This window comes from Mobula hypostoma, chromosome 17 (assembly GCF_963921235.1).
Source record: "Mobula hypostoma chromosome 17, sMobHyp1.1, whole genome shotgun sequence".
NCBI classification, from domain to species: Eukaryota; Metazoa; Chordata; class Chondrichthyes; order Myliobatiformes; family Myliobatidae; genus Mobula; species Mobula hypostoma.
This window is the reverse complement of record NC_086113.1, coordinates 32,272,101-32,505,792: the sequence shown is the minus strand read 5'-3', so window position 1 is coordinate 32,505,792 and position 233,692 is coordinate 32,272,101. Positions and strand designations below refer to the sequence as shown.

Genomic DNA, 233,692 nt, shown 5'->3' with positions numbered 1-233,692 from the left:
GAACCACTGTGGATAACTTCACTCACTTCAACTCTGAACCGAGTCCACAGTTCTCAGTACTACTTATTTATTTATATGCTTATTTACTATTGTTATTTTTTTTGTTTTTGCACAGATTGTCTTGTTTTTGCACATTGTTTGCTTGTCGGTCTTTGTTTACGTGTAGCTTCTATTGTGTTACTTTGTTCTACTGTGAATGCCTGAAACAAAATGAATCTCAGGGTAGTATGTGATGACGTACATGTACAGCACTTTGATAATAAAGTTAATCTGAATTTTGAATTTGGAGACATGCTTTCAAATTCTCTCAAGGCAGCTTTGTACTTGAAATAGAAAGCGAGTATCGTCAGTATTGACCATGAACCTACAGATTGTCGTGGCAAGCCATTTGGTTTATTGATGCCTCTTTAGGGAATGAAATTTACCTCACTTACCTTGTCTACTCTACATGGCACATGTTAATTTAATACCTTGCTAACATGTTATATGCTTGTTAAACTGTGTTAATGACGTTGTTCTGTAAAACATTGACAGGAATGCGTAATCTTCACTTTCATCAAATATTCCAATAATCCCTTGTACCTGAGCCTATCTAGTCATGCTTCAGATACTTGAATGGTGAATTCAAAGGATGCTTTGTAATGATCAAAGAATTAAATAGTTGGAGCAAGAGCTGTCTGGCAGCTAATTGTGATTAAAGACCACTTTAAGAAAGGAAGCAGAGAGACAGACAGACAGACGGACCGAGATATACAGAGACAGAGAGACAGAGACAGAAACAGAACAGAAGAGAGGGCAATGGAAGAAAACCAAACTTTTGGGCTCTGTAGCCGTTATGAAGTAGGAGACAGGGAGCTACTCACCATTAAATGAACCATAGAGGAATGAAGACATTAGTTGATGGGAACATTGAGCCCTGCCTGATCTAGACTGACTACCAGAACCTCTCATTCATTTAACAGACCTGCCAACTCAACTTACGTCAGGCTCGCTGGGTAAAGGACCAGAATTTATGTCAGATATATTTTTCTACCATTCTTCAGAGTAAATTCAATGAATATACTGCATATCATAGTTCACTCAGGTTCGACATAGCTCGCTCGGGTTTGCTGATTGAGTAGAAAAGGCGACGACTCGCGGCAGTTTGGAGCTTTTATCAGTGGCAGATTGGAGATCAGAAGCCTGAGATGACATAGCTCACTCAGGTTCACTGACTGAGTAGAAAAGGCAGCAACTCGTGGCAGTCTGGTGCTTTGAGCAGCAGCCCACTGCATTCGGGATTGATTAGCAAGATCAAACTAAAGTAAAGAGAGGTCAGAGTGAGACAGGAGAATTTTTAGGCTTTAGATCTTTTTGTTGAGAGGTTTCAGGGAGAGAAGGCAAAAAAGCTGTAGGTAGATCTCCTCCCCCCACCTCACACCCCCGCAGTTTATTGTCCTTCCTTTTTTATAGTTGCTCAATTCAAACGGTAGAGATGCCAGGTAAGATAGATGAAAGCTCCTCTTGCAGGATGTGCAAAGGCAGGGAATCCTCCAGTGTCCCTGATGACTACACCTCTGAGAAGTGCATCCAGCTGCAGCTTCTAACAATCTACATTAAGGAGTTGGAGCTGGAACCGGATGAACTCCAGATCATTCAGGAGGCTGAGGGGGGTGATAGTTAGGACATATAGCAAAGCAGTTACACCCAAGATGCTGGACCCAGGAAATTGGGTGACAGTCAGGAGGGGGAAAGGGGTTAAATGGCCAGTGTACAATACTCATTGTGGGGATTCCTATCATCAACAGGTATACCTCTTTGGATACTGTTGGTAGAGATGACCTAACAGACGAAGGCCAGATCTCTGGCATTGAATCTGACTTTGCTACTCAGAAGGAGAGCGGTGAGAAGAGGCACACTGTGGCGATAGGGGATTTACTTGTCAGGGGAACTGAAAGGAGGTTCTATGGACAAGAACGATATTCCTGGATGGTATGTTGCCTCTCGTGTGCAAGAGCAAATTAAAGTAAGGCAGTGGACGTGGCCCCTCGGGGACATCTCGGATTGAGTCCTCAGTAATCCCAAGAAGGAGGATGAACAGCTATAGGTCGTAGTCCACTTAGGTACCAATGAAATGGGTAGGATGAGTGACGAGGGTCTGCAAAGGGATTTCAAGGAGTTAGGTGCAAAGTCAGAGGGCAGGATCTTCAGGGTTGTGATCTCAGGATTGCTACCTATGCCATGTGCTAGTGAGGCAAGAAGTAGAGGATTATACAGTTTAATACGTGTCTAAGGAGTTGGTGTAGGAGGGAGGGCATAAGATTTTTGGATCATTGGGCTCTCTTTCCAGGGAAGGTGGGACCTGCACAGAATAGACAGTTTGCAGCTGAGATGGAAGGGGACTAATATCACAGCAGGACCATTTGTTGATGCTGTATGGAGTCGGGGAGGGGATTAAAGTAAAGTTGCATGAGCATGGAAATCAGATTTCCAGTACAGATAGTGGAGAGGTTGGAGTGACAGATGTTAAAACCTCAGACAAAGTCAAAAGGGTGAGCATAGTGGGACTAATTTTCGGAGCTGTGTATAGTTCACTGTAATGGTATCATAGGAAAGGCAGATGAGCTCAGGGCATGGTTAGACACCTGGAATTATGATATTGTAGACATTAGTGAGACTTGGTTGCAGGAGGAATAGGACTGGCATCTCAATTTTCTGGGGCTTCAGTTGTTTTACACATGAAAGAGTGGGAAGGGTTAAAGGATGAGTGGTGGCATTAATAGTCAATGAAAATGTCATGGCAGTGCTCATTCAGGACAGACTGGAGAACTTGGCTAGTGAGGCATTATGGGTGGAACTGAGAAATAAGACATGTAGGACTATGTTAAGGGAGCTATATTACAGGCCACCCAACAGTCTGATGGATTTACAGGAACAAATTTTCAGGCAAATCACAAACTGTTGCAAGAGACATACAATTGTTATAGAAACATAGAAAACCTATAGCACAATACAGACCCTTTGGCCCACAAAGCTGTGCCGAACATGTCCTTACCTTAGAACTACCTAGGCTTACCCATAGCCCTCTATTTTTCTAAGCTCCATGTACCTATCCGGGAGTCTCTTAAAAGACCCTATCGTATCCACCCCCACCACCGCCGCCAGCAGCCCATTCCACGCACTCACCATTCTCTGCGTAAAAAAACTTACCTCTGACATCTCTTCTGTACCTACTTCCAAGCACCTTAAAACTATGCCCTCTTGTGCTAGCCATTTCAACTCTGGGAAAAAGCCTCTGGCTATCCACATGATCAATGCCTCTCATTATCTTCTACACCTTTATCAGGTCACCTCTCATCCTCCATTGCTCCAAGGAGAAAAAGCTGAATTCACTCAACCTATTCTCATATGACATGCTTCCCAATCCAGGCAACATCCTTGTAAATCTCCTCTGCATCTTTTCTATGGTTTCCACATCCTTCCTGTGGTAAGGCGACCAGAATTGAGCACAGTACTCCAAGTGCGGTCTGACCAGGGTCCTATATAGCTACAACATTACCTCTCAGCTCTTAAACACAACCCCATGATTGGTGAAGGCCAATGCACCATATGCCTTCTTAACCACAGAGTCAACCTGCGTAGCAGCTTTAAGTGTCCTATAGACTTGGATCCCAAGATCCCTCTGATCCTCCACACTGCCGAGATTCTTGCCATTAATGCTATATTCTGCCAGCATATTTGACCTACCAAAATGAACCACCTCACACTTATCTGGGTTGAACTCCATCTGCCACTTCTCAGCCCAGTTTTGCATCCTATTAATGTCCCACTGTAATCTCTGACAGTCCTCCACACTATCCACAACACCCCCAACCTTTTTGTCATCAGCAAATTTACGAACCCATCCCTCCACTTCCTCATCTAGATCATTTATAAAAATCACAAAGAGTAGGGGTCCCAGAATAGATCCCCGAGGCACACCACTGGTCACAGGCCTCCATGCAGAATATGGTCCATCTACAACCACTCTTTGCCTTCTGTGGGCAAGCCAATTCTGGATCCACAAAGGAATGTCCCCTTGGATCCCATGCCTCCTTACTTTCTCAATAAGCCTTGCATGGGGTACTTTATCAAATGCCATGCTAAAATCCATATACACTGCATCTATGGCTTTACCTCCATCAATGTGTTTAGTCACATCTTCAAAAAATTCAGTCACGCTTGTAAGGCACGACCTGCCTTTGACAAAACCATGTTGACTATTCCTAATCATATTATGCCTCTCCAAGTGCTCATAAATCCTGCCTCTTAGGATCTTCTCCATCAACTTACCAAGTAAGACTCACCGGTCTATAATTTCCTGGGCTATCCCTACTCTCTTTCTTGAATAACGAAACAACATCCGCAACCCTCCAATCCTCCAGAACCTCTCCCGTCCTCATTGATGATGCAAAGATCATCGCCAGAGGCTCAGCAATCTCCTCCCTCACTTCCCACAGTAGCCTAGGGTACATCCTGTCTGGTCCCAGTGACTTATCCAAATTGGTGCTTTCCAAAAGTTCTAGCACATCCTCTTCCTTAATATCTACATGCTCAAGCTTTTCAGTCCACTGCAAGTCATCCCTATGATCACCAAGATCCTTTTCCATAGTGCATACTGAAGCAAAGTATTCATTAAGTACCTCTGCCATCTCCTTCGGTTCCATACACATTTTTCCACTGTCACATTTTATTGGTCCTATTCTCTCACGTCTTATCCTTTTGCTCTTCACATACTTGTAGAATGCCTTGGTGTTTTCCTTAATCCTGTCCGCCAAGGCCTTCTCATGGCCCCTTCTGGCTTTCCTAATTTCATTCTTAAGCTCCTTCCTGCTAGCCTTATAATCTTCTAGGTCTCTATCATTACCTAGTTATAGTATAGTAAGCGATTTTAACTTTCTACATATTGACTGGGACTTCCATACTGTAAAAGGACTAGATGGGATAGAGTTTGTCAAATGTGTTCAGGAAAGCTCCCTTAATCAATATGTAGAAGTCCCAATGAGAGAGTGTGTGATACTTGATCTGCTATTGGAATATGAGACAGGACAAGTGACAGAAGTTTGTGTAGGAGAACACTTTGCATCAAGTGATCACAATGCCATTAGTCTCAAAGTAAATATGCAAAAAGCAACGTACACAAAGTGCTCTTTTCCATGGATACTGCCTGACCTGCTGAGTTCCACCAGAATTTTGTATGTGTTGCTTTGGATTTCCAGCACCTGCTGATTTTGTTGTGTTTGTAAGTATGCAAAAAGAAAGGTTTGGTCCACAGCTTAAGATTCTAAATTGGAGAAGGGCCAATTTTGATGGTATCGGAAAGGATATGGCAAGTGTGGATTGGGACAGGATACCTTCTGGCAAAGATCTTCTTGATAAGAGGAAGTGCAATATTGAGAGTATAGTATATTCCTCTCAGATAACAATAATATGTGTAGGGAACCTTGGTTCTTGTAAGATATTGAGGCGCTGGTTAAGAAAATGAAGGAAGTATATAGCAGGTATAGACAGGTAGGAACAAATGGGGTGCTTATGTAGTATAAGAGATCTAAGAGAACACTTAAAGGAAGAAACAAGAGAAAATCTGCAGACGCTGGAAATCCGAGAAACACATACAAAATGCTGGAGGAGCTCAGCAGGTCAGGCAGTATCTAGGAAAAGTGCACAATTGGCGTTTCGGGTCGAAACCTTTCAGCAGGACTTGAGTAAAAAGCTGAGGACAAGACTTAAAATGTGGGGCGATAGGAGAGAGAAACACCAGGTTATAGGTGAAACCTGGAGGGTTAATGATGAAGTAAAGAGCTGGGAAGTTGATTGGTGAAAGAGACAGAAGGCCATGGAGGAAAGAAAAGGCCAGAGGAGCACCAGAGGGAGGTGATGGGCAGGCAAGGAGATAAGGTGAGAGAGGAAAAAGGGAATGAGAAATGGTGAAGGTGGCGGGGGGAGGGGGCATTACCAGACGTTTAAGAAATTGATGTTCATGCCACCAGGTTGGAGGCTACCCAAACGGAATATAAGGTGTTGTTCCTCCAATCTAAGTGTGACCTCATCACAACAGTGGAGGAGGCCATCAATAGACATATCGGAATGGGAATGGAAATGGGAGTTGAATTAAAATGGGAAGAAATCAGGAATGTTAAAAGATGAAATGGTGTTGTCCTAGCAGACAACTTGAAGGAGAATCCTAAGGGATTCAACAGACACTTTAAGTGCAAAAAGGTTACAAGGGACATAATTGTTCCTCCGGAAGATCAGAGTTGTCATCTATGCATGGAGCCAAAAGAGCTGGGCGAGATCTTAAACAGAGCTTTTGCACTTGAATTTATTCAGGTGGTGGACACAGAGTCTGAGGCAGGATGTCATCAACTTCATGGGTCTTATGTAGATTGCAGAGGAGGAGGCGTTTTCTGTCCTGAGGCAAATTAGGGTGGATAAATACCTTGGGCCCTGAGGGAAGCAAGTGCAGAAATTACCTGGGCCCTTGGAGAGGTACTTAGATCATCCTTAGTGGCAGGTGAGGTACCAGAATATGAGAGGGCAGCCAATGTTGTTCTGCTACTTAAAAAAAGGCTTTAAAAATAAACCATAAAATTATAGGCTGGTGAGACTGAGTCAATTGCGGGATGATTATTAGAAGGTATTCTAAGAAAACAGATATATAAATATTTGAATAGACATGGACTGATTAAGGATAGTCAGCATGGCTTCATGGGTGGCAGTTCATGTCTAACCAATCTTACAGAGTTTTTTGAGATGTTACAAGAAAGGTGGATGAAGGCAAGACAGTGAATATTGGCTATGTGGACTTTAGCAAGGCACTTGACATGGTCCCACATGGGAGGTTGTTGAAGAAGGTTCAGTCGCTCGGCATTCAAGATGAGGTATTAAACTGGATTAGACATTGGCTTTGTGGGAGACGGCAGAGAGTGCTGGTAGATTTTGCCTCTCTGAGTGGTGGCCTGGGACTAATGGAGTGCTGGGTCCATTGTTGTTTGCAATCTACATTAACAAACTGGATGATAACATCCTTAACTCTATCAGCAAATTTATGGATGAGTCCAAGATTGTAGGTGTAGTGGACAGCAAGGAAAGCTATCAATGCTTGTAGTGAGGTCTGGACCAGCTGGAGAAATGGGCTGAAAAATGGCAGATGAAATTTAATGCATAAAAGTCCTCTTTGGTAGGACCAACCAAGGTAGGTCTTACACAGTGAGCGGTAGAGCGGTTAAGGATGAGGTTATGGAGTACTTGGTGACACAGGACAAGATAGGACAAAGTGAGCATGGTTTCCTGAAAGGAAAATCTTGCCTGACAAATCTGTCAGAATTCTTTGAGGAGATTACAAGAAGGATAGATAAAGGAGATGTAGTGGATGTTGCATATTTGGACTTTTGGAAGACCCTTTGACAAGGTGCCACACATGAGGCTGCTTACCAAGTTAAGAACCCATAGAATTATAGGAAAGGTACTGGCATGGTTAGAGCATTAGCTGATTGGTAGATGATGAAAGGATGTTTCCCATGGTGGGGGAGTCTAGGACAAGAGGGCACAGGCTCAGGATAGAGGGGGCATCCACTTAAAACATAGATGTGGAGAACTTACTTTAGCCAAAGGGTGGTGAATTTGTGGAATTTATTACTACAGGCAGCTGTGGAGGCCAGGACATTGGGTGTATTTAAGGTAGAACTTGAAAGGTTCTTGATTGGACATAGCATCAAAAGTTGCGGGGAGAAGGTCAGGAATTGAGGCTGAGGAAGGGAGAAAAGGGTCAGCCATAATTGAATGGTGGAGCAGACTCGTTGGGCCAAATAGCCTAATTCTGCTCCTATGTCTTATGGTCTAATAGTCTTATGGCTCTGAGGAGTGCGGTAGAACAAAGGGATCTATGAATAAAGGTCCATAATTCATTGAAAGTGCCGTCACAGGTAGATAATGTAGTAAAGAAAGGTTTTGACACATTGGCTTTCATTAATCAATGTATTGAGTACAGGGGATGTGATCAACATACGCAAAATGCGGAGGAACTCAGCAGGCCAGGCAACATCTAGGAAAAAAGTACAGTTGACATTTTGGGTTGAAACCCTTCAGCCGGACTGGAGAAAAAAGCTGAGGAGTAGATTTAAAAGGTGTGGAGAGGGGAGAGAGAAACACCAGGTGATAGCTGAAACCTGGAGGGGGAAGAATGAATTAAAGAGCTGGGAAGTTGATTGGTGAAATAGACAGAAGGCCATGGAAGAAAGAAAAGGTGGAAGGAGCACCAGTGGGAGGCGATGGGCAGGCAAGGAGACAAGGTGAGAGAGGGAAAAGAGGATGGGAAATGGTGAAAGAAGGGGATTGGGGAGCAGTACCGGAAGTTTGAGAAATTGATGTTTATGTCATCAGGTTGGAGGCTATCCAAATGGAATATAAGATGTTGTTCCAGCAGTCGGTGCTCCCGGTGTGGCCTCCTATATATCGGTGAGACCCAATGTAGATTGGGAGACTGCTTCACCGTGCACTTATGCTCCGTCCACTAGGGAAAGCAGGATCTCCCAGTGGCCACCCATTTTAGTTCCACATCCCAGTCCCATTCCAATATGTCCATTATCCACTGTCGTGATGAGGCCACAATGAGGTTGCAGGAACAACACCGTTTGGGTAGCTTCCAACCTGATGACATGAACATCAATTTCTCAAACTTCCAGTAATGTCCCCCAACCCCCCTAACCCCCTCCTTCACCATTTCCCATCCTCTTTTCCCTCTCTCACCCTACCTCCTTTCCCACCCATCACCTCCCTCTGGTGTACACCCTCTTTTCTTTTTTCCATGGCTTTCTGTCTCTTTCACTAATCAAATTCCCAGCTCTTTACTTCATCCCTCCCCCTCCAGGTTTCACCTATCACCTGTGTTTCTCTGTCCCCTCCCCCCACCTTTGAAATTACCCCTCAGTTCTTTCTCCAGTCCTGCCGAAGGGTTTTGTCCAGAAACATCGACTGTACTCTTTTCCATAGATGCTGCCTGGCCTGCTGAGTTCTCCAGCACTTTGTGTGTGTTGCTTAGATTTCCAGCATCTGCAGATTTTCTTGTGTTTGTGATAGGGGATGGGATGTTATGTTGAAGTTGTGTAAGACACTGATGAGGCCAAATTTGGAGTATTGTGTGCAGTTTGGGCCACCTACCTACAGAAAAAGATGTAAATAAAGTTGAAAGAGTACAGAGGAAATTTACGAAGATGTTGCTGGGTCTGGAGGAACTGTGACATAAAGAAAGCTTGAATAGATTAGGGCTTTATTCCTTAGAATATAAAAGATTGAAGAGAGATTTGATAGAGGTGTACAAAATTATGAAGGGTATAGATAGGGTAATTGCAAGCAGGCTTTTTCCAATGATGTTGGGTGTGACTACAACCAGAGGTCATGGGTTAAGGGTAATGGGTGAAAAGTTTGAGGGTAACATGGGCGAAGGTTCTTCACCAAGGTGGTCAAGAGAGTGTGGTGTGAGCTGCCAACCCAAGTGATGCATGTGAGCTCAATTTCAGCATTAAAAGAAGTTTGGATAGGGATGTGGATGGTAAGGGTATGGTTGGCGATGGTCCTGGTGTAGGTCGATGAGAGTAGACAGATTAAATGGTTTGGCATGGACTAGATGGGGCAAAGTTCCTGTTTCTATGCTGTCTTTTTCTGTGACCAGAAATACAGCAATACGTAGAAATACATAGAAATACAGTAAGACATTTTGCAGCAATACATAGGGGTACCAACTAGAGAAGGGGCAGTGTTGGATCTCTTGTTAGGGAATGAGATAGGTCAGGTGACAGAGGTTTGTGTTGGGGAGCACTTCGGGTCCGGTGATCACAATGCTTAGTTTCAATATAATTATGGAGAAGGATAGGTCTGGATCCAAGGTTGAGATTTTTGATTGGAGAAAGGCAAACTTTGAGGAGATGCGAAAGGATTTAGAAGGAGTGGATTGGGACGATTTGTTTTATGGGAAGAATGTAATAGAGAAATGGAGGACATTTAAAGGTGAAATTTTGAGAGTACAGAATCTTTATGTTCCTGTTAAGATGGATGAAAGGAAAGGTTAAAAGTTTGAGAGAGCCACGGTTTTCAAGGGATATTGGAAACTTGGTTCAGAAAAAGAGAGGGATCTTCAATAAATATAGGCAGCATGGAGAATATGAGGTGCTTGAGGAATATAAAGAATGTAAAAAGAATCTTAAGAAAGAAATTAGAAAAGTGAAAAGAAGATATGAGGTTGCTTTGGCAAGTAAGGTGAAAATAAATCCCAAGGGTTTCTACCGTTTTATTAATAGCAAAAGGATAGTGAACAATAAAATTGGTCCCTTAGAGAATCAGAGTGGATGGCTATGTGTGGAGCCAAAAGAGATGGGGGAGATTCTGAACAATTTCTTTTCTTTGGTTTTCACTAAGGAGGATATTGAATTGTGTAAGATAAGAGAAACAGGTAGGGTAGTTATGGAAACTATGATGATTAAAGAAGAGGAAGTACTGGAGCTTTTAAGGAATATAAAAGTGGATAAGTCTCCGGGTCCTGACAGGATATTCCCTAGGACCTTGAGGGAAGTTAGTGTGGAGATAGCAGGAGCTCTGACAGAAATTTTTCAAATGTCATTAGAAACGGGCATGGTGTGGGAGGATTGGCGTATTGCTCATATTGTTCCATTGTTTAAAAAGGGTTCTAAGAGTAAACCTAGCAATTATCGGCCTGTGAGTTTGACGTCAGTGGTAGGTAAATTGATGGAAAGTATTCTTAGTGATGGTATATATAATTATCTGGATAGACAAGGTCTGATTAGGGACAGTCAACATGGATTTGTGCATGGAAGTTCATGTTTGACAAATCTTATTGAATTTTTTGAAGAGGTTACTAGGAAAGTTGATGAGGGTAAAGCGGTGGATGTTGTCTACATGGACTTCAGAAAGGTCTTTGACAAGGTTCCACATGGAAGGTTGGTTAGGAAGGCTCAATCATTAGGTATTAATATTGAAATAGTAAAATGGATTCAGCGGTGGCTGGATGGGGGATGCCGGAGAGTGGTGGTGGATAACTGTTTGTCAGATTGGAGGTCGGTGATTAGTGGTGTGCCTCAGGGATCTGTACTGGGTCCAATGTTATTTGTCATATACATTAATGATCTGGATGATGCAGTGATAAATTGGATGAGTAAGTATGCAGATGATACTAAGATAGGTGGAGTTGTGGATAATGAAGTAGGTTTTCAAAGTTTGCAGAGAGATTTAGGCTGGTTAGAAGAGTGGGCTGAAAGATGGCAGATGGAGTTTAATGCTGATAAATGTGAGGTGTTACATTTTGGTAGGACTAATCAAAATAGGACATACATGGTAAATGGTAGGGCATTGAAGAATGCAGTAGAACAGAGGGATCTAAGTATACTGGTGCATAGTTCCATGAAGGTGGAATCTCGTGTGGATAGGGTGGTGAAGAAAGCTTTTGGTATGCTGGCCTTTATAAATCAGAGCATTGAGTACAGGAGTTGGGATGTAATGTTGAAATTGTACAAGGCATTGATGAGGCCAAATTTGGAGTATTGTGTACAGTTTTGGTCACCGAATTATAGGAAAGTTGTCAACAAAATCGAGAGAGTACAGAGAAGGTTTACCAGAATGTTACCTGGGTTTCATCACCTAAGTTACAGAGAAAGGTTGAACAAGTTGGGTCTTTATTATTTGGAACGTAGAAGGCTGAGGGGGGACTTGATAGAGGTATTTAAAATTATGAGGGGGATAGAGTTGACATTGATAGACTTTTTCCATTGAGAGTGGGGGAGATTCAAACAAGAGGGCATGAGTTGAGAGTTAAAGGGCGAAAGTTTAGTGGTAAGAAGAGGGGGAACTTCTTTTCTCAGAGAGTGGTAGCTGTGTGGAACAAGCTCCCAGCTGAAGTGGTTGAGGCAGGTTCGATGTTGTCGTTTAAAGTTAAATTCGACGACTATATGGACAGGAAAGGAATGGAGGGTTACGGGCTGAGCGCAGGTCGGTTGAACCAGGTGAGAGTAAGAGTTCGGCATGGACTATAGGGCCGAGATGGCCTGTTTCCGTGCTGTGATTGTTATATGGTTATACATGGAAATACTGGGCAACTAAGGTTCCAAAAGAAATAAGGAATTAATACTTGAATAACTAATGGATACTGGCATAGAATACTTGAGTAACTAAAGAATCCCAAGCCAAAAAAATATCTTAAATGATTGGAATCTAAAAGAAATTTATGATGTATTGGCAGGAATAGACCACTTGGCCCTTAGCTTATTTGTCCTAGGCGTATGACACAGAGTATTAATAAATACCATGAACATTTGTGGGTTTTTTTCTTGTAGCAGCAAGAACCTACATTGCAAGAACCTATAATTAAGAATTAAGGTGTGATCTCCAGGCTCTTACTCCACCTGCTTGATGACAGCATCAAGAAGAGGACATGACCTTGATCATGACTGTTGGCTCTTGTAGATGGCCTTGATGGTTGGGAGTGGAGTTGGGGGGGGAGCAGGTGAGCTGTACTCATGATGGAACTGGCTCAGCCCATTACACTGTAGCCTCATTCATTCCCGTGCTTTGGAATTTCCACACCAATCAGAATGTTTTCCACTGTAAATCTGTAGAAGTGTGTCAGACTCTTCAATACCATACCAAATCTCTTTAAACTTCTTGGAAATAGTGATGCTGGCACGCCTTCTTCATGGCTGCCACGGCAGAACAGGTTGGCAATGCTAATTCTCCCGCTAACCTTGCCCCTTTGCCCAGTTAGTCACTCCTCCTCATTCTGTCTCTGGTCTAGTTTCCCCAGTGGTTCACACACTGTGACCTCCCATTCTGCAGTTCTTGGGAGTTCACCATATACACACCCTAACAGTAAAACAATCACCAGCTTGGCTATTCAAAACAATAGCTCCAGGTTAATGTACTCTACTGGTTTCTAACTCATAAAAATAAGGATTCTAGAAACAGACATTCCAAACAGTTTCATTTATTTTTACTCACACCGTTACATCAGTTTGTAGAAAGCAGAACGGCCCCAAAAGTCCCAAGGGACAGTTTGAGGCGTCCTAAAATAATGCCTGGATTAGTGGGTGCAAGCACACTACACCCTACACAGGCAGATGTAAACCCTCAGTTTGGCTTTGCTGAGTGGTATGGAGGTTGGATTTGATGGCTGGTGAATAGTTATATTGGAAAGTTAATGACCAAGCTTCTGTATACGTAAATATTTGTACGTGTTTGTTTTCATTTGTCTATTTGTAAATGCTTTTTTTCTTCACAACTTTTGGGCAGCTTTTGCTCTTTTTTATTCACCTGGCACTAAATAAAACCCCTTGCGTTAACATGCTGTTGTGGCTTACTGTCTGTTTTTTTCCAACTGGTGGCCTTAATTGGGTACGATTACCCACTCCTGGTAGTGAGGTGCGACCGTGGAATTGATGTACGGGGCCCAGAATACTGTAGGTATTTCGAGATGTTGACATCCAGGATCCTTTTCCAGTGCTGACCCTTCAATTAGGACTGGTGCACTTTCACCTGATCCCCCTTCCTAAAGTCCACAATCAGTTTCTTGGTTTTATTAACAGTTAGTGCAAAGTTGTTGTTGACGCCATCCAACCACTTGACCTATCTCACTCCTGTACATCATCTCGTCACCATCGTGATTCTACCAAAAACAGAGGTGTCACTGATGAATTTGTAGATGGCATTGGAGCTACACAACTCACTTATGTAGTGTGACAAGAATACACATAGATGTTAGCTGTCCTGTGTGATCAACAGTTGGTCTGCCACCTGTCCTAAGGGGAGGGAGAGATAAGGAACACAATGAAGCAGCATTTGGAGATGTTAATGAAGGAGCCATCAGACTGGGTATTGTCAAGATTGGCTCCCCCTTTGAACCCTGAACTGTTTGAAGTGATGGACAGGCGATTTGGAGATGTGTAACGAAGGGACGGGAGAGAGAGCTGTCTAGAGCGGCTCCCCCTTTGAACCCTGAACTGTTTGAAGTGATGGACAGGTGATACCCCAGCAGGGGGATAAAAAGGGACAGGTTCGCTGAGGCAGGACACACGACACCACGAGGTAACGAGACCCTGGAAGCGGTGCCCCCCTGCAAGTTGGCGGGAGTCGTTTGGAAGGCTGGTGGCGGAACCAAGCCTTAGACGCACAGGGTGGAAAGGTACGATCAGCGGGAACCCGGTGTGTGTCCGCCCTTGCTTGGGTGCCGGGTTCACTGCAGAGGATCGACCGCATCTGGAGGAGGGGTCACAGTCGGTGACCTCAGGTGACATCACAAAGGACTCGCCTGAAAGCGGCTTGTGAGCAATATCGCCGGTCTGTGAGTGGAAGCCGTTCTGAATGATCAGTCGTTCTTGTTCTCTCTCTCCTTCCCCCACATTGTCCATCGCCATGGCAACGATTACTGCGAACTGAACTAAATTGAACTGGACTTTGTGTCACTTTGAAATTGGTCATTTACCCCTAGACAACGATAGAGCTTGATTGATCCTGTTATCTTAATTCTGTGCACATGTGTGTTTATCATTGCTGAACTGTTGCATTTATTATTCTTTCGATTACTGTGTTGCTTGTTTCTTTAATAAAACTTTCTTAGTTCTAGTAATCCAGACTCCAACTGAGTGATCCATTTCTGCTGGTTTGGCAACCCAGTTACGGGGTACGTAACAGTAGAGAGAGTGCAGAGCAAGGGATGAGCAGACAAACCTGAATGTCCCAGTAAGAAGATAAAGTTTCCAGTCCTCACTGATTGTGGTCTTCCAATGAGGATGTCAAGGATCCAATTGTAGAGGAAGGTGCAAACGCCCAGATCTTGGTGTTTGACCATAGGTTTTGAGGAGATGATGGTGTTGAATGTTGAGCTGCAGTCAATGACCAACAGCCTGATATGTGTTCCAATTATCCAGCCAGTCCAGAGCAGAGTAGAGAATCAGCAAGACAGTGTCCACTGTAGACCTACTCTGTGACAGGCAGTCTGAAGCAGGTCCAGGACCTTATTGAGGTAGGAGATGATTCGAGCTATATCTAACCTTTTACAGTACTGTGCAAAATCTTAGGCACATATATATAGCTAGGGTGCCCAAGTCTTTTGCACAGTACTGTAGTAATTTTATGTATTGCACTGTACTGCTGCCACAAAAAAAGAACAAATTTCATAATGTATGTGAGCAATGTTAAACCTGTTTCTGATATGGGTCTCTTTTGTGGATTGAGAAGGGGCAGAGAGAGGGGAATCGTGGTTGGGAAAAGGGGAAGGGAGAGGTGAGAGAGTGGGAAGCACTAGAGAGACATTCTGTAATGATCAATAATCCAGTTGTTTAGAATCAAATGACCTTGCCTGGTCTCTCAGGGTTGGGTGTGAATGCATCCACACCACTTCCCACCTTTAGCACTCCTCCTCTGCTACCTGTTCCACACCTCTCCCAAGGTGCTGCACCCTCACCATTCCCAATATCCTTTGCTCCTACCAGATTTACATTGCATTGACAAATACAGCACTCTGCAAAAGTCATGGGCACGCTAGCTATATGTATGTGCCTAAGACTTCTGTACAGTAACGTAGCTCCAGTGTATGTAAACACTAGCAGACAGAGGTCATTGAGGTAGGTCATCTTGCTCAACCTGAACCCTGGTACAACTGATACCACCTAGAAGCAGGTAGGAACTTAATCTGGCTGGAATGTTCAGATGCCCCTGAGCATTCCAGCCGGTTGGTCAGTGCAGCTTTTTAACCACTGGCCATCGTATGCCGCCAGAGCCAGATATAATGCGAGGATTCACTCTCCTCCACACCCTGAGTATGTCCTGATAATCAGGCTCTGAGACATGAGATCAGAAGATCGTTGAGTAAAAACACTGCGGCCATGGACACCATAGGTTGTTATTCAACCAAAGCAGACATTCATGGGTGGAAATGGTGGGAGCCTCTCTCAGAATAATATCTCAGAACATAACGTTCATCAAGCTTTAATACTTCTTAAGCACAAAGATAACAGCAGGTCTGTAAGTACAGTTGCAATAGTTTCAATCACATTGTTTACATCACATTGTTTACATCCACATTTTGAGTGGCTCTGTAGAATTGAGTACGTACAATAGGAGCTCATCTCAGCCGACAGAAACAACTCATTGTTGCAAATCTGGACTCCGAAGAAGGTTTTCTTTAACCTATGTATTGAGGGATGGCTCTCTGAATACAAAAAAAGCACCTCAAACAGAGGTTGACAGAACACAAGTTTTCAACTTAATCCATTCCATGACCCCATCCTGAGGGTTTCAATGTGGTCTGATTAACACTCCCCTCATGTTGTCCCTGTGTGATTGACATTTGTGCAAAGCTCAGTAGGTCCCATGCCCAGTTGCAGCTTTCGGCTTCCTCAAACGGTCAATGAATATTGCATTATTAATAGGTAAACAACACCCATAAAATGCTGGAGGAACTCAGTAGGTCAGGCAACGTCTATGGAAATGAATAAACAGTCAATATTTTGGGTCCAAACCCTTCTTCAGAACATAATAAGTATGTTATTCAAGTGTCAACAGAAGAAACTGTTCTTCTCTTTCTGAGCCTGAATACTTAGCACACAATGGTGTCTGTTTCATTACTGCTTATCATTTACATATGAACAGTTTAGTTTGAAGACTGGTTCTTCTGTTATATTAATAGCTACTATGTTGATAGCTAATTGTATCAATGACTACTATACTTTATACTTTGTACTTTCTGATTATGCTGCTTCTTCTGAACACACCTGTTCCTTAATTCCTGGAACTTCAAGAACTTTTCTACTTCCTCACTGAATACACTCAGTCACTGGGGGTAGAAGAAATTCCAGAGATTCAACACATTCTGTGAGAAGAACACCCTCACCACTTCAGTTTTCACACTCTGCAAAGATTCTGCTGACCTCAGTTTTCACACTTTGCAACAATCCTACCCACCTCAAGTTTTAAAAGACTGCCCCCTCATTTAAGATTCTCCCATTACTGGAAACATCTTAAAGTTTACTCTGTAAATTTATATGTTAAGATTATTCTTATAAATTTCCTCATTCTTCTGAACTCCAAAGAATGTGGATCTAATCTCTTCGGTAGCCCACAACAGGACAACACTCTCATCCCAGGAATTAGCCTAGTGGATTTCTTTTGCATTGATCCCTATGCCATTATATGTTTTACTTAAATAAGAGAAACAAAACTCTGCACTGATTAGTGAGGAATGGCAAAAAGGGTGGGCATGAATATGGTGGGCAGAAGAGACTATTTCTGCACCATACAACTCTCTGACTTCAATAATCCAAGTGTGGATTCACTTGTATCTGTATAATTATACAGTTTCTACTGAAATTCTAAACTCCAACATAAAGTCCAATATACCATACTTCTTCGTAACTACTTGCTGCATCTTCCTCCTAACCATTTTTTGTTGCACTTCAACAGAAGAAATAGATGCACAGACTATTTTCTAAATGGAGAGAAAATACAAAAATCTGAAGTGCAAAGGGACTTGGGAGAGCTTGTGCAAGATTCCCTGAAGGTTAGTTTGCAGGTTGAGTCTGTGGTGAGTAAGGCAAATGTGATGTTAGCATTCATTTTCAGTGGACTAGAATATAAAGGCAATATGTAATGCTGAGGCTTTATAAGGCACTGGTAAGACCTCATTTGGAGTATTATGAGCAGTGTTTGGCCCCTTATCTAAGAAAGGATGTGCTGAGATTGCAAAGAGTTCAAAGGAGGTTCACAAAAATTATTCCAGGATTGAAAGCCTTGTCATATGAGGTGCGCTTGATGGCTCTGGGCCTCTACTCACTAGAATTCAGAAGAATGAGGGGCAACCTCATTGAAACTTATTGAACCTTGAAAGGGCTTGATAGAGGTGGTAGGAGATGATATTTCCTGTGGTGGGGGAGTCTAAGACCAGAGGACACAGCCTCAGAATAGAAAGGCATCCTTTTAGAACAGAGAGAGGGAGGAATTTCTTCAGCCAGAGAATGGTGAATCTGTGGAATTCATTGCCACAGGCAGCTGTAAAGGCCAAGTCATTGAGTATACTTAAGGTAGCGGTTGATAGATTCTTGATTAGTCAGAGCATGAAGTGGTGTGGAGAGAAGACAGGAGACTGGGGCTGAGAGGGAAAATTGGATCAGCCATGATGAAATGGCAGAGCAAACGCGATGTGCCAAATGGCCTAATTCTGCTCCTATAACTTATGGTCTTTTGTGATTCAGTAACTGTCTAGAATTCTCTTACTTCACCTGGTGACCTTCGGTAATTGCAACTGCGACATAATTTTGCAATTTTACTTAGAAACCCAGATACATAAATGCTAATTGCATGTTGAAATTGTGTCCAGCTGTGACAGCAATTTAGCCTCTTGCTCCAGAGGAAGAATGGGTGCACCTCTTAAAACCTCTTAATGCTAGTCAGCAAGTCAGATTGAATCCAGCTATATAAAGTGTTGAAAGTTTCTATTGATTTATAAGACGATGATAATCATAATTAAGTTTATTGCTCTAAGAAGTAATCAAGTGCAATATCTCTCAGGTAAGTTATTTCTGGGCTGGTTAAATTGCCTATCTTTGCATTTTGACTCGGCTCTCTTTGTATGATTTAACCAATGATTCAGGCATAAAGGTCACAATAGGTAGTTCTGTAAACATAAGCAACAACAAACTCTATGAGAAGAAATGGCATGAATGCAGTCAAAGCATAGACAGGTTGCATAAGGGACTGCTAACAATGCAATAGACATTGCTGATCAAATAAGATACAACAGGCTGAATTTGGAATATTGCGTTCAGTTTTGGTGACCACACTATTGGAGAAGTACTATTAAGCTGGAAAGAATGCTGAAAGGATTTATGAGTATGTTGCCAGAATTTGAGGGAAGGTTGTTAAGCAGGCAGAGACTTTATTTGTTGGAGTATAGGAGATTGGGGGGTGTTCTTATAGAGGTGCATAAAATCATGAGGGGCATTGTTAAGGTGAATGCATTCAGCCTTTTTTTTCCCCAGAGTTGGGGAACCAAGGATTAGAGGGTTTAAGAAGAGAGGGGGAAGATTTAACAGGAGCTTCAGGGGCAACTTTTTCATTCAGAGGGTGGTCCACGTGTGAAGTGAGCTACCTGAGGAAGAGGCTGAGGCAACTATATAAACAACCTTTCAAAGGTACTTGGACAGTTTAATGAATAGGAAAGATATAGAGGGCCAAACAAGGGGAAAAAGGACTAGCTTAGATGGGTATCTTGGCCAGTATGGATCATAGATTCATAGAGAAGTACGGCACAGAAACAGGCCCTTTGGCCCATCGAGTCCATGCCGAGCCATTCCAACTGCCTAGTCCCATCGACTGGCACCCAGACCATAGCCATCCATACCCCTACCATCCACGTACCTATGCAAACATCTCTTAAAGAGTGAAATTGAGCTTACACTCACCATGCTCATTCCACACCCTCATGACCCTCTGAGTGAAGAAGCTTCCACTCATATTCCCCTCAAACATTTTCGCCTTGCACCCATAACCCATGACCTCTAGCTGTAGACCCACCCAACCTCAGTGGAAAAAACCTGGTCCAGTTAACCACATTATCATCCAGATCACTGATATAAATGACAAGCAATAACTGATCCTTGTGGCACTTTACTAGTCACAGGCCTCCAGTCAGAGAGGCAAACATCCACTATCACTCGCTGGCTTCTCCCACAAAGCCAATGTTTAATCCAATTTTCTACCTCATCTTGAATGCTGAGAGATGGGACATAGAAACATAGAAATATAGGAAACATCCAGCACAATACAGGCCCTTCAGCCCACAAAGCTGTGCCGAACATGCCCCTACCTTAGAACTACCTAGACTTACCCATAGCCCTCTATTTTTCTAAGCTCCATGTAGCCATCCAGGAATCTTTTAAAAGATCCTATCATTTCCACCTCCACTACCACCACTGGCAGCCCATTCCACACACTCACCACTCTCTGGTGTAAAAAACCTATCCCTGACATCTCCTCTGTACCTACTTCCAAGCACCTTAAAACTGTGCCCTCTCGTGCTAGCTACTTCAGCCCTGGGAAAAAGCCTCTGACTATCCACATGATCAATGCCTCTCATTATCTTCTACACCTCTGTCAGGTCACCTCTCATCCTTCATCGCTCCAAGGAGAAAAGGCCGAGTTCACTCAACCTGTTCTCATAAGACATGCTCCCCAATCCGGCAACATCTTGTAAAAATCTCTTCTGCACCTTTTCTATGGTTTCCAGGTCCTTCCTGTAGTGAGGTGACCAGAACTGAGCACAGTACTCCAAGTGGGGTCTGGCCAGGGTCCTATATAGCTGCAACATTACCTCTTGGCTTTTTAAACTCAATCCCACGATTGATGAAGGCCAATGCACCGTATGCCTTCTTAATCACAGAGTCAACCTGTGTAGTAGCTTTGAGTGTCCTATGGACTCGGACCCCAAGATTCCTTTGGTGCTTCTTGATCGACCTCCCATGTGGGACCTTGTCGGATTCCTTGCAAAAGTCCTTTCGGCCAACATCCAATGCTTTGCCTTCATTTACTTTCCTGGTAACTTCCTTGAGAAACTCTATAAGGTTTGTTAGACATGACCTTTCCCTGTCTATCCAAATACTCATATCTCCAATCCCTTAGAATACCTTCCAATAATTTTCCCACTAACCTTTCCATAATCTCTTTAAAACTAATGGGATTATGATCACTAGATGCTAAGTGTTCCCTTACCCAAACTTCAGTCACCTAGCCTATCTCATTCCCCAAGAGCAGATCAAGTATCACACATTCTCTCGATGGGACTTCTCCGTACTGATTAAGGAAACTTTCCTGAACATATTTGACAAACTCTATCCCATCTAATTCTTTTGCAGTATGAGAGTCCCAATCATTATGTGGAAAGTTAAAATCACATACCATGAAAACCTTATGTTCCTTAAACCAGTCTGCGATTCCCTAAATCCAACGGACTGTTGAGTGGTCTGTAATACAGCTCAACTAACATGGTCCTACCTTCCTTATTCCTCAGTTCCACCCATAAAGCCTCACTAGTTGAGTTCTCCAGTCTGTCCTGACTGAGCACTGCCTTGAAATTTTCCCTGACTAGTAACGCCACCCCTCTCCCTTTAATTCCTCCCGCTCTGTCACATCTAAGACAACAGAACCCCGGAGTACCAAGCTGCTAGTCCTGTCCCTCCTACAGCCAAGTCTCACTAATGGCTACAATATCATAATTCTATGTGTTGACCCGTGCCCTGTGCTCATCTACGTTTCCTACAATGCATCTTGCATTGAAATATACACAGCTTAGAACATAGTCACACAAAAGACCTACCTTTTGATTTCTGACTTTGTCTTAGTTCTTAAAAACATCTGTCTCCACAATCTCTGCACTATCTGTGCTGGAATTTTGTTTTCCATCCCCTACTGTGCAGCACCAGTAAGCCTTCCCACTAAGACAGGGGTCCCCAGCCTTTTTTGCACAGCGGACCGGTTTAATATTGACAATATTCTTGCGGACTGGCTGACTTGGGGGGTGGGGGTGGTGTTAATTACGACCGGAATGTAGGTGATAAGTCACTTATAAGTGGCTAATACACTCAATTTTGTTTCTAAAAGGGTTTATCTAACAAAGTTAATATTAAACACACAGCATATATTTTCCTCGTATGAATGTAGTGGTAAGTCAATTATAACAGTGGTTCCCAACCTCCGGGCATTGGAACGATACATTGCCCTGAAGAATGCAGCAGTGCAGCGGTAGTCTGAACACACCCAGCACATCGGAAGAAAAAAGCCGAAATAAACAAACTAATTGATTAGGTGCCGCCCGGCACGTAAATGTCGGCCCAGATCAGAGGCGACGCAATTGGCAATCGCCTCTGATCTGGGCCGACATTTATGTGCCAGACAGCACCTAATCAATTTGCTTGTTTATTTCGGCTTTTTTCCTAAAGATGTGCTGGGTGCATTCCGATCACTGCTGCACTGCTGCATGCTTTACAGCCCGGAGGTTTGGGACCACTGAATTATAAGTCACTTATAAGTAAATAGCATCATAACATTGTAAGTAACGTTTAGATAATAAACACACAGCGCATATTTTCGTATTTTCCCCGTATGAACATATAAAATCATTGCAACACACCAATATCGCTGAATCAGTGGGAGACCTGGGCTTGTTTCCCTGCAACAACACAGTCCCATCGAGGGGTGATGGGAGACAGCAATACTCAAAGGGGGTTCCTCATGTCCAGTCTATTCCGCAATTTAGTTTTTGTTGCATTCATCGCAGAAAACTCCGCTTCGCAGCGATATGATGTTGGAAATGGAAGCAACGTTTTCAGTGCTTTCGTGGCTATCTCAGGATATTCAGCCTTGACTTTGATCCAGAATGCAGGCAGAGATGTTATGTCAAACATTCTTTTCAGCCCACCATCATTTGCAAGCTTGAGGAGTTCATCTTTTTCCCATGCTGACATGGATGATTCACTGGAAACATTCACAAAAGGGTCACGGACCCATTCCTTTGCACGTCTTGGGTCACTGATGACCTCATATGCGTTAAAGTTCAACTGTGGGTGTGACAGGGAATGAGGAAAGGTGCAGCTGACTCATATCGTTTCATATTGCCAAATCATATCGTTACCTCGTGGCTCGGTAGCACATGATTTGCAACCCGGTACTGGTCCATGGCCCAGTGGTTGGGGACCGCTGAGATATTTATCTCCCTTCAGTTCAGGTGCAAACCGTCTCTTCTCTATAGGTCCAACCTTCCCTGGAAAAGAGCCCAGTGATTCAAAAAATCTGATGCCCTCCCTCCTACACCAACTTCTTAGCCATGCCTTAAACTGTATGATCTTCCTCTTTCTGGCATCACCAGCATGTGGCACTGGTAGCAATCCTAAGATCTCAACCCTGCAGGTCCCGTCCTTTAACTTAGCACCAAGCCCCCCGAAGGTCACTTTGCAGAACCTCATCACTCTTCCTGCCAATTTCATTGGTACCTACAGTACATGGACCATGACCTCTGGCTGCTCACTCTCCCACTTAAGAATGCTGAGAACTCAAACCTTGGTAACTGAGAGGCAACATTTCATCTGCAAAACTCATTCTCGTCCACAGAACTCCCTTTCTGTTCCTCTGATCCCCTGGTATGAGGGGCTACTGCACAGGACCGAATGAAGCTGCAGAGGGTCATAAATTTAGCCGGCTCCATCTTGGGTACTAGCCTACAAAGTACACAGGACATCTTCAAGGAGCAGGTTCTCGGAAAGGCAGCATCCGTTATTACGGACCCCCAGCACCCAGGGCATGCCCTTTTCTCATTGTTACCATTGGGTAGGAGATACAGAAGCCTGAAGGCACACACTCAGCGATTCAGGAACAGCTTCTTCCTCTCTGCCATCTGATTCCTAAATGGACATTGAACATTCCACCGCAGCAGTGGAGATTGAAGATGTCCCTGAACATGCCCACCAGTTGGGTGGCACATGTACACCATCATGGTCCGGCGCCTTGCCAGGTCTCACCCTCTTGAAAGATGTTCTGATGTCGGGCTCCAAGACAGAGGTCACAGTGTACCGGATGCTGCAGGGATTTGCATGGGTGTGGTTTTATTCTCCTATTCAAAGCATGCATAAAATGTGTTGAGTTCATCTGGGATTAAAGCACCCATGGATATTCACAATGTTAGGTTTCACCTTGTGGGAAGCAATGGCTTGCAAACCCTACCAGAGTTGATGTACAGGTCTACAATCCCTTATCCAAAGTTCTGAAATCCAAAAAGTTCCAAAAACCGATTTTTATTTCGCCAACAGCTGACGTCACTCAGGTGTGACATGGCAGCACTAGCTAGATGTCAGTTGTGGCTCAGCACATCATACTGGTTACATATGCATTTGCTGTTTGCTGATATTTTGTGTTCACTGTTGACTTTGTGTTTAATTTCACTGTGAAAAAGTCAAAAAGAGCCGCAGATACCCCTAAGGGTAACAATGAGAAAAAGAGAAGGAAGCATCTATCATTATTGATAATGCAGAAAGTGGAGTTATTGCAGAAGCTTGATTGTGGTGTGTCTGTGCGGCATCTTACTGAAGAATATGGCATTGGAACTAGCACTGTATATGATTTAAAGAAACAGAAAGACAAGTTACTGAAGTTTTATAGTGACAGTGATGACCATAAACTAATGAAAAATAGGAAAACAATGCATGGGGCAAAAAATGAAGATCTTGACAGCATGTTGATTGAGTGGATTAGACAACGAAGAAGTGAAGGTATGCTGCTGAACGGCATGTTGATCATGAAACGAGCTAGAATATACCATGAAGAACTGAACATTGAAGGTGAGTATCAATATTCAGAGGGTTGGCTGCAGAAATTTAAGAAGCGTCAGGGTGTAAAATATTTGAAAGTCTGTGCTGAAAAAGCTTCTGCTGATCATGAAGCAGCTGAAAATTACATTGACGAATGTGCCAAGATAATATCTGATGAAAACCTTAGCCCTGAACAAACTTACAATGCTGATGAAACAGCTTTGTACTGGCACTACGTTCCCAGAAAAACATTAACAATGGCTGATGAGAGAGCACCAACAGGTTTTAAAGATGCTAAGGACAGGTTAACTATTCTTGGGTGTGCCAGTGCAGCAGGCACACACAAGGTGAAATTGGCAGTGATTGGAAAAAGCCAACATCCGAGACATCTGAAAGGTGTATGCAGTTTACCTGTGTATTATTATGCAAACAAGAAGGCATGGGTAACCCGAGAAATGTTTTCTGACTGGTTCAATAACCACTTTGTACCAGCAGCACGAGCTCATTGCAGGCAAGCTGGACTGGAAAAAAACTGTAAAATTTTATTGTTCCTGGACAACTGCTCCGCACACCGCCCCCCCCCGTCGAACTTCTTGTGAAAAGCAGACATCCCACCTCTCCCGGAAGTTCCGGGAGTCTCCCGCAAATTAATAGTGGCTCCCTGATGCCCGCAAATTACATACAACGTCCCGGAAATTGATTTTTTTGAGAGCGAGTGTGAGAGAACGCGCAAGAGAGAGCGAGAGACCGAGCGCAAGAGCAAGAAAGCAAGCACGAGAGAGCGCGACACGAGAGAGAGAGCACGAGAGCGAGAGAGCGAGAAAGCAAGCGCGAGAGAGCGCGACACGAGAGCGAGAAAGCAAGCGCGAGAGAGAGCGACCATGAGAGAGAGTGCGCGAGAGCGAGAAAGCAAGCGCGAGAGAGAGCGACCACGAGAGCGAGAGAGCGAGAAAGCAAGCGCGAGAGAGAGCGACCACGAGAGAGAGAGCGCGAGAGCGAGAGAGCGAGAAAGCAAGCGCGAGTGAGAGCGACCACGAGAGAGAGAGCGCGAGAGCGAGAGAGCGAGAAAGCAAGCGTGAGTGAGAGCGACCACGAGAGAGAGAGCACGAGAGCAAGAGAGCGAGAAAGCAAGCGCGCGAGAGAGCGACCACGAGAGAGAGAGCGCGAGAGCGAGAAAGCAAGCGCGAGTGAGAGCGACCACGAGAGAGAGAGCACGAGAGCAAGAGAGCGAGAAAGCTAGTGCGAGAGAGAGTGAGAGCGAGAAAGCAAGCGCGAGAGAGCGCGAGTGAGAGCGACCACGAGAGAGAGAGAGAGAGCGAGAGCGCGCGCGTGAGAGACAGTGAGAAAGCAAGTGCGAGAGAGAGAGCGAGAGCAAGAGCGAGAAAGCAACCCTGAGTGAGGGTGGCCACGAGCGAGAGAGCGGGCGCGCGATAGAGAGAGAGAGAGAGCAAGAGCGAGAGCGAGAGAGTTCCAAAAAAAGTCAGAGTGGCAGAGTGTTCCAAAAAAAAATAAAACGTACGTCACCCCAGACTACACTAAAGTGTACCCCTGCCTAATAGGGGTCAAAAATAATGACAGTGTTGCTCGCTGCACTGTTTGCAACAGTGACTTTTCTATTGTCCATGGTGGGTTAAGACTGTAAAAGACATGTTGAGGTGAGTTTAACAGGTGTCATTCGTTCATTAGCATAGCTAACGTTATTTAAACTAGCTGGCTAGCTTCTAAGGAGCTACTCTATTGCAGACATCCCACCTCTCCCAGAAGTCTCCTGCAAATTGACGGTGCTACCTCCCTGAAATGAGTTTTTGCAGGGTGGGATGTCTGGAAAAGTGATGTTTTCGCAATTTACTTGCCCCCCAATGTGACATCTATATTACAGCCTTGTACCAAGGAATTTTATGCTCCATGAAGAGCAAGTATAAAGACTATTTTTTGAATTGTATTCTTTCTGCAGTCAACAGAGGAGTAGGGATCCAAGACTTCCTGAAAGAGTTCAATGTTAAGGATGCAATTTACGCAGTTGCTAATGCTTGGAATGATGTTGATAAATTAACATTAACGAATGCTTGGCACAGACTTTGGCCTGCAATGATGTTTGATGTAAATGAACCTACAGATCAAGACTTTGAAGGATTTCGTGTCATTAATGAGAAGATGATAATATCAAACCTTGTAACTTTCGCTAAAATGTTATCGAACAAAAGTGTAAAAAGTTAGAGGAAGCTGACATTGAAGAAATGCTGAACATTGACAATGGTGCACCTGTTGTCACCAATGGTGTTAGTTTGAACCTGTATATGTCCTAGAGTATTTACGTCATTTACCATGTGTTTGATTCGGTTCATTTGAAGCTGTATATTTTTATGTTTTATTGAATGTTTAATAAAACTGTAATAGTATTTGTAGTCTTTAGTCTGCATCAGCAAGGGAGATGAGGTTGAGTACAGGGCTACAGTAGGAAACTTTGTTACATGGTATGAGCAGAGTTATCTGCAGCTTAATGTGAAAAAGACTAAGGAGCTGGTGGTAGAACTGAGGAGAGCTAAGGTACCGGTGACCCCTGTTTCCATCCAGGGGGTCAGTGAGTGATGGGGAAATTACTGAAATGGTGTTAAATACAGATAAGCATGAAGATAGTAGTGGTGATGATGATGACATAGTGAACAAAGAAGAAAAAATCCACATAGACAATATGGTGAAAATGTGTGATCAGTTAATTGTTGGCCTTGAACAATGTGCATTTATCAGTGAGCAAGTGATTATGGCAGTTTACTCAGTTAAAGAAAGATTGCTTAGACATAAACCTATGTTAATGAGACAGACGACACTTGAAGAAGTCTTTAAAAACGCTGTCTGTCATAGTGCTGCTTCATAACTTGAGAATCCTGTTCCTGGCCCATCAGGTACCTGTAGAGTATTTAGCTTTGTTTGCCAGATGCAATGCAACTTAACTAGCTTAGTTTGAACCTGTATATGTCCTAGAGTATTTACGTCATTTACCATGTGTTTGATTCGGTTCATTTGAAGCTGTATATTTTTATGTTTTATTGAATGTTTAATAAAACTGTAATAGTATTTGTAGTCTTTAGTCTGCATCAGCAAGGGAGATGAGGTTGAGTACAGGGCTACAGTAGGAAACTTTGTTACATGGTATGAGCAGAGTTATCTGCAGCTTAATGTGAAAAAGACTAAGGAGCTGGTGGTAGACCTGAGGAGAGCTAAGGTACCGGTGACCCCTGTTTCCATCCAGGGGATCAGTGTGGACATGGTGGAGGATTACAACTACCTGAGGATATGAATTGACAATAAACTGGACTGGTCAGAGAACACTGAGGCTGTCTACAAGAAGGGTCAGAGCTGTCTCTATTTCCTGAGGAGACTGAGGTCCTTTAACATCTGCCGGACAATGCTGAGGATGTTCTACGAGTCTGTGGTGGCCAGTGTTATCATGTTTGCTGTTGTGTCCTGGGGCAGCAGGCTGGGGGTAGCAGACACCAACAGAATCAACAAACTCACTCGTAAGGCCAGTGATGTTGTGGGGATGGAACTGGACTCTCTGATGGTGGTGTCTGAAAAGAGGATGCTGTCTAAGTTGCATGCCATCTTGGTCAATGTCTCCCATCCACTACATAATGTACTGGGTGGGCACAGGAGTACATTCAGCCAGCGACTCATTCCACCGAGCTGCAGCACTGAGCGTCATAGGAAGTCATTCCTGCCTGTGGCCATCAAACTTTACAAATCCTCCCTTGGAGGGTCTGAGCCAATAGGCTGGTCCTGGACATTTCATAATTTACTGGCATAATTTACATATTGCTATTTAACTATTTATGGTTCTATTACTATTTATTATTTATGGAGCAACTGTAACGAAAACCAATTTCCCCCGGGATTAATAAAGTACGACTACTATTACTACTATTTATTCCACTTAACTATACGTTTTGTGTTCACCATTGACTTTGTGTTTAATTTCACTGTGAAAAAGTCAAAAAGAGCGCAGATCGGGAAAACCAGGAAGTTCTCTCTCCAGCACTCGTTGTTTGAGCATGCACAGACTTTTTTTCTTGTCATTATTCCCTAAACAATACAGTATAACAACTATTTACATAGCATTTACACTGTATTAGCTATTTTAAGTAATCTAGAGATGATTTAAAGTATACGGGAGGATGTGTGTAGGTCTGGAGCTCTCGCGGGGCCTAAAGTCCACCCGCACTGAGACAGGTTAATTATCAATATAATTATCAATTTTCTAAAATCCGAAAAATTCTGAATTCCGAAGTGCATCTGGCCCCAAGAATTTCGGATAAGGGATTGTGGACCTGTACCTCCAATTCCATCTCTAACTTCAATTGGAATTGTTCTTTCACTTCTAAAATAGCCTTTTGTAGGTCAAATCTGAACTTTTTCTATAGATTTGGATCACCAGTCTTGAATGCCACAGATCTAGCACTTAGCACACTACAAATTTCCCTTTTCATCCATGGCTTTTGGTTTGGGCATATCCCGTTATGTTTTCAATGGTATACATTCATGCACACAGGTACTGATGAAATTGATGACAACTGTGACATATTCATTCAGATTCAACGATGAATGCCTCATTATCTTCCAGCCCACCAAATCCAAGTAGCTTTGTAATTGTTTTTCTGCCTTCCTTGCCTTGATCATACCTTCTTGGTTCTCGACACTGGTGTTGTGGTCTTTAGTCTCTGCCTATTGTTTAATCATCTTAAGACGATGTTGCTTATTGAAGTACTCATGGCTGTGACTGTGGATTTCAGGTGTGGTAGTCCTAAACTGGAATATTTGATGATTCCCATCGGAGCTGCACACAAAGAGTCATCACTTATCGGTGCCATCTTGTATAAAAAGAATTACAAAGAAGACACAACAGCGGCTTTATTTCGTTACGAGTTTGAGGAGATTTGGCACATTAGCAAAAGTTTTAGCAAATTTCTACAGATACAGTATATTGTGGAGTGCATTCCAACTGATAGCATCTCTGTTGGGTATTGATGAGCCATTGCACGGGATCGGAACAAGCTGCAGAAAGATGTAAACCCAGCGCCCCCCATCATGGGCACGAGGCTCCTCAGCATCAAGGACACTTTCAAAAGGCAATGCCTCAGGAAGGCGGCATCCACCATTTAAGACTCCCATCACTCAGGACATGCCCTCTTCTCATTGCTACCATCAAGGAAGAGGTACTGGATCCTGAAGACACCCACACTTAACATTTCCGGAACAGCTCCTTCCTCTCTGCCATCAGATTTCTTAAAGGACAATGAAACCACGTACACTACCTCACTATTTTTTTCTTCTAATTTGCTTCCTTGTAGCGCTCTTATTTAATTTCATTTTATATACATTTCTGATTGTAATTTATAGTTTTTTATTATTATATATTGCAATGTACTGCTACAGCAAAACAACAAATTTCATGACATGTGCCAGTGACATTAAACCTGATTCTGATTCTGATGTAAGGTTTCCAATTTTGCCGGTGATACGAAAACAAGATAGAAGGGATGAGGGCATTGTGATTCTGCCGCAAAGTTGAGTAATTGGGCAAAAACTTGATAAATGGAGTTTCATCTGAGGAAGTGTGAGGTCAGGCACTTTGGTAAGAGAAACCAAACGGCAGATCATTATCTTAACAAAAAGAGACTGGAGATGAGTACAGAAGTTCAGAAGGATCTACAGTGCCTTGCAAAAGTATTCAGTGTCCAAGCCTTTGTTCACACAAGTGAGTATTACAACCAGGGATTTCAATTAATTTAACTGTGAATTTTTATTTGTGAATCACATCCTCCTTTTAGAACCCAAAAAGTAAGGAAAACTGTAAAACATGAAAAATTAAAAATTCAAAAACGGAAATGTCAGCAGTTCAAAAGTATTCATCCCCCTTTGCTCAGTACTTAATTGAAGCAGCAATGACAACCAGTATTCTTTTTGGATAAGTCTCTATTAGCTTTGCACAATGCGATGGAGGAAGATTTGCCCACTCCTCCTTACAAAATTGCTCAAGCTGTGCCAAGTTTGTTGGGGAGCAGTGGCAGAGAGCAATCTTGAGGTCTTGCCAGAGATGTTTGATCGGGTTAAGGTCAGGACTCTGTCTGGGCCATTCAAGATCATCAATTTTCTTTATTTGAAGCTACTCTATGGTTGTTCTGGCAGTGTACCCAACAGGTCATTGTCCTGCTGAAAAACAAACTTTCCAGTTTAAACTTTCTGGCAGAGGGTAGTAGGTATTTTATCCATAATCTCTATGTATTTAACTGGATTCATTTTCCCATCAATCCTGACCAGATTTCCAGTCCCTGCTGCTGAAAAGCATCCCCATAGCATGACGCTACCTTCACCGTACTTTACAGTAGGGATGGTGTTACCTGGCTGATGCGCAGCATTAGATTTATTTATTAGGTTCTCGTCCGACCACAAGAACTTTTTCTACATCCTTACTGTATCAGCTAAGTGACGCTTTGCAAAGTCTTTATGGGCAAGGATATGTTCTTTTTAAGCCAAGGCTTCTTCCTTGCCACCCTTCCATTAATACCCTTTTTGGGCAAAGCCTTAGTGATTGTGGAGCCATGAACATCATCTCCACTTGCAGCCACTGACTTCTGCAGCTCACTTGGAGTGATTGTTGGAGTCACAGTAGCCTCTCTTACAAGTGCCACTCTTCTCCAGTGACTAAGGTTGGAGAGGCAGCCTGACCTAGGCAGTATGGTTGGCTTTCATATTTTTTCCACTTTTTCACGATGGACTGCACTGAGCTCTGAGGTACATTCAGTGTCTTTGAGGTGGTCTTGTATCCTAACTAAGATTTGTGTTTCTCTATTTTCATTTTCCTGAATTGTCTTGAATGCTCTTGTGTCCTCATTTTAGTTTGGTCTGCTAAAAATCTATAATGCTGTTTGACCTTATAGAGGGAAGGGGCATTTATTCTTATGAATTCATTGAAAACAGGTGATTCTCCAATTTTTGACATCAATAAATTGTGTGAGTTTCTCAGGTAGTATACACTATTGCACCTGAGGAAGGTTAATGTAGTAACTTTACAAAGGGGACCAATACTTTTTCAGCCTCACAATTTTGGTTTTTAATTTTTAGTAAATTGTTGACAGGTTTTGGAAACTTTCTTTTGATTTGACATGGTACACAATGTTTTGTGGATTAACTCAAAAAGTCCTACTTCAATACGTTTTAAATTTAGAAAATGAGACAGTAAAATGTAAGAATAGTTGTGGGGGCTGAATACCTTTTTAAGGCACTGTAAATACAACCACAATGAAATCGTAATTATCTGGAATGTGCATTCTCTTAAGTGTGATTTCCAGCTCCTTACAGCTGCCCGCCCATGAGAACGCACAGACTCAGCAGCAGAGTCTGTAGTTGTGTCATTAACAGTTTTCTTTCTGCTGCAAGTGGAGAGTTTACAAGAGGTAAGTGTCCTATTACTGTTGCGTGTGGCCAGGAATAGTTTCTGATCTCCTGCTGTACAAATGAACAGCACAGTTCCTTTGCCTAAATGGAAAATGGGTTTCTAATACCGGCCCCTGACCCCATGCTTGAGAAATGGAAATTATATACTAGGAGTGGCGCTAAACAGCGATTCCTTTGCTTGCATCTTCAGAAACAGCTCTATTTCTATCTTTGATATCTCTTTTTTTTCCTTTTCAAGGTTCTTGACCTAGAGTTACACTCTGATTTCAGTTCTTTGTGGGAATGGGACCCGCTCTCAGGGCCTAACGACTGGCTGCTTTTTGATATCCCAAGGGTGCGGTGTGGAAGATTAGCACACCTTCGGGGTGCTGGGTTTTCGTGGCTCTGGAGATGTGCTGATTCTAGGCTGGTTCCCCTGACTGAGGCGATGCGGGAGAACACGGAACATCGTGAACAGCGGGTTAGCTGATGTGCATTACGTGTCCAGAGAGCTGAGCCTTTCTGGGGCCGACTCTCTGGGCACAGAGCTCAGAAAAAGCAATGCAACAGACTTCTAACATCATAAATCAGCCATTTGTTTGTTATGTCTCCCCTCTTGCTGTGAAATGGGGACACCTCTTTTTCCCTTATTAGGGAGAGAGAAAGAGCCTATGGTATGTCGAATACTGGGTGAATGAGTAGCCTTTGGGGTACTGCAAGTTTCTGTCTTTATTGATGCCTCACTGCACGCTTGTGTGCTCAGTGGAGAGCACCGATGCTTCTTTGCTGGTGGGAGTGGGTGGGAGATCATTGCCTTGTTGCTGCTTGTGCATGGAAGGGGGAGCTGCAGGGGGCTTTGGGATTCTAATGGCTAATTGTCATTCATTCTTTGGGGCACTCCTCTGTTTTTGTGGATGTTTGCAAAGAAAAGGAATTTCAGGATGTATATTGTATACATTTCTCTGACATTAAATGTACCTATTGAACCTATTGATGTATATATTTATACATATCTGTGTACGTACATCTATTGATGCTTCTGGACACAGCTTCAGTGATGTTCCTGGAATCATCGGGTGCTTCGGGTCTTTCAACATCATACAACCTCCTCCAGGTGATCCAGCCGGGGCTGATCAGACCCCAGCTTGTGTCCAGATGGCTAGCTACTTATGAATCCATGGCTCCCCTCTTCTGTGCCACAGCCATCTTGAGGCCCTCTCTGTTGCATCGGTGCTACTGTGGATGACTCTCCTCTTCCTCTCTCCCTCAATGCCCAAATTGCTGAAGGCTCTAGCTAAGGAACGGGCTGCGAATCCCCTACAACCAACCTCCACTGGGAGACACCTCGCTCTCCATCCAGCCTGCTGACAGTTGCTGACCAGTCCTGCGTACGTGGAGAGCTTCCTTTCAAAGGCCTCCTCCAAGCTATCTTCCCATGGGACTGTCAGCTCCAGCAGCACCACTTGCTTAGTAGACTCAGACACTAGGACAATGTCTGGTAGCAGGGCCTAATTATAGCACTTACTAATATATAAACCATTCTTTGACCTCATGATTTCAGAACATATCACAGCAAATCACATTCTAACAATAAAGGAAGCTAATTTTAAAACCATCAGAACCAGATGTTTGTTGATTTATTTATTTTTACATTATTAGTTTACTTTCTTTCTCACAGGTTTATTAACAACATCTAAGCTAATTAAAAAATCAACAGTAAAGCGTATGATGGAGTGACTGTTCAAGAAGTTTGGAATATAGAACTCATTATACCTGATAACCTATATATGGGAATCTGTAAACAACAGGAATTCTGCAGATGCTGGAAATTCAAGCAACACACATCAAAATTGCTGGTGAACGCAGCAGGCCAGGCAACATCTGTAGGAAGAGGTTTCAGGCCAAGACCCTTCGTCAGGACTAACATGGGAATCTGTACAGCCTTGTGTTCATGGAAAATTATTTCTATCTTGCAGGAAAAAGAAAATTATCAAGAAACTCCGTTATTTTACCTGCCTTTACACTCTGTGGGTTAACACTAAAAATATGGAACATAAATAAACCATTATAATATGTGGTATATATCACTAATATGATAAGCAAATTACAATGGGACTGATTTTCTGCCCGTTTTATGAATGGCCATGTCTTTAACTTTCAGTACCATTTTATTTCACAGGATACAGTAAGGGCCATTTGCAACCATGCCAAAAGGTCCCCATTCAGTTATTATTTCATTTCTCAGGTAATAAAACTTCTTGAAACAAACATTTCTAACATTATATGGCATGCCAGTGCTTCAAACGATGCTATGTTCTCTGTTCAATTTGCTAAATTCCTCTCAATTTTCTGGTTGACATGCTGAAAATTAATTTTTAATTTAAAAGATATGCAGTTAAGTTTATTAATGGCTCTGCATCCATTGACTACTTAGACAGACGGAGCCATTAATTAATTAAGTTGAGTTTATTAATGAAGTAATTAGCCACAAAAAGGTCACATGAAAATCATTTTTAAAAACTGCATTAATTTTAGCCCTTTTAATTGGTTATTGGAGATAAGCTGAGAATGTGTTATTACACATATATAGCACTGAGAACTTTATTTAATTAAAATACCCACTCTGAGTAACAGCATTAAGGATTGGCAAATTTTTGTCTGGATGCTGTGATGAAAATTTAGTATCCTAATATTATGAAAGGTACAATAAAGTTTTAATGACAGAGGATCATGAACTTTTCTCCCAGTTGGTATGGTCTCACAATGTACGGGATAAAGTGCTTTAGTCCAATATTACAATGGCATTGGCAGAAAAGATAGCATCTGTCTGATTAAAATTTGTCCATGGCATTATTTAGAAGATATAGTTACAAATATGAATCTCAACATAGTTTCTAAAGTTGTTGGATGTACTGTTCTCCTGCAGAAGTTTTCAGACTGTCAGCAATTCTCCTTATAGTGATTTGTTTAGAGGTAGAAACACCACCAAGTGATATTTAAATCAGCCCAGAATTAGGCATTAACAAGCCTGGCTCTCGGTGAGAAATCACGGGCATAAGTCTTTGCCACACTTGCACCATGATACTAAGGAGAACTTTCACCAGAAAGATACTTTAGATTTTTTTTATTATCAGAAGTCAACATCAATATTTATAACTTTAACACAAACTTTTTTTTTCTCAGGTTGTGCTTAAAGGTGCCCTTAAATAGACATTTTCTAATACTTTTGAGGCCATTGCTAAGTACCCTGTTATTTATGATAATTATCATAAAATATTCTAAACTATATAAATGTAGAACATTCAAACCAATATTATCATACCAATTAATGTTAATTAAATATCTAACATCAACACCTCATCTATTATCTTCCATTTATGGAGCATAATTACTTTCTGAGAAGATTGGGCATGTCCATAAGGATTCTCTCAAACATTCACATTCCTGCTATAGAAAGTATCCTGATGGGCTGTTTCTCAGCCTGGCATGGAAACTGTTCTGCTCTTGATTGAATGAACCTGTAGAGAGTGGGTCAACACTGCCTAGTCCACCAAGGGCTCATCACTTCCTTCCATCCAGTCCACCTTCATGGAGCATTGCATCAAGAAGCCCAGTAGTATCGTCAAGGATGCCTGCCACCCTGGTTATTCCTTTTCCTCTCTTCTACCTTCTGGGACAAGATATAGTAGCTTGAAAGCTTGGACATGCAGAACTAAGTAAGGCTTCTTCCCCATCGCCATTAATCTCCTGAACTAATCAGCCCTTTCACAGCCCATTCCTGATGGTGTGGCCATATTCTTGGAGGGATGTGGAGGATTATGGGCTGTGTAGGAGGAAGGGCTAGGTTGACTGTGGAGTAGTTTTATAAAGGTTGAGACAACTTTGTGAGCCAACAGTCCTGTACTGTGCTGTACTTTCTATATTCTGTGTTGTTGTACTCTTAACTTTGTCTCTTTCAGTTATTCTGTTCATGTCAGTTCAGCATTTCTTTTGGCTCTCCTTCAATCTTTGACCCATTCAGCTGTTCTGTGTTTGCTGTTGTTTATATTGTTGGATCTATTATCACCATGCTCGGTGTTTACTCTGTGACTTCATATAAACAAGGAAGGTCACTGCATGCTGGTGAACACTCAGTGGCCACTTTAATCCATATCTAATCAGCCAATTATGTGGCGGCAATTCACTGCATTACAGGCATGTAGGCATGGTCAAGAGGTTCAGTTGTTATTCAGACCACACATCAGGATGGGGAAGAAATGTGACTTTGGCTGAGGAGTGATTGCTGGTGCCAGATGGGGTGGTTTGAGTATCTTAGAAATTGGCGATCTCCTGGGATTTTCATGTACAATGTTCTCAAAGTTCAAATGTTCGAAGTTCAAAGTAAAATTTATTATCAGAGTATTTACATGTCTCCACATACAACCCTGATATTCTTTTTTCCTGTGGGTATACTTTACAAATTTATAGAACAGTAACTGTAAACAGGGTCAATGAACAACAAACTGTGCAAATACAAATAAGATAAATAGTAGTAAATAATGAGTATGAAATAACATGAAAAGAAAGAGCATGAAATAACAAGTAAAGAGTCCTTAAACTGAAACCATTAGTTGTGGGAACATCAGCCAGTCACCACACTTTCACGAGAAGATATGCTGGATCTTTGCAGACTCTTGAAGAAGTAGAGGCACTCTCGTGCTTTCTTTGCAATGACATTTATATCATGGGTCTAGGACATGTCCTCTGACATAGTGACACCAAAAAATTTAAAGTTGTTGACCCTCTTCACCTTTGATCCTCTGATAATTACTGGCTCATGGACCTCTGATTTCCTTCTCTTGTAGCTTTCTATCAGTTTTTTGGTCTTACTGACATTGAGTGAGAGATTGTTGTTACTCAGCCAAATTTCCAATCTCCCTCCTGTATGCTGATTCATCACCACCTTTGATATGGCCCACAATAGTGATGTCGTCAGCAAATTTGTACTACTTAGCTCTACTTAGGCACAGAGTCAGAGGTCTAAAGTGAGTAGAGCAGGGGACTAAGTACACATCCCTGTGCTGATGGAGATTATGGAGATGTTGTTGCCAATCCAAACTGACTGGGGTTTGCAAGTGAGGAAATCCAGGATCCAATTGCACAAGGCCCAGGTCTTGGAGTTTACTGATTAGTTTTGAGAGGATGATATTAAATGTTGAGCAATGTTTACAGATAATGTAGAATAAAACAAAAGGAAACATCCAGTGAGCGACAGTTCTGTGGGCAAAAACACCTTGTTAATCAGAACTGTCAGAAGAGAATGACCAGATTGATTCAAACTGACAGAAAGGTGACAGTAACTCAAATAATTATGCATTACACTAGTGGTGTATAGAAGAGCTTCTCTGAAAGCACAATTGTACCTTGAAGTGACACATACCTTGGCAAACTTCTATAGATGTGTGGTGTAAAGTGTGCCAACTTGCTGCATTACAGCTTGGTATGGGAACACCAATGCCTTTGAGCAGTAAATCCTACAAAATATACTGGAATTGGCCCAGTACATCACAGGTAAAACCCTCCCAACCGTTGAGCACATCTACAGGAAACGTTGCGTAGAAAAGCAGCATCCATCTTCAAAGATCTCCACCACCCAGACCATGCTCTTTTCTCGCTGCTGGCATCAGGTAGAAGGTACAAGTGCCCCAGCACTTGCACAACCAGATTCAAGAACAGTAACTACTCCTCAACCATCAGTCTCTTGAACAAAAGGGGACAACTACATTCATTCTACTTCTGGTGTTCCCACAAATGATGGTTTCACTTTAAGGGCTCTATCTTGTTATCTATTGCTATTTATTTATAGTTGCATTTGCACAGTTGTCCATTGATCTTTCTTACAGTTACTATTCTATAGATTTGCTAAGAATGCCTGCAGAAAAACAATCTCAGAGTTGTATGTGGTAATATGTATGTACTCTGATAATAAATTTTACTTTGAACTTTGAATGGACTACAGCAAAAGAAGACCAGAAACATAACACTCTTTGACCACTTTATTAGGTATGGAAGCTACCTAATAAACTGGCCACTGACTATATATGATAATAAACTACTCTAATTTAATCAAAAAGTAAATAGTCCATGGGATTTCAACACAAATTTTAATAAACTTCTGTGGAATCACAGGAGAGCAATGAAACAAATAGAGTTTATAGAGTTGATTTTAAAACAAACTGTTTATTATTTACATCAATTTTTGATTACATATGATCTCCATGCTCAGTACATTCTCCAGTCTCTGGGGTGCCCACTGTCCTCAGAAGCCTCCTAGAGAGCCAATGGAAATCATGTGCTCCCTTTCCAAGGATACTCGGGCATGAATATAATCCTGATCAGCCTCAGGAGCAGACCAATGAGGATGTGCTTTGATAAAACTGTCATCCCTCCCCACCTCTTCTGCCCACACTGAATTCCCAAGGATCAGGATCATGAGGTTGAAGTAAAAACAGAAGTTAAGGAGCAGTCCTTTCAAAGACTCAGTCAGGGACTGTTGCAAATGACAGGTAAATGCAAGGAATGCTTTGAGTAAGAGGTTGTTGGTATGGCACCACCCACACAGATTTTCAATCTCTCTCTTATATGCTAAGCCATAAGACCATAGGATATAGGAGCAGAATTAGGCCATTTGGCCCATTGAGTCTGCTCCACCATTTCATCATGGCTGATCCATTTCCCTCTTAGCCCCAATCTCCTGCCTTCTCCATGTAACCCTTCATGCCCTGACTAATCAAGAATCTATCAATCCCTGCTTTAATTATGTCCAATGACTTAGCCTCCAGAGCTGCCTGAGGCCACAAATTCCACAGCTTCACTACTCTTTGGCTAAAGAGATTCCTCCTCATCTCCATTCTAAGTGGATGTTCCTCTATTCTGAGTCTGTGCCCTCTGGTCCTGGACTCCCACACCATTGAAAACATCCTCTCCACATCCACTCTATTGAGGCTTTTCAATATTTGATATGTCTCAATGAGATCTCCCATATTTTTCTGAATTCTAGTGAGTACCTGCCCACTACGGTCCTCGTATAGCAGCCTTTCATTCCCTGAATCATTCTCATGAACCTCCTCTGAATCCTCTCCAATGTCAGCAGATCCTTTCTTGGTTAAAGGATGAAAAACTGTTCACAATACTCCGTGATGCCTTATTAGTGCCTTATAAAGCCTCAAAATTACATCCTTGCCTTTATATTCTAGTTCTCTCAAAATGAATGCTCACATTGCTTTTGCCTTGCTCACCATCGACTCAACCTGCAAATTAGCCCATAGGGAATCCTGTACAAGGTCTCCCTTTGCACCTCAGATTTTTTAATTTTCTTTCCATTTATTAAATAGTCTCTGTTCCTCTAACTATGGAATCTCCTATCACTACCGCAACCCTTTTTGCCTCTCTTCCCTTCTGAGTGACAGCGCCAGACTCAGGGTCAGATACCCGATCGCTGTGGCTCCCTTTTGGTGGTGCTGATTCATCACCACCCTTGATTCTGCCTATGACAGTGGTGTCATCAACAAACTTATATATGGTACTGGAGTGCGTTTAGCCACACAGTTATAGGTGTAAAGCAAACAGAGCAGGGGGGGCTATGCACACAGCCTTGCGGTACACCAGTGGTGATGGAGGTCGTGGAGATGTTGTTGCCAATCTGAACTGACTGGGGTCTGCAAGTGAGGAAATCGAGGATCCACTTGCACAAAACGGTATTGAGGTCAAGGTTTTGGAGCTTATTGATTAGTTTTTTTTGGGGGGGGGAATGATGGTATTGAATGCTGAGCTGCAGTAAATAAAGAGCATCCTGATGTATGTAGCTTTGCTGACCAGATGTTCCAGGATTAAGTGAAGAGCCAATGTGTTAACATCCGCTGTGGACCTGTTACTATAGTAGGCAAATTGCAGCAGATGTAAGTCCTTAAGTATTGGAGCAGAATGGAGGAAGGAATACCACCATTCAGAGCCAGAGATTCATACATGTCCAAAAAATCTAAAGAAAGAATAAATAGAAGGAAGCTTTTGATAATTGTTTGTATCATACATGATAGGGCTATGTAGAATAGAGTAAGTATAAACAAAAAAAGGGAAATGGGATATTGAACATGAGAAAATTAAGTATGCAACATAAAAAGGAATTCTGATATCATTTAGCAGGATACAAAGGATGAAAGGGGAGTAGAAGATGTAGAATTAATATGGATATGAAGTGAGAGATTATTGTACAAGCAGAAGTGTTAAAATGTTTGCATAAAGTTTCACAAAGCAGGTGCTGACAATGCCATAGAAAAAGAGGTAGCCTTCAATAAATCTGCAGCAAGAATGTTAATAATTTAGTAGTGTGTTAATAAATAAGGTTCAGCATAAATTTGCTAAAAGCAAATTATTCTCTTTTGATTATGTAATGGAGATGATTATAAACCATAGTATGACTGATATATTGTACAGTATCTAGATTATCACAGTGAAAGTTCTTGTGCAGAACATAATAGAAAGTACCATAGCATATATTTATTAGCAGAAGTGAATTCCATTCAATTAAATGAGCAATAGGAACGTGGATCTGAAACTGACTAGAACAGAGGGGAGAATGTAGTGGTTAATTTTGTTTATCTGTCTACACTGAGTGGGGTGGTATTCTTCTATGCAGTGGTGAATTTTGTTTACCCGTCTACACTAAGTGGGGTGGTATTCTTCTTCGCTCTGCTGATCTCTTAGCAGAGTGAGCTGCAGCATATGTTTCAAAGTTTGCGGACTTTGTGAAGGAGCACAGATTAGAGCTGTAAACTGAAATTTACGATGAGAATTAACTGAGCTATGATACTTCCTGTGAAACTTAAACAACAGCTTATTCATGTGACAGGAAGAAAATTACTACAATAAAAGATGCATTTGTATTTTCTCAACATATTTTAATGAAGAAAAATCAATTCAGATCAGAACAAAGGCTAAATTTAGACAGTGATGTCAATAATGTTTCACATTATATAAGTGTCATATAAAATAAATCAGCCAGCAACAGAGTGAAAGGGAATGTTTCCCTGTCACTAATGTGGCAGAGCACTGTGTTTTGTTCAAGGCTCCCTTGTCAAGATGTCTTAAGTAAATATACGGAAATGATTTACAACCAATAGAGAGGGATACAGAAAGCTGTCAGCAAATTCTTGCAGCTGGTCTTTGTTCTGTACTATGTCACTTAATCTGATTAAGATCATAAAACACAGGAACTGAACTAGGCTATTCAGCCCATCGAGTCTGTTCACATGTACAAACAAACATTTATCTGGCGAACTAGATCCAATAGTAAAGTGAACTGGCGGGGAAAGGATGACTTGACCAAAGTGGTTAGTGGTACTGGAAGCCAAAAGGGAAGGTGGCACATTACTTCTATTCAACCTCCAGCTGTTGTACCTGCATAACCCAACACAGCCTCACAACATCTTCCACTGTAGATGGTTTAAAAAAAAGCAGCCCCTTTGAATGGAAAATTTATGGAGATACTCACATGTTACATAGAATATGTAGAAACAGAGGGATATGTTGCACAGTGATCCATGCAATTTGTTTCATGGTGCTAGTGTTTAGCTCAAAAACACCACTGGTAGACATGTAGTTCGTATTATGTTGCTGCTCTGCACCATGCACAAGAATCTTACAAATGTTAAGAGTCACATATTCAAGGGAATAAACTTTCATCATCATCATCAGCAGGTACCATGCCCAAATTGAGCTTTGACTGCCATGGCCCACACACTCTTGTTTCGGGTCAAGTGGATCAATTCATTGGTATTCATTTCCAGTTCTCTGGCTGCTGTCTCCATCATCATTTGTCTTTGCCTTCCTTTTGCTTTCTCCCCCTCAATCTTTCCCATAATTACCGTGCATTCTAACTCCTCTTTCCTAATCACATGCCCATGAAGTTACGTTGCCTTTTCATGATCCCATACATTATTTCTTTTTGTGTTTGCTCTGTTCATGACATCCTCATTAGATATTCGTTTCAACCATGATATTCTTTACATCCTCCTCAAAAACCACATCTCTGCTGCTTCAATTTGTTTCCTCATGTTACTAGATATTGTTCAACATTCTGAGCCATATAACATAACTGGATAAAAGTAACATCTCAGTACTCTGAGGCAGGTTGTCATGCCCAGTTTAGTGTTGGTCAGTATACTCTTCATTCTCGTAAAGGTGTCCTTTGCTATCCCTATTCTTCATTTGATGTCCATGTTGCACCTGCCATCTGATGTCACCCAGCTTCCTAAGTAGCAAAAGTTCTGTACTTGTTTTATGTCTTCCCCATTTATTCTCAGCCTGCAAATAGGATTCTCCTTCTTTATAAATATCACCATATATTCTTTGCGTTTGATAAAGACCCATTTTTGCACATTCTTCAACAACTATATCTATTAAGTTTTGTAGTTCTTCCTCCGTTCTTGCAATTAACAGTGTCATCCGCATATCTAAAATTATTGATGTTTTCACCGCCAACTTTGATTACCAAGATGTCTCTTACTTTTTGTAATATTGTTTCACTGTACACATTAAACAAATCAAGGGAGAAAACACACCCTTGTCTAACGCCTCCCTCAATTTTCGTAAACTGACTCACTTCTCCATCTATTCTTACAGCGGCAGTTTGTTCCCAGTACAGATTTCTGAGTAGATGGAGGTCTTTCGAATCTAGATCTAGAGTTTCCTGTAATATTTCAAATAACTTATTGTGCTTCACTTTATCAAATGCTTTTGTGTAGTTGATAAAACAAACAAATCTTTCTGCACTTGAATTGTTCGTTCTGATAGTATCCTTAACATCAATATCATGTTTCTTGTACCTTTGTCTTTCACAAAACCATTGTTCTTTACCGATTTCAGCTTGTATCTTACTTTTAGCTCTCATCACCAAAATTCTGAGAAGTATCTTAGTGATATGACTCCTTAAACTTATGGTCCTACGTAATTCACATTCTATTGCTCCAGGTTTCTTTGGAACAGTGATAAATACTGATTTTTTCATCTCTTCTGGTATTATTCCAGTCTCATAAATGTTATTGATTAAATCAGTAAGTTTTTTCAAGGATGAAAGGATGAAATGCAAGCAACACCAGAAAAATGTAATTTACAAGGGAATTCTGAGTATGGCCCTGAGGTCGGATAGGCTAGGTTTATTCTCACTGGAATATTGGAGCCTGAGGGGTGATCTTAATAAGATGTACAAAATTATGAGGGCATTGCTAGGGTAGATAGAGTCTTTTTCAGAACTCAGAACTGGAGGGCACTGGTCTAAGGCAGTGGTCCCCAACCTCCGGGCCGCGAAGAATGCAGCCGTGCAGCGGTTGCCGGAACACACCCAGCACATCTTTAAGAAAAAAGCCGAAATAAACAAGCTAATTGATTAGGTGCCACCTGGCACGTAGATGTCAGCCCAGATCAGAGGCGATTGCCGATTGCGTCACCTCTGATCTGGGCCGACATTTACGTGCCGGGCGGCACCTAATCAATTAGCTTGTTTATTTCGGCTTTTTTCTTAAATATGTGCTGGGTGCGTCCCAGCTACCGCTGCACTCTTCACGGCCCGGAGGCTGGGGACCTCTAGTCTAAGGCAAGCAGAGAAAAATATGAGGTGAGAGTTACATTTTTCACACATGTTGGATGGTGGTTACCTGGGAAGAGCTGCCACAGGAGGTGGGAGAGAAGGAAGCAATTGCAATATTTGAAAGGTATATGGACATGTACTTGGATAGGAAAGGCAAAGAGTAATATAAGCCTAATGCAGGCAAATGGGATTATTGTAGATAAGCAGGGCATTTGGCATAGATAAGGTGGGTAAAAAGGGCCCGTGTCTATGCTGTATAATTTTTACTACTTATTGAGAAACAGTGCAGAATAGGCCCTTCTAATCATGCCACCCAGCAATCCCCTGATTTAATCCTAGCCTAATCACAGGACAATTTATGATTCTATAAAAATACATATTGTCTAAAAGGTGAGACATTAGGAACGTCTGGCCCAAGACCACTCAAATGTGACAATACAGCATTTGGGATAGTGCTGTGAACCCTAAGACTGTGAAGTTGTGTGTTTCTCTGTGAACATACATTCTTTACAAAGAATTGCATTAAAATCAGTCATACATTTATAGAGTTTCACTTGTAAGATACTTTTTATTTTAAAAGTTTATTGATAGAATACTATAAATAAAATCATTTGTAGTTCTACCACTATAAATATTATACATTGCAGAACAGTTTGAAATGCATGGAAATGCACCAGTAAATAAATCTTACTAAAATGTGAGTGGCTATATACCGCAGAGCAAGTGGCCCACCCTATCCATCGATCACTTTTGCGTTCCTCCTTCTTGCCCTGGACAAGCCATTTGGTCTGTAGCAACATAGTTTCTGGAAGCTGATTTTGTTACCAAAACAATTCTTTAATGTGCTTTTGTCTCCTTTGCTGCTAGGAATTCTTCGCTCACACATTTCTTGACTGAAAGGTGCACTCACACACTTTGTTTATGCTTCCATCAGAAATATATCGCATTAGAAAAGTCTGATGTTACATTTCACAACATACCTATATTTTGAGAGATGCAAAAGAAATTCAGCTTACAAAAGATTAAAACATCATGTTTACAGGACTTGGAACAGATGTTTGTAACACAAAATTGACAAATTTCAAAAAACTGCAATCTAAAGTGAATATATACAAATATTTTACAGATCTCTGTTATTGAAAGGGGAAGTTTAGAGAGCAATAAAATATACTATGAGATTAAAGCACATGGACACTGTGATGTTTGTCTGAACTTACTCTTTTCATTATTTACATAGATGCATTTTAATATATTTAAATTAGGTAGGATAATACCTAAAACAAAAAGCAGCAGGAAATTCTAACGAAACATTTTAAGCATTCATTTATTACCACCCCACAGTATTTGATTAAGTATGGAGAGGTACTTTTGAGATTAAAATACTTGCCTCATGTATAGTGACCTTTTAGTCCAGAAGTGTTTCTTAAAGGCTTTAATTTCAATATCAAAATACAAATGCAGGTGAGACATTATTACACTCACCCCAACCCCAACTAAAAGCAGCCATGTGCATCATTTGAGGAACTACATTCTGGCTGTGAGATCCGACCAGGGTTTGCCCTCTCACTAACAAAACTTCAGGTATTTTTGAATATTCTAGCTGATTAATTTACACCAAAGTTATTTAAATTCCGGCCCAGTGTCATTACACTTTACGTAAACAAAATAGAAAAATTAAACTGCTAAGAAATAAGAATATACGCACATTCACAATAATTATACTTCAGGACTCATAATATTGCATTCAAATATCACTAATCATATTTTGTTTTTAATATTTTCACAAATGGTAATCACATTAAAATGCAAATAAAGCAATTTCATTACATTTTCTTAACTAAATAACTGAGAAGGAAGAAACTAATTCTTCATAGGGCAAACTGGCATTGTTAACCCAAACTCTGCTTCACGTACTTAAAGATCAGTTGTGCTGTAAATAGATAGCACAGAAGCAAAGTACGCCAATTCCAACTAAACTTAGGAAGCAGCATGCGACACAAGCTGGCCCAATGTATTAAACGTTAAATGGGTTTGGTGTATGGGTATCGCATCCAATCCATTGAGTTTGCCCTTCACAGAAGTCCACTTTGTTGCTTTGCATTAGGTTAGCACAACCTCTACACTAGGGTCAGTTTTCATCTACTAGAATCCAGCAATAATTTTGTAGATGCTTAATTTCTTTTATTTGTAATGGAGCAGGGATGAAGGTTGTTGGGTGAAGGTTATAACGTGAGTAAATGTTAGAAATGTAACTTTACATTTGCTTAATAAGTATCCCTGGACATGATGGATTTCTTTTGTATGAAATAAATGATAACTACCTGGCTACAATGCTTTCAGGATGTCTACATGCTAACCAGCCTATTTATGTGGTCCCTATGATCAAAATCAAAATGAAGTACTTCAAATCTCTGTAATACTGTTGGATTTATCAATTACATCTACTCATCAAAGAAACAGTCACAAATTGGCTTAAACTGTGCACAGGTCAGTTTCCTCTTGATCAAACAGTAGATCTCTCTTTAATCTTTACTTTTATTCACATCTTGCTAGCATCACAACCCTGTAGACATACAAAAATATCACCGCAGCAAAATAATTTTCTGACCTTTTAAAACAAGAAAAAATATGGGGGCTCTGAAAACTGCTCACTTTTTCCTTGATGCTCTTTAAAAGTCTTTTAAACAGAAGAGTCTGTATCAATCAGTTGAAAAGAGATCCCCTGCAGAGGGCAGAGGGGCCAAGCCACCTGTCACATTGGGAAGCTGAGACAGATCTGGTAGGCTCTGGATATGGGATTTGAGCTCCTTTCGCACTTGAGTCACCTTGGCCAGTTTGCGCTTGTACTCCTGTAAAACACAGAAAGTTGCAAGTGGTCATCCAATGGAAACATTTGCATTTTGTTAAAGTTAGGTTGAATCTCCTGACCGAAAAGAGCCAGTGATGGAAAATGAGACATTTCGGAGCAAGTGTCCACATACCATCAAATCATCGCTTGCCATGTCACTAGCTGTAACAGGTACGGGTGGAAAAAATGAACAAGAAAAATGCTAAGTTGGCCCCAACCAGCCACCAAGCTAGAGAAAACCTTGCAGTAGAGGACTGACTCTACACCCAGTGGATTAAAGAACTCACACTACATAGGAACTATCACATTGCCAGGACATTCCATAGTATATGGCAGCAATGGTGACTTCGGAATTGTAGTCACCATTCTTTTGTTATGGATAGCATTAAGTCAAATGACCAATTATAATCTTTGCTAAAGATTAACTGCTTGCAAGGATACTGGAAATGCCTGCTCTTTCCTGTAACGAAGCAACAGAATGTGTTATATTTTATTTTAATAGATTAATTTTAAGTCTCCTAAAATGTGACACTTTCTGCCAAGTGGCACTCTTTCATGACACACTACTTGCCCAAGACCTGTAGTAGGCCCTTCAAGAACACATTCTTATTCAGATGCACAAGCTCTTCCACTAGCATTACCAAAATCAGATCTTGGTTGCTACTGGCAACAGTAAAGGGATGCCCCCATATAGACCAATCCAAAGGCAAAAGAATAGCAGTCTAATCTACATGAAATAAGAAAGTTATCATAAATATTGCATGTGGGCTTGCAACCCCATATTTGAGGACATCTTTAAAAGATGGTGCCTTAAGAAGGTAGCATCCATCATTAAAGTCTCTCACTATCTGGGACATGCCCCCTTCTCACTACTACCAACAGGGCGGAGGAATAGGAGCCTGAAGACCCATACCCAACGTTTCAAGAACAGCTTCTTCCCTTCCCATCTGCCATCGGATTTCTGAACAGTCTATGAATACTACTACGATATTCCTCTTTTGCACTGTTTATTTTTGTGACTTTCTATATACTTTTCTATGTCTTGTATTGCACTGCTGTCGCTAAACACACAAATTTCATGACATATGTCAATGATAATAAACCTGATTCTGAGAGTTGAGTAGACTGTTCTGTGACCAATGAATACACCACACCACACCACAATAAACGTGATATGAATAAATGGTTCTTTCATATCAAATAAATGCTTGGGACAGTGGAAACTGGGAAGAGAAGATCCAGAAACAAAAGTGTTTGCATCTCCTCTATCTGCTAGTGAGAAGGGATTTATGATAGGATGCTTGAAGAATGGACCAGTGTTGCAGATAGAGTGACATCTTAAAAATGCTAAAATAGGAGAGATGTCGGGATCATTGTAGATATGCTGCATCGATGGAAGATAGTTCCTAATCTGAACGCTAGTTAGCTGGAATGAGAATAAGACAAGTTGCTCCCATAGAAGATAAAATATTAAAGATTCTAGCTACAGGAGATTAAAAGTAAATTCATTAAAACTGTATGCAGCACACACAAAATGCTGGAGGAACTCAGCAGGTCAGGCAGCATCAAATGTGTGTGTGCGTTGCTTGGATTAATGGCATCTGCAGATTTTCTTTTCTTTGTCATTAAAACCGCCTTATGCTTTCCTAATAGTTAAATAATTTGGTACTTTTGAATGAAAACTTTGCTTTCTAGACTTTCTATTACAATCCAATCCATGAGCAAAGTGACTCCTAATTCTACTTATTAAAACCTCTGGATTATTTCTATTTTATACCATACTAACTTACTGCAAGAAAGTCCTGGTATATATAGATGTGGCTCAGTGAAGCAGGTAAGAAGAAAGTAGATGTCTCCTACTGGATTTCACATATCAATATCAACTTTAAACACACACCTTTTGATCAGCATGTCTTTACTGATTAATGTAGCCATGTAGACATTTAGGCTCCAGTTTCTAACTTACAATTTAGTTTGAAGCCTAGTGTCCGTTTTTCAAAACCAAAGCTAATGTGAAATTTGATGCAGCATGAAACCCCAGCATGTTGAAAAAAGGGTCCTTTCACAAGATACAATAGCACTCATTAGGCAGAAGGTGGTAAAAGAAAAAGATTTAACCAAGGAAGTTCAACTGTCTTGTTTCAGCAATTTCCATTGCTTCCATTGTTAGATACATCAACACTCTTGCCAGAATTTTTGTGATGTTATTAAAACTTACTAATGTAAAATTAGTCACATAGGCAGAAATAAATAAATAGCTCAGATGTGGAAGCATCTATCTGAAATATTAAGTTTTTACATGGTAAGGCAACTTCTTTGAAATTTCCCTACAATTCTGTTGTGTTAATAATTGATCCTACTTGTCATTTAGCATATACATTTCTAAGAAAACTAAGCGGTTAATATTTAAATTGTAAGCTTAATATATAGCCACGTTAGTAGAAATATCTTACCTGTTTGACAACATCACAGAGAGCAGGGACAGCAGGAAGTTAGACCTCTTTGCAGCTATTTTTACGAGTGGAGGATGTAGACAGGTTCAGTTAATGGAGTTAGAATTTTATTTATTTACAGATACAGCACGGTATCAGGCCTTTTCAACCCAATGAGACTGTGCTGCCCAATTACACCCATGAAACCAATTACTAATCAGTACTTCTCTGGAATGTTGCAGGAAATGGTGTACCCAGAAGAAACCAACAGTCATGGGGAGAAGCTCTGGGACAGCTTCTTCCACCGGGCCATCAGACTGCTTAATTCATGCTGACGCAACTGTATTTCTATGTTATATTGACTATCCTGTTGTACATACTATTTATTATAAATTACTATAATTGCACACTTAGACAGAGACGTAACGTAAAGATTTTTACTCCTTATGTATATGAAGGACTCAAGTAATAAAGTAAATTCAATTCATAAACATAAACTCCTTAGACAGCGGCAGGAATTAAACACAGGCTGCTGGGACTGTAATAGCATTATGCTAACCCGTATGATACTGTGCTGTCCCAAATTATTTTTATAAATTCCATTAATAATTTAACAGAGAGAATAGCAAGCTTAGATCAGTCAACCGTGACCATCAGCCTTTTATAACCTTTAGGCTCTTTGAACATGTTGTAAGTAACATCACCCCTCTCCCAACATGATCAATGACTAAGACTTGATGTGCACAAGCCTTGACCACTTTGTGCAGTTTGACAGTCCTCACCAACAGTTGTTAACAGCAATGAAAAAGGTATATTTTATCTTTATATGAATGTGCCTTGGGGAAACTGCATTCCAGTAAGCTCAAGATTATTTTGTACAGTATACAATACTAAGCTACAGCCGACTCTCGCATTTCAAATTATAAAGCCCCTGTCACCTGCCCCAGATCCTTAATGACAACAGTTGATGGTCTGATAAATGTTTTAAAAGTCAAAGACTTTTTCTTCTCAGCAGCATGCAGCCTTAGCTTAAGAGTTAGGTTTCTCATTGCCTAGTAGTTCCAACTTTGCAGGAGATGCCAACATCAGCAAATGGTCTTCTGGAGAAACATGATTAGGAGTACAAAGAAACCAATTCAGAATGTTCTCAAAAGCTCTATTAATAGTGAAACTTCCCTAGCAACCAGTAGGAATCTCTGGCTTTTATCTGTTCAATATGAAGAACATTAAGGACAGCATTAGAACCTTAAATGCCTTTACTGGAAGCACAAAATAAGCTGTGTGAAAACAATAAGTATGCACCATCTCCCATACAACTCACTCACCCAATTAAACACTTTCATTGTGTTTGTGGCTGAGTCTGTAGACCCCACCTTTGCCTCTGCAACCATCTCAGAAATGAAGTAGAAGCAAATCATACTCAATCCCAAAGAATGCCTATGAAACTATGAAGCAACTTTACAAAACACTAGTTAGGCCACCTGTTCTAATCACAACACCATTGGAAGGATATGGCTGTGCTAGATAGGATGCACAGGAGATTCATCACAAAATTAAGTGGATTGGAACATGATGATTATAAGGAGAGATTGGACTGTCTGCATTTCTTTTTCCTGGAGTTGAGGGGGATGATAGATTTGTAATTATGACAGGCATAGATAGGGTAGATAGCAAGATCTTTTTCCTATTGTCGGGGTATCAAAAATAAGCTTATCATGTGAGGACAGAGTTTTAAAGGGGATAAGAAGGGCAAGCTTTCTTTCTGTATTGAATCTCTGCCACCTATTTCCTAAAATCATTAAAACTACATCTTCCCAAACCACGAATTGCCTTTCTCTCTGTTTAAGTTGCTCTCTTAAAGTGTTCACTCCTGCTCTCTTAAAGTGTTCACTCCTGCTCTCTCCATGTACTCATTCTAATCCTGTTTCCTATCCACTTATCTACAATTTCCTTTATTTCCATCTAGGCTCCATTCACTCAGTTGTCACCTTTCAATATCTTCTCCACTGATATCCAACCCAATCTCCATACCTGAGAACTATTACTGATTAAGTCTAATCTCTATCCTCTTTCTCCTATTTTTCCACTTATCAGAGCTCATATGAAGCTTCTCCTTCTCCCTAGAATCTTATCCTTCCATTAACTTTGAGGCATCCTGTTCTCTGAAACTTCATTTCTTTCCCCAACTCTCAATTTCACCATTTGCTGATTTTAGTCCCATTTCCTTCTGGCAGCAGTCAACAATTGTTTTCTACCTCTCTGTGCTGAAAATCCCAAATCCTAGTCACCATTCGACTCTATATAGGGTCTCTTCCCTTCTCATCTTTTCCTTTTCCTACTTGGTATCTTTGATGGTATTCTTTCACCTCCACCCGGCAACCTGTGACACCACAATGGTGACATCAAGGTGAAGTGTTAACTGCAGCACAATCTGGTAATGTTACAGAGCAAGGGTTTGCTGGTATATCAAGAGAGATTCAGAGAGGTTTTGTGTCTGGTAGCAATACAAACAGATTTGTCCCTGGACAGCTCTGGGAAATCCAAGACTGGCACCCTTTGCCTATCATGCAGAAATTGTATATACAAATTACAGTTAGGTCTTCCACCTAAAATGCATTCTAATTAACGTTTTGAAACTAGACCACCTTGTTTAGGAGAGCGTGTTTAGCATCTACTTCAGCATTCTAAAGAAAACTCAATCAGACAGGTCTCAGATCAAGAAACTGATAACTTTTTTCCACTCAGCATTTGTTTTGCAGGTGAATAGTAGAATGTTAACAGTGAGAATTTATTAGGTAAAACAAGTTTAATCTGCACACGAAGCACTTCCCCCATCATGCTGACTTCCATAAATTCAGAATAGATTTTAAGCTCCAGCAAGGTACTTTTCCCCCCAGTCAAAAATCTGGCACCAAGGCAGAGAATCATAAAAAATCACAAGGAAACATCTAATCCAGATGCTACTAGTTTGAAGGTCCAATGTACAGGATTGGAAAAAGCTGCAGAGAGCTGTAAACTCAGCCAACTCAATCATGACACTAGCCTCCCCATTACCAAAAGGCGATACCTCATGGCAATATCTATTATGAAAGGACCCTCACCACCCAGGACATGCCTTCTTCTCAGTACTACCAGCAGGAAGGAAGTATAGGAGCCTAAAGACACACCCTCAATATTTTAGGAACAGCTTCTTCCTCTCCGCCATTAGATTTTTGAATGGTCCATGAACACTACATCAACTTTCTCTCTTTTCGCACTATTTATTTTGTTCATCTATGATTATTACAACTTTTTATGTATTGCACCGTACTACTGCTGCAGAACACCAATTTCATGACCTATGTCAGCGATAAACTCCAATTCTAATTCTTCAATTTTTTGAATACATGGTTCCCAAGAAGCAGTTGCCTTGAAGAGAAAGTGAAGTGTTTCTAGAATTTAGCGCCAAGTTCAATCAACCTATAAGGTGGGAAAACATGCTGTCTGACAAGATGCAACACTCGAGGTGCATGTCTTGGGGTCTCTTCAAAAGTACAGTGCACAGTTGAGGTATTGAGACAGCAACAAAAATATAGTTAATTGAAAAAATCTTCAGTAAATTGGAACCAACTTTTATCTTAGATTTACATAAATGTATCTTCATGTCAATGAAATTATACTATAAAATATATTGCCAGATAGAGTAGTTACTGGGTTTGTGAATGAATAAATTGCAAGGGTATGAAAGAATTTTAAGAAGCAATCCTAATTACTTCAGACTTTGAAAAACATCTATGCAATTATATAACCAAATAACAATTACAGCACGGAAACAGGCCATCTCGGCTCTTCTAGTCCGTGCCGAACTCTTACCCTATACTAGTCCCACCGACCTGCACTCAGCCCATAACCCTCCATTCCTTTCCTGTCCATATATCTATCCAAGTTAACTTTAAATGACAACATAGAACCTGCCTCAACCACTTCTGCTGGAATTTCATCACTTCAGTAGAGGCTAATCATACATTTGATACAGCAACAAAAGCAGCACAAAATTACAGGTACATCAGGTCCAAATTATTTTTCAGTAAGATTAAGTATACAATTCTCAGAGCAGTGTGTTCAAGGATCATTTTGAATATCAATTTAATCATATTCTTAATGGCAAAAATATAGTAAAGGTATTCTTACATGGTGATTATGTATTCGCCAGCTTCAATGATAGTAGAATGATTGGGTATGTGAAATATAAAAATGTAAGCAGGTGCTAAAAATACACCATAAAATTGAAAATATTGGAAGAATATCAGCTCATCAGGCAACATCTATTTAAAGAGCAACAGGCGTAAAACAGTGAGAATAATTACCTGCTACTTTCCCTCATAAATTGTGATAATTATTTTGCTGGAATACCAACAAAATAAATTAGAAAAAAAATTAAACAATAAAAGGATTGGAGAGGGGAGGGAAGCTGTACCAGTCATGAGGTCTTAGAAATTTTTAGTTTGTCTTTTAGTTCTACCATCAGGAGCTGCGATTTAGTCAACAATAGTATTAAATTTTGAACTGTAAGATTTTCAAAAGAAACATTAATAACAATCATGCAATCAACACTATTCTGCAACAAATCTCTCTGTAATAAAATTGTGTAGTCCCTGTTGATGTTAAGACACTCATTCAAGTTACGAGTGTTTCATTGGTGAACTGTCATACTAGGGCACTATCTCAGTGCATTAAACAAATTTCAAAAGTTTTGCAAATGAAAGTCAGTTTTCACAATTCTGCAGGCATCCGTACAGAGGCCGAGGATTTTTATTTCTCTTCTGTTCCTTTCATCAGTGTGGCTGGTAATTAAAACCATGGTGGAATTGTAATGAATTCTGAAAAATCAGCAGATTGAGCAGCATCTATGGAAAGAGGGACAATGACTGTTTCAGGCTGAAAAGCCTAAAGGGTCTTTACCCTGAAATGTTAACTTGGTTTCTCATTCCACAAATGCTGAGCATTTCCAGCAACTGCAAATTTTATACTTTCATAACAATGGTGGAGTTTTGCACTAAAAGGCACTTTGAACTCAGTCTCTTGAGGTTACGTTCCCAGGCAAGGTAAAACAATGAGTCTACTCGCAATGATCGCCAATGCAAACAGAATTAAATATTTTTTTTTCATCATTTAAAAACTTTTAATTAGAACCAGAAAATGGAGTTTGTTGCAGTTAATTCAAAGAAAAATATATTTACAAACAATGCTGACACCACTATTTAATTTACAATAGTAATAAACAGGAAGATTTTGCTTCTCATTAATTGAGGCATTTTGGAGATAGCATAGCTCACAGTTCATGGTGGGAAAGCAAAATTTCAAAGGAAGATGCATACTGCAAATACTGGAGATTGAACATGAGGCACAAAAGGCTAATTGAGAACCCATGCATTGGTAATTGATTTTCTGATTGGTGAATATGTAACAGCATCTTCATTGTGTAAGATTCTGTACTCTCATTTGAACAATGTCTGCATAAACACTTTAGATACATTTATAGTAAAATGATGGAACTAAAATCAAGTAAGTACTTTATTTCCTCACTGCTCTTTGGTAGATATCAGTTAATATGTATGTATCATAAATCTCAAACATATGCAGCCAGGATGTTCCCTATTAACATCTGTACTCGTAGCCAAATGAGGAGTTCTGTTACCACACTTGTGGCTGATCACCTATATTTTAACAAAACTGCTGTAGAGAGAAGCTAATGCAAAGTATCCTACATTTAAGAAGTTATTACTCCACCTGCTGGGAAGGATTCTAAGTGCAATGTTATTATGTGGGCAGTGTTAATCCATATTTAGAATCTTTCTACAGACAATGGCAGCAAATCCATTCCAAAACCAGCAATTGATAGAAAGCCTATTGTTAATTTTAAATGAAAGATTGCTAGAATTTTGTTAACTAAGGGTATTTAAGGAAATTGAGAAAAGGCTGTTCAGTTTTAGTTCAACATTATCTTATGGAGAGCTGGAACAGATCTGAAAGACTAAATGGGTTCTTCACGTTGCTATGTCTATATCAAACAACACAAGTTTTTACATAAAGAAATTATACCTGCCTAATCTACCACTAGATGTAGAATGTCAGAAGTAAAAGGGTTTATTCTTGTCAGCAAAGAAGTGATAATATTACTCAAAATGAAGGATAAAGAGTAGATATGGCAGAAGCAGTTCTACTAATAACCCAAAGACAAAAGATTCTTAAAAAAAAACAACAAACAAGCCAGAGATTCAATGGGATAGATCTTAAGACGAGATCCACGAAACCACCACCAGATGATGTCATAACTGGACTATTCCAAGCACAGTTAAGACAACCTTGTTCAGAATGCATGTGCTAGGACATTTGCACAAATGTATTCTACAAGATGCAACACTAACATCTGCTGATTCTCCTCCTGTGGGCAATTTTCCTACTGAGGTATTAAAATGAATTAACTTCCAGGAAAAAGGCAAATTCAGCTTTTTTATCTGATTAAGTTATTTTAATTTTCTTTAAATCTTATTTTTTTTCTTTTAAAACATAACTAAATCAATTAAAAACAACATCCAGGTGATTCAATTAGTTATTTCATCAGCGCAGGTTATCATTATGCTAGAGACTCAGTTCTACGCTGATGGATGGTCTCTGGGGACCTTTTCCCAAAACTAAGACAACCTTAAGGGCACTAACGGTTGAATTAAGTTGTTTCAAAAGACTTAAACATTATGTAAGTGAAAATAAGCAAAGTTTATTCAAATCTTTCTCCAATAGTAAGTTCTTTCTCTAAGAGCACGCCATTGCTCTATTGGAGCTGCACAAGAATGTGTCTATATTGATTAATCTCATCTTTTTGGAAACATTACTTAGCTTCAATTTGACATTGTTGAGATTGGCACAAAAGCACTAGACAACCCCCCTACCCCCACCAGAAACCCCTATTATACTTCAATAACAAACACCCAATCAAAGCTAATGCTTCAGTACTGTACTGAAGAATTGAAGTTCTGACAGTTCACAACATTTCAGCTGGAATGTTAATAGCAAAGACCCTCAAGTTAATTTAAAAAAATCGTCACAAGACTCTGAGTCTAAGTTCTTCTCGCATTTTGTTCGCACGTATTCAAGTAAAATTATTTTAACACATTACTTGATAATTTATCTTATTATTGTTAATGGGACTTTGTAATATGTATACAACTTTATAACAGACTATGAAAGGGCAGTTCTATCTAAAGAGGTCATAAACTATAAATACTGGAAATCTGAAATCAAAAATAAAGTGGAGAAAACATTCAGCAATCTTCTATCTGAAATGTCACTTCTACTTCTGTTTCCATAGGCGCAGCCTGATCTGCTAACCTAATTATGTCGCAGAGTACTACTCAGCCTATGGGATCTGAATTATTCTATACACCTTGCAAGAATGGTACTGATTAGTATCATAGGAAATTCAAAAGACCTGGAAATCTGAGATAAATATAGGTAAATGTTACAAGTACTCAGCTGCTAGGGCAGCATCTGTGAAAAAAGAAACAAAATTAACAGTTCAAGTGAGAAAATCTTTGTTGTAAATGGAAAAGACAAAAGAGACAACTTTGGGTGCAGAGGTACAGCAAAGATAAGATAGGACAAAAAGAATACCAAAGAAAGGGCAAGTCCAAAGCTGATTAATTATACAGCAGTTAAGATGAGGATGATTACAGTTCTTTGCCTGGGTTATGGCACTGCCGATTGCAAGCAGTACTCAAGGAGAGAAATAAACAAGCCACAAATTGCAAACAACAGGAATTCTGCAGATGCTGGAAATTCAAGCAACACACATCAAACTTGCTGGTGAACGCAGCAGGCCAGGCAGCATCTCTAAGAAGAGGTACAGTCGACGTTTCAGGCCGAGACCTTTCGTCAGGATTGGCTGACTTCGTCAAATTGGCTGACTTAGAGCAAAAATTACCAGCTCTGCTACATAAAAAGAAGTTTAAAAAATTTGAAAATTCAAGGTGTACCCAGAAGGCTGCAATCTGCTCAAATTGCTTAACAGGAATATCATTAGTTTTATAGTATATAGTTAAATTATAACAGCGTATCTGACAAAATATCACAATACAAAACTCAATTCAAAATACAGTATAATAGAAATTAGACTCATAATTAAACTTATGCTACGGATTTCACACTGTTAATCTATGGAATCTGAGCAGGAATACACTCCCACTGACTTATTTTGACCAAAAAAATGTACTAGGAGTTCCATTTCACGAATTTTGGGCAGTAGAAGTTGAGCAGCAATTACTAAAATTAATATAATTATCCATAATGTAGACAATATTGCAGGATGGAATTCATTTCTGAAGTGTTTGGGAAGTATGTGTCAGGTTTTGTTTCCAAGAGAAATTCCATTTAATGCCGCAGTATTATTTATACTCATAGGTGTTTTTACAAGAAGCTAACACTGTTAATTACTTAAAACTGTATTTGTCAAGTGCATGACTGGTATTGAATTCAAACAGTGCAGTTATGCTGCAGGATCTCTTAAGAAAATGTTAGGCTATATTAATGGCAGCACAATTAGGATTAAATCTCCTGTTATAGCCCATCCTTACATAAAGTTCCAATTGTACAGCCACCTATGCAAACTGAGATTACCACATACTCTCTACAGTGACTATTTCAGATGTCAAATCCATGTTTGATGTTTTACTGAGGCTTGATAGTTTACTCCATCAACATTGTCCTGCTCCATCTCAAGTTTCAATACATCTTTAGCTTCTCAACACCAACTTCCAACCTCACATTCACACACAGAAAAAAAACTGGACCATGGAAGGCCACAAGGAGAAACCTGCATGTACTCTGATTTAAAAGGAAGTCCCTCCCTAAACTTCAGCCCTTGAAAGCAAGAGTTGCTTACAAAGAGACCTTCTCTCCTTCTCAGTTAGTTCCCCATTAACTAATTCCTTGCTTGTTCTTTTATCCCCATTCACTCATCCCCCGTCCTTGTTATCGCTGCCATGGTAAAATCCAACCGCTTTTTCACGAATGCCTGTTGTGTAATGTAACAGGCATTAAACTTATTTTTAAAAAAGTCTATTGGTACATTATATTTCAATTTTTTCACTGGTAGGATTCAATATCCAAGTTGGATTTAAGACCCAACTGAGAAACTTGAGCACATAATCTCTGCCAGCATTTGCTCTGCAGTATTACAAGTTGCTACAACCAGAGTTGCTTAGCTAAATTAAATGAAGACCTTGATTTTCTTTATAAATGGGCACATAAAAACTATCACGATTCTGAAAAGCAGGGCAGTTTCCCAATTTGTCCATCATTTCATTTCTCAAAACAGATTACCTGGTAATATTATATTGTTATTTCTGTGATCTTGTTTTATTCAGAATTGGTCATCGAGTTTCCTGTAATTGTTCAAAAAGCAATTTTGTATAGCTATTAAGTGTAATGAGACATCAGAAGGTTGTAAAGAATTTACATGAATGTAATTATTTACATGATCACAATTGCTAAAGCAATTGTTATCAATAATAATTATTTAGAATCCCATTTCTTTCCCTCTCCATTCCCCCTCTTATCCTCCCAGGCACTTAATCTTTAACAGCATGATTGCCTACCTAACTTCTGCCATTCACCCTCTCCCGAACTACTGATCATCCTGATATTCTCATTCAGTCCCGTCAAGTTCCAGCAGCTACACCATCTGATATTTGCAGCCTCCATTGCTCCCTCAGGAAATCTTGAGCAATCCTGAGATGCTTGTCCAATATTACTTGATGATGGGGGCGGGGTTGAGTGGAACTATAAAGGAATATGCAGAGAATGGTTGAAGGAAAAGAGCAAAAGTGCGATTTTGTGTGTCCAAATTTTCAGTGTCTACATTTATGCATTTGGATGATTCGCATTTATCTTGTACCATACTGTCATTAGATCAAGACTTTGTGCTATTAAGGCCATATACTAGCAAGTGTGCAATAGCCAGCCTCATTACAAGTAGTCTCTCCAAAGCATTTTCCACTATTTGAAACTCTTCAGGATCTGGGAAATCAAGAACCTCATGGACAACCTCAACAATGACAGATTTGAAAGTGATTCTGATGGTGTAATCTGGGATTTCAAGATTGTTTGACTTGGATACTTACGCTGGAGTAAGAAACTTAGCTGGAGACAGCCAAATTAAAGGACAAAATGGTTTATTCCTGATTGCAAATCAGTGCCATTAAGATTATTGATCACAGACCTGATTTTACAACAGGAACCAACCAGCATCTTGGTAACACTGCCTGTGAAAACACAGAAAGGTATCATGCTTTTTTGCTCAAGACTTTGGTCTCAAATTATCAGGTCATTTACCCTAATGCTGAAATCAACAGTGGAGGCCAAAGATTGATTCTATTCCAAACTTGAGCAACCTTGTAATCTGGATTACAGAAACCGTTGGAAGGGTGCAAATGGCAAAGAAGGGGGCAAATTTATGTCTAGAATAATTGCAACTCAAGGACAAAACTGTAAGCTCCGAAAGATCAAAGAGAAATAAAATAATTTGGGATTTGAAGAACAGATAGTGACTTGGCATCTCAATAACCAGAGAATGTATAGATGCTTCAGTACTGTCAAGACAGTGGCCCAAACAGCCAAACACCTATCCTAAGTCAGTGGTGAGAGAAGTCCATTGGGGATAATTAAGCAGAAAGTGCAACTGTAAAGTACACTAAAGACCTTCTAACTAATATAGTCTTTTATCAGAGCATTCTTATCAAGGGCAGTTTTCTGTCACAACCCCCCTGCTAACCCAATGCTGACAAAGTGCTGAAGAGGATAGCCATTTGCTGGAAAATAAGCTCCTTCTGGAGCAAAAAAAAAAGAGTTCCCTGAAAATAAAAAAAACATACCAGAAAATAGATTTGGTACTATTTCTTGACCTGTCCCTCATTAGGGGATTTCAAACCTTTTAATCTAGATTTTAAAGAAACCAGATGTATAGTAATGTTCAGTAGTTACTAAGATGTTTCCCTATTCTCAAACACAGGAAATATCATTGCAACAATGAAATCCTGCGAGAGATGAAAGCAAAAACACTGTCAATTTCACCCAACAAGAATGAATACAATCTTGGCTATGAGGAAGTATAGAGATGAATCATTAATACTTTTTTTAAAAAAAAAACACCCTACAAATGCCTTGGTTTCTGCGAACAGATGGAATATAAAGGATCATTTCAAATTTGATGGCCCACAGAAATCCATCACCATCCACCATCTGGTCCATAATGACATAAAAATGTAATCCTTAGCACTAGATCCACCTTTGACCCAATTACACTGCAGCCTGGAGCCAAGCAAGGGTGAACTATTTTTGTTACTACAGAATTTTATCTCCAATAGACTTCCCACTATTGCTGAGTTTATCCATAAAGTCAGAAGCAAACTGTTCAATTTGTTTTTTACCTCCAATCTAGAACGAAGAATCATACCAACTTCTTTCATTGAGATACAGCATTCAAACGATACCTGTCTACGCGCACATTTAGAGGCAGATTTTCATGTCATTCTCAATTTCTTCAATCAAGTAAATAACAGGATGGATCTCACACTAACCATCTGGATTGACAAGACTTCAGCAATCTACATCTATCTTAACATTACTTCCCATTAATCTACATGATGCTGGTCAAAGGGCTGACAACAAGAAAATCTACTAGAGCCTCTAATGTTCCAAATTTTCAAACTATGTGCCAGGATTATGGTCTATGAAGTTAAAGTGGTCCACTCTCCTGTTTGTGTCAAAGAAACAGGCCAATTACAGCACTGATGTCACACTACGGAACTGTTGCTACAAAAGCCTCTAAGTCAGTGGGGTTAGAGAAGCAAGTCAATACCAACATCCTCTCCCAGGCCAACATTTCCAGCTATCTGGTGAGGAGGAGGCGCAAATCAATTTTAACCAGTTTTGATAGGTGGGCCATCTTTTGTGAATGGCCATCATCAATCTTGAAACAAATATTATTCTGCTCTACTGTAAGCAACTTCCAAGACATAGAAAATGCTTCTGGTTTTTAAAAAAAGAATTAGAGCTTGAATAAGTAGCCTTGTGATAAAGTCCCCATTTGTCATTAATAAGTATGAGCAACATCTAGATAGCTGCTCAGCATTATGAGGAGGAGGAGAAAGCAAAAACCCAATCAAGCGATTCACCTGCTTCTCCTGTGCTAGTCTGCAAATCACATGTTGTTCCTCAAGAGCAATGAATTCACCAAGCTGTGGCTTAAATCCAGTTTTTTTTACGCTTAAGTACTGCATAAGAATAATGGTTAGGTGCTTCTAAGAAAACTAAGTGGTTAATATTTAAATTGTAAGCTTAATATACAGCCATGTTAGTAGAAATATCTGATCTGTTTGACAAAATCACAGAGAGCAGGGAATGCAGGAAGTTAGACCTCTTTGCAGTTATTTTTCTGAGCGGAAGATGTAGACAGGCTCAGTTAATGGAGGCAGAGTTTTACTTACAGTGGCATGCAAAAGTTTGGACACCCCTGGTGAAAATTTCTGTTACTGTGAATAGCTAAGCGAGTAAAAGATGAACTGATTTTCAAAAGGCATAAAGTTAAAGATGACACATCTCTTTAATATTTTAAACAAGAAAACTTTTATTTCCATCTTTTACAGTTTCAAAATAACAAAAAAGGAAAAGGGTCCAAAGCAAAGTTTGGGCACCCTGCATGGCAGTACTTAGTAACACCCCCTTTGACAAGTGTCACAGCATGTAAATGCTTTTTGTAGCCAGCTAAGAGACTTTCAGTTCTTGTTTGGGGGATTTTCGCCCATTCTTCCTTGCAAAAGGCTTCTAATTCTGTGAGATTCTTGGGCCGTCTTGCATGCACTGCTCTTTTAAGGTCTATCCACAGATTTTCGATGATGTTTAGGTCAGGGGACTGTGAGGGCCATGGAGAACCTTCAGCTTGCGCCTCTTGAGGTAGTCCATTGTGGATTTTGAGGTGTGTTTAGGTTCATTATCCTGTTGTAGAAGCCATCCTCTTTTCATCTTCGGCTTTTTTTTTTACAGACGGTGTGATGTTTGCTTCCAGAATTTGCTGGTATTTAATTGAATTCATTCTTCCCTCTACCAGTAAAAGCTCTATTCAAAAGGTTCAAAGGAACATCTAAACAAGCCTGATGCATTTTGGAAACAAGTCCTGTGGACTGATGAAGTTAAAATAGAACTTTTTGGCTGCAATGAGCAAAGGTATGCTTGGATAAAAAAGGGTGCAGAATTTCATGAAAAGAACACCTCTCCAACTGTTAAGCACGGGGGCGGATCAATCATGCTTTGGGCTTGTGTTGAAGCCAGTGGCACGGGGAACATTTACTGGCAGAGGGAAGAATGAATTCAACTAAGTACCAGCAAATTCTGGAAGCAAACATCACACTGTCTGTAAAAAAGCCGACGATGAAAAGAGGATGGCTTCCACAACAGGATAATGAACCTAAACACACCTCAAAATCCACAATGGACTACCTCGAGGTGCAAGCTGAAGGTTTTGCCATGGCGCTCACAGTCCCCTGACCTAAACATCATTGAAAATCTGTGGATAGACCTCAAAAGAGCAGTGCATGCAAGACGGTTCAAGAATCTCACAGAACTAGAAGCCTTTTGCAAGGAAGAATGGGTGAAAATCCCCCAAACCAGAATTGAAAGACTCTTAGCTGGCTACAAGAAGTGTTTACAAGCTGTGATATTTGCCAAAGGGGGTGTTACTAAGTACTGCCATGCAGGGTGCCCAAACTTTTGCTTCAGACCCTTTTCCTTTTTTGTTATTTTGAAACCGTAAAAGATGGAAATAAAAAAGTTTTCTTGCTTAAAATATTAAAGAGATATGTCATCTTTAACTTTATGCCTTTTGGAAATCAGTTCATCTTTTACTTGCTTAGCTATTCACAGTAACAGTAATTTTGACCAGGGGTGCCCAAACTTTTGCGTGCCATTGTATGTACAGATACAGCACGGTATCAGGCCTTTTCAGCCCAATGAGACTGTGCTGCCCAATTACAACCATTAGACCAATATTAATCAGTACTTCTCTGGAATGTTGCAGGAAATGGTGTACCCAGAGGGAACCCACAGTCATGGGGAGAAGCTCTGGGACAGCTTCTTCCACCAGGCCATCAGACTGCTTAATTCATGCTGACGCAACTGTATTTCTATGTTATATTGACTATCCTGTTGCACATATTTATTATAAATTACTATAATTGCACTTTTAGACAGAGACGTAATGTAAAGATTTTTACTCCTTATGTATATGAAGGACGCAACTAATAAAATAAATCCAATTCAAAAACATAAACTCCTTAGACAGCGGCGGGAATTACACACAGGCTGCTGGGACTGTAATAGCATTACGCTAACCCGTATGTTACTGTGCTGTCCCATATTTTTATAAATTCCATTAATAATTTAATGGAGAGAATAGCAAGCTTAGATCAATCAACCGTGACCATCAGCCTTTTATAACTTTTAGGCTCTTTGAACATGTTGTAAGTAGCATCGCCCCTCTCCCAACATGATCAATGACTAAGACTTGATGTGCACAAGCCTTGACCATCTTGTGCAGTTTGACAGTCCTCACCAACAGTTGTTAACAGCAATGAAAAAGGTATATTTTATCTTTATATGAATGTGCCTTGGGGAAACTGCATTCCAGTAAGCTCAAGATTATTTTGTACAGTATACAATACTAAGCTACAGCCAACTCTCGCACTTCAAATTATAAAGCCCCTGTCACCTGCCCCAGATCCTTAATGATAACAGTTGATGGTCTGATAAATGTTTTAAAAGTCAAAGACTTTTTCTTCTCAGCAGCATGCAGCCTTAGCTTAAGAATTAGGTTTCTCATTGCCTAGTAGTTCCAACTTTGCAGGAGATGCCAACATCAGCAAATGGTCTTCTGGAGAAACATGATTAGGAGTACAAAGAAACCAATTCAGAATGTTCTCAAAAGCTCTATTAATAGTGACACTTCCCTAGCAACCAGTAGGAATCTCTGGCTTTTATCTGTTCAATATGAAGAACATTAAGGACAGCATTAGAACCTTAAATGCCTTTACTGGAAGCACAAAATAAGCTGTGTGAAAACAGTGAGTATGCACCATCTCCCATACAACTCACTCACCCAATTAAACACTTTCATTGTGTTTGTGGCTGAGTCTGTAGACCCCACCTTTGCCTCTGCAACCATCTCAGAAATGAAGTAGAAGCAAATCATACTCAGTCACAAGGAATGCCCAAGAAACTATGATGCAACTTTACAAAACACTAGTCACAACACTATTGGAAGAATATGGCTCACTGGAGAAGATGCACAAGAGATTCATCACAAATTTATTTGGATTGGAACATGATAATTATAAGGAGAGATTGGATAGCCTGCATTTCTTTTCCCTGAAGTCGAGGAGGATGAGGGGTGATCCGATAGATTTAGAATTATGACAGGCATAGATAGGGTAGGTAGCAAGATCTTTTTCCCATTGTTGGGGTATCAAAAACAAGCTTATGATGTGAGGCCAGAGTTTTAAAGGGGAAAAGAAGGGCAAGCTTTCTCTAAATATTGTATTTCTGCCACCTATTTCCTAAAATCCTCCTTAAAACTACATCTTCCCAAACCCCTAATTGCCTTTCTCTCTGCTTAAATTGGTCTCTTAAAGTGTTCATCCCTGCTCTCTCCATGTACTCATCCTAATCCTGTTTCCTATCCACTTTCATCCCATCTGTTGACTGCATTCCCATTATCTCTCCCAAACCTCAATCCCTGATCTTCCATTTATCTCAATTTTGTATAGCTACCCCAAGAGCACATCAGTTTTCTTCCTCCTACCATTCTTTTCCCATCTCAAACCACCAACTGAACCCCCCTCAAGTGCTCAATACCCATTTGACCTTCTTCATACTTTTTGCTCAAGAGCCCTGCTATGACATATTCATTCTGTTAACTTTTCTTTCCATATTCTCAACCCCAGACCAGCACTCAACCCCACAATCCTATTCCTCAGTTTTTAATTACAGCCATAATACTAATTTCCAAATTCCTTTATTTCCATCTAGGCTGCATTCACGAATTCCAATCCAATCTCCATACCTGAGAACTATTACAGATTGAGTATAATCTTTATCCTCTCTCTCCTACTTTTCCACTTATTAGAGCTCATATGAAGCTTCTCCTTTTCCCTAGAATTTCATCTTTCCATTAACTGAGGGATCCTGTTCTCTGAAACTTCATTTCTTTCCCCAGCTCTCAATTTCACCATTTGCTGATTTTAGTCCCATCTTCCTTCTGGTAGCAGTCAACCATTGCTTTCTACCACTCCGTGCTGCAAATCCCAATTCCTGGTCACCATTCAACTCTATATAGGATCTCTTCCCTCATCTTTCCTCTTCCTACTTGGTATCTTTGACTGTATTATTTCAACTCAGTCCAGAAACCTGTGACACCACAATGGTGACATCAAGGCAAAGTGTTAACTGCAGCACAGTCTGGTAATGTTACAGAGCAAGGGTTTGCTGGTACATCAAGAGTTCTTCAGAGAGATTTTGTATCTGGTAGCAATACAAACAGATTTGTCCCTGGACAGCTCTGGGAAATCCAGGACTGGCACCTTTTGCCTATCATGCAGAAATTATATATACAAATTACAATTAGGTCTTGCACCTAAAATGCATTCTAATTAACATTTTGAAACAGACCATTTTGTTTAGGAGTGTGTGTGTTTAGCATCTACTTCAGCATCCTAGTCAAAACTCAGACAGGTCTCAGATCAAGAAAATGTTAATTTTTTCCCACTCAGCATTTGTTTTGCAGGTGAATAGTAGAATGTTAACAGTGAGAATTTATTAGGTAAAACAAGTTTAATCTGCACACGAAGCACTTCCCCCATCATGCTGACTTCCATAAATTCAGAATAGATTTTAAGCTCCAGCAAGGTACTTTTCCCCCCAGTCAAAAATCTGGCACCAAGGCAGAGAATCATAAAAAATCACAAGGAAACATCTAATCCAGATGCTACTAGTTTGAAGGTCCAATGTACAGGATTGGAAAAAGCTGCAGAGAGCTGTAAACTCAGCCAGCTCAATCATAACACTAGCCTCCCCACTACCAAAAGGCGACACCTCATGGCAATATCCATTATGAAGGACCCTCACCACCCAGGACATGCCTTCTTCTCAGTACTACCAGCAAGAAGGAAGTATAGGAGCCTAAAGACACACCCTCAATATTTTAGGAACAGCTTCTTCCTCTCCGCCATTAGATTTCTGAATGGTCCATGAACAATACATCAATTTTCTCTCTTTTCGCACTATTTTGTTCATATATGCTTATTACAACTTTTTATGTATTGCACCGTACTACTGCTGCAGAACACCAATTTCATAACCTATGTCAGTGATAAACCCCAATTCTAATTCTTCAATTTTTTGAATACATGGTTCCCAAGAAGCAGTTGCCTTGAAGAGAAAGTGAAGTGTTTCTAGAATTTAGAGCCAAGTTCAATCAACCTATAAGGTTGGAAAACATGCTGTCTGACAAGATGCAACACTCGAGGTGCATGTCTTGGGGTCTCTTCAAAAGTACAGTGCACAGTTGAGGTATTGAGACAGCAACAAAAAATATAGTTAATCGAAAAAATCTTTACTAAATTGGAACCAACTTATCTTGGACTTACATAAATGAATCTTCATGTCAATGAAATTATACTCTAAAATATACTGCCAGATAGAATAGTTATTGGGTTTGTGAATGAATAAATTCTAAGGGTATGAAAGAATTTTAACAAGCAATCCTAATTACTTCAGACTTTGAAAATCATCTGTGCAGTTCACCAATCATTAATTTCATCACCTCTAATCATTTGATACAGCAACAAAAACATCATGCCCAAATTATTTTTCAGTAAGATTAAATATACAATTCTCAGAGCAGAGTGTTCAAGGGTCATTTTGAATATCAATTTGATCATATTCTTAATGGCAAAAATATAGTAAAGGCATCCTTACATGGTGATTATGTATTTGTTAGTTTCAATGAGAGTAGAATGATTGGGTAAGTGAAATACAAAAATATCAGCAGGTGCTAAAAATACACCATAAAATTGAAAATGTTGGAAGAATCTCAGCTCATCAGGCAGCACCTATTGAAAGAGCAACAGGCGTAAAAGAGTGAGAATAATTACCTGCTACTTGCCCTCACAAATTGTGATATTTATATTGCTGGAGTACGGACAAAATAAATCAGAATGAATTAAAACAATAAAAGGATTGGAGAGGGGAAGGAAGCTGTACCAGTCATGGGGTATTAGAAATTTTTAGTTTGTCTTTTAGTTCTGTCAGGAACTGTGATTCAGTCAACATTATTAAATTTTGTATCGTAAGATTTTCAAAGGAAACATCAAAAACAATAATGCAATCAACACTATTCTGCAACAAATTTCTCTGTAATAAAATTGCATAGCCTCTGTTGATGTTAAGAAACTCACTCAGGTTACGAGTGCCTCATTGGCGAACTGTTATATTAGGGCAATATTTCAGTGCATTAAAGAAATTTCAGAAGTTTTGCAAATGAAGGTCAGTTTTCACAATTCTGCAGGCATCCATACAGAGGCTGAGGATTTTTATTTCTCTTCTGTTCCTTTCATCAGTGTGGCTGATAATTAAAACCATGGTGGAATTATAATGAATTCTGAAAAATCAGCAGATTGAGCAGCATCTATGGAAAGAGGGACAATGAATGTTTCAGGCTGAAGAGCCTAAAGGGCCTTTACCCTGAAATGTTAACTTGATTTCTCATTCCACAAATGCTGAGTATTTCCAGCAACCGCAAATTTTATATTTTCATATTAATGGTGGAGTTTTGCACGAAAAGGCACTTGGAATTCAGTCTCTTGAAGTTACGTTCCCAGGCAAGGTAAAACAATGAGTCTTGTCACAAAGATTGTCAATGTGAACAGAATTAAATAATTTCTTTTCATCATTTAAAAACTTTTAATTAGAACCAGAAAATGGAGTTTGCTGCAGTTAGATAAAAGAAAAAGGTATTTACAAGTAATGCTGACACCACTATTTAATTTACAACAGGAATTAACAGGAAGACATTGCTTCTCATTAATTGAGGCATTCTGGAGTAGCTTAGCCCACAGTTCATGGTGGGAAAGCAAAATTTCAAAGAAAGCTGCATATTACAAACACTGGAGGTTTTTCCAAATGTTGAATGTAAGGCACCAAAGGCTAATTGAGAACCCATGCTTTGGTAATTGATTTTCTGATTGGTGAATCTGTAATAGCATCTTCATTGTGTAAGATTCTGTACTCTCATTTGAACAATGTCTGCATAAGCACTTTAGATACATTTATGGTAAAATGATGGGACTAAAATCAAGTGAGCACTTTACTTCCTCACTGCTCTTTAGTAGATATTTGCTAATATGTATGTATCATAAATCTCAAGCATGTGCACACAGGATGTTCCCCAATAACATCTGTACTCATAGCCAAATGAGGATTTCTGTAACCACACTTGTAGCTGATCACCTATTCATTTTAACAAGAGAAGCTGATACAAAGTATGCTACATTTAGGAAGTTATTACTCCACCTGCTGGGAAGGGTTCTAAGAATGATATCATTATACAGGCAGTGTTAATCCATATTTAGAATCTTTCTACAGACAGAGGGTGGCAGCAAATCCATTCCAAAACCAGCAATTGATACCAGATCATTTGTTAATTTTAAATAGAGATTGCTAGAATTTTGTTAACTAAGGGTATTTAAGGAAATTGAGAAAAGGCTGTTCAGTTTTAGTTCAACATTATCTTATGGAGAGCTGGAATAGGCCTGAGAGACTAAATGGGTTCTTCACCTTGCTATGTCTATATCAAACAACATAAGTTTTTACATAAAGAAATTATACCTGCCTAATGTACTATTAGATGTAGAATGTCAGAAGTAACAGGGTTTGTTCTCCTCAGCAAAGAAGTTATATTATTACTCAAAATGAAGGATAAAGAGTAGATATGGCAGAAACACTTCTACTAATAACCCAAAGATAAAAGGTTCTTTAAAAAAACAACAAACAAGCCAGAGATTCAATGGGACAGATCTTAGGATGGGATCCACTGAAACCACCACCAGATGATGTCATAACTGGACTATTCCAAGCACAGTTAGGACAACCTTGTTCAGAATGCATGTGCTAGGACAATTGCACAAATGTATTCTACAAGATGCAACACTAACATCTGCTGATTCTCCTCCTGTGGGCAATTTTCCTACTGAGGTATTAAAATGAATTAACTTCCAGGAAAAAGGCAAGTACAGCTTTTTATCTGTTTGTTATTTTAATTTTGTTTAAATCTTTTTTTAAATTTTAAAACATAATTAAATCAATTAAAAACAACATCCAGGTGATTCAATTAGTTATTTCATCAGAGCAGGTAATCATTATTCTGAAGACTCAGTTCCATGCTGATGGATGGGCTCCGGGGACCTTTTCCCAAAACTAAGACAACCTTAAGGGCACTAACGGTTGAATTAAGTTGGTTCAAAAGACTTAAATATTATGTAAGTGAAAATAAGCAGTTTATTCAAATATTTCTCCAAGAGCAAGTTCCAAGTCATTGCTTTATTGGAGCTGCACAAGAATGTGTCTATATTGATTAATCTCAGCTTTTTGGAAACATCACTGAGCTTCAATTTGACATTGTTGAGATTGGCACAAATGCACTAGACAACCCCACTACTCCCACCAGAAACCCCTAATATACTCCAACAACAAACACCTAATCAAAGCTAATGCTACTGTACTGCACTGAAGGATTGCAGTTCTGACAGCTTACCACGTTTCAGCTGGAATGTTAAAAGCAAGGACCCTCCTAGGTTGATGAAAAAAATTCCTCATGTGGCTCTGAGTCTAAGTTCTTCTCGCATTTTGTTCACATGATTTCAAGAAAAATTATTAAAACACAATACTTGATATTTATCTTACTATTGTTAATGGGACTTTGTAATATGTACAAAACTTTTATAACAGTCTATATTACAAATGTAATTTGTTGACCACAGACCCCAAAACTGTATATATATGCAACTTAAATCACATATGGAATTTAAAACTGAAAGGGCAGTTCTATCTAAAAAGGTCATAAACTATAAATACTGGAAATCTGAAATCAAAAACGAAGTGGAGAAAACATTCAGCAATTTTCTATCTGAAATGTCACTTCTACTTCTGTTTCCATAGGCGCTGCCTGATCTGCTGACCTAATTATGTCGCAGAGTACTACTCAGCCTATGGGATCTGAATTATTCTACATACCTTGCAAGAATGGTACTGATTAGTATCACATGAAATTCAAAAAATCTGGCAATCTGAGATAAATATAGGTAAATGTTACAAGTACTCAGCTGCTGAAGCAGCATCTGTGGAAAAAGAAACAGAATTAGCAGTTCAAGTTAGAAAATCTTTGTTGTAAATGGAAAAGACAACTTTGGGTATGGAGGTGCACAAAAGATAGGACAAAAGGAATACCAAAGAAATGGCAAATCCAAAGCAGATTAATTATGCAGCAGTTAAAATGAGGATGATTAGAGTTCTTTGCCTGTATTATGGCACTGCCGGTTGCAATCAGTACTCAAGGAGAGAAATAAATGAGCCACACACTGGATGACTTGTAACGAAAATTATCAGCTCTGATACATACAGAAAAAATGAGTTAAAAATGTTGGAGAATTCAAGGTGTACCCAGAAGGCTGCAATCTACTCAAGTTGCTTAACAGGAATATCATCAGTTCTATGGTATATAGTTAAATTATTGCAGCATATCTTACAAAATATCACAACGCAAAACTCCCCAATTTAAAATACAGTGTGATAGAAATTAACTCAATTAAACTGTTATGGTTTTCACACTTTTAATCTATGGAATCTGAGCAGGAATACACTCCCACCGACTTTTGACAAAAAAAAATGTAATAGGAGTTCCATTTCATGAATTTTGGGCAGTAGAAGTTGAGCAGCAATTACTAAAATTAATATAATTAACCATAATGTAGACAATATTGCAGGATGGAATTCATTTCTGAAGTGTTTGGGGAGTATGTGTCAGGTTTTGTTTCCAAGAGAAATTCCATTTAATGCCACAGTATTATTTATACTCATAGGTGGTACTACAAGCAGCTAACACTGTTAATTACTTAAAACTTCATTTGTCAAATGCATGACTGATATTATATTCTGACTCCCACAAACAGTGCAGTTATGCTGCAAGATATCTTAAGAATATGTTAGGCTATATTAACGGCACCACAATTAGGATTAAATCTCCTGTTGTAACCCATTCTTACACAAAGTTCCAATTGTACAGCCACCTATGCAAACTGAGATTACCACATACTCTCTACAGTGACTATTTCAGATGTCAAATCCATGTTTGATGTTTTACTGAGGCTTGATAGTTTACTCCATCAACATTGTCCTGCTCCATCTCAAGTTTCAATACATCTTTAGCTTCTCAACACCAACTTCCAACCTCACATTCACACACAGAAAAAAACTGGACCATGGAAGGCCACAAAGAAATCCTCGCATGTACTCTGATTTAAAAAGAAGTCCCTCCCTAAACTTCAGCCCTTGAAAGCAAGAGTTGCTTACAAAGAGATCTTCTCTCCTTCTCAATAGTTCCCCATTAACTAATTCCTTGCTTGTTCTTTTATCCCCATTCACTCATCCGTCTTTGTTATTGCTGCTGTGGTAAAATCCAACCACTTTTTCACGAATGCCTGTTGTGTAATGTAACAGGCATTAAACTTATTTTTTAAAAAGTCTATTGGTACATAATATTTCAATTGCTTCACTGGTAGGATTCAATATCCAAGTTGGATTTAAGACCCAATTGAGAAACTTGAGCACATAATCTCTACCAGCATTTGCTCTGCACTATTACAAGTAGCTACAACCAGAGTTGCTAAGCTAAATTAAATGAAGACCTTGATATTTTTTTTATATATAGATGGGCACATAAAAACTATCATGATTCTGAAAAGCGGGGGAGTTTCTCAACTTCTCCATCATTTCATTTCTCAAACAGATTACCTGGCGATATTATACTGTTATTTCTGTGATCTTACTTTATTCAGAATTGGTCATCGAGTTTCCTGTAATTGCTCAAAAAGCAATTTTGTATAGCTATTAAGTGTAATGAGACATCAGAAGATTGTAAAGGATTTACATGATCACAACTGCCAATTAAAGCAATTATTATCAGTAATAATTATTTACAATCCAATTTCTTTCCCTCTCCATTATCAACAGAACTCTTTAAAAAAAAACCCTACAAATGCCTCTGTTGAGCAGATGGAATATAAAAGGATCTTTTCAAATTTGGCTGCCCACAGAAATCCATCACTATCCACCATCTGGTCCATAATGACAAAAATGTAATTCTCAGTACTAGCTTCACCTTTGACCCAATTACACTGCAGCCTGGAGCCAAGGAAGGATGAACTATTGTACTAACCCTTTCCACTATCTTTTTTGCTACAATATTTTACCTCAAACAGGCTTCCCACTACTGCTGAGTTTATCCATAAAGTCAGAAACAAACTGTTCAATTTTTTTTTACCTCCAATCTAGAACGAAGAATCATACCAACTTCTTTCATTAAGATACAGCATTCAAATGATATCTGTCTACGCGCACATTTAGAGGCAGATTTTCATGTCATTCTCAATTTCTTCAATCAAGTATATAAGAGGATGGATCTCACACTAACCATCTGGACTGACAAGACTTCAGCAATCTACACCTATCATAACATTACTTCCCAGAATGTACAATCTATATGATGCTGGTCAAAGGGCTGACAACAAGAAAATCTACTAGAGCCTCTAATGTTCCAAAACTTCAAATTATGTGCCAAGATCATGGCCTATGAAGTTAAAGTGGTCCACTCTCCTGGTTATGTCAAAGAAATAGGCAAATTACAGCACTGATGTCACACTACGGAACTGTTGCTACAAAAGCCTCTAAGTCAGTGGGGTTAGAGAAGCAAGTCAATACCAACATCCTCTCCCAGGCCAACATTTCCAGCTATCTGGTGAGGAGGAGGCGCAAATCAATTTCAACCAGTTTTGATAGGTGGACCACATTTTGTGAATGGTTAACATCACTCTTGAAACAAATATTATTCTATACTCTATTGTAAGCAATTTCCAGGATGACAAAAAAATTAGAACTTGAATATGTAGCCTTGTGTTAAAGTCCCACTTGTCATTAATAAGTATTAGCAAGATCTAGATAGGTGCTCAGCATGATGAATCTTTATGAGGAGGAGGAGAAAGCAAAAACCCAATCAAGCGATTCACCTGCTTCTCCTGTGCTAGTCTGCAAATCACATGTTGTTCCTCAAGAGCAATGAATTCACTAAACTGTGGCTTAAATCCAGTTACTTTTTACTCTTAAGTACTGCATAAGAATAATGGTTTGGTGATAAGTGATGTGTTAACCCTTTTCAATATTGCAAGTGACACTGGGCAACATCAGACTCAAACAGCAGTATGTGATAAGTCAATCAGCATACAAGGTATCCAAATTTTTCAGAGAACTGAGAACTCAAGAGAATCTCAGTAATATTTTTAGCTCAAAGTGGTTACAATACTGTGAATGCTCACCTCATCTTTCCTATATATTTGAAGCATATCATTTTGTCTCTTCTAAGCATTTGATTATTTAATCACCATTTCTCATTTCTTTCAATTACCACATTAGCCAGCATGAATGCATGTGCTTGAGTCCTTGAGCAAGGCACTTAATCACACGTTGCTCTAGTGTCTGTGTGAGGAGCGGCGCCCCACACAGACGTCCAATCTGTGCCTTGTAATGCATGAAAATGCCCAACGCAGGCCTCTCATAGTCTGAGTTGACGTTCCCTCCCTCCCCAATGCATGGTGTTAATGGTGTAGAGAGGAACCCAACTGTGCAACTGGCATTTTACTTCTTCCTCTGAAAATCTATGCAACCACTCCCATGGAGTTCTAAGGAAGCGCTGCACTGTTGCCTACAGCTTGCTCCCCCACCCAAAGCAGAATATCAAACCAAGGTTCAAGTAGAAATAAAAGACACTACAGCACAGTTGCAAAGAGCTTAAATCCTTCATTTAGTATTTCAACATTTCTAAAACAGGTTTCCTGATGATTAGTTGTGGTGCTTCTTGCATTCAACCTGGCTTCTGCACTTCTATCATTAAAACAATAACTTAAAAGACATGTAGCAAAAAATGTACTAAAGTTTGAGAGAGAATTTCAAATTTCAGTACCCTAACAGCACAGAGTCAAACTCTGGATGAAAGAAATCATTTATTTGAAAATTTGAAATTAGTTTAAAAACTAATTAAAATTAAGTTTTAATCAGCCGGAATTAAAACGTAAAATGCTGGATGGCGATAGAGCTGCAGAGAGAAGTAATTGCTGTAACTTAAATGGACTTTATGATGCTAGAAATAGTTTTATTTAAATGCATCCTTTCAAGGCTGATAGATGGAAAGCCAAGTGCTTGTTGAATTATGAATCATCTTACATGACCATAATGATGAGTGGTGTAGTCAGTAACTACAGAATGAATTCTGCGATCCTAAGACAATAGCAGCAGCAATTAGAATAAAAGAACATGTAATGTTTCCATCTTGCCCAGAGACAATAATGAATTTTGAAAGTGAATTTTATTTGGGTAAAAACTATTTGACTTTGAATAGTTAACTTTATTTCGTACAATAGTATATTATTGGTTCAAGCTTTTGCTCTTGAATTTCTCCCTCATGGTAAAGACTCTTTCCTTCTGCACGTGTGATTATTTAGTAATCTATGACAAAGAATTAGAGAAGCTGAGAGCCATGACTCCATTTAGTTTAACAACGTTAACACATTACGAATCAAAGTCTGCCTTTAGTGACAGAATGAATCAAGGCTTATAAAACTGAGGGGGTTTGATAGTGAAACATTTCCCCATGATGAGGATGTCAAAGATGTGAGCATAGTTTCAGGTGAATGATAGGATGTTTAGGAGGGATACGAGGCTTTTTTCTCTCACACTGCAGATGGTTGGAGCCTGAAGAGGTGGTGGAGGCAGATATTCTTAATACTTGGGCAGATGAGTGTATATAGATACAATGGGCGGCATGGATATGGTGAAATGAAGAGCCTGTTTCTGTGCTGTACTTGTTCTATCACTCTTAAACAAGGTGCAGCAAAATCTGCAAAGCTCCAATGTATCAAAGAGTCTTTTTTTCTAGAAAAGGAAACAAAAAGATAAGGAACAAAAAATGCAGATAGTCAGTAAAAGTTGATTTTCCCAAGAGACACCAGTTGTAATGGTGACACATCTTTCTTTCCAGTAGTGAATCTTCATCAGAATATTGAAATCAGCAATATCAAAGCTCGGCCTGAAACGTCGACTGTACCTCTTCCTAGAGATGCTGCCTGGCCTGCTGCGTTCACCAACAACTTTTATGTGTGTTGCATGAATAAACTGACTTTCACTTCAAGTGCTAAAGATGGCAGGATAGTACCATTGTGACCAAATCCCATAGTGCTTAAGAGGCACAAACCTATTTGTAAAGAAAAATATCTAGATGGTCATGGATGATTGATTTTAACCTGCTTTGAACCAATATACTCTGGGAACCAGAATTAAGCTGTCTCACAGACAGCTTCTGACAGAAATTGGCACATACACATAGAAATGCATGTAGAATTAAACATTCAAACTAATGCTGTTACAGGAGGAGAGGGAACGTTGATTCAGACCATGAGAGGCCTGCGTCGGGCATTTTCATGCCTTACAAGGCGCAGATTGGAAGTCTATGTGGGGCGCCACTCCTTGCACAGACTAGAGCAATGTGTGATTAAGTGCCTTGCTCAAGGGCACAAACACGCTGCCACAGCTGAGGCTCGAACTAGAGACCTTGAGATATCTAGACGAACGCCTTAACCACTTGGCCACGTGCCCAACACGATGCTGTACAAGATGCATCGAAGAATATCAGTGAAAATTGGAAAGCTGGTATTTAAAATCATCAACATACATTTGACAGTTTACATGTGTAATTAGAACTTTTACTGTACCAGAAGGTATAATACATGCACAAAATGAGAGATCCATACACTCAGTGGCCATTTTAACTTATACCTCTGCTCAGTAACGCAAACGTCTAATCAGCCAACTATGTTCCAGCAAATCAATGCACAAAAGCATGCAGATTTGGCCAGCAGGCTCAGTTGTTGCTCAAACCAAATATCAGAGAGGGGAAGAAGTGACTTGCACCATGAAACGATTGCTGATGCCTGCTGCGGTGGCCTGAGCATCTCAACAGTCTCTAGAGTTTACAGAGAATGGTGCGAAAATCAAGAAAACATCCAGTGAGCGCTAGGTCTGTCGGCGAAAATGCCTCGCTATGACAGAAGACAGAGAAGAATGGCCAGACTGGTACAAGCTGACAGAAAGGTAACAGCAACTCAAATAACCACACATAAAAATGGTGTGCAGAACAGTGTGTTTCTGATTGCACAACACATTAAACTTTAAAGTGAATGGGCTACAGCAGCAGAAGACTATGAAGATTTCCACTCCTGTACTGAATAGAGTAGCCACTGTGTATTATGCAAGCATAGGTGTTCAAGCTCTGTTGAACATCAAATTACTAAGCAATACAAAGTAGGAAGAACATAATCAGCGAGTGGGGCACTTAACCAGTGATATTTTAAAGATTTAAAAATTGGCTAAGATGCAGTACAGAACAAAAGTCTTAGTCACATATACACAGCTAGGGTGCCTAAGACTTTTGCATAACTCATCAGAGGGGATTGATAAGTTTGTGGCCTAAGGTAGGAGGAGATAAGTTATTAACTTCAAACTTTCTGCACAATCACTCAAAGAGTTGAACTGCATGTGCATGTAACGACAGCTGTATAACTCATTTCCTTCTACATTAGGTCACGAACCTACCAATCACCCGTGATGTGGACACTTTCTGCAGGTCCAAGATCTGTATGGTCCACGACCGCTGGACTAAGTGTGTAAATATAGGAGGGAACTATGTTGAAAAGTAAATGTGCTAGGTTTTCTAAAATTGATTCCTTCTACCCTAGGCCACGAACTTATCAATCACCTTTCGTATATGTGCCTAAACCTTTTGCACAGAACTCCCAAGAGTTGGAACAACAACCCTTGTATCAGAAAAGGAATTGTACAATATTATTTTGTCCAAGGGCTAGGTGGGAGTGGTGTAAAAAAATTCTAAGACTTGATTACTAACTAGTCACTTGTGCTGGTAAATATTGGGCAATTGAGAAGTGACATTTGCAGTCATACTCTTGCCAGAGTTGCATAGCCATCTGGTACTTGTAACCCTAAGTTTACAGCTGAAAATAGTTAAATTGAGTGGTGTGAATTGTTGCATAATTAGAATACTACCAAACAAGTGAAATGTGGAGATGTAAACAAAAAAAAACAAATCCAATACTTGCCAAAGTGATGGGCTCTTTACAACCTACACGAGAAAAATGTTGTTGACAGTTATAAGAATACTGCACTTACATAATGCCTTCCCACAACCACAAGATATTCAAAATCTTCAGAGCCAAGGACTCCAGGTGACATAAGAGAGTAGATGTTGGGAATCCATAGCAACACACACAAAATGCTGAAGGAACTCAGTCAGGCAACATCTATGGAGTCAAAATTTTGGGCCAAAATCCTTCATCAAGATGGGAAAGAAACAGCAGAAACCAAAATAAAGGTCGGGGGGGGGGAGGGGTAGTAGATGTGACAGGTGAATCCAGTTGAGGGGGGGGCATTAGGAATGAGTTGAGAAGCTGGGAGGTGATAAGATGTAAGAGGCAAAGGGCTGAAGGATGAGTCCTTGGAGTAAGGGAAGGTGTGAGGAAGCGGGGTTGGGGGGTGGTGGAAGTGTTGGTGGTGGGCAAATCATGAAGGTGGAGGAGAGGAAAAAGGGGTACAGGACACTTTGGTGTTTTCATTGTAATATTGTGGGAAATGCAGTCACATTCCCACATCGTTGTGATTATGATCAGATAATCAGTTTCAATAGATGAAGGATAAATATTGGCCAGAACATATAATTTCTCCACTCCTCTGAATATTGCAATGGGATAAGACCATAAGACATAGGAGCAGAATTAGGCCACTCAGCCCATTGAGTCTGCTCTGCCATTCCATCATGGCCGATCCTGGATCCCACTCAACCCTATACATTGGCATCGCCAAAACTTTGATGCCCTGACCAATCAGGAAACTATCAATTTTCACTTTAAATATACCCACTGTCTTTGCTTCCACAGGTATCTGCCGCAGAGCATCTCACAGATGCAATACTCTTTGGCTTAAATAAATTCTCCTTACCTCTGTTCTAAAGGATTGTCCTTCATTTTTCAGGCTATGCCCTCCAGTTCTGGGCACTACCACCATAGGAAACATCCTCTCCACATCCACACTATCTAGTCCTTTCAACATTCCATAGGTTTCAATGAGATTCCTCCATATTCTTCTAAATTCCTGTGAGTACAGGCTCAAAGCTGACAAATGCTACTCGTATGTTAACCCCTTGTTTCCCAGAATCATATCTGTGAACCTCCTCTGGACTCTCTCCAATGACAACAGATCCTTTCTGCGATACAGGGCCCAAAACTGTTGACAATACTCCAATTGCGGCCTGACTAGTGTCTTATAAACCATAAAGCATATCTCCTTGCTTTATTCTACTCCCCAAGAAATGAATGCTAACATTGCATTTTTCTTCTTTACCACAGATTCAACCTGTAAATTAACCTTCTGGGAGTCTTGCACGAGGACTCCCAAGTCCCTTTGCAACTCTGATTTTTGAATTTTCTCCCCATTTAGATAATAGTCTGCACTACTGTTCTTTTTACCAAAATGCATTATCGTACATTTCCCAACACGGAATTCCATCAGCCAATTTTTTGCCCATTCTTCCAATATGTATAAGTCCTTCTGCAATCACATTGTTTCCTCAGCACTACCTACCCCTCCACCTATCTTCATATCATCTGCAAACTTTGTCACAAAGCCACCAATTCTATTATCTAAATCACTGACAAACAATGTGAAAAGCAGCAGTCTCAATACTGACCCGAGGAACACCACTAGTCACTTCTCATTAGCTGCCAAAGGCCCCCTTTATTCCCACTTGCTGCCCCCTGCCTGTCAGCCATCCTCTATCCATGCCAGTATCTTTCCTGTAAGGTCATGGGATTTTATCTTGTTAAGCAGCCTCATGTGTGGCACCTCATCAAATGTCTTCTGAAAATCCAAGTAAATGACATTCACTGCCTCTCCTTTGTCCACCCTGCTTGTTACTTCCTCAAAGAACTCTAACAGATTTATCAGGCAACATTTCCCTACACAGAAAGAATGCCGACTTTGACTTATTTTATCATTAGTCTCCAAGTACCCCGAAACCTCATCCTTAATAATGGACTTCAATACTTTCCCAACCACTAGGTTAGGCTAACTAGTCTATAATTTCCTTTCTTATGCCTTCCTCCCTTCTTAAAAAGTGGATGAGATTTGCAATTTTCCAATCCTCCAGAACCATGCCAGAATCAAGTGATTCTTGGAAGATCATAACCAAAGCATCTGCTATCTAGTATTAGTCCATCTGGTCCATGTGACTTATCCCCTCAAGACATTTGAATTTGTCTAGCTCTTTTTCCTTCGTAATAGCAACGGCACTCACTCCTGCTCCCTGACACACACAGACCTCTGGCACACTGCTAGTGTCTTCCACAGTGAAGACTGATGCAAAGAACTTAAGTTCATCTGCTATTTCCTTGTGCCCCATTACTATCTCACCAGTATCATTTTCCAGTGGTCCAATATCAACTCTCACCTCCTTTTTACTCCATATAACTGAAAAAACTTAGTACCCTGCTATCTATTATTGACTAGTTTGCCCTCATATTTAATTTTTTTCCCCTTCTTATGGCTTCTTTTAGTTGCCTTTTGTTGGATTTTTAAAAACTTCCCACTCACTTTTGCTAATTTTATGCCTTTTCCTTAGCTTTCATGTCATCCTCAACTTTCCTTGTCAGGCAGGGTTGCCTACTCCTGCCATTTGAGAACCTTTATTGTTGGACATATCTATCATGTGCCTTATGAACTATTCTCAGAAACTTCAGCCACCTCTGCTCTGCTATCATCCCTGCTGGTATCTCCCTCCAATGAACCTGGGCAAGCTCCTCTCTCATGCCTCTGTAATTCCCTTTATTCCATTGTGATACTGATACATTGGAGTTATGCTTCTCCTTCTTAAATTGCAGTATGAATTCAATCATATTATGGTCATTGTCTCCTTAGGGTCCTTTACCTCAAGCTCCCTAATAAAATCTGGATAACACAACACCCAACCTAAGATAGCCTTTCCCTGCATAGGCTCAAGCACAAGCTGGTCTTAAAAAACCATCTCGTAGGTATTCAACAAATACCCTCTCTTGCCATCCAAAACCAATCTGATTTTCCCAACCCTCTTGCATATTGAAGTCCCCCATTACAATTGTGACATTAATGTTATTACGTGCCCTCTCCAGGTCTCTTTGCAATCTCAACCCCACATCTTGGAGGCCAATGATCCCCATGATTTTTTTTACTCTCACAGTTTCTTAACTCCACCGACAAAGATTCAACAATGCCCTTTCTAAAGATGCAATTCCATCTCTTACCAACAGACCCACACCACCGCCTATGCCTTCCTGCCTGTCCTTTTGATATAAAGTATATCCTTTGATATTAAGCTCCCAATTATGACCACCTTTCAGGCACAACTCAGTGATACCCATGTCATACCAACCAATCTCTAACTGCACCATGAATTCATCCTCCTTATTCTGAATACTACGTGCTTTTAATCACAGCACCCTCAGTCCTGCATTCTTCACCCTTTTGAATTTTGCCTCTTTGGTATAATTTATCTTCTTGCATTGTCTGAATTTGTACCCAATCATAAGAACATAAGAAATAGGAGTAGTCGTCGTCCATCTGGCCCATCGAGCCTGCTCCGTCATTCCATAAGATCATGGCTGATCTGGTATGGACTCAGCCCCACCTACCTGCCTTTTCCCCAAAACCTTTAATTCCCCTACTATGCAAAAATCTATCCAACCTTGTCTTAAATGTATTTACTGAGGTAGCTTCCACTGCTTCATTGGGCAGATTCCCCATATCTTCTGCAATTTGCTTTTCCACTCAATTTAGTATCATCAGCACATTTAGATACGCTATACGTGGTCCCCTCTTCCAGATCATTAATGTATATCGTGAACAATTGCAGGCCCAGCACCGATCCCTGTGGCACACCACTCACCACTAATTGCCAACCAGAGTAACACCTATGTATCCCAACTCTGTTTTCTGTAGGTTAACCAATCCTCTACCCATGCTGATACATCGCCCCCAACTCTATGCATCCTTATCTTATGGATAAGTCTTTTATATAGCACCTTATTGACACCTTATGGAAATCCAAGTAATTAATGTCCATCTGTTCCCCTCAATCCACTGTGCTCATTATATCCCCAAAGAACTCCAGGACCTGCTTTTGCTGAATCCATACTGCATCTGCCTGAAGGATCTATTTCTTTCCAGATGCCTGGCTATTTCTTCTTTAATGATAGCTTCAAGCATTTTCCCCAACTACAGATGTTAAAACTAACTGACCTATTGCCTACATCCTTTTTTTTTGAACAGTGGCATGACATTCGCTGTCTTCCAATCCACTTGGACCTGCCAAAAGTCCAGAGAATTTTGGTAAATTTTCACCAAAGGCTGTACTATGACTTCTGCCATTTCTTTCAGTGCCCTGGGATGATTTCCATCAGGACCAGGGGATTTGTCTTTTCTGTAGATGGAAAAGACAATCACTGGCTTGTCTTTCCTTACATTCATATGATACCCATCATCTACTTGTAAACTCGCTGGCTCATCCTCAGCATGATCATACTGGTTCCCATCTCCCTGCTATATTAGTTTAAACTACTCTCAACAGCTCTAGGATCTTTTAAAGGATATTGGCTTTAATGCATTGTCTAAAAGAGAACACTTTATAATGTTGCATACGCAGTAATAAACTCGAAAATCAGCCTATCTAGTATAAACAAATCTCATGAACTCAACCGTCTGTGTTTACTATACAGCAAGTCATTCTTTATAATTTTTTGAAAGAACATCTCTTTGGTATTTTCCAAAATCTTTTGGCAAAGGTATGAATAAATGTTGCACCATTTATTACAGATTTTAGATCATGGTGCCATGCTGTAAACTTGTTCATAAATCCCATGCCCTTTTGCCAATTATCTCCATTGTATGCCCTCTAGCTGATAAATTTCTTTACAGTTGCTCTAATACCCTCCCTAGCTATGTGAAATCTTCAAATCCAAATCAGAATCCAAGGAACATGCTATTATCTAGTTAAAAAGTGCTACAGAAATAAAATTATCATTTAATTTTATCTTTTGGCAATGGCAATAAATTTGCAAACATGGACATGGATTTGAAGTTTGAAGCTGAATGGTGACTTTCAAAATCATAAACAATGCTACCATGTTTTTAAGATCTGAACTTTAAACTTCCAGAAGTACATGTCACAGTATTTTGCTAACTGCCAAGTTTATTTTCCCCCAAAGTTATGAAAAATTCAGATATGTACAAAATTTCTACATAGCTGTGTCTTGAATTGGACCTAGGATGTAGTAGTGAACTAGTTATAAGTACTATTTTGTAAAAATGAATTAAGACAATTGCTTCATCATGCCTTCAAACTAAAACCAACTGCATGAGGAAAAAAAAGATACCAACTACCTACCACTGCTGTGAAACTGGATAATAGTTCGATTTACAAATGGAACAAAAGATGAGGAAACAACCCAAACAACACACAAAAATGCTGGAGGAACTCAGCAGGCCAGGTAGCATCTATGGAAAAGAGTAAACAGACGTTTTGGGACAAGACCCTTCATAAGAACAGGAAAAAAAGGGGTGAAGTGAAGAAGCAAGGTAAAAAGATAAAGGGCTGGAGAAGGGGGAGTCTGCTAGAGGTTAGAAGCCCATGGTAGAAAGGGAAGGGGGAGGAGCAGAGGGAGTTGATGGGCAGGTAATGAGATAAGGTGAGAAAGGAAACAAATGGGGGAATGGTGGTGGTGGGGGCAATTAGTGGAAGCTCAAGAAATCGGTGTTGATGTTATCAGGTTGGAGTCCATCCAGATGGAATACAAGGTGTTGCTCCTCCAACCTAAGTGTAGCCTCTTCACAGCAGTAGAGGAGGCCATGGATTGACATGTCGGAATGGGAATGGGAAGTAGAATTGAACTGGGCGGTCACCAGGAGATCTTGCTTTTTCTGGCGGACAAAGCTTAGATGCCTGTCTAAGTGGTCTCCCAATCTACATCGGGTCCTACTGATTTATAGGAGGCCATACTGGGTGCACCAGAAACAGTAGATGACCCCAAAAAACTCACAGGTGGTGTCGCCTCACCTAGAAGGACTGTTTCAGGCCCTGAATGGCAGTGAGAGGAGATGTAGGGGTAGTTACTCTGCTTGCAAAGATAAATACCAGGAGGGAGATCAGTGGGAGAGGGAAAGATGTGCTTGGTGGTAGGGTCCCATCGGAAATGGCAGAAGTTACAGAGAATTGTGCTGGACGTGGAAGCTAGTGGAGTTGTAGGTGAGGGCAAGAGGAACCCTACCCTTATCCCATTGGTGCTCCTCCCCCTTCAATTTCCTTGATGGCCTTTTACCCTTTCCTATCAAATTTCCTTTTTCCAGCCTTTTATTTTTAACAATCAACTTCCTATCTCTTTACTTCACCCCCACCCCTCTGTTTCACCTATCACCTTATACTTCTTCTTCCCCTCTCTCCACCTTCTTGCTCTGACTTCTCATTTTTCCCTCCATCCTGAATAAGGGTCTCAGACAGAAATGTCCTGTGTTTACTCTTTTACTTCGATGCTGCCTGCTGAGTTCCTCCAGCACTTTGGGTGTGTTGCTTGTGTTTCCAGCAACTGCTAGATTTTCTCGTGTCGGGATGTACCAAACTCGTCAAGCATATGGAATTACTTTAAGGAGAAGTCGTCATTTCTGAAATAAACAGTCAAAAATCAACTTTGGTGGTACTGAAAGAGGAAGAAATATTGGCCAGAACTTTGGGAAGACTCAGTTCTCTGAACAATACGTGGTAATTTCAATGCTCATTTAATGGGCGGACAAAATGTTGGCTTAACATCAAACAGTAAGGACTTCTTGTATAATCAAGTGCTTACAAATACTAGAGTGCATATACAAGATACAATTCTAATGCTTTAAAAGCAATAACAAAATTAACACAAAGCACCCCGGTTAAAAAAAAATTATTCTGTATCATTTCTACTGCTGCAAGGGAGGTATTAAGATTTCAGAAACTGCATCACTTGAAGAATGAAGCTATGAACAGAAATTCTTTAAGAAAGCTAATTATCTACCATGCAACGATATTTTAAGTTTGAGTTATAATAGTTTTCTTGCACTTAGAGAAATTGTGTAACAAGACCATTGAATGGAGATTTATACTTTTCTCTCAAGTTTATTTTCCTTCCTCTAGGCATTGATCCATTTACTGGAATATCCATTAACAGCAGTCCTCTGGCATCTCACTCAAATGGTTACTATTCACACGAGCCTGGATGGTGGGCGTTGACAAGCGAGCTTAGTGTAGAAAAGCATCACTGCCGATTTCAATTAAGATCGCACCCGGTGTCCATGTTTAGCAGAAGTGGGAAAAAAAAATCAGGAAGCAGAACTTGACTGTCTGCAGGTTGTTTAACCCAGAGGTATCAAGATTGTCTGCAAGTCCCTGTCACTGCCCTGGCTAACATTAGTCAATTGACATTAAAACTAGGAAGTTCAATTCTTTTTGGCACCTTTCAGACTATTCCATCTTTGCCTTTGTCAATGCATGTGAACAGTCCAGGTGGAGAATTTGGAAGACTGATAGCAATGAAAAACAGATTCTGCAATAATCTTCACTGAGATTTCCTACTTATATGAAGATCCTGACATCAATAATTTCTACATAAAACAAAGGAGAAAAAATGCAAATATAAACATGCAGACGAGGATAGGCCATTTAGTTCTTCAAACCTGTTTCATTTTTCTACTAGACAATTGTTGATCTGCACCTGAATACCACTAATCTGACTTGACTCCAACCACCCCTGCAACCCCAGCATTAAAACAATGCAGTTGCCAAAAAAAACAAAAATACCTATCCAACTCATTTCTTAAGTAATTTTACTGAATAATTGTAATATTTTGAGGGAAAAACCGACTGCGCAAAAATTAAGATTAAATTTAAAACCTTTCCAATGTAAAAATGTTATAGTCAAGAAAAGTTTTCCTGACTCTTTAGGAACCATTTTTCTTGAAGGGGCACTTACAACTACAAAGTCCCCTTTCCTCTGGCTCTAACTATTTTTGGCTTGAAGTGTGTTTATTATTACAATGGGGTCTGTTCTGAGCTATCCTGTTCAAAATGAGAACACAACACATACTGTTTCTTTGTGGTTTGTTTATTTCTTTAATCAGAAGACTCTCAAGAGACTGAAGGCCAGCAATGAATGGCATATCCACGCCCACCATCTGCAACAGAAGCTGTGGATAGTTAATAAAGTCAACTATGAAGGGTAAATACAAGATAGTAACATTTAAGTACTTACCAACATCCTAAAAATATGAATGGTTTTAAAAATAAAATAGAAAGTTAAAAGAATTTACGCACTTCCAGTTTACGCTCTTTCTCTGCTAGGATCTCGTTTTGACTACGGATGTAATCAGCCAGCATACGTGCCAACTGCTTCCGATCTTCCAGTTCTGCAGCAAGTCTGCCATTGTAGTCTGCCAAGAGCATGCAGGCTTCATCCACTGTTTTTGAAAGTCTGTCTGCAGACTCTTTGTCTAAATTGGAATCATAAATCATATTATATTCATGAGAAACCTGAACAACTAGTCCTTCATTTAAACAAAATGAAGTACCTGTACATTTATATTCTTTATAATTTCTCCACTTACCTGTTATTTTGTCTAAGAGCGAAACATCTTGAACTTCTGGCGGCAAAGATGCAATTTTCTGACGAACAGTTGCATCACCAGAGGCTGCGTTTTCCAGCTCTTGTAATGATTTAATGAGATCCTCAGTCTGATACATGAAACAAAAACAATAATGAGATAAAGGATGGTCTCGCCTGAGTATCACTCAGATTGCACCTTTACAGAGCTAATGGAGCACCTTTTCTAAATAACACAAGGAAAACCACAGTTGCTAGAATGGAACAACATACAATGCTGGATGAACTTACTAGATGACACATCTACAGAGGGAAATGAACAATCAACATGTCAGATGAGACTCTTCATCAGCACTGGAAAGAGCAAAAGCCAGAAGGATGGGGTGGGGTGGGGTGGAAGGCCATGAGCTGGCAGGTAATGGGTTAATACAGTTGCGTGATGGGAGATAGGTAAGTGGATGGAGTGGGAATGAGTTGAGAAGCTGCGAAGTGATAGATGGAAGAGGCAAACGTTTGAAAAGGATGGAATCAAATTGGACGACAGTGGACCATGGAATGAAGGAATGAGGTAGGAAACAAGAAAGAAGAAGGTGTGGATTGGCAGTTTATGAGGGTGTGGAGGGGAAGACAAGGGGTAAGGGGGCCAGAGGGACAAGGGAAAACAAGGGGCCAGGTGGGTGGTGCAGTGGTTACTAGAAGTTAGAAATATTGATGTTCCCCCTGACAGGTTGGGGGACTACCCAAACAGAATATGAGGTGTTGTCCTTTAATATGCAAATGGCCTCCAACTGGTAGTAGAGGCAGTTGTGCTCAGACATGTTAGTGTGGGAGCAAGAGGTGGAATTAAAATGGCTGGACATTGGGAGATCTTCCAAAATATTAATTCAGTGACCAAAAATAGCATGTGTCATCATTAAACTTAATTCAAACATGACACATAAGTATTTTCATTTTGTCACTGAGTGTCTCTGAATATTTGATTGTATCAGCCAAACTAAAATCGCTCAACGATGAACCTTACAAATTGAAGACATTTACATATCAATTAGAAATGGACAATATCCACAAAATGGATGATAAAATATGATGAGACTGTTAACCTTTAAAATTGTAATAGGACATTCGCTAACATTGATTAATATTGGCAAATAATAAAATATTTTATACTAAAATACTGACATTAAACTAATGTACTAAGTACAATTTGCTTTCAACACATTTTAGTGTAGATGTAAAAGATATTATCCTTTATAGCTCTCTTAAGGCAATGTTATAAAATTGCTGTAAAGGGAATAATAGATATGAGAGTATTTGGAAGGTAACATCACACATTACTCTATGATTACAAACTGTTGAACTTTACTTCCATAGCATCATCTAAATCTCAGGTATGATTACGACTTCAGAATTCCTTCGAAAATTATTACTCTGTGGTTTTACTCAATATTTGCCACATTTGCAAACTCGCAGTTGATTGCATTAATATTCATTATATTGTGATGACTGACATAATAATTTTATAGGACAAAATTGATAAAGCATCAGTTGTCAAGAAATAACTTGCAGTACATCATTGGGAAATTCTGTGGCCAGGAAATGGTGCTTGATAGCATTTATCTTTGATGCCAATATTTTAATCTATTGGGGAAACTATTCAAAAAATTAAATTTTCTCATTTTTAAAATCTAAAATATTTACAGGGAGTGAAAATCTAGAGATGGTCATTCCCAATAAGTAGTTTCTAATAACCAACACTGTAAAACTGCTTTAAATGTTATTTCACACAAAACAAATACAATAATTTATCTGTGAATAATTAACAATATGCACTTCATTTTGAATACAGTGGTCTTCAAGGGAAGTAATTATGAAGCTCTAGTTTAAATACTGTCTAAATTTTAAAAAATCATGCAAATACATTACAGAATGTGCCAAATATGAACTGAACTATTACAGATAATACCAAGCTCTGAGACATAATACCAGTGCAGAACAAACTATTAAGTATTAATGATAAAATTGTAAGTCAGTTAATATTTGTCATAAATTATGCTTTTGCATGGAGTTAACCAACCACAAAAAGTTCTTAGCATGAGCTTGAAATTAGAAAGTTAGCGTATTTTGGAATTTATGATTATAATCATGTCCAATTCATGCTTTTTTAATACTGTATATAAACAAAGTGATTTTTGGTCTGAAATTGTCTCATTCAACCCTTTGCCACTGTCTGCTGAGGTTTGCTTCTCCAATAGGGTCACTAAGAAAACCAGAACTCAAGCATGCTCTGCAAAAGCTGAAAAATAGGACCTCCAGGGTAGTACTCTGGATTGCTGCTGGTGTCATGTGCCAGTGAGGGCAAGAAATAGGATGATTTGGCTGATAAATGCATGGCTAAAGAATTAATGCAGAAGCAAGGTTTCAGATTTCTGGATCATTGGGATCTTTTCTGGGGAAAGCATGACCTCAACAAAAAGAACAGGTTACATGTGACTCCAAGGAGGAACCATTATCCTTGAGGGCAGGTTTGCTAGAACTGTTGGGGAGGATTTGGCAGGAAATGGGAACTAGAGTGACTGGGCTGAGAACAGGACAGTTGAATGCAACTAGATGCAGTGTGTAATGAGATTGTGAGGAAGGACAGGCAGACGATAAAACAAAACTGCAGTCAGTGGGATGAGTTAACAAGGGGCCAAAATTTTTTTTAAAAAGGTGATGAATACAGGACTGAAGGTGTTACATCTGAGTGCATGCAGTATACAGAATAAGGTAGAAGACCTTACAGCGCAGTTGGATTAGCAGTGAAGGTGTTGTGGGCATATGTATCACGACTGAAAGAAGATTATAGTTGGGAGTTAACATCCAAGGATACACACTAGATCAAAAGGACATGCAGGTAGGCAGAGGTCGTGGGGTGGCTCCATTGGTAAAAGATAAATCAAATACTTAGAAAGAGGTGACATAGGACTGGAAGATGTGAGTAGAGTTAAGAAACTGCAATGGTAAAAAGACCTTGATGGGAGTTATTTAAAGGTCTCCGAACAGTAGCCAGGATGTGGTCTATAAGTTACAACAGGAAATGGAAAAGGCATAAAAAAAGGACAAAGTTGTGATAATCATGGGGGATTTCAATACATATGTAGATTGGGAAAAGCCAGTTGTTGCTGGATCCCAAGAGAGGGCATTTGTAGACTGCCTACAAGATTGCTTTTTAGAGCAGCTTGTGGTTGAGCCCACTAGGGGAACAGCAATTCTGGACTGGATGTTATGTAATGACTCAGATTTGGTTAGTGAACTTAAGGTAAAGGAATCCTTAGTAGGCACTGATCAAATGATAGAATTCACCCTGCAGTTTGAGAAGGAGAAGCTAAAATTGGATGCATCTGTATTACAGTGAAGTAAAGGGGATTACAGAGGCATGAGAGAGAAGGCTGGTCACAAGTTCTTTGGAAGGGGACACTAACAAGGATAACAACAGAACAGCAGTGGCTGGTGTTTCTGGGGGAATTTTAGAAGGTGCAATACAGACACATTCCAAAGATGAAGTAGTATTATAATGGGAGGATGAGGCAACCATGGTTAACAAGGGAAGTCAAAGACAGCATAAAAGCTAAGAGCTAGCATATAATATAGCAAAAAATAGTGGGAAGGTAAAGGATTGGGAAGTTTTTAAAAACCAACAGAAGGCAACTAAAAAGCCATAAAGACAGAAAAGATTAAATGAAGGTAAGATGGTCAATAATATAAAAGAGGATACACAAAGTTCTTTTTCTAGATAGAGTGGATATCAGATCGCTGTAAAATGATGCTGGAGAGGTAGTAATGGGGTTCAAAAAAAAATGGCAGATGATCTTAATAAGCATTTTGTATCAGTCTTCACTGTGAAAAACACTAGCAGAAAGCCAGAAATTGAGAGTGCTGGGGAAGAGCTGAGTGTTATTGATATATGGTTCGTCCATCATCGTCGATGAAGACCTCGACACCATTACTCATTTTGAGACTGGATGAAGATGACTGGTCAGGCCAATTCGGGCACGAAATATCCTGGCACATGTTGGGCAGACATGTGTAGGTACTGCAGCTGTTGAGCTGGTGGCTCTGGACTTGTGCAGCTCCCGCTTATGTTGTGCTTCAGCAATGCACCTTGCTTCGTCAGCTTGACAGCCCTTGTGGATGAGGCCGCGCCAGGTAGGGCGGTTTTGTGCCAGTGTTTCCCAAGAGGTCGTGTCTATGTCAAGTGACTTCATGGAGGCCTTTAGTGTGGCTTTGTATGTTTCTTCTGCCATCCATGTGAGCATCTTCCAGCAGAGAGTTCCCCAAAAAGGGGCTGCTTGCGTACGCGCTCGTCCAGCATGTGGATGACACGACCTGCCCACCGGGTCTGTGCTCTCATCAGCAGTGTATGGACTGATGGCAGACTTGCTCTAGAGAACTTCAGTGTCTGGTACTTTATCTTGCCATCTGATGTCTAATATTCTGCGAAGACAAGTCATGTGGAAATGGTTGAGCTGTCTTGCATGCCTTCGATACACAGTCCACGTTTCACAGGCATACAGGAGGGTAGTGAGTACCACAGCTCTGCAGACCTTCAGTTTTGTTGCTGGACTGATTCCTCGACGTTCCCATACAGTGGAGCACAGACTACCGAAACCAGAACTTGCCTTTGCTATTCTGCAGTTAACTTCTGTATCTATTGTCACTGCTCGTGAGAGGGTGCTGCCAAGGTAAGTAAACTGGTCCACAGCCTGTAGTTTCTGCCCTTTGATTGTGATTTTGGGTTCTGTGTACGGTGCATGAAGAGCAGGCTGATGCAAGACTTCGGACTTTTCGATGTTGATGGTGAGTCCAAAGTTGTCACAAGCCGTGGAGGATTTGGAGACTTGTCTGAGGCGTTCCCAGTCACCAATGGCGTCAAACAGGGTTGTGTGCTCACACCCACACTGTTCAGCATGATGTTTACTGTCATGCTGAATGATGCCTTCCAGGACAGTGATGCTGGAATCAGCCTCAAGTACAGAGTGGATGGAAAGTTCTTCAACCTGAGGAGACTTCAAGCTATTACCGAAGTGAAGGAGAGTGTTCTGAGTGACTTCCTCTGTGCCAATGACTGTGCCCCGTATGCTGGCTCGGAGCCAGAGATGCAAAACAATATGTATATATTATATATATATATTAATTTTTAAAAAAGGTTGAGAAACCATGGCCTAGACAGAGTGGATGTGGAAAGGATGTCTCCTGTAGTAGTGGAGTCTAGGACCAGAGGGTACAGGCTCAGAATTGAAGGATGACTATTCAAAACAGAGATGAGGCAAAATTTATTTAGCTAGGTGATGAATCTGAAGAATTCATTGCCTCAATTGGCTGTGCAGATCAAGTCATTGGGTATATTTAAGGTGGAGGTTGATACATACTTAATTATTCAGGGCGTCAAAGGTTACAGGGAGAACGTAGGAGAATGGGGAGGAGACAGATAATAAATCAGCCATGATGGAATTGCGGAGCAGACCCAATGGGTCAAATGGCCTAATTCTACTCCTGTCATACCGTCTTAATTCACGTCCATTTAGATCTCATAAGGTAAAGCCTCATAGCATTAATGATGAGCTCAACAGCTTTTATGCTTGCTTTGAAAGGGAGAATAAAACCCCAAGTGTGTAAACCTCCACAGCATCTCGTGATCCTGAGAACTGTCTCAGAGACCAACATCAGGACATCCTTCAAGAAGTTGAACCTTTGGAAGGCGTCAATCCCCAATGGTGTATCAGGCAGGATACTCAAAACCTGTGCCAACCAAATGGCTGGAGTATTCAAGGATATATTTTTTTTAATTTATAGAAATACACAGTGGAATAGGCTCTTCCAGCCCTCTGAACCGCACCACCCAGCAACCACCCGATTTAATCCTAGCCTTATCACAGGATAATTTATAATCACATACTAACTGACGAACCAGTATGTCTTTGGAGATGTATACTCAACATTTTAGAAACAGCTTCTTTCGCTCTGCCATCAGATTTCTGAACAGTCCATGAACCTACAAATACCATCTCACTCTTCAGTATATTTTAATTATTTACTTTTCAATATATTTTTAGAGATATAGTACAAATAGGCCCTTCGAGCCATGCCATCTAGAAATACCCAATTTAACGTCAGCCTAATCACAGGACAATTTATAATGACCAATTAACGAACTAATCGGTATGTCTCTGGACAGCAGAAGGAAACCAGAGCACCCAGAGAAAACCCACGCCTTCCATGAGGAGGACGTTCAAACTCCTTACAGGGAACGCCGGGATTAACTCTGAGGCCTTGAGCTGTGAAAGCATTGCGCTAACTGCTACTCTGACGTGGCGCCATATTGTAGCTTACAGTAATTTCTTTTATCTTATTTCAACTTACAGTAATTTTTTTTGTACCTTGCCAAACAAATTTCATAATGTACATCAATGATAAACCTGATTCTGAAATCTTCCATACAAGTTCATTATATACATACATACACACACAACCAAATGAAATGTTCCTCTGAACTCTAATGCGCCTGCAAAAAACAGTTCACATACAGCACATAAAATTACATATTACCATAAGCTAGTAAAATATAATTAAAAATGCATGCAGTGCACAGCACAGGTAAACGTATACAGCAACAGCTCACTGTCCTAGTGACAGGACCTCAATGGTGGCAGGGTATTCATTGATCTTACAGCCCGTAGGAAGAAGCTGTTACTAAGACTAGCAGTCCTGGTACTGATGCTCCTGTACCTCCTTCCTGATGGTAGTGGGTCAAAGAGATTGTAGATTGGATGGTAGGGATCATCAACAACGTTCCAGTAAATGTCAAAAATAGGGAGGAGGGAGAATCCGGTGATGCTCTGTGGTTTTTACTATCCTCTGTAGGGTCTTGCAGTCCAATGCCTTCCATGCCTCAATGATGCAAGCCAGACAGAACATTCTCTATGATGCACCTGTAGAAAGTTTCAGAATGAAGGTGGGGAGCCTTGCACGTCCCAATCTCCTCAGAAAGTGTAGATACTGCTGTGCCTTCTTGATTAATGAGGTGGTGTTGTGGGTCCAGATTAGACCATCCGTTATGTGTACACTAAGGAACCTTGTGCTCTTCACAGCAGAGCCATTAATGTGCAATGGAGGATGATCGATCTGCACATTTCTGAAGTCCACAATCATCTCCGGTCTTGCCCACGTTGAGACTCAGGTTGTTTTCACACCACTTGACAAGCCCCTCTACCTCCCCTCTGTATGCCAACTCATCATTGTCATTGATGAGGCCAACTACTGTTGTATCATCAGCAAACTTGATGTGGTTTGAGCTGGATCTGGCAGTGTAGTTGTGAGTCAGCAGCAGGACCAAACAACAGTGGACTAAGCACACAGTCCTGGAGGGTTGTGTGCTCCTAGTAATGGAACTTGAAATGCTGCTGCCAACTTGGACTGACTGGGGTCTTTCTATCACGGAGTCCAAGATCCAGTTACAGAGAGGGGCGTTGAATCCCAATGAGGACAGTTTACCCATCAGCTTCTGAAGGATGATCGTGTTAAATGCTGAGCTGAATTCGATGAACATTCTGGTGTGTGAGGCATCACTCTCTAGGTGGGGCAGGATGGAGTGGAGAGCAGAGCCAAAGCTTTGGCACCATCAGTGGACCAGCTTGAGAGGTAGTCTCTGGAGGCGCAGCGGAGTAATGATGGTGCTAAATGGCGACTCCTTTGCTTGCATCTTAAGAAACAGCTCCATTTCCATTTAATATTTTTATTTTTTCCTTTTAGGATTCTCTTGAAGACCCTGACCTAGAGTTACACACTGACTTCGGTTCTTTGTGGGAATGGGACCCGCTCTCGGGGTTTCATAACTGGCCGTTGTTCGGCATACCAAGGGCTCAGCCTAAGAGTCTGGCTCGGATTTGGAAGCCTAGGACCTCGGGGCTCTGGAGATGGGTGGATCGAGGGTCAGTGTCACGGCAGGAGACCCGTGTGTAGTCAGGAGAGTCGAAATATCTACGGCTGTGTGTCTTAAACCAGCAAGTTTTTTGTTATGTCTCTCTGTTCACTGCCAAAACAGAGACACCTCCTCCCTTAATAGGGAGAGAAAGCGCCTGTGGTACGTCGTACACTGGGTGAAATGCAAAGTCTTTGGGGTAAGTGCAAGTCTGTGCCTTTGCTATTGCTTTGCTCACGCTTCAGTGCTCGGTGGCGGGTGCCAATGCTTTTTGTTGCTAGTGGGGGGATTGTTGCTTGCTGCCGCTTATGCGTGAGAAGGGAGGGGAGCTGGGGGGGGGGGACTTTGGGGTCCTAACATTTAACTGTCGTTCATTTTTTGGGGCACTCCTCAGTCTTCATGGATGGTTGTGAAGAGGAAGCATTTCAGGATGTATATTGTATACATTTCTCTGACATTAAATTGAACCTTTGAACTGGAAAATTTCCAGTGTAGCAGGAAGGAGGGATTTTATACAATCAAAGCACTTAATGATTGCTGGGCATTAATTGTTTAAACCAGTTACCACTGCTCTTTTGAGCACTGGAATGATGTCCATTAAATCTCTGTTAGTTGGGCCGTACAATCCCTCAGCATTTGGCTGGGGATTGTGTCTCGCCCCACAAGCCAAAATCCTCCTCACCTTAGCTGCGCCAGACAGGGTGCTGTTCCGGGGAAGTGGGGGTTTTCCGATGTCACATTGTGTCAAATCGTGCATAGAAGGCATTCAGCCTATCAGGAAAGGAGGCAAGGTTGTCATCAATGTGCAAGGTGGACTTTCACCTGTTATGGTTTGTATACCCTGCCATCTGCATTATATTCCTAGTTCCTGATGGCTCTTGCTGACCTTTGAATCAGTCTGTTCCCCGACCCTCAAGCAGTGCACGAGCTTCAGCAGCCAGCCGTGGTTTCAGGTTTACTCTGGCAGTGTATATTTAATCACGGTAATCTCAACGCATTTTCTTATGTCTCGCGGCACATGCTCCAGCCAACACTTTCAAAACAGCACAGACGTGGCAGCTTTGAGTCAGGTCCTGAACTCTCTAAAAACTGGCTTGATGCATTTCACCAATGGTCTGAATGCAGGGATTAGTGAAAGGGATATGTGGTCTAGTACTCGTAGTGAAGTCACCTTGTAGGCTCTATGAACATCAGTATAAACCAGATCTAATATTCTATCCTCTGGATGTGATGTTGACTTGCTGGTAGAACTTTGGCAGAACTGTTTCTAAGTTGGCATGACTGAAGTCATCATCAACAATGATGACACCATCGAGGTGAGTGGCTTCGAGGTCGCAGATAGAGGTTCCTGCAGCACTTCCAGCTGCAGCATGGGGTAGGATATGAATTGTAACAAGTCACAATGGCAGTGAACTCCCTTGGGTCTGCACTTCACCATTAAAGACCATCTGTGGTGTGAAGTGGGTCGTTTCTACTGAGACATTCACACACCAGTTTTTACTGACAGACACACAGACCTCCAGTGCAGGTCTTCCCAGAGGTCACAACAGTCCTGCCCAGCTGAAAGAAGATTAGGCCTTCTAGCTGGATGGTCAGTTCTGAAATGCAGTTTTTCTTAAGTTTGCAAAGTTTTGGCATTCTATTTAAAACTTTGACAAACTTCTGTAGATTGACTGGCTGCATTATGGCCTGCTAGGGAAACACCAGTGCCCTTGAACTGAGGTGGTGAATTTGGCCCAGTCTATCACAGATAAAGCCCTCCCCACCACTGGGTACATCTACATGGAGTGCTGTCACAGGAAAGCAGCATCCATCATCAAGAACCCTCCCCCCTCCCCCCACACCATACAGGTTATGCTCGCTTCTTGCGCTGCTAGGTGGCACTGGAGTGTTAGAACCCACACCACCAGCCTCAGGAAAAGTTACTACTAAATAGTAAACTCACCCCATTACTGAACCATCCGCACAACCAATGGACTTACTGTGAGGATTCCATCTCAGGTTCTCAATATTTATTGTTTGTTTACTTGTTTTTTTTTGCATTTGCATTTTGTTGTCTTTTGCACATTGGTTGCTTGTTCATCTTGTTGGGGGAGGTCTTTTATTGATTCTATTATGCTTCCTACATTTACTGTGTATGTCAACAAGAAAATGAATGTCAGGGTTGTATATGATGACATGTATATACTTTGATAATAAATTGACTTTCAACTTTGGAGCCACGTTTCTGTCAGGACGAGTGTGAAGCAGTCCCTCATCTCCTGCTGGTTCAGACGCAGGTACAGGTAATTCATTTTATTTTCTTGTGATCAGATGTTAGTGAATAGAATTGTTGGTAATGTGGGCCTGCAGGGAACCCCTTTAAATCTTGCTCGAATACAGCACCTCTGTGCTCTTGTGTACCACTTCTGACGTTCATTTCTCTGAGTAGCTGCAGATTGGAGCAAGAGCCTGCATCACATGTTACACTATAACTGCGCAACATCTTTGTCATTCCTCTCACTAGCAAGATAGACTTGCAGTTTTTACAGTTCTTTATGATCAGCAGTGTTTTTCGATCATAGATGAAAAGGACAAAAAATGTCACCACTGACTGGAGCTGCAGACGCTGCTGCTACTATCAAGTAAACTGCAATAAGAATATTACTTGGCTCCAGTCAAGAATGCCTCAAGCAACTTGCAGTGTTCTAGCCAAGACAAATTCAATGAACTATCCACATCTTCCCCCACCCCTCACAAGAATTGTTACAAACTTTTCATCAATCAACCAAAAACTAATATCATTGTAATAGTTTTAAATAAATTGCACAAGCTCTAGATGATTTTCAAGAATACAAAAATAGAAACCACACCCTTTGAAGAACAGATGATCATGCATGAACTAAGGGCTTCACTATTTAAAGCAAACATCAGCAGTATGTTTGGAAATAGACTAATCAAACTATCAAAGCAAGACTGTGATATTTAGCTCTGCTGTACTGCAGGGCTTTGGAGAACATAATAATAGCAACAGAAAGGCACATACTTGTGTTGCCATTCAGTTGATCCTAACCATACCTCCCTTTAACTTATATCCTTTGATTCCTAAGATAGCCTGTTCTCCAGTTGATCCCAAGGCACCTTTTTCAAAAAATTGCTTCAAATGAACAACAAACTGATTCTCAAACTACTTTTTCCAACATAATTTTCCCAGTTTTATATGAAATTTAAGGTCCATCATAATTATTGGTTCAACTTCGCTCCAATTCTTATTTCTTGATTAGTTTTCTCTGTAACTGTATTTCTGCTGTTAGGAAGCATACTAAGCAATTGATTGCTTTCTCATCCTCACTTTCTATTCAGGGACAAAACCATTCCTCATTAACAACACCACTTTGCCCCACAATTCCTCTCCCCAAAAACATTTATTATCAATTCCCAATTTATCATCCAAGGTCTAAGATGGGATTTCATTCACTCTCATCTCAAGTTTCCATCACAAATGCACAGAATAATATCTATTCTCCAACTTAATTGCCCTCTATCATGGAGTTAAAAGCGCTTAATTTTGGCAGGTCAATGAAAGTACTCCTCACAGGTCCCCTCTGATGCCATAAATAATTTAAACACTGATGCCATTTTTGGGACCCCATTTCACCAGTATTCAAAAAAGTTCCAATTTTAAACAAAAACAATTGCTTTCATTTCGAGATCCGTACTCAATCCTGCTGCTTTCTCATAAATCTCTTTGGTATCTTCTCCAGTGAAAACTGATCTTTTCTGTAGTGAAGTTACCAGAATTATATGCAGTACTGAGCTATGGCCTAACTAACTAGTACTGGCAAACCATTAGAGAAGTAAACCTTCAAATAAAAATCTCCTAAAAGTTCAGTTGCCAGATAAATATTAGTTCATTTATTTAATCCAGGTACTACTGGACACAGAATTTCCTAATAATGACCCGTAAATTATTTTATGACAAACCTCTAGTCATGACATCACAACTGGCAACCCTCCTGCGAGGAAGTCATCCTGCAACGATACAAAAAGCATCTTCACCAGCATCCACAGCTTACAGCGAAACAAAACAATAAAACCTCCAAAGTAACAAATGAATTACTTCAACTTAAATTGGGCTAGTCCATTTGCAAGAATTACTACAGCATTTATCTTGAGTTCAGACGAAACCTGCTTTGCACTTTTTAATAAATCAGGTACCATAACTGCATGTAATTTGTCTAATGGATATTTTATTCTTTCTTAAAATGTCTATTACCTCTGGTGGTTCTTTAGGTGTACTGTTAGAAAGATAGTCATCATCTTCTTCTTCCTGTATTTGTTCATAGGTGCGTTTCTTGGCCTTTTTGTCTGTTGCTTAATAGTTAGCAAAAGAAAATTTATATTTAATAAACACTAAATTAATAAAACATAGCAGATCTTGATGGCCAATGGTGCTATGTATTAATACGTACAAAGAATCTGCTTAAGTTGGTCAATAAAATTGTTCTCATAAACCATCCTCTCTTGCCAAATTGCTAATACTCTTTCCAAGTGCTTCTTGCAATTCTCATCAGATTCACTGTCAAGCAAGAAAAGAAATGATAAATTAGTGTAAACTTAATCCCAAGGATGCAAATCTATGTCTATTTTACCAAAATACCCTTCAACATGCGCATTTCAATGGATATGATCAAATTTGGAATTCAAACACTAATAGTGCCATTTCAATTGTGGAATGTTAAAGTAGTTTGTAGACTTGGTATTTAAATTAAGCAATTTTTTTTTGTTTTCATTAGAAAACAGGTAAAATATCAATGATCATTTTATTCAGGATATACAAATACAGGTGACTCTCACGTTGAATGGTTTTATAAAGATAATGTACAATTATGTTCATGCAGAAACAGGTAATTCCAAACAGAAACAGTCATACGTTTTACAGTAGTATATCATGCATAGTTTACGTGGACTTGCAACCTCTACATGAGTGAAACAGCTTGCTTGGTTCTGGTTAATAGTGAGAATGCAAAAGAGATGAGAGGAAGGTTTAGATCTGCCAGGTGGAACTGTAACTATTTACGGATATGGGCAAGTTGTACTGAACAGACTTGTATTGAATGAACCTTGAAGAACCACAATTCAAAAATATTTTATTAGCTATACGGAACATTTGAATGCTTTGAAGCCACCGTTGTGTTATTTATACATTTCCAGATGTAGACTCGTTGCTCCACACCTTGTTGAGGGTGGGGGCTGTATTTAACCACAGTACAGAAAATTGCAATCTGTTGGCTTACAATTCAAGAATGTTTTTTTCAGAGGGTACTTGCAGCATTGATGGCTCTGGGCCTTTACTTACTGGAGATTCGTATGATGGTTGGTGGGGGGGGGGGTGGTGAATCTTATTGAAAGGCCTGGAGAGACTGGAGACAGCCAATTCAGCAGTGGGCTAGCCTAGGACAAGAGGGCACAGCCTCAGAATTAAGGATGACTCTTAAAATACAGATGAGGAAAAATTTCTTTAGCCAGAGAGGGGTGAATGTGTGGAATTCATAGCCATAGGTGGTTGAGGAGGACAAGTCACTGGGTATACGTAGAGTGGAGTTTTATTGGTTCTTCATTAATAAAGGCATCAAAGGTTATGTGAAAAAGGTAGTGAATGGGGTTGGGGTTGAGAGGGAATAATAATCCAATTGTGGAGTAGACTCAATGGGCTGAATGGCCTAAAAGGCACTTATGTCTAATGGTCTTGTACTTGCAGTGGAATAAACATACAGTTGCAAGAAAAAGTTTGTGAATCCTTTGCAATAACCTGGTTTTCTACATTAATTACTCATAAAATGTCGTCTGATCTTCATCTAAGTCACAATAATAGCCAAACACAATCTGCCTAAACTAATAACACAAACAATTGTACAACTTCATCAATACTGAATACACCATTTAAACAATCTTAGTCTAGGTTCAAAACATCTGGGGTAATGCCTTCTACAAAAGCTATTTGAAGTCAGGTGTTCCAATCAATGAGATGAGATTGAAGGTCTGTGTTGTAGAGGTGTCCTGCCCTATTAAAAAAAAAGACACAAAGTAGTGTTACTGACAATTTATGTGCACCATTTTCAGAGGATCTTAGAAAACTGTAGAGATGCACGAAGCTGGAAAAGGCCGCAAAAGCATTTTTAAAGACCCATGTGTTCATTAACCTGCAGTAACAAAAATTGTTTACAAACCAAGGAATTCAGTGCTGTTACTACTCTCCCTAGGAGTGGGCATCCTGCAAAGATTACACCAAGAGTACCATGTGCAATGCTGAAGGAGATGAAAAAGAACCCAAACATAACAGCAAAAGACCTGCAGAAATCTCTAGAACTTGAACAGAGACTTTAACACGCGCTCACTACAAGAAAAACACTGAACAAGAATGGCGTTCATGGAAGGATACCCGAAGGAAACCACTGCCCTCCAAAAAAACCATTACTGCACCTCTCAAGTTTGCAAAAGCCCACCTGGATGTTCCACAGCACTTCTGGGACAATGCTCTGTTTACAGATGAGACAAAAGTTGAACTATTTGGCAGAAATGCACACTGCCACGTTTACAGAAAGAAGGCACTGCACACCAACACCAAAACCTCATCCCAGCTGTGAAGCATGGTGGAAGGAGCATCATGATTTGGGGCTGCTTTGCTGCCTCAGGGCCTGGACAGCTTGCAACCGTTGAGGGAACAATGAACTCAAAATTGTATCATGACATTTTACAGGAAAAGTCAGGGTAGCGATCCTTCACCTGAAGCTTAATAGAAATTGGATGATGCAACAAGACAATGACCTGAAATATAAAAGTAAATCAACAACAGAAAAGTTTAAAAAGAATATTTGTGTTTTGGAATGGCCCGTCAGACCATTCCGACTTAACCTAACTGAGAAGCTGCCGCATGACCTGAAGAGGGCTGTCCATGCAAGATAACCCAGAAATATTGATGAACTAAAACAGTTTTGTATGGAGGAATGGTCTGAACTTCCTCCTCACTGTTGTGCAAGTCTGACCAGCAGTTACAGGAAACGTTCGGTGGAGGTTACTGCTGCTAAAGGAGCTTCTACCAATTATTAAATACAAGGGCTCACATAGTTTTTTCAGCCTAAACTGTGAATGATTAAACAATGTATTCAATAAAGACATGAAAAGTACAAAGTGTGCTACTAGTTTAGGCAGATTGTGTTTGTCTACTATTGTGATGAAGATCAGACCACATTTTATGAGTAATTAATGCAGAAAACCAGGTAAATGCAAAGGATTCACAAACTTTTTCTTGCAACTGTACAATCTTATCTCTCATCGGTGAATTAAGTGTAGAGGTATAATAAGAAAGCTAGGCATAATACCAAGACTTGGTGACAAAGGAGAGCTGGATAAGATGCCATACTGCACAACAGGAACTTGCAATATTTTATGATCAGCATGACAAGTACCAAGCTTTGTACTGTAAAACACTTAACTTAGCACACTTGGGACTAGTATTGAATTACCAGATTTTCTGGATCAGATCTCTAAATAATGCAATGCATATTTAATTCAAATTTTTAGATGTTACACGGGAGAGTAATAAATTTTCTAGTGAACTGGAGTGTGGAAATTGGGGCCCCAGAAGTTTCAAGGAAGTGTGGGAACTGCAGTCCTGGCTACACTATTAGGATTTCCGAGCAATTGAAAAGCAAGATTATTAGAGCTTTACTGCAGATTTCATCAATTTAGAGGACTCCCCAATCAAAGATTTTTCCAGGGAGTTTGAAATAGCTTGTAACAGACATTTATTGGTAACTGGCACATGGTTCAGTTCTCCACAGAGATTGCTATTCTCATCAATAGCATCCACCTAACCTAGCATGTTTAGGAAACTGCTGACTGATTAAATTGACCACCATAACTGAAATGTACAGCGTGTTCTGTGCAGTGCATTTCACCAGTCTTCAACAGTTGGACCTCAAAGCTGCTAGAAGGTCCTGGCAGCCAAGTCTATAAGGAACACTGAAACTGTTCAATGAGATTCAATAAAAAGATACACCAAATTAAAATACATTTAATGCTAAACTACATCCTATTCTTCCATAAAGGGCAGATGCTATGTCAGATGGCAAGTGCATCAGACCCCTCAGCTTAGCCAATCATTTCTCTGCTGTTCTCTGATGAGCACAGCAAGAGGCAAATTGGGTAATGTCCAAAATGAACCGACTTTAGCCATTATTTCACACACTGAATAAGCCGGAAGCAAATGCCAAGGGTGGGCATGCCAGTGCAGATGAGTGTAGCTGTGAAGTCTAATTTGGAATTGGTGCCATCTCCAGGTAATGATTATATTCTGATTACACAAACGTATGCAGTTGGTTTTGTCTATAAGTCGTAAAATACACATAATTCCCTTGATATGGTAACCATTCTTCATAAATATTGTAATAAATAGCATCAAAATCACCTATCACTTATTAGAAAGAACAAGTACTATAAGTGGAGAGTGCAAGGAAACTAGTTCTACCATTTATAGGAATGATTATATGCATATATGACTTTTGAATTTAATATTACGGGAGTGAACGTAGTAAATTGGGTTAGGCGTTGGCTTTGCGGGAGAAGCCAGAGAGTGGTCATAGAGGGTTGCCTCTCTGATTGGAGGTCAGTGGTGTGCCCCAGAGATCGGTGCTGGGTCCTTTGTTGTTTGTCTTCTATATCAGTGATCTGGATGATAATGCGGTCAATTGGATCAGCCAATGTGCAGATGATACTTAGATTGGGATGTAGTAGACAGTAAGGAAAGTTATCATGGCTTGCAGAGGGATCTGCATCAACTGGAAAAATAGCAGATGGAATTTAATGCAGACAAGTGCGAGGTTTAGCACTTTGGTAGGACCAACAAGGGTAGGTCTTACTCCATGAACGGTAGGGTACTGAGGAGTGTAGTAGAATAAAGAATTCATTGGAAGTGGCATCACAGGTAGATAAGGTTGTAAAGAAAGCTTTTGGCAAATTTGGTCCTGGTGCAGGGTCAATGATTTCAACATGGACTAGATGGGCCAAAAGGCCCGTTTCTGTGCTCTACTTCTCTACGATTAAAGGCATGGAAGGGAATTTCTTAAATTAGGCATTCATAACCCTGGGCTGCCTGTATACAAAATATATGACATTCTTCTTTTATTTCACTAAAATGTTTTTTCTTGCAGTAATAACACTTGAGTTTTTCTGTATGAATTGGTGGGTCAGCTTTGTTCTGATTCTTTTGACTGCTAGGAACTGAATTAACACTTACCTGGCTCTTTGTTGCTACAGCACTGGTCAAGTCTCCTTAATACTGGGCTCTCAACGTCGGATGATCTTTATGATTGGAAGCAATGATGGGTGGATGGTGATGGAAAGAGAATGTTGTCTTTCAGGCAAATGGATTTTCTTTTGAGGTAACTTTAGATACAGAATGGTACCACTTTATATTCTTAAAACTTTAATCTGAAGGAGTGGTGCATTTCCTTTGTCTCGATTGGTTTACCTTTACTGTCATTTCACTGTATTTAGTGCAGTGTTGTGTATTAGTTCAGTGATCATGGCATGATTGTTCATCTCCCTCACTCTAATTCCCATGCCCCATCTTTCCACTCTCCCAATTGGTGCATTTCCAGTGAGGTTTAACAGTGCCAAAAAAAGGCAATCAGGACTGCACTGCTCATTGGAGCTAGACAGTGGAAGAATGATGTGAGAGGCTGAACCAAACAGCATCAATATTCCAGAGTTCGATACTTTGTACCCATCCAAGAGTATTATGGTTAATTAGCTGGGAAGGCTATGTACTTAACAGCACAGGATGCCTTGGACAACAATGTACTGGAACTCTAGGGTAAGAAAATAAAATCATTTTGTTTATGATTATATACAACTGAAAGAGCCTATACTTACCTCAAAACATTAAATAAAATGCTTTCCAATACAAGGCAAAATTCTTAACCGAAATTTAGCGTGGGTAATTGAATTTCAGCAGACATTTCCCAAACATAACTTAGGTTATAACATTCAAATAAGATGCCCATTACTTCACAGTATTTATGTTTAAAGTGCATTTGAGAGAATGAAATAACAAAAAGAGATTAAGAGATTACATCAGTCATTATACAAAGGGAAAAGAGAGCAGCTCAATTCAATAAAAGCTATAAATCTTACATTTCTATTTTAAAAAAATATTCCAGAATTTACAATGTAAATATGGCAAGTGTAAATCAGTCACATTTTTATTGAACAGTGTACCTTGAAACATGTGAAAATGCATCCAACAAAACTGGCGCAAAGTCCTTGGTAAATTCTGGCCCCTTTTTCTTGCTATTCTGGATCACATCATTTGCCAGATAAAGGAAGGTCAGTTTTCTACTTGGTTTAGCTGTAGACAAAAAAGAAATTGGTAAAAGAATATAAGTTCTAACAATTGTTTATGCTGGCGCTTTTTTTTTGCAAGTTATCAAAATAAATCAACACAATAACACAACAATGCACAAACTGCAACAATAATTAAACATTCTTTTGCATTTACTGTTTTAATCTTTTTAGCATTGTAGCAAAACAGCATACAGAGCAATGACAGCCTCAAAGAAATTTGGCCGTGAGCCAGAAACCAGGGCCGTTGTGGTGACTGGGGTTTTCCCAGACTGGAGGGAAGGGTTGTCTCCTAACCCCTTCACATAGGTAGCGCTTATGAGGCCTTCTGTTGGTTGGAGTTGACCATGGATGTTGCGTCCTAGCTGTCTACATGATATAGAAGCCGGAGCAGTACGATATGGAAGCCATGCAACAGGCTTCCCCTCTCCTCACAGCTTATGAATACAAAGGAACAGCAGAGAGCAATACAATTTGCACCAGTGGCAATACAGATACCAGTTAGCATTGAACTTGACATCGGACTGCCTTAGGGACTTGAGCTCCAGATTTTTTCCTCAGCGTTTGCTCACGAAGCTTTCCTCATGAGTGGGTATACAAGGCAGCAACAGTTTTTTTCAGAATTTTCCTTCTCCTAGATGAGCCGCCAACCACAGCTGACAAGCACCCACTACCCAAAGCAACTGGTTTTAAAGCATCATAACCTGCCTTTCTCCCTTCTATCAATAGAAATGGTTCAATTGGTCTTAGTAGCTAAGCCAAGTACGACTTGGTTGTCAGAGGTTATTTGAAACACACACCATCAAAAGCATTTAATAAGTAGTGGGAGCTTATACCATGATCTCTCCCCAGCTATGACAACCTTAAGGTAGCACTTAGACATGTCTTAAATAAAAATCAAGATCATACTGGCATACTTGGCAATTTTTTTAAAAAGCCTATAAACTTTGAAATATAGTAGGCAGTAAAGAAATTAACAGACTAACAGCCAGACTGATGAAATGAGCAGACATATGGCAGATGGAATTTAATGAAGTGTGGAGCAACACATTTGCAAAGAAAGAATGAAAAATTAACACGTATAATTTTAAAGAGACAACAACAGAAATACCAGGAGTTCACATATACAATTTTTTGATCCTGTAAGGTCAACACAAGAAATAGCGAAAAGCAATCAGGCTCTGCCATTAAGTAAGATCATGGCTAATTGTTGAGCAGGGCACAACATTCCTGCAGTAAGCCCATATTCCTTAATATGAATCTAAAAATAACTTTCAATTTCAACCACAGAAAATGTCTCAGAGAATTCCAAATATTCATTACTTGCTGAGCAAAGATATTTCTTCTCATCTGCTGAACATCAGAATCCTTATCTTGAGACACATGCTGTTTCCAAACACTCCCTCCCCGATGTACTTGGATTTAATCTACCGAACCCTTGGAGTATTGTTCATCACAACTACACCCTTCCTTGGATATGGTGACCAAGATCAGTCTTTTCCAGCTAGTGCTTTACTTAGGCCCGACAGAAATGAAATCTTAACTCTAGCATTCAAACCTTCCTGAAATAAAAACACAACACACTGATCATCTTCCTGAATGCTTGTTCTTCCTGCTCTTCCAGTTTTTTAAAAAAAAACAAGGTTACTCAGGTCCTTTAGGACACTAAAAGCTTTTAATTTCTCACCAAATGGGAGACACTCTATAATTGTGCCACAGTGATGAACTTGTATTTTTCAACATTAAATTATATCCTTCTCACAAGCCATAGAAACATGAGCTATGTAACTTTAACAATTTGGATACATTAAACTATCCTTGACCAAAAAACTGATGTAGATTATGAGCAGCTGAAACTCCAGTGCTGATGCTTGGAGAAGCACAGTCATGCAATCTGGACTTACAAATTTATTCTCACTTTTGTTTGTGTTAACCAAATCCATGCCAATATATTACTCACAATCATGAATGCTCTACTTTGGCTCAATAACCTCAGTAGCATTTTATCACGGGCCTACCGAAGTCCAAATAAACATCATCCGGTTTACACTCATCTATTCCTTTAAATACAATCTAAATTCTCAGTCACCACTTCCTTAATAAATAATTCTAGTATTTCCTCTATTTCTCATACGAGACCAACTAGTCAGTCACCTCTTAGTTTCCGTTCTTTGAAGTAAATTTACTTTTGCTACTTCTTAATAGGAGGAGATTTGGTCTAGAATTAATTGGATTTTGAAAGATAACCACTTCCATAGCAATTTCTTTCAAAACCCTGTGTTACAGGCCATGAGACCCCGAGTATTTATCAACTTTCAGTGCCATTTACTCCTTAATGGTAACTTTTCAATTATGTTCCATTAGTTCCAGTTTGCTCATGCCTTCTTCATTCAATTTTGATGGCATTTTCCAATTTCGTTTGTATCAGTTTACGAGGGGCAACTTAAAGATTTCTGTCAATCGTTTCCTTGAAGCCTTTGCAATACTTTTGTTTCTGATTATTCTCATATTCCTCTTTCCTTTTCAACATCTTGGAGCTGTAATGTTGAATTCTGATATTTTCACAAATCTCAATCTGATAGCTTTTTCACACAACAGCCTTTTCCTATAATCCCACATAGTTTTGTTAGTTACCATTAGTTCACTTTACTCTTGAGATTTGACATATTAAGTGCACATATGCACAAGTGCACTACTTATTCTTTCAACTTTAGCCACTGATTTGTTCACTGTTGTATCTTTTAATGCAATTTTCCCAATCTACCACAGACATCGTGTACTTTATACCTTGTTTGCTATGATTACATTCCAAATCTGGGTTTCAGATGGAACTAACAATCTTTTATGTAAATTCTTTGTAAATGATTATTCTTCCCTAAAGATCTCTAACTACACAATATAAACTATACAATTATTAACATTCACATTATACAAAATCAATTTAAAAACAGCTTATTCCTTCAGTGGTTCCACCATACTTAGACCTAGAAAATTATTTTTGTTCACTAGTAATTTGTCCTTCACAATTATTCTAACCCAATTTGATCAGTATTATTTGTAGGTTAAAGTCTATTACACAAGCCTCTAATTTTCTCATTTATATCATAAATTTGTGGAGAGTTGCAGTCTCTCACCAACGTTTTCTTCTCTTTACTTATTGAGATTTCATCTGAGATCTCAATTGTCTTCATACCATTCTTTATTGGGGTACCCCTTTCCATTCAATTGCATTTTCCTGAAAAAGTCTCTCGGAATACTTACTTCCACATGATCTCTGCAATAATATTCCTCTCGTCTATTAGGTCATCAATATTGTGGGCTTCAGGTAATGAACTTTCAATTTTAATTTACTTACCTATTTAATGGCCACATTCCTTCATTCAGTTATATGGTGAAGAGTTGTAGCCATTAAATAAGCAGATAACACACAGAAAATGATGGACGAACTCAGCAGTCTTGATGAAAGGTCTCAGCCTGAAACCTCAATTGTACTCTTTGCCATAGATGCTGCCTGGCCTGCTGAGTTCCTCTTGCATATTGTGAGAGTTGCTTAGATTTCTAGCATCTGCAGATTTTCTCATTTGTAGTAAGCAGGTAGGTTAAAATCATTTTATCCACTGTCTTTACTAACTTCCTCACTTCGGTTGGTCTTCAGCCTGGAACTGGTTCTCTTTCCACAGATGCTGCTTGACCCATTGAGTTCTCTTTTCAGGATTTTGTCATCATTTCAATTTTGTCTTTTTTGCCATTTCCCCCTGCCCTGACTCAATTGGATGCATTTACTATACTACATTTGTTACTGTAGTGTAATTGGTAATGGTAACCAGGGGCTATTCCATTCATTTCCTTTACCTTCACAAATGTCCACTCAACCTAACTCCGTCAACTATTTTAGTTAAAACCTAATCTCTATACCTAGATATTCAATCTTACACACAGATGCCAGCTTGATTAAACAAAACCCAAAACATAAAATGGTTGTTCCTAATATTGGTGCCTGTGCCCATAAGATGAATCCCATTGCTTCCATAATCGATCTTTCTTCCACACCGATCTTTGAACCATTTATTCAAATGTCATTTTATTAACTATGTCAATTTGTATTTGGTATCAATAGCAACGAACCAAATATCAGCTGTTTTGTTTTGCTTTACATGTAAAGTCACACTTGTCTTTATACCATAGTCCTTAATTCAAAGTTCACATTCAGTACACTCCATAGCGTAACTACACTTAATCTGTTCCAACACCTAGGACTCTAACACTCAGTGCTGCTTTCCTGCATATGAAAATTACAAGGTTAAGAAAATCTCGCAATAAAACATCTAAAATTAAAGCAACCTATTCACTTGCGTCACAAACGTTACAGAAGTTAAATCCTGGGAATTATAAACAGAGGCATTGAAACAAAAGCATATTAAGGTAAAACTTTATTTAAAACAAAAATCAGTAAATTACTGAGTTAAATTCTCAACACATTTTCAGAAAAAATATCAAGGCCTCAAAAAGCTGCAGAATAGATTAACTAAGATGGTTGAAGAAACTGAATAATTTGGTGAGATGGAAAAAAAACAGCATTATTCACCTCAGAGCAGAAAAAAAGATGTTCAAATTTATGAAGGGTACTATTAAACAAGGTTAACCACTTTTGACCATCCGCAACCAGAGGTTTGAAAGTCAAATGAATGTAACCAGCAACAAAGAATGAAACAAAAACTCAGCCTCCAGTCCTGACTGGAAGTCTTCAATCTGAAATGGTAACTACTCTCCAAATCAGCTGCCTGCCCTGCTTAGTGTTTCCAGTATGTCCTGAATTTGTTACTGGTATTGAGATTATCTAGCAGAAGCTGGTTCACTGGTAATTCATTTAACAGAGTAACTGCAGGTACAATGAACTGAGTGGCGTGTTTCATGCGGTAGGTGGAGAAAATGATGCATCTACAGGAGTCAATGTTTCGATACAGTGACAGCATAGGAGATATATTCAATTACTTGGGTCAATTTAATGTGAACTCTGGAAAGTTAAAATTAACATATTTGCTCAGTATGAGCAACTTCTAAGTGTAAGTACAATATAGCAATATTTGTATTTTTATTAAATATTCTTAGGAGGAATTAGACAAATTAAAATAAAATTAACTAAGTTTTGTACAACAAGTTTAGTGATTTGTAATAACAGACCGCCTTTATAATTGCTCTTTGAAGTTGGTTAGATTTTGCACATTTTCAGTTCATCTACAGGTTAGAAAACTTCTGTAGCACATTTAAGATGCTTATCCATATTGCCCTTTGAGTTAATGAACAAATTAATTTTGACATTTAGAACAATTAACCCGATCTAGTATGGGTTAATTCTTTACACAAATGCATTTCCCCATTCTGTTTCTAAAATATTTAAAATAAGCCCAAAGTTTAAACTTTTAGTCAAAATCTGTCCATCCTCAACAAATATACCCTTAAGAAATCATGAGTGCATATTATTTCTAACATGCCTTTAATTTACAAGTCCAGTATTACAAAATGCGTCTGCAGCACTCAACTTGCAGGGATTTCCTGAGGAGGTTGATGCTTCAGTACCTGTACACCTTTTCTAGTTATGAATTACTATGCAGCTACACCTGCAGATTAAGTGCCTGGTACCAATTGCAGCCAGCTGCAAGATTGTTGGTAGCTGTTTAGGATGGATGGAGCTTGAGCAAAGGAGTGTCCTATTACATTGCTAACTTGAGTCTGATTAACAAAAGCTCTAGATTAAAGAAGAATTATTTGTCATAGAATACTTAGATAGGAACTGCTTTTCATTAAACTATAAAAAAATTATCAAATTGATCATGCACTCAGCACGTGGATATAAATACGGTGGATTCCAGTTAATTGGGACACTTTGGGACCAGTACATTTTAGCCCAATTAGCTGAAGTTTCATGGAAATAGTTAGAACTGTATAAAAGTGAAACCACTGTTTAACTAAGTAACATATTTACATGAAATACATAACAAGTTGGAACACTATCAATACCTCCCTGGTACTATAAAACTGTATTAGTTACTAATAGTTAGCGATGGAGGTATTTATCCAGTGTATGGGGCTGCGTACTTTTGACGGCTGTAAATAACAAAATCAGTGCAAAAACCTAGTGCAGATAATGGACTGCCTTCATACAATGCTTTTGATGATTGCATTTTCCAAATCTTCATTTTTATTTCAACAATCAAGATGATTTTCAATCTCTCACTGCTAGTCGGAAGTTCCCACCTGCTTCAAAAGGGCAACAATTATCAGTGCCCAAGAGGAGCAGCGAGCTGTCTTAATGACCATTCTCCAGGAGCACTCACATCTATGAAGATGAAATGCTTTGAAAGGTTAGTCATGGCTAGAATCAACTCCCGCCTCAGTAAGGACCTGGACCCATCGCCACAATAGGTCTATGGAAGACACGATCTCAATTGCTCTTCACTAAGCCTTAGATCACTTGGACAATACAAACACCTGTCAGGATGCTGCTCCTTGACTAGCTTAGTGTTTTAACACCATAATTCCTACAGTCCTGATCGAAAAGCCATAGAACCTGGGCCTCTGTACCTCCCTCTGCAATTGGATCCTTGGCTTCCTAACTGGAAGACCACAATCTGTGCAGATTGGTAATAACATCGCCTCCTTGCTGACGATCAACACTGGCACACCTGGAGGACGTGTGCTTAGCCCACTGCTTTACTCTCTTTATATCCATGACTGTGCGCTAGGCATAGCTCAAATGCCATCTATAAATTTGTTGATTGTTGGCAGAATCTCAGATGGAGACGAGAGGGTGTACAGGAGCGATAATCTTGCACTCAACATCAGTAAGACCAAAGAGCTGATTGTGGACTTCAGAAATGGTAAGATGAGGGAACACAAATCAATCCTCAGAGTGATCAGAAACAGAGAGTGAGCAATTTCATGTTCCTGGAAGTCATTATCTCGTAAGATCTAACCTGGACCCAGTATATCAAATCAGCTATAAAGGTGGCATGACAGCCGCTATATTTCATTAGGAGTTTGAGGAGATTTGGTTTGTCACCTAAAAACACTTGAAAACTTCTACAGTTGTACTGTGGACAGCATTCTGACTGGCTGAATCACTGTCTGGTATGGGGGTGGGGGGGTTAGGAACCGCACATGGTTGAAAGAAGCTACAGAAAGTTGTAAAAATTAGTCAAATCCATCTTGGGTACTAGCCTCTAAATTATCCAAGACATTAAGGAGCAGTGCCCCAGAAAAGTGGCATTCATTATTAAGGACCCTATCACCCAGGACATGCCCCTTCTCAGTGTTACCGCCAGGAAGGAGGTACAGAAGCCTGAAGGCCATCACTCAGCAATTCCAGAACAGCTTCTTCCCCTCTGCCATCTGATTCCTAAATTGACATTGAACCCATGAACACTACCTCACTTTTTTATTATTTCTGTTTTTGCACCACTATTTTTAACTGTTTAATATATATTACTGTAATTCATTTATTAATTAAAAAAAATACTTATCATGTATTGCATTGTACTGCTAAATTAAAAAAATTCACAACGTATGCCTATGATATTAAACCTGATTCCTTCCAATTCTTTGTAACTCCTAACCTGAAGCAGTGAAATCATTTGATGTTCACTCTTGGCCATTTCTGGTATCTCCAAACTTGAAAGCTTGAAACCAGTGCGCAAAACTGTTCTGAGTTGTCTTCCAACTTATTTCTCGCCAAGTATCAGTGACAAAAAATCCTTGCTTTTTGAACACAAACACATGAAACTGATGCTATTTAAAAATATTCACTCTAAGCATGATGTAACCTAACGGCCACACAAGTTCACACAGCTGACACTAGTTAGAAACTGTGTTTGACAACAGCCTCCTGTCCAAATTAAGCAGCATAATGTCCCAAATAAGCGGCTGCTCTGATTAACTGGAACATACTAATTCATTCTTGTGTTTTTCATTCAGGATGTTTAGGCATCAAGGACAGGGCTATTCTTAATAGTCAATTCCCTTTAGCTGCAAAATTGTCCACCATATTCATATCTGAATATGGTTTACAGTGGGGCTGTTCCAGACATGCTGGTTCCAATGTTTAATGTGCACATGCTACTCCATAACAGCATCCTCAGACAACGAATCATCTTTGCACATCGATGTCACTGCTCTCAAAATGCCATTCTATATTCATTAATAAGCCAGAGTTGAACTATTGCTTAGCTGTACAAGGATACCCTGGATCACAAGTCTGAGGCTGTTTGAATGCAATTCTGCTAATAACTCAGTGTAATCTGTGAAATCAGTCTTGACTGTAAAATGGCAGAGTATCCATGATATCAAACTAGGACTGGGCTATTGGTAGTAATTATTGAGTTAGTCAGCAGACAATCAGGCCCTATGGCCCATGTTCACGGTGACTCTCAAGTAACTATCTACACTACTACCATTTTCTAGAACCTTATTAACAGCCATGGTACTTCAATATTTTAAGATCCATCACCTACTTGGACAGCATGTTCCAAATTCCAACCACTCCCTTGGCTGACAAAAAGTTCTTCTATAGATCCCTTCTAAACTTCATACTCTAAAACTGATCTTTTTAGTTTTAAAGATCTCTGCTAGGGGTAAAAGTCTCTTTCTATCCTAGCTATGCCCTTCAGATTTTTGTATACCCGAATCCAAACCACCTACTCCACTCCATGAAAAACAAATATAGCTAACCTAGTCTCCCCATAAAACTGTAAAACTATCCTAGGCAACATACTGATGTATCTCCTTTGCAATCTCTCCAGTACAATCATGTCATTCCTGTAGTTCAGTGACTGGAACTGTACATACTCCACACACAGTCTAACCAAAATTTACAGAGTTGAAGCATAACCTGCTCTTTTATTCTATGCTGTGCTAATGAAGACAATTATCCCATATCTTCTTTATCTCTACCTATGCTGCCATCTTCAGGGATCATTGGATTTGTACAGTGGTCTCTGCTCTTTAATGCTTCCCAAGAGCTTATCATTTATTATCTTACTCCTTGAATGCTCCCAAAGTATATCACCTCACATTTATCATAATCTGCCATTTCAAAACCATCACCAATTTTATATAACGTACTCATCATACTTCCTAAATGTATATCCAAATTACGTTTACAACAAGCAGAGGGCCCCAGCACTGAATCCCATGATAATCACTTCTAATCATCAAAACTCTCCACAATCACCCTTTTCATCCTATTAACACTCAAATTTTAGATTCAATTTCTATGGCAAATTCCACAGGTTTTAACCTTTTTGATCAACTTGCGCATGGGATCTTGTCAACGACCCTACACAAATCTATGAAAACTACATCACATGATCAAATACATCTGCTGATCAATTAAGAAGGACAAGGTTAAGGAACTTTCTCTATTTTCCACAATTCTAGACCGGCATTTATTTTCCCCAGGATTGTTAATGGTGGTTCTGCTGTACAATTTATTGAGTATCGATGCTACCCGTATACATTGTGGTCTGTCCTTACTGTGCTCATGGCCCTTTCAAGTGGTGCTTAACAAAGAATAACATTGACTCATTCGCTGATTTCAGAATCAAAGTTGAGGATAACCAGGTTACTTATCTTGTAGCTGTATCTAACAATGAGTCCCACACAAGAAACTAAGGATACAGGAAGGTTGTGATGATGGTATCCAGCTATTGTCTGAATGACATGATTCTATCAGTAGGAGTGTAGAAGGGCAATAACTGACAAACCTGTACAATAGTTCTCTCAATTTAGTCACAATCCAAGATTTCTGTGAGATTGACTTCACAGGGTGAACATACTAGCTGTGTTTTGGCATATTAGAATACAAAGCAAAGATTGATGCCAATGGTGCAAATGGCTTTAATCCTTTCCAGAATCAGAATCTGATGCAATTTAAAGGATTATTTTGACAGGGCAGTTAAAAAGCAAAATGCTGTCAACCTTTAGTAACATATAGGCCTGACCAGTATGGATTTCCATCCTTGAAGGACATTAGTGAACCAAGTAAGCTACTCACAATCATTTAGTTTTGCAATTATAATATATAATTCCATCTTGCACTTTAAGAACCTGGATCAACAGCCCAGGTTCTCAAAAGTTAGAGTCCGATTAAAATAAAAGCTGTGCAAATTGATGGGCCAAATGCCTAATTCAGCTCCTATGTTTCATGGTTTTATTGGCATCAATTGTCACGGGGAGAAGACCAGGAAGTGGGGCTGAGGGAAAAAAAGGTTTCAGCCATGATTGAACGGCAGAGCAGACTTGATGGGCCAAATGGCCTAATTCTACTTCTACATCTTATGATCTTAATACTGTAGAAAAATTGAGAACACAGACATACATTTTCCTCTCACCACCAGCAAAGGAGAAATGATTTATACAAATGAGTAAGACACTGTTCTAAATGAGCCACCACAGAGGTGTAACTTGTATAGACAGTACCAGAGTACCAGACCTGGTTTCAATTCTGATCTCAGTTGCTGTTTGTGCGAATTTGTATGTTTGCCCTATAACTGCATGGATTTACCCTGTGTACTCCATTTTCCTTCCACATTCTAAAGATGCTTGGGTGACAGATTAATTGGTTGCTTGAAATTGCCCCTGGTGTGTAGGTGAGGGGAGGGCAGGGGGAATTGATGGAAATATGAGAATAAAGGTGAGTGGGAGCCTGGAATGTAGATGGATGGCAAATGGTCCCACTATGTCCATGAGCCTGTTTCTGTGTCACATGACTGACTTCTCCAAATTGCTGGATAATGTGAATTATGCAGGCAGATTATGATGTGCAGACACACATATGGATTTCAAAAGCAGGGATCAGCTGAGTTCCTCTGTCCTTGACTCCTTGGGTCCAAACAACAATTTTAAACTGCGCATCTGGATATCTGAAATAAAACCAGAAAATGCTGGAAGACTAAGCAGGGTTGACTGCACCTGTGGAAAGAGAAAAAGGGTTAAGTTTCAAATTGATATACTTTTAGCAGAACTGGAAAATATTTAAGATACTTAAACTGATCAGAATAATTTTGCCATACCTTTTAACACTCTTTATCAAGTAAGTAACTGCCTTTAAATTTGATGGTTTTATACCAGTCACATTTCACAGTGTTTGATACACAATTATATATTGGCATCTACACAGCCATTTAAAGTAAATTGGTAATTTAGTCAAGCGAATGAGTAACAGCTCACAAATTAAGAACAGGAAAGATTATTGATCATTTTTAATTATTTTGTGGCAAAGGAAAAAATGGACTAGGAATGAACAACTTAAAACTAACAAGTTAGAAATGCCAAATGTTAAGTTTCCATGAAGACTTTTTAAAATTCAAATTGCAAAGCATACAAGTAATCATTGCAGTCAATTCCCTGGGTTAGGCTCCTGAAAATCATTTGTAACCCAAACTGTTTGTAAGATGGAAAGGAACAAAAACATGTTGAAGAGAATCACAGAATCAGCTGTGATGGGAGAGCAGCTGCCCAGGCTGCTCAGTACTTCCAGCTCTGCTCGATTTCACCCAGCCTCTGTCCATTGTGGCTCAGGAAGAAGGAGCCCTATTCCTACATTTTGTGTAAACGCCCATGAACTTGGCTATCTGAACAGCTTCCTACTATACCGTTATCTCTAAGCCATGTCTTAATATTGTGCTTAGACTCAGCCATTCCTATCAGTCAACAGTCCAGATCTTTGTCCATATATGAACAATTGAATTTGGGACAGGAGTAGACTACATTGCCCCTCAAATCTGCTCCAACATTTATTAAAATTGTGGCTGAATGTAAACTGATCCTGTATTCTTGCTTATCAAGAGTTTACCTTTGCCTTAAAAATGTTCAGTTTTAACCATCTTCTGAGAAAGGGTTCCAAAGTTTCACAACTCTCAGGAGAGAAAATATTGCTCCGCAGCTGTTCTAATTGGGGAGCATTATTTTTAAAATTGACCCAGTTCTAATGTCTCATTGAAAAAATCCAGTCAAGGATTCATTCTCTATTGATTGCTCTTTCAGTCAAGTGCCTTCTCTATATCCACTCTTCAGCCACCCAGATGGAAGGTCTCGCTCAACATGTTAACTGCCTGTTTCCCATCACAGATGCTGCCAAACCAGTAGTGTTCTCCATCAGATTTGGTTTTAATATACAACTTTTCTGCTTTTGTATTTAACTCCCCACCATTAAATAACATTGGCAATTTCCTCACCTGCTGAGTCTGCATACTAGCCTTTTGTGCCCAGATCCCTTTACATCTCAATAGCTCTGCACTCACATTTAGATAACATGCTATTTTCCCAAAACAGACACATTTCCAAATTACGCTCCAGATTTTTATATCCATGTCACTCACACAATTCATCTTTGTGGTATCCTTGCTTTCCTACCCATCTCTGTGCCATTAGCATATTTAGTAATCATACCTTTGAATGTCTTCATCCATGTCGTTCATTAACATTCAGAGTGCTGAATTATTGCTTTGGATATGCAATGGAATATCTGACTGTGAATTGCAAAGCCAGAGTCTACTTAGAAAAAGGGCAGTGGACATTCCTTTTGCAAGTGAATCTTCCACTTACGAAGTGCGAGTTTTCAGAAAAGTATAGCAAATTGGCGAAGTGTTATATACAAATGTCTAACTTCACTTACGTGCCCCTATTTGGAGAGCAAATGGACTGCCATTCACTGCGTTCAATGGTGAATACTGTTGCAGACATTAACAGAGTTGTATTTCAGTTGGTAGCGTGCTCACCCCAGTCAGATCGTTGTGGACAATCCCCACAATAGAAACTCAAGCAGTTAGGCTGTCCCTAATTCTGTGCTACACCAAGTCCAATTTCTCTTTTGAAAGCTGCTCCATCAAATTGCAAAATGTTGGGATTTTAAAGATTAACTAGCATTTTGGAACTCATAAGAGAACATCTAAGAAGTTCACCCATGAGTGAAGGATTTTACTGTCTCTTGCAAGTTAAATTTTGATTATCCCACAAGAGGGTGACAATGGGCCCAAACTTCAATTCCACTGGGGAGCTCTTAAATTCCAATTATCTGAACCAGATGGACATTTTCTTTATTTCTCGCCTTCATATCTTCAACATCACCTCTTGGTTACCCACTCAACTTGTAGCCTGAATATTACTTTACACATATTTGAAACAAATTATGAGTAGCAATTGGAAGGTCCCAAAATAATATTCATTCATAATAAATTCATATTCATAATAAAATTTTAAGAGGACTTCATGAATCTTGAGGAAGAATATGCATCAAAATGCACATTTCTTCATCTTCCATTCTCCTTTTGAACCGATGTAGACAAAACCTATTCAGTTTCTTTTGCTTGGCTTTCCAGAGTTCAATTGTGTTGCATCCACACAATAAAATTTGGTCAGCATACAACCTGACAATTCAACTTCAATTTATGAAGTGAAAACAATCCCACCCTTTGAATGGCAATCAGAATTCAACATCCCTCAGTTATCTATACAATTTGTGGAAATTTGAGAGTGCCCCAGACCACTCTTCCAGATGGTCAAAGAAATTGTTGATCCTCCAAAATCAGTTATGTTTTGTTAAGTGAGAAGCATTTGGTCTGGGGATAGGGAATGGGATTACCTTAAGCAATGAATCAAGCCTTAGGTTGCTTGCTAAGTGTAGTGCTGAAGAATAACAGATTTTTCTGCAGCCTTTTTAAAGCAACTACATTATACAAGATAATGTAATGAAGTTGAAATAGTTGAAATCCCTCATAGTACTGTTTTCTTCAAAACAGGTAGTCCTTGTGTCAAATAACCTCCTCCTACTGTGAGCTACTCTATAATACTTCATTAATTTCTAATTATAATTAGCCAACCCAGAATTCTCTCACAGAACAAATGATTGCATGGATATGATCAAGAATTTGAAGACGTTCTCCACGGATGGGTGGCAAATTAATTACTAGATTAAAACAAATCTAAGTTCTCACTGCTTCATTTTTAGTTTGCTGCCATCAATATTCATAAAACAAAGGCAAAACTACTGAACTTCTGTCTACAAATGCAAATCCAGTTTGCTTCAGCTGTATCAACAAAGCGCTCTTCAACTGATATGCTCAAGGATGTGTGAAGGTTAGGGAACCATACCTGAGTGAGGCTAATTAGAAAACTATTTAAACACATGCACCCTACTCCACTTCCCTTGTCTTTATTCTCAGCAGACCTGCCAATTACACATTTCCTCTAACTGGCCCCAAAAGCCTTTGTTAACTATCTTTTGTCAGACATTACCTCCTTTAAACCCACAACTGTGTCCATTCCCTTGGGGAGAGGGGGAAACTTACCCCATCCATTCCTGCAAACTTCCTCTCTTTCAAAGCAGTTGCAAGAATTCTGCCATTCAAACTCTTATTCATCTTTTTTTGAACTACCATTTGAAAACCATCTGGTAAACGGTTGTCCTTGTCCCCTACCACTCCCAGCTCCCAAGTGGCCAGAATACTTACCCCGCATACAGCTACTAAGGAAAAGAAACGTGTGCTTGGCAGATTGAAACCTCTCTCGGAACTTGATACAACTCCATCCCTGATAGCCTAAATTTAAATGCCCATCTACAACGCTATGTTAACCTGACCACATACCTGGACTATATCCTCCGTCTCCATTTTCACTCATTTCCTTCCCTACCTTAAATCATCTGCAACTGAAATACTAACTTGTCTTAATTCTCTCTCAACTTAACCACTTGAACGTACACTTTTCCAGACTTTCGCAATTTATCCCCCTGAACTCTACTGCTATTTAAATTTGTTTACACCTGTGCTTATTGACTTATATTGAAATTAAACATCTAGCAGCTCAACATTCCTGTCCCATCTTCAATGTTCTCTAATCTCAGTCATCGCTATTGAAACTCCAATTTTAATTTTTAGAAAAATTTAATTTAGACACACAGCACAGTAACAGGCCCCTCTGATCCAATGAGCCTGCACTACCCAATTACACCCATGTGACCAATTAACCTACTAAACTGAATGTCTCTTGAATGTGGGAGGAAACTAGAGCACTTGGAAGAAACCGACAGTCACAGGGAGTATGTTAAAACTCCAGATAGACGGCGGCAGGAATTGGACCCTGGTTGCTCGCGCTGTAAAGTGATGTGCTAACCGCAACACGACCGTTGACACTTGATAAGTCTTTCTAGTACTAGCCCAAGGTTCCCCCATAACTTTACCACTTGCACTTTTTTGGCCTCTGGTTAAGATCATCTCCTTAGCTCATGTATTTCATATTGAAGTATAGTTCATGTTTAAATGTGAATTATTGTTTGTTAACATCCCTGTGAGGAACTCAGTGCATTTTGCTATTGCTAATTGAAGTATATAAAAGTAAGACGACTGCAAGAGCAAGGGACAAGAGAATAAAATACATGTTTTTGTATTAAAATAAGTTGCAATTTTTAAAACAGTATTAATGAGAGTTAAGTGCATTAAAATGCATTGAGGTTTTCAAATAAATGAATGAGAACGTAGTGAAGGAGGTGATCGAAGTTAACTGCGATTTTTAAACAAATAAAGCCATCACTGCAACTAATAACAACCTACTGATGTGCATTGAATACAGAAAGGCACTGCCTCCAATCGCATTGGTGTAGGTGAGCTGACCAGAGCCCAGACTCAGTGAGTCCACTACAGGCACCTGGCGGATTGTAGGCTGCAGGTAAAGTTGCATGGAAGTATTCCAGCCCCAGGTGCCCGAGCGCTGCCCCACGCTGGGCCGGGTCGCCTCACCTTTCCTGAGCTCCCGGTGCCACACCAGCACGATGGTCTTGGAGTGCTTGCGGTGATGAATCAGCCAGAGGGACAGAGTTTGCACACTCTGCTGCGAGTTGCTGAGCTCCGCCAGTTTCTTTTCGAGAGCGGACTCGGAGAAGGCGGACATCCTCCCGCAGGCCGCGGAGCTTCTCTGCAGCCCCTCCCCACCGCGGAACGCAACACAAAGAAGCAGCGCCAGCAACCTGCACCGGCCAAGATGGCGGCCGCCTTCCCCCTGACGTCAACGCGCTCCCCGTCGCCCGCCGAACGTCGGCACATCGGCCGTCGGCCAGACAACAGCCCGGCGCCGTGGCCGGCCGTGACGTCAGTCGCCCACTGAACGCTGGGGGAGTTCGTTCTGCCCAGCAGCATCTGTGGAGGGAAAAGCAATCACATTTCATGTAGGAAGGAAAAAATAATCCGACTTTTAAGTACACTTAACGTGTTATTTTTCAGTAGTACTCTGGTAGTTTGAGGTGTGGTATTTGTCCAGTTGACTTGCTGTCCCTCAGTTGGAAGCTTGTTGGAGATCAGGTGCAGTCTTGTATTGAAAACCAGAATGACAAGAGTATTGAGGGTGGTGATGCAACATTACTTGGCGTCAATCTGCACGATGACTGAGTTTGCTGTGAACTGACTAAGATTTTAAACAAGAGAAAATCTACAGATGCTGGAAATTCCACCACCAAGCACAACTTTCTCTCCCACCCCCGACCACTTTCTGCTCTCCGCAGAGATCACTCTCTACGTGACTCCCTTGTCCATTGTTCCCTCCCCACTGATCTCCCTCCTGGCACTTATCCTTGCAAGCAAAACAAGTGCTACACCTGCCCCGACGCCTCCTCCCTTACTACCATTCAGGGCCCCAAACAGTCCTTCCAGGTGAGGCGACACTTCACCTGTGAGTCTGTTGGGGTCATATATTGTGTCCGGTGCTCCCAGTGTGGTCTCCTGTATATCAGTGAGATCAGACATAGATTAAGAGACAATTTCACCAAACACTTATGCTCTGTCCGCTAGAAAAAGTGGGATCTCCTAGTGGCCACCCATTTTAATTCCACTTCCAATTCCCATTCCGATATGTTTATCCATAGCCTTCTCCACTGTCATGATGAGGCCACACTCACATTGGAGGAACAACATCTTGTATTCTGTCTGGGTAACCTCCAACCTGATGGCATGAACATCGATTTCTTGAACTTGCAGAAATGATTACCCCCCACCGTCACCATATTCATTCATTCCATTCATTCTCTCTCTCTCTCTCTCTCTCTTTCTCTCTCTCTCTCTCTCTCTCTCTCTCTCTCCTTATCTCCTTGCCTGCCCGTTGCCTCCTTCTAGTGCTCCTCCCCCTTTTCTTTCTTTCATGGCCTTGTGTCCTCTCCTATCCTCTACCCACTTCTCCAGCCTTGTATCTCTTTCACCAATCACCTCAGCTCTTTACTTCACCACTCCTGCTCAAATTTTTACTTATCACCTCGTGTTTCTCCCTCTCTTCCCCCCGTGTTTTAATTCTACTCATCTTTCCTTTCTCCAATCCTGCTGAAGGGTCTTGGACGGAAACGTCTCTTTTCCACTGGTGCTGCCTGACCTGCTGAGTTCCTCCAGCATTTTGTGTGTTGTCTAAGATCTTAGCTTGGATACCGTCGTGCAGTAGACATAAAAAGGAGATGAACTTCAGATGATGGTGTCTTCTGTCCCTCCTGATTTTCGTTTCCTCAGCAATGTGGAGAGCAACTCTTTACTCTCTGGGAGATGGCAGCTGAAGCCTGTCAATATCATTCCCTGTGGTGACTATGGGGAGGCCATCTGAGGGTACTGGTATGAATTTGTCTCCTTTGTTGAAGATAGTCTGTACAGCACCATCCTCCTAGAATGATGACAAATATGCTTCCCATTTAATTGTGTTAGGCACATAGCCAAGTGGTTAAGGCGTTCATCTAGTGATCTGAAGGTCGCTAGTTCGAGACTCAGCTGTGGCAGTGTGTTTGTGTCCTTGAGCAAGGCACTTAACCATACATTGCTCTAGTGTCTGTGTGAGGAGTGGTGCCCCACATAGACTTCCAATCTGCGCCTTGTAAGGCATGGAAATGCCCAACGCAGGCCTCTCATGGTCTGAGTTGACATTCCCTCCCTCCCTTAATTTGAAATGTTAATTTGTGGGGTTAAATTTACAAAAATACACCAACTACAAGCCTGGATATTCAGATAACCATGTGGCAATGTCATGTTGTGGTGATGAATATGGAACTTGGCTCAAAAAGAGGCAGAACTAGACATTAAATATTTCTGGATTAGAAATATGTTCAGGCTGAACAGGAACTTAAAAAAAAGGTGTAGCTGAATAGATCAAAGAGAATATTGCAAAGTGGGAGAGAGTTAGTCACAAGGGTAACAGATAATTAGAATCAGTTTAAAATCAAGGGCATATGTCGTGAAGTTTGTTGTTTTGCAGCAGCAATACATTGCAATACCTCGTAATAAAAACTATAAATTACAATAAAAGTATATACTGTACAGGGTATCGAGGAAGGGATAGCACCTCTGGTGAAGTGTCTTGCTATGTCCAGTCTCGGACAGCTCACTCACCCTTAGTCCCCACCAGACACTCAGCTCTCCTCTGTGGCTCTGAGTAGCCGTCTGCATATGGCAGCAGCCGCTCCGCGATACTCCGCTTTGACAGGCAGGCTAAACCAAGAGAGGGTAGCCATTGGGCCTCATACCCCAGTAAGGCAGGGACATTCCTGTGAAGCATGTCCTAGCATATGAAGGGAGCTCCAGTGGACCGGGTGGATGAGAGTTACAGTGAGATTCAAAGGCCAAGAAGGAGATTCTACAACACTCTGTGGAGAGTGAAGGGCATGACAAGGCACAGAAGACATCCACTGCAACCAAGGAAGACACCAGTTTGTGACGCTTGTTTGTACCACTGGACCCAGAGTTCTGAGGTTGAGACAGCCGAACTGCCCCAGTGCAACGGCTTTTCACTTTAAAATCTCTCCCGCACTGATCTTCTGTCATTGTCAGACATGACTGACAAACACCACCCCATATACTGTATAAAAATAACTTAAATAAGTGGTGCAACAAGAGAGTTAAAAAAGAAAAACATACTGTAGAAGTGTACATGGGTCTAATGTCCAGTCAGAAATATGATGGTGGAGGGGGAAAAGCTGTTCCTGAAACGTTGAGTGTGTGTCTTTAGGCTCCTGTACTTCCACCTTGATGGTAGTAATGAGAGGAGTGCGGAGGAACAAAGAGATCTGGGCGTTCAGATACAGGATTCCCTGAAAGTGGCATCACAGGTAGACAGGGTTGTAAAGAAGGCTTTTGGCGTCCTGGCATTCATAAATCGAAGTATTGAGTATAGGAGTTGGGATGTTATGGGGAGGTTGTATAAGACATTGGTGAGGCCAAATTTGGAGTATTGTGTACAGTTCTGGTCACCTAGCTATAGGAAGAATCTCAGTAAGATTGAAAGAGTGCATAGAAGATTTACTAGGATGTTGCCGGGTCTTCAGGAGTTGAGTTACAGGGAAAGATTGAACAGGTTAGGACTTTATTCCTTGAAGCGTAGAAGAATGAGGGGAGATTTGATAGAGGTTTACAAAATTATGAAGGGTATAGACAAAGTAAATGTGAATAGACTCTTTCCACTTAGATTAGGAGAGATAAATACGAGAGGACATGGCTTTAGGGTGAAAGGGGAAAGGTTTAGGGGGATCATTAAGGGGAACTACTTCACTCAGAGAGTGGTGGGAGTGTGGAACGAGCTGCCATCTGACGTGGTAAGTGTGGGCTCACTCTTAAGTTTTAAGAATAAATTGGATAGGTACAAGGATGGGAGAGGTCTGGAGGGTTATGGACTGGATGCAGGTCAATGGGACTAGCGGAATAATGTTTTGGTGCAGACTAGAAGGGCCGAATGGCCTGTTTTCTGTGCTGTAGTGTTCGGTGGTTCTGGTTCTAAGAGGACCCTAGGTGACAAGGGTCCTTAAGATGGATGTCGCCTTTTGACAGTACCCTCAATGGTGTGAGGCTAGTGCCCATGATGGAGCTAACTGAGTTTACAACCTCCTGCAGCCTTTTCTGATCCTGTGCAGTGGCCCCTTCATACTAGATGGTGATGCAACCATTTAGAATGGTCTCCACGGTCCATCTGTAGAAATCTGTGTGTCTTTGGTGTCATACTAATTCTCCTTAAACTCCTAATGAAATATGACCACTGTCAAGACTTCTTTGTAGTTGCATCAATATGTTAGGCACATGATAGATCTTTGAAGATGTTGACACTGCTCGCTCTTTCCAGTCCTGATCCCTTGATGAGGCCTGGTGTGTGTTCCCTCTACTTACTTTTCCTGAAGTCCACAATCAATTCCTTTGCCTTAATAACATTGAGTGCAAGGTTGTAGCTGCAGCACCTCTCCATCGGCTGATCTACCTCGCTTCTGTAGGCCTCCTCGGCATCTGAAAATTTGGCAATTATAGTTGTGTTGTCTGCAAATGTATAGATGCCATTTGAGCTGTGCCTAGCCACACAGTTGTGGATGTAGAGAGAGCAGAGCAGTGGGCGAAGCATGGACCCCTGAGGTGCATCAGTGTTGGTTATCAGATATTATTTCTGATCTGCACAGACTGTGGTCTCCTGGTGAGAAAGTCAAGGATCCAGTTGCAGAGAGAGGTACAGAGGCCCAGATTTTGGAGTTTTTAAAAATTAGAATGGATGCTATGATTCTGTTCAGCTAGGGCTAAGAAACAGAAGAGGGAACATTTCACTGCTGCTTGTAATCTGCAGGCCAGTAGTGGGTAGGGCAGACATAGAAGAGCAAAACACAACTATTATAGAGAGGTGCCAATCTGTTGAGCAGCTATAATCGGGGAGTAATTATCTCAGAGAATGAAGATACTACATCCATCAGTTTTTAGACTGAGATGTTACTGGCACAATGAGGAAGGAGATATTGCTGGATCTGGTTCTTGGGATTGATATGGGCAAAATTAAGTATTTAGGATATTGTGATTACAACATAATTAGTAATTATGAAGAGATGGTTCAATGCTGTCAATATATCCTTGGATTCTTGGGGATGTACAATATGAGATGAAATCACTAAGTTACTTTTCAATGGGGTGGCAGGAGTATTGCAGTAATGCATTTGATGTGATGCACTTAATGTTTCCAAAGGGCTTACAGGCTTAACAACAAATCTGAAGCACAAAGGGCCATGGTGAATGGTAAACAAGAGAAAATCTGCAAATTAACACACACAAAATGCTGGAGGAACTCAGCAGGCCAGGCAGCAGCTATGAAAAAGAGTAAACAGTCGATGTTTTGGGCTGAAACCCTTCATCACGTGCTCTTGGTCTGAAGCAAGTTGGAGACCTTTTTTTTAAAATCTGTGTTAGTAATTTATTTATTTTTAAAAATTACTTTTTTAATGCATTTCTACAATATAGCTACAGAAAAAAATCCATCAACAAAATGAAGATTTATACAGTGCAAAACAAACATGTCCAATATATAATTCATAACAATGAAGAAAAAGCACTCAAAATAAACTCATGTAAGATTAGTATCACCCCCAACCTCCCACTAAAAAAAAACCCCAGACCAACTATTTCTGTGTATAAAAAAAAAATTAATCGGAGCATTTGACCCCACAGAGCTGTAAATATATATTTAAAAAAAAGAGAATATAATGCCGACTACCAAAACTGTAATGTTATTCACAACAAAAAACTGTAAAACTTACAGGAAAAAAGCTGAAAGTAAGGGATTGTAGTACAAAATAAAGGATAAACTTAATCTAAGGAGGAGTTATGAAAGTATTCAAGAAAAGGTTCCCACACCTTATGAAACTTTATGTCCAAATTAAGAAGTGGATAATGAATCTTTTCAAGGTCTAAACAGGACATAATATCAATAAGTCATTGAGCGTGAGTGGGTGGAGCAATGTCTTTCCAGCTACGAAGAACTAACCATCTAGCCAAGACAGAGGCAAAAGATAATGTTTAAAGTAATTTAAACTTGGGGATGCAAGATATACAATGCCTATAAAGAGCATTTACCCCCCCCCCAAGAAGTTTTCATGTTTTATAGTTTTACAACATTGAATCACAATGGTTTTAATTTGGCTTTTTTGACACTGATCAACAGAAAAAAAAATTTGTGTCAAAGTAGAAACAGATCTCTACAAAGTGATCTAAATTAATTACAAATATAAAACACAAAATAATTAATTGCATAAGTATTCACCCCCCTTTAATATGACACACCAATTCATCACTGGTGCAGCTAATTGGTTTTATGTCACATAATTAGTTAAATGGAGATCTGTTTTTGGAGACCTGTTTGCAGTCAAGGTGTTTCAATTAATAGTAATAAAAATACTCCTGTATCTGGAAGGTCCAACTGCTGGTGATTCAGTATCCTGGCAAAGCTACACCATGAAGTCAAAAGAACATTCCAAGCAACTCCATGAAAAGCACAAGTCAGGGGATGGATATACGAAAATTTCCAAGTGACTAAGTATCCCTTAGAGTACAGTTAAGTCAATCATCCAGAAATGGAAAGAATATGGCACAGCTGTAAATCTGCTTAGAGCAGGCAGTCCTCAAAAACTGAGTGACCATGCAAGAAGGGACTAGTGAGGGAGGCCACCAAGAGACCTATGACAACTGTTACAAGCTTCAGTGGATGAGATGGGTGAGACTGTGCATACAACAACTGTTGCCTGGGTGCTTCACCAGTCACAATTTTATGGGAAATTGGCAAGGAGAAAGCCATCGTTGAAAAAAACGTCACTTGAAATCTTGGCTAGAGTTTTCCAGAATGCATGTGGGAGACTATGAAGTCAGCTGGAAGAACGGTCTATGGTCTGATTAAACCAAAATTGAGCTTTAAGGCCATCAGACTAAATGCTATGTTTGGCGTAAGCCAACTACCTCACATCATCAAAAACACACCATCCGTACTGTGAAGCATGGTGGTGGCTGCATCATACCATGGGGATACCTCACTGTAGCAGGCCCTGGAAGGCTTGTGAAGGTAGAGGGTAAAATAAATGTAGCAGAATACAGGGAAATCCTGGAGGAAAGCCTGATGCAGTCTACAAGAGAACTGCGTCTCGGGAGAAGATTTCTTTTCCAGCAAGACAATGACCCCAAGCATAAAGCCAAAGCTACACCGGAATGGCTTAAAAACACCAAAGTTAATGTCCTGGAGTGGCCAAGTCAGAGCCGAGACCTCAATCCAATTCAGAATTTGCGGCTGGACTTGAAAAGGACTGTTCACTCACAATCCCCATCGAATCTGACAGAGCTCCAGCTACCTGTTTCTGGCTGTACTGTACTGTTCCATGAAACTTAGTAGACCAGGCAGCATCTATAGAGCGAAGTGAACAGCTGATGTATCTATCAGCTTTATCTGGACTGAAGGATACAGGGGAGAGTGCTATCTCCTAGAGGCTAACCCATGGAGGTTTTCTAGCATCTGGTGTGTTGCTCTGGATTCCAGCATCTGTGGGCTCTTTTATCTCTATTTTATATGATTCTTCATGTGTTATATTCTATGACAATGTAATCGCATTGATACTGCATCACCTGTCTATCATATGTCAGGATGTGCCATACACCATTCTTATTGAAATGGACCATATCAACATTGGCACATATGCAAGGAGGAGACGAACTGCTGCGCTGCCAATGAAATGCCCAGTTGCCTATTGTAGTAATAGGCCGAGAGGTTGGTGTTCGGTTTGTTATTGTCACCTATGGCAAGATACATCAAAAAGCCTTGCTTGCATGCTATTCAGGCAGATCATGGGATCTACTCACAGATGTTGGTGGCATCCATGATATGTTTAGCAGTGAGTGTCTATTCATAGGAACTTGAGGACAACAACTAGAGTCGTCAGCTCCTGACATTGCTAATTCAAATGGATCTCTTCATTGTGGATAGGAAAATGGTTTAAATTAGACATAAAATAGCATATAAACATTTAACTGACGACAATTTGCAAATTATTCCATTTGATAATGGAAAGGGAAGTAGATTTTCAGCGCCACTTAGATCTTCCTCTTTAACCAAAGGTGGGGGGGGGGGGCAATGGAATAGATCGTAAAATGCGTAGAGGGAATGACGAACGAAGACATCAAACGGAAAAACCCTCCAAGATGAGAAGACTGGACCTCAGAACGCCCCGGCTATCACTTCCTCTGCCAGTCAGTGCAAATTCAAACACAGCGAATCGCAGCAGTGTTGCCGAGTCATGTGACGACGATTGCTATTAGCGATCAGCTGATCAAAGAAAGAAGCAGGAACATGAGGGCGAGCGTGGGTCTTTTGATGGCTATAGGTTTCTATTTGTATTCACCAGTAAGTATTTCTTTTTGCATTCTGCACGAAATTCGATGATCTGGCCGAATCAGACAGATGGTGAAATATCTTCCGACCAGCGAGGGGAATACATCTCTTTCGGGAAGCAAATTGCTTCTCTCTCCCTGCAAGAATATATTACATTGCCTACTTCTGCCTCGGACAGCAAGCTCTCTCACCCTCCGAATCATGTAGCAAAATCTGTCTATGCCTTTCTTGGTCTCTATTCCGGGAGGTTCACAGCAACTTTCCTCACTGTGATAACTGAATCGGGAAGCAAGTAACCTGAGTTTTCTTATTAGACACTAAACCGGGCACCGGCATCCCTTGCTATCGTGCTCGCAAATTGCCTCTCACACTGTCTGCGATAGGCATCATGTTTATCTTGAGTCAGAGCAGAAAATGCTTCATCCGCTGGTAAGGCAGCGACCGTGGCAGGAGTTAGAGGGTTTGCCTTTCTGAGTCCTGAGTTGTCATCGGAAGTTTTGAGCTAAAACGGATTTTGATATCCGGAAAAAAAGGACGGTCAGTGATGGGATGGAAGACACGAATAAAGTGGATGATCATACAGGGTGACAGAAGTTGGTAAAGGGACAATTAGCAATGCAAATGAATGATACAAGGGATTCTGCAGATGCTGGAAACCTTGAGAGAGACGCAAAATGTTGGAGGAACTCAGCAGCTTAGGCAGCATCCATGAAGGGTATTAAACAGGGATACCCTTTGGGAAATAGAACAAAATTAAATAAACATTGCTGAGATGAGTAAGGTGCTGAAATACCCTTTATCCAAAATCACTGGATTTTCTGTTGCAGCCGTGTGTTCCCCTTTTCTCCACCAGTATGTGAGCCTCACTCATATTTTCTGTTTCAGCAGTTGTGCTGCTATTAGTGCCTGCTTCATTTCTTCTATTGAGCAATGCTTCAGCATTTTCACCTAGCTCAACAATTTTAATGTTACCTCCTTCTATTTCTAATGTAGTGCACACCATTCAAAAGTTACATTTTGCATTCCTCTAAATTGCTGAGATCAAATGCTGTTGCAGTGGTCATTTTTCTGAATACTTCTGTGTGGTTTGCAAATACAGTTCTGAATATTGTTTAGGAACAACTCATCTTCTGATCACCTCTAGTTCTAAAGACAGTTCACTGTCTGGAAATGTGATTTAAAATAAAAATCACAGGTGTTGCTGTTTCCAGTGATTTCTCTATTGATGTCAGATTTTTCAATGGCTGCCTTTGCTCATTTCTATTCCTTTGTTTCCTGAAACAAAAAAAAACAAAGTACTGGCAGCACAGCATCAGTGGACCCCAATAGTCATGTCATCTGTCTTAATGAAAAAAAAACTAAGCTGGTGACCCTTTCCATGAAGTGGATTTTAAAATTGTCCCCTTGTGTAAGGCTTTCTATCCCTGGGCTGGAATACTTTGTCTACTTTGAAACGTGCACTTCGTTAGATTATTGTGTGGCAGCTTCTATAGCTTTTGCCTTGGTCTGGGAGCCAGCCTAATGAGCAGGCATGATTTCTGGCTATGAACTTTAAATTACATGAATGTCCATGATGGAGGACAATTATTTAAGCTTTATTGTACTTCAGGAAAGGGGAGAGTAGGAGCAGAATTAGGCCATTTGGCCCACCAAATTTGCCCCACTATTCCATCATGGCTGATTTATTATCTCTCTCAACCCCATTCTCCTGCCTTCTCTCTGTAATCTTTAACATCCTTGCTGATCAAGAACCTATCAACCTCTGCTTTAAACATACCATAAGATATAGGAGCAGAACTAGGTTATTTGGTCCATTGAGTCTGCTCCACTATTTCATCACAGCTGATCCATTTTCCTTCTCAGCCCCAATCTCCTGCCTTCTCCCTTCATGCCCTGACTAATCAAGAATCGATCAACCTCTGCCTTATATATACCCAATGACTTGGCCCCTCTGTCTGTCTGTGGCAATGAATTCCACAGATTCACCGCCCTTTTAAACATTTAAAGGGGATCTTTAATTTTTTTACTCAGAGGGTGATGAGCATATGAAACAAGCTGCCAAAGAAAGTGGTAGAGGTGGGTACAATTCTGACATTTAAAGGACACTTAGGCAGATACATGGATAAGAACGGTTTAGAGTGATATGGGTCAAGTGCAGGTAGATGAGACTTAGATAGGTAACTTGGTCATCATGGACAAATTAGGCCATCTAATATAAATCCAATATTAAATCTGTTTAGTAGCATTACACCATAAATAATGTGATCTTGAAAAGTAGGCCGCAGAGGATTCACCCGGTCTCTATTGATTGCAGAGCTCGTCGAGAACATTTCAGATTGACTATGACAAAGACTGTTTCCTGAAGGATGGAAAACATTTCCGTTATATTTCGGGAAGCCTGCATTATTCTCGCGTACCTCGATTCTACTGGAAGGACCGCCTGATGAAAATGTACATGGCAGGATTGAATGCAGTTCAAACGTGAGGAAGAAAACATTTTTTTAACATATTTGATAATCTGTAGAATTTGGAATCATTATATCTTTGTTGTTCATTCTCAATCACCATTTCCTATCTCTTGCCTCAGCCACTGAGGATTCACTCATCTTTTAGGCAGAGCAAATTGGTTTATTATTGTCACATGTACCAAGGTACAGTGAAGAACTTGTATACTGTTTTTACAGATGATTCAGTACAATAGCACATTGAGGTAGTACAAAATAAACAACAACAGAATGCTGAGTAAAATGTTACAATACACGGAAAGTGCAGTACAGGTAGAGCTGCAAGGTCACAAGGAGATAGATTGTGAGGTCAGCAGTCCATTTTATTGTACTGGGAGTCATTCACTCGTCTTATAACAGTGGAATAGAAGCTGTCCTTGAGCCTGATGGTACATGTTTTCTGGCTTATGTATCTTCTGCCCGATGGGAGAGGGGTGAAGAGAGAATATTTGGGGTGGGTGGGATCCTTGATTATGTTGGCTGCTTTACCAAGGCACCGAGAGGTGTATGCAGAGTACATGGAGGGGAAGCTGGGTTTCTATGATGTGCTGAGCTACATCCACAGTTCTCTAGTTTCTTGCGGTCATGGGCAGAGCAACTGCTATACCAAGCCGTGATGCTTTTTATGATGCATTGATAAAAACTGTTGAGGGTCAAAGGCGGTGTGTTAAACTTAACTTCAAATGGTAAGACCAATTATTGTTGTAAAGATCGCATTTTGTCTTTTAATTCAGTTCAAACAGAAAAGGTATTTCCTTCCCGTATCTTTGTATTTTGCCATCTGTGGCATGTCCTTTTAGCAAAATGTTTTTTTTTAACACTTTATATCCACTTATTCCTCTGTTTGGCTTCACAGTAACATAAATAATATGGGGTAACATCTGAGCAACCTCAGGGCTAATGCCTTATTTGGGACCTTATGCTGTTAATTTCCATTGACATTTAGATTGTGGAAGATTATGTGTATAGTTCATAAATTAACATCCGTTGAATAAATTTACTGCAGGTGTGAGCGTGCAGACATTTTAGAATGACTTTTTAAAAAATTCTGTTATGTAGGTATGTGCCATGGAATTATCATGAAATTGCACCAGGAAAATATGACTTCACTGGAGACCGAGATTTAGAAGCCTTTTTAAAGTTGGCCAATGATGTTGGCTTGTTGGTCATCTTACGAGCTGGTCCCTATATTTGTGCAGAATGGGACATGGTAAGTGCAGTTATTTTCAATTCTGAAATCATCGTTTAAATGTGTGAAGTAGTTTACCAAATATAATGGTTTTTCCACTTTTCTAGGGTGGTTTCCCTGCCTGGCTACTGCAGAAAGACTCAATTGTTCTCCGATCTTCAGATCCAGGTAAGCTAGCTGTGATTGACATTCAATACCCTTCACCTTTGTCAAGTTGGGTAATACTCCCTTGATGCCCTCAAAGCAGCTTTTATTGAAATCACTAGACAACGGGGTGACCCGTTAAGGCACCCTTTGAGAGAAGGGTAGTGCAGTCTGATGTGACCAGAATGAATAATAAATTTTCCTGAATGCTATTGGTATCGCTTTGCTTTGGAAACTGAAGTAGTAAACCTCAGTTTATAAAGAGGAATGACGCGTAGCAAAGCAAATATAGCTGCTCCTTGTTTAACGAAGGACACTTTTGATGGCATCATTTCTGGCTTATATACCTTCCAGGACATCTCAAATGTCCTCTTTCTTTAAGGATCATGGTTTCCCTTCTGCCATCATCAATGATGCCCTCACCCGCATCTCCTCCATTTCCTGCACTTCGGCCCTCACCCCATCCTCCTGTCACTACAACAGGGACAGAGTTCCCCTTGTCCTCACCTACCACCCCACCAGCCTCCGGATCCAGCACATTATCCTCTGCAACTTCCGCCACCTTCAGCAGGACACCACCACTAAGCACATCTTTCCCTCTCCACCCCGCTCTGCTTTCCGCAGGGATCGGTCCCTCCATGACTCCCTGGTCCACACGTCCCTCCCCACGGATCTCCCACCGGGCACTTATCCCTGTAAGCGTAAGTGCTACACCTGTCCCTACACCTCCTCTCTTGCCACCATTCAGGGCCCCAAACTGTCCTAAGGTGAGGCAACACTTCACTTGTGAGACTGTTGGGGTCATCTATTGCAGCTGGTGCTCCCGGTGCGGCCTCCTCTACATCGGTGAAACCGAATGCAGATTGGGGGACTGCTTCGTCGAGCACCTTCGCTCCGTCCGCCACAACAGACGGGATTTCCTGGTTCCCACCCACTTCAACTCCACTTCACATTCCCATTCAGATATGTCCATACATGGCCTCCTCTACTGCCAGGATGAGGCTAAACTCAGGTTGGAGGAGCATCACCTCATATACCGTCTGGGTAGTCTCCAGCCCCTGGGCATGAACATTGAATTCTCCAACTTCCGGTAATTCCCTCCCCCTCCCTTCCCCCATCCCTGTTTCACTCTGCCCCCTCCCCCAGCTGCCTACTACCTCCCTCATGGTTCCACCTCCTTCTACTACCCATTGTGCTTACCCCTATTCCTTCACCTTTCCTGCCTATCCCCTTCCTGCTTCCCCTCCCCCACCCCTTTATCTTTCCCCTTACTGGTTTTTCACCTGGCACCTACCAGCCTTCTCCTTCGCACCCTCCCCCCACCTCCTTTATGGGGCCTCTGCCTCCTCCCTCTTCAGTCCTGACGAAGGGTTCCGGCCCGAAACGTTGACTGATCATTTCCACGGATGCTGCCTGACCTGCTGAGTTCCCTCAGCATGTTGTGAGTGTTGCTCTGCCACCCTTGTGCCTCTCATTGTCATTCTGGAGACGTGCAGCCCTTTCATCCCCCGTTTCTTCATCTCTTCTGCTGTTTGTTGTTTGTCTCTGATCCTGGAGACATGCATGCCTCTCCTCCTCTGTCTCCTCTTCTTTCATCTTTTTTTTGTCCTGACCCTTTGATCCTGGAGTCGTGCGGCCCTGGCCTCATCCGATTCTTGTTCTCTCCCTTTCCTGGCCGCTTCCCAACGACGTTTAGCGTCATCTCTTGACCATAATGTCCCCCTTCCCTTTCCACGCGGCATAATTAGCCTGACCATTTTCTTTTTACCCTAATGCTGGATAGAAGATACGAAGCACTAACACCAAAGGATGTTGATTATTCTTGATGATGTGGGTGGCACTCTCCTAAATGGACGTGACAGAGTCACCGCTGTCCTTTGACTGCAGCAAAGGGTTTTATGGGTGTCTTGGAGTACATCATTACAATAAGATTTAATTATCTCTTATTGATGGGTGGCAGTTAGATCTGTCCCAATCCTGCACATGCTGATGGTGATTAGCTGAATGTGACCCTGCGAAATAGAGCTGCCCTGCGCTTTTGCTCTGGTAGGTGTCACTGTTGAGACTGGCCATGCACATGCGTTGGGCTGTCGCGTCCCAATTTTCATGATGGCCGATTGGGCCTTGGGTCAAAGCAAGCCTGTTGATTTTTGGCGAATGAGCAGTTTTATACTAATATATAACCCTGAACTTTGCTTGCATTCTGTAAGTTAGCGCATTTTAATTCGATTTAGCCAAAAAAAATGCCGCTGTAAAGCACCGTTTGCGCTAATTGGAGGTCACAAACAGACAAACAGACAGACAGAGCCTGAGAGTTTTAGTATTATATGGATGAATGGTAAAAGTGTTACTGTGACAAAGGTAAATTATCCGTTTGGCTTATCATTACCTTTTGACATTGATCACACTATTTTTGTAGAGTAATATACTATGGAAACAGGTTTTTCAGCCCATGAATCAAGGAGCAGGAAGGAGGGTTTTGACTGTAAATGAGCAGAAGCAGAGTGAATTCTGGCAACGATCCAGAAATGGAAGAAGGGATATTTCAGGCCAGGACCCTCCCATCAGGACTGGAGTCGACGTTTTGGGCCGAGATCCTCCAGCATTTTGTGTGTGTTGCTTTAGATTTCCAACTTCTGCAGATTTTCTCGTGTTAAGGTCTTATCAGTAACAAACTGGGGGAAATTTTTGCTTTTCTGGTATTGGAGGTTGGAAAGTGATCTGACAATTTAATGACAAAGGAATAATTATGAGAATTATTGGGCAGGTTTAACTGGTGACAGCAGTGTTTGAGGAAGCCTGACCTGTTCCACAGGATTGAATCTCATTTTCTCACAGAGTTTTAATCAGCTTTGCGAACTTATCAGGATGTGGTAGCACAATTTGGGGCGAGATTTTCTTGTTCCCTCTTTTAAGGCCTCAACCTTACCAAGCACAATCCAACTGCCAAAATATGTCATCAGCAAGAGTTCCAAACACATCAGTTTGAGGAATGGCAGTCATTGTTTGCTCACAGATGAACTAGCCATTAAAAAAAGCAGAAGACTCATTATCAAGGTTAGCTAAAAGCCCAATCAGAATAAATACATACATAGTCAGGTAGTTGACACATCATAGCTTACAATGCCCTCACTGAAAACTGTCCATTCCTTGCATCTTAAAGTGCCTCAGTGCAACCAAAGCTGCTTTTCCTTTGCTCTTTGTCTAGATGAACTCAAGATTATACAAGTAAATTATCATTTGGTACATGCCATAATCTATGCTATAGAAGCACCTTAATGATGCACAGAGGGTAGATTTGAACAAATGGGCAGGCAAAGATATGTTCATAATCTAGAAGGAGATGATATGCAGTTAAGTAAGAAGCTGAGATAGGTTACGAATGAGAGCTTAGAAATATTTTTCTGAAGAGCAAGAAAAATACATAGTGGCTACTTTATTAGGTACACCCGTACACCTGCTGGTTTATGCAGATTTCTAATCAGCCAGTCATGACAGTGACAGAATGCACAGAAGCATGCAGGCATGGTCAGGAGGTTCAGTTGTTCTTCAGACCTAACATCGGAATGTAGAAGAAAGGTGATTGGGTGACATTGACCATGGAATGATTGGTGCCAAACAGGGTGGTTTGTGTAGCTCAGAAACTGCTGATCGCCTGGGATTTTCGTACACAACAGTAGAACACAGCACAGGGACAGGCCCGTCAGCCCACAGTGTTGTGCCAGACCAGCTAAAAAGCAAATCAAAAACACCCAAACACTAATTCCTCCTGCCTACACAATGTCCATATCCCGTCATCTTACCTACATTCATGTGCCTATTTAAACATCTATTAAAAGCCTCAAATGTATTTACCTCTAGCTCCATACCAGGCAGCACATTCCAGGCATACACCACCCTTACATCCCCTTTGAAGCAACACCCCCCCCCCCCGACCTTCAATGCATGCCCTCTGGTATTAGACGTTTCAACCCTGGTAAACAGACACTTAGTGTCTACTACATTTATGCCACTCATAATCTTATAAATCTTTATCAGATCTCCCCTCAGCCTCTGCAGCTCCAGAGAAAACACTCCAAGTTCATCTCGCCTCTCATGATAGCACATGACCTCTAAACGAGGCAGCATCCTGTTAAATCTCTTCTGCGCCTTCTCTTAAAGCCTTAGTAGTGGGGTAACCAGAGCAGTATGCAATACGCCAGGTGTGGCATGACCAGAGTTTTATAAGGTTGCAACATCCGGACCTGCCTCTCGGTTTTTTTTTTGCACTACCTCACTTTCCATTTTTCTCTTTTCTATTTATGATTTATAATTTAAGTTTTTAATATTTACTAATTTTTACTATTTTTAATATTTATTATTTGTAATCCAGGGAGCGGGAGGCACAGAATCAAATATTGCTGTGATGATTGTATGTTCTAGTATCAATTGTTTGGCGACAATAAAGTATATAAAGTATTTGCCCTTCTTCAATTTAGAACTGTCCCGCAAGGATCGTACCTATCCTTACCTATAGCTATCCTGAAAGTTAAGGATTTGCGATCACTAACTATGATCCCTAACTGTTCACCACTGAAAGGTCAGTCACCTGGCCAAGCTCATTACCCAGCACCAGGTCCAGTATGGCCCTTCCTTTCATTGGACCATCCACATATTGATTTAAGAAACCTTCCTGGATACACAGTAAATTCAGTCCCTCTAAGCACCTTACACCAAGAAGGTCCTAGTGTATATTAGGGAAGTTGAAATTCCCCATGACAACAACCTTATAACTTTTACACATTTCCGTAATCTGACTACGTATCTGTTCCTCAATGTCCCACTGTGATTGCGTTCTTCACATTCCTGAGTTCTACCCAAATGGACTCCGTGTCTGAACCCTCCATTATGTCTCACCTGAGTGCAGTTGTGATATTGTCCCTGATTAGCAGTACAACTTCCCCCCCCCCAAATATTCTTTACCTCCTCTGCCCTTTTCTTAAAATTCAAAAATTTACCCATTCCTGACCCTGTCTCAACCAAGTTTCAGTAATGGCCACAACATGTACTGATCCATGCTCCGAGTTCATCACCTTTACCCATAATACTCCTGGCATTAAAATATACCACACTTCACATTATTTGATCCATCATACTGTTATTTCAGCTTTGCCTTTCAATACTTACCCTGACATCAACCTTCCTGTCCAATCCTTCACGTACTGACCTGGTGCTTCAGTTCCCAGCCCCCTGCAAAACCAGTTTAAACTCATCCAAGTCGCAACCTCCTGGCCAGGATATTGGTTCCCCTCCAGTTCAAGTTCAATCTGTCCCTCTAGTACAGGTCACCCCTTGCCCAGAGAAGGTTCCAATGATCCAACAACTTGAAACCTTGTCCCCTGCACCATTTCCTCAGCCATTCCTTCATCCGTGCTATCAGCCCGTTCCTATCTGCACTGGAGTTTTCAGAGGATTTTGCAAAAAAACATCCAGTGAGCGGCAGTTCTGTGGGTGAAGACACCTTATTTATGAGAGAGGTCAGAGGAGAATGGCCAGACTGGTTCTTATAGACAGGTTCTTATAGTAACTGAAATAACCTTGTGTTACAACAGTGGTGTGCAGAAGAGCATTTCTGAACACACAACACATTGAACCTGAAACGGGTGGGCTACAGCAGCAGAGGAAAGTACTCCCAGTGGTCTCTTCATTATGTACAGGAGATACTTAGTAAAATGGCAATTGAGTGTATGTAAACCTGGATTAAAATCTGACTTTGTGGCAATGATTGGTTGGAATCTGTTTTTGGCCACCAAGACTATTAGCCCTTAACTGGTCAAAAAATTGGTTACGCAAACACGAGAAAATCTGCAGATGCTGGACATTCAAGCAACACACAAAAAATGCTGGTGGAACGCAGCAGGCCAGACAGCATCCATAGGAAGAAGCAAAGTCAACGTTTCGGGTCAAGACCCTTCATCAGGACTAACTGAAAGAAGAGATAGTAAGAGATTTGAGAGGGGAAGGGGGAGATCTGAAATGATAGGAGAAGACAGAGGGGGAGGGATGAAGCCAAGATCTGGGAAGGTGATTGGCAAAAGGGATACAAGGCTGGAGAAGCGGGAGTATCATGGGACGGAAGTCTTTGGAAGAAAGAAAAGGGGAGGGGAGCACCAGAGGAAGATGGAGAACAGGCAAAGAGTTATTGTGAGAGGGAAATAAATAAATAAATAAATACACACATAAATAAGGAATGTGGTAAGAAGGGGAGGGGGGGCATTAACGGAAGTTAGAGAAGTCAATGTTCCTGCCATCAGGTTGGAGGCTACCCAGACGGAATATAAGGTGTTGTTCCTCCAACCTGAGTGTGGCTTCATCTCGACAGTGGAGGAGGTCGTAGATTGACATATCGGAATGGGAATGGGACGTGGAATTAAAATGTGTGGTCACTGGGAGATCCTGCTTCCTCTGGCGGACAGAGCGTAGGTGTTCAGCGAAGTGGTCTCCCAATCTGTGTCGGGTCTCACCAATATGTAGAAGGCCACACCAGGAACACCGGATGCAGTATATCACACCAGCCGACTCACAGGTGAAAGTGTTGCCTCACCTGGAAAGGCTGTCTGGGGCCCTGAATGGTGGTGAGGGAGGAAGTGTAAGGGCAGGTGTAGCACACGTGTTCTGCTTACAAGGATAAGTGCCGGGAGGGAGATTGGTGGGAAGGGATGGGGGGGACGAATGGACAAGGAAGTCGCATAGGGAGCGATCCCTGTGGAAAGCAGAAAGTAGGGGGGAGGGAAAGATGTGCTTGGTGGTGGGTTCCCGTTGGAGGTGGTGGAAGTTTCGGAGAATTATATGTTGGACACGGAAGCTGGTGGGGTGGTAAGTGAGGATAAGAGGAACCCTATCCCTGGTAGGGTGGCGGAAGGATGGGGTGAGAGCAGATGTGCATGAAATGGGAGAGATGTGTTTAAGGGCAGAGTTGATGGTGGAGGAAGGGAAGCCCCTTTCTTTAAAAAAGGAAGACATCTCCTTTGTCCTGGAGTGAAAAGCTTCATTCTGAGAGCAGATGTGGCGGAGGCAGAGGAATTGAGAGAAGGGGATGGCATTTTTGCAAGTGACAGGATGGGAAGAGGAATAGTCCAGGTAGCTGTGAGAGTCAGTAGGCTTATAGTAGACATCAGTAGATAATCTGTCTTCAGAGATAGAGACAGAGAGATCAAGGAAGGGGAGGGAGGTGTGGGAAATGGACCAGGTAAACTTGAGGGCAGGGTGGAAGTTGGAGGCAAAGTTAATAAAGTCAACGAGCTCAGCATGCATGCACGATGCAGCGCCAATGCAGTTGTCAATGTAGCGAAGGAAAAGTGGGGGACAGATACCAGTATAGGCTTGGTGGGGGTGGGAGAGTCCTTGCCGAAGAAGTAAGCTCGGAGAAGGAGCCAGCGGAAGAAGAGTTCAGCTTTATGGCATATGCAGAACTCGCTGAGGTGTGGGCGCAGGGGGACAAAGCTGAGGCCCTTTCTGAGGACAGAGTGCTCTGCCTCAGAGTGTGGAAGGTCGGTTATATTTTGAACGTGGATGCAGTAATTTCAGGGGGCTATGCAACTGTGTGTGACATCATGGGAGCAGAGGTCATTGAACAATTAATTCCATTATTCTCTTTTTAGTTTACCTCGAGTATGTTGACAAATGGATGAGTGTGCTCTTGCCCAAGGTGAAACAATTTCTGTATCAGCATAATGGACCAATCATTACTGTACAGGTATGGAGTGCTTTTTTTAAAAAATTAAAAATTATGATGGAACTGATTAGACTAGTTAAAATGGTAAGTGTAATTCTGTTTATTGAATTATCTTTGATTTAACAGTCATCGAGATACAGTATTTGCTATGGAAACTGGCTCTTTGGCCCAACTCATCCAACCAACCAAGATGCCTAGTTAAGCTAAACCAATTTGCTGCTTTTGGGCTACACCTCTTTAAAAACCTTTCCCATCCATTTGCCTGTCCTAATCTCTTCTTTAAGCATTGTAAGTGTACCTGGCTCTGCTATCTTCTCTGGCAGCTTATTCTATGTACCCACCACCCTCCTTGTGAAAAGCTTGTTGCTCAATTCCTCTTTAAATCTTTTCCCTTGCACCCAAAACCTATGCTCCTTAGTTTTAGGCAATGTACCGATGGAACATAACTATGACCATCTACTCTATCTATATCCAACATAATTATCTATACGGTCATCCTTCAGCCTCGTTCACTCCGAAGCAACAGTCCTAGCTTATAAGTCAAGCCTCCAGTCCAGGCGACATCATTGCAAAGCTTCCCTGCATCCTCTCTAGCTTAATCACATCCTTTCTACGGTGACTAGATCTCCGTCTGATCTTCTAAAACATCTCAGTGCTTCATATCTGACACTGCACTGTAAGGTATATAAGCACATGACCCAAATCTTGCTCCAAATGGTGGGTTTCAAGAGGATCCTTTTTAAAGAGGAAATGGTTAGAATGACTTCCAGAGGTAGGAACTGAAATTGCAGTTGGTTGGCTACACATACTGGTACATGTACTAATTATAAGTTCACAGCAGACACAAGAGACTGCTGATACCAGAAAGTGAAGTCAAAAATAAATTGTTGGAAGAACTCATTGGGTCTGTGAACACAAAGGGACGATTGACGTCTTGGTTTGAAATTAGGCACTCTCAGTCTTGATGCTGATTCTTGATCAGAAATGGTGACTATTCTTTTGCCTTCATCAGGCAGCAGGAAATGGAGGGGTTTAGGATTAGAAAGGGCTGTAGTGATAGGGAATATGATGCCAAAATAGGAGTTGAATCCAAGGGAGTTTAATTTTGAACATTGTTGACACTGGGATGGTAGGCAGCCAAGAAATGTGGAACATCAGAGATAAATCTTAAATTAACAGACTTTAGCTTGAGTAATGTCATACTGATGAATTCCATATGTCACATTTTCTAGAAATAATGAACATTATGCTAAAAACAAAAGGATATTAGGCACAGAGGAAGGTCATCCAGTCCATGCCTGCTCTGCCATTCATTAAGGTCATATCTGAAGTTCTATCTCACTCGCACATCACAGTGTTCCTTGACTTCATCATTATCCAGATGCTTATGGATTTCTATTATGAATGAATACAAAAAATGTCTCTCCACAGTCTTCTGGGAAAGAGAATTCCAGAAGTTTAACATCTTTATAGTAAAGAAAATTTCAACTCATTTCATTCTTAGTCCATTCTTGTGTAAAAACAACTTGAATAGAACCATATCAAAGTCCTTTTGGCAATCAACACTATCCAGTCTTATGCTACTTAACAAATTCCCTTTTCTGTTATGTGCTTTGCTTTTCCATATTGTGTTTTATCTTTCATACTCTCACCCTGTCTTGTTGGTATCTCCTTGAAGCATCTTTACATCCACTTTCAAACACTTAGTTCCTCTCAGTATTGTCAGCAACTTGGAAATAAGTCATGTTGTTCTCTCAACCAGGTTGTTGATATACAGTGCCTATAAAAAGTATTCACCCCCCCCACCCGCCCCAACACCGTTTGGACTTTATATCTTTTATTGCATTACAACATTGAATCACTTGGATTTAATTTGGCTTTTTTGATACCTATCAACAGAAAAAGTGAAAACAGACAAGAGTGCAAGGTGATCTAAACTAGTTACAAATATGAAACACAGAATAATTGATTGCGTAAGTATTTAGTAAATACACCTTTGGCAGCAATTACAGCCATTGTGTCTGCATGGATAGGTCTCTATCAGCTTTGCACATCTGGACACTGCAAGTGTTCCCTACTTTCCTTTACAAAACTGCTCAAGTTCTTTTGGATTGCATGGGGATTGTGAGTGAACAGCCCTTTAAGTCCAGCCACAAGTTCTCAATTGGATTGAGGTATGGACTCTGACTTGATGCTTCAGGACATTAACTTTGTTGTTTTTAGGCCATTCCTGTGTGGCTTTGGCTTTATGCTGGAGGTCATTGTCTTGCTGGAAATCAAATATTTTCCCAAGACACATTTCTCTTGCAGACTGCATCAGGTTTTCCTCCAGGATTTCTCTGAATTTTGCCATATTCATTTTACCCTCTACCTTCACAAGCCTTCCAGGTCCCACTGCAGTGAAACATTCCCACAGCATGATGCAGCCACTACCATGCTTCACGGTAGGGATGGTGTGTTTTTGATTATGTGCTATGTTTAGTCTGATGGCCAAAAAGCTCAATTTTGGCTTCTTCAGACCATAGAACCTTCTTCCAGCTGACTTCAGAATCTTCTACATGCCTTCTGGTAAACTCTAGCCGAGAGTTCATAAGATTTTTTTTTCCAACAGTGGCTTTCTCTTTGCTACTCTCCCATAAAGCTGCAACTGGTGAAGTACCCAGGCAACAGTTGTATGCGCAGTATCTCCCACCTCAGCCACTGGAGCTTGTAAGTCCTCTATAGAGTTATCATAGGTCACAGCAACAGAAATTTTGACCAGGGGTGCCCAAACTTTTGCATGCCACTGTACATCCATGTAATCTTTGTGCTTTGTAGTTTACTGCTTTGCAACTATTGCATAGAGTTGATACTGAAACTGACATTCCCTGAGTCCTCTTAACTCATTCAACTAAAGGAACGAAGTATTCGTCAAAAAGGAATACAAATTGGTGACCTTGCAAATTGATAAATCTCAGCAACCTGATGATTTTCATCTAGAGTATTGAAAGAGGTGGTTTTAAATTATGGTCCTCATTTTCCAAAGCCCTATAGAGTCTGGAATTGTCCCAGTGGATCTGAAGCAGCAATTCTGACCTCATTTATTAAGCAAGGAAGGAGAGGGAAAACAGAATCACCAGCTTGTGAGCCTGATACTAGTAGCAGTGAACATCCTGGAATGTGTACACCTTGTTAAGAATGATAGAATTACACAGTGCCAACATTGGCTTATGGACAGAATCACATTTACTGGCAGAATAATGGTCCATTTGCTAAACACAAAAGGCAATCGCTACTTACAAAGTTAAAGACAAAGCATGGACAATGCTTCCTTTTGAAGCTACATACAAAACATCACACCTTCTGACTTCATCCTTTCCTCCTGACGCCAACATGTTTGGGTTGGTACTCCCAGCCTTTAGGAATGCAAGTTAAATCCACAATACATTTATTTGGTATTTTACGTGCTAACATAGAGGACAATTAATATTTATAATGTATAGATAATACTGTCTTCAAAGCTACAGCATCTGGTCAAACTACGACATCAGCAGCGTCTGGTATAGTATGCCGATATTCACAGCTTTTAGGAAATACAATGTTGTGAACTCTATCCCCAGTACTTTGTCAAATAGAAGACTGGTGGCCAGAGTCATTTAAGCGTAAATGAAACATCTACCCAAAAACTTACTCTAACAGTCCCTCCTCTTGGCCCTCCTGGACAACAATTAAATTTGTACCAGGAAAGGCCAAGCTAGGAGGATCTGCTCAAATAGGGCAGCAAAAACGCGCTGTCTTGAAATCCGCCCCCCCCCCCCAAATTTTATGTACCTCGAGATCTATCCTAGCATTCCCTAATCACTACCTACCAAACGTTAAGCAGAGAGGCTGTTCCAAGTCTTTAGGAAATGCGGCTCCTTTCGTGTGCCTGTCGGCTCTTTCCCTGCAGGCTGACTGCAGCTTAATCACATTCCTTTGTCTTCAGCCGTTCATCCTCTGGTACAACTGTAAATCAGGTTAGAGCAGGCCGTCCTCAAAAACTGAGTGACCATGCAAGAAGGGACTAGTCAGAGAGGCCAGCAACAGAAGAGCAGTGCATGCAAGACGGCCCAGAATCTCACAGAAGTAGAAGCCTTTTGCAAGGAAGAATGGGCGAAAATCCCCCAGACAAGAATTGAAAAACTCTTAGCTGGCTACAAAAAGTGTTTACAAGCTGTGATACTTGCCAAAGAAAGGGGGAGTTACTAAGTACTGACCATGCAGGGTGCCCAAATTTTGGTTTGGGCCCTTTTCCTTTTTTGTTATTTTGAAACTGTAAAAGATGGAAATAAAAAAAGTTTTCTTGCTTAAAATATTAAAGAAATGAGTCATCTTTAACTTTAGTCCTTTTGGAAATCAGTTTATCTTTTACTCGCTTAGCTATTCACAGTAACAGAAATTTTGGTTAGGGGTGCCCAAACTTTTGCATGCCACTGTATGTGTGATAAGCTGAGGCAGAACTTTATGTTCTCCCTGTGACCACATGGATTTCATTCATATTTCTTCCACATTCTAAAGATGAGTTAGTTGGTGAGTTAATAAGTTGTTCCCTACAGTGCAAATAACCAGAATGCATTGTATTCTGAGGAATATTGATGCTGTTGGTATGATCTCTTCGAGCTGTGTTATGAAGAACTAATTGAATGGAAACAGAACTTGTGCAATGCTAATGTGCAGATTTCTCACTGTTAGATATTTAGAAATAAATAAAATTACAAATGGTGATGATTATTAAAAACAAAGAGAAGAGGTTTCAATGTGAGAGAGATATACGAATAGAGAAAAGGCTTGGAGAGTCCACAAGAGGAAGCTTTCTGCTATTTGAATGAAACAAGATAATCCATTGGGTATCAACTGGAAGACTGCAAGCTCCAAGTGGGACAAAGCGACAGAAACCAGACATTGCAGATGCCAATTGCTTTGAGAATGTGGAGTTGTAAGGAGTTAGGTCAAGTGGGATCAGAGTTGTCTAGGAACTTCTGATGAGTTGGATCTGAGATGGCGCCTATGATCGAAAGCGGAGTGAATGTTGAAGAGGTTAAATCTGAAAGCCAAAATATAGAGAGGAGTCTAGTCAGCAGGAGGTGCGATGATGGGCTGGAAGTAGGCAGTGTTTCGGAGCTGAAGCTAATAGGCTGTATAGGGGAAATGTGGTAGGGAGACTTAATTGAGAAAGAGGACTTGCCATTTGTTGGAATGGATATGCAGAGAAGTGGTGTTTTCAGGAGGTAGTAAATGTAATGTTAGGAAAAGAAGTGATGTAGGAGAGAGTGACCCCTTAAGAGCCAAGACACGTGGGGAAAAGAAGATAAAAGTAAAACACTGATAGCTATGGTTATGATTTCCAAGGTTTTCCCAAGACAAACCTTTTATATGTCAAATAAAACTGACATTGCCCACTGCTTCACTGTCCTTAACCTCCTGGTGAAAAAAATGCTCATACAATAGACCTGTTTATCTTGATCATTATATGCCCGTTAGCCTCAAGTCCCTCAGAAGTTTTGGATTCATATTTTGCGTGACTTTCTGCTCTCATCATGTCGTATTCTTTGCTCTCCCATAAATTTTGCACAGTTCAACACTTTTTGTCTTTGTCGTCTATAAAGGATTCATTTTTTTCCCAGGTTTATGTCTTATAACAATCATTAACAATTAATCCTGTTTGTTCTGATAGAGACTTCAATATTTTTCTTGCTTTTTATGTAAAAGATTTAAAATCAGCACTGTTATTCTACCTACATTCTGCATGGGTGAGTGGTGTAAAATCTGTGTAGCCCCTTTAGTCTGCTTTAGTCGAGGTCTCTGTTTGTAATATCTGTAATCCCTGCAGAGATCTCCAGATTAACTTTTTTTTCAATACAGCAAATTTTCTTTTATAAGGCATGTGTATCTTCCACACTCAGCAGACTTTCCTGATGCTTCCCAGTTGTCTTAAGTTTTTCCAAATTCTAAGTCAGCACTTGTTCTTAACATACATCTGGGTAGTGGAGGTACCTGATGATGTATGATGCTTTCCCGCGACAGTGTTTCATGTAGATGTGCTCAGTGGTGGGAAGGACTTTACTCATAATGGACTGGGCCGTATCTACTACTTATTGTAGGATTTTCAGTTCAAGGGCATGAGTGTTTCAATACGAGGCTGTGATGCAGCCGGTCAATATACTCTCTACTACACATCTATAGATGTTTGTCAAAGTTTCAGATATCGTGCCGAATCTTCACAACTCCTAAGGAATTCAAGGCGCTGCCATGCTTCCTTTGTAATTTCACAGATCACATGCTTGAGCAATCGTCAATTACAATTTGGCCTTGGTAAAAGCAGTTATGTTTGCACATTTACCCCTCCCCGTTGCCAGTCTTCTGGCCTTATCTGTCTCAAATGCTGCCCCTCCCCCCGATCTTATCTGAATCCTAATTTCCCACAAATAGTTTTGTCAAATATTAATTTAGTTAACTGTGGATCTTGTGATGGTAGGATGAGGTCTCAGTTAAATATTATGAGATTGCTATTCCCTTAATAAGCAGTTTTTATTAATCGCGGGTGCTTGTGTTTCCCAAGAGAGCAGGCATAAATAACAGTTCTTGTATGGTGTAAGACCTGGTCACCATGAAGACTTGGCTGAGAAATGTCAAATAACATTCATGTCAGATAATGATAATGTCCAGCAGGGGGCGTCTGGAGCTCATCCTTTGACACAATTACCATCGAGGTGATTGTTGACCCAGAACTGAATTCAGCCAAGTGACAATAAAAAAAACTGTGAATGTTGGAAATCTGAAACAAAACCAGTAAATGCTGGAAATACTCAGCAGGTGAGGCTGCGTGAGTGGGCAGTGTATTAGAGTCAGCATTTCAGGTTGAAGACCTTTCAAAGAACTTGACCTGCTATCTAGATACCACAGAAACGACATATTACCTTTGACCTTGCATTGAAGAATAAGGTCCTCTCTAAACTGTACTCTATTCTAACTGGAAAATTGAATTTTAAAAAATGTAAATGCTGGGAACATTCTGTAGATCAGGGAACATCCATTCAAAGAGAAATGACTCCTGTTTCAGGTCTGGAATTGATGAAATCTGACAGACATGAAATATTAACTGGCCCTCTTTCAGCAGACGCTACCTTGCTTGCTTTATGGCCTTTTCAGTTTTTATTTCAAATTTCCTGCATCTCCAGTTCTGTGATTTGTCTTTTGTGATTGGAAATGTGGGACATAGAACAGTATAGCACCATATATGTCATTTGGCTCATGATATTGTGCTGACCTTTAAACTTACTCCACAGTCAATCAAATCCTTCCCTCCTACAGGGCCTATGTTTTTTTTTTCATCTGCGAGCCTATCTTAGAGTCTCTTAAATGTTCCTAATCTGTTAGGCTTTTCCACCATCCCCAGCAGTCATTCCAGGTACTTACCACTCTCTGTTTATATATTTAAAAAACCCTATCAAATCGCCTTTTATCCTCCATTGCTTCAAAGAGAAGATCCCTAACTCGCTGAACCTTTCCTTAGAAGACATGTTCTCAAATCCAGGCAGCACCCTGGTAAATCTCTGCACCCTTCTTAATAGTGAGCTGGGGTTCATGGTTTGGTTCATTACCCATTCAGGATTTTGATAGTGGTGGGGGAAGAGCTGCTTCTAAAACACTGAGTGTGTGTCTTCAGGCTCCTCTACCTTCTCTCTGATGGAAGTAGTAAGAAGACAGCATATATACAAATAGTTTTAAGGAGCTGCAATGTTACCTTGTGGCTCTTGAGCTCAATTCCCTGATTAATTAAAGTTCAAAGTAAATTTATTATTGAAGTACATATATGTCACCATATACAGCACTGAGGTTCATTTTCTTGTGGCCATGGTCAATAAATCCACAATAAAATACTAACCATATTGGAATCAATGAAAGACTGCACCAACTTGGCTATTCAACCAATGTGCAAAAGACAACACACTGTGTAAATACAGAAAGAAGGAAATGATAATAAATAAATAATCAATAAATATCGAGAAAGTGACATGATGAGTCCTTGAAAGTGAGTCCATAGGTTGTAGGAACATTTCAATAATGGGGCAAGTGAATTTGAGTGATGTTATCCCCTTTGGTTCAAGAAGCTGATGGTTGAGGTGTAATAACTGTTCCTGAACCTAGCTCTGAGAGTCCTGAGGCTCCTGTATCACCTTCCTAATGGCAGCAGGCCATCACACCATTTACCCTCTTAACCACTCTATCAACTTGCATGGCACTTTGAATGAGTTTTTGTACTTTGACAGCAAGATCTTTCTGTTCCTGCACACAGTTAGGAATTTTTCTATTAACATTATTTTCTGCCTTCTAGAGTGTATCTGACCTTCCAATGTCTTATACTTCACACTTTTCCACTTTGAACCCCATCCGCCACTTCTCAGCCCAGTTCTGCATCCTATAAAATTCCCCAAGTGTATTGTACTTTCTTCATTGTCACTGAGTCAGAGTCCTGAAATAGCACTGGGGAGTCCTTTCAACACAGATTGTGGCTGTTCAGCAAGATGGCAGCCAACCAGATTCCTGAGGGCAATTAAGAGTGAACAAAGAATGCTGGGCTTGCCACCAACTTTCAAGTCTCATGAATGAATTAAAAAAAAATGTCAACAGTATTGTGCAAAGGATGGTTTTTTTTCTGCATGGCAATAGGAAATTATAAGCACAAATTCTTTTGATGTTTTAGGTGGAGAATGAATATGGCAGCTACTTTGCATGCGACTATGATTACTTACGACATCTGTTAAAGCTCTTTCGGAAGTATCTGGGAAATGAGATCATTTTGTTTACAACGGATGGCGCAAGCATAGGGGATCTCAAGTGTGGCTCTTTGCAAGGAATGTATGCAGCCGTAGATTTTGGGCCAGGTACTTTTAAGAATTTATTTTGGAAGAACTGAAATCTTTCGAGTGTTAAGGCAAAGGTTTCCATGGTGAACTCCATTGTTCCCATGTTGTGTCTAGACTTGACTTTGTTTCATTATATTCTATCTCTCACATTCCTTTTGGGATATTACAAAAGACTTTGCAATCCATGAAGTCCTTCTATCAGCATACCTACAGAAAAAGGGAAGTGATTATAACTGATCTAGCAATGTTTGGAAGGGAGAGAAGCAGTACTATCCCTGAGCTGCTCATGGTGGCTCAGAAATAACATTTGCACAAAGTTAAAGCAGACTTCATGGGAGGGGAGGATCGGATCTCTGATTTGAAGGAGGTCCCACCAAATTGCTCATTTCGTCAGCAGAGGCACTACAAAGCATTGGTTTTCTTTGGATGGTGCAGTTTTATCACACATCACAATAATGGGCTAGTGCAAATTGTTTCCAGTGTAGGTTAATGGCAAATAGATCCAAAGGGGCAATGAGTGTAAGGGAGAGAGAATAAGCTGCTACAAAGCACAGGAAAAGAAGGAAGGAAGAAATGGATCTGATGGGATTGCTTCCCTGGAACTGGCAGGAACACAATGGGCCAAATGGACTCATTCCATGATATAAGATCAGCCACATTGTCTGCTTTGGGCAGGAACCTGTCTGGCACTGTAGAAACACTTCCTTTACAACTAATTGTTGTCATTTGCTGAAGTAATACTAGCAGTTTATATGGGTGATCCGGTAGAGCAGGCAAATTCAATATGCATTCTTGTATGTGATATAATTGCTGGAAGTCATGGTTGTAGTTTCAAAATATTGAGCTATGTGCTGTATAGTCATCATACATCAAAGCACAGACATTTTCTTTTGTAGTGCTCTTAATTTAAAAACTATTTGATTGTAAATAGACCTTTCCCAGGTGAATTACCATAATGACCACTTGCAGGTCATTTGCTGTCACTCTTCGAGCTGGCTCCCCATGATGTGTCACAGTTGCACATCTTATATAATTTCTGCATTGGTCTTACTTTCCACACTTGGTACCCTAACAACACCATGTTTTAAATATGACTGACCAGATTAATCCATATTGTCAAACACCCCAGGACTCCCATTTGGCAACACAAACACGAGGAAATCTGCAGATGCTGGAAATTCAGGCGACACACACAAAAAATGCTGGTGAACGCAGCAGGTCAGGCAGCATCTATAGGAAGAGGTACAGTCGACGTTTTGGGCTGAGACCCTTCGTCAGAACCAACTGAGAGAAGAGATAGTAAGAGATTTGAGAGGGTGAGGGGGAGATCCGAAATGATAGGAGAAGACAGGAGGGGGAGGGATGGAGCTAAGAGCTGGAAAGTTGAATGGCAAAAGGGATACAAGGCTGAAGAAGGGAGAGGATCATGGGATGGGAGGCTTAGGGAGAAAGAAAGGGGGAAGGGAAGCCCAGAGGATGGGCAAGGAGTATAGTGAGAGGGACAGAGGAAGAAAAAAGAGAGAGAGAGAAAAAAAAAATAAAAAAATAAAAAAATAAATAATGGAAGGGATACGAACGGGAAGCGGGGCATTAACGGAAGTTAATGTGTGGCCACTGGGAGATCCTGCTTTCTCTGGCCATTTTAATTCCACGTCCCATTCCCATTCTGATATGTCTATCCACTGCCTCCTCTACTTTCAAGATGAAGCCACACTCAGGTTGGAGAAACAACACCTTATATTCCATCTGGGTAGCCTCCAACCTGATGGCATGAACATTGACTTCTCTAACTTCCGTTAATGCCCCACCTCCCCTTTGTACCCCATCTGTTATTTATTTAATTATTATTTTTTCTCTCTTTTTTTTCCCCTCTGTCCCTCTCACTATACTCCTTGCCCATCCTCTGGGCATCCCTCCCCCTTTCTCCCTAGGCCTCCCGTCCCATGATCCTCTCCCTTCTCCAGCCTCATATCCCTTTTGCCAATCAACTTACCAGCTCTTAGCTCCATCCCTCCCCCTCTTGTCTTCTATCATTTCAGATCTCCCTCTCCCCCTCCCACTTTCAAATCTCTTACTATCTCTTCTTTCAGTTAGTCCTGACGAAGGGTCTCGGCCCGAAACGTTGACTGTACCTCTTCCTATAGATGCTGCCTGGCCTGCTGCGTTCACCAGCAATATTTGTGTGTGTTAACTGAATATGGGGTTTGGGCTCTACTAATTTAAATCCTATTAATGCAACTCTCTCTTGCAGGACTACCCAAATTGGTACAGAAATCCCTACTCGCATGATCTCCCATTTGATCATTGTCATGTCAATCCACAAGATCCCTCTGCTATGCTTCTCCCTCCATCTCAATCCTCACAAGTCCAGGTGAACTACCAAAACATTAATAATGTGTGTCCATTCAGTAGCTGAATATTTACACCCTCCCTACAAGCCCTGATTAGAGTAATTTTAATGGCTGGTAGCTACTCCTCAACCTTAAGGCAGCAGCCAATTCCTCAATGCATTCTTGGCAAAGCCCATCCTTCCAGATCAACCTCCGTCCTGGAAGATGTATTTTGCTTTGTGAGCTCTGCAGTAGGAGAGGAAAACGTCATTTAGTGGCAGTTTGGTTACAGGGCTCATAACCAAAATGCCCATTAGCACAGCACACAGCTGCCGATTGATGAGCTTGCTCTGGTACACGTGAGCACCGTGTCTTTTCAGCCCCACTTTGTGCATGTTATATACCCCTAGGGTTCATTTTTTCTGTGAACTGTCACTTTAAAATGCCACGAGAATGAGACTGACTTTTGGACACTGTTGAATTTCTTTTGACTACAAAGTTGCTTGGTTACTATAGTGAGAGAGGTGGAGTTGTTTGATGGACAATGAATGTTTATGGTTTCTTGCGGCTTGTTCTGAATAAGCAAGGTCAGATGATCCTCTCACAGACACACATGGAGAGACACATGGTCAGAGTCAAGATGGTTTCGATCAATGAAAGACACCACTGACAGGGGGTCGCTGGTTTAAACTTCCAGTCGCCCAAAGGGGTGAGTTGAGATCAATTCAGAGTTTTGATAAATGACTCTCACAAAGTACTGCAACTAGAAGAAGTTTGCAGAGAAAGAGGAGGGGAGAGAAAGGTTTGAAACAGAAGAAACCTAGTGATAAAGAGATCACTGTTTGGACTCTCTCTCTAAGTAGCCCGTAAGGATGAGTTGGATTCCATTCGAATACGAAAGTGTGATTGTCACATAGTTAATCCACAGAAGTGGGTTCTCTGGTGAGGGGAACCCCTTTGTGAATACCACATGTGTATTTACCCTTTGTCTGGGTGTGGTAGTTCACTGAAGAAAGGCACCCCTGTGGCAAATCACTGTTGGAGTTATGTCGTATGTCGTGGAACTGGATAAGTGGTTATCACGTGTGTTTGGGGTAACCGTGTGGAATCTATCGGTGTGTCTACCTTTGCCTGGGTGGTGGTTGCCCTTTGTGATAAGCTACTGTTGGTGATACTTCGTGTGTGGAGTGGAACAACTTCAGAGATAAAACCTACTGCTATTGTTACTTTGTACTGCTGTCATGGAATCTGTGGAATATCGACGTAACTGCCTTCTCACAACATTCGCCTTTGGATTACAAATATCTCCCACATAACAACAATAACAACTCTGTGCATCTGAACTGAACTCTCTTACATACGATCGTAAGAATATAACTCTTACATGAGTTAAGGCCACCTGAGCTTGAATAAGTTTGGGAACTTTATCTATACACCTATATATGCATAACACTGCTAACTTTTGATCACCTGGTTAAGTTACTATATTTAGTAGTTATTAATAAAAATAGTGATTGTTAACTGCAAAAACAGACCCCAGGTGTGTTCTATTGCTGCTGATACTTTGTGTTGCGTGCATGTAACCGGTACTTTCCCCAGGGTTGCGTGTGTACGTAACAGTGCAGTGCAATACTTTGTTTTCCCAACAGGTGGAAACGTGACTGAACATTTCAGTGCTCAAAGATCTTTTGAACCCCGAGGGCCACTGGTAAGCTACAACTATTGAACATGTCTTCAGCGAGTCCTATATTTCTCCAGGACAGATAGGTGGTATAGCACCTTTCTTTGTCTTAATTTACTGAAGTCCAACAATTACAGAGGCAGCCAACCTTTATCTTTCAGTGGATAAAGTGTGGTGATAGTCCATTGTGTCGAACAATGACCGCAGACCTGTGGGTGGAGTTTTTACAGTGGAAAAGCCTTGCTCTAGTAAACTGGGGCAATTCCACTCTCTCGACCTCAGAAGAGTGGGTCTAGTGGTATGAGCAAGTGTCACAAACTGGGGTCTTTGTTGGTTGCAGTGGATGACAATGATGTCTCCTGTGTCTTGACATGCCCTTCACTCTCCACGGAGTATGGCAGTACTTCCTTTCTAGCTGTGGGATCTCACGGTAGATGTCATCTGCCCAGTCTGCTGGAGCTGACTTCACGTGCTAGGACATGCAAGTCCCTATCTCTCTGGGGTATGAGGCTGTCTGTGAAAGCTTGGGTACCAGGGTGTGGCTGCTGTCGCATGCAGACAGCTACTTGGAGCCACAGGTGAGAGCTGAGAGTCCGGTGGCAACCAAAGGAGAGCGAGCTGCCTCAGATTCGAGATGACACGCCCCTTCAGAGGTGCTACCTCTCCCTGGTCACCACATAAACCCTGAATAAAGTGTAATAACAGAAATAATAATACCCATGCCAATTATCTTTATACAACTTAACAATGGATTTGCCCATTATTTTACCAAATTTAACAATATTTTGCCCTCTTGACTGGACAAACTTCCATCAGCAGGTTGATTCAGGTTGGTTCCTGGTCCCTTGGGTATGACAATGAATCAGCTTTTTCATTTGTAGCAGTGAAGAAAACTGTAAAGAGAGGTCAATGCTCCTTTGTCAAATGCTCCTTGCTGACTGATTTCCTTGACATTAATTTGCAGTTCCTACCACTGCACTGCTGCGTATCCTTACAGTCCTGAAATTTTCTGTAACACTACATAATTTGCTCTGTTTAGGAAACTTGGTACCTTTCTTGTAAGCTATATTATAATTTTTGGACCAATTGCACAGTTACACAATTTACCTTTCAATGTATCAGTTACAGAAAAGTCTGCTTAATTTCTACATCAACAAAAAAAATAGAGGGGACATCCTTGATTACGTTAACTTTTACCCCACAAACACTGATTAGCCTATTGATACATCAAATGAAAATAATTACTTTAATGATTTTAAAATGTTTTCAGTTATTGACAGAAAATAGGTAGCTTACTGAAGACATAGGAGATGCTGATGCTGGAATCCAGAACAAAATATAATTTGCTGCAAGAACTCAGATGGTCAGGTACCATTGTGGAAGTAAAGTGATGGTCAAGATTGTCAGCTGAGATGCTGACCATCCCTCTGCATTCAGAGGAGCTGCTTGAACCACTGACTTGCTCTAACAGTTTGTTTTTTTTGGAGGGTAGATTCATATTGATGCTTGTAGTTCTGATCCTGCCGGTGAATGGATAAATTATTTGGTTAGATACTATATGTTGATATGAGCGTATTCAAGGATTGACATTGCTCAAGACTGACTTAGAACACATCTGTTACCTTTCTCCCACCAATAAATCAGCCTCGGGACTGAGTGCTTAGGTCTAGATTGGTGAAACTAATGCATTTTATCTTAGTGAAACCACATTTTGATATTAAAAATCTAACCTCACAAATGGTTTCCCAAGACCAACGAGATGCAGTTTTGCCAAAAACAAACTTATCTTAAAAACAATATATGAGGAGCTTTTTGAGAAGTTAATGTATTTGACCAGAGATATTTGACCATTTCTTCATTTTTGTTTTGCAAAGCATTTTATAAATAGTCCCATTAATATCCTTTCCTTCATCTCTAAAGTGATGAATAGCTGCTGTTTCAACACTTAAGTTTTGTGGACATCACGTGCAAATCTTTAAATTCTCTCAAAAATTCTTTTTAAAATGTTGCAAATGAGTAGTTTTGGTTATTGCTCCTTTTAACACAATAATTCATAAGAAAATTAAGAATGTAATTTAAAGCACAATATTTCTTTTTGTTTTTTTAATGAAGGAATTTATTAGTAGATAACGAAGATTATTTTCCTCTGGAGCGTAACAAGCATGCATCATCAATTTAAAATTGTTATTTGAGACTGAACAGACAGGATAAGTGGCTGTATGTGGAGAGTTATTGGAGTGCAAAATACTTTGTCAAAGGAAATGATTAGTGTAGACACAGTTGCCTCTTTTAAGGACAAGTTGGATAAATGTAACCAGGTGAGGATGTCGTTCTGAGGAGAACTTGTAGTTGATTGCCACACTGTAAACTTATGATTCATGAATCTGTTGAATGATAGGATGTATTGTACTCTGATTTAATGTAATAGACAACATGCTGAAAAGCTATTCCATGTGTTAAATAATGTTAACCAAATTTTATTGAAATGAATTACTTTTTCTTTAGGTAAACTCTGAATTTTATACAGGATGGTTGGATCACTGGGGTCAGAGACATTCTGTGGTTGGGAAGGAGATTGTTGCTCAATCATTGGATGATATTCTTGCCATTGGTGCTAATGTTAACATGTAGGTATTATTTTTGTGTTTTCTAGTGTGTTTCAGATATTCAGAAACTAAATAGTGCAATTTCTTTTTGAAATCTGACGTTTATTTTGTCTCTAGGTACATGTTTGAAGGTGGAACTAATTTTGGCTATTGGAATGGTGAGAATCTAACACCCATCTTTGCTTATTTCTGGGATCAGTAATTATTGGGATCAGTAAAGCTCAGAGGTAAATGCTACTGTGCCAATCCTCACAAGAGGCTTCTCCCTATCTCCTGCTGTAATTTCAGTCGAAGTTTCGCAGAAAGAAGGAAATAATGGTTTAAGTGGGAAATTAGAAGCAACCTGTCAATATTTTGGGGATCAATCTCACTGTCAGTAGACATCTAATTAATCCTCAGCAGTTTCTCACTTAAAGTAGGATTGGTACTTTTTCTCTGCCTGAGCACTTTGTCAATGGTATAGTCCAAGGTATTTGGATACCTTACTTCTAACTTTTTCTTGCTCATCCTATGGAGAATAAGATTCACATGCTGATTAACAACCTTATTGGCTATTTCAGCATCTCTCCTGGCTCTGTTACACACATACTGTGACTATATTCCTTGCATAGCAGCAAGCACTATGGCATTGGCCAAGCTGGTAGTTCCCTGTAGTGGAAAATTGGTTCACAACCCACGTGAAGAGAGTGGTCCATTTGTTCTCAGAAAATCTAAATTTTCCTTTTGAGTATTCATGAATTGCCAAATGACTACTTTGTCTGCCGAATCAATCATTGCCTTATTGTATTGGATGTTATTCAGTCCATAATGTTCCTGAAAACTGTTAAAGATCGTTCCAACCTTAGTTATCTCTGGGTCCAGAGCACTGGGGATCTTGGCATATCAAGTGCTCATCGAGGGACCTCTTAAATATAGTGAGCAATGAAATAATAAGAAATGTATTGAACTTGTGGAAACTTTCAAGTAAATTAATCTTGTATTTTAAACAATTAGATGTCTTTCAGATTCCTTTTGTGTTTGTTTTTTGAGCTACATATTCCACAATCGCCTTTCTCTCATTGTAGTACTGCCCAGATCCTGAGGGATTATGATCCCTAGCCTTGTGGTTTGTGTTTTATCCTTAAATATTTTGTGTCTTTTGACTTATCCTAAGTAGCTGAAATTCTGAGGAGAATGTGGAGCATATTTTTCTTCATTTCTGTAGGAGCAAACTCTCCATATAACCCACAGCCTACAAGCTATGATTATGATGCTCCTTTATCAGAAGCAGGAGACCCAACAGAAAAATACTTCGCCATTAGGGAAGTTATTGGCAAGGTAAGTAGAACACGATGCATTTCCAACAGGATTGTGTGTTGTACTCTCTGATGTCCAGGACTACACTCTGATGTTATTGGTTTATAGGTAATTTAAGTATATAGTTGTGGATCAGGGTTACTTTGCTGATTCAGTTCATTTATTTTCTTACTTTGATGTATTTGTCACATTTCTTCTGTTGAGTTAACATAAAACATAGGTACAGCACAGTACAAGCCCTTCAGCACACAATGTTGTGCTGATCCTTTAACCTCCGCCAAGAAAGGACTAGATAGGATGGATGTGGAGAGGATGATTCCTATATGGAAGTGTCCAGAACTAGAGGGCACAGCCTCAAAGTTGAGGGCGACCTTTTAGAACAGAGGTAAGGAGGATTTTTTTTTTTAGCCAGAGAGTAGTGAATCTGTGGAATGCTCTGCCACAGACTGCAGTGGGGACCAAGCCCATGGGTATATTTAAGGTGGAAGTTGACCATTTCCCGATCTGCCTGGGCATCAAGGGATTTGACGAGAAGGCAGATGTATGGGGTTGAGTGGGATCCGGGATTATTTTCCTCCCAACACCTTAAAGTTACACCCCCTTGTATTAGCCATTTCTGCCCTGGGGAAAAATCAGGCCATCCACTCAACTTATTAACATTTATCAAGTTACTTCTCATCGTCCTTCTCTCCAAAGTGGAAAAACTCTAAGCTTGCTCAACCTACCTTCATAAAACATGCTCTTAAATCCTGACATCATCCTGGTAAATCACCTCTGCACCCTCTCTAAATCTTTCACATCCTTCCTATAATGAGGTGACCAGAACTGAGCAAATATTTCAAATTTGGTCTAACCAGAGTTTTACAGAGACTAATGAAGGCTAACACACCATATGCCCTCTGTAATTGGTCTGTGATAAACTACAACCCAGTTTGCCATAATTTCTAAATCACATTTTTTGAATAAAAGATTTTGAGTAGTCTCTGGCCATTTGGCAAACATTACAAACAATACTATAGCTGTAATTTTGTTTATTTAATATCGTACAAGTGTGGAGCTCAATTATGCCATGGCAATTATTACCCTGAAGAAAGTTGGAATTTTATATGGTTGTTGAAGTATGGAAGTGTATTGGATGTTATTCAATCCATAATGTTCCTGAAAACTGTTAAAGATCATTCCAACCTTAGTTATCTCTGGGTTCAGAGCACTGGGGACCATGGCACATCAAGTGCTCATCCAGGGACCTCTTAAATATAGTGAGTTTTTCCCTCTACTGTTTCAGAGATGGAGAGATCTGGATCCCATTCCCTAAATGAAAAGGAACTCCTCAACTCCCACCACTAAATGCACTATATTATGTCATGTCTATGATCTTGCTTATATTCATCCAATTCATGCTTTAAATATTTCTAAAGCTGACCTCAGTTAGCTAAATTTCTCTATTAAATTAACATCTCCAAGCATGGCAGTGTGTCTCATAGCTCCAGAGATTGGATTTAATCTGACCCCATGTCCTGTCTCCAGAGAGGTTGTATGTTCTCTTCATGACTGCATGTGTTTTGTCTCAGTGTTCTAGTTTCCTCTAACATCCCAAAGAAGTACCGGTAGGTTAATTGACAACTGTAAATCATACCAGTGTAGAATAGGTTTAAGAAGAGGTGAATGGAACTAGTGCGATTTCTCTCCTAGGAGCCAACATATACCTGATAGGCTAATTGGCCTTTCTCTATGTCATTATAAGATATCATCATAAATTTACAATGCTTTCTCTAATATAGTGACTGGACAATACACACTACTGTTATTTAACCAGAGTTTGTAGAGTTAGAGGCAGTGTTCCAGTTTCTATGTCTAGTGCCCATATTTTTTGAATTGATTGCACTTGCCATTTTCTGGCCCACATGATCTGTCCTTTGATATTTTCCATCAATCCCACTGCAGTTTTTGTATGCTCTCTGCAAACATTCCAATCTGGCATCTGAAATTATTCATGTCAAAATCATTGACATGTACTTCAGAGAACAAAGAATGGAGATCGTAACCTTAAGAATGCACAGCAGAAGGCAGTTGTATCAATTTTCTGGTTTTAACCAAACTCATCAGATTTGTTAAATATTGTTGAACCAATTGCTCAGTTGGCTTCATAAACGTCTCCTAATTGTTCATGGAAGTTGAAGCATAAATTAATTATCTTTAAGATAGTTTCACCTTAAAATGTCCTTGTCCTCAACATAATTTTGACCTATAAACACCATATTCAATTGGATTTAAAGCAGTCTAATTATGTTTTTGTTGTCTTTTTTTAGTACAAGAAGTTACCAGCTGGCCCTGTTTTACCAGCAACCCCAAAATTTGCATATGGGTTAATCGAAGTTAAAAAGGTAAAAAGTATATTCTGAAGCAGCGCATGGTTAAATTCCTAGCCAGTGTTTCCTACGTCACAACATTGATAATATTTCAAAAGTAATTATTTGTAAGATGTTTGGCATGGCTGTATGCATTTGTATAGCTCCTTTCAAGATAAAAATCCTAAGATGCTTAATAGAAGGCATTAGGAAAGTTAAATGTGGACCTGATCCCATAATTTGGGTTGTTGTTCCAGAGCAATATAGAGATTATGCACTGTTTGATCAATTTCTCCCTTAGTTATGTAAATTGGAAAGCATATCTACTGTACATAGAACATTGAACAGTACAGCACAGTACAGTACAGGCCCTTCGGCCCACAATGTTGTGCCGACCCTCAAATCCTGCCTCCCATAAAACCCCCACCTTAAATTCCCCCATATACCTGCCTAGTAGTCTCTTAAATTTCACTAGTGTATCTGCCTCCACCACTGACTCAGGCAGTGCATTCCACGCGCCAACCACTCTCTGAGTAAAAAACCTTCCTCTAATATCCCCCTTGAACTTCCCACCCCTTACCTTAAAGCCATGTCCCCTTGTATTGAGCAGTGGTGCCCTGGGGAAGAGGCGCTGGCTATCCACTCTACCTATTCCTCTTAATAAGTTATTACTTGTTATGGTTGCAGTTTCTTTGTGCCTGGTATTTCTGTGATTAAACAGGATGAGATTTATATTTCAAAATTCTCTGTTAACATGATATTGTCAGGGCGCTGGAGCAGGGATCCAATCGCTGACCCAGTACTGTGCACACAGTGGTATTAATTGAGTAACAAATCCTGAGATGCAAACAGAGTCGGCGTCAAAGTTCAGGCAGAGATCACAACATCCAGAGAAATCCAAAAACCAGAATCGGGAAACAGGCAGAGTCAATATTCAGACAGACAGGGTACAATCCCGAGGTGCAAACAAAGTCGGCGTCACAGTTCAGGCAGTGATCAAAACATCCAGAGAAATCAAAAGACCAGAATTGGGAAACAGGTGGAGTCGATATTTGGACGGACAGAGTTCATATGCGAATGCTGGAAAGACTCAGGAAAATTCACAGACACATTTGCAACAAACGGGTGAAAACACAGGACTGAAATACACTGAGCAATAAACAGAGAGGCAGATGATAGGTGGAGCACAATGAGACAGAGGTGGCAGCAATACAGGTAAAAATGAGAAACAGATGAGAGACAGAGTACTCCGTAATAGAGGGGCCTGAGTAGAGCAGGAGCACATGACAATACAAAACCACAGACTGACAGCTTAGGAGAAACACACAAATAGACAGAGTTCAACTGAAGGTACTGACAGATACTGGGGCAAATTTGCACATCATGAGCAGGAACATGAAATTTACTGAGAACATGGTCAGTTTCTCTAATCTGAAAGAGCAGAGTAGCTGTGAATCGAGATCTGAGCAACACAGTGCAATCAAACCTGAGGCACTTATATTGGGTAAGTGTATAATTTTACAGCAAGATTAGCCTATTATTGTTCTCTCTCACAGAAGTGACTGATAAATTGCTATCACAGAAGGCTCACTCATTAACATTGTTCGTGTCAGATGTTCAGTTTGTAAATGTTTAAAAATTAAGTTAACCCTGAGCAGTATCATATCTTTGTTTTTAACTGGCTCTTTGTAATTTGTTAAGAGACTAATTTTGTCTATGTAAATCATGTGATCAATGACTGCTCCTATTTCACAGTTACGGAGTGTTGTAGAATTGCTGAGCTTGCTGTCATCTGCCTCTGTCAACTCAGAATATCCACTTACGTTTGTTGAAATGAAGCAGGTGAATCTTTACTACTTTTTTCCTCAGGCACGTTGCATTAAATATGAATCATTGCTTTATTCAGTTTGCTTGCCAGTTTAAATTAAATATACTGTCCCTTAATACTGAAACATATAAGATCATATTTGATTGTGAATTCATTGAAATTACATTTTTTTTTCCCAAGTCCCTCTTAGGGCGTTGGGCTCACGATCTGAAGGTCGTGGGTTTGAGTCTCGGCCAAAGCAGCATGTTGTGTCTTTGAGCAAGGCACTTAACCATACACTGTTCCAGTCCACCCAGCTGAAAATGGGTACTGGCAAATGCTGGGGGTTAACGTCGGGATAGACTGGCGTCCTATCGGCCAGAGGGGTGGGGGTGGGGGTGGTAGTCTCGTACTCTTCAGTCGCTTCACGCCACAGAAACCGGCATAAGCACCGGCCTGATGGGCCACAAGTCTCGGGACAGTCTTTAACTAATAATATAACTCTTAAAATAACACATACTTTTACTTATTATTGCCTTAGAAAGAAAATTGAGTAGAATGAAACGATTAGGGTGGCACGGTGGCAAAGTGGTTAGCACATCGCTTTACGGTACAGGTGACCTGGGTTCAATTCCTGCCACTGCCTGTAGGGAGTTTGTACACTCATCCCGGGACCATGTCGGTTTCCTTTGGGTGCTCCGTTTCCTCCACAGTCTAAAAATGTACTGGCTAGTAGGTTAATTGGTCATTATAAATTGTTCCATGATTAGACTAGAATCAGAGGATTGCTGAGCAGCATGGCTCAAAGGGCCTATTCTGCACTGTATCTCAATAAAACAAAATAAAAATACTTACGATGACAAAATGTCTCCATTGTTCTAGAACACTGATTATCTGGATCCAGTAAATCGCATTCTCGAATACAAGAAGTAAAATGCAGCACTCAAATGAGATTTAAAGCTATTGTGTTGCCGGATCAATTTGAAATGTGATTGTTTTAAACGCAAACAACAGGAATTCTGCAGATGCTGGAAATTCAAGCAACATACATCAAAGTTGCTGGTGAACGCAGCAGGCCAAGCAGCATCTGTAGGAAGAGGTGCAGTCGACGCTTCAGGCCGAGACCCTTCGTCAGGACTAACTGAAGGAAGAGTGAGTAAGGGATTTGAAAGTTGGAGGGGGAGGGGGAGATCCAAAATGATAGGAGAAGACAGGAGGGGGAGGGATAGAGCCGAGAGCTGGACAGGTGATAGGCAAAAGGGGATACGAGAGGATTATGGGACAGGAGGTCCGGGAAGAAAGACAAGGGGGGGGTTTGACCCAGAGGATGGGCAAGAAGTATATTCAGAGGGACAGAGGGAGAAAAAGGAGAGTGAGAGAAAGAATGTGTGCATAAAAATGAGTAACAGATGGGGTACGAGGGGGAGGTGGGGCCTTAGCGGAAGTTAGAGAAGTCGATGTTCATGCCATCAGGTTGGAGGCTACCCAGACGGAATATAAGGTGTTGCTCCTCCAACCTGAGTGTGGCTTCATCTTTACAGTAGAGGAGGCCGTGGATAGACATGTCAGAATGGGAATGGGATGTGGAATTAAAATATGTGGCCACTGGGAGATCCTGCTTTCTCTGGCGGACAGAGCGTAGATGTTCAGCAAAGCGGTCTCCCAGTCTACGTCGGGTCTCGCCAATATATAAAAGGCCACATCGGGAGCACCGGACGCAGTACATCACCCCAGTCGACTCACAGGTGAAGTGATGCCTCACCTGGAAGGACTGTTTGGGGCCCTGAATGGTGGTAAGGGAGGAAGTGTAAGGGCATGTGTAGCACTTGTTCCGCTTACACGGATACCACCCCACCAGCCTCCGGGTCCAACATATTATTCTCTGTAACTTCCGCCACCTCCAACGGGATCCCACCACTAAGCACATCTTTCCCTCCCCCCCCTCTGCATTCCACAGGGATCGCTCCCTACACAACTCCCTTGTCCATTCGTCCCCCCCATCCCTCCCCACTGATCTCCCTCCTGGCACTTATCCGTGTAAGCGGAAGCCACACTCAGGTTGGAGGAACAACACCTTATATTCCGTCTGGGTAGCCTCCAACCTGATGGCGTGAACATCGACTTCTCTAACTTCCGCTAAGGCCCCACCTCCCCCTCGTACCCCATCTGTTACTCATTTTTATGCACACATTCTTTCTCTCACTCTCCTTTTTCTCCCTCTGTCCCTCTGAATATACCTCTTGCCCATCCTCTGGGTCAACCCCCCCCCCTTGTCTTTCTTCCCGGACCTCCTGTCCCATGATCCTCTCGTATCCCCTTTTGCCTATCATCTGTCCAGCTCTCGGCTCTATCCCTCCCCCTCCTGTCTTCTCCTATCATTTTGGATCTCCCCCTCCCCCTCCAACTTTCAAATCCCTTACTCACTCTTCCTTCAGTTAGTCCTGACGAAGGGTCTCGGCCTGAAACGTCGACTGCACCTCTTCCTACAGATGCTGCTTGGCCTGCTGCGTTCACGAGCAACTTTGATGTATGTTGTTGTGCGATTGTTTTAAGTTGATTTTTCACACATTTTGTCTTCTGTATGTGTAGTGATTAGTGTTTGTTTGAAGTTTAGCAGCAGCCAGGCTGTTGGTTTGGGGTTTCAATGTGATTGGAAGCTGTATCTTGAGTTAAGTTTGAGGCCATAGGTTAGACCCTCATTCAATAACTTACCCTCTATTTTGGATCTTTCTGTGATAATCTTCCAACAGATAGGGAACAACAATTGTTCTCTGTTGCTTTGCGGTACCCCAGTGATGCTACAGCGATATTATATTTAATTACCAAAAATCTAAGAAGAAAAAATATTTTCTCCAATTTGATTGGCATGTTGGAGGTCTTGACATCATCAAGGTCAGCACAGTGGCAACTGGAGACCCAATCAAAAATTAATGGGCATTTTTTTTCTGGCAGCTTTGTGGAAAAAGTGCCAGAATTTCTCTGTGTTGGTGCCAGAAGTTTGGGATTCCCATGTCAACATGGAATCCAGCACTAGGGAAGGAACTTGATGGAATTCCCTGTATTTTCAACCTGGAGTCTGCTCTTGGACTCTGTGTCACGTTAGAACTACCATACCCATCTGTAATCACTGCCATAATCATCTGCAATCCCATTCATTTGTATGAGGACTTTACTGTGAGGATGAAAGCTTCAGCTGTGAATTTTTAATAATGCTTTCAATAATTTATTTTAATTATTTTAATTATTAAAGTATTTCTTATATTCTAAAATGATGTATTTTTTAAAAAGTAATTATTTACTACATTTTCAATAATTTTAGTGCTTTTAAATGTTATGGATGTTCAAAAGAGTTGAAAGACTTAGAGGGCTATGACAGAGTACAGTCGGCCCTCCTTGTCCGCGAGTTCCGCATGCGCGAATTCAACCAACCGCGAATCGAGAAAACCTGGAAGTGCTCTTCCAGCACTTGTTGTTTGAGCATGCACAGACTTTTTTTCTTGTCATTATTCCCTAAACAATGCAGTATTACAACTATTTTAGATAGCATTTACATTGTATTAGGTATTATAAGTAATCTGGAGATGATTTAAAGTATACGGGAGGATGTGCGTAGGTTATCATGGATCGGGATCGAAAAAAAACGGGAGTTCTCTTACTAAGTAAGTCGGAACAGGTACATCCGGTATTATTTAGTGTCAGTTAGTCAAACGTTTGTCTTAGTATATAGTATATATTTTACTTTTCTATGCATATAAAACACTTAAGAAACATATGTTTCAGCGCTGGGCTTGGGAATGGAAGTTCCCGAGTTCAATCCAGTGACAGATCACTACCGAGTGCGCTCTCCGTCCGTGCCAGGTTGATGTGGAGGATCAAAAACCTGAAACCCCAAAACCCAATAATTAAACGACTGCGTTGCTTAGTAATAATTGTAGCTTTCATTGGGCAGGGCCTTTCTCACTTTATCCTTTAAAATTGTTCCAGTCGTTGACGGACTGTAGCCTAACGCTTTTCCAATGACCGATGGCGTTTCACCTCTTTCCGATTGCTTTATTATTTCCACTTTATTTTCAATCGTGATTGTGATTATTTTCGTGAACAGAAACACTGTGGATTCAGAGCTCTGCCGCCAGGTCCTAATGTCCACCGCACTGAGACAGGTTAAATAAGGTCCGGGGTTCCATTGGGTCCTAAGGTCCACCGCATTGAGACAGGTTGAATAAGTGACTTGAGCATCCGCGTTTTTTGGTATTCGCGATGGGTCCCGGAACCAATCCCTCGCGGATGGGGTGTGGGGGGAGCCACTGTAGTCTGAAGTGGTTTGTCTTTGCTGTCCTTTAAACTGATGTTCATTGTAAGCTTGTAACTGTTACCAAAGGGTCTTCACTGTACTGCCTATCATACAGTGTGCTGTAAGGACTATATTCCATTCTTTTCTTTTGTATTTGCTTCAATGATGGGATTTTTCATACAGGTGCCTCTGAAATGTCTGTCTTCTTTCTGATTAGTGGCTTTCCCTCCACCGTAATTAACAGAGGCCTTGGCCACACCTCATCTATTTCCCACACTTAAATTTTCACCGCATCTTCTTCTGGTCAGATCTAACACAGAGTACCACAGTCAATTTTCATTAGATTAGATTAGATTAGATTCAACTTTATTGTCATTTTGCCGAGTACGGATACAAAGCCAATGGAATGCAATTAGCATCTGACCAGAAGTGCAAAAGAATAGTGTAATGGACTAGTGACATATCCTCTTCTCTGGCTTTCCTCTAGAGATCCTGATACATTCAGTTTAGTACATCTTCGTGAAAACTAAGAACATAACAAAAGAAGTAGAAGCATGAGGAAACCCTTAAATCCTCATGCTTCTTCCATCATTCATGTACGATAATGTATAATGTATGTTGCATCTATTATGCATAGAGTGGTCATTTTGGTCCCCTACTCTGAGAAAAGATATTCTTGCCATAGAGGGAGTACAAAGAAGGTTCACCAGATTGATTCCTGGGATGGCAAGACTTTCATATGAAGAAAGACTGGATCGACTAGGCTTATACTCACTGGAATTTAGAAGATTGAGGGGGGATCTTATTGAAGCGTATAAAATTCTAAAGGGATTGGACAGGCTAGATGCACGAAGATTGTTCCCGATGTTGGTGAAGTCCAAGAATGAGAGGTCACAGTTTAAGGATAAAGGGGAAGCCTTTTAGGACCGAGATTAGGAAAAACTTCTTCACAGAGAGCGGTGAATCTGTGGAATTCTCTGCCACAGGAAACAGTTGAGGCCAGTTTATTGGCTATATTTAAGAGGGAGTTAGATATGGCCCTTGTGACTAAAGGGATTAAGAGAATGGAGAGAAATCAGGTACAGGGTTCTGAGTTGGATGATCAGCCATGATCATACTGAATGGTGGTGCAGGCTCGAAGGGCCGAATGGCCTACTCCTGCACCTATTTTCTATGTTTTCTATGAGACCGCCCTCAAGATAGAGGAACAACACCTTATATTCCATCTGGGTAGCCTCCAACTCGATGGCATGAATATCAATTTCTCCTTCTGATTTATATAAAAAAATTCCCTCCCCCTCCTCTCTTCTTCTTTTCCCCACTCTGGACTTTTACCTCTGCTCACCTGCCTATCACCTCCTTATTCCCTTTCTCCTGTGGACCTCTCCTCTCCTCTCCTGTGAGATTTCTTCATTTTCAGCCTTTTACTTTTTCCATCCACCTGGCTTCACCTATCACCTTCTAGCTAGCCTTCTTCCCCTGCCCCCCGCCCCCCCAACCACCTTTTTATTCTGGCATTTTCCCCTTTCCTTTCCAGTGCTGAAGAAGGGTCTTGGCCAGCTGTTTGTTCATTTCCATAGATGCTGCCTGATCTGTTGAGTTCCTCCAACATTTTGTGTGTGTTGCTTTGGATTTCCAGCATCTGCAGAATTCCTTATTTTTATGTCCTCTCCATTGCTGCCTGGGTTTCCTCCCATATTTCAAGTAGAGGACATGCTATGTTGACACTGGAAGCATGGCAACACTTGTGGGTTGTTTCCCAGACATCCTCAGACTGTGTTGGTCATGGACACAACTCACACATTTCACAATGTGAATATGACAAATAAAGTTAATCTTTAATTGTTAATCATCCAGTAAGATCATGGCTTATCTTTTACTTTAGTGTCACTTTTCTGCTGTAATCGTATTTCCTTAGATTTTCTTACTATCTAAATATCTATTGTTCATGTCTTTAACATATTCAGCTTCAGAGCTTTCACAGCTGCGTCATCTTAGCTTTCAATTCCTCTGTCTAAAAAGTACATATTACTTTATACAAAGATACCTGAGCCTGATTATTTCAAAATCAATTTCTTTATGGAGCATGTGTAAGTTGTTCCCCTCCCCTGAAACACGTTAACCATTTCACTATATACATTGTAAAGTAAATGCAAGTCTGAGATTTATTCTTCACTGCAAATTCACCATGAATTTCTACATGCTCATTGTCTCCATTAAAACTTAATTTTACAGTTTCATAGACATACCAGCCATCTAGTGTTTACAGGCAACCTTCCGAAATGTCTGGAAAACTGCATCTGTCCATTATCTCTTTGTCTTAGACAGTGGTCAGGTCATTAAAGGCAATTCTCTTGAAATGTTCATAGGTGAGGATGTAAACTTCTCCTGGAATATAATGATAATTAACAATTTTGGAATAATTTCAATTGTTGGAATAATTTCTTTGCTGTGGCCTTGAATTGAAATTACTGTTACATCTTATTAAAGAGCTCAACAAAAGAAAGTGACAGGCTAATACAGTTCTTTCAGCATTAATGCATCCTTTTAGTGTTCCCACGAAATCCAGTTTAATAAAGCAATCTTGTTTTATTCATTTAAATGCCAGTATTGTTCCAGAAACATCACATAATGTTATACAGTAATCCACTTATTTCATTTCAAAATTCCATATCTAAAAATTATTAGATTAACAGTTTGTGTCAACATTTAGTTTTATTTTGCCAGTCAAAACTTTATTTCTTCACGTGTAGTAAGTCATGGCCAATTGAGGTTTGATCACCTTTTCTGGCTCCAAAATGATTACCCTTCTTTCTTATAACAAATTGTGGCTCAGTTCAGAAGTTCAAGGAATTAAATTGTTACTGTAGAGATGTCATTTTTTTATAATTTCCAATGCCTCAACTATGTTTTTCTGTTAAATCAAAAACCAGATAGTTCAACAAACTCACATCAAATGCCATATGAAGTTACTCACCAACCTGCTGCACAAATCTCAGTTGTCACTGTCACCTTTCCCCCACCACACAGACACACAACCGGACTTAAGAGATTTACTCATAATTCACATTAACTAGAAAATGTCAGCCCATGGTAGAATATAGCTGCTTTACTCTTCTGGTACTGTTCGCATCTTGCTCTATCACTTAACATTGACGATAGAAAGATAGTCACAATGAAACAGAGTAGGTGCTTGTATGCAGATCTATTCTATTATAACATGTTTCTTCTTTCATTACGCAATGTTAGATAACCTCAGACAAAACTGAAAATACTATAGGAAAGTGCATTGCCTTTCACATATTTTAACCTACACTATGTGGAACACATGTCTCTTTTCAATTTTATTATGGCCAGATGCTCCAATGTAATGTTCAGGTTCATATCTTATCCCCAAAATCTCTTTAATTCTTCACGGCTATCAGCAAGTACCTTTCTTTAAAAGAAAAAGATGCCCTTGTTTGCCTTTGACCATTGATGTCCATTCCAAAATCTCCTCCAAGTCTTGAAGTACAGGAGTAAAAAAATGCATCTTTCATACAACTTAGAAATATTGATGCACTGTAATGGGTCAGGATTCGAAAGAGCTGTCATCTTGTGAGGAACTTTCTGAGATCGTGAGCTCATGGAACATTCTTACTATTTAAATCTCTTCTCACTTAAGTGTAATTTGGTAACTCAGAAGTTTAAAAATATACGGAACTGAAGGCAGCCAGCCACAATGATGAGTTTGTACAGGATAAACAGCTTTCAGCTACGAGCAGAATTTTGATAGACATCAAACACAGACACTTGTTTAAAAAAAACCTTCAAACGAGGAATGACTGCAAAAGATTACACCCCACACTCCAACCAACAAACAGTACTTCCTCTGCAAAAAATATTGCTCTCTCCACAGAGACATCACACCTAGGCACAAACATCTATCCTCACACGTGTTCTCCAACTGCCCCACACAGTTATTACCCATCCATAAGGGGCATTTTATTTTGTGTTTTATTTAATCTGCAAGCACCATTCTCACAGCTTTAAAACTTTGCTGTTGCTCCCAATGCAGTTGATCAGAAATTTCCTTGCAAATTTGACCATGGCTTTAACTGATTAGAACCCAAACTCTGGAAACTCCTCTCCGAGTTTCTCCAGTATTTCTTCATTATTTAAGGTGCTTTTTTTTTTAAAAAAAAAACCTAGATGCTGGAAATTTGAAACAAAAACAGAAAATGCTGGACAACTCAGACAACGTCTGTAGAAAGAGGAACAGTTTAATGTTTCTCATTTCACAGTTGCTGTCCTACTTGCTGAATTTTTCTGTTATTTACTGTTTTTATTCATTTAAAGCAATCATTTTGTTACTCCCAGACTCAGAGAGCCTATCCAAGTTCAGGTTCAAGTTTATATTTATGGTACAAATGCCATCAAAATCAGTCTTTTGCAAAGGCAGCAGTGTGCTTTACAAGATGAAGACAAGCATAAGTCAATATAAACTTAAAGTTAATATAAATTAACATAATTTACATGTGTGCAAGACTAAAGTACAAAATAAACATAATAACACTAGAGCAAGATGGAGAGAGAGAAAAGATATGTAGTTGGAGACAGTGTTAAGATTTTTTCAGAGCAGGTTCAGGAACCGGAATTTGCTTAGACCCATTTTTTCTTCAAATTCTCCCCACATTCCTCTCAACTCCTCACAATTGCCTACGTTCTAGAGATAATTTACAGTGGCTAATTAACCTACCAATTTTCACGTCTTTGGGGAAGAAATACTCTGCATTGTTTCCAAAGCTTTATGAAAGTGTGGTGTCCTGAAATGGAATTAATACTGTAGATAATGTTCAAGTAGTATTTTCTGAATGTTAAACATATTGGTTTAGTATTTGGTAACTTGTTCTCTTTCATATCCGTATATGATAAAGGCCATGAATTTTTCTTCTCTAACAAAACTCTGTTGTTTTGCTTTTATTGACTGCACAGACGTAATAACATATAAGTACTATCAGTGGTTAACTTGGAATTAAGAAACACAAGTTCAGGTCTATAGTGGCATATAGGGAATTTAAGTTATGAAATTATGAAAGAAGGCTTATGTTATTAATGATCTAGTGAAAGAAATCTTCCATCTTTATCCAGTATGAATTTTATGTGACCATCATGTCCACACCGTGTCCTCGATTCTTCAGTTGCCTCTTCAGTTGGTCAAAGGGAAATTAGGGATGGCAATAAATAGAGGTCTTGTACTTGTCCTATAATTTAATGAATTAACAATAATGAGTATAGTATGAGCAACTGAGAATATAAACTTAATTAAATTATTCATTTGTTCTGTGAATCTTTCTCACCAAATTCTTTGTTCCCTTCCACAAGACTAAATGCATTTCCATTCAGCTTGATTATTTTAGTGCCCTTCCTGACACTTTGGGATGCATTCAGCGATGTGTGTGTGTGTGTGTGTGTGTGTGTATGTATATGTATCTCCCCGAGGTCTGTTTCTCCCTGCACTGCTTTAAAATTATATTTCATTAGTTTTGCTCTTCTGTGTTTATAATTGAATTGCTTTATGCAAGACTGCATTAAATTTCATCTGCAATGTCTGACTGTTTCATTAGTCCATCTACTTAATGATCCAAAAACACACACACACATATTGCCACATTTTACTGTGACATCTACAGACCCTCAAGTTTGCTCTGAATACCCAAAGCAAGGTTACTAATATATTATAAATAATGCAATTATCCGAACACTGGCCACAACTGCTGAAATACACTCATTATTTTCTGTTCTTCAGTCAATGTCCCATTCCATTGGGATCAATTTGGCTCACAAGATTTTTTACACAGTATTTTGCCAGATGATTTTGAAAACTCAAATGCTCGACTGTATATCATTAGCTAGTATATGCCTACAAAAGCAGCAAATAAAGAATGTAAACAACATTAAAACTTCACTGACAAAATAGATCATTGAGAATTAAGTGAAGAACATTTGCCACATCACAAAAGTGAAACATATTGGCTGTTCTTTTTTTCTATTCAGTGATGCATTTAACTCGCCTGAATATTATACAATCATGGTTTTCACTTTGTTGGCCATAGCTGCAATCCATTAAGTATTTAATTCTCTATGGATGATGCACTTATTGAAAATCTGGTGGTGTCTATAGAATTGAATTCATAAAATTCATAAACATGGGAGATGCTTAAATCAAGAATAACAAACCAAAATTGCTGGAGGAACTCAGATGGTCAAGCAGCATCTATGGAGAGAAATAAGCAGTTGGCATTGAAGGGTCTCAGCCCAAAATGTCGACTGCTTATTCCTCTCCATAGATGCTGCCTGACCTGCTGAGTTCCTCCAGTATTTTTGTGTGTGGAACTCATAGAATTGATTTTAATGGTTTAGCTTTCTGATCTTCATCACTTCACCAGTGAACTACTGTCAGCCCCTTTTTTGTTTCACGGATCTTTTTAACCCTAGCCCCTACCCCACTACAATTCCATAATCTGGTACTGAATGAGCAGAGATTTCTCCAGTATAATAATGGGAAGAGTTAAGCTGTTATCACTCGAAGACTGAAATTTCATTACCCGTCAACCAGCTTCTTTCCTAATTAACCCTAACCCTAACCCTAAAGCTGAACAAGCCTATTTGCAATCCTGATGTTGAATTTCATCCCCAAAGTATGCCATTGCGAAAACAGCTTAGTTCTAATTCCTCAGCTACATTGTCCAAGGGACAGCCCCACTTACTTCTTTTTACACATTACTATTCCCAGGCATTGCTTGTTCTTCCCTATATAAATTCAACTTCTTCTGTCTGCATCCTAATTCACACCAAGCCCTGTTCACCCATCATCCCTGTGGTTAGATTCCCATGTTGATCACTGGGATTTTTTTTTTGTTTTCAAATCCCTTTGTGTCCTGACCCTCCTCATCTTCAACCTTGTTTAGCCTCGCCATTTTCAGTTGTCTGCACTCCTCCAGTATTTGCAATTCAACATTTTGCACTTATTTGCTTCACAACTGGCAGCTGCAGTCTGGATGTAAGTCAAGCCTACTGTCACACATTCTGACTCCTATTGTATTTAGGTTTGTTTCAAATATTAATGTAAGGAATTTTAATGCTAAGAGTGTTCTCCAACTTAAACTTCTAAATAAATAATATGTATGAAATTGAGACATTGCAGATACTGGAATCTGTTCAACACACACAATACTGGAGGAGCTCAGCAGGTCTGGCAGTATCTATAGAGAGAAATGGGAAATTGATGTTTCATGTAGCGACCCTTCATATGAACTGAAAGATAGAGGGGAGTATCTACCATAAGATAAGTTAGAGGGAACGTGTGGAGCAAGAGCTGGTGAGGGATAGGTGGATTCCGGTAAAGTGGGGTGATAGGCAGATGGGTGGGGGAAGAGGAGAATGAAAAGAATCTGAGGTGGGACACAGACAGACAGACACAGACACAGACACACACACAGGCCAGGCAGCATTTATGGAAAGAGTAAAACAGTCGACATTTTGGGCTGAGCCCCTTCATCAGGACTGAAATGTTGACTGTTTACTCTTTTCTCTGAATGCTGCTTGGCCTGCTGAGTTCCTCCAGAATTTTGTGTGTGTTTTTTGGATTTCCAGCATCTGCAGATTTTCTCTTGTTTGTGGGAGGAAGGTGGAGCGTAGAATAGAGGGAGGGAGGTGGAGAAGGCAGATAGGAATAATAAGAAAGGGGAAACAATGGCAATAGTCTGCAGGTGGTGGGTGTATGGAGTAGGTGGAGGAAGGAAAAAACAAGGTGATGGGGACTTTGGTGAGTAGGGTGAAGTGGGTAGAGGGGGAATAACTTTACCAGAAGTTGGAGAACTTGGTGTTCAGTTGAATTCTCCAACTTCAAGTAAGTCGAATTAGGTAGTCTAGCTCTAATCTTATCTTGTATTTCTCAATCTGAATTTCTTTCTCATAGATTATCTTTAGCAAACTTTCATTTTGAAGAACAAAATGAGCTTTAAACATCTATGTAATAATGTATCACTTGGTTGTTTTTCTGTTCCTGAAGTGCATCAGTAAAGCTTTCCTTGATGTGTCTGATAGTGTTATTGAAATGACTATAGTCTAGAACAAAGACAGTGACTTGTTTGCCTTGCTCATGTAGGCAAATATAATGCCAGTTTTGCTGATTGCAAGCTGCTTCTTGGTTATTTCACTTCCCTTGCTAGCTTGCCTGGTGTGTGCTGCTTTTTGCTGGTGCCTGACTCTAATGCAGATCATTGCACTGCATCCGACTTCTTCTATTGGTGAACTTCCCTATAAATGGTGAATTTCTTATAGCACTTCTAATCAGAATTTGTTGTTTTGTTTTTCCACAGTATTTTGGATACATGCTATATCGAACTACTCTCCCAATAAATTGCACTCGGCCTACTGCACTGTCATCACCTTTGAATGGGGTTCATGACCGGGCCTATGTCATGGTGGATGGGGTAAGGTGTCCTTTTTTTTCCTATTAATGTTCAGTCAGTATATAACATCTCTAGGATGTAATATTACTTTCCAGAGTTTATGAACACCACAGAATATTTTTTAAGAATTCTAGAGCAGTGGAATAGTAAGTCCTGAATTTTCTTGGCGAATTCAACTGGCGTATGACAGGGGCTGAAAGTGCTGTTGCTGGTATATATGGGAGGTATATACAGTACTTGGAAGGTGCTGACAAATACCTTTTTAAGATTATAGCTTTCCTTGTGCCGGGCAGGCACCAGAAATACCTCTGATGAAACTGGTGCCTATTTGGCTCCTGCAAATTTTATTTTCTGCATCCCACAGATAATGAGTATTAAAAAACAACAAATGCAGTTCGATCAGAACAAGAGGAAATCTGCAGATGCTGGAAATCCAAGCAATACACACAAAGTGTTGGAGGATTCAGCAGGCCAGGTAGCATTTAAGGAAAGGAGTGCAGTCGACGTTTTGGGCTGAGGCCCTTTATCAGGACCGGAAAAAGGACGAGTCAGAATAATAAAGTGAGGGAGGGAAGGAAGAACCACAAGGTGATAAGTGAAATTGGGAGGGGGAGGATGGAAGGATGAAGTAAAGAGCTGGGAAGTTGATTGGTGAAAAAGAACCAAGACTGGAGAAGGGGAATCTAATAGAGGACAGAAGACCATGGAAGAAAGAAAAGGGGGAGGAGGACCAGGGGCAGGTGATAGGCAGGCATCAGCCCTGTATCTTTTTCACAAATCTACTTCCCATCTCTTTACTTCACCTCACCCCTTCCCTCCCCATCTCCTGGTTTCATCTTTCACCTTGTGGTTCTTCCTCCCCTCACCCAACTTTATTCCATTGACTCCTATCTTTTTCCCAGTCCTGATGAAGGGTCTCGGCCCAAAACATTAACTGTACTCATTTCTATAGATGCTGCCTGGCCTGGTGAGTTCCTCCAGCATTTTGTGTGTGTTGCCCAGATGCAGGTCATTTGTCTTTCATGGCTGCTTCAACATTCGATATTGTCATGACTGGTCAGCTACGTATCTCAATACTATATTCCCATGCTGTCCTCATACCTGTTGTTGGTCTTTGTATTTAGAAATGTGCCTGTAGCTTCCGTAAATATATTCAATGACCTTACATGCATCTTTTTCTGTGAAAGGGAATTTCATAGGTTCATCGCCAATTGAGTGAAGAATTTTCTCCTTGCCTCAACCCCTGATGTCTTGATACGTATCCTCAGATTGTGACCACAGTTCTAAGACTTGCCCCAACCAGAGGGAAGTATCCACCCCATCCTCAATCTTTTGAACAGTTTTGTGCATTTAGTGAGATCTTCCTTCATTCTTCTAAACTCTAATAACTGTAGGTCTAGTTGACTCAATCTGTCCTTATATGACAGTCCTCCCCTTGCAGGAATCAGTTTGGTGAACCTTTGTAGTACTCTCTTTTTAACAGTATATTTGTTCTTAAATAGCGTAACACTATTTCAGTGCTATCAACCTGGTTCAATTCCCACTACTCTCTGCAAGGAGTTTGTCTGTTCTCCCTGTGACTGCCCTGATTTCTTCGGAATGCTCTGGCTTCCTCCCACATTCCAAAGATGTGCTGGTTAGTAGGTTAATTGGTCACATCGGTGTAACTTGGCAGTGTGGAGTCATTGGGCTGGAAGGGCCTATTACTAAGCTGTATCACTAAACAAATGAAGAAACCAAAATAGAAGACAATGAATCAGGCACGTCTCGTCAAGGCCTATAATTTGTAGCAGTCTGATCTTTCTCCTGTACTCAGTGCCTCTATTTATGAAGGCCAACATACCATTTGGATTCCTAACTGCTTACTGAATCTGTGAGTTTGCTTTCAGTGACTGCAGTCTAAGGCTGTTTCATTCTTAGTGTTGTAATACCACTGGAGAAAGTGGAAGTTATAGAGAACAATGTGCTGGAGTCATGGGTATGGACAAGGGGAACTCACTAGCTAATATGATGATATCAAGAAAAGAAACAGGTTTACACAAGAACAGGAATTGGTAATGGTGAAAAAAAGTGCTAAAACCACAATGAGTAGAAGAATCATGAAGAGGAAGCAAAATAAGTTGCATGATAGCAAGAAAAACAACATACTTACGTTCAAAAGCTATGATCACATCTCCAAAAGAAGACAATTACACCAACTGATCTCTGCACTATGCTGCTTCTTTGGCATTTTTATATAATAATCTTTTTAGCAGATAGACCATAGAAACAATACAACACAGAAACAGGCCTTTTGGCTCTTCTCAGCTGTGCCGAACCATTTTTCTGCCTAGTCCCACTGACCTGCACCTGGACCACATCCCTCCATACACCTCCCATCCATGTACCTGTCCAAGTTTTTCTTAAATGTTAAAAGTGAGCCCGCATTTACCACTTTATCTGGTAGCTCATTCCACACTCCCACCACTCTGTGTGAAGAAGACCCCCCCAATACCTGACAGGGTATTCCCTCGGACTTTGAAGGAGACTAGTGTTGAAATTGCAGGGGCCCTGGCAGATATATTTAAAATCCACGGGTGACGTGCTGGAGGATTGGAAGATAGCTCATGTTGTTCCCTTGTTTAAAAAAGGCTCAAAAAGTAATCCGGGAAATTATAGGCCGGTAATTTTGACATTGATAGTAGGTAAATTATTGGAAGGAGTACTAAGAGATAGGATCTACAAGTACTTGGATAGACAGGGACTTGTTAGGGAGAATCAACATGGCTTTGTGCGTGGTAGATCATGTTTAACAAATCTATTAGGGTTTTTTGAGGAGGTTACCAGTGGATGTTGTCTATATGGACTTCAGTAAGGCCTTTGACAAGGTCCCGCATGGGAGGTTAATTAGGAATATTCAGTTGCTAGGTATACATGGTGAGGTAGTAGATTGGATTAGACATTGGCTCAACGGGAGAAGCCAGAGAGTGGTAGTGGAGGATTGCTTCTCTGAGTGGAGGCCTGTGACTAGTGGTGTGCCACAGGGATCAGTGCTGGGTCCATTGTTATTTGTCATCTATATCAATGATCTGGATGATAATGTGGTAAATTGGATCAGCAAATTTGCTGATTGGAGGAGTAGTGGACAGTGAGGAAGGTTTTCAAAGTTTACAGAGGGATTTGGACCAGCCGGCAAAATGGGCTGAAAAATGGCAGATGGAGTTTAATACAGACAAGTGTGAGGTATTGCACTTTGGAAGGACAAACTAAGATAGAACATACAAGGTAAATGGTAGGGCACTGAGGAGTGCAGTAGAACAGAGGGATCAGGGAATACAGATACAAAATTCCCTAAAAGTGGCATCACAGGTAGATAGGGTCGTAAAGAGAGCTTTTAGTACATTGGCCTTTATAAATCAAAGTATTGAGTATAGGAGTTGGAATATTATGGTGAGGTTGTATAAGACATTGGTGAGGCCGAATCTGGAGTATTGTGTTCAGTTTTGGTCACCAAATTACAGGAACGATATAGATAAGGTTGAAAGAGTGCAGAGAAGGTTTACAAGGATGTTGCCGGGACTTGAGAAACTGAGTTACAGAGAAAGGTTGAATAGGTTAGGACTTTATTCCCTGGAGCTTAGAAGAATGAGCGGAGATTTGATAAGAGGTATATAAAATTATAATGAGTATAGATAGAGTGAATGCAAGCAGGCTTTTTCCACTGAGGCTGGGGGAGAAAAAAAAAACAGAGGACAGGGGTTAAGGGTGAAGGGGGAAAAGTTTAAAGGCAACATTGGGGGGTCTTCTTCACACAGAGTGGTGGGAGTGTGGAATGAGCTACCAGATAAAGTGGTAAATGCGGGCTCACTTTTAACATTTAAGAAAAACTTGGACAGGTACATGGATGGGAGGTGTATGGAGGGATGTGGTCCAGGTGCAGGTCAGTGGGACTAGGCAGAAAAATGGTTCGGCACAGCTGAGAAGAGCCAAAAGGCCTGTTTCTGTGTTGTATTGTTTCTATGGTCTATCTGCTAAAAAGATTATTATATAAAAATGCCAAAGAAGCAGCATAGTGCAGAGATCAGTTGGTGTAATTGTCTTCTTTTGGAGATGTGATCATAGCTTTTGAACGTAAGTATGTTGTTTTTCTTGCTATCATGCAACTTATTTTGCTTCCTCTTCATGATTCTTCTACTCATCGTGGTTTTAGCACTTTTTTCCACCATTACCAATTCCTGTTCTTGTGTAAACCTGTTTCTTTTCTTGATATCATCATATTAGCTAGTGAGTTCCCCTTGTCCATACCCATGACTCCAGCACATTGTTCTCTATAACTTCCACTTTCTCCAGTGGTATTACAACACTAAGAATGAAATAGCCTTCAAAAGTAGTGGATACAGCTGAGTCCATCACAGCAAAAGACCTCCCCACCATTGAGCACATGTTAATTTATCACCAAAGTAAACAACTTTGACATTTTTCTTTTCTGGGTAGCCATGAAACCAAGAAAGAAAAGAAAGGCAGCATGATCATCAACCCCTAATCCCACCTCCCCACACAAAAGAAATAAACAAAAATGGAAAAGGCACATTGACCCCCAAATCCTTCCTCCCACACAAAAATGGATCAGGCACATCAGTCCCCAAAACCCCTCCCCACACAAAAAAAAGAGAAAGATTGGGCAAAACCATAGAATAAAAAAGAGACTGAAAAAGATGTCTATGATCCGAGTCCACATCCAAATCACAGAAAACTCGGGCAATGCTCTCTGGGCACAGCGGTAGGCTCTCCCCTCTCCAGTACAAAGCGGTCAAAAGCCAGGCAGTTGGTGCTCACCCTCTGCACTTGCTTCAATGCTTCAATCTCTCTCATTGCTTTAATTGGTGCACGATGAAAGCTTTAATCAGCAAAATGGAGTTAAACGTCGGCTTGCAACCCGCCCCGCTGCCTGCCTGCTACAAGGTTCGTGCACGCAGCCTCTGTCTCTCGGAATTTTCTCAGAGATTGCACAGCGTTGAAGCACCCAAATGACCTCCAAACTTCTGCACTGATGTTTCAACCTCTCTCATTGCTTTTATCACCGAAGAATGGAAGCTTTACCAGCGAACAATGGAAGCTTTACCAGCGAACAATGGAAGCATGGAGCATTGTCACAGGAAAATGGTATCTATCATAAAAGGACCCCCATATCCAGGACATGCTCTCTTCTTGCTGCTGCCATTGGGAAGAATGTAAAGGAGCCTTAGGACCCTCACCACCAGGTTCAGGAACAAATATTATCCCTCTACCACCAGACTTTTGAACTTCTTTCAACTTCACCCTCTCCATCACTGAACTGTTCCTCCTACCTGTGGACTAATTTTTAAGGACTCTTCATCTCATGTTCTCAATATTTATTGCTTATTTATTATTATTTTTTCTTTTTTTGTATTTGCAGTTTCTTGTCTTTTGTACATTGGGTGCAGTCTTTCACTGATTCTATTGTGTTTCTTATATTTACTGTGAATGCCTGCAGGAAAATGTATCTCTATGTTATATAGTGTATGGTGACATGTATGTACTTTGATAATAAATTTACTTTTAACTTTGAACTTCAAACTTCTTTCCTTCCCACTCTCCGTCCCCCTGGCCCCGCTGCTCTTTGCTTTCTGTAGAGATCAGTTTCCACATGACTCCTTTGTCCACCCGTTCTTCCTCATTGATTTCCTGGCACTTATTCCTGCAAGTATACAAGTTCTACACCTGATTCTACACCTCCTCCCTCACCATCATTCAGGACAGCAAATAGTCCTTTCTGGTGAGCTGACACTTCACTTGTGAGTCTGTCAGGGCCATTTGTTGTACCCAGTATATTTAGTGGGGCCTCCTCTACATCAGTGAGGCTTGACACAGATTGCAGGACCACTTCGTTGAGAACCTTCACTCTGACCACTGCACAAGACAGGATCTCCCAGTGGCTGCCCATATAAATTCGACTTTCCATTCTAATTCTCATATGTCTGTCCATCTCCGCCTCCACTGCCATGATGAGGCCAACCTCAGGTTGGGGGACCGATATCTCATATTCTATCTGGATAGCCTCTAACCTGATGACATGAAGATTGATTTATCTAACTTCTGGTAATCAAATCCCCTCCCCTTTGTCCAGTTTTCATTTCCCATTTTGTTTACTTTCGCTCTCCCTCACCTGATCATTACCTTCCACGGTTCCCCTCCGCCCCTTTCTTTTCCTATTTGCTTCCTTCTTCTTCAGTCCTTTACCTCAACCACCTATCACCTCCCAGTTCTTACTTCATTCTCCCCTCCTCCACCCTCTGCTGGTCTCACCTATCACCTGTAAGTGTGCTCTCATTTTGCTCTCCCCACCTTATTTTAGCTTCTTCCCCCATTCTTTCCAGTCTTGTGATGAAGGGTCTCAGCCTGAAATGTTGACTGTTTGTTCCCCTCCATAGGTTCTGTCTGACCTGCTGAGTTTCTCCAGCATTTTGTGTGTGTTCCATAAGATTTCCAGCATCTGCAGAATCTCTTGCGTTCATTCTTGTTTCTATGATGTAGCAATCCACCACCTCCATCCTATCCTGTTCAAAATGACATTAGGACAAGGGGCAGTAGGGTGTTTGTATTCTTTGACATTTTATACACCACAATAGAAAACTGTTTATAATATATTAGACGTAACATAATCTGCACATTATTTCTTGCAGTTTTTTTTTCTAATGAATCTCTAGTCCCATACTTACAATAAATTTTGTGAAACTTCTAAGGCTTCCTTCAGGCTAACGAAGCACCATTGTTCTGAATTATTTCTCCACAGGTGTGGCTGGATATGTTAAGCATTCCGGTACCTTCTGTTTTTATTTAAGATTTCTGTCATTGTTACTGCCTTGTTTTTGTGTTATCTTTGTCAGTTCGAGTTTCCTGCTCTTCAATTAGTTATGTAAAAAATCAATACTTTGTTCAAAAGACATTTCAAAATCATTTCATAAAATTGGAGAGGCTTGTTTGTTCAAGTTGCCATACATTCAGGTTAATTTGGTTGATGGTTTTTCTTTACCAAAAGGAGATTAAGGAGAAAGGGGAGAAATAAAATCAATATCTATAGTCATATGTTCACCCTTGCCTCACTAATGTAGGTTAAGTAAATGAACACAGAGATCATAATTAATTCAAAACTTGCACCTTATTGTACCAACACAAGTATCCATGTAAATTATGTTGGCCCTTGGCCAACAACCCAGGTTTTCGAATGCTGTACCAGTGTTCCGCCAGAGCCTTCCTCCAAGTACCAAAGTAAGGGATCTCCTATTGGTCAAACAATTGATCATGAGGGTCTTATCTTTTTTTTGATTATGACTTCTATGTATTGTATCTCAATTCTGCTAGTTCTAGTTTATCTGGCTTGTCTGTGTCCACTTTTCATTGTTTCTGGCCTAAGGCTACAGGTAGCATTACCACATTGCTCATCTCCCAAGTAAGGACTTTCCTTTAATGTCAATCCCTTGCTTTTCCCTGAGTTAGGCTGTTTTAAACCAATTACAGGGAGCTCAAGTTTGGCATTATGCTCAGGTTTCTGTTCACAGGTACAGTCTTCTTTTCCATATATCTACCCCAATTTATTATTATGTTCACTTTCAATTGTTTTAATCCAGCTAGAATTAGTTCAGAAAACAGTTGACAAGATGGTGTTTGAAGATTACAGAGTTCTAATATGGGATGAGACCTAGTGAAATATAAACACAATGGTATTTTTAAACTCGCTCAAGTAACATGTATTTTAAAATAGAATATAGAGATCACAACAATATATGTACAAAGCAAAACACAGCTAATCCAAAACCACAAGAGATCCTGCAAATGCTGGAAATCTTGAGCAAAACACACAAAATACTTGAGGAACTCAGCAAGTCAGGCAGCATCAATGGAGGGGGATAATTTCAGGCTGAGACCCTTCATCAGGACTGGAAAGGAAGGGGTCAGAAGCCAGAGTAAGAAGTAAGGAGTGAGGAAGGAGTACAAGCTGACAGGTGATAGGTGAGCCCACGTGATGGGAAAGGTGGGTGGGTGGGTGAGGGGAGATGAATTAAGAAGCTGGGAAGTGATAGGCGGATGAGGTAAAGAGTTGAAGAAGAAGGAATCTAATAGGAAAAGAATACAGCTGTTCCAATTAACTCCCCTTGGTTTTGAATGAATGATTTTCACTGATAACAAATCTTAACAGGTGTCAGGGTAACTTGGGCAGATGTGATTGGAGATGTTAGATAATTGGATTGAGTGTGGCTCAGAATAAAAGTCGGAAAGACTTCTTGTTTAGGACAAGGAATTCCTCATATTAGAAAGGTGTCTAATGCTGTGTAAAAGCTGAAACATGGAAAGAATGATGTTAGAGTGGAATTTTTTGGGTAGATGATTTGTTTACACTTAAATGACTTTGGCCACCAGACTTCTATTTTAACTGTTTGACAAAGGACTGTGGATTGAGTCCACCACAATGGGCTTCCTAAAAGGTGTAAATACCAGATGCTTCTGGTGCCTGATGCCGTAGTTTCGAAGACAGTATTACCTATACATTATAAACATTAATTGTCTTCTATGTTAGCACGTAAAATGCCAAATAAATGTATTGTGGATTGAACTAAAGGCTGTGGATCCAACCCAGACATGTTGGCGTTGGAAGGAAAGGATAGTGTGATATTTTGTATGTAACTTCAAAGGGAAGCATTGCCTATGCATTGTCTGTAACTTTTTAAGTAGCGATTGCCTTTGTGTTTAGCATACAAATATCGAGCCCACATTTAGCTAACAGACCTTTCTGCGGAAAGCGTCTCGGTATGTAGATGCCTGCTGTAGCTTGTTGTGTCGAATAAAGAAGCTGCTTTGTATCTACTAGTGACTCTGTCTGTCCGGTAATTTCATCCACGCTACATCAAATGATACAAACGTAGATAGCTGTGGTCAATTTGATAGGATTAAAGTGACTATATAAATCACAAACTTACAATTGCATGGAAATTTACCGTGAATTTTTTGCCTTTTGCCTTACAAGGCGCGAAACGAAAGACTCTGTGGCGCACCACTCCTCACACAGACTGTAGGTGGTCGTTGACTCACAAAGAATTCATCCGCCCTTTGACAGGTTTTGTTTTTAGTCCTGCTGGGTGCCCTAGGCCTGAGTCAACGACGTAGTTGCTGTGAAGAGTTGATGTTCGCAATTGCTTTAATACAAACAACCATTTTAGAGTGTCTGAAGTTGCTACCATAATAGAAATGTTTTTACAAAACCTGCAATTTGAAAACTAAACTTGATTCTGGTTTCTTGCAAATTACTTAAACTTGATGTTCCAAATGTCACAAGTTTTTCACTTCTTCATTTTGCCTTCTGAGTTTTGTTCTTACGATGTAACTATGTTTTTGTTTTATTCCATGTTTGTTCGTTAGGTATTTCAAGGTATTCTGGAAAGAAATAAGGTCAACCTGATAAACATCACTGGTCAAGCTGGATCACAGCTTGATATGTTAGTTGAAAACATGGGTAGAATAAATTTTGGAAAATACATCAATGATTTTAAGGTAAGTGAAATGTAATTTTCAGTATACCTGTGGTATGCCTGCTCTGGAACTTAGTGCATTGGTTATTCCCTAGCAGTGTATGGAGATATAGTTAGTCAAACCACACAAACTTTAAAAAGAGAATTGCAGTCTTCAGTTTATTCAATTCTTCCTCTTGTTCTGGAGATCAAAAAACATTTTATTCTTCTTTTCTTGGTATGCAGCAGCGATGGAACTGTTTCAAAAAAAATCTTGTCTACTTCCTTTAAAATTCCTGTTTATTCCATGAAATCAGAAGTTCTGTGAAGCTCGCAATTTTTAATGACACATCTCTAGCTAGAATGACATGTTCTGCAATTCATCCATGCTTTTTTAAAGCATGTTAAAGCAGAACTGACAGAAGAGATCTGTACATGGTCTTGGGAATATATTAGTGAGCTACACTAAAAATTCGTTTAAGGTGATTATTAATGATTGATGTAGCTCTGCCTGAGACCATGAAGATGACAGTTTATTTGCTGGGCCCTTAATCCCTACAGATACCAGGAGAGGAACACTGATTTCTCTGGCCTGTTGTCAGGGTTTCAGTGAAAATTGGGCTGGAGGAGTGGTGGTGGTAGCTCATCTTTGTAATTGGAAGAATCTATGGTTCTCCTTGGCATTAGGACAGGCCACCTTTCAGAAGCAATATATGACTAAGGTTGGTATGATTTGGAGTTCAACCAAATGGGAAAGTTAGGATATTCTGATGAAGGAACATTGATTGCAGCGAATGCTATGTAAATACTGCTTGCACAATTATTGGTTGCCAAGAAATGACATTATACATCAGCATAAAATTACAAAGAAAGTATATTTACTAATTTCTCAAATTTATCAGTTAACTGGAAAAGAAAAAGAAGATAAAGGAGCCCATTACAGCTAAACCAGTCCAATGTGCACATAAACATTGGAACTTATTTCTAGAGTTGTTGGGTGTATCACTTTATTCACGCGCTGAACCCATGTACTATGTAAAAGACACTGGTCACTGTTCAAACTTCCCTTGAAGACCATCTTGAGCAACCAGGCTAACTCAGGAGTATTGGCACTTCCTCCTTAGAACCATTTGTCTGCGCAAAGCACCTCTTACAACAGGATGTCTCCTTTGAGCGGCATTCTGTATCTTGCCTCTTGCCCTGCTCTGCAGCTCCTGCCATAAGACTCCACCCCAAACTACTGTCCTCTAGAAATCTGATCCCTGGCAGCCCTCTTGAATGTTCCATGATATCCCACTGGGTAGAAAGTTACAACATGTATCAAGGCAATCCAGATTGGCTGACACCATATTGCTAAATTGGACAACTCAGCCCCTTATCTTTAGCTGAAGCCAAAACACTCTTATTAGCAGGACACACTGCTTTTGCAGAAAATTGCTAAAATAAAAATGGTTGTTGGTTGGCATCCATCTGTCACGAAGGACAGTGGGTGTTGATGATCAGTATCCCAATCTTGGGCAGAAGATATGGAGATCCAGAGATGCCCAGTTGTCAAGATCCCCCTCCCGGCCTCACCAGTGCAGTCCAAAGGAAAGCTTATGAAGCAATATGTTTGGCACCAACTTGGCTGCAGGAGCTGCCCAAAGGATGTTCAGTGACATCCAGCTGTATTAGGGGCTCTGTTCTGGATATGTTATCTGGGTTTATTCCCGTAGCTTTTGTCTTTTCCAAGGCTGCCCACAAGGTAGTGGGGCTACTTACCCATAGCTGGGGATCTGGTTCACGTAACCAGGGTGCGTCCACATACCGGTGACCCTGCCTGCCACATGTACAGAGGCCAGACCTCCTCCCCATCCTCTGTAGTTCAGCCTGAGTCCGAAAAGAGTTCAGTTTCTGTGTGTTGCCAGCAAGGAGGAACTGCATGAGACTTGTTGTTGGAGAGGCTATGTACTGGCAGGGAGAGACTTGCACACTCAGCTGTCCTTTTCACAATACTGCTAGCCAGCAGTGGAAGCTGAAAATGAGAGCGACGAGCACTACTCACTACACTATCACACTAGACACATCACAGCAACCATTTTGACACCTCACAGCATAGCAGTAGAAACCTTAACCAGGGTGTTACAGTAAATTGCTGAGCCGGTACTCAATTAATGGAAGAAACCAGAGATGAAGTAAACTGAATTTAAGACAACCTTAGACGTAGAAGGTAGTTTATTTTCAGGAACATCTCTCCAGAAAGTTTTAATGTCTGGTACTTTGGAGAACTTGGGGTTTTTTTTTGGGCCTCTTGTAATGCTCCATTTATGTCAAATTCTGCAAGGTTCTGGATGCTTTAAGGTGAATGTAGAAATAGTCATAAGACTTTAATCCCACTCGGCTCGATTAAAAACATGTTAAATTGGCTAATAAAGGAATGCCTTGTGAATATGTTAAATATTTGCTTGTTTGTATCATGTCAAGTCATTTCCAACTATTATTGCTTTTAAATTTGGTAAGATTTAAGCAAGCGTATTGCAATAATTGTGGGGAGAAGAAAGCATGAAAACTGAGTTGCATCAAAGATCACAAGTGTTGTGCGTTGAACATGAGTAACTAGTTTTAGTCATTGTCATAGTCATACTTTATTGATCCCGGGGGAAATTGGTTTTCATTACAGTTGCACCATAAATAATTAAATAGTAATAAAACCATAAATAGTTAAATAGTAATATGTAAATTATGGCAAGAAATAAGTCCAGGACCAGCCTATTGGCTCAGGGTGTCTGACCCTCCAAGGGAAGAGTTGTAAAGTTTGATGGCCACAGACAGGAATGACTTCCTATGACGCTCTGTGTTGCATCTCGGTGGAATGAGTCTCTGGCTGAATGTACTCCTGTGCCCAACCAGTACATTATGTAGTGGATGGGAGACATTGTCCAAGATGGCATGCAACTTGGACAGCATCCTCTTTTCAGACACCGCCATCAGAGAGTCCAGTTCCATCCCCACAACATCATGTGGCCTTATGAATGAGTTTGTTGATTCTGTTGGTGTCTGCTACCCTCAGCCCGCTGCCCCAGCACACAACAGACTGGGGTTTGATTTATCAGTCCTTCCTATATTCACCCGTATGCAGTGAGGACTCGCTCTCTTCACTGCAAGCAGAAGGCCCTTTCGCACAAGTTGAAAACTCCAACTTGTAAAATTGCATCTCATCCTCACTGGCATAGATAAAGAGATTAGAAGAAGATAAGGTGGTGTGAAAAGCAAAAAAAAATGCTAATGGTGAAAATTTGATGTGAAAACAGAAAATGCTGAATATATTAGCTGATAAGGAGTGTCTGTACAGAACAACAGGAGATAACATTTCATTAGGACCTTTCATCAGACTTGAAAATGTGAGAAAACAAGTCAGTTTTAAATTGGTGAAAGATGGTGAAGGATTAATAAAACAAAGGATTGACTTTATTTTTATTTGTATTGCATATCATTCTGAGGTGATTATGTGCAGCCAATCAATAGGTGCATTACAATCCCTTTGTTTGCATTTGGGGGCTCTCGCCTCCGGAATATGCACTAAAATAGCACTGGTTAGTATTTAAAAATGTGAACATGAGGAAATCTGCAGATGCTGGAATTTCAAGCAACACACACAAAAATTGCTGGTGAACGTAGCAGGCTAGGCAGCATCTATAGGAAGAGAATTTTTATGTGTGTTACTGGTTAGCATTGTTTTACATTGATACCAACAGAATCAACAAGCTCATTCGTAAGACAGTGATGTTGTGGAGATGGAACTGGACTCTCTCACGGTGGTGTCTGAAAAGAGGATGCTGTCTAAGTTGCATGCCATCTTGGTCAATGTCTCCCATCCACTACATAGTGTACTGGGTGGGCACAGGAGTATATTCAGCCAGAGACTCATTCCACTGAGATGCAACACAGAGTGTCATAAGAAGTCATTCCTGCCTGTGGCCATCAAACTTTACAACTCCTCCCTTGGAGGATCAGACACCCTGAGCCGATAGGCTGGTCCTGGACTTATTTAATAATTTACTGGCATAATTTACATATTACTATTTAACTGTTTATTACTATTTTCTATTACCATTCTATTACTATTTATTATTTCTATGACTATTGCTATTTACTAATAGTACTATTACTATTACTATTTATTATTTATGGTGTAATGGTAACGGAAACCAATTTCCCCTGGGATCAGTAAAGTATGACTATGACTATTGCCACATAGACCAAGATAGAATGAAAAAAGTTTTGCTTGCATGCCATTCCAGCATATCGTCCCATAGACAGATGCTAAAGGAATGATGGTTATGAATAATGAGGTCTTGGAGCATATGAGGAAGGAGGTATTTGCAACCTTTAAGTACTTTTAGGTGTATAAATTCCCAGGGTTGATGTTGTAAGTTTGAAATGAAAACAGAAAAAGCTGAATATATCAGCAGATCAAACTGTCTGTTGAGTCTGGCAGTTCGATAAGTCTGACTTCAGACATAGGGAAGTATTGGATGGAACTCTGTTGGGCAAGATCTACCATCATTAGGATAGTCAAGGCCTGATCAGGAATGTTGGCATGTTTTTTTATTTTTGCCTGGGATGTCATGTCAGATGAATCTTTTGGAGTTTTCAAAGAGGTAATGAAGGTGATGGTGAATTCTGTGTGGACTTTGACAAAGTCCTACATGGCGTACTGACTTGGAAGATTAGACTGCGTGGGATTCAGGGGAGCTACTGAGGTGTATTCAGAATTGACTCGAACTAGGAAGCAGTTGGTGTTGGTGAAAGCCTGATTTATACTTCTGCGTTAACTGGACGCTGTAACCTCCGCAAGTGGCCTACGTGCGTTGTGAGCATTTATACTTGGGCGTTGGTGTGTCTGCGTTGCTTTGCGATGCGCGCACGTCATGCATGCGCACTCACCTGCCCGCGCAAGGCTTCGTGGTCATGGTAGTCTTTCTTGGGGTAAGCAAGAAGCGAGCGTCTTTTTTCATAGAAGTGAAATGTGTCCTCCATAATTTTGGAGGTCTGTAAAGCTTTATGGAAAGCATTGCAGCCAGAGTTCCTTCCTTGCCCTTCAGTCGCCCAATGGGAAGCTATTGCAGCGTAGGAGGAAATGCGATGCTACCAAACGGACCAATCAATGTTCTTACGGTCGGCGTTGCTGCGACACATGGTTACATTTTGGGAGAGGTGCGCGTCCCAGCAACGCAGGCTCTCACGTAGGGTTCTGCGTCGGCTTTGTGTAGGGTATGCGGCGACGCAGTACTTACGGCGACGCGTTGACGCAGAAGTATAAATCAGGCTTAAAGGTCGACTCTATGACTTGGAAGCCGTGCCATGTCCCATTGGTCAGTGTTGGGACCTCAATTATTCATTATTTACGTAAATGATTTGGATGTAAATGTAAATGGCTGATTAGCAAGTTTGTTGATAATTCTAAATTAGGAGAGCTATTGATAGTGAAGCAGGTTGCAATGAATTGAAAAGAGATCTTGATTAGTTAGGGAAATGGGCTGTGGAAAGACACACTTAGATGAATGTGTAGTGATGCATTTTGGACATTCAAACCAGGGTGGGGCCTAGGCAGTGATTGGCATGGCAGTGATGAGTGTGGTGGAGCAGAGGGATCTGGGAGTGGAGATTTGCTGGAAGTAGCTACACAGGTAGACAGGATGGTGAAGAAAGTGTTTAGCATTCTGGCCTTCAGTAATAGGGCATCAAATTTAGGAATAGGGGCTTTGTGGTGCATTTATCTAGTCATTGGTGAGATAGCATTCGGAGTATTTTTGTGTTTTGGTTGCTCTTTTATAGGGTAGACACTGTCAAGCTGGAGAAGATGCAGAAGAAATTTACAAGGATGCTGTCTGGACTAGAAGGCCAGAGTTATAGGGAGAGGATGCAGGGAGGATGCTGTGGTTGGCAAGGACTAGTTGGGCTGAAGGGCCTGTTTCCGTACTAGATCATTCAATAACACGACGGAAGTACATCGAGGGAGGAAAATGAAAACAGGATGTAGAATGCAGAATATAGTGTAGCAGCTACAGAAAAAATGCAATGCTGTTAAACAAATTACATGCAAAGGCCACTTTGAGGTAGATTAGGAGACCAAGAATTTATCTTTAGTGTATGAGAGGTCAACCAATATGTTGAAAAACAGTATCACGTAAAGAAGGGAATGCATGCAATTGGGATAACCTCAGATTATTGAGAAACATGTTATTGCCAATTGCAGATAGTCATTTATGAGAAGCAAATTACCTTTGCTCTATGCTATCTTGAACCTCAGTGTACAGGAAACAACAGGAACAAGTTTATGTCCCACCAAATGGAAAAGCAAAAATTACAGACACTGGGAGTTTGAAATGAAACCTGTTAGGTCAGACAGCATCTGTGAAAAGAGGAAAAGAATTAATGTTTCCATTTGGAGTGATACATTTCACAGAGGAAGATGGTTGGAAACGTTGGAAGTGAATGACCAAGCATCCTCACCTGATTTATCAGTGCTTTATCTCCAGAATCTCTTAGTTATGATGGAGGCCATTGACCTGAAATGTTAACTTTTTCTCGTCACTGAAGTAGATGTACTTGGCATGCCGACTTTTTCCAACATTTTAGTTCTTATTTGAAAAAATAAAATATTATGTTAAATCTGAGAAATTTAGTATAACTTGTCTAAATTAAGTCAGTCCAACCCTTATCTGCATCTCTGATCCATTTTTTTCACCAAAACTTGAACATTTTGAATATATTGTGAAAACAATGCTCGTAAAATTCAGTCAGTTAATTCAAATTGGGAAACAATTACGATGTTACAGCATAGTCACTCTCAGTTTTCAACGATTCAAATTTGCACACCTTGCTAGAATTGTGGCAGAGGATCAGGAGAAAATGTAGAAATTCAAGGTCTCAATACAAATCTGATGTCCCAAAGCCAGCATCCCATTTCTCCCAGAGATGCTGTATGAGCCACTCAATTGCTCCAGTAGATTGTTTGTTGCTCCATGTTCCAGCATCTGCAGTCTCTTGTGACCCCATTTCTGAACTCTTCTCTGAAATCGGTGTGCAAGAATATAACATCCAGTTGATAAGGCCAGTCATGATACTAGTTGGTTGGATTAGTTCCAAAAGAATAAAATTATTATTCACCCTGTCTAATGCTGGTTATTCTGTCAGAGAAATCAGATTTAAGTTAATCCTCATTTTCAACCAGATTAGGAGAATGACTGAGGAAGAGGACTAGAGGATATAAATTCCACAGAACAATCCACAGTGTGTTGGAAATCACACAATTGAACTGTGATTTAGTTTCTGGTACTACCATCAGACTCCTCACCAGATATATAGAAAAAGTCTGCCAACACGTCATGATGAATGGAAGTTGGTGGAATTCAAAATCTAATGTAGAGAGAGAATTTGCAAACTGTTTTGATGATGACCTGTTGTAAACACTGAATCTTCTCTAAATCACCTCTTGTTATTTAGGCAGTATGTCTATGTAAACCAAGAATAAACAATATTTCCCTCAATGTGTTTTCCGTAGTGCTCAAGCTGTTTTGTTGAAATCCACCTCATTAGTATAGATATTTATTTTGTATAGAGATATGTATGGGGTAATAGATAGGGGAGTACAAATGTGAGTGCATATTTTTAGGCTGAGAGGGGAAAGGTTTAAATGGGACCGTTGTATACGCAGAGGTGTGTGTGTGTGGTGTGGTGTGTGGGTATGTGTGTGTATGAGAGTGAGTGTGTGTGTGTGTGTGTGTGTGCATATATGTGGTGTGTGGTGTGTGTATATGTGTGGTGTGGGTGTGTGTGTGTGTGTGTGTGGGATGAACTGCCTGAGGAATCACAGCCTGATTTATTATCACTGACGTACTGTATGTCATGAAATTTGTTGTTTTGTGGCAGTAGTACAGTGCAAGATGTAAACAATTGCTATAATTTATGGTAAGAAATAAAATAAATAGAGTAAAGAGAGTGAAGGAGTGTTCATGCATTCATGGACTGTTCAGAAATCTAATGGCAGAGGGAAAAGAGCTGTTCTTAAAGCATTGAGTGTGCATCCTCTAGCTCGTGTACCCTCCTTCCATGATGGTAATAATGAGAAAAGAACACGTCCCAGATGGTGACATTCCTTAATGATGGATGCTGCTTTCTTGAGGCACAGCCTTCTAAGGATGTCCTTGATAGTGAGGTGGAAGTAGTTGAGAGAGGCATGTTAGTATCATTAAGGACTGCCTTCACCCAGGACATGCCCCCTTCTCATTGCTACCATCAGGTAGGAAGTATAGGCACCTGAAAACACACACTCAGTATTTTAGGAACAGATTCTTCCCCTCTGCCACCAGATTTCTGATTTGACAATGAATCCATGTACACTATCTCACTTTCCCCCCTCTCCTTTGCACTACTTCCCTGCGATCGATCCCCGCAGGACGTGTCCACCAACCTCAAGGAGCTGAAAACAACACTCTGCATCAATGGAAACCTGGAAAGATGCACTATTTACCGAGGAAGCGTGGGAAAAGAGCTGGACTGCTGGTCATATTGAAGCTGAGGGGCTTCAGGGTCCCTATGCCCACCATCCTACTAGCTAATGTGCAAGCCATTGAGAACAAGGTGGTGATCTTAAAAGGGAGATGCAGAACTGCTGTGTATTCTGTTTCACCAAAACCTGGCTCTCCCCTGCCACCCCTGAATGTGCCATCTGACCGGAGGGATTTTCGATCCATCGGATGGACCGCACTGTGTCTTTGGGCAAGATGAGGGAGGTGGTGTCTGCCTACTGATCAACACTGGGTGGTGCTCGGACACAGTGGCACTGACAAGCTCCTGCAGCCCGGACCTGGAACACCTATTGGTGAAGTGTCGTCCCTACTATCTGCCACGGGAATTCACCTCGGTCATACTGACAGCGGTCTACATTCCCCCCCAGGTGGATGTGGAGTGTGCTCTGAACATACTGTATGCCGACGTCAGTGAACTTGAGACCAGGTATCCGGAGGCTTTGCTCGTTACAGCCGGGGACTTTAACCAGGCCAACCTCAGAAAGACGCTGTCAAAGTTATACCAACATGTCTCCTGCCCCACTAGAGGCCCGAATATACTTGACCACTGCTACACAGTAGTCAAGGATGCCTACCGTTCCGTCCCACGACCTCACTTCGGAAAATCGGACCATCAGGCCATACTCCTGCTCCCGGCTTACAAACAGAAACTGAAGCGGGAGGTCACGGTGTCAAAAGTAGTGTCGCGTTGAACGGAGGAAACAGATGAGGTCCTCCGTGACTGCTTTGAATCGGTGGATTGGTTAGTATTCGAGGACTCGGCAGCTAACCTCGATGAGTATGCCTCAGCTGTCACGGACTTTATTTGGAAATGCATGGAGGACTGTGTGTCTCGCAAGACGGTCTGGGTATTCCCTAACCAGAAACCTTGGATGAATTATGCAGTCAAGTCCCTTTTAAAGGGTAGAGCTGCGGCTTTTAGGTTCGGGGATACCAGTCGCTACACGGAATCCAGGCATGAACTCCAGAAAACCAATAAGGGCGCCAAGAGGCAATATCGAGCCAAGTTGGAAGCCCAGGCTAACCAGAGGGATGCCAGTAGACTATGGCAGGGTCTAAATGAGATCACTGGGCGCAAAGAAAAGGCTGGGAATATCAATAACTGTGGCACTTCTCTTCCTGACGAACTTAACGTATTCTATGCAAGATTCGAACAGAAGAAGAGCGTCCCGCTCCCTCCGGATGAACAGGACCTGGTGGCATCGAGATTCATCGTCACCGAGGAGGATGTTAGAAGGACCTTCCTGAAGATAAATCCAAGGAAGGCGACGGGCCCAGATGGCGTCCTGGGACAGGATCTCCAGGCCTGTGCAAGCGAGCTAGCTGGAGTGTTTGTTGACATCTTCAACTGTTCCTTGCTTCAGTCTAAGATCCCCTCATGTTTTAAGAAGGCAATGATAATCTCAGTGCCGAAGAAGAGCAAGGTGGCATGCCTGAATGACTATCGACCTGTGGCTCTGACATCAATTGCTATGAAGTGCTTCGAGAGGTTGGTTATGGCACACATCAACCACAGCCTACAGGTCAACCTCGACGCTTTGCAATTCGCCTACTGGAGCAACAGGTCAACAGCAGATGCCATCTCTCTGGCCCTTCATTCCTCCTTAGAACACCTGGAGAATAAAGACGCATATGTAAGGCTCCTTTTCATTGACTACAGCTCTGCGTTTAATACCATCATTCCAAATAAGCTTCGGATCCTGGGCCTTAGCACTCAGATCTGCAGCTGGATCTTCGACTTCCTCACAGACAGGACCCAGGCTGTAAAAACAGGGAACAAGCTCTCCTCTACAATCACTCTGAGCACCAGTGCCCCACAAGGCTGTGTACTCAGCCCCCTGCTGTACTCACTGTACACCCATGATTGTGTAGCCAAGTTTCCATCAAACTCAATATATAAGTTTGCTGATGACACAGCAATTGTAGGCCGTATCTTGGGTAATGATGAGTTTGAGTACAGGGAGGAAATTAAGAACCTGCTGGCATGGTGCGAAGACAATAACCTATCCCTCAACGTCAGCAAGACGAAGGAATTGGTTGTTGATTTCAGAAGGAATAGCAGACCGCACGACCCAATTTACATTGGTGGTGCGCAAGTGGAACAGGTCAAAAGCTTTAAGTTCCTTGGGGTCAATATCACAAATGACCTGACTTGGTCTAACCAAGCAGAGTTCACTGCGAAGAAGGCCCACCAGCACCTTTACTTCCTGAGAAAACTAAAGTTTTCTAAACTTCAGTTTCTGTTTGTAAGCCGGGAGGAGTACGGCCTGATGGTCCAATTTTCCAAAGTGAGGTTGTGGGTCGGAACGGTAGGCATCCTTGACTATTGTGTAGCAGTGGTCAAGTATGTTCGGGCCTCTAATGAGGCAGGAGACATGTTATTATAACTTTGGCAGCGTCTTTCTGAGGTTGGCCAGGTTAAAGTCCCCGGCTGTAATGAGCAAAGCTTCCGGATACCTGGTCTCAAGTTCACTGATATTGGCATGCAGTATGTTCAGCGCACACTCCACATCTGCCTGGCTGTCAGTATGACTGAGGTGAATTCCCGTGGCAGATAGTAGGGATGACACTTCACTGACAGGTGTTCCAGGTCCGGGCTGCAGGAGCTTGTCAGTGCCGCTGTGTCCGAGCACCACCCAGTGTTGATCAGTAGGCAGACACCACCTCCCCTCGTCTTGCCCAAAGATGCCATGCGGTCCATCCGATGGATCGAAAATCCCTTCCGTCAGATGGCACAGTCGGGGGTGGTGGGGAGAGCCAGGTCTCGGTGAAACAGAATACACAGCAGTTCTGCATCACCCTGCAGTAGGTGAGTCTCCCTTTAAGATCATCCACCTTGTTCTCTATGGCTTGCACATTAGCTAGTAGGATGGTGGGCATAGGGACCCTGAAGCCCCTCAGCTTCAATCTGACCAGCAGCCCAGCTCTCTTCCCACGCTTCCTTGGTAAGTAGTGCATCTTTCCAGGTCTCCATCGTTGCAGTGTGTTGTTGTCAGCTCTTTGATGTTGGTGGATGTATCCCGTGGGAATCGATCGGCGGATCGCGTCATCCTGTGCTCTGGGTCGGGCCGAGTAACGGGGGAGGCTCTGCTGCCACTTCCAGCGGCCGGGGGCCCGGGCTGTCGATTGGGTCGGGCCCCGAAGCCGACACTTAATCCCGGATGGCTGGGCTCCTTGCTGAAACAAGCTCTTAAGCCGAGTCACAGTTGCGGAGGCCTCCGCTCCAGTCGAGCCTCAGGCTCAATTTTCGAGGTCGGCGGCGGAGGCCTCACTTCCGGCAACTGTGGATGGCCACCAACGGGGCTTTATGGTGGTCGCTCCAGGGAAGCGTCTGGGGCACTTTGAGGTGGGCCGTACTCTCCAAATATCCGGACCTGCCTCTCGGTTTTTTTGCACTACCTTACTTTCCATTTTTCTATTTTCTATTTATGATATATCATTTTTTTTAAATATTTACTTATTTTTACTATTTTTACTATTTTTAATATTTAATATTTGTAATCCAGGGAGCGGGAAGCGCAGAATGAAATATCGCTGTGATGATTGCACGTTCTAGTATCAATTGTTTGGTGACAATAAAGTATAAAGTACTTATTTATTTTATGTATGTGTGTATATATATACAGTGTGCATATGTGTGTATAGTTATTGTAAATTTATAGAGTTTTTTGTACTATGTATTGCAATGTACTGCTGCTGCAAATCAACAAATTTCACGACATATGCTCGTGATATTAAACTTGATTCTGATCATTTAAGAAGCAGTTGGGTCGGTTCATGGGGGGGGTGGGGTTCAGTCGGATATCGGGACTATCTGGATGGGTGTAGGCTGGTTGAACCATTGAGCACACCTACATGAAATGTAGCTGTAGAAAAGCAGCACCCATCTTCAAAGATCCTCACCATCCAGGCCAAGCTCTTTTCTCACTGTTGCCATCAGGTAGAAGCTACAAGTGCCTCAGGACTCACACCACCAGGCTCAAGAACAGTTCCAACCCCACAACCATCAGGCTCTTGAACAAAATGGAGTAACTGCACTCATTCTATTTCCGGTGTTCCCACAACCGATGGTCTCACTTTAAGGACTCTTTTTCTTGTTATTTCATGCTCTTATTATTTATTGCTATTTATTTATATTTGTACTTCCACAGTTTGTTATTCATTGAACCTGTTTACAGTTGCTAATTTATAGATTTACTAAGTATGCTCGCAGGGAAAAGAATCTCAGGGTTGTATGTGGTGACACGCATGTATTCTGATAATTTACTTTGAACTTTTGAATTGTAATGTATTATGTAATGTTATTGTCAGTGATTGTGTGTGATTAACTCTGATGATAAAATTCCTACGGTTAAGCAATGTCTCGCTGAAGGGAAACGTCATTAACCGATTCAGGCTCCTTTTTCATTTTATTGAGATTAAGAGAGTAGGCAGATTTTCATAGAGCTTTGTTGTTCCATCTGTGAACCACCTTGTCTGGAGTTATAATGTAACCATTTACTTTCTGACAGCAAAGCTTTTTTTTGGGATGTTTTATATTGCAATATAATACAAAAAGGGCTTTGGGATTAGATAGAAGCTAAAAACCTGCTGTCAGAGCTCAGCAGGTCGAGAAGTGTCAGTGGGGGGGGGGCAGGAGGGGGGTAAGTGGAGAGAATAGTCAATGTTTTGGGTCAACACCCTGTATCAATCCCAGAGAATCCATGCTCTTCTACAATTCTATGTTCCATAGATAGACACCTGAATGTGAGGAAAATGGAAGGATATGGCCATTGTGTAGACAGAAGACATTAGTTTAGTTAGCTATTTGATTACTTAATTGGTGCAGTACAACATTGTGGTCCAAAGGGTCTGTTCCTGCTCTATACTTGTTCTATGCTCTATGTTCTTAATTATCAACTTCACACTACTTCGAAAAGATGTATTGAAGATCCAAAGATACTCAGGTGCCTTCACCACACACAATTCCTTTTGCTATTGCTTTGCTTACTTGCTTGCCAACTGATATTACATTGCAACTTTCTGCTCGCATCTACCCAGTTTCTTACAATGTAAGAATAACTAATGGAATATATGCCTCTCTTATTCATTGTCTGAGCTATTGATGAGTATCTTGGAAAGCTGCTGCCTCGATACCAGTTTCTAGCAACTGGAGTCATTCATCCCTATTCTTCGACTCTGATCTCCTACTCTTTTTCCTGTGCATCTCAATAAGGTGTTTCCAATTCTAAGTGTGTTTCTTTTATGTTAACTGTCTCATCTGTGAAAATTTTATGAATGACTTGTGGAATTCAGTATCTGAAAAATAAATACTCCTGATTCGCTCTTCAGAATCCAATCTGACTCTCATTGATCAATCTATTTCTTTACTTAGTGTTCATTATTTTTTTAGGTCCTTACTCACTCTGAAATGAGAATTCTGTTAACCTAATGACAAAATTTGATCTCATTTCCCAGTTTCTCCTTCAAGCCTTCTGAAATAACGTGGTTAAACAATTTTCAATTTCAGCAGGGACAATTCCGGGAGTGATAATCGATCGGAATTTGGAAGAGTGTCAAAAGTTCATTTATTATCAAAGCATGTATCCATATACAACTTGAAATTTGTATTATGACTAAAGCTTTTGCAATTTCCTGACCCACTCTCAGTGGGTTGGGATGGTAAAAATCAGATCCTGGAGATGTCCCAATCTTCAATTATGTTGTTTTCTTTTATTCTTGCTCTTAAGTGTATTGATTGTAATATGGTCATTCCTTTGATATATTTTGTCTTAGTTTGCCTGGTACTTTAGTGGCATAGCAAAGAGGCATCAGCCATGATGGCCAGATCACCTGCTGTCTCATTTTCAAATTCCACAGGGGCTGGTGACAAATCTTACTCTGGCTTCAACAATCCTGACTAACTGGACTGTCTACTCGTTAAATATTGATGAAGCCATATCGAAGGGCCTCTTGAATAAGCAGCAGAATCTTCCAGGGCTAACTTCTACAGCCAATATCAATGTGCCGTCCTTTTACTTGGGTTCCTTTGTGATTCCAAGTGGCATTCCTGACCTACCTCAAGATACTTTCCTTAAATTTCCAGGATGGACGAAGGTGGGTAGAAGATTTGATTTAAAAACAAGAGAAAATCTGCATATACTGGAAATCCAAGCAACACACACCAACTGCTGGAGGCATCTATGGAAAAGAGAACAGTTGACATTTCAGGCCAAAACCCTTCAGCAGGACTGGAGGGTTAAAAGGTGGGGGGAGGGGAAAGAGAACCACAAGGTGATAGGTGAAACCTGAAGTGGGAGGGATGAAGTTATCTATCTCAGAAGTAAATTGGTGAAAGAGACAGAAGGCCATAGAAGAAAGAAAAGGGGGGAGGAGCGCCAGAGGGAGGCGATGGGCAGGCAAGGAGATAAGGTGAGTGAGGGAAAATGGGATGGGGAATGGTGAAGGAGAAAGGGGGGATGGGGGGCATTACCGGAAGTTCGAGAAATCGATGTTCATGCCATCTGGTTGGAGGCTACCCACACAGGATGTAAGGTGTTGATCCATCAGCCTAAGGGACAAATGGAAAAGGGAGTCGCGTAGAGAGTGATCCTTGCATAAAGCAGAAAGTGAGGGGGAGGGAAAGATATGCTTAGTGGTGGGTTCCCATTGGAGATGGTGGAAGTTTCGGAGAATTATGTGCTGGACACGGAGGTTAGTGGGGTGGTAGGTGAGGAGAAGAGGAACCCTATCCCTGATAGGGTGGAGGGAGGATGGGGTAAGAGCAGACAAATGTGAAATGGAAGAAATGCGGTTGAGGGCAGTGTTGGTGGTGGAGGAACAGAAGCCCCTTTCTTTGAAAAGGGAGCCCTTCTCCCTTATTTTAATTAAACCTCAGCAAAATAATTGAGCATGGAGTAAGCTTTAACTAGTAAAGAATGAAAACAAGTAGAGTATATAATTTCTTGCAGTACAACATCTATCCCATCTATTAATCCATCCAATTAAATACCCATGATTTGCATTTATGATGCAGCTCAAATTACAAGGTGTAATGTGCCTAGATTTGTTGTGGAATGAAAGCTTGAAGAGAAAGTGCTAAGTGAAGAGGGTACATGAAGCATACAAGGCCAGAAAGACAAATTAAGGAGGTGGTAGATGAGTACAATGTGAAGTTAAGTAATTAGTATGAAAATTAGGAAAGGAGAATCATATTACAGTGGTGGTAAACAAGTAAACCTTGGTTTGGGTTGTTATGTCTGTTTGAGAGAGACGCTAAATAAGCCTTCAGCAATTGCGACACGGTATGTTACACTTTATTGTAAAGATATTTGGAAAACAAAAATGGGAAGTATTGCTAAGATTGTAAGGACTTTAATGAGTTATCATTTGGAGTGCTTTGTTTTTCTCTTCACTTCTCAGGAAGTACATCCTTCTGTTAGAATCAGGGTAGTACATATTTTCAAAATTGATGGGCGATATGAAGGGGCTGTCCTTTGAAGAAAGGCTGAGTAAAATCTGCCTCCTTTAATGATTTCTGTGAATTGGGTAGTAACTAGGACTAGTCCATCCATGTCAAACCTTCGAAGAATCTCTTGCCCTAAAACAATCACGTTTCATTCTTTTTTTCTACAGGAAAAGCCAGTTTTACTCAACCTCTTCCCGAAAGGATATTCCCTTCATTAATTTTCAGTGTATCACAGATTGACTAATTTTATTCCAAGAATAAAATAGTGCTACACACTGTTAACTTATGAGCTTAAGGATAAACTTAAAAGGTGATATGCTCTTTTCTTATATTCTAACAATAATAAGACAAATGCTGATAACCACTAATGGTGTGTACCTGCACTCTGCTTTCCATAATTAACAAATTCCAACTTAAAAACATAGAAAAAAGAGCAGAAAGAGGCATATAATATCATGACTGTTCGTCATCTGAATGTCATATTCCTATTCTCTTCCTATACTGCTTGGTGTATGGTGTGTATAGAATTCTACCTCCTCCTCAAGAATATTCACCAATTTGTCCTCTATAGCCCTCATTGCTAGTGATTTCTATGCATTTACACCTATTTGTGAATAACATTTTCCTTTATAACAGTCATCGATTACTTGCAGAGGGATCCTTATTCCAGACAGCTTAGACAGCAGAAATGTACTCCCCACACCCAGTCTGTTTAGCTCCATCAAGCTTCATTTTGATGCCTTCTCATTCTTCTAAACTGTGGTGTATGCAAAACTAGCCAACTTAATCTCATGCGAAAATCCAAAGCAACACACACAAAATGCTGGAGGAACTCATCAAGTCAGGCAGCGTCTATGGAAAAGAATGACATTTTGTGCAATCTCTCCTCAGTGGGCTACCTGGCTGTCCCTGAAATCAATTTGGTGAGCCTGATAGTAAGTTTATCCTTTTCTAGGTAGAAATATGCTGGGTTTGATCTCACCAAGGCATTGAATAATTGTTTCCTAATCACATCAATAATTGACAATGGCCACATCTCTAACCATACCAATCCCCAAGGCCAGCTGTATGCTTGTTGAGATTAACTGGTGCACATGAACACCCAGGTCTATCTGTACATCAACACTTCTCAATCTAACACTAGATACTACACTGCTTTGATATTTAATTATTGAAATGGTCAACTCGGCATTTATGGTGTTATGCTCCATTTGCTATATTTTTACTAACTTGCTCAATCTGTCTATAAATTGCCTTGAATCCTCTTCATGTCCTCCTCACTGCTCATAATCCCACATTGGCAAACATCATTGGCAAACTTCGAAGTAGTAAGTACCATCTCGTCAGCCAGAGTATTGACATGTAATTAGAACAGCAGAGGGCAAAGCACTGTTCTTCACCTGGTCACTGCCCACTATCCTGAAAGAAACCCAATTAATCCAACTGTCTGTCAAAACAGTTTTCACTCCAAGCTAGTGTACTACTTCCAGTGGCATGTGCTTTAATTTTGTACGCTGACTTCTCTGAGACTTTAACAAAAACTATCTAAAAGTCCAAGTTCACTACGTAAATTGACTCTCCCTTATTTATTCCATCAGATACAACCTCAACAGATCTGGTTTGTACAACACCATTTTAGAAATCTATGTTGACTTTGTCTGAACCTGTTGATAAGTTTGACATGTCCTGTTATTTCATACTTAATTGTAGCTTCTAGGATTGTAGAATTTGTAAGGCTTCTTTTTTAAAAAGAAGTGGATAGCAAGGACTTTTTGTTAGCCAGTTAGAACATGAGAATCCTGTTAACATTAAATACAAATAACAGAAAGTTTTGACTAAAAGCGATAACCTCATGCTAGGTAAAAAATGAATGTAAAGTGAATAACTTTTGTGCCTTTTACAGTAGGCTGTAAGCCTACAGATGTTATCAGCATTGTGCTGTCAAATGTTGAAAGAGATTTAGTTGATAAAGCATATTTTTAGTACTGCAGCATTTTGGGGAAATGTTTATTTTCCTGTATATAATTTCAAGTTTAAGTTATATCGTTGCAATTCCTTGAGTTGACATCTTTTTCTTTGAATTGCCAGATATGATACTACAGACAGAACCTTTCAGAAGTACATAAATCCACAAACCTTTCAGATGTTTTTAAAATATTTACATTTTATTTTTTATGGAAACTTCATCTTAATTTTTTTTGAAGTGTGACTTTGTATAGGGTAAATGCAGCAGAAAATTTATTGCATAGGAAGGTTTCTGTTCAGTGATTTTATGGTAATGGTTAGAAACACCTTCATGCTATTTCTTGACTTCTATAAGTTTTTACATTTTTAGATTATGAGGACACGCAGTCCTCTTTTGTTGTTGTTTAGTAATGCATGCATTAAGAAATGATACAATATTCCTCCGGTGTGATATCACAGAAACACAAGACAGACCAAGACTGAAAAACTGATAAATGCCACATAAATATAACATATGGTTACAACAGTGCAACCAATTCCGTAACTTGATGAAGAACAGGCCATGGGCACGGTAAAAAAAAGTTCAAAGTCTCTCGAAAGTCCCACATCTCACGCAGACGGGAGAAGGAAGAAAACGCTCCCTGCCATGCCTGACCACAGTCCGACTCTGAGTCGTCCGAAAACTTCGAGCCTCCGACACCGAGCACCAAGCACCATCTCTGCTGAGCGCTTCAACTCCAGCCCCGGCCGCCAGCAGCAGGCAAAGCCAAGGATTTGGGGACTTCCCTCTGGAGATTCTCGATCGCACAGTAGCAGCGGCAGAGATCTGGGCATTTCAGAAGTTTCTCCAGATGTTCCTTCGTGCTTCTCATGGCTGTCTCCATCAAATAAGAATTGTGCACAGCCCCTATTTAACAAATATGATATCATTTCACTGGAGAGGCTACACGCGTTGCGTCGTGCTGCCATCTCCCCTTTGCATCTCCCTTATGGGTTTGTGATTTTGTCTCAAAGGTTAACCTCCTCATTAGTCATGGTCATAGTCATACTTTATTGATCCTGGGGGAAATTGGTTAAATTAGGTTCATTACTGCACCTAAGTTAGACTAGGTCTTGTGCTAATTGCAAATGTCTACATTGTGAGCTCACCAAAGCTCACCACAGATACTGCCTGATCTGCTGATTTTTGCCAGCAATTTTTTGTTCTTATCTCAGATTTGCACCAGTGCTGTTTGATTTGGGTTTTCTCACTGTATTGTACTTCAGCCACCTCTCCCAAACTCTTCCTGATGGGAATCCTTCTTGATTCTTCTTCCCTACATCTAGTAACGTAATGAACACTTGTCAGTCATACGGGATGAATCATGAAGTTTCTACCCCTCCCTCTCCCATTTGCACTCTTATGTGCTTTGCAGTGTGTTATGGGGATTATGCTCGCGAGACTGTGTGCAACGCTCACACAACTGAGTTGTGCATGTTGTGAAAAAACATTAAGAATGTTACTGCAATTAAGTTCTACACTGCCAGGGCAAACTAGAAACCATGGCTGACTGCAGAGGTTCATGCATTGCTTAGGGTTTGGGGTGCTGTCTTTGTGACATCAAGGCCTCTCTTATCCCTGAGGAACAGGTATGCAGTCTGGCCACAGCCACAGTGAGGAGAATCCTAGCCAGGGTAAACCCACACAAAGGTGCAGGGCCAGATAACATACCTGATCAGATGCTGAGAGATTGTGCAGTCCAGCTAACATCCTTAATATCTCTTTGAGACAGTTCACTGTCCCTGCAGGTTTCAAGGCAGCGTTCATCATTCCAGTGCCCAAGACAGCTACAGTAACTGGCTGAGAACGATTACCAGGCACTGGCCCTGACTTCAAAAATCATGAAGTGCTTTGAGCGGCTGGTAATGTATTGTTTAAAACCCCACCTTCCAGTTGCATTGGACCCTTTCCAGTTCACCTACCACTTTCACTGGTCCACTGATGATGCCATAGCCTCGGCCCTCCACTCCATCCTGTCCCACCTAGAAAATGATGTCTCATATCCCAGGATGTTGTTCATTGATTTCAGCTCAGCATTTAACACGATCATCCCCCAGAGGTTGGTCCTCAATCTGTCCTCATTGGGGCTCAATACCCCTCTCTGGAACTGGATCTAGGTCTTCTTAACAGAAAGACCCCCATTCAGTCCAAGTTGGCAGTAACATCTCAAACTTCATCAGGCTGAGCACTGCCTGATCCAGCTCGAAGTGCAATGTTCACTGATGATGAAACAGTGGTTGGCCTCATCAGCAACAATGAGAAGTCAGCATACAGAGAGGAGGCAGAGAGGCTTGTCAAATGACGTGAGAAGAACAGCCTGAGTCTCAACGTGGACAAGATAAAAGTGATGATTATGGACTTCAGGAAGGCACATTGTAAGTTGACCACTCTCCATTGAACATCAATGGCTCTGCCTATTAGGAGAACAACAAGGAACTTTATGCTCTTCACTCTCTCTACAGCAATCTAACCTGGACTCTCAACACCTCCTCAATAATCAAGAAGGCACAGCAGCATCTGCATCTTCTGAGAAATTTGAGGCATGCAGAGCTCCCCGCCCCCATTCTCATACCTTTCTACAGGAGCACCATTGAGAACATTCTTTCTGGCTTGCATCATTGTGTGCTATGGAAGCTGTAAGGCATCAGAATGCAAGACCCTACAGAGGACAGTAAAAACTGCTAAGTGGATCACTGGGATCTCCCTCTCCCCTATTTGTGACATTTACCAAGAGTGTTGTAGACAAAGGGCCCGAAGTATTGTTGAGGATTCCTACCACCTATCCTACAGTCTCTTTGACTCACTACGATCAGGAAGGAGGTACAGGAGCGTCAGGACGAGAACTGCCAGACTGGGTAACAGCTTCTTCCCTCAGGCTGTGGGACTAATGAATAAGCTGCCAGCATTGAGGGCTCGTCACTAGGACAGTGAGCTGTTTACTGCTTACCTGTGCTGTGCAATACATGCATTTTTCAATTATATTTTATTAACCTATTTATGGTAAAATTTTGTTTTGTGTGCTGTGTGTGATGTGTTTTTTTGGTGTACTGTAGGCCAGAGTAATGTGGTTTCATTTGGTTGTGTGTGCGCGTGCGCATGCACACACACACACCAATAAACTTGAACTTGAAACATTGCAGATCCTACCTTAATGATGATAAAAGATAAGCCAGCACCTCAGTAAACTCATTTTTGACTCATTTTAAGATTTTCTTTTTTGCTAGTAGGCTTCGGAACAACTCACTACAGCTATTTAATGTACCAAAGCTGTTGATGTCTAATTTCTAAGCGCATGTTCATGCACTTACTTGACAAGGGAAGGGCAGGTTTGGGAAATGACTGTACCATACTCTGCAGAAACCCGGGAGGATGCCAAATACCAATGCAGTTTGCATGGTTTGGGTCAAGAAGCAATCTTCAAATTCAGCTACAGATTGGCAAGTATGATGTTGTGGCCATCTCTGAAACTTGGCTAAAGGGTGGCTGCCATTGGGAGTTGAATGTCCAAGGATATACGGTGTATTGGAAAGATAGGTTAGTAGGCAGAGGGGGTGCTGTGGCCCTGTGTATAAGAAATAATATTAAATCATTAGAAAGGAATGACATAGGATCGGAATGTAGAGTCTCTATAGGTTGAGGTAAGAAATGGCAAGGGTAAAAGGACCCTAATAGCAGTTGTATACAGGCCTCCAAACAGCAGCTGTGATGTGGATTACAAATTACAGCAGGAGATAGAAAAGACATGTCAGAAGGGCAATGGCATGGTAATTGTTGGGTATTTTAGCATGAAAGTGGATTGGGAAAGCCAGGCCAGTACTGGACCTTGAGAGAAAATTTGTAGAATGTCTAAGGGATGGGTTTTTAGAACAGCTTGTTGCTGAGCCCACAAATGGATTGGCTGTGCTGGATTGGGTGTTGCGCAATGATCTGGAGGTGATAAGAGAGCTTAAGGTTAAGGAACCCGAAGGGAACAGTGATCACAATATGATCAAATTCACTTTGAAATTTGAGAAGGAGAAACTAAATTCCAATGTGTCGGTATTTCAGTGGAATAAAGGAAATCACAATGGCATGAGAGGAGAACTGGCCAAGATTGACTGGAAAGGGACACTAGCAGGAAGTGCAGCAGAGCAGCAATGGCTGAAGTTTCTGTGAAAAATGAGGGAATTGCAAGACAGAAAAATTCCAGATTAGAAATTTTCGAATGGAAGGAAGCTGGCAATTAATATCAAAGAAGATACTAAAAGTTTTTTTTAAGTATATAAAGTGTAAAAGGGAGTTGAGGATAGATATAGGACCAGTAGAAAATGATGCTGGAGATATTGTAATGAGAGACGCAGAGATGGCAGAGGAATTGAATGCATATTTTGCATCGGTCTTCACAGTGGAAGACATCTGTAGTATACCGGACATTCAAGAGTGTCAGGGAAGTGAAGTACGTGCAGTGAAAATTACAACTGAGAAGGTGGTCAGGAAGCTTAATGGTCTGAGGGGGGATAAATCTCCTGGACCTAATGGAATGCACCCTCGGTTCTGATGGTAGTAGCTGGAGAGATTACGGAGGCATTAACAATGATCTCTCAAGAACTGATAGATTCTGGCATTGTAGCGAATGACTGGAAAATTGCAATTGTTACTCCACTATTTAAGAAGGGTGGGAGGCAGTAGAAAGGAAATTATAGACCTCTTAGCCTGACATCAGTGGTTGGGAAGTTGTTGGAATCGATTTTTTGGGATGAGATTATGGAATACCTGGAGGCACATGACAAGATACGCCAAAGCCAGCATGGTTTCCTGAAAGGAAAACCCTGCCAGTCTAACCTTCTGCAAGTTTTTGAGGAAATTACAAGCAGGGTAGATAAAGGAGATGCAGTAGATGTGGTGTACTTGGATTTTCAGAAGGCCTTTGACAAGATGCTGCACATGAGGCTGCTTAGCAAGATAAGAGCCCATGGAATCACAGGGGAGTTACTAACATGGCTGGAGCTTTGACTGATTGGCAAAAAACAGAGAGTGGGAATAAAGGGATCCTATTCTGGCTGGCTGCCGGTTACCAGTGGCGTTCCACAGGGGTTGGTGTTGGGACCTCTGCTTTTTATGATGCATGTCAATAATTTGTATTATGGGATTAATGGATTTGTAGCTAAATTTGCTGATGATACAAAGATAGGTGGAGGAGCGGGTAGTGTTGAAGAAACAGAACCTGCAGAGAGACTTAGATAGTTTAGGGGAATGGGCAAAGAAGTGGCAAATGAAATACAATGTTGGAAAGTGTATGATCATGCACTTTGGTGGAAGAAATAAACTGGTAGACTATTATTTAGATGGGGACAGAATCCAAAACACAGAGATGCAAAGGGACTTGGGAGTCCTTGTGCAAGATACCCTAAAGGTTAACCTCCAGGTTGAGTCGGTGGTGAACAAGGCGAATGCAATGTTGGCATTCGTTTCTAGAGGTAGAGAATATAAGAGCAGGGATGTGATGTTGAGGCTCTGTAAGGCACTCCTGAGACCACACTTGGAGTATTGTGCGCAGTTTTGGACTCCTTATTTAGAAAGGATATACTGATGTTGGAGAGGGTTTAGAAAAGATTCACGAGAATGATTCCAGAAGTGAAGGGGTTACCGTATGAGGAACATCTGGCAGCTCTTGGGCTGTATTCCCTGGAGTTCAGAGGAATGAGGGGGATCTCATAGAAGTATTCTGAGTGTTAAACGGCCTGAACAGATAAGATATGGCAAAGTTATTTCCCATGGTAGGGAGTCTAGGGCAAGAGGGCAGGACTTCAGGATTGAAGGACATCCATTTAGAACAGAGATGGGGAGAAATTACTTTAGTCAGAGGGTGGTAAATCAGTGGAATTTGTTGCTACAAGCGGCTGTGGAGGCCAAGTCATTGGGTGCATTTAAGGCAGAGATAGATAAGTTCTTGATTAGCCAGGGCAGGGGAGTGGGGACGACTGGAAGAAGTGGATGATTGAATGGCGGAGCAGACTCGATGGACCGAATGGTTACTTCTGCTCCTATATCTTATGGTCCTATAAGCGAAATCCATATTTCCAGGCCTTATCTTAGTTTCAATCCACAGTTATATGTCCATGTTAGCAATGCTAGCCTCAACGGGCTCTGGAAGAAATAGAGCTAGCCACAAGCCTGAGACATGTTTTCAGTGCTGTTTTGTGAGGGATTCAAAAGAACAAAAGAAATGTATAATAGCTCTGTCTTTCTTAATTTCCATAAGACCATGACCATAAAATATAAGAGCAGAATTAGAGCACTTGGCCCATTGGGTCTACTCTGCCATTTCATTATGCCGAATCCATTTTCTCTCTCAGCCCCAATGTCCTGCCTTCTCCCTGTATCTCTTCATGCCTTGACTAATCAAGAATTCATCAGCCTCAGTCTTGAATATATCCAGTGTCTTGGCCTCCACAGCTGCCTTTGGCAACAACAAATTCCAGAGATTCACCACTCTCTGGCTAAAGAAATCCTCCTCCACTCCATTCTAAATGGACTTCCCTCTGTTCTGAGGCTGTGTCCTCTGGTCTTAGACTCCACCATCATAGGAAACATCCTGTCCACATCCACCCTATCGAGACCTATCAATATTTGACTGGTTCCCCTCATTCTTCTGAATTTCAGTGAGTAGAGGCCCAGAGCCAACAAATGCTTAATTTCAGAGTGTTCCAAGGTGTTTTATGGCCAGGATAAACAATTATGAAACCTATGTGCTATTGCTGAAAATACTAGTCGATATGTAGATATCATGGAGCAAATTTTTTTATATACAGCTTAATGCTGGCCAGAGTATCCCTCCTGCTCTTCAAAATGGGATGCATGTCTTTCTCTGAACATTTAAAAGGACTTCTGTCAGCTGAGACTTTAAACATAAGACATACAATAATTCAGTATTCTCTTAAACAGGTTTGAAAAGATATCCTAGGTTTTATGTTCACTGGGGAATAACCGAAAACCCTTGCTCTTCTTCACCTCTTGCAAGAAGATATCACTGACTGAAGGTTGATGAAGGAGGCAGCAGAACTGAGCACCAGGAACTATCTGCATTAGAGCAGAGATTTAAAACAAAAGATTTGCTCCATGGTATCCACATATTGACTGGTATTTTCAGCAATAGCACATAGGTTTCAAAATTGTTCTTAATTAAAATTGCACGTGGCTTTGCTTTTTAGAATCACTTTTATTATCACTGACATGTCATGAAATTTATTGTTTTGCGGCAGCAGTACAGTACAAGATATAAGAATGACAATAATTACAATAATTAGCACAAAAGAAGAATAGTGAAGTAGTGTTTGTGGATTGTTCAGAAATCTTAGAGCAGAAGGATGCTTTTTTAAAACTTTTTTTTACTTTATTGTCACCAAACAATTGGTACTAGAACGTACAATCATCACAGCGATATTTGATTCTGCGCTTCACACTCCCTGGATTACAAATATTAAATATATTAAAAATAGTTAAAATTAGTAAATATTAAAAATTTAAATTATAAATCAGAAAATAGAAAAATGGGAAGTAAGGTAGTGCAAAAAAATAACTGAGAGGCAGGTCCGGATATTTGGAGGGTACGGCCCAGATCTAGGTCAGGATCCGTTCAGCAGTCTTATCACAGTTGGAAAGAAGCTGTTCCCAAATCTGGCCATACAAGTCTTCAAGCTCCTGAACCTTCTCCCGGAGGGAAGAGGGCCGAAAAGTGTGTTGGCTGGGTGGGTCGTGTCCTTGATTATCCTGGCAGCACTGCTCTGACAGCGTGTGGTGTAAAGTGAGTCCATGGACGGAAGATTGGTTTGTGTGATGTGCTGCGCCATGTTCACGATCTTCTGCAGCTTCTTCCGGTCTTGGACAGGGTGACTTCCATACCAGGTTGTGATGCACCCTAGAAGAATGCTTTCTACGGGGCATCTATAAAAATTAGTGAGTGTTTTAGGGAACAGGCCAAATTTCTTTAGTTTTCTCAGGAAGTTTTTGTAACAAGTTTAAGATATTTCCCTCTTGTGAAGTTAGTATTGAACCATAATGAACCTTAAGTTGTCCCAGGAAGTGAATAGAGAGCTTAGTTTATTTTTTTTTAAATTGCAGAGAGTCGTTGGAGCTCAGAATTATGTACTACAAAGAATGCTTGTGGCAGAGGGAAGAAATGGATTGATATTGGAAGTAATAGATAATGAAAAGCTAGTGCAATAGCAAGAGTACTTTTAAAATGCTTAAACAAAGAGCCAACATCTATGATTAGACAAACAGCTTCTTTCCTGCACTGTTAACTATTCAAATTTCACTCTTGCCCCTCCTGAATATCTTTTGTAAAACCCACCTCACTTTCATAGCTTCATTGTACCTGTTCAATTAAGATATTCTCTGTAAATCCGTTGTTAGCGAAATGCCCGCAGTCTAGACTTTATGTAAATATATGGTTAAAGTTACTTTGCTTGTCATATTTTTTCCCAATACTTGGAAATAAATCTGACACTATCTGACCACCAGAACCTGAGAATGTTTTGCTTGCACGTAAACTCTGCAAAGTGACACCTTCCATGTTCGTGCTTCAGTGCTTGCATTGTAGTACCATAAGGGTACATTCATATTGTAACGTAATACTCATTGTTTTATTTTTGTTATCAGTAATCATCTAACTCATGAACTAAATGCAGAATAAGTGAGTTAACTAATTGGTTAATTTATAATACCTATGATATCTACAAAATTTGGTTTGATTTTCAGTTGGCTTTGCAGTTTAATAAGGAACAACTTTGATATAATTGAGAATGTACTGTATAAGTGGAAAATACATCACTGTTTCATAATTTCTTTTGTGAAAGCACACGATTCAAGTCCCTTACAGTAAAAAGCAGAGTACAACTGACTTGTATTAAATTATTGGGCTTGTATTTGGAGGTCTGGATTAATAGTCTGGAGAACAGTATTTAAATTCAACCTTACATACATTTGTAAATAAATTTGAAAACTGTGGTACTACAATTGGACCATCTACCAAGAATCTGCTATCCTAGTTGTTCACATAATTATGGATCCAGAGACCTTATGAGATGATTTAGCAAGTGCCTGGATGGTATAGGTATTTGCATTCTAGGGCTATTTGTATTGGAGTGGCTTAACAGGGGCTTATAAAATTACAAATATCTCTGCTCTTTTTGACCTTGGTAAATAAGTTTAATCAATTTACTGTCATTGAGGAATTAGAATTCAGTGGTTGCAAGTATTATATTTTGCCAGCCAACATATGTCCATATCTTGTACAGTATTTCTTATTTCAAAACCTTGCAAAAAAGGAACATAGTTAAAGAAATATAAAGGAATCCAAAATAAAGGATATTTTGCAATGTAGCCTTACTGAACCTGCCATCATTATTTGTGCAAAGTTTATGGTTTATTTGTTGGCTGAAAAGTGGAGAATGGCAATGTGGGCATGTCATTGCACACAGCATGTGGCAGAAAAATGACAGTCAAATATTCTCACAATTAAGTTGATGTTCAGGTTGTATTTGAATATGATATGTCATTCACACAAGCTCACAGAAGACAGTAGATGGTTGGGAATATATTCATATTTGGAATTAAGCAAATTTGGCTATGATAGAGCTTTATACTTCTCTTCCATTCTCAATTAATCTGATTTTACCTTATTTATGAATTCAGCTCGTTAATAAGGACAAGAGATTCTGCAGATGCTGGAAATCCAGAGTAACACTATGGAAAGGAATAAAAACTTAAATTTAAGTGTATCCATTTTTAAATTAGAACCCAAGTAGCATATTGTGTCCATAAATGATGGGTTAAATGGAATAATATCATGGTCTTTAGAAAGCTACAGAAGATATTCATTGAAGGAGGATAATTCGACCACTCATTTCTTTGAAATTTCTAACCTATGTGGTAGCAATTTTTAATTATTTTTCCTCCGTCTGTAAAAATCTCCTTGAAAGAATAGTCAGTTCCTTTATGAAACCTTCCTAGATAATGTTTTCCACTTCACACTTACTGCAAGACAGAATCCTTTTGCTTTCTTCCAAGCTATGTGCTTAAATTTGTCACCTACTGGTTACCAGGGGCTCCAGTTGGTGGAAGCAGTTTCTCTGTTTCTGAGCTACCACAGCAGGCCATAATTTTGAACACTTCTGTTCTATCTTACCTCAATCATTTTTACCGTTAAGATGAATGATTTAATGTGATGCTGCCAAAGCTGAGAGACCTGATATTCCAGAAGATATAAGGTCTTTTCTGCAGCAAAGAGAAGGTTACAAAAAAATCTTATGAAGTTAACAAAGTTGTAAATTATTTTAGTGCTGCAAATTTATCAAAAATAAATAAGCTATTGAATCAGTACCCGGAGAATGTTATCGCAATAAAAAAAAATGCCGGGTTGGCTAGTTTTTTTTTCCATGGCAAATTGTCAAACTATAGCAACAATGGTAGAGTATTAGCTTTTCAAAGCTAGATATCAAAGATTTTGAGGTCATTTTATCAAAACTATATTTAAATGTTGGGGCAATGAAATCCAGGGAACTGATGTTGATGAATTGGTACAAACTAACACATTCAGTGTATTGTTTTATATTTGTTGATGACATGTGATTGTGACTAAACAGCAAGTATAACTTGGTTGCCGCTAAGTGGCCCAGAACCGAGCAGCCTGCTGGGTCATTTCAGAGAGTGGTTACAAGTCAATAATGTTGGTGGGTCTGGAACCAAATTGAGTCTGATGGTAAATTTCCTTTCATGAAGCACAGTAATGAACCAGGTTAGCTTTTACAGTAATCCAGTAATCAAGTGATCATCATTACAAGTGTTGGTTCTGTAGTCCAGGTTTAGTTGATCAATTGTTTGTGTTAGCTTCTGTCCTCTCAGTATTTGAGGTATTCTTATGGCAAAAGCAAGACAGCCTGAGAATATAGAATAACAGGATGTTCTGCAACCTTTAAAGCTGCAATAAAGTAATACTAATGGTTTTAAAATAACCGTTTTACCATATGGTCTAGCCAAGTCCTGTGGACTTGAGGTTGATTAGCACTCCCAGGACAGAAGGTCCACAACTCTGGGACTGAAGTCAGTAGCACTACTTAAGGCAATCACTTATACATAGTACATTCTGGCTCATTTGACAATTGAATTAGCAGTGGTAAGATATCTAATGCGGACAACTTTATTTGTACTGAATTGTGAAAAATGAATTATTTTCAAGTGACATTTTCACAGTTTGTGAGTAGATACGGTGATGCTTATCACAATGTTAACATGAGTAGGTAATCCTGCACACTTACTTACCAAAGCTGGCTCACTGATGTTATTTTTGGTATAGTCAAAGCATCATATTAGAGTAGACAGTTACCCTAAAGGTAATACAGTCTTTAGAGTGCAGGCTGATTTCTTAAAGATTTCAGAAGATGAAACATTAGATATTTCTTAAACTCTAGAGATTCAGCAGATGTTGGATTTAGAGTAACACACACAAAATGTTGGGGAAACTCAGCTGGTCAGATAGCATCTATGGTCAGGAATAAATAGTCAATCTTTTAGGCTGAGACTCCTTCATCGAAGGGGAAGAAACTAGAATAAGAACGTAGGGGTGGTGGTGGGGGCAAGGAAAGAGTACAAGCTGGCAGTTGATAGGTGAAGCCAAGTGGGGGCAAAGGTAGGTGTGTGGGAGGGGGAAATGAAGTGAGGAGCTGGGAGGTGTGATGTGTGGAAGAAGTAAAGGGCTGAGGAAGAAGTTTCTGGTTGGAGAGGAAAGGGGGTTTTGGCAGAAAGCGAGGGAGGGGGAACCCCTTTCTGGTTTTGGCAGAAACCTTTCTGATTTTGGCAGAAAGGGGAGGAGGGGGAGACACCAGAGGAGAAGTAATAAGCAGGTGAGCTGAAGATAAGGTTAAGAGGAGAGCTGGAATGGAAAAAGAGAGAAGGAGAAAGGGAGTGGAAAATACCAAAAGTTAGAGAAATCAATGTTTATGCCATCAGGTTGGAGGCTACCCAGACAGAATATATGAGGTGTTGCTCCTCCAACCTGAGAGTGAACTCATTGTTGCAGTAGATGTTTCTTGGGATATTTCTTTTCCTCTGGAATTTCCCAATGCAGTGAAGGAGATACAAATACATCAGGTGCAGCATTGCAGGTAATAAGCCTGTTTCTATCCTTCAAAGGGTTTTGTGTAGTTGGGAGTTCACATACTGGAGGCACCAGAAAGCTGTTAGGGTGCCTTGTACTTTTGCCTCTACAGATGCTGCTTTACTTTCTGAGTTCCTCCAGCAGCCTGTGTTTTAATAGAAATCAGATTTCTTGTAATGAGACTTTGTCTGAGTAAGATTGCCATTCGATCACATTAAGTACCTAGAAAGTTTTAAGAAAAGGCCACAGCCCAGCTTTCCCATTTTCACATTTTATGTTTTAGACAAACGAGTCAGTTCAGGGGAAATTTCTGCTCTTTTCTATAAATGAGTTAAATTTGCTAAAAGGTAACATCAAATTTTCTATGAAGTGAAGTGTTATAGTAGACATAGTGCAATTATTATTAACTTAATCAATTATTGGTAGAGGCCCTTCAGTTCACCTTGGCAGTAGCTTAGCATTCTCCTACAGTGCCTGTCTTTTTTGAACTTCTGTGATTGAAGTTTGATCCTTGTCACAGTACCATGTACTTCATGTATTTTTGTGTTTGTCGTATGATAGTCTATCACTGCTTATCCTCCTTGTCTTGTTTACAACTATTCATGTGGTCAACCACATAGGACCTCAAAGTAAATTTATTATCTAAGTACATATATGTCAAGATATACTACCCTGAGATTTATTTTCTTGCAGGCATTCAAGGCAAATACAAAGGAACACAATAGAATCAATGAAAAACTGCACAAACAATGTGCGAAAAGCAACAAATAGTCCAAATACAAAAAAAACATAATGAATGCATTAGTAATAAATAATGAGAAAATAAATTGTAGAATTCCCTCGAACAAAGTATTATAAAGTCTGAAGCTGCTATCTTTGGTCCCCTTCAAAGATTCCATTTCAAAGCCACCATTTGCCATTCCATCTATGTTCATGGTCTGAGGTGGTAGCTGTCTTTTATAAAGCACACTGATGCATTTGAACCCGCAGTAACCTACTATTTTTGTGTATACCGGTTTACACCTACAAAGTAATGTCCAGTTCCCTTCTGACCTGATCATATGCTGATGACTTTGTGTATAGGCCATTTTTCTCCCTCCGTAAACTTAATGTCATCCAAAGGTTCAGGTTGACGCAAGCCTGCAGTAATAGTTGGAAAAAATACAAAGTTCTGTTTCCACCACAGTAATGTCACAACAGGAAATGTTAACATAGAAAGAATTTGCATTAGTGATTCTTCATGATTGCAGTGAAGTGCTTAAGTGCAGTGTTGTTGAGATATTCTCAAATGTAGTACTGAATTTTCTCTTAGCTACACTAAGATAAAAGATCAGGGCACTGCATTGCACTAATGAAGGGACAGATGTTATCTAAGCTACTGGGAGAATTTCCCACCCATACATGAGGTGCCATGCTTTTTATCTATTTCTTTCACATAAGAGGGCAGAAGGATGCTGTCACATCTGAAGCTTGATACCTTCAAAGGGGCAATGCCCTTTTAGCTCCTGCTGAAGTATTTGATTTACAGGCCTACAAAGAGGAACTCAAGCCCACAACTTCTGGTTCAGGAGGCAAGAATATTATTCATCACTGAACCATGTATAGCATAAGTGTAACCATCAAGTTAATATTGTTAAATGGAAAGTTTGGAGCTTGTTCAAATGAAATGCAAGAAATATGATACAAGCTGGCCAGGACAGACATTATGAACTGTGCCCAATGAAGTGTGGCAATGTCATTTTTAATAGGGAGTTGATATGCAATCTGTAATTAACAGCTGGAGGAAAGCGTACTGAGGATCCTCTCATTGTTAATTAGAATTGTGAGGTTGCTAATTGTGAATTCTGTAGTAATTTCTTTTCCCTCTGTCTTCAGGGTCAAGTGTGGATCAACGGCTTCAACTTGGGTCGCTACTGGCCAGCTAGAGGGCCCCAGGTCACTCTGTATGTTCCTGCTTATGTTCTGAGCACATCTGCAGTTAATAACATCACGGTGTTGGAGCTGGAGATGGCACCTTGCAAAGAAGAGCTCGGAATGTTTTGTGCTGTGGAATTTGTGGACACACCTGTCCTGAATGGCACCACAGCTTATACCAACACAGACAGTGACCTTTTCAGGAAACATTACAAGCATACTTGAATTGCATATTTAATGTGGTTCTTCTAAAGTGAAGGGTCAGTCAGTGAGGAGCACAGTAAACATGATGATTTTTCACAGCAGCTGCTTTTAGCTTTGCAAGTGCAAGTTGGTAGTAAATAACTAACCTTGCTAGCACAAAGCCAGCTGTGGATTTGAATTTAAGGGAAGGTCAAGAAATGAATGTATCCTAAAGGCAAAATCTTTCCCTCTTTGTTTGAAACTGGTGACAGTATCAGTGAGATCGTGCAATCTTTTGCTGGAGGAAAAGCTAATCTTGGGGAAACAAAATTCTTGAGAAAGGAAATTTTATTTCTGGTGATCACAGTCACTCATATGATACTGGTTCAATTAATATTTATCGATATTTGATTTAATGCAGTCTTGGGAGAAATTCAGTTTTATTGATGATTGATTGTAAATTTAAAAAACCCTGACTATGATCAAACTTGTATGTTTTATGCATAAATGCTGATTTATATGAATCTTCCCTTTTTACTTGTATGGTTTTTTTTAATATCAAACTGAATAAAAAATTGTAGGTGATTTTTCTCTCTTTCCAGAAGCTTCCTTTTTTATCGTCTATAGACTTGCTGCTTAACTGCATAACATAACTTTGAGCAGGTTTTAAAAAAAGAGAGTGAATGAACTGAAACCTTAAGATAGACTAACTGGTTAAATTCTCTCAGATGCAGTGGCACAGCTTCTGTTCTCCTTCCTGTTTTCCCCCTAGGGAAGCCACTTAGGGAAAGCACCAGATTAGTTAAACAAAACTATATAGGCACTGTTCGAAGGGGGAGGCACTTGATGAAAAGAGATTGAAAATACTTAAAACAAATAGATTCAATATATTGGGTCCAGCTTAATCTTTGTTTTAAACCTTGCAGATATTACAATATGTCAAATGGTACAAAATGGAATAGTGGTGAAAGAAAAGCCTGGTCTTCACAGTTCAGCTCTATTTGTATCCTGCGGCCCTTGGATCATACTGGAATCCTCACTGCTGGGACTCTACTGCCCTTCCATATATGGTGACCAGTCCTCTGACAGTGGATCCTGAAGCCTGACAAGGCACACTGCAAATGGTTGCATCCCATTGCCCCTTCTCCCCAACATCAAGAAAACCTGCCTGCCATTGACAGTGGATAGCATCGATTCTGTACAGATTGCCTCAACATGAGACATGAATCTTCATGGTGAGACAGTGTTGTCCAGCACAGCAGTAGCTCCCAAAGAAGTCATTTGAAAGCTTTATCTGGCATCAGTGTTTGCTTTTAGCTGTTCTAGATTTCCCCTGCCAGTGGTGTGTTCATTTATATATTAAAAGCTTTACACTGTATTTTGATATATGTGATTTAAAATAAACCAATAGTAAAAGATATGCACTTCAGCGGCTGGGCCAGCATTTAGTTGCCTATCCATAAATGCCCTTGGGAAGGTGGTGATGAGCTGTCATATTGAATTGCAATCTTTGAGATGTGGGATGCCCACAACTATGTTAGGGGGAGAGATTCAGGAGTTTGACCCAGGAAGAGAGTTATTTAGATCGGTAAAATGTATTTCCCAAGTTCATTCTTCCTGTCTACTAAAGAGGAAGACATGGAAAGTGCAATCAGGGGGAAGTTGTTCATTTATACTACATACAGTCAAAACAGTAAAAAAAAAGCAAATGGCATCACCTATCCTTGTTCATGATTGCTGAAAAAGTCTCGGTGGTATCTACCATTGCCACCCCTCTTATTCACACCCCTGTCTCTAGTATAATGATGTAGTAGTAGCCATTTGCAACAAGTTTACTGTCATTCAACGGTATGCATGTATATCACCAAATGAGACAATGTTCCTCCAGATCAAGGTGCACAACACAGTAAATATAACTCACATGCAATGCATAGAGTAATATCACCACAAATAAATTAACAAATAATAAGGTGCATTTCTGACACAAGTCAAAAAGTAAAGTATATATGCTATTGGTGTTTCCTATCCTAACAGTCCTTGTCCTAGTGCTATGGAACCTCCTGCCTGATGGTAGAGGGTTAAAGAGATTGTTGGACAGATGGGAGGGATCATTGACAGGAGAGTAGGAAAGGTAGAGTGGATGTCAAAGTCAAAAACAAATTTATTATCAAAGTTCATATATGTATGTCATCATATACTTGAAATTCATTTTTTGCAGACACTTGCAAGAAAGTACAGGTGTCCCCCGCTTTTCGAACGTTTGCTTTACGAAACCTCAGTTACGAAAGACCTACATTAGTTACCTGTTTTCGCTAACAGAAGGTGTTTTCACTGTTATGAAGAAAGGCAACGCGCGATAAAAAATCAGCGTGCGCCCCGAGCAGTCGCTCTCCCCTGGATTTGGAACGGCATTCTCGCCGGCATTGCTTAAACACGTGCCTGTGAGCAGCCGTTTGCAAGATGAGTTCTAAGGTTTGGAAAAGCCTGAAAGAGCTCGTAAGGGTGTTACACTTAGCAGAAAACGAGACATAATTAAGCATTTCGATCTGGTGAATGACGTAAGGACAAAGTGAGTTTGGCTTGTGGAAGCTGACAAAGATGATGTTGAAGCGGTTTTGGCATCTCATGACCAAGAACTGATAGATGAAGAGCTGATACAATTGGAAGAGGAAAGGATAACAATTGAAACCGAATTCAGTAGCGAAAGTGAAGTCGTCCAGGAACTGAACGTGAGGTGACTGCATGAGATCTTCACTGCAATGATAAAGTACGACTTTAATTTTGAAAGGGTACGTCAGTTTAAGGCATATTTGCAGGATGGTTTGAGTCCTTACAAAGAACTGTATGATAGAAAAATGTGCGAGGCTCAGCAGTCAAGCAAGCCTTCCACATCAGCCACAGCAGACGACGAACCTCGACCTTCGACATTGAGGCAGGCAGACATAGGAGAAGGTGAGCTACCTGCCCTGATGGAAACAGATGACGATGAGATGACACCCCAGTGTCCCACCACCCCAACCCCCGGGCCGCAGACAGATACCGATTCGCGGAGAATGCAGCGGTAGCCGGGAGGCACACAGCACATCTTTAAGAAAAAAGCCAAAATAAACAAGCTAACTAACTAGGTGCCGCCCGGCACGTAAATATCGGCCCAGATCAGAGGTAATTGCCGATTGCGTCGCCTCAGATCTGGGCCGATATTTATGTGCCGGGCGGCACCTAATTAATTAGCATGTTTATTTCGGCTTTTATTCTGAAAGACGTGCTGGGTGCGTTCTGGCCACTGCTGTATCCCTGCATGCTTCGCGGATGGGTATCGGTCGGCGGTCCAGAGGGTGGGGGCCACTGCACCACCCCAAACCGCGATGACTCAGCCTAACACACCACCATCAGTGTGCTGGGCAAGCTGTCTTCCTGATTCCTGTAAGTGATACTACATTGTACATACATTATTTCTACTTTATATAGACTGTGTATTTTTATGTGTTATTTGGTATGATTTGGCAGCTTCATAGCTTAAAGGATACTAGAGAGAGTGTTTTTGCCAATAGTGCTCGCGCGAGATTTTCATTACGAAGAACAGTGCCGGCAATGATTGTGGAAAAGTATTTCTACTTTATATAGGCTGTGTATTTATCATTTCTTTCCTGCTTTTACTATATGTTACTGTTATTTTAGGTTTTATGTGTTATTTGGCATGATTTGGTAAGTTATTTTTGGGCCTGCGAACCCTCACAAAATTTTCCCATAAAAATAAATGGTAATTGCTTCTTCGCTTTACGACATTCTGGTTTACGTACCGTTTCATAGGAACACTCTACCTTCGGATGGCGGGGGAAATCTGTAAATAAATACAATAAAATACTTGCAACATACATCAAAGTTGCTGGTGAACGCAGCAGGCCAAGCAGCATCTATAGGAAGAGGCGCAGTCGACGTTTCAGGCCGAGACCCTTCGTCAGGACTAACTGAAGGAAGAGTGAGTAAGGGATTTGAAAGCTGGAGGGGGAGGGGGAGATGCAAAATGATAGGAGAAGACAGGAGGGGTAGGGATAGAGCCGAGAGCTGGACAGGTGATATGAGAGGATCATGGGACAGGAGGTCCGGGAAGAAAGACAAGGGGGGGGGTGACCCAGAGGATGGGCAAGAGGTATATTCAGAGGGACAGAGGGAGAAAAAGGAGAGTGAGAGAAAGAATGTGTGCATAAAAATGAGTAACAGATGGGGTACGAGGGGGAACTTTTCTTCCGCCGTCTCCGTCTCTGAGCCTACTTCTTCGGCAAGGACTCTTCCACCCCCACCGATGACCCCTTCTCCCATCTTCAACCCTCCTCTTCTTCATGGACACCCCGCTCTGGTCTTCTGCCTGCTCTGGATCTCTTTATTGCTAACTGCCGACGGGACATCAACCGTCTCGACTTCACCGCACCTTGTCCCCATTCCAACCTCACTCCTTCGGAACGCTCTGCTCTCCACTCCCTCCGCACCAATCCTAACCTTATTATTAAACCCGCTGATAAGGGGGGTGCTGTTGTAGTCTGGCGTACTGACCTCTACCTTGCCGAGGCGCAGCGACAACTCGCGGATAGCTCCTCTTATTTACCCCTCGATCGTGACCCCACTAAGGAGCACCAGGCCATTGTCTCCCACACCATCACCGACTTTATCCACTCAGGGGATCTCCCATCCACTGCTACCAACCTTATAGTTCCCACACCCCGCACTTCCCGTTTCTACCTCCTACGCAAGATCCACAAACCTGCCTGTCCTGGCCGACCTATTGTCTCAGCTTGCTCCTGCCCCACCGAACTCGTTTCTGCATACCTCGACACTGTTTTATCACCCCTTGTTCAATCCCTTCTGATCTATGTTTGTGACACTTCTCACACTCTTAAACTTTACGATGATTTTAAGTTCCCTGGCCCCCACCGCTTTATTTTCACCATGGATGTCCAGTCCTTATATACTTCCATCCCCCATCAGGAAGGTCTCAAAGTTCTACGCTTCTTTTTGGATTCCAGACCTAATCAGTTCCCCTCTACCACCACTCTGCTCCGTCTGGCGGAATTAGTCCTTACTCTTAATAATTTCTCCTTTTGCTCCTCCCATTTCCTCCAAACTAAAGGTGTAGCTATGGGCACCCGTATGGGTCCCAGCTATGCCTGCCTTTTTGTTGGGTTTGTGGAACAATCTATGTTCCGTGCCTATTCTGGTATTTGTCCCCCACTTTTCCTTCGCTACATCGACGACTGCATTGGCACTGCTTCCTGCACGCATGCAGAACTCGTTGACTTTATTAACTTTGCCTCCAACTTTCACCCTGCCCTCAAGTTTACCTGGTCCATTTCCGACACCTCCCTCCCCTTTCTAGATCTTTCTGTCTCTGTCTCTGGAGACAGCTTATCCACTGATGTCTACTATAAGCCTACTGACTCTCACAGCTATCTGGACTATTCCTCTTCTTACCCTGTCTCTTGCAAAAACGCCATCCCCTTCTCGCAATTCCTCCGTCTCCGCCGCATCTGCTCTCAGGATGAGGCTTTTCATTCTAGGACGAGGGAGATGTCTTCATTTTTTAAAGAAAGGGGCTTCCCTTCCTCCACTATCAACTCTGCTCTTAAACGCATCTCCCCCATTTCACGTACATCTGCTCTCACTCCATCCTCCCACCACACCACTAGGAATAGGGTTCCCCTGGTCCTCACCTACCACCCCACCAGCCTCCGGGTCCAACATATTATTCTCCGTAACTTCCGCCACCTCCAATGGGATCCCACCACTAAGCACATCTTTCCCTCCCCCCCTCTCTCTGCATTCCGCAGGGATCGCTCCCTACACAACTCCCTTGTCCATTCGTCCCCCCCATCCCTCCCCACTGATCTCCCTCCTGGCACTTATCCGTGTAAGCGGAACAAGTACTACACCTGCCCTTACACTTCCTCCCTTACCACCATTCAGGGCCCCAAACAGTCCTTCCAGGTGAGGCATCACTTCACCTGTGAGTCGACTGGGGTGATATACTGCGTCCGGTGCTCCCGATGTGGCCTTTTATATATTGGTGAGACCCGACGCAGACTGGGAGACCGCTTTGCTGAACATCTACGCTCTGTCCGCCAGAGAAAGCAGGATCTCCCAGTGGCCACACATTTTAATTCCACATCCCATTCCCATTCTGACATGTCTATCCATGGCCTCCTCTACTGTAAAGATGAAGCCACACTCAGGTTGGAGGAGCAACACCTTATATTCCGTCTGGGTAGCCTCCAACCTGATGGCATGAACATCGACTTCTCTAACTTCCGCTAAGGCCCCACCTCCCCCTCGTACCCCATCTGTTACTCATTTTTATGCACACATTCTTTCTCTCACTCTCCTTTTTCTCCCTCTGTCCCTCTGAATATATCTCTTGCCCATCCTCTGGGTCACCCCCACCTCCTTGTCTTTCTTCCCGGACCTCCTGTCCCATGATCCTCTCGTATCCCCTTTTGCCTATCACCTGTCCAGCTCTCGGCTCTATCCCTCCCCCTCCTGTCTTCTCCTATCATTTTGCATCTCCCCCCCCCTCCAGCTTTCAAATCCCTTACTCACTCTTTCTTCAGTTAGTCCTGACGAAGGGTCTCGGCCAGAAACGTCGACTGCGCCTCTTCCTATAGATGCTGCTTGGCCTGCTGCGTTCACCAGCAACTTTGATGTATGTTGCTTGAATTTCCAGCATCTGCAGAATTCCTGTTGTTGACAATAGAATACTTTATACTTTATACTTCACTTTATTGTCGCCAAACAATTGGTACTAGAATGTACAATCATCATAGTGATATTTGATTCTGCGCTTCCTACTCCCTGGATTACAAATATCAAATATTAAAAATAGTAAACATTAGTAAATATTAAAAATTTAAATTATAAATCATAAATAGAAAATAGAAAAATGGAAAGTAAGGTAGTGCAAAAGAACTGAGAGGCAGGTCTGGATATTTGGAGGGTACGGCCCAGGTCCGGGTCAGGATCCGTTCAGCAGTCTTATCACAGTTGGAAAGAAGCTGTTCCCAAATCTGGCCGTACGAGTCTTCAAGCTTGAGAACCTTCTCCCGGAGGGAAGAGGGACGAAAAGTGTGTTGGCCGGGTGGGTCATGTCCTTGATTATCCTGGCAGCACTGCTCCGACAGCGTGCGGTGTAAAGTGAGTCCACAGACGGAAGATTGGTTTGTGTGATGTGCTGCACTGTGTTCACAATCTTCTGCAGCTTCTTTCGGTCTTGGACAGGACAACTTCCATATCAGGTTGTGATGCACCCCAGAAGAATGCTTTCTACAGTGCATCTATAAAAATTAGTGAGTGTTTTAGGGAACAGGCCAAATTTCTTTAGTTTTCTCAGGAAGTAAAGGTGCTGTTGGGCCTTCTTGGCAGTGAACTCTGCTTGGTTAGACCAAGTCAGGTCATTTGTGATATTGACCCCGAGGAACTTAAAGCCTTTGACCTGTTCCACTTGCGCACCACAGATGTAAATTGGGTCGTGCGGTCTGCTACTCCTTCTGAAGTCAACAACCAATTCCTTCGTCTTGCTGACATTGAGGGATAGGTTATTGTCTTCGCACCATGCCACCAGGTTCTTAACTTCCTCTCTCTACTCAAACTCATCATTACCTGAGGTACGGCCTACAATTGTTGTGTCATCAGCAAACTTATATGAATATATAATATATGAAAATATATAATATAGAATATATGAAAACCTATATATAAAGACTGACAAACAACCAATGAGCAAAAGAAAACAAATTCTGAAATAAAAAGAAATAAATAAATAAAGCAGAATACATGAATTGTAGAATGCTTGAAAGTGAGTGTGCAGGTTGTGAAATCAGGTCAGAGTTGAGTTGAATCAGTCCTGAGCTGATTCAGGACCCTGATGTTTATAGGGTAATAACTATCCCTGAACTGGTGGTGTGGAACCTCTGGCTCCTATACCTCCCGCCTATTGGTCGTAAGTAGTGAGAAGCGTGCATGGCCTGGATGGTTGGGATCCTTGATGCACTGATAAAAAAAACAAGTACGCAGAGAACTTCACTGTGGGTGATCGGGAGGTCTGGAAAGCATTGTGAGTAGAGCTTACAGAATGACAAATGTTTCCTAGAGTGTATGTTAGATTTTGCATTTAGTGGTAACTACTAAACCAAAATTAGTCAACCATCTAATGATATACGATTATTATGCAAATAGTAAAGTAACATGATTGAATTTAAAACCGGGGTTTGAGAGTGAGAAAAAAAATAGACAAACTATTGCTTGATATTCAATGCATGTAGAATTTTAAGTAATGAATTAGTTAGACACAAATAAGATCTTAATTATAAGGATTCAGTTAACTATTTGATTTTGTGCATGTATTAACCCTGAAAGCTATATTTGCATAGTTAATTTAGCATTGTTACTAAATGTAAAAAGACAATGGTCATGAAGGACAAGATTTGCATATTTACAGGGGGAGATGAAAGCCAGCAGAATTATCCATCTTTAAAGAGCAAAGTGAAATTAAAAGAAAGCAAATGATTCAGCCAGAGAAATACATGAATGTCATTGTCTCTGAAATGAGAAATGGGTATTTTGGAATGAAATCAAAGTTCACATCTTTACATACTATATAACAAAATAGATATTGTAGAAATCATTCATTGGGTCATTCATTGACAAACATTCAGTCAGTTTATCAGTGAGCCAGTAGGATAGTCAACTAGTAATCAGAGGCCTAGATTATTTGATCAAAGTTTGTGGATATCTTATTTTATTAAGGACAAATTGAAGAAAAAGACAAATAAATGCAGAGAAAAAATAAATAAATTATAAATAACAATCACATAGAGTCAATTTCATCAAAATTTGAACCACATTTAGTTAAATAATTCTGTAATAAAAGTTTGTCAGCAATGGTAATCATGAAAATTATAAAAGCCTTATTAAGAATCCATCTGATTCACTACCTCATTATGGCCTCGCACATTATCATCTACTTCCACTGCATCTCTCTGTTATTGTTTTACTTTGCAGTACCTCAATGCACTGAATAATGAATTAAACTGTATGAACAGCATGCAAGATAATCTTTTCACATTTATCTCAGTACATGTAACAACAATAAACCAATTCCAATTCTACTCAAACACGAGGAAATCTTCAAATGCTGGAATAAAAGTTGCTGGTGAGCGCAGCAGGCCAGGCAGCATCTCTAGGAAGAGGTACAGTCGACGTTTCGGGCTGAGACCCTGACCCTGATGAAGGGTCTCGGCCCGAAACATCGACTGTACCTCTTCCTAGAGATGCTGCCTGGCCTGCTGCGATCACCAGCAACTTCTATGTGTGTTGCTCCGATTCTACTAATGGTTTTCACAGAAGGAAATCTGCTGCCCTTACCAGTTCCGGTCCATCGAGCCTCAGGACCAAAGTGTGATTAACTCTTAACTGCCTCAGAAATGATGGTTTGGGAGGCAATTGAAAAGATCAGTGAATGCTGACTTGACCAGATGCATTTGTTTATGAAAGAATAGAAAGAAATTCAGGAATTAAATTAAATTTAATTTATTTGTTTTAATTTTCAATGTCATTTCAATTACTTACTAAGCGTTCCTTCTTGCTAAATATCTGTGCACACACAATTTTTTTGACTTGGTTTACTCATTATCAACGGCTGTACATGTTAAGCTGCCGGTACAAAAAAGATATTGCACCTGATAAACACTATAGAAATGTGGTTAAAAATCTGGTGCACTAAGACATCTCATCTCTTTGAAAATTTCAAAAAAATATATATATGTATTTTTGTTATAATGAAATAACATCTCGGTGGAAACTCAGAATCATAGCACCGTGCAAAATGGAAACAGGCCCTCAAGCCCACAGACTTCACATCAATTGTCAAACTCCCATTTACACTGATCTTAAATTAATTCTATTTTATATTCTCTCCACATTTCTTTTCACCTGCCATAGATTCTAACACTCACCCACAACCTAGCAGCAGTATACAGCGCTCATTTGACCTACCAACCGGCACATCTTTGGGATGTGGGACGATATCAGAGCACTTGGGGGGAAACGCACACAGTAACAAAGAGAACCAGAAGATTCCACATAGACAGCTCTCGAGGTCAGATTTGAACCTAGATCAATGACTTTGCAAGTTAGTGGCTTAATTGGCCATGCCACCATGCTGCTAGTTGAATCTTATCTCGGTACTCTATAGACTTACACCATATCAGCACTAATAGTGGATATCTTATTTTATTAAAGACAAATCAACGAAAGCCAAACAAGCGCAGAGAAACGTAAGTAAATAAATTAGAAAGAATATGATCACAAATGCTCAGACTGAGAGAAGGACTTTGTAAGGAGCCTATATCAATAGACTACAAATCCTAACATGGAAAGTCATAGATATAAGATGCACAAACTCACAAAAAAACTTAAATTGCATGGCCATAGATTCAATAGTCATAGAGCACAGTAGCACAAGAACAAGCTCTCAGCCCACAATGTTGTGCTGAAGCAATGAAGCTAATAGTTAGATGTTTAACTAAACTAATCCCTCTACCTACACAATGACTACAGTATATACTACCATTCACTGCATATTCACATGTCTATCTAAAAGCCTTTTAAATGCCTCTATAATATTTGCTTCCACCAGCACTTCAAATAAAACATTGCAGGCATCTTTCACTCTCCATGCAAAATAATTGCCTTGCACATCTTTGAACTTATCCATTGTCACCTTAAATGTATGCCTTCTAGTATTAGATTTTTCCACCCTGGGAAAACATACTAGTTGTCTCCTTTACCCATGCCTCCCAGAATCTTGTAAACTTCTGCTTGGTCTCCCTCAGTCTCCACCATTTGAGAGAAAACAACTGAGGTCTATCCAATGGAACAAGGGCACATGCCCTAAATCTAATTATTTTACTATATTTCTAATTGGCAAAAAATACATGTTCTTTAGGACCTTTTTGATAATCGAGGAACATACAAGGCTTACTGGTATAGATTTGGAATTTCATTGATAGGGATTCAGAAATATTTGCTCTCTTGAGCTGAAGAAGCTTTGATTCTCTGCAAAGATCTGTTGAATCATTACAATTATAAGGTTGTCACCCTTTGGGGTACAGTGTTTCCAAACTATTTAGCTACCAAACTAATAATATTGAGGCCGAGACTTACTATCCAAAAACTTAAATACAAATCTCTTTTTCTTTTCAAATCTTTTTATTATTATTACCCAAAATTAACACAAGTACCTCGAAGTAAGCAACACTTACAATGACTCAAGAAAAAAAGCATTATTTTAAAGATTGAAAAAAATTTGGTGATTTAAAAAAACCCCTACTAAGCAAGAAAAAGTGGGGGGAAAAAAGAAACCCCATTAGGTGTTCAACCCCAGAGCCATGCATCATAAAAAAAGCTTCTAAAGATAAACATCAAACTGCCAGCAAGAAAAAAAAAGTACCAAAAATTTACAATTAGATCGTGGAGGACATCTATCAATTAACTCAAATGATAATAACAAGCAAATGAACCCCATCTTTTCTCAAAATCAAACACAGGTTCAAAGGTTCGACTTATAATTTTCTCCAAACTAAGACATAGCATCACTTGAGAGAACCATTGTGACAAAGTGGGAGCTGATGTATCCTTCCACTTCAACAAAATGGCCCTCCTACCTGTCAATGTAACAAATGCAATGACATGTTGGTCAGCCACAGAGATACCACAGATATTTTGAGGAAATATTCCAAAAAGCACAGTTAATTTGTTAGGTTTTAAATTAATTTTAAGTACTTGAGAAATGGTCGAAAAAACTGACTTCCAGAACTGTTCCAGTATAGAACAAGACCAAAACATGTATGTCAGTGTAGCTGTCTCAGTTTTACATCTATCACAATAACTATCAACATTAGGGAATATTTTAGACAGTCTCTCCTTTGTCAAATGGTAACGATGTATAATTTAAAATTGAATCAGTGAATGACTAGCACAGATTGAAGAAGAGTTAACCAGCTTCAGAATCCGCATCCAATCCTCTGTCACAAAAGTCAAACTGAGTTCCTTTTCCCAATCTTATTTAATTTTAAATAAAGGACGCTTATCCCATTGTAATAGTAAATTATAAATTCTTCCAATAGAACCCTTCATCGAAGGGTTCATACTCATAATAGTATTTAACAGGTCAGTATGAAATTTGAAAATTTCTTAAGTATTTTTGTAAGAAATGTCTAACTTGTAAAAAGTGTGAGTATAAAAGAGAATATTTATCAATTAATTAATTAATAGTTTTTTGATCGGATTGATTCTATTATTTTATCTTTTATTTGGAATATTAAAAGACCAAGAATTAGTAAATGTCACTTACAAAAGTTGAAAAAAGGATGGAGGTCTCGCTTTGCCTAATTTAAGAATGTATTACTGGGTTGTTAATGTGCGATACATATCCTTTCGGTTTTATTGGGTTGATAAGAACGATCGGCCAATTTGGGTAGACTTAGAATTGAAAGCTGTGAAACAGTTTTGTTTAACTTCGTTACTGGGAGCTGCTTTACCTATACAATTAGCTAAAGTTGCTAATTTAAACTTACACCCCGTGATTAAGCATGCTTTACAAATTTGGCTCCAGTTGCGCAATTTTTTAAATCTTAAAACATTTAAACTTTGTAGTTTAATTTATCGAAATTACTTATTAGAGCCTTCTTTGAGTGATCCTATTTTTTTTACTTTGGAAAATAAAGGTATTAATTCTTTTTTGGATTTATTTAAAGAAGATAGACTGATGTCTTTTGAACAATTAATTAACTACAAATCTCACCATGGTAACTGTAGAATTTAAGCCCAGTTAAGAATATGGGATTGAAACACTAAGTAGTCATCTGTAATGATTATCACGAAAGCAATTTTAGACCAGCTTGATAGAAACCTTAGTTTAGTGGGGAAATGGACCAGGGAGAAATCTGCTATTGAAACATAGAAACGTAGAAACATAGAAAACCTACAGCACAATACAGGCCCTTTAGCCCACAAAGCTGTGCCAAACATGTCCTTACCTTAGAGCTACCTAGGCTTACCCATAGCCCTCTATTTTTCTAAACTCCATGTACCTATCCAGGAGCCTCTTAAAAGACCCTATCATTTCCACCTCCACCACCGCCGCCGACAGCCCATTGCATGCCCTCACTACTCCCTGTGTAAAAAAACTTACCCTGACATCTACTCTGTACCTACTTCCAAGCACCTCAAAACGATGCCCTCTCGTGCTAGCCACTTCAGCCCTGGGCAAAAGCCTCTGACCATTCACACGATCAATGCCTCTCATTATCTTGTATGCCTCTGTCAGGTCACCTCTCATTCTCTGTCGCTCCAAGAAGAAAAAGCCAAGTTCACTCAACCTATTCTCATAAGGCATGTTCCCCATCCAGGCAACATCCTTGTAAATCTCCTCTGCACCATTTCTTTGGTTTCCACGTCCTTCCTTTAGTGAGGTGACCAGAATTGAGCACAGTACTCCAAGTGGTACTCTCGGCTCTTAAACTCAATCCCACAGTTGATGAAGGTCAAGTATGCCTTCTTAACCACAGAGTCAAACAGCGTAGCAGCTTTGAGTGTCCTATGGACTCGGACCCCAAGATCCCTCTGATCCTCCACACTGCCAAGAGTCTTACCATTAATGCTATAATCTGCCATCATATTTGACCTACCAAAATGAACCACCTCACACTTATCTGGGTTCAACTCCATCTGCCACTTCTCAGCCCAGTTTTACATCCTATCAATGTCCTGCTGTAACCTCTGATAGCCCTCCACATTATCCACAACACCCACAACCTTTGTGTCATCAGCAAATTTACTAACCCATCCCTCCACTTCCTCATCCAGGTCATTTATAAAAATTACGAAGAGTAGGGGTCCCAGAACAGATCCCTGAGGCACACCACTGGTTACAGACCTCCATGTAGAATATGGCCCATCTACAAACATTCTTTGCCATCTGTGGGCAAGCCATTTCTGGATCCACAAGCAAGGTCCCCTTGGATCCCATGCCTCCTTACTTTCTCAATAAACCTTGCATGGGGTACCTTATCAAATGCCTTGCTGAAATCCATATGCACTGCATCTATAGCTCTACCTTCATCATTGCGTTTAGTCACATCCTCAAAAAATTCCTTTGACAAAGCCATGCTGATTATTCCTAATCATATTATGCCTCCTCCAAATGTTCATAAATCCTGCCTCTCAAGATCTTCTCCATCAACTTACCAACCACTGAAGTAAGACTCACTGGTCTATAATTTCCTGAGTTATCTCTACTCCCTTTCTTGAATAAGGGAACAACATCCGCAACCCTCCAATCCCCTGGAACCTTTCCTGTCCTCATTGATGATGCAAAGATCATCGTCAGAGGCTCAGCAATCTCCTCCCTTGTTTCCCACAGTAGCCTGGGGTACATCCCGTCCAGTCCCGGTGACTTATCCAACTTGATGCTTTCCAAAAGCTCCAGCACATCCTCTTCCTTAATATCTACATTCTCAAGCTTTTCAGTCTGCTGCGAGTCATCCCTACAATCGCCAAGATCCTTCACTGTAGTGAATACTGAAGCAAAGTACTCATTAAGTACTCTGCTATCTCCCCGGTTCCATACACACTTTTCCACTGTCCCACTTGATTGGTCCTATTCTCTCACGCCTTATCATCTTGCTCTTCACATACTTGTAGAATGCCTTGGGGTTTTCCTTAATCCTGTCCACCAAGGCCTTCTCATGGCCCCTTCTCGCTCTCCTAATTTCATTTTTAACCTCCTTCCTGCTAGCCTTACAATCTTCTAGATCTCTATCATTACCTAGTTTTTTCAACCTTTCATAAGCTCTTCTTTTCTTCTTGACTAGATTTACAACAGCCTTTATACACCACGGTTCTTGTTCCCTACCATTGCTACCTAATCTATAAGTCTCTCCATACCCAGCCCTGTGCCCAACTTCATTCTGCAGTTACATTTAAGCACAGAATGAATTCTCAGAATCATATTTTACAATATACCAGTCTCTTCCATCACAAGCTCAGGGCACATCCTGTCTCACTGGTTGTGGTAGCAAAGGTCTGCACAGGCACGAAGGAGTTGTCAGTTATATAAAGAGTAAAAGGGAGCTGAGAGTTGATATTGGACCACTCGAAAATAATGTAGTAATGGGGGATAAAGAAATGACAGGTGAACTTAATGGGTACTTTTCATGTGTTTTCACAGTGGAAAACATTAGCAGTGTGCCAAAGGTCTGTGAGTGTCAGGGTGCAGGAGTGAATGCCATTCCTATTCCAAAGGAAGAAGTGCTAGGCGAACTCAAAGGTTTAACGGTTGACTGGATAGACTACACCCCGGAGTCCTGAGAGAGGTTGCTGAAGAGATAGTGGATGCATTGGTCATGATCATCCAAGAATCACTTGATTCTGGCATGTTCCTGGAGGACTAATAAATTGTAACTGTCACTCCATTCTTTAAGAAGGGACGAAGGCAAAAGAAAGGAAATTATAGTCTAGTTAGTGTAACCTCAGTGCTTGGGAAAGTGTTGGAGTCTATTATTAAGGATGAGGTTCCGAGGTACTTGGATTCAGTCTGTCATGAGCCTTGTGGCCCATCAGGCCGGTGCTTATGCCAGTTTCCCTGGCATGAAGCGACTGAGAGTACGAGACTGAGACTACCCCCCCGGATAGGACGCCAGTCTAACGCAAGGTTATCCCCAGCATTTCTTTGCCGGTACCCATTCTCAGCTAGGTAGACTGGAGCATTGTGTGGTTAAGTGCCTTGCTCAAGGGTACACACGCTGCCTCAGCTGAGGCTCGAACCCATGACCTTCACATCACTAGTCCAACGCCCAAACCACTTGGCCACACGCCACAAGAGGTACTTAGAGGCTAATGATAAAATTAGTCAAAGTCAACATGGTTTCTGTCAAGGGAAATCTTACCTGACAAATCTGTTAGAGTTCTTTGAGGAAGTAACAAGCAGGGTGACCAAAGGAGAGGCAGTGGATGTCATTTACCTGGATTTTCAGGAGGCTGCTTAACAAGATAGAATCCTATGGCTTTACAGGAAAGATACTGGCATGGATAGAGGAATGGCTGACAGGCAGGAGGCAGTGAGCGGGAATAGAAAGGTCCTTTCCTGGCTGGCTGCCAGTGAGTAGTAGAGTCCTCAGTGGTCAGTATTGGAACCATTATTTTACATATTGTTTGTCAATGATTTAGATAATACAATTAATGTCTTTGCAGCAAAGTCTGCAGATGATACGAAGATAGGTAGTGCTGAGGAAGCAATGCAATTGCAGCAGAACTTAGACAAATTGGAAAAGCGGGTAAAAAAGTGGCAGATGGAATACAGTGTTGGGAAATGTATGATAATGTATTTTGGTAAAAGAAACAATAGGACGATAATCTAAATGGGGAGAAGGTTCAAATATCAGAGTTGCAGAGGGATTTAGGAGTCCTTGTGCAAGACTCCCAGTAGATTAATTTACAGGTTGAGTCTGTGGTAAAGAAGGCAAATGCAATGTTGGCATTTATTTCAAAGGGAATAGAATATAAAAGCAAGATGATAATGCTGAGTCTTTATAAGATACTAGTCAGGCCATATTTGGAGTATTGTCAACGGTTCTGGGCCCCATATCTCAGAAAGGATGTATTGTCATTGGAGAGAGTCCAGAGGAGGTTCACAAGGATGATTCTAGGATTGAAGGAGTTAACATAGGATCCCACTGAAACCGACTGGTGGATATGGAGAGGATGCTTCTTATGGTGGGGGTATCCAGAACTAGAGGGCACAGCTTCAGAATTGAGGGGCGGTCCTTTAGAACAGAGGTAAAAAGGAATTTTTTTTAGCCAGAGAGTAGTGAATCTGTAGAATGGTCTGCCACAGACTGTGGTGGATGCCAAGTCCATGCATAAATTTAAGAAGGATGCTGATCGTTTCCTGATTGGTCAAAGGATATGGCGAGAAGGCAGGTAAACGAGGTTGAATGGGATCCAGGATCAGCCATGATGGAATGGCGGTGCCGAGTTGATAGGTTGAATGGCCTCATTGTGCTCCTATGACTTATGGTCTTATGGTATTATGGTCCTTCGTGTCCAAAATATGGATTCCAGGATCTATGAAGCATCAGGTCATACTTGGGCTTCCAGATCATCACAGGCTGTCCTCCATTGTCTTACGAATCAGTGATCTTCCATGTTGGACAACATGAGAAACACTGAAAAGGGAAAGGAACAGAATATATGATGGATCGGGGATTTCCATTATCATCATCATGTGTGACTTGGTAGCACTGGCCATAGCTGTTTGAACTGGGTGTGGGGTAAATCATGAGTGGCCCAATAGGAGGTTTACTAGCCTACGTAGTATCCAGGACACCTTCAAGGATCGATGCCTCCAAAAGGCCCGTGTCCATCATTAAGGGCCTCAGTCACCCAGGACATGCCCTCTTCTTATTGCTGCCAATGGGAAGGAGGTACAGAAGCCTGAAGGCAATCACTTAATGATTCAGGAACAGCATCTGATTTCTGACTGGACATTGAAACCATGAACACGACCTCACTACTATTTTTGAATTTCTATTTTTTGCGCTACTTGTTTCATTTAACTATATATAAACAAGAGAGAATCTGCAGATGCTGAAAATCCGAGCAACGCACACAAAATTCTGGAGGAACTCAGCAGGCCAGGCAGCATCTATGGAAAAAAAGTACAGTCGATGTTTTGGGCTGAGACACTTTCAGCAGGACTGGAGAAAAAAGCTGAGGAGTAGATTTAAAAGGTGGGGGAGGGGAGAGAGAAACACAAGGTGATAGATGAAACTGGGAAGGGGAGGGATGAAGTGAATAGCTGGGAAGTTGATAGGTGAAAGAGATACAGGGTTGGAGAAGGGGAAGTTTGATAGATGGTGAAGGGGGGCAATACTGGAAGTTTGAGAAATCGATATTAGTGCCATCAGGTTGTGGGCTACCCAGATGGAATGTAAGGAGTTGTTCCTCCAACCTGAGTGTGGCCTCATCACGACGGTAGAAGAGGCCATGGATTGACATATCAGAATGAGAATTAAAATGTGTGGCCACTGGGAGATCCTGGTTCTTCTGGTGGACGGAGCGTAGGTCCATCAAGAATGCCAAAAGATCAACGCTGGTTCGTCAAGAAGTAAAGAAGGAAACAATGGAATAACTAGACATATCTAAAAATAACTTAGAAGCATAACATGGGGCATGTGTAAGC

At 40.7% G+C, this 233,692-nt stretch overlaps 2 protein-coding genes across 8 annotated transcripts; one reads left to right on the top strand and one right to left on the bottom strand.

Annotated features, from left to right (window-relative positions):
• Positions 1-43,975: 43,975 nt before the first annotated feature.
• LOC134357911 (regulation of nuclear pre-mRNA domain-containing protein 1B-like) lies at positions 43,976-120,332 on the bottom strand. Of its 5 annotated transcripts, none has more exons than XR_010020755.1 (8): positions 120,006-120,328; positions 104,095-104,224; positions 98,286-98,392; positions 98,090-98,187; positions 85,882-86,008; positions 85,592-85,767; positions 46,031-46,271; positions 43,976-44,402 (listed from the first exon to the last, which is right to left on the bottom strand). XR_010020755.1 is itself a non-coding variant. In XM_063069680.1 (8 exons), exons 1-7 carry the CDS (start codon positions 120,154-120,156, stop codon positions 46,122-46,124), a joined length of 939 nt encoding a protein of 312 aa, XP_062925750.1. In that variant the 5' UTR covers positions 120,157-120,328; the 3' UTR covers positions 43,976-44,402; positions 46,075-46,121. The 5 variants fall into 5 exon arrangements, 4 of the variants coding, with proteins under 4 accessions (XP_062925750.1, XP_062925749.1, XP_062925747.1 ...); XM_063069680.1 differs by having other exon boundaries at positions 46,075-46,271; XM_063069679.1 differs by having other exon boundaries at positions 43,976-46,271.
• A 7,955-nt stretch (positions 120,333-128,287) lies between these two features.
• glb1 (galactosidase, beta 1) lies at positions 128,288-215,985 on the top strand. 3 transcript variants are annotated; one of them, XM_063069675.1, is made up of 16 exons: positions 128,288-128,406; positions 130,709-130,875; positions 131,958-132,108; positions 132,195-132,255; positions 139,872-139,966; positions 148,668-148,848; positions 152,810-152,868; positions 155,347-155,468; positions 155,565-155,605; positions 156,652-156,764; positions 159,053-159,127; positions 160,847-160,933; positions 173,553-173,666; positions 183,060-183,191; positions 197,581-197,817; positions 215,185-215,985. In XM_063069675.1, exons 1-16 carry the CDS (start codon positions 128,353-128,355, stop codon positions 215,446-215,448), a joined length of 1,953 nt encoding a protein of 650 aa, XP_062925745.1. In that variant the 5' UTR covers positions 128,288-128,352; the 3' UTR covers positions 215,449-215,985. The 3 variants fall into 3 exon arrangements, with proteins under 3 accessions (XP_062925745.1, XP_062925744.1, XP_062925746.1); XM_063069674.1 differs by having other exon boundaries at positions 160,847-160,960; XM_063069676.1 differs by lacking the exon at positions 197,581-197,817 and having other exon boundaries at positions 160,847-160,960.
• Positions 215,986-233,692: the final 17,707 nt, after the last annotated feature.

Bases quoted from the DNA above. Each gene is read 5' to 3' on its own strand.
- glb1 (XM_063069674.1), top strand. From the start codon at position 128,353: ATGAGGGCGAGCGTGGGTCTTTTGATGGCTATAGGTTTCTATTTGTAT. The intron at 155,469-155,564 runs GTAGGTATTATT...TTTTGTCTCTAG, and splicing joins ATTGGTGCTAATGTTAACAT to GTACATGTTTGAAGGTGGAA. The intron at 155,606-156,651 runs GTGAGAATCTAA...TCATTTCTGTAG, and splicing joins TAATTTTGGCTATTGGAATG to GAGCAAACTCTCCATATAAC.
- LOC134357911 (XM_063069677.1), bottom strand. From the start codon at position 120,156: ATGTCCGCCTTCTCCGAGTCCGCTCTCGAAAAGAAACTGGCGGAGCTC. The intron at 104,225-120,005 runs GTGAGGCGACCC...TTTTGTCTACAG, and splicing joins GCACCGGGAGCTCAGGAAAG to CTAAACCAAGTAGAAAACTG. The intron at 98,393-104,094 runs GTACACTGTTCA...CTTGCTTGACAG, and splicing joins GCATTTTCACATGTTTCAAG to TGAATCTGATGAGAATTGCA.